Below are 288,358 nucleotides of genomic sequence, written 5' to 3'. Positions count from 1 at the left end.
CAGGGTATGGAGCCCCAACCCCCCTGATGGGCCCTGCTCCGTGTGTGACAGGGGGCAGCACCCCAACCCCCTGATTGGCCCTGCTCTGTGCGTGACAGGGTGTGGCGCCGCAACCTCCCCATCGACCCTGCCTTGAGTGTGACAGGGGGTGGTGCCCCAACCCCCAATCAGCCCTACCTGAGCATGACTGAGGGTGGCATCGCAACCTCCCAATCCGCCCTGCTCTGTGCATGACAGGGGCCAGTGCCCCAAACCCCCAATCGGCCCCACCCTGAGCGTGACTGAGGGTGGCATATCAACCTCCCGATCCACCCTGCTCTGGGCATGACAGGGGGCGGCGCCCCAACTCCCCAATTAGCCCTGCTCTGAGCCCAACCAGGGGCTGCACCTAGGGATTGGGCCTGCCCCTGCCACCCGGGAGCAGGCCTAAGCCAGCAGGTCGTTATCTCCCAAGTGGTTCCCGACTGTGAGAGTGCACAGGCCTGGCTGAGGGACCCTCCCTCTCCCCCGAGTGCACTAATTTTTGTGCACCGGGCCTCTAGTCTATATATAAAAGGCTAATATGCTAGGTGTCTGTCCAACCGGTAGCTATGATGCACACTGACCTCCAGGGGGCAGATGCTCAACACAGGAGCTGTTGAGCTGCAGTGACTTGGCAGCAGTGGTTCTTGGGTGACACACCCCAAAACCAGAGAGGAGCTAACCCAATTTCTTGCAGGGCCACACAATTCCACCTTCAAGCCATTGGTTATGTTGTTGCTGGTGCACTGTCGGCTGCCCTGAATCTGGTTTACTGAAAAATTGAGTTTGTGTTACACACCCTGTAAGACAGCAACTTTGCAGAATGCCCTCTCACACTCCAGGACCCCTCAGGGGATGTCGTAGAGCCAGTTTTGGCCTGATCCCCACAGGCCAGGCTGAGGGACCCCACCTGGTGGAAGGACCCCACTCACTCTGCAGATGCCCTTTGAGCCACAGCGCCATCCCAGGTGCCGGTCGGGGAGGGACTGGCTCCAGGGTATGTCTGGCCCATCTCACCCAGTCCTGCCCTGGCAGTCACCTTCTAATTAATTTCCTTTCAATGTGCACAAATCTGTGCACCAGGTCACTAGTCATAAATATATCAATAAACAACAAGTGTTGGGGCGGGCTTAGTGAAAGGGAACCCTCATGCACTGTTGGTGGAATTGGAGACTGGTGCAGCCACTGTGGAAAACAGTTTAGAGTTTCCTCAAAAAATTAAAAATGAAACTGCCTTTTGACCCAGTGATCCCACTTAAGGGAATATATTCTAAGAACCCTGAAACACTAATTCAAAAAAAATATATGCACCTGTGGTGTCAGAGGTCCTTCTCTCCCAGGAACTGGATCTTCTTGGGCGCTGGGTATTCGAGAAGATATGAGAAGTCATAGGCATAGAAGAGTCTTTATTGTAAGAGCCAGTGGCCATGTAGCCATTGCTACTAAGGAGCCATTAGACAAAACAGTTCTTTAAAGTAGCCTCACGAAGGCAGGCACTGCTAACATAGCAGCCCTTGCTAATATCGTAGCAAACACAGGAGTCATACCAAGCAGCCACGCACCGGCTGGTCAGTAACATACTGTATACCCACTTAGCCAAAAGAGACTTCTGGCCAAATGTGACATCAGGGTTTTGGTTACAGAAAATTACTCCTGCGTAATGTATACAGTGCTATCGCTGTGTCCTTATTTTAGCACCTGCATATAACAAATTGGTGTTGAGCATCTGGCATACTCTGGACAGGGCCCCCACACTCAAATTGGCCTCAAACATCCGGTGTACTCTGATTAGGGTTCCCACAGCACCCCTATGTTCAAAGCAGCCTTATTTTTTTTCAAAGCAGCCTTATTTACAATAGTGAAGATCTGGAAACAGCCCAAGTGCCCATCAGTAGATAAAAAACCTTTGGTGCATTTACACAGTGGAATACTACTTGGCTGTTAAAAAAAAAAAAAAAGGAAATTATGCTAAGCGAAATAAGCCAGCCAGAAAAAGACAAATCCTACTTTATCTCACTTAAATGTGGAATCTAATGAACAAAATAATCTAATATCAAGCTATATTACAAAGCCACTGTTCTCAAAACTGCCTGGTACTGGCACAAAAACAGACATATAGACCAATGGGACAGAACAGAGAACTGAGAAATTGACCCAAGACATTATGCTCAATTAATATTTGACAAAGGAAGCAAAAAGCATACAATAGAGTCAAGACAGTCTCTTCAAGAAATGGTGTTGGGAAAACTGGATAGATACATGCAAAAAAATGCAACTAGATCACGAACTTACACCATACATAAAAATAAACTTAAAATGGATAAAGGACTTAAAATTAAGACAGGAACCCATAAGAATTTCTTAGAAGAAATCAAAGGCAGCAAAATATCAGACACATATTGGAGAAATATGTTTACTGGTACATCTCCTAGGACAATGGAAACTAAGGAGAAAATAAACAAATGGAACTACATCAAAATAAAAAGCTTTTATACAGCAAAAGAAACCATCAACAAAACAACAAGAAAGCCTACTGCATGGGAGAACATATTTGCCAATGTTATCTCCAATAAGGGTTTAATCTCCAAAAGGTATAGGGAACTCATACAACTTAACAAAAGGAAGATAAACAATCTAATCAGAAAATGGGCAAAGGACCTAAATACACACTTTCCAAAGAGGATATTCAGAAGACCAAGAGGCATTTGAAAACATGCTCAGAGTCACTAATCATCAGAGAGATGCAAATCAAAACAAGAATGAAGTAACATCTCATACATGTCAGAATGGCTATCATCAAGAGATCAACAAATGACAAGTGCTGGAGAGGATGTGGAGAAAAAGGAACCCTCATGCACTGCTGGTGGGAATGCAGTTTGGTGCAGCCACTATAGAGAACAGTATGGAGTGTCCTCAAAAAACTAAAAATGGAACTCCCATTTGACCCAGTGATCCCACTGCCAGTAATATATTTCAAAAAATCAGAAATCCCAATCAGAAAGGATAAATGCACCCTTATGTCCATAGCAGCACAATTCACCATAGCTAAGATTTGGAAACAGCCTCAGTGCTCATCAGCAGATGAATGGATTAAAAAACAGCTGTACAGCCCTAGATGATTTGGCTCAGTGGATAGAGCATCAGGCTATGGACTGAAGGGCCCCAGGTTTGAGTCCAGTCAAGGGCAGATCCCCAGGTAGTGGGCTCAGTCCCCAGTAGGGTGCATGCAGGAAGCAGCCAATCAATATTCTCTCTCATCATTGATGTTTTGATCTCTCTCCCCCTCTCCCTTTCTCTCTGAAATTAATAAAAATATATTTTAAAAAAGGTGGTACATCTACACAATGGAATACTGAGCTGCTGTAAAAAAGAAGGAACACACCATTTGCAAAAGCATGGATGGACCTGGAGAGCATTATGCTAAGTGAAGTAAGCCAGACAGAGAAAGATAAATATCACAGGATCTCACTTATTTGTGGAATATAATGAACAACATAAACTAATTATAAAAAATAAATCCAGAGACATATAACCATGAAACACACTGTTTAACCTCAGAGGGAAGGTGGGGGGAGGTAAGAAAGAAATCAAAGGACTTGTATGCATGCACATAAGCATAAACCATAGACAAAGACAGTAGGGGGTGGTGAGGGCATGTTCTGGAGGGTGGGAATTGCTGGGGAGAGGTTAATGAGGGAAAAAGGAGACATATGTAATACTTTAAACAATAAAAATTTAAAAATAAATAAAATAGAAACAGAGGCATGGATACAGGGAACAGACTGTTAGCTATCAGAGGGGAGGAGAGTTGAGGGAATGGATGAAAGAAGGTGAAGGGATTAAGCAAAAAATAAAAATAATAAATAAATAAATTTATATATATATATATATATATATATATATATATATATATATATATGAAACACATAGACACAGACAACAGTGTGGTGATAGCCAAAGGTAGTGTCTAGGGCAGTGATGGTGAACCTTTTGAGCTCAGCGTGTCAGCATTTTGAAAACCCTAACTTAACTCTGGTGCCGTGTCACATATAGAAATGTTTTGATATTTGCAACCATAGTAAAACAAAGACTTATATTTCTGATATTTATTTTATATATTTAACTGCCATTTAACAAAGAAAAATCAACCAAAAAAATGAGTTCGCGTGTCACCTCTGACACGCGTGTCATAGGTTCGCCATCACTGGTAGGTGGAGGTGGGCAAAAGGGGGTAAAAATGGGACCAGAAAAAAACTTTTCTTGATGCAATGGCACATGATGGATTGTGCAGTTGATGTTTTATTGCGTTTTACTCTAGAAACCTATATGGTTTTGTGGACAATGTCACCTCAATAAACTCAATAAAAAGATAACTATAACATATCAGTAATTAAAAATATTTCAATTATCTTAATTTCTTAATTGCATAGTTGTATCTAAAATTGTCATTTGATATGAAATAAACACACTATTATCCTACTTTAGGGCAGGAAAAGTTTATTGATATTAATAGACTTATTCACACTTAGAAAACACTGAATAGTACTTTTATTTCATATCATTTAAACAAAATTTCACCTATTGTAAAATTAACAACGCATTATACATTTTGAGAGGTAGTCATAATTGATAACAAAAAGTACCATTGGATATTAATGATTTTATTTTTTAAATATTGTCCAGTAATCTTTTATAAATGGTTTTAGAGGATAAATTTGATAATTTTAATTTAAACAAAACCAAATAATATCATAATAGACCAATTTTCTAGCTATTCTGCAACCTTTGAACACTCTAGTCATAGATGTAAATTTTAAGTTTTATAAATCTTCACTCTAAAGGTAGAAACCAGAATTTTTAAAAAATCATATTTCCTACTGTTTTCTATTAGAATGCTATGTATTATGTAGGCTCCACTAATATGATGCATTCATGAAAGGCATCCATGAGAAACAAAGGCTGACATTAAACTAATTTTCCTATAAAGTTGACAACAAAGTTATCTGACGTTCGGGAGATGCTGTTTTTGCAAAATCATGTTCTCACTGTAAGAGTGCAAATAGTGAACAGCAAATTATTATTTCTGATGTTTGCTGAGCCTGAAGCAGTAATTTAAATTTCCTAAGGTCATTATTGTGTAAGATTTTGGACATTTTTCTAAGAAATTGAACCTTGATCTTGGTTCTATTGACTTCATAATTCTCTGAAATACCCAATGAGATGTTCCTCGTTAATTAGTGTTATCTTCTTTTACTTGTATCTATAAACAAAATCCTAAAAAAATATGTTCCCTCATTTTTCATATACTTCTCTATTTTGGAATATTTTTTCTGACACTTATGTCTGATGAGTACCTAATTTTATTAATGATTACTATTATTATTTCAAAAATACTGGTGGGGATATGAAATTCAGAGGTTTTTTTACTTTCTTTTTATTATTGCCACTATTACAAATGGCCTCATTTCCCCCCACCCTCTTTGCCCAGCCCCCACCACCCCTTTACACTCTGGATTGCTTGTGGTATTACTCAACAGTGACAAAGTGAAAGTATCATAACTATGCTCCTAATTAAAAATGACAAAGGAGATTAATGTGAACATAATTATTGGAAAATATTTTCAGGAGTATCATCTATAAATGGCTAATCAGAGAGAAAATGGAGGCCATAGCAAGTTGGAAGAGTTGCTCAGAGTCATTATTAATATCACGTTTCTGTTTATATGTTCCTCTGTTACCAAGTCAAATATAAATCCATGAAGACATTATATATGTATACACACACACACACACATGAACTTTGTATCACATTTGTATAGCATTATGCTGGGTACATTGCAATCACTTCAATGTTTGTTACATGAATGAAAACAAATATGTTCTAGACTCTTCTCCAGAGTGCTTAATTGTAGGCACTTCTGTAGTCCCAAATGAATAACTTATTTAAAGTGCCAGGTGTTTCCATATCTGAAACCTTTGGTATACAACAGTTTACAGCAGAATAGACAGAGAAATGCTTTCAAGGCCAGCTCTGAGCAACTGTTAGCCACAGTCATTGCTTTGTGAAATAGTTCAGAACCAGTTTATTCTAGATGTGCATCGGACAGCACTTTACTCTTCTCCTAGAGTCTTGCAAGATAACAAAGAGATTTTTGAAGACCTGAGAAAAATAAAAAATAACAGCAATACAACAGAGTGGGAAAACATTTTTAAAGAAACTTTTCAAATAAAATAAAAAAGGAGGTCAAAACGTTTTCCTATTATAACCAGATCAAATTAAGCAAAGTTACATTAATAAAGAAAAACATGAAATATTTATACTTATTTGTAAAGTACAAATTGTAATCTAATGCATGAGCAGTGGAATTCAGTCCCATAGACAGAGAGCATTGGAATGTTATTCCCTGATTCTGAGCAAGAACAACAATAACTTTTTTTTATTGTAGTACAATTGACATACAATATAATATTAGTTTAGTTTTGTGGTTTTAAATTTTAAATCAACCACATGAGAGGGCAGGAAGTTTAGATGACTAGGAAATAAAATGAAAAACATTACCTGTGTTGCCCAAAGGTTGTTTTAGTCTGTTTATTTTTAATGTTATTATTAATCTAATCAAAGAAATTTCCTTGCAAAATGATACAAGTTTTTGTATATTATATATGATCCCAAGGAATAATCAATATATTATGTTTCATATTTAATATAAACACTATTTCTTGCATACATAAAGTCACAAGGTAGGCTAATTTTGGTGAAATAATTACAAAAGTAAAATAATTAATTACTTAAATGTATGTTTATACTGCTCAATTTCATGACTTATTGGTTCTAAATTAGTTGTCTTTAATCCAGAATTACAAGACCCTAATGCTGGTTGAATTTTAGAATTTATGTACAATTTTCTTTTACATGAGACACCCTAGCATTAACCAAATCTGTTATGGACTGATTATCATAGTGGGACAAAATTCATGAGTGATTTGTATGTATACTATTATGACAAGAAAGAAAATGTTCTTTGCCTGGATGGTACCTCAGTGGTTATAGCATTGGCCTCAGACTGAAGGGTCATGGGTTGATCCTGGTCAAGGGCAAGTACCTTGGTTACAGGCTCCATCCCTGGGCCCCTGACAGAGCGTGTGTGGGACACAACCAATCCATGTCTCTCTCTTGTCTAACATCGATGTTTCTCTCTCTGTCTCTCCCCCTACCTTCCACTCTCTAAAAATCAATGGAAAAAATATCCTTGGGTGAGAATTCACGCAAAAAAAGAAAAGAAAATGCACTTTAATAAGATTGCTAATAATTTTGACTAATTATGAACTTTTGTAAGAGGTATATTTTAGATTATTATTTAAGAGCTAAAACCAATTTAGTTACCAAGGTGTGCTGTTATGGCCTGCCCTATTATTTAATGTATCATGTTGCCTGAGACAATGAATCCTGCTGTATTTTACATGGACAAGGCTTTGCATGTTGTCTGCATATTTCACAGCAAACTCATGCAATTTTATTCCTAGGCTTCATTTATGCACTAAGATCCTGGGACAGTGAGGGGCGCTGGTTGATAGAACTCAAGGGCTTCAAAATCTATTAAGTTTATGTGCAAATTTAAAGTGACTATTTTGAAGACTAGGTAAGACAGACCATTTTACAACAGGAGTGCAAAGTGCATCTTTGGCTTCTGGCCGTCCACAGTATGAGCTCAATCCCACATGTGTGCCTCGGCTACCTTGTTCTTGTGCAGACACAGGAACACCTTGCTGTGTCTCCCCACCTCTGCTTTTCCTGCTGCTCCAACCCAACCGCAGGACAATGTGTGTCAGCCAAGGCTCTTGTAATCCAACAGGCCGGATCTGCATACGGTGTGCATACTTACTGTCTACAGGGATGTAAGTGATTTCCTGAACAGCCCAGACTTCACTTCTTTTTGCAATTTTTTTATCTATAAATTATGATTTACCATGTTTAACTCATATGATTGTCATAAATCACAAGGTTCTTGCCATTGTACTTTTTCTATAGTTTAGATATAGCTACTGGAATTATTAGAGATAACAATTTTTAAAAATATTTATACAATAAATATATTTACTCTATTATAATATACTAGAGGCCCAGTGCACAAAAATTTGTGCACTCGTGGGGGAGGGAGGGTCCCTCAGCCCAGCCTGTGCCCTCTCACAGTCTGGGACCCCTCAGGGGATGACCACTTGCTTGCTTAGGCCTGCTTCCCGGGGGATTGGGCCTAAGATGGCAATCAGACATCCCTCTGGCAGCCCAGCAGCTCTCAGGCGATGCCCACTCACCAGCAGGGAGCAGACCTAAGCTGCAGTCGGACATCCTTAGCGCTGCTGAGGAGGCAGGAGAGGCTCCCACCACCACTGCTGCACCTGCAGCCATCAGCCTGGCTTATGGCTGAACAGAGCTCTTCCCATGGAGAGCACCCTGACCACCAGGGGGCAGCTCCTGCATTGAGCATCTGCACCCTGGTGGTCAGTGTGTGTCATAGTGACCAGTCATTCCCAGTCCTTCTGCTGTTAGGGTCACTTTGCATATTACCCTTTTACAATATAGGATAGAGGCCTGGTGCATGTGTGGGGGCCATCTGGTTTACCCTGAATGGTGTCCTGGATCAGGGTGGGGGTCCCACTTGGGTGCCTGGCCAGCCTGGATGAGGGGATGATGGCTGTTTGCAGCTGGTCACACACCCTTCAGGGTGAGGGTCCCCACTGGGGTGCCTGGCCAGTCTGGGTGAGGGGCTGAGGGCCGTTTTCAGGATGGCGGTGACTGAAGCTCCCAACCTCTCCTTTTTTTCTTTTTTTTTTTAATTCTGGGATTTATTTAACTTCTATGGCTGTCACTGGAACTGAGCCGGCTTTAGCTCTGAGGCTTGGCTCCAGCTCTGAGACCTCAGCTGCTAAAAGCAGGTATCTGGATTTGTTTGGGTTCTATAACTGTAACACTGTTGCGGTCCTGCTAGCTCCAGCTCTGATGGCTGAAAGCTGGTTTCTGGGGTTTATTTACCTTCTATAATTGCAACATTGTTTCTTAGACTGCAGCTCAGACGCCGGCAGCAGCAGACGGGGAACCTTGGCTTCCTCCATCACTGGAGAAAGCAAGCCTCCTGTTCGCTTCAGCTGCCTGGCTGCCGGCCGCCATCTGGGTTGGCAGTTAATTTTCATATCTCGCTGATTAGCCAATGGGAAGGGTAGCGAAGTTACGGTTAATTACCATGTTTCTCTATTATTAGATAGGATTATACAATACCAGAGGCCCAGTGCACAATATTCTTGCATGGGGGGGTATATCCTCAGTCTAGCCTGCACCGTCTCTAATCTGGGACCCCTCGGGGGATGTCTGACTGCCAGTCCCAGGGATCGGGCCTAAACTGGCAGTTGACATCCCTCTCACAATTCGGGACCGCTGGCTCCTAATTTCTTACCTCATTAACAGATGGTGTATGGCAGTGGTTCTCAACCTTCCTAATGCCGCGACCTTTTAATACAGTTCTTCATGTTGTGGTAACCCCCAACCATAAAATTATTTTTGTTGCTACATCATAACTGTAATTTTGCTAGTTATCAATCGTAATGTAAATATCTTATATGCAGGATGTATTTTCATTGTTACAAATTGAACATAATTAAAGCATAGTGATTAATCACAAAAACAATATGTAATTATATATGTGTTTTCCGATGGTCTTAGGCCACCCCTGTGAAAGGGTCATTCGACCCCCAAAGGGGTCGTGACCTATAGGTTGAGCACTGATGGAGTATGGGAAGTATACATAGTTTTCTGATCTTACAGATGAAGTTGGATTTTGGTTCAGATGGTAATTATAGTAAGTTAGAAGACCCTATCAATTTATAAGTGTATTTAATGAAACAAAATATTTCATGCTGTTGCCTTTTATGAAAGGCATTAAGGAGATTTGGGCTTTTTTCTTAAATCATATATAAAGTAAAAAAAATAAAAATCTTTTATGTAGTTGTCTCTTTATTTTGTGTCTTTATCATTTGGTACAATGCTTTTAGTTTGAAATAAGTCAGAGGTGCATTAAAATAATCATTACCAGTAAAAACAAATTTTATGGTATGGACATCCTTCCCCATATGCTCCAAAGTTCTAGCCAGCTTAGTACTGAGATTGTTATTCAACAAAATAGTAAAATCATATTTAAATATACTTTTATATTATTATAGATTCTTATTACACAGAAATGGGTGAAATTACAGGTAAAGTAATGTGGTAACTTTCCCTTATCCAACACTCTTAAGAGTATGAGGAGAAACAGCTTGTAAGCCTGGGTGATGTGACAATGATCTCCAAACAAGACAACCCATGGTGGCTTTGCACAGTTGTTTTTAGCAGTTATTCTTCTACAAAATGTACTTGCAAGCAGTTTTTCATATAAAAGTGAAGCTTTTAAAAAATCATCACCTGCATAGTTTTTCTTTCTCTCTCTCAGCAAATTGAATGGCAAGGGCATTTTTTCAAATAAATTAAACTGTTTTTTTTCTTTTCCAAAGTTTGGGTATCATTCACCCATATTTTATCTGTGAATAAAATGTACTGTTTTCTTAACTATTTTCATACTTTAATTTTTCAATTTGGCTAATATATAAAAATTGCTTTTTATTTAGACTTATCCCAGTACCCCAATCATATTTCATTGCTTTTTAAATGTTTTACTTTTATATTTTTTGATCTAATCAGTTTAGTTATAAACTCTACCTTTCAAAATGCCTATAGTAGTAGTAAAGTCTAAAGTTATCCCATTTTATAAAGATGAAGTAACCCAAAATCAGAATCTCATTTGGTAACCCAAAATCAGAATTCATAATACAGTGCCAATCTCCTAAAATTTCAAACTGAAGATAGCTTGTTTGGGGGACTTTATCTAATTTATTGTCACACTGGGTGACACATTTACTAACTCTGTAGTATCAGGAGGTTACTTGCCCTCTCTAAACTTCAGTTTGCACTTTGGTGAAATGAGTATCACAGTAGCATTATGAGAATAAAAGGAGTTAATATACACAAAACATTTAGATTAGTTCACAGAAAATAATAAATACAAGAATATTAGGATATTTATAACATATATGAGAGTATAATGACTACTAATAAAGGAAACACACCTGTGTCTGCTACACAGCTTAAGAAATTGATCATAACCAATATCCTAGAAAACTCCCATGTTCTTGCCCCAAATCCTACCCTCTCCATTTCTTTTAAGAGCTAGTAACTCTGCATACTGTGTTTACCATTTGCATGCTTTTCTTTATACTTGACCCACACATACGTGTATCAGTCATGTGGTATATGTAGATAATATATTGTTTAATTGATCACATGATTGATCACGGACTCATAGTGAATGTGCCAGGGAAGTGCAACTGCATTGGGTAAGCTCTATGTTTATCTCCAGGAACCCCTGAAAGTCTGACTTTCACTTTTGGTGACCAAAAGGGGGCGTGGTTGCTGGGACTGGCCAACAGACCCTGAGTGACGGATGAATGGGTTACTCTGACACATGTTTCTGTGAAAGAGAGGGCTAAGGGACTGCCTTGATAAAGGAACTGGATAGTCCCATTGGCCTGCATCCTTAAGCTTTAGCAACAACTTGAACTAAAATTAACCTCTAGATACAATCCGCGGGGTGAGTATCCTTGAGATAGCACATGCTTCTACAAGGTCGGGTGTAAAGACTAAACAAAGATTCAAGTAAAACACCTGGGGCTCAGACTTGTTTGGAAAAGTCAAGGCAGGGGCTGCCACCTTTGGCAAGGTCCCCCTAGGCCCCCAGCCTTTTGGAGAATCCTTTTTACAGACTTTCCAACCACGTCCTCACAGTGGGTTAACTAACTGATTGATGGTTTATAATGTTCTGCTTAAAATATAAAAGACACTTGGCAGCACTCAAGCTTAGTGCTTAGTTATTGATGATTTTATAAGTCTATCTTCTCTGCAGAAACAGAAAAACAAGAAATTGTATGTAAATGTGAATGATTTAAACATACTAACATATGGAAATTTTCTTTTCTATAGAAACCCATTTTAAATATAAAGACTTTAATAGAGTCAGAGTAAAGACTATGGAATATTTAACAGTACTTAAGAGAAAGTGGAGTAACTACAGTAATTTCAGACAAGATTTCAGAACAAGGTATAAAAGTGGCATTAAGTAATCAATTCTCCAAGAAAACAAAAATATTAAATGTCTATGAACTTAACCACAGTGTCACATTTCTTAGATGCTGGAACTAAATTCTTTCAGAAATATCAGCTTTAACATATATTAAATGTGACTTGAAGATGTTATATGAAATGGGTTCTAATACTCAAAATTATACACAATTCCTCCAAAATTTAACAAATTGATAACTCTAATAAAAAATAAGACAGAGAGGGTAACTATTAAGGAATCAGCTCTGGATAGTTGACCTCCCCAAATCAGTTTTAAGTGCGAGAAGCCGTATAGCCTCAGAGGCCAACCCCAGAACACTGACACCCAGAGGCTGAGCCACAAACTGACTCTTTGCTAAACACAAAATAAGGCATTCTGGGAAACAAATATGGCCTGCTTTAAAATAAGGACTGTGGTTTACAACACAGAGGAACAGTGTGTCGCAGGGAAACTCAACACTCTCGTAAATACCTGGCAGGACTAAAGGCAAGCCAGACTGAAAAATAGGAGAACCGAAGGACCTTCACTATTGCAATTTTTTTTTCTTTTTTCACCTTTTAACTAAGAAACCAATTTCTTTTTTCCTTTTTTTTCATATTCTTTTTTCTTTTTTTTCTTCCTTTCTTCTTCTTTTTCCATCACCTGATTTTACCCTTTTAATTACTACCTTCTTATTTTTAACCAATATTATTACTGCTACCATTTTACCATTTTTTAAAGTGCCATTTTATTTTCTATTTATTTTATTTTGGGATTAGTGTTCTCCATTCTATTTTCATCGTTATATTATTGGTTGTTTCTAGTTTGCATCCATCTCCAGGGAGCTGTTGCTGGAATTTTTTGGGATTAGTGGCAGTTCTATAGGAGTAGTCTCCTAATATAAAAAGTCTCTACCCTCTTCCAATTCATTCTCTCTTTTCGCTCTTTTTTTTCTTTTCTTTTCTCACTTTTATTTTCCCCCCTCCTTATTCCCAATTTCATTTTTGCACTCCTTTTTTTGGTCCCTACTTTTATTTTCTTTTTTCTTTTTATCTACCTTCTTCCTTATCCCCTAATTCTCTTAATTCAGGCAGTCACCTTTATTTGGGGTTATTAATATCGTGAATATATTTGTGTTTAGTGCCTGGTACGTGGTGCCTTGTTATGTTGTATTTTGTGCCTTTAAATCAATGCAGCAGATCCAAGCAACAGCAGTCTCCTGAGCACCACACCCTCTGCTGAGGAACAGCAGCTGTACGTGAAGCCTTACCCGACCAGCCAGAAGAGCCACCACAGCTGTGAACAGCACTCACCAGAGGAACTGCTGCCAAATGAGGATCAGCTGCTACTGCAACTGCCCGGGGAGCAACAACAGGCCGAGGAGCCACTGCCACCCAGGGAGCAGCCACTGAACAACTCAACATCTAGATAAGTCGGTGAGATCAAACATGGGTAGACAAAGAAACCCCCAAAGGAAAGAGAAGGAGGACTCTCCAGAAAAGCAGCTAAGTAATACAGAGGCATGCAACATGACAGAAAAAATATTCAGAATAAAGGTCCTAGAGTGCATAAACCGGATGGAGGAAAAAATCGACAACCTCTGCAAGAAGCAAGAAGAAACAGATGAAAAAAATCAATAACATATGGAAGAAGCTAGAAGAAACAGATAAAAAAATAAACAACTTAAGTAAGACCCAACAAGAAATGAAGAGTGACATAGCTGCAATGAAAAACACCATTGAAAGTATCAACAGTAGACTAGGAGAAGGGGAGGACCGAATTAGTGAATTAGAAGACAAGGAAGCAAAACACACCCAAAATGTACTGCAATTAGAGAAAAAAATTAAAAGACAGGAGGAGAGCCTAAGGGAGCTTTGGGACAACATGAAACGAAACAACATATGAATAATAGGGGTACCAGAACAAAAGAAAGATGAACAAGGATTAGAAAACGTATTTGAAGAAATAATATAAGAAAACTTCCCTGAGATGGGGAAGAAAAAAGTCACACAAGCCCAGAGAGTCCCAAACAAGGTGAACCCGAAAAGACCCACACCAAGACACATCATAATTACCATGGCAAATGTTCAGGACAAAGAGAGAATCTTACAGGCTGCACGAGAAAGACGGAAAGTTACATACAAGGGATCTCCCATTAGATTATCAAATCATTTCTCAACAGAAACACATCAGGCCAGAAAAGAATGGACGGAAATTTACAAAGTGATGCAAAGCAAAGGACTGAATCCAAGAATACTCTATCCAGCAAGGCTATCATTCAAACTTGAAGGGGAAATAAGAAGCTTCACAGACAAAAAAGGCTAAGGGAGTTTATCACCACCAAGCCAGCAATGCAAGGAATGCTAAAGGGTCTGGTATAAAAAGAAGAAATAAAAAGCTCAGAAAAAAAACAGCCACATAAAAGAAGAAATGGCTACAAACAAGTACCTTTCAATAATAACTTTAAACGTAAACGGACTAAATGCTCCAATGAAAAGACATCGAGTGGCTGAATGGATAAAAAAAAAAATGACCCATACATCTGCTGTCTACAAGAAACCCACCTCATTAGAAGGGACTCACACAGACTGAAAGTGAAAGGATGGAAAAATATCTTTCAGGCAAATGGAAAGGAAAAGAAAGCTGGGGTAGCAATACTTATATCAGACAAAATAGACCTCAAAGTGAAGGCCATAACAAGAGATAAGGAAGGCCACTTCATAATACTAAAGGGATCAATACAACAAGAAGATATAACCCTGGTAAACATATATGCACCCAATGCAGGAGCACCCAAATTCATAAAAAAACTCCTGGAAGATATCAAAGGAGAGATCGACAACAATACAATCATAGTAGGGGACTTTAAGACACCACTGACAGCACTGGATGAGCCCTCTAGACAAACAATCAGCAAAGATACAGCAATCCTAAATGACTCACTAGATCAGAAGGACTTAATTGACATCTTCAGAACACTTCACCCCAAAGCCAGGGAATATACATTCTCCTCAAATGCTCATAAGACATATTCAAAAATAGACCATATATTGGGTCACAAGCAAAGTATCCCCAAATTCAAGAAGATTGAAATCATAAAAAGCATCATCTCAGACCATGATAGCATAATATTAGAAATAAACTACAATAAAAACAACCCAAAATACTCAAACACCTGGAAGCTGAATAGCATGCTATTAAATATTGATTGGGTTACCAATGAGATCAAAGAAGAAATTAAAAACATCCTGGAAACTAATGACAATGAAAACACAACAATCCAAAACCTATGGGACACAATGAAAGCAGTCCTGAGAGGGAAGTTTATAGCTCTACAGGCCTATCTCAGAAAACAAGAAAAAATAGTAGTAAATCATCTAACTCTACAACTCAAAGAATTAGAAAGAGAGAAACAAGAAAACCCCAGAGTGAGCAGAAGGAAGGAGATAATAAAGATTAGAGCAGAAATAAATGACATAGAGACCAAAAAAACAATACAGAAAATCAATGAAACCAAGAGCTGGTTCTTTGAAAGGATAAACAAGATTGATAAACCTCTAGACAGATTCACCAAGAAGCAAAGAGAGAGGACCCAAATAAACAAAATCAGAAACAATAGAGGCAAAATAACAACAGACCCCACAGAAATAGAAATGATTGTTAAAAAATACTATGGACAGCTCTACTCCAACAAACTAGACAACCTGGAGGAAATGGACAAATTCATAGAAAAATACAACATTCCAACACTCAATCAGGAAGAATCTAAAAATCGCAACAGGCCAATAACTATGGAAGAAATTGAAGCAGTCATCAAAAAACTTCCAGCAAACAAAAGCCCAGGACCAGATGGCTTCAGAGGGGAGTTTTACAAAACATTCAAGGAAGAACTAAAACCTATCTTCCTCAGACTACTACAAAAAATTCAAGAGGAAGGAACACTTCCAAGCTCATTCTATGAAGCCAGCATCACCCTAATACCAAAACCAGGTAAAGACAACACAATGAAAGAGAATTACAGGCCAATATCCCTCAGGAACATAGATGCCAAAATCCTCAACAAAATCTTAGCAAATCGGATCCAGCAGTACATCAGAAAGATCATACACCATGACCAAGTAGATTTTATCCCAGGGATGCAAGGATGGTACAATATCCACAAATCAATAAACGTGATACAACACATAAACAAATTAAAAGAAAAAAACCACATGGTCATATCAATTGATGCAGAAAAAGCATTTGACAAAATTCAACACCCATTTTTGATAAAAACTCTCAGTAAGGCGGGAGTAGAAGGATCATACCTCAACATAATAAAAGCCATATATGACAGGCGCACAGCCAGCATCATACTCAATGGACAAAAACTAACACTATTTCCCCTAAGAACAGGAACAAGACAGGGATGCCCCCTCTCACCACTCCTGTTCAACATAGTACTGGAAGTGTTAGCCATTGCAATTCAGCAGGAAGAAGAAATAAAAGGCATCCAAATTGGAAAAGAGGAAGTAAAACTGTCCTTATTTACAGACGACATGATATTATACATACAAAACCCTAGAGACTCCATCAAAAAGCTACTAGACTTAATACATGAATTTCGCAATGTAGCAGGATACAAAATTAACCCCAAGAAATCTGAAGCATTTCTATACACCAATAGTGAACTTTCAGAAAGAGAGATTATAAAAACAACCCCAGTTACCATCACAACAAAAAAATTAAGCTACCTAGGAATAAACTGAACTAAAGAGGTAAAAGACCTCTACTCAGAAAACTACAGGACATTGAAAAAAGATATAGAGGAAGATATAAACAGATGAAAGAACATACCGTGTTCATGGATTGGTAGAATCAACATCATTAAAATGCCCATACTACCCAAAGCAATCTATAAATTCAAGGGAAAATACCACATGATCTCACTCATTCTTGCTTAATAGAGACCATTATAAACTTTTGAACAATAATAGATACAGAGGCAGAGCTGCCTCAAACAGATTGTCAAACTGCAGCGGGAAGGCCGGGGAGGGTTGGGGGGCAGGAGGTAGGGGGGTAAGCGATCAACCAAAGGACTTCTATGCATGCATATAAGCATAACCAATGGACATAAGACACTGGGGGATAGGAGAGGCTAGGGGACTGTCTAGGGAGGGGGGGAAAAATGGACACATATGTAATAAAAAAAATAAAACAAAAAGAGAAATAAAAAAAATAAATAAATAAAAAATAAAATATTGACATTATAAATATATCTAGATAAATTCGTCCTCTACTTAAGTCATTTGTATCCAAACCACTAATTTTGTAAAAACAAAACAACCACAAGAAAACATGGCTTTTCCTGACATCCTACCTAGATTCTGCAGTTGTATTGCATTTACAAGCCAAAGGTATATAGATAATTCATAGATGTATTCTTATTGCTATACTTAGGAAAAAGGCATTTGATATACTTATTTTTTAACCTTGTTTTTCTCTTCAGGATAATTTTATTAAATATTGCAATCAAAAAAGACAATAAGTTCTTATTTTGTATCGCCCTAGAGCAATGACAATCAGCTGGTGAAGTTTGCTTAATGAGGCAGTTATGACACTCCAAAGCTTCTCTGAAATCAAAGTTATTTGGGATTCACAAAAGCACATCACAGTCTCTTTTTCAGGCACTATGGTACGGGGCCACAGAATATTACATCCACTTAACATAATTTATTCTGTTCTTAAAATCAAATATATAATTACTATTTTAAGATTTGAGATGCGAACATTTTTCTAACGTACAAAAGAGAAAGAATGTGCTGTCTACTTTAAAATCAATTATCTCTGCATTCACTTTGACATTAGAAGTGAGGCTTTGATTAGGTTTCAAATTACACTCTGGACAATTATTCCATCAAAGCACTTATTTTATTTAGATCTCTCATACTGGCAATAATCATTATAGTGCATGCATACATCATAGTGATCACCTAGAGAGTTTTTCTTAATATTATCTGCTGGGTCTCTTACAAAACATACTCACCTGGATTCTTTTCAATAAGTCTAGGATGGTAGTTCATTCTGATGTATAGTGTAAAATAAAATAATGTGTCTATTTTTACCCAATAGTAATATAAGTAAAATAATTTTGGAGAGATATATGCACCAAGATTATGTAAATTACATAAATACAAAATGGTTGATACATAGTAGTTGGTAAATAAATGTAACCAAGTATATTTACAGGAGGTCAAAAAATGACAGCAATAATGAGTAGATTCCAAAGATCAATTTATATAAAAAGAGGACAATTACATGCAGCATGTACAAAATAACAGGCAAGGAAACTGACTGAAAGGTCATACTATTTCAGGACAAGAGCATACAGAGAAATTCTTTCTACTATCAACATTCTCTAAAATTTTAGATGGAAAATAAAAAGGCGAGCTGAAATATCCCAATCAATCTTTTTATAGCAAGTCTAAATGTGATTTTCACTAAGACCTTCCTTTTCCTAATGAGTACTTTCATAAATTTAGACAGATAGATTTAGGGTGTCACAATCACCTTTGTCTTCTCCCTTTTCTTTGCGCAGCAGGTACTAAGGACACCTCCTAATTTCTTGCCATCATTCATCTGATCTGTATCCAGTGAGTCAGTTACTATGGACTAGTATAGTTACCTGTGTCTGCATCCCATGCTATGTCAATTAGCTTGCCTTTTCTTCCACATGTTTACCAGTGATATTCCCTATCGACAATGCAAGGCTTTTCGGGTTACCTTCCTTTAAAATATTGTACCTATTCTAATCTTTCTGAACCTTGAGGAAGATAAGTAATCTTTGGGCTTTGCTCCCATTTGGCACCCACATTGTAGAGAGCATGGTACATTGTACAGACTGAAAAATTCATTGAATGAAAAAGAATCAAATAAAATATGCCTTATCAAATATACAAAAATAAATAACTATCTTCAAATATTTACACATGACAGTGATCATTAGAATATAATTATTTTACACCAATTATTTCATAGCTAAAGAGGAATTAGATCTATTTTTCTGATATCTATATATAGTTATTTAATTTAATGTATTACACTACAAATTGAAAACAACATGGTTTATGAACATACAGTATTTCAGCAGAATAATAATTTGAAATTCCTTTGATGGACTAATCTAATCACACTTATAACATTGCTTTCTGCAGAAAACAAATAATACAAAGAGTTAAAACTGAGGCAAAACCAAAAAGGCCTTCCCATTTTTCTTCTATCTTCATTATTTTTGTGGTGAATATCTAGCACATGAGGAATAGTTTCTATTGCCTAACAAAAGCCAACCCTTTCTTCTACACTTTTCCTTAAGTGAGAAACCAGAAGACTCTATGGGAAATCATTTATGCACATGAAAAGGTATATAATGTTTACGAATCTATAATAAAATTCATGTATAAATAAATACATGTGAATATCTGATTATACCTAAACATTTTTCAAAATAATTATGACTCACTTTAAATACTAATTTCAGGTGATGACATTTTTACAAACATATTTTCAAGTTACATTTCAGACATATACTACCATTATTGTTAGGTAGGACAAGGGTCTTAAAGTCTGGGCCATTCTTATTAAATGCTAATCTTGCTAAATATTAAAACTTAGCACAGTATTTTGCAGACCAGCTGTAAATAGGATGAGCTTCACAGCAACTTAGGTGAATAAATGTAGCCAACTACAAAGAAGAATAAATGTGTAATTGACCAAATAGTGTCTATAAACAATGCCAAGCATCCCTTCAGGAAGACAGTTTTGGGTATGAATCTCCTGTCTGCTTTACTTGCTGCAAGTAAATAAAACTACTGTGTGACAACCATGTCTTGTTTTTGAATGAAGCACCGCAAGGGATAAAACCCTTTGAGTTTGACAACATTATGTCTCCAAAAATTATTTTTTAAAAATTTTATTGCAGTCTATTGCTAGAAATGAACTAAATTCATACATGTACTTATGAATAAAAATTAGCTTTATAGTTTACTGTAAGGCTACTTCTTATTGAGGATAAATGTTTTTCCCAAAATATACTAATCTGAAGTAATTTTGAACCAATACTGTAAGATAATGCATGGAAAATTATAAATAAAATCTTAATTGCCAACAATAAAAGAACTTCATTATTCTGGTTTTATTTTTATCATATTGTTGAGTATATGAGCATGTCTAATTAAAAAGATATTTTAAATTAAACATAAAGTCTTATCTAAAAGTTTTAGCAATAGTTGAGTGGGTTTTTATAAAGTTTCTTTCTGTTAGAAGAATCAGTTTGTGCCACAAAAGATACAAAATGTATACACAAGGGTACGTACTTGTTTTCAAGTTTGTGAATAACTTTGTTTTAAAGTTCTCATGGAGATGTTTTGATATTCCATGTAAATCTTTCAGAATCCCAGCTTTTTGGGGTTCTTGTGGAAATATAGAAATATATAGTACAAAGTATAAATTTATTTTTCTATTTCTTGGTTAAAGTTTATGGCACAATTAAAAAAAAACTTAAACAAAAATGTCAAGAAGCCCTAATAATATAAAGAGACTGAAATTGCTTTATTTCCATTTTTCCTATTTATTTCAAGTCTGTGAAATACATTTTAAAGTTAAAAGGAAAGATACATATATTATTAGCTTGGGGTTACATGCACAATAAATTTAAAACTGTTGCATTGAGCAATAAAAATTTTGTAATTTTTATGGCAAACTGTTATTTGAAATTTTGACAATTTTGACAAAAGTGCACATTTTGAAATCCTTGTACATGGTTTGCAAGATCATGAAAAATAAGTTTGTTTAAATAAGTTTTGCTTCTGACTCATTCTCTTTTAAACTGTTGTAAAATATTAGATGTTATAATAGGTTTTAACTAACTAGATAATGATTTTCCAATAATAAATAATTATTACTACATCTGAAAAATTATTGTATGTCATCTTTATTTCTTCTCTCTGGATAATAATTTAACCTCCTTTTTAAAATTATTTTTTTTCAAATTTATTTTTTCAAATAAATATAGTACAAATTTAAAGGGTAAATATTATCTATACCAAGACTCACATAACAAATTTTGAAAGTTTTGTTTGTTTTATGCATCTAAAAGCTTTTCTCATTCTGCATTTTCTATGGTCTTTTTGACTCAGTTGAAAAGGCATTTGAATGTTATACCTGGAAATTTCTCAGTTTCTACTACTGTGTTTCTGTACTGAATGCTTTGGGCTTCCAAAGAGAAAAAATATATATATATCACAATTGATACTGGGTTTACTTTAGAGAATTAATCTAAGAAGCAGATATTTTAGCTCAGCCTTGGGGACAAATTAGTTCACTTCTATACATCTTAACCTTTAATGCAAAGAAAATTACAGTGACTGGTGGCGTAATAGCAGAGGCCTATTTCAATTATCTAGCCTCACTATTTTGTTGTCTTTTCCTCATAATTGCTTACATTAGTCTTTATAGAGTGTGCCTTTAAATAGACTCAGGGCATGTTAAAAGAGGCAAAAGTTTTTATTCATTTCTAGACTGAGGAGCCTTTCAAAATTATAAAATTTTAAGATAGCTTAAGCCTGTTATATTCTCAACTAGTAGTCCTGCGCATGAATCTGTGTGCGAATAGCTTGCAGCAATTTGCCTCAGCTGCCCACCCCACCGGACACAACTGGTAGCTCTCCACTGCTCAACACTTGCTGCCCCGCCCTCCTGTAGCTCTCTGCCCACTGCCCCGCCCTCCTGTAGTCCTCCTCCTGCTGACCCGTCCTCCTGTAGCTCTCCTCCCGTTGACCCGTCCTCCTGTAGCTCTCCTCCTGCTGACCCGTCCTCCTGTAGCTCTCCTCCTGCTGACCCGTCCTCCTGTAGCTCTCCCCACTCTTAGCTCACTGCCCTGCCCTGCTGTAGCTCTCCTTCTCCTTGTAGATCGGTCATGACATTACAGTGTCCCAGCTAATTTGCATATTCCTCTATTATTATATTAGATATTATTATTCTCAATTGGGATAGTTTTTTGTTTGTACTAAAATAAATATAATGAAGCTTCCTTTTTTAGCTCCAACGTTTAAAGAACATGACTGTCTCCATAGTTTAAATAGGAAAAAGCACGACAAACTGAAAACCAGTGCTTTTTCTTGACCTATGAGGGAACTTAAGAGACAAACAAATCCAGAGGCATAGCTGAGAGGAATTTAATGGATCATAAACTGCTGGGAGTGCTTAAATGGTAATTCCTAAGATCATGTCTGAGTGTGGACTAGAATGAAAGTAAGAAAGTGCAGGGGCCCAGTCTTAGGAGGGTCCCCGCACCTTGATGGGTTTCTAGCAGAAATCATACCATATTCACACGGTGAAGAGTTGAGAACGATACCACCACCCTGGCCCTGGAGGATGGGAGGAAGAGTAACCATTTTGAAATATGCCCAGATGATTCTAAACAGTCAGCTCCCACTCCTCAAGGAATAAGACTTTACCAAAACTTTATCCAACCTAGGGAAAGGAAATACTGCCCTCACCCGCCCCCCGACAAGTGCCCCTAGCCTTCCTGCCTCAATACAGATTGAGAGGAAACAAGTAACACTTGTGACAGTCACAGCACAGGTACCCATGCCCACTAAAAGACTGAGATTTAATTAGGATTGCAGACTGGTTTCTGTTCTTCACATCACACCACACTACCAGCACTCCACTAAATAACAGTGAGTTACAGCCAAGTTAGGTAAAATACAGTGTCTACTGAAGTAGGCATTCTTAAAGAGATCCGAAGACAACAGAGGTAGCAAAATAAGGATACCAGAGGAATTCAGGCATCTGGCTCTTACAACTCCAAGAAACTTTAAACACCCACGCAGAATAACATAAAACTATATACTAAAATGATAAACAAAAAATATAAACCATATTTCTATATAGAGGAAAAGCAAATTCTATAGAGAGAAAAGACAAGCATCAGAAACAGACTCAGATATGGTGCATATGTTAAGTTATTAGACAGGGGATTTAATAAACTATGACTGATATATTATGGTTTCTAATGGAAAAAAAGAACAATACATACAACAGATGGTGTAAGTAGGAAGATATAAATTATAAGAAATAACAAGAGGAAATAAAAATCAAAAGCACAGTAACAGAAAAAAATGCTTTTGATGGGTTCATAAGCAGACTTGACAGGGAAAAAAGTTAATGGACTTGAATATTGGTCACTAGAAACCTCCCAAAATGAAGTAAAAAATATTTTCATTCACAGAAAATTTAAGAATCATGTGACAGTTTCACGAGGTGTAATATTCAAAATAAAGAAGGATATGAGCAAAACATCTACATTTAACCATATCAAATCAAACTTAAGAACACCAAGACAAACATAAAATCTTGAAGGAAGATGGAGAATTAAAATATGCTATCTATTGATAATAGGCATTCTGACAGGTGTGAGATGGTACCACATTGTCATTTTGATTTGCATCTCTCGGATGATTGGTGACTTTGAACATGTTTTCATATGTCTTTTGGCGTTTCTCCTGTCTTCTTTTGAAATGATCTATTTAGGATCATTGCCCATTTTTTGAATGGGTTGTTTATCTTCCTTTTTTTTTTTTTTAAATATATTTTATTGACTTTTTACAGAGAGGAAGAGAGAGAGATAGAGAGCCAGAAACATCCATGAGAGAGAAACATCGATCAGTTGCCTCCTGCACATCTCCCACCGGGGATATGCCCGCAACCCAGGTACATGCCCTTGACCGGAATCAAACCCGGGACCCTTCAGTCCTCAGGCCGACGATCTATCCACTGAGCCAAACCGGTTTCGGCTGTTTATCTTCCTTTTGTTAAGTTGTATTAGTTCCCTATAAATGTTGGAGATTAAACCCTTATTGGTGATAACATTGTCAAATATGTTCTCCCATGCAGTGGGCTTTCTTGTTGTTTTGTTGATACTTTCCTTTGCTGTGCAGAAGCTTTTTATTTTGATGCTAAATCAGCTAACAGCCTTATGGGAGATCCTTTGTAGGTAACAAATTTCTTTTCTCCTGGTGCCATTAAGATTCTCTCTTTGTCTTTAATTTTTGGCATTTTTATTATGATGTATCTGGGCATGGGCCTATTTGTTTTTTCTTTCTTAGGACTCCAGAGTCTCCTCAGCTTTTGTGACTTTTTTCTTTACCGGGTTAGGGATGTTTTCTGCCACTATTTCTTCAGAAAAGTTCTCTATCCCTTGCTCACTTTCTTCACCTTCTCGAAATTTTAAGATGCAAATATTGTTACATTTCATGTTATCCCATAGCTCCCTTAAGCTGTCCTCCTGTTTTTAAATAGGTTTTCCTTTTGGGTTCTCTTATTGAGTGATTTTTTCTTCCCTGTATTTTAATCCATTGATCCGATCCTCAGCTTCCCTAAATCTGCTGTGTATTTCTTCCAATATGTTCTCTTTTTTAAATTTTTTTTTATTGCTTAAAGTATTACAAAGAGTATTACATATATCTCCTTTTTTTTCCTGCCATTGACAATCCCCTGCCCTCGCTATCCCCCAGTGTCTTATGTCTATTGGTTATGCTTATATGCATGCATACAAGTCCTTCAGTTGATCTCTTACCCTTCCCTCCTACCCCTCAACCCTCCCCCGCCTCCGGCTATAGTTTGACAGTCTGTTCGAGGCTGCTCTGCCTCTGTATCTATTTTTGTTCATAAGTTTATAATGGTCTTTATTATCCAGAAATGAGTGAGATCATGTGGTATTTTTCCTTCGTTGACTGGCTTATTTCACTTAGCACAATGCTCTCCAGTTCCATCCATGCTGTTGCAAATGGTAAGAACTCCTTTTTTTTTTTTTTTTTTTTTTTTACTGCAGCATAGTATTCCCTTGTATAGATGTACCACCATTTTTAATCCACTAATCTGCTGATGGACACTTAGGCTGTTTCCATATCTTAGCTATGGTGAATTGTGCTGCTGTGAACATAGGAGTGCATATATCCTTTCTAACTGGTGTTTCTAGTTTCTTGGGATATATTCCTAGAAGTGGGATCACTGGGTCAAATGACAAAGGAGGTATGAACATATAATGGAGTCAAGACAGTCTTTCCAAAAATGGTGTGAGGAAAATTGGACAGATACATGCAGAAAATTCAAACTAGATCACCAACTTAGACCATACACAAAAATAAACTCAAAATGGATAAAGAACTTAAAAAAAGATGGGAAACCATAAAAATACTAGAGGAATCCACAGGCAGTAAAATCTCAGACATATGCCCAAGCAATTTCTTCACTGATACTGCTCCACAGCCAATGGAAACTAAAGAGAAAATAAACAAATGGGACTATATCAAAATAAAAAGCTTTTGCACAGCAAAAGAAACCATCAAAAAAACAACAAGAAACCCCACTGCATGGGAGAACATATTTGACAATGTTACCACCAATAAGGGTTTAATCTCCAACATTTACAGGGAACTCATACAACAAAAGGAAGATAAACAATCCAATCAAAAATGGGCAATGGACCTAAATAGGCACTTTTCTTAAGAAGACAGAAGGAAGGCCAAGAAACATATGAAAACATGTTCAAAGTCACTAATCATCTGAGAGATGCAAATCACAAAAATAATGAGGTACCATCTCACACCTGTCAGACTGGCTATCATCAACAAATCAACAAACGACAAGTGCTGGAGAGGATGTGGAGAAAAAGGAACACTCGTGCAATGCTGGTGGGAATGCAGACTGGTGCAGCCACTGTGGAGAATAGTATGGAGTTTCCTCAAAAAACTAAAAACGGAGTTCCCATTTGACCCAGTGATCCAACTTATTTTATTTTTAGACAGAGAGTGGAGTGGGAGAGAGAAAGAGAGAAAGCTTGATGTGAGAGCGAAAGATTGATTAGTTGCGTCCCGCACACATGCCTACCAGTGCCCAAATTCGAGCCTGTAACGGAGGTACATGCCCTACACCTGGAATCCAACCATGACCTTTTGGTCCCAAGGCCAATGTTCCAAGCACTGTGCCAAATCTGCTAGGGCTTGATAATTTCTTTTAATGCTGGAAAAGAAGTCATTTTATGCATTGGTTGTACCATTAAGCTAAATAGTCTTTTAAAATATAAACCTCAATATATACCCTGGCCAGTGTGGCTCAGTTGGTTGGGCATCATCCAATGTACCCAAACGTTTCTTGTTCAATTCCTAACCAAGGCAAGTGATCAGATTGCAGGCTTGATCCCCAATGTGGGGCATGCATGAGGCAGCTAATTGAGGTTTCTCTCTCTTCCTCTCTCTTCCTCTCTCCCTTAAATCAATAAAACATATTTTTAAAAACAATGCAATAAATTAACCTCTGTAATATGAAATTGTTCTAAGAGCTTACGTGTATCTCGAATATGTGTAATATTCTCTACCAGTGTCATTTGGGAGGCTGGAATTTGACCCAGGTTTAGATGTCAAATTGGTAAATCCTCTTACATTGTGTTTTACAAGAAAACAAAGCTTTTAGCATTTTTTATGTAAATCAAACAGCTCATGATTTCCCCACATTTCACAGTAAATCTTGAGACTCCACAACTTGCCAAAAGCACAGTTTTCATTTCTTCATTATTATATTTGACCCCTAGTTTGAAAATTATTGTAATTTTATTGATTACTTACTATAGAGAAATATGCAGTCTTAATCTTAGTCTATTAAAAATTAATGGTGCTGAGGACAACAGCATTGATTATCCAATAATGTGTATATAACATACTGGCCACCGAAATGATTTTTTCTTGTGTTAATTTTTTACTTTAAATTCACTTTTAGCCAGGGATGTGAAACCAAGAATACAGATGGAATCCTATTTTAGGGTCAAAGGCTTTCTATTTTTCATTCTCCAAGATTCATGGTCGGAAGTAGTAAGGCAAAGTTCCCTATTGGTCAAGAACAGCAGTGGCATTAGGGATCCAGAAATATTGACACCATTGTTATGAGCATTTGTAAGCACAAAATTGACCTTATGCATTTGTCTAATAGTGTGTTGGAGTGTTTACAAGCACTGAAAAATACTGCCCTAGGTTAGGTGGGGTAAGACCCAGAGGCAGGGCCTATTAGGGGTAAAGAAGACTGAAGAAGGCTAAGTCATGGCCTGGCTCTAATGTAACATATGGTTTGGGAATAAACACATAATTCTTGTAAGGGAGGAGGCATATTCTGTGGTGGGTGGGATGTAGAATGGAGCAACTGTATAGAGTTCAAACCCTGTATAAAGCCCACCTGTTTCTAGAAGATATAGCCTGGGGCCTAGAACAGAAGCCTGAAAAATAAGACCTTTGGGCTTGACAAGAACAGGATTCTTGACAAGGGCCAGAGGCTTCCTCTTTTCCCAAGCCTCTGGGGAAATAATAAGGAAATGAGTAGCAAAAGTGACAATGGCTTGTTGTAAAAATATATGAGACTATTAATAATAGTGGGGGATATTCGATAACTGTTAGGATTGTAAGGAATTATGAGATTTTTTCAAATCCACATATATACACCAATATACACCTCACATATAATTATGTTTGTACAATAGTTAAATAGGATATAAAGAACACTATTTTCTGTGAGACAAGCATGATTCTAAGCCTAGTTTTCTTGGGTACTGCTTAGCCTCACCATTGGGCAGATTTAGTAATGTGATTACCCTAGACACAGAAAAGAATTGCCTTTGTTTAGTTCAAGTCATCTATCCTCTAGTTTTGATATGGAGTAAAAGATTAAAAGACTTTCAAGTTCATGGCAGAGTTTCCATTGGGTAAAAGGGATCACTGTGGTCCGTGGACGTGGCAGTCCTGCAGTGCTATGAATACTAGCTGGAGTCTGGAGTGCACTGATGTCATGCACAGGTCATAGAACACTGCTGAAACCATAGCGATGATTTGCATCGTAACTGTCCTGTTAGTGTCCTAGGCACTGGTCAGAATAGTGATTGGTGAGGGAGAAGTCTCTCAACTGACTTGTTATTAATTGTATTTTGTTTATATTAATTGTACTTGCTTTAATTTGATTCTTTGTCATCATCAACTTACACTCTGAGAGTATAGTTTGGGGAGAAAGGTACTTGATTTGAGTGACTCTTTACAGAGTTGAACCATGAAACATAAAGAAAAGAAGAAACATCTGGAAAGTAAGTATTTCATCAAAACTGCAAGGATGTCAAGAGGTATGTGTTAAGCACATTCTCAAGGCATAGGGTAATCAGGTAATGTTTTCTAAGGAAAGGGGGAGAGAGAATTCCTAGTTGTGATGAGGAAGGGAAGGAGAGAGGGAGAGATAGATAGATGGGGAGAGAGCTATAGAGGAAGATGAAGGAAGGGAAAAAAAGAGATAGGAAGGCAGGGAGGGGGAGTAGGAGAGAAAGTTTGAGAGAGAGAGAGAGGAAGACAGAAAGAGAGGAAATGAGAAAAGATAAGGGGAAACAGAGAGAGAGGAGGGAAAGGGAGAAGCAGGAAATAACTTTGAACACTTAAAACTGGTTGTGTAACAAGAGAATAATTTCAGAAATGTAGACTATTAAGATGTAAATGTGGGACTCCAATGTGAAATGTAAGAAAAAATGGGATGCACAAACACACAAAAACACAAACAAAACACTCTTTAACAATAATGATTAAAGCAAAGAAACAATTTGGCTCTTCCTGGGAAAAGTGGAAAATTGAAATAATTTGGTTACTATGGAGATTAAAAGTAAACAAGTAACCACTAGGCAGAAGAACCATTGTCCCATTGTTCAGTGGTGGGAGGGTGACAGATTGGAGCCAACCCCAAAGTTCCAATGGTCGCTCACATCTAAAGAGAACTGGTATTTCTAACTTGTTTGGGATTTCGGCATCCTCCAGTGGACCTTCAGAAAAGGCTGTCTTCATTTCAGTTTCAAAAACTATTAGTGCATGTTTAGAGAGGTTATTAAACATAAACTATGAGACATTCAAACTTACACATACACACATATACTAGCAGAACATAAATAAGTCAGAGAAAAATAGAAATTAATCTAACATAATTGCTAATAAGTTATGTACCTGTTCCAAAAACATATATCTCTACTTCATTAGAGTAGATAAATCTTTAGTGCAGTGGTTCTCAACCTGGGGGTCGCGACCCCTTTGGGGGTTGAATGACCCTTTCACAGGGGTCGCTTAAGACCATCAGAAAACACATATATAATTACATATTGTTTTTGTGATTAATCACTATGCTTTAATTATGTTCAATTTGTAACAATGAAATTGGGGGTCACCACAACATAAGGAACTGTATTAAAGGGTCGTGGCATTAGGAAGATTGAGAAACTGCTTTTGTGACTAATATACAAATGGATCTCTTTTCTTGCTTATATGACAAATCAGCACCTATGTGCTGGCCTCAAGGCAAGTCTCTTCCATGAGATAATTTATGGGCCTGAGCTGAGGTAAACTTTGTTATCATTAACATGCAGCGTTCAAATAGACCCCAGGATATCAACATCCCATCAGCTAGGAAAGGGAGGACCATGGAGTTGCACATAGGAGGTGTGTGAGACAGTGTCTGGAAGGGGCACATGTCATTCCCTTTGTACAAACATAATCACATGGTCAAAACTACCTGCAAGAAAAGCTGATAAGTAGAAAATAGTTGTATGTCCAGATAGAAAGGAGACAGAAGACTCTGTTCCATTTAAAAATAGCCTTCTTTGTGCAAACCCATGTATTTATTGTCACAGTAAATTTGACTGCACATACAATACTTTTCATAGAAGCCATGTTACCCTGTCCAGGATGGTTGAGCCCATTTGTGTTCACTGAACTTTTCACATAGTAGACACTTTTAATTAGTATTATTGTGATATAATTTTATTGTTTTATGTCATTTTTTTACTTTATATTTATTGTTTACACTATTACAGATGTTCCCATTCTCCCTCCCCCCGTCACCTTTAGCACCTCCGCCTACACTGACGTCATTTCTTCTGGCCATCACAACACTGCTGCCTGCGTCTATGGCTCATGCATATATGTTCTTTGGCTAATCTTTTGACCTTCTTTCATCCCATCTCCCCCCTCCTCCCCTCTGATATCTTTTAGTCTGTTCTGTGTATCCATGCCTCTGTTTCTATTTTGTTTGTCAGTTTATTTTGTTCAATAGATGCCACCTGTGAGATCATATGCTATTTCTCTTTCTCTGACTGGTTTATTTCACTTAGCACAATAATCTCCAGGTCCATCCATGCTGTTACAAAAGGTATGATTTCCTTTCTTTTTATGACTGCATAGTATTTCATTGATTAAATGTACCACAGATTTTTTTAAAACTTATCTCCTGATGTACACTTTGGATGTTTCCATATCTTGGCTATTATAAATAATGCTGCAAGGAACATAAGGGTACATATATTCTCTCAAATTGGGGGTTCAATTTTCTTAGGATATATTCCCAGAAGTGAAATTGTTGGGTCAAAAGGCAGTTGCATTTTAAATTTTTTGATGAAACTCCATACTGTTTTCCACAGTGGCTGCATCAGTCTGTATTCCCACCAGCAGTGCTCTAGGGTGCCTGTTTTTTTTTTTTCCATATCCTCACTGACACTTGTTGTTTATTGATTTTATTGATGGTAGTTATTCTGGCAGGTATGAGGTCATATCTCATTGTTTTTTGTGATTTAAAAATAATATTTTTTTTAGATAACGGAAAGAGAGAGACAAAGAGAGAGAGAGAGAGAGAGAGAGAGAGAGAGAGAGAGAGAGAGAGAGAGATTGTTGTGAGAAACTTCTATAGGCTTCCACCTGCACACTACCCAAATTGGTATCAAACCTCCAACCTGGTTATGTGCCCTGACTGGAATCAAATCCAACCAACTGAACCACACCAACCAGGACTCATTGTGGTTTCTCTGTGCATTGATCTGATGATTAGTGATTTTGAGCAGTTTTTCATATGTTATGGGACATCTGTATGCCCTGTTTGGAAATGTGTCTATTCAGGTTTTTGCCATTTTTAAATTGGGGTTTATTCTTCCTGTTTTTAGTTTTATAATTTATTTATATATTTTGGAAAATATCCCTTTATGTGATGTAACATTGGTAAATATATTCTCCAATAAAATGGGTTCTCTTTTCATTTTGTTGGTTTTTTTTTGCTGTTCAGAAGCTTTTTGTTTGTTTAAAGGACAGACAAATACACAAATAACAAACATGGACCACATCTCTATATGTCTAATTTCTCAGCAAATTTGCAGCACAGACACAAGGCAGTGGCCCTAACTCCAGGCTGGAAAGCATGGGCAGCTTCTTCTTCAGATGACTTATCCTGCATCTCTTTTAAAGAAAAGCTAACTGTCCTAACAAGTTTGGCTCAGTGGTTAGAACTTTGGCCTGTGGACTTAAGGGTCCCAAGTTCAATTCTGGTCAAGGGCATCTATCTTGGTTGTGGGTATATCCCCAGTAGGGGGTGTGCAGGAGGTAGCTGATCAATGTTTCTCTCATCGATGTTTCTAACACTCTATCCCTCTCCCTTCCTCTCTGTAAAAAAAAATTAATAAAATATGTTTTAAAAATAAAATAAAAAGACTTTAAAAAAATAAAAAAAATAAAGACAAGGTAACTGGTGCTGGTAAGGATGGACAATTGAATAGGATGCAAAGTGAAGATGGGATCTAGACAGAACCCAGAGCTGAGCTGCGTGTTGCTGCCCATTAGTGACACAAGGAGTGGGATGGGGAGGACTACGCGGGAAAAGTGGGACATATGCAATACTTCCAACAATAAAGAATTCTTTTGAAAAAAAACTTACCATTAAATAAAAAACTCAAATGCATCTGCATCATCTGTAATGTGATCAGCAGTGGAAACATTCTACGGGAAAAGCACTTACAAGGACGGGCGCACACCTGAAGAGAGCAGTGGAGAACGGTACTCTGTTTGAGGAAATAATAGGAGAGGGACTAAGTGAATTAGAGTTTTTCCAGAGAAACATGGAAGAATATGATCCTGTGACCTGGAAAATGGCATGTTATATTACCAGGCACGTGTGAAAGCACTAATAATTTAAAACAGAACAAAAGCGGTAGGATACTCAAGAACTGACTTGAGATAGAGTACAGACATACACAAGTCGAAGACCCCGTCACATTCAGATATGTTCATAGCCAATATTTTACATTCACAGTCATCCCTTATCAGACCCATTTGCACTCACCGGCTTAACATTCATTTCCTTATAGTCTTCCACAAGGCATCTAAATTCCCCATGCTCCATTTTGTCTGTACCACAGAAAGATGAAATGTCTCTGACTCCTAACACACTAGATGAGTATCCTTGTTTTGAAATTTTATGGAAACTGAAGGCCACAATATATGCTTTGTGTCTGGTTTCTTTCTCTCATCATTGTATTTGTATAATTTATTCATGCTGCATGTGACTTCAGTTTGTTCACTCACTGTATACCATTGCGGGAATGTAATTTCTTTATTCATCATACTTTTCTGAGCAGTTGGGTGCTTTCCGTCTGAATTACTTGAAAAGGTGATGTTTTGGGCATTATATTACACGTACTTTTCAATATAGACATTTCTGTCTGGTGAATACTTAACATTTAGACTGCTAGGCCTTAGCTTGCTTATTCTGTATTGGCCCTTTCAGAACTCAGTTTTTCACCATCTGCTTTCTAACGCAATCTCGTGTTACTGCACACCTAATTCACACACTCTTCTCTGCACTCTCTGCCATTTTTTCAAAGCCCAGGATTCTTTCTGTTATACAACTTGGTTTTCACATCCTCAAATTCTTTAATTATTTCCTCACATTTTTGCAAGTACACTAATTCCACTAGCTTCAAAGATAATATTCTCAGTAATAACACTCCATATCTAAACAACATGATATGTAAAACACACACAAAAATCCATCAGTAGAGGAAAAGTAATGTATACACATATATGTGCTTAAGTAACATACAGATACAAAGCACACATACCATCCACGTCACACAAAACTTATCCCATATTCATATTTGCAAACAACAAATCAATCACAGTATAAAATCTTAACCCAGTTTTAACCAACACATTATGAACTAAACACCAATCACATTATGTTCACTATACCATACTGCTAACAATGTGAAAAATGCATTTACCGGAAACGTTCATGAGAGATGATGATAATCTTAAACGGTAAAATAATGAGCACTGAGCTTTGTGAACAATGAAACAGAAACAGTGACATGAGAACAGTGAATGGTTAATTTATTCAAAAATTATCTTTTCACATCTCTCTATATATGTAGTTCAATATAGATATCAATATAAATAGATATACATGCAGAATGCTTCATAAAACTCGCACCGCATATTCCTTAATTGTGCAATTTTTCATGAGAAAATTGAGTTTTTATCCACATTTTAGTTCATGCATACTCTTTTCCAGGCATACTTCTGAGTATATGATAATCCATACACATCACCAGAAATATCACACACAAGATACCCAATCCCAGTGGCAACCACCAAACACAGTTTTAATAAGTGTTTGTTTAGACTTTACAGTTAATGACATTTTATATGGGAAAGCCATCTTAATTTTTATGAAAACAATAATCATGTGTGGTAATAATGCCTGACATGTAATGTCCACCCAACAGGTAGTTTTTGAAATGGCACAGACCCCACAAAACACCACATCTCAATGTTCTCTTTTATTCCAGGCCCCTGCAGAGCCCAACAGGATGTGCCTCAGTCATTTGTGGAGGCCCCAGGCTGTAGTCAGGCAGCAGGAGAAGATACACCCTCCTCTGAATATTTCACCTGTGTGTCTTCACCGTACAAGCTCACCCACCATGATGAGGACGGTAAGGAATATACAAAGGCGGGATCTGAGCTTGGTCAGGAGATGCAGCTGAGCTGCTCAGCACAGTCTCTACTAATTTCACTTTCCCAGCAAAAGCAGGAAAGGGATTGAGGGCACACAGACTAGTACTAAGGCTTCTGCAGAGGGACAAGTAGGCAGTGTGCCTTCAAGGGCAGGGCAAGGCCGCTCAGCACACATTTCTGGCGTAACAGCACTGGGACTGCTGTGGCTGAGGTAGTGGCCAGTGCTGATATGTGTTTGCAGTTTTACTCAGAACCTGCCCCTCAGGTTCTGAGTAATGTCTTCCCATTCTCCAGTGCATTACCTAGGTATACTCTTACCTTCATTCCTTCACCCATTCCACACTAAATCTAAAAATAATTTACATGCAATAACACAGATAATCTGTTTTAAATAGCTCATTCTAGGTCAAACACTTGAAAATTCATGTGTCTTAAAGGAAATGAACCTTGATCTGCTCTCTTTCTAATCCACAAGCTACTTCAGTCACCAAGGCTTTTACCATTCCCTTTTACCAACATCAAAAACACTCATGGGATATATCCCAGAACATCCATACAACTCACACAAACATACATACAATACTATATCCTCATAATTATGCCACGTAAATACCTCAAATAAAGCATACCGCACACATAGTTACACCATGTAAATACCTCAGGTGAGGCATATCGCACACAGAATTCTGAAATATCGCATACAGATGTACTCTCACTCTACATGCTCACATAGGGCATGGCCATCTTACCTCTCACAGCGCCCCCTCCCCCCGTACCCCACCCCCTACACACACATTCTAGTTTTCTTATGTTTGCAACTATCTTTCCTAGGATTCCATCAATTACAACAAAATGCTTCCTATCTCGGAGCCCTTAATATGCCCATGTCCCAGTCAGGGCGGAAACGGAAGATCATGGAGGGACACATAGGAGGTTTGTATGCGATGTCTGTTAGTGGCACACGTAATTTCTATCCATTTTTCATTGTACAAATGTAATTTCATGGTGAGAACTACCTACCATGGAAATTGATAGCTATAACATAGTTGTATGTCCAGGTAGAAAGGAGACAGCAGTCTCTGTTCCATTTAAAAATAACCTTTTTGGGCAAACCCAGTCACCCATGACACATATTGACACAATGCGTATTTCTGTACATTTAATATTTTCATGGGAACCATTCTACACATTCCATGAAGAGGGGGATGTGTGTGTTCACTGAACATGTCACATAGCAGACTCTTATTGTTTGTTTAATAGACAATAAAATACATGGGCCGCATCTCTATTATTTTTATTTAATTTCTCAGCAAAGTTGAGTTTAAAAGAAGATACTTTGCAGCACAGACATAAGACAGTGGCCCTAACTCAAGGCCAGAAAGCATGGAAGGCCTCTTCTTTGGACAATTTATCCTCCATCTCTTGTAAAGACAGGCTAACTGGTGCTGGTAGGGAGGGACTATTGAATAGTACACAAAAGGGGTGGGGATGTAGACAGGGCCCAGGGTTGAGCTGAGTGGCTCTGCCCATTAGTCAACAAAAGGTCTCTCAGAACAAAAACTCAAACACTCCTGCATCATATCAATGTGATCAGCAGTGGATGAAATGCATTCCACGGGAAAACACTGAAAAGGACTAGAGCGCATGCAAGGAGATAGTGCCGAACAGCGTTTGAGGAAATAATAGGAGAGGACCTACAGGGATGAGAGTTTTATCAGAGAAAAATGGAAGAGTATGTTCCTATGAGTCAGACAAGGGCATGTTATATTACAGTGACAGTGTGAATCTCTAATAACTTAAAACAGACACAAGTGGTAGATCCTCAAGACTGAGCTTGACATAGAGCACAGAGACACCCAGTTGAAGATCCCTTCACATCCATATATTTTCATAGGCAAAGTGTTACATTCGCAGTCATCCCTTATCATCGTATCTGCAGTCACTCTCCCCACCATTCATTTCCTTATAGTCTTCCGCAGGCATCTGCATTCTCCATGATCTGATTTTGCCTGTACCATACAAGGAGTTATAATTTCTCTGACTTCTAACACACTAGATGAGTATTTCTGTTTTCAAATTTCATGTAAATAGAAGGGCACAATATGTACTTTGTATCTGGTTCCTTTTTCTCATCCTTATATTTGTGTGATTTATTCACGTTGCATGTGATGTTAGTCTGTTCATTCTGTATACCATGCATAAATATAATTTCTGTATTGATTATAATTTTCTGAGTATTTGGGTTGCTTTGAATCTGGGATTACTTAAAAAGTTGATGTTCTGAACATTGCATTTCTGTTTGCTGAATGCTTAAAGGTTAGACTGCTAGGCTTTGGCTTGCATATTCAGTCTAATCCCTCCAGAACTCAATGTTTCACAACTTGTTTTCTAATGCAATCTCGTGTTACCGCACAGTGAACTTACACACTCTTCTCTGCGCTCTCCGACATCTTTCTCAAAGCTCAGGATTCCTTCTCTTATACAACTTGGTTTTCACATCCTCACATTCTTTCGTTATTTCCTTATACTTTGCAAATGCATTAATTCCACCAATCTTACAGAGAATATTCTCAGTAATACCATACCATACCAAAACTTCATGATGTATTAAACATGCAGACAGATGCGTAACAATAGGAAAGCAATCTACACACATAAATATGTGTTGAAGTAACACACAGGTACAAAACATACATACCATCCTCATTCAGAAAGAACCCATCCTATATCCAGATTTGCCAACAACAAATCAATCATACATTATTAAATTTTAACCCTTTTTTATTTATTTATTTTTACTTTTATTCTTTTTTTTTATACTTTTTTAAACCCAGCTTTAACCAACAAATTATGAACTTAAACACCAAGAATATTACATTCACTATATAATACTGCTAAAAATGGGAATACTACATTTATTAGACACAATTATGAGACATGATGATAATTTTAAACATTTAAATAATGAGCATTGGTCTTCATTAACAATGAAACAGGAACAGTGACATAATAACAATTAGAAATTTTCTTCAAAAATAAATATTTATCTGTTTACATATTTCTATTTATATCTCAATATAGATATATATGCATGCAGAATGCTTCTTAAAACTTGTACTATATATCCCCTATTGGTATAATTTTTGATGAGAAAATAGAGTTGATATCTATGTCTAGTTCCTACATACTGTCCTTCAAACATTGTTCTGAGTGTTTGATAATCCGTATAGATCACCAGAAAAATCACGTACAAGACACCCACTCCCACTGACATCCACCAAACACACCATTTAATGTGTTTACTTATAGTTTGGAGTAAATGGAATTTAAATGGGAAAGTCTCCTTAATTTTTGTGAGAGTAATTGCCATGTGAAGTGCTGATGCTCGACATATAATGCCTGCACAACATGTAGTCTTTTAATTGGCACAGACCCCACAAAAACGCCTCATCTCAATGTTCTTTTTTATTCCATTGCCCAGAACCCGGCAACATTCAAGGGGATGTGCCTCAGACTCAGTCATTCATCGAGGCCCCAGGCTATAATCAGGCAGCAGGAGAAAACGCATCCTCCTCTGAATATTTCACCTGTGTTTCCTCACCATCGAAGCTTCCCCGTCTTAATGAAGATGGTAAGGAATAAACAAAGGTGGGACTTGGGTTTGGTCAAGAGATGCAGCTCAGCTGCTCTGCCTACTCTCTACTTAGTTCACTTTCCCCTCAAAACCTGGAAAGGGCTCAGGCAGATGACTAGTACTAAGGCTTCTACAGAGGGACCAGTAGTGAGTGTGCCTTCCCAAACAGGGCACGGCCCCTCAGCACAAATTTTCAATATAACAGCAGTAGGACAGCTGTCGTTGGGGTCGTGGGCAGTGCTGACATGTCTATGGGAGTTAACTCAGAACCTTCCCTTCAATGAGCACAAACTCGAACCCTCAAACACTTATACATCTGTACTCCTTCATATAAGCTACTAGTTGTGCAGTGCATGAAATTCCTGCAAATTAAAGGGGAAATATTTAGAGGAAATATTTTAATATTGCTATTTGCTCTTTCTCTATAATAGAAATGTCAGAGATGAAAGAAAGTTAGTTAAATGTATATGAAAATCTCCCTCCTGTCAGAGTCTGGGGCATGCTGAGAGACCCAGAGTCAAGTCCCCACATACCCATGAGAGCCTTGAAATCATGCAAGACCCTGACCTGGCTGGCCCCACCCCCATCAAGCCCTGCAGGGCTGGGGGAGCAGCCTCAAGTCCCCTGGAGCAGCCTCAGGTCCACTGACCTAGTACTCACGCAGGGGGCGTAGTCTCATGTCCCCTGACCTGTCCTCAACCCCAGCCTGGCCTCGAGGGCGCGAGGGCATGAGGGTGCGAGGGTGTAATGACCATTTGCATATGAGCTCTTTATTATATAGAGTTGCCCCATTTCTCCTTCTTTTCATTTTTTCTCTCAAATACACAGGTCTTTATCCACCATCTCTAATAGCATTACCTAGGTATACTCTTACCTTCATTTCTTCATACAATCATTTTCAAATTCACCCATGTACACACTAATTCCATAAATAATTCACACCCCCATCACACAGATAACACGTTTACATCAAACTCTAGAAGACTTTCATGTCCTGAAGGAATTGAATTTTCGTCTGCTGTGTCTCTAACCATATGGCACTTCAGCCACCAGCCTTTCAGACCTTCATGAGCTGAACATTCTGAGAACTCAAATACACCTTCACTAACATTCTCAGTCTCACAATCTCATAGTGATACCTGGTACCTTTCCTGCACTACTCACATGTGCTGTCATAACACATAACAAACATGCACACACTCCTTAGCCATCTCCTTTAAGCAACATCAAAAAGCATTCCCAGATATGTCCCAGAATATAATACAACTCCACAAGTACATACATATAATCCTGTATCCTCATTCCCACATCTTCATACCATGTAAATACCTCAGGTAAATCACACTGCACACAGAATTCTGAAATATATAACAAACAGGTGTTACTTCACCTGCTCACATAAACCATGGCCATCATAACTCCTACAGCTGTCACACAAACCATTTTAATTTTTTTTTTTATGTTTGAAATTTTCTTTCCTAGGAATCAAGGAGAGACCTATACCCAAGGACTTGGTGGAAACAAAGAGTTCCTCTGACTATTCATATACCTACAGTTCTTCACTTTCAGCTAGTAATAAGGACCCCTTTATGGTCTCAGTACATGGGACAGATCTAAGGGTCATGAAAATTTACTATACGCATGTACAAATGAAAAGGGGTGTGGCTGTCTTGTGCCAGACAGAGGAAGGATGGGAGCCTCCCTCAAAAAAGATCAAAATGGAAGAAATGACCTATATTGAAGAGGTTGATAAAAATGTCCCCCTCTCTCACATGCCTGGGAAGAATCTCCTAATTGACCCTGAGCCCAGTGTAGACAGTCGAGCCCAAGAGAAGAGGGAGAAGGCTGACAGTCGCGCAAAACCTCCAACTCAGGTGGTGCATCGCAGGGTCTCATTGCGGAAGGCCCTGGAGAGTGGGTTCAGGTGCATGGCTTGCTGCCACGTATTCTCTAGCTTGGAGCTCCTTCAGGAGCATGTGGAGAACGGCGTGAGGGAGGGCTTCAGCTGCCATGTGTTTCATCGCGCCATGGCTCGTATTACATACAAAAGGCTTAAGAGGAAGAACAAGAAACTTATGAAAGCAACATTACGTTGCCAGGAGGAAAAACATTTTGACACGAAGACCAACTTGAAGAACTAAACAGACTGTTTTTCAGCCCCTAAAAGAGAGGAAGAGAAGCAGGTTAGACTCCACCGAGGAGGCTTCATTCCCTTCAACAGACACAGTGTCCAACCTATTTTCCATTTCTAGCACTACCATCTCTGCGACCACACCACCCATCTGCGCAGACAGCCCCTTTTAATGCTAAGACCGAGGGACCAGAAGGCAGAACACACCATCCCAAATACTGCCTTACCCTCTCTCCTAGCTCTTTTATTATACCCACACATCTACCATCCGTAAACCTGCTTGATGCAAGAGTGTCGACACTACAGGATTTAATAGTACAGATTCTAGTACCCCTCCCTGCACTGACTCCTGCATTTCCATGAAATTGGTCTTTTTAAACAATTTTATATACTTTTCTAAATCCTTCTTTAAATGAAGATATACATCTTTCCAACATCTCCCTATCATATATTCACTTGCATGATTATTTGCCTGGAAGATAGATATTATTGAGAGAAAATAAGGTATTGCAGGAATGGAATCAAAAGCAACTATAACCCACCCCTTACTTTCTGTGTACTGTGGGCACACAGGTGCATATACACTTCTTATGCATACATATCAATGGGGAAGGACGGAGCACAAAATGAGCACTTTCAAAATATTCTGATATGAATATATATATATATATATATATATATATATATATATATATATATAATCTCCAAAATGTCACAGTGAGTATTTATGCTTAATAACTTTAGAGGGGTAAAAGCTACCAACTTGTGAAAAACACAATTTGCATGTTTAATTATTTGTAGGTTTTTATGCTTGTTTAACTTTACACATTTTCAAAGATCATTTTTAATTTTTGTGTTTCTACAGAGGCTCATAAACAAACAAAAAGAAAATTAAATGAGTGATTTTACATTCCCACAACTATACAGGAGATGGGAAATTCAAATAGTTCCCATTTTACATGATGATCTTTATAATTTGTAGCATTATCCTTCCGAAATTATTAAAGCTTAAAACTGCACTGTGGCATTTTGCACAACTGTATATACATGTATTATCTTGAAACTGTTCAGTTTGTGCTCCTTCTTTCTCTCTGCAAATGCATGTATAAGAACTGCATATGCACCTGTCTGTCTACAAGTTCAAAGAAGCTAAGATAAAGATTATAGTTGCTGTTGGTTTCATCTTACTAGTATATTTTTTCTTCTTCCTTTGAAAAGAGGCTCTATTTTCTCTCAAAATATGTTGGCATGTCAGCCAGACCAGCCAAGTCATTACTTGTCTACCTGCCTTGCATCAATGGACATAGGGGTAAACATCCATCCATGCTTGACCAATCTGTACCGATAACTTGGAAAATTAAATCTGAAGAGACGGAGATTGAGGGGTGATGGTGATGGTGGTGGTGAGTTATCCTTTGTCTGCAACTCCAATTAAGGTTTTTCCACCGCTAGACTTGCTTCAATTCCTCTCTTTTGAAAGACCAGTCTGTTTTAAAAATTCCTCTATTTTGAAAGACCAGTCTGTTTTAACAATTCCTCTATTTTGAAAGACCAGGCTGTTTTAACCTGCCACTAAGCCTTCACACTAACTTTTCAATAAGTTCTTGACTTTTTTCCTCAATTAGCCTAAGCCCTTTACTATTGTTTGTGGCCTAATGCTCCTTAATTGATGCAAATTAGCTTCAATATGATCATTCTTCCATTGTAATAGTTGAAATTATATAACTGAGAAAGGGTAACGCATTATATTTTACTGATTTATATTGAATAAATAAGAGATATGCATATAGTCAGTGTGTATACTTGACTAATTAGAAAGTACATTAAGTAGACATAGTACCCAATCTTGCATGCATTTCTACCACCGTCATCTCTAAACCATACCAGCAATATTAGCAGATAATTCCTTTTAATACCATTTTCACTTTTCTGTGGGAGAAGAAAGCAGACAAGACCATCCCAGATACTGCCTTACACACTATCCAACGTTATTACACCTCCCTCATAGACCAGCCATAAATTCAGGCTTAATGCAAAGAGTTTTGCATTGAGAATTCTGCGTGCAGAATTCCGCATACAAAATTCTAATAATACAGATTGTAATACCCCTCCCCTGCATTCACTCCTCACATTTCTATGAAAGTGGTCGTTGTTAAGACAGAATGTATTAGAACATAGCATGCAATTGCAAAGTAATATGTATTTATCTGTTTCACTAAGAATATTGTTAAATGGGAAAAGGGAATAAAATTTCTTACATGGTACCAATTCCTTTTTTTGGAACTTACTATTTATTCTTATTATCTATCTGATAGCAAATCCTATCTAGTAATAGACAAACATGGTAATTAACTGTTCCTCCAACACGCTTCCCATTGGCTAATCAGGGCGATAGGCAAATTAACTGCCAACCAAGATGGCGGCCGGCAGCCAGGCAGCTAAAGCGAACAGAGGGTTTGCTTGCTCCAGTGATGGAGGAAGCCAAGGTTCCCCGCCTGCCACCGCCCAGCTCTGAGCTGCACTCTTAGCAACCATGTTGCAATTATAGAAGCTAAACAATCCCCAGAAACCTGCTTTCAGCCAGCCAGGCCTCAGAGCTGGAGTTGCAACAGTGTTTCAATTATAGAAGCTAAACAAAGCCCAGATACCTGCTTTTAGCAGCTGAGGTCTCAGAGCTAGAGTCGAGCCTCAGAGCTAAAGCCGGCTCTCAGCTCCAGTGACAGCAATAGAAGGTAAATAAATCCCAGAATAAAAAAAGAAAAAAAGAAAAAAAGGAGAGGTTGGGAGTTTCAGTCAACCACTAGCCTGAAAATGGCCCTCAGCCCCTCACCCAGACTGGCCAGGCACCCCAGTGGGGACCCCCATGCTGAAGGGGTTGTGACCAGCTGCAAACAGCCATCATCCCCTCATCCAGGCTGGCCAGGGACACTAGTGGGGACCCCCACCCTGAAGTGGGTGCGACCAGCTGCAAACAGCCATCATACCCTCATTCAGGCTGAGCAGACAACTAAGTGGAATCCCTACCCTAATCCGGGACACCCTTTTGGGCAAACCAGCCGGCCCCCGCCCATTCACCAGGACTCTATCCTATATAGTAAAAGGGTAATATACAAACTGACCCTAACAGGAGAAGGAATGGGAATGACTGGTCACTATGACACACACTGACCACCAGGGGGCAGACGCTCAATGCAGAAGCTGCCCTCTGGTGGTCCGGGTGCTCTCACATGGGAGGAGCTCTGCTCAGCCACAAGCCAGGCTGATGGCTGCCAGTGCAGCAGTGGTGGTGGGAGCCTCTCCTGCCTCCTAAGCAGCACTAAGGATGTCCGACTGCAGTTTAGGCCTGCTCCCTGCTGGCAAGTGGACATCCCCCGAGGGTTGCCGAGCTGCCAGAGGGATGTCTTATTGACATCTTATGCCCAATCCCCCGGGGAGCAGGCCGAAGCCAGCAGGTGGTCATCCCCTGAGGGGTCCCAGACTGTGAGAGGGCACAGGCCGGGCTGAGGGACCCTCCCTCCCCACCTGAGTGCACAAATTTTTGTGCACCAGGCCTCTAGTATTTATAAATCTGTATATATTAAGTTTTTTATTTGTGTAAAAAATGCATATATATATATATATATATATATATATATATATATATTCTTTTGAGATTCAAAATCCTTCATAAGCTTGTCTTCATTTTCTTCCTCATTGCAGTATACCTAACATTAATTATACTCCAAAATACTTTTTTTTTAAAGTCTAGTATTTTCTACAGCAGCTACCAGAGAGTCATTAAAGTATCTAAAATTATGTTTTATGTAGTAAGGGTAGTTTGAATTTTCTACAAGTAGAAAATTGAGCCCCTTCAAACCATTCTCCCATATTACTGTGTTGTGCCTTTCTTTTAAATTCATAGTAATTTTTATATTGTATGATTTTTATTTATTCTTAGCATAGCAGTGTTTTGGAGGTGTTCTCTTACAGAGAGAATGACTTAGAGTTTGCTATTTTTCATTCCTAAAAGTCAAAGTATTCATCAATGATAAAAAGAAATGAGTTATGTTTTAGTAATTTTTATTATTTTTTTGGATTTATTGAGGTGACATCTATTTATATAGAAGCCTAAGTGACTGGCTGACTGACCGGCCAGTAGCCATGAAGTTCAATGACCACTAGTGGGCAGACACTCAACACACAGGCATGGAAACATGGAACAGACTGATGAATCTCAGAGGGAATTGGGGAGGATGGGAAGAGATTAACTAAAGATCTTATATGCATACTAGAGGCCCGGTGCACACCGGTGGGATCCCTCAACCTGGCCTGTAGAGATCAGGCTGAAACTGGCTCTCAGTCATCCCCCGAGGGGTCCCAGATTATGAGAGGGTGCAGGTCAGGTTGAGAGACCCCACCAGTGCACGAATCCGTGCACTGGGCCTGTAGTTGCTTAATAAAATTATACAAGTTTAAAGGGTAAAGCACAGTGAAACAACATCTACACAGTGCAGTATGCACTCATTGCCCAAAGTACCATACTATTGTCTGTGTCTATACACTAGATCCGTGGTTGGCAAATTACAGCTTGCGAGCCACATGTGGCTCTTTGGCCCCTTGAGTGTGGCTCTTCCACAAAATACCATGTGTGGGCGTGCATGTACAGTGCGGTTGAAACTTGGTGGCCCATGTGCAGAAGTTGGTATTTTGTGGAAGAGCCACACTTAAGGGGCCAAAGAGCCACACATGGTTCACGAGCCGTGGTTTGCTGAGCCACAGTTTGCCGACCTCTGCACTAGGTGTACCGGTTAATAAGGGTGGATTTTGTAGTCAAGAAAGACATGCTAATTTCAAGTGAAACATCAAAAGTGCTTTATTCAAAGTAATGTCCATCGCTAGCTACACATTGCCCCCATATTTCAGGTAATTTGTAGATACCCTCACGATAGAACTTTTCTTATTTTGAAGCAAATCATTCAGAGACTCAATTTTCCACTTCTTCATATGTTTTGAAGTGCTGCTCAAAAAGTGTGTGTGACATCGATCAGAACAAGTGGTAATCTGAAGGAGCAAGGTTTTATGAATACAGGGGGTGGGATAATACTCCCCAGGCAAGATCTTTTAATATGTCTTTAACTGGTTTTGAAGTGTGTGATGGTGCACTATCATGAAGCAAAATTACTTTGCTCTGTCTTCTGGCCCATTCTGGTCATTTCATGATCAAAATGTGGTTCAAATTGATTATTTGTTGTCCGTAGCGATCAGTGTTAATGGTTTCACCTGGTTTTAGAAGCTCATAATACACCACACCTTCCTGATCCCACCAAACACAGAGCATTGTCTTCTTTCCTTTCCAAAGCGAGTTGGCCTTGTGGTCGATGTTGATGGTTGACCTCGATCAACCCATGATTTTGTGCATTTGGGATTCTCAGAATAAATCCACTTTTCATCGCCAGTCACAATTCGATGCAAAAAAGACTTTCTTTCGTGCCGTTGAAGCAACATTTTACTGATGACATTTCAGTTTCTCATTTGTCTTTGGTTCAGTTGATGTGGCACCCGTTTTCCTTTCTTTAAAATCTTTCCTATTGCTTGTAAATGATCGGAAATTGTTTGCTGAGTAACGTTTAATCTTTCTGCAAGTTGTTTTTGAGTTTGACACTCAGCTTTATCCAATAATACTTGTAATTGTTGGTCTTAACACTTTTTCAGTTGACCTAGAAGTTCTTTGTCTTTTACATAGAAATCGTCACTGTTAAAGTATTTAAACCAGCATTTACCATAAGCTTCATGAAGTATATGATAACTTTTTTTTTCAAAATAAATGAATTAAAACTTCCTGCAAATGCTCTTTTTTGGCACAAAATTCAACATTTTTAAACATACAAATATCTATAATGTTAACACCATCAGCAAATTTGACATATGATGTTTTGAAGCTTGCTGTCAATACAACAAAATAGCATGCATATCAAATCACATATATATCAACATATGTGTAACTACATCTATTGAAAAATATCTGCATTATTTACTGGTACACCTAGTACATATTTGCTTAATCAGTTCACCTCCTTTTTTACACAATCCCCTTACCACCCTCCCCACTGACAGCTGTCTGTCTTTTCTATGTTATGTATTCTTCTGTTCTTTTTTGTTTGTTAAATTATTTTGTAGATTAGATTCCACATATAAGGGAGATCATATAGCACTTTTTTCTGATGGACTTTTTTCACTTAGCATAATGTCCAGATCCATCCATATTGTCACAAAAGATTTTCTTCGTTTATATGAGTGAGTGGTATTTCATTATGTAAATGTAAGACATATTTTAAAATTTATTTTTTATTTTTAAAAATCTTTATTGTTGAAAGTTATTAAATAAGTCCCCTTTTCTTCCCATTGACCCCTTCTAGCCTGCCCACGCCCCCTACCTGAGGCTTTCACCACACTATTGTCTGTGTCCATGGGTTATGCATATGTGCATACAAGTTCTTTGGTTGATTTCTTCCCACAGACACACCCACCCCTGCCTTCCCTCTAAAATTCCACAGTCTGTTCCATGCTTCTCTGTCTCTGGATCTATTTTATTCATCAGTTTATTTTGTTCATTAGATTCCACATATGAGATCATGCAATACTTTTCTTTCTCTGACTGGCTTATTTTGCTTAGCAAAATATTCTCCTGATCCCTCCACGCTTTCTCAAAGGCTAACAGATGCTTCATTTTTACTGGTGTCTAGTATGCCATGGTATAAATATACAACAGCTTTTTTATGCACTCACCTATTCATGGGCACTTTGGCTATTTCCAGATTTTAGCTATTGTAAATTGTGCTGCTATGAACATAGGGGTGCAGATATTCTTCATGATTGGTGTTTCAGATTTCTTGGAATATATTTTTAGAAGTGGGATCATTGGACCAAATGGCAGTTTCATTTTAAATTTTTTGAGAAAATTTCATAAATTCTTAACACAGTGGCTACACCAGTCTGCATTCCCACCAGCAGTGTACTAGGGTCCCCTTTTCTTCACATCCTCACCAAGACGTCATTTGTTGATTTGTTGATGGTAGCCATTCTAACACCTGTGAGTTGATAACTCATTGTCATTTAAATTTGTATGCCTCTGATGATTATTGACTTTGAGCATTTTTTTCATGTGTCCCTTGTCCATCTGTATGTCCTCTGGAGAAGTGTCTATTTAAGTCCTTTGAACATTATTTTTAAATTGGATTGTTTTCCTTTTGTTAAGTTGTATGAGTTCCTTATATATTTTGTATATTAACCTTTTATTTTATGTATTATTGTCAAATATGTTCTCCCATAGAATGGGCTTTCTTTTCTTTTTATAGATGGTTTCTTTTGCTGTGCAGAAGATTTTATTTTTATGTGATGCATTTGTTTGTTTTCTCCTTGGTTTTCTTCCCCCCAAGAGTTTTATCTGTAAAGATATTGCTGAAAGAGATGTCTAAGCTTTTGCTACCTATGATTTCTTCTAGGATTTTTATAGTTTCAGAACTTACATTTAAGTATTTTATCCATTTTGAGTTTATTCTTGTGTGTGGTGTAAGTTGGGGTTTTAGTTTAATTTCTTTTGCGTGTATCTCTTCAATTTTCCATGCACCATTTATTTATTAGCTAGAGGCCTGGTGCACAAAATTAATGCATGGGAGGAGGGTGGTTTCCCCAGCCCAGCCAGGGTCCTCTTACAATCCGTGTCCCCAGGGAGGATGCCAGGCATAAAATGGCAGTCGGACATTCCTCTCGCAATCTGGGATGCTGCATGCACCAGTGACCATACTTTTCATACAGGTGAAAGGCAGTTTGTTGTTGTATGGGCAGCTACATATTTTTGCCCTGATTATAAAAAGTAGTACATAACATGATGATCTTTCTGATGCAGTAGTACCATTTTTCCCATCTTATGGATGGAAAAACTGAAGCAGAGAGAAGTTCATTGGCTTGTCACACAGTTGTGTCAGAATCAGGGCTGACCACAAAATGTGCAAGCCAGAGTCCATGCCTGTCATTGCTGCATCGTCCTGTTTTTTCAGTGTTAGAGTAGCTTTGCCAGGTTTTAAATTTTAAATCTAAGAGACTGTTCCAATACATAAGGTAGGGTCTCTAGGCCTGGCTTGTGATCAGGGCCATCTTTGAGGTGACTGGCGGGCAGGATGATTGGTGGGGCCCCGCTGGCACCTGCCTTGTCTGGCAGCTTGGTGCTGCCCACTGGCCGGCCCCACTTCCTGATCACTGCTGCCAGTCGCCTCCTTCTTGGGGACAGCTCCTGTGTTGAACATCTGCCCCCTGATAGTCATAGCAACCAGTCATTCTGTCATTTGGATGATTTGCATATAGGGTTTTATTATATAGAATTTATTCTTGTTTGTTTATTGTTTCAAGTATTACATGTCTCCTTTTTCCCTTGACTACCCCTCCAGCCACTCCCACCCCTGAGGACAAGTCCCAATACCACAGTATCTGTGTCCATTGGTCATGCTAATATTCATGCACACAAGTTCTTTGGTTGATCTCTAACTCTCCCCTCCCCTGCCATCTCCCAGGGTTGAATGGTCTGCTCAGTGCCACCTTGTCTCTTGATTCATTTTTGTTCATCAGTTTGTGTTGATCATTATATCCTGCATATGAGTGAGATCATGTGATATTTATCTTTCTCTGATTGGCTTATTTCGCTTAGCATAATGCTCTCCAGTTCCATCTATGCTATTGCAAATGGTAAAATTTCCTTCTTTTCTATAGCAGCACTAGAGGCCTGGTGCACAAAATTTGTGCACTGGGGAGGGGTATCCCTAAGCCCAGCCTGCACCGTCTCCAATCTGGGACATCCCACTCACAATCTGGGACTGCTGGCTCCTAAGTGCTTGCCTGCCTGCCTGCCTGATTGCCCCTAACCAATTCTGCCTGCCAGCCTGATCACTCCCTAACCTCTCCCCTGCTGGCCTGATTAACACCTAACTGCTCCCCTGCCAGCCTGATCTCGCCTCAAACTACCCTCCCCTGCCAGCCTTATCCCCCTCCAACTTCCCTCCCCTGCTGGCGTGATCTCTCACCCCCAACTGCCCTCCCCTGTAAGCCTGGTCCCTCCCAACTGCCCTCCTCTGCTGGCCAATTTGATTCTGATTGGTCAGTTTCTATATCAGTCAGCATCTCTGGGCCTATCAATAGGTCCTGATCAGATAGGCAACCTGATCAGCAGTCCTGGTGGAGTCCTGGAGAGAAATGGAGTCGCAGCTGCTGACCAAGCAGGGAGCGAAAGAGAGAGGCAAGTGCTGTTCAACAGCTGTCACAGAGGCTACAGATCAGACCCTGCTTCTCTCTTTAGGCCTCTCTCTGGGCCTGATGCACAGCTCCCTCAGCAGTCTGCTGGGTCACCTTGCCTGCAGCCAGAGCAGTCAGCGCTGGGTTGCCATGTTAATTCAGCACTAACTGCAGGACTGACTTCAGGTTGGTCTAGCCTCCTGGAAGTAGTGGAAGTGATGGACCCAGCGTTTTTATATATTAGGACTAGAGGCCCAATGCACAAAAATTTGTGCACTCAGGGGGGAGAGGGGGTCCCTCAGCTCAGCCTGTGCCCTCTTGCAGTCTGGGACCTCTCGGGAGATAACAACCTGCTGGCGTAGGCCTGCTTCCGGGTGGCAGAGGGCAGGCCCAATCCCTAGGTGAGGCCCCTGGTCGGGCTCAGAGCAGTGCTGATTGGGGAGTTGGGGCACCGCCCCCTGTCATGCACAGAGCAGGGCGAATGGGGAGGTTGCAATGCCACACTCAGTCACGCTCAGGGTAGGGCCAATTGGGGAGTTGGGGCACCGCCCCCTGTCACACTCAAGGCAGGGTCGATGGGGAGGTTGCGGCGCCACCCCCTGTCACGCACACAGCAGGGCCAATCAGGGGGTTGAGGGGCTGCCCCCTGTCACTCACACAGCAGGGCCCATCAGGGGGGTTGGGGCTCCGTACCCTGTCATGCACAGAGCTGGGCCAATCAGGGGGTTGGTGAGCTCCCCCCCCCCCCCGGTCACTCACAGAGTAGGGCCAATAAGGGAATTGGGGCACCGCCCCCTGTCACACACACAGCAGGGCAGATCAGGGGGTTGGGGCGCAGCCACTGTCACACTCAGGGCAGGGCCGATGGGGAAGTTATGGCTCTACCCCATCACACACAGAGCAGGGCCCATGGTGGGGGATGGGGGTTGGGGAGTCGCCCTCTATCACCCACAGAACAGGGCCGATCAGGGAGTTGGGGCGCCGCCACTCTCACACTCAGGGCAGGGCCAATGGGGAGGTTATGGCTCTACCCCGTCACACACAGAGCAGGGCCCTTGGGGGGGGAGGAGGTTGGGGCGCCGCACCCTGTCACAGACAGAGCAGGGCCGATCAGGGGGTTGGGGCGCCACACACTGTCACACACAGAGCCGTAGGGCGATCAGGAGGATCAGGCACAGAGCAGGGTCGATCAGGGGGTTGGGGTGCCGCACGCTGTCACACACAGAGCCACAGGGCGATCGGGGGTTCGGGAGCTCCCCCCTATCAGGCACAGAGCAGGGCTGATCAGGGGATTGGGGCACCTTCCTCTGTCAGGAACAGAGAAGGGCAGATAGGGAGGTTGTGGCCCCGCCCCCTGTCACACACAGAGGCCCAGGGCTATCAGGGGGTTTGGGTGCTGCCTCCTGTCATGCTGATCCAGGTGCCAGGAGGCCTCTTGGCTCTGCTGATCCTGCTACTGGGAGGCATATTACCCTTTTACTATATAGGATAGAGGCCTGGTGCATGGGTGGGGGCCGGCTGGTTTTCCCTGAAGGGTGTCCTGGATCAGGGTGGGGGTCCCCACTGAGGTGCCTGTCCGGCCTGGGTGAGGGGATGATGGCTGTTTGCAGCTGGTCACATACCCTTCAGGGTGGGGGTCCCAACTGGGGTGCCTGGCCAGTCCGGGTGAGGGGCTGAGGGCTGTTTTCAGGCTGGCAGGTGACTGAAGCTCCCAACCGCTCCTTTTTTTCTTTTTTCTTTTTTATTCTGGGCCAGCTTTAGCTCTGACTCCAGCTTTGAGGCCAATGCTGCTGAAAGCAGGTATCTGGTTTGTATTCTATAATCAAAACACTGTATCAACTCCAGCTCTGAAATCCCAGCAGGCTGAAATCAAGTTTCTGGGGTTTTGTTTAGCTTCTATATTTGTAACTATGTTTCAAACGCAAGCTCAGAGGCCGGCAAGGCTGGTGGGGAACGTTGGTTTCCTCCATCACTGAAGCAAGCAAGCCTCATGTTAGTTTCAAGCTGCCTGGCTGCCGGCCGCCATCCTGGCTGGCAATTAATTTGCATATTGCCCTGATTAGCCAATGGGAAGGGTAGTGGACGTATGCTAATTACCATGTGTCTCTTTTATTAGATAGGCTAGCATTCCATTATGTAGATGTACCACAGGTACAGCCCAATCAATCTTTTTATAGCAAGTCTAGATGTGATATTCACTATGACCTTCCTTTTCCTAATAAGTACTTTCATAAATTTAGACAGATAGATTTAGGGTGTCACAGTCACCTTTGTTTTCTTCCTGTTCTTTGCTCAGCAGTTACTAAGGATACCTTCTAATTTCTTTTTGCTCAGCAGTTACGAAGGATACCTTCTAATTTCTTGCCATCATTCATCTCATCTGTATCCAGTGAGTCAGTTACTATGGACTAGTATAGTAACTTGTGTCTGCCTCCCATGCTATGTCAATTAGCTTGCCTTTTCTTCCACATGTTTACCAGCGATATTCTGTATCGACAACGCAAGGCTTTTCATTTTACCTTCCTTTAATATATTGTACCTATTCTAATCTTTCTGAAACTTGGGGAAGATAAGTAATCTTTGGGCTTTGCTCCATTTGGCACCCACATTGTAGAGAGCATGGTACATTGTACAGACTGAAAAATTCATTGAATGAAAAAGAATCAAATAAAATATGCCTTATCAAATATACAAAAATATATAAATAACTATCTTCAAATATTTACAAATGACAGTGATCATTAGAATATAATTATTTTACACCAATTATTTCATAGATAGCTAAAGAGAAAGTAGATATATTTTTCTGATTATCTATATATAGTTATTTAATTTAATGTATTACACTACAAATTGAAATCAAATGGTTTATGAACATACAGTATTTCAGCGGAATAATAATTTAAAATTCCTTTAATGGAATAATCTAATCACACTTATAACATTGCTTTCTGCAGAAGAAAATAATACAGAGAGTTAAAACTGAGGCAAAATCAAAAAGGTCTTCTTCCCATTTTTCTTCTATCTTCATTATTTTTGTGGTGAATATCTAGCTCATGGGAAATAGTTTCTATTGCCTAACAAAAGCCAACACTTTCTTCTACACTTTTCCTCAAGTGAGAAAACAGAAGTTTCTATGGGAAATCATTTATGCACATGTAAAGGTATATAATGTTTAAGAATCTATAATAAAATTCATGTATAAATAAATATATGTGAATATCTGATTATATCTAAACATTTTTCAAAATAATTATGACTCACTTTAAATACTAATTTCAGATGATGACATTTTTACAAACATATTGTCAAGTTACATTTCAGACATATACTACCATTATTGTTAGGTAGGACAAGGGTCTTAAAGTCTGGGCCATTCTTATTAAATGCTAATCTTGCTAAATATTAAAACTTAGCACAGTATTTTGCAGACTGGCTGTAAATAGGATGAGCTTCACAACAACTTAGGTGAATAAATGTAGTCAACTACAAAGAAGAAATAAATGTGTAATTGACCAAATAGTGTCTCTAAGCAATGCCAAGCATCCCTTCAGGGAGACAGATTTGGGGATGAATCTCCTGTCTCCTTTACTTGCTGCAAGTAAATAAAACTGTGTGACAACCATGTCTTGCTTTTGAATGAAGCACTGCAAGGGATAAAACCCTTTGAGTTTGACAACATTATGTCTCCAAAAATTATTTTTTAAAGTTTTATTGCAGTCTATTGCTAGAAATGAACTAAATTCATACATGTACTTATGAATAAAAATTAACTTTATAGTTTAGAGTAAGGATACTTCTTATTAGGGATAAATGTTTTTCCCAAAATATACTTATCTGAAGTAATTTTGAACCAATACTGTAAGATAATGCATGGAAAATTATAAATAAAATCTTAATTGCCAACAATAAAAGAACTTCATTATTCTGGTTTTACTTTTATCATACTGTTGAGTATATGAGCATGTCTAATTAAAAAGATATTTTAAATTAAAGATAAAGTTTTATTTAAAATTTTTGGCAGCAGTTAAGTGGGCTCTTATAAAGTTTCTTTTTGTTATAAGAATCAATTTGTGTCACAAAAGATACAAAATGTATACATACACAGGGGTATGTACTTGTTTTCAAGGTTGTAAATAACTTTATTTTAAAGTTCTCATTGAGATGTTTTGATATTCCATGTAAACCTTTCAGAATCCCAGCTTCCTGGGATCATTGTGGAAATATAGAAATATCTAGTACAAGGTATAAATTTATTTTTCTATTTCTTGGTTAAAGTTTATGGCACAATTTAAAAAAACCTTAAACAAAAATGTCAAGAAGCCCTAATAATATAAATAAACTGAAAATGCTTTATTTACATTTTTCCCGTTTATTTCAAATCTGTGAAATACATTCTTAAAGTTAAAAGGAAAGATACATATATTATTAACTTGGGGTTACATGCACAATAATTTTAAGACTGTGGCATTGACCAATAAAAAAAAAATTGTAACTATTTATTTATTAATTTATTTATTGTTTAAAGTATTACAAAGGGTATTACATATGTGTCCTTTTTTCCCCCCCGCCCTTGACAATCCCCTGGCCTCCCCTACCCCCCAGTGTCTTATGTCCATTGGTTATGCTTATATGCATGCATACAAGTCATTCTATTGATCTCTTACCCCCCTCCCTCCTGCCCCCCAACCCACCCTGGCCTTCCTGCTGCAGTTTGAAAATATATTTGAGACAGCTCTGCCTCTGTATCTATTATTGTTCAAAAGTTTATAATGGTCTCTATTAACCATGAATGAGTGAGATCATGTGGTATTTTTCCTTCATTGACTGGCTTATTTCACTTAGCATAATGCTCTCCAGTTCCATCCATGACATTACAAATGGTAAGAGTTCCTTCCTTTTTAGAGCAGCATAGTATTCCATCGTGTAGATGTACCACAGTTTTCTAATCCATTCATCTACTGATGGGCACTTAGGCTGTTTCCAGATCTTAGCTATGGTGAATTGTGCTGCTATGAACATAGGGGTGCATATATCCTTTCTGATTGGTGTTTCTGGTTTCTTGGGATATATTCCTAGAAGTGGGATCACAGGGTCAAATGGGAGTTCCATTTTTAGATTTTTGAGGAAACTCCATACTGTCTTCCATAGTGGCTGCACCAGTCTGCATTCCTACCAGCAGTGCAGGAGTGTTCCTTTTTCTCGACATCCTCTCCAGCACTTGTCGTTTGTGGATTTGTTAATGATAGCCATTCTGACAGGGGTGAGATGATATCTCATTGTTGTTTTGATTTTCATCTCTCAGATGATTAGTGACTTTGAGCATGTTTTCATATGTTTCTTGGCTTTCTGAATGACCTCTTTTGAAATGAGTCTATTTAGGTCCTTTGACCATTTTTTGATTGGATTGTTTATCTTCCTTTTGTTAAGTTGTATGAGTTCCCTATAAGTTTTGGAGATTAGGCCCTTATCAGATATGACATCAGCAAATATGTTTTCCCACACAGTGGGTTTTCTTGTTGTTTTCTTGATGGTTCCTTTTGCAGTGCAGAAGCTTTTTATTTTGATGTAGTCCCATTTGTTCATTTTCTCTTTAGTTTCAAGTGCTAGGGGCTGTATCAGTGAAGAAATTGCTTCGGCAAATGTCTGAGATTTTGTTGCCTTTGGATTCTTCTAGAATTTTTATGGTTTCCTATTGTACATTTAAGTCCTTTATCCATTTTGAGTTTATTTTTGTGTATGGTGTAAGTTGGTGGTCCAGTTTCATTTTCTTGCATATATCTGTCCAATTTTCCCAACACCATTTATTGAAGAGACTATCTTGACTCCATTGTATGTTCTTGCCTCCTTTGTCAAATATTAATTGAGCATATTGGTTCGGGCCGATTACTGGGCTCTCTATTCTATTCCATTAATCTATATGTCTGTTCTTGTGCCAGTACCAGGCAGTTTTGAGAACAGTGGCTTTGTAATATAGCTTGATATCTGGTATTGAGATCCCAACTACTTTGTTCTTTCTCAGGATCGCTGCAGCTATTTGGGGTCTTTCTTATTCCAGATGAATATTGGGAGAGTTCGTTCTAGATCTGTGAAGTATGCTGTTGGTATTTTAATGGGAAGTGCGTTGAATTTATATATTTGCTTTGGCTAGTATGGACATTTTAATGATGTTTATTCTACCAATCCATGAACATGGTATGTTCTTCTGTTTATATCTTCCTCTATATCTTTTTTCAACGTCCTCTAGTTTTCTGAGTAGAGGTCTTTTACCTCTTTAGTTCAGTTTATTCCTAGGTAGCTTAATTTTTTTGGTGCGATGGTGAATGGGATTGTTTTTATAATCTCTCTTTCTGAAAGTTCACTATTGGTGTATAGAAATGCCTCAGATTTCTTGTGGTTAATTTTGTATCCTGCTACATTGACGAATTCATGTATTAAGTCTAGTAGCTTTTTGATGGAATCTCTAGGGTTTTGTATGTATAATATCATGTCGTCTGCAAATAAGGACAGTTTTACTTCCTCTTTTCCAATTTGGATGCCTTTTATTTCTTCTTCTTGTCTAATTGCAATGGCTAATATTCCAGTACTATGTTGAACAGGAGTGGTGAGAGGGGGCATCCCTGACTTGTTCCTGTTCTTAGGGGAAATGGTGTTAGTTTTTGTCCATTGAGTATGATGTTGGCTGTGGGCCTGTCATATATGGCTTTTATTATGTTGAGTTATGATCCTTCTACTCCCGCCTTGCTGAGAGTTTTTATCAAAAATGGTGTTGGATTTTGTCAAATGCTTTTTCTGCATCAATTGATATGACCATGTGTTTTTTTTCTTTCAATTTTTTTATGTGATGTATCACATTTATTGATTTGTGGATATTGTACCATCCTTACATCCCTGGGATAAATCCTACTTGGTCGTGGGGTATGATCTTTCTGATGTACTGCCGGATCAAATTTGCTAAGATTTTGTTGAGGATTTTGGCATCTATGTTCCTGAGGGATATTGGCCTGTAATTCTCTTTCATTGTGTTGTCTTTACCTGGTTTTGGTATTAGGGTGATGCTGGCTTCATAGAATGAGCTTGGAAGTGTTCCTTCCTCTTGAATTTTTTGTAGTAGTCTGAGGAAGATAGGTTTTAGTTCTTCCTTGAATGTTTGGTAAAACTCCCCTGTGGAGCCATCTGGTCCTGGGCTTTTGTTTGCTGGAAGCTTTTTGATGACTGCTTCAATTTCTTCCATAGTTATTGGTCTATTGAGATTTTTAGATTCTTCCTGATTGATATTTGGGATGTTGTATTTTTCTAGGAATTTGTCCATTTCCTCCAGGTTGTCTAGTTTGTTGGAGTAGAGCTGTCCATAGTATTTTTTAACAATCATTTGTATTCTGTAGTGTCTGTTGTTATTTCGCCTCTATCATTTCTGATTTTGTTTATTTGGTTCCTCTCTCTTTGCTTCTTGGTGAGCCTGGCTAGAGGTTTCTAAATCTTGTTTATCCTTTCAAAGAACCAGCTCTTGGTTTCATTGATTTTCTGTATGGTTTTTTTTTTTTTTTTTTGGTCTCTATGTTATTTATTTCTGCTCTAATCTTTATTATCTCCTTCCTTCTGCTCAGTCCGGGGTTTTCTTGTTGCTCTCTTTCTAATTCTTTGAGTTGTAGAGTTAGGTGATATACTACCATTTTTTCTTGTTTTTTGAGATAGGCCTGTAGAGCTACAAACTTCCCTCTCAGGACTGCTTTCATTGTGTCCCATAGGTTTTGGATTGTTGTGTTTTCATTGTCAATAGTTTCCAGGATGTTTTGAATTTCTTCTTTGATCTCATTGGTAACCCAATCAATATTTAATAACAAGCTATTCATCTTCCAAGTGTTTGAGTATTTGCGGTTATTTTTATTGTTGTTTATTTCTAATATTATGCCATTGTGGTCTGAGATGATGCTTGGTATGATTTCAATCTTCTTGAATTTTGGAAGACTTTGCTTGTGACCCAATATATGGTCTATTTTTGAATGTGTCATATGACCACTTGAGTAGAATGTATATTCCGTGGCTTTGGGGTGAAGTGTTCTGAAGATGTCAATTAAGTCCTTCTGATCCAGTGAGTCATTTAGGATTGCTGTTTCTTTACTGATTGTTTGTCTAGAGGATTTATCCAGTGATGTCAATGGTGTATTAAAGTCCCCTACTATGATTGTGTTGTTTTTGATCTCTCCTTTGATATCTTCCAGGAGTTTTTTTATGTATTTGGGTGCTCCTGCATTGGGTGCATATATGTTTACCGGGGTTATATCTTCTTGTTGTATTGATCACTTTAGTATTATGAAGTGGCCTTCCTTATCTCTTGTTATGGCCTTCACTTTGTCGTCTCTTTTGTCTGATATAAGCATTTCTACTCCAGCTTTCTTTTCATTTCCATTTGCCTGAAAGATATTTTTCCATCCTTTCACTTTCAGTCTGTGTGAGTCCCTTCTAATGAGGTTGGTCTTTTGTAGACAGCAAATGTATGGGTCATGATTTTTTATCCATTCAGCCACTCGATGTCTTTTGTTTGGAGCATTTAGTCCATTTACATTTAAAGTTATTATTGAAAGGTACTTGTTTGTAGCCATTTCTTTTTTTGCGTGGCTGCTTTCTTTCTGAGCTTTTTATTTCTTCTTTTTCACCAGTCCCTTTAGCATTTCTTGCATTGCTGGCTTGGTGGTGATAAACTCCCTTAGCCTTTTTTTGTCTGTGCAGCTTCTTATTTCCCCTTCAATTTTGAATGATAGCCTGGCTGGATAGAGTCTTCTTGGATTCATTCCTTTGCTTTGCACCACGTTATAAATTTCCGTCCATTCTTTTCTGGCCTGATGTGTTTCTGTTGAGAAATCATTTGATAATCTAATGGGAGACCCCTTGTATGTAACTTTCTTTCTCTCTCTTGCAGTCTGTAAGATTCTCTCTTTGTCCTGAACATTTGCCATGGTAATTATGATGTGTCTTGGTGTGGGTCTTTTCGGGTTCACCTTGTTTGGGACTCTCTGTGCTTGTGTGACTTTTTTCTTCCCCACCTCAGGGAAGTTTTCTGATATTATTTCTCTGAATAGGTTTTCTAATCGTTGTTCCCCTTTCTATTGTTCTGGCTCCCCTATTATTCATATGATGTTTCATTTCATGTTGTCCCAAAGCTCCCTTAGACTCTCCCCATGACTTTTAACTTTTTTCTCCAATTGAAGTACAGTTTGAGTGTGTTTTGCTTCCTTGTCTTCTAATTTGGTCTTCTGCTTCTCTTAATCTACTATTGATACTTTAATGGTCTTTTTTTATTGCAGCTATATCGCTCTTCATTTCTTCTTGGGTCTTACATATGTTATTCATTTTTTCATCTGTTTCTTCTTGCTTCTTGCATGTGTTGTTGATTTTTTCCTCCATCCGGTTTATGCCCTCTAGGACCCTTATTCTGAATTCTTTTTCTGTCATGTTGCATGTCTCTGTATCGCTTAGCTTTTTTTCTGGCAAGTCCTCCTTTTCTTTCCTTTGGGGGTTTATTTGTCTACCCATGTTTGATCTCACCAACATATCTAGATGTTGAGTTGTTCAGTGGCTGCTCCCTGGGTGGCAGTGGCTCCTCGGGCTGTGGTTGCTCCCTGGATGGTTGCAGTAGCTGCTGATCCTCAGTTGGCAGCAGTTCCTCTGGTAGGTGCTGTTCACAGCTGTGGTGGCTCTTCTGGCTGGTCGGGTGAGGCTTCACGTACAGCTGCTGTTCCTCAGACAGAGGGTGTGGTGATCAGGAGGCTGCTGTTGCTTGGATCTGCTGCATTGATTTAAAGGCACAAAATACAACACAAGAATGCACAACGTACGAGGCACTGAACACAAATGTATTCACGATATTAATAACCCCAAATAAAGGTGACCACCTGAGTTAAGAGAGTTAGGGGATAAGGAAGAAAGGAGAGAAAAAGATAAAAGGGAAAAAAGCAAAGAAAGAAAGAAAAAAGAAATAAAAGGAGTGCAAAATGAAATTGGGGAAAAAGGGGGGGGGGGAAAGAAAAAAAAGAGCCAAACGAGAAAATGAAGTAGAAAGGGGAAGAGACTATTTATATGAGGAGAAAACTCCGATAGAACCACCACTAGTCCCAACAAATTCCAGCAACAGATCCCTGGAGATGAATGCAAACTACAAACAACCTATAATATCAAGTGAGGCAAGGGAAAACAGAAGCACAAAAATAAGCGGGGGGTGGGGGGGAAACCAGCAGAAAAAAAGAAAAAGAAAAACAACCTCACAACCAATCCTAAAAAAAAAAAAAAAAAGACACAAGAAAAACAATATACTCAACAATCAAGCAAACAGCAACAAAACAATAGAAAGATAAAAGAAAAAGAAATTTGGATAGTGAAGAAAGATAAGGGAGAGGTGTGTAAGGATTTAGAGGGGTGGATTGGAAATAGGATATATAAGTAGGGTAAAATTTTGACAGGGGTTAAAAAGAAGGAATAGGGATAATCTAAAGCAGGAATAGGGTAAGAGAAACAGGACAACAAAAGGGGAAAAGTGAGGAAGAGGGTTCTAGCATAGAGGTAAAATTGAGGTAGAGAAAATGATGCTAAAGGAACGATGAAAATAGAATGGAGAATACTAATCGCAAAATAAAATAAAGAGAAAATAAAATGGCACTTTAAAAAATGGTAAAATGGTAGCAGTAATAATACTGGTTAAAAATAAAAATTTAGTAATTAAAAAGGGTAAAATCAGGTGATGGAAAAAGAAAAAAAAATGGTTTCTTTCTTTGTTAAAAGGTGAAAAATGAATAAAAATATAGATAAAAATTTGCAGTAGTGAAGGTCCTTCGGTTCTTCTACTCTTCAGTATGGCTCGCCTTAGTCCTGCCAGGTATTCAGGAGAGTGTTGAATTCCCCTGCGATACACTGTTCCTCCATGTTGTAAACCACAGTCCTGATTTTAAAGCAGGCCATATTTGTGTCCCAGACTGCCTTAATTTGTATTTACCTAAGAGTCAGTTTGTGGCTCAGCCTCTGGGTGGCAGTGTTTCTGGATTGGCCTCAGAGGCTAAAGGTCCTCTCTGTCCAGTAGCTTGGGTTTATCGTCTCTACTGCACTTAAAACTGGTTTGGTGAAGTCCACTGCCCAGAGCTGGTTCCTTAATCATTACCCTGCTCTGTGTTGTTGTTGGGACTGAAAGTCTCTCTATAGGTCAGACCCTGTTAACTCCCAGGAACTAATCAGATTATTTTAATCCTTCCTCCAGTTTAGGGTGGAATCTAGGTGTGGCTGTGCTCCTTGCCTGGGGGCTGGGGGGAGGTATTCTAACCTCCAGAGAGAATGGCTGCCCCTGTCCTGGGCTCAGGGGTGACTCAGCATTCAATTCGCTGACACCTCTCCTGGCCCCCCTTCTCTCCTCAGCCTCTCCCCAGATTCCACTCATCCGCACCTTCTCCCTCTGTCCAGCACAGGTGAGTGTCTATATCCAAAATGTCCTATGAACAGGGTTCATGAAAACAAACAAACAAAATGCCGGTCGCGGAAACGGGGAAGCCTGAGTCTCTGTAGGCTCCTCTCTTACCGGCACTGCATGGTCTGGTCAGCTCTTCAGGCTGCCGCTTTTAGGCTCAGTCCTCCGTAATTACAGAACCCAGAATTCAAATCTCCCGGCACCAGCAGTCTGCGGACTTCCTTTCCCCAGTCAGGGGCTGTGCCTGGCCCAAGAGAGGTGGCTGTCTGCCACTCGGTCTCCCTCTGCCCCTCTGGGCTCAGAGGTCCGGCAAACTTTCCTGCCCAGATCCCTGTTTTTTTACCTTTCCAGGGAAGCTCTGCCCTTCCCGGCTGCAAACAGTCTCACCAGCTGTGTAGTTTCGCCAATTCTGGGTGGGTGTTATTAGTTTCAGCTGCTTACTCCATTTGCTCCGGGACAAGACCTGGGACGCGTCTGCCTATACCGCCGCCATCTTCATGATCCTCCTATTTTTTTTAATCCTGGAGGATATTTTTCCATGGATATTTTTAGAGAGTGTGAAAGAGGGAGCAGAAGGGAGGAGACAGAGAGACATCCATGTGAGAGAGACACATTAATTGGTTAATCCCCACACATGCCCCAATCAGGGCCAGGGAACAAACCTACAAACAACCAAGATATATGCTCTTGACTGGGAATTGAACCTCTGATCCATTGGTGGGTAGGCCGATGCTCTAACCATCTAGCAATACCTTCCAGGGTCCCCCATCACCCATTTTGCCCACAACCTCCAACCTCCCTCCCCTCCTCTATGGCAAGCACCAAAATATCCTCTGTATCTACGAGTCTGGTTTGGTTTTGTTTTTTTAGATTCCATATATGAGAGAAATCATGCAGCATTTGTCTTTTTGTCTGATTTATTTCACTTTACATATTCCCTCCAGGGACATCCATATTGTCACAAATGGCAAGATTTCACTCTTACTTATGCCCTAGTTGTATTCTGTGTATATATATATCCTATCTAATAAAAGAGAAACATGGTAATTAGCGTATGTCCGCTACCCTTCCCATTGGCTAACCAGGGAGATATGCAAATTAACTGCCAGACAAGATGACGGCCGGCAGCCAGGCAGCTTGAAGCTAACATGAGGCTTGCTAGCTTTAGTGACGGAGGAAACCAACGTTCTCCGCCTGCCTTGCCGGCCTCTGAGCTTGCAGTTTGAAACATTGTTACAAATATAGAAGCTAAACAAAACCCCAGAAACTTGCTTTCAGCCCGCCAGAATCTTAGAGCTGGAGTTGATAGAGTGTTTCGATTATAGAACCCAAACAAACCAGATACCAGCTTTTAGCAGCAGAGGCCTCAGAGCTGGAGCCAGATTTAAAGCTGGCCCAGAATAAAAAGAAAAAAAAAAAAGGAGCAGTTGGGAGCTTCAGTCACCTGCCAGCCTGAAAACAGCCCTCAGCCCCTCACCCGGACTGGCCAGGCACCCCAGTGGGGACCCCCACCCTGATCCAGGACACCCTTCAGGGAAAACCAGCCGCCCCCCACCCATGCACCAGGCCTCTATCCTATATAATAAAAGGGTAATATGCCTCCCAGCACTGGGATCAGCTGAGCTGAGAGGCCTCCCGGCACCAGGATCAGTGTGACAGGGGGCAGCACCCAAACCCCCTGATAGCCCTGCAGCTCTGTTTGTGACAGGGGGCAGGGCCACAACCTCCATATCCGCCCTTCTCTGTTCATGACAGGGGAAGGTGCCCCAACCCCCTGATCAGCCCTGCTCTGTTCCTGATAGGGAGGAGCTCCCCAACCCCCTGATTGCCCTGTGGCTCTGTGTGTGACAGGGTGCGGTGCCCCAACCCCCCCTACACGGGCCCTGTTCTGGGTGTGATGGGGTAGGGCCATACCTCCCCATCAGCCCTACCCTGAGTGTGACAGTGGTGGTGCCCCAACCCCCTGATCGGCCCTGCTCTGTGGGTGACAGGGTGGAGCTCCCCAACACCTTGATGGGCCCTGCTCTGTGCATGACAGGGTACGGAGCCCCAACCCCCCTGATGGACCCTGCTCTGTGGGTGACAGGGGGCAGCGCCCCGACCCTCTGATTGGCCCTGCTCTGTGAGTGACAGGTGGTGGCGCCACAACCTCCCCATCGACCCTGCCTTGAGTGTGACAGGGGGCAGTGCCCCAACCCCCCAATCGGCCCTACCCTGAGCATGACTGAGGGTGGCATCACAACCTACCATTCCACCCTACTCTGTGCATGACAGGGGGCGGCGCCCCAACTCCCCAATCGGCCCTTTTCTGAGCCCGACCGGGGGCTGCACCTAGGGATTGGGCCTGCCCTCTGCCACCCGGGAGCAGGCCTAAGCCAGCAGGTCGTTATCTCCTGAGGGGTCCCAGACTGTGAGAGGGAACAGGCTGGGCTGAGGGACGCCCCTCCCCCTCGAGTGCAGAAATTTTTGTGCACCGGGCTATATATATATATATATATATATATATATATATATATATATTCACATTGTTATCCATTCATCCATTGATGCATTGATAGACAAAGGTCCTTTTCTCCCCATATATTAGTTATTGTGAATAAACACAGCGGCACATAGCTCTTTTCATATTAGTTTTATTATTTTCTTTCATTAGGTACCTGGAAGTTGAATTGATGTATGAAATTGTAGTTCTAGTTTCTATTTTTTATTAACTTCCATGCTGTTATCCATGTTGTTATTCAATGCACCAATTGCCATTTTCACCAACAGTGCAAAGGATTCACTTTTCTCCACATCCTCACCAGCACAATTCTTTTCTTTCTTTTTTTATTTATTTATTGGCCTGACATCGGTTAATACAATTATATAGGTTTGAATGTACATTCCTATGATAAATGATCTTCATATTGCATTGTATGTCCACCACTTAAAGTCAAATATTTTATCAACATATATTTGACTACCTTACCCTTTACTATTCCTCATCCTCTTCCCTCTGGTAACCACCGTACTGTTGTCTGTGTCTATACGTTGTTGGTTGTTCATTTGTTGCCTTTGATTTTTATATATCCCAAACTAGGGGCCCGGTGCACAAAAATTTGTGAACTTGCGAGGGGAGGGTCCCTCAGCACAGCCTGTGCCCTCTCGCAGTCTGGGACCCCTCAGGAGATGACCACCTGCTGGCTTAGGCCTGCTCCCCGGGGGATTGGGCCTAAGCTGGCAATCAGACATCCCTCTGGCAGCCTGGCAGCCCTTGGGGGATGTCCACTTGCCAGCAGGGAGCAGACCTAAACTGCAGTCGGACATCCTTAGCGCTGCTGAGGAAGCAGGAGAGGCTCCCACCACAACTGCCGTACTGGCAGCCATCAGCCTGGCTTGTGGCAGAGCAGAGCCTCCCCATGTGGGAGCACGCAGACCACCAGAGGGCAGTTCCTGCATTGAGCGTCTGCCCCCTGGTGGTCAGTGTGTGTCATAGTGACCAGTCATTCCCAGTCCTTCTGCTGTTATGTTCAGTTTGCATATTATTCTTTTACTATATAGGATAGAGGCCTGATGCACGGGTGGGGGCTGGCTAATTTGCCCTGAAGTGTGTCCCGGATCAGGGTGGGGGTCCTGCTGGGGTGCCTGGCCAGCCTTGGTGAGGGGCTGAAGGCTGTTTGCAGCAGGTCACACCCGTTTCAGGGTGGGGGTCCCCACTGGGGTGCCTGGACAGCCCGGATGAGGGACTGATGGCTGTTTTCAGGCTGGCCACACCCCCTTCAGGGTGGGGGTCCCCAATGGGGTACCTGGCCAGTCTGGGTGAGGGGCTGAGGGCCGTTTTCAGGCTGGCCGGCAACTGAAGCTCTCAGCCTCTCCTTTTTTTCATTTTTTTTATTCTGGGATTTATTTACCTTCTATAATTGAAACTTCGTTGCCAATCTGCTTGCTGTAGCTCTGAGGCCATGGCCTACTGAAAGCAGCTATCTGGGGTTTGTTTAGCTTCTATAATTGAAACTTTGTTGTGGGAAAATGATATAGGGTTGAGCCTCGGACTGACCTGCTGGCAAAGTCACAAACAAGTCCCAGCTTAGAGGGCTCAGTCCTCTAAGCATAATTAGGCTTTACCTTATAACACTCCCCAGATCTTACCTGGGAAGCTAATTGGCTGAGGGAAGTGCAGGGAGTGTAAACATGATCAAAACAGGTGAAATTCACAAGAACTGTGTAACTATGGTAACCACTGCCGTGTTTACCTCGGACTATAAAAGGTCGGTGTGGCCTGAGCACAGGTGGAAGCCCTTCCTCTTGAGTTGAACTTACCTGCTTGGTCCCCCAATATTTCCAAATTATCTCTTGTCTTTTCTCTTTCATTTGTGTGCGGCTCCTTTTCCAGATACTGAACCCTGAACCACTCTGGACGTGGAGGGAAACATTTACGACACTTTGTTGCTTCCGGAGCTCAGAGCCGGGCTGCAGCAGGTGGGGAACCTTGGCTTCCTCCATCACTGGAGCAAGTGAGCCTCCTGCTCACTTCAGCTGAGTGACTGCTGGTCGCCATCTTAGTTGGCAGTTAATTTGCATATTGCCCTGGTTAGCCAATGGGAAGCATAGCAAAGGTACGGTCAATTACCCTTTTTGTCTTTTATTAGATAGGATGAGTGAAATCATATGGTTCTTAGCTTTTGCTACTGTCTTATTTTGCTTAATGTCATATTCTCAAGATCTATTCCTGTTGTTGCAAATAGCAGTATTTCATCTTTTCTTTTGGATACTTAGTTCATTGTATACATGTACCACACCACCTTTATCCAATCATTTTTCCAAGGACACTCCCATTGTTTTCATGTCTTGGCCACCATGAATAATGCTTCAGTGAACATGGAAATGCATACATCTTTGAGGATAAATCTTTTCAATTTTTTCAGGTTGATATCCAGAAGAGGATTTACTGAGTCATATGATAGCACTATTCTTTCTTTCTTTATTTTTCTTTTTTTCTTTTTGAGAAGCCTCCATATTGTTTTCCAAAGTGGCTGTACCAGTTTACATTCCTACTAGTGGTGAATACGGGTTTCTTTTTCTCCACAACCTCTCCAGCAGTTGTTATTACCTGTCTTGTTGATAATAGCCATTCTGACTGGTATGAGATGATACCAGTTGTGGTTTTGATTTGAATTTCCCTCATGATTGGTGATGTTGAACATTTCATCTGCCTGTGGCTATTTGTATGTGTTCATTGAAAAAAATTCTATACAGATCCTCTGCTTATCTCTTAATTGGATTGTTTGTTTTAGCTATTGAATTATATGAGTTTTTACATATTTTGAATATTAACCTTTTTTCAGCTACATGATTTACAAATATTTTCTTCCATTAAGTAGGTTGCTTTTTGTTTTCTGAAGCTTTTATTTTAATATAGTTCAATTTGTTATTTTTACTTTTGTTCTCCTAACCTTTGGAGTCTTATCCAAAAACACATTTCTGGGACCAATGTATTTTTCAATCCAATTTGAGTTAATTTTTGTATTCTGTGGGTCTGTTTCATTCTTTTGCATGTGGCTGTTTCATTTTTTTTTCCAGCATCATTTATTGACAAGACCACCTTTATACCATTGTATATCCTTGTCTCTTTATCGTAATTACTTGACCACATGTCTGTGGGTTAACTTCTGGGCTCTCTATTCTGTTCCATTGATCTATGTGTCTGCTTTTATACGAATACCGTACTGTTTTGTTTGCTTTAGCTATTTATTATAGTTTGAACTCTGGGAGCATGATATATCTGGCTTTGTTCTCCTTTCTCAAAATTGCTTTGCCTGTTTCGGTTCTTTTGTGGGTCTATAGAAATTTTAGAATTATTCTAGTTTTGTAGAAAATGCTATAGCAATTTTGAAAGAGATTGCATTTAATATATAGATTGGTTTGGGTAATATAGACATTTTAAATATTAATTTTTCCAATCAATGAGCCTGGAATATCTTTTCATTTATTTGTGTCTGCAATTTCTCACATCAGTGTCTTATAGTTTTCAATGTACAGGTCTTTCACCACTTTGGTTAGATTTATTCATAGGTATTTTATTTTTTAATATAATTATAAATAGAATTGCCTCCTTAATTTCTTTCTGATTGTTAATTATTAGTGCATAAAAGCACAACATATTTTTATACTGATTTTAATTCATGAACTTTACTGAATTATTTATTAGTTTTAACAAATTTTTTGGTGGAGTCCATAGGTTTCCTCTATAGAGTATATTCTCTGCAAATAGTAATAGTGGTACTTCTTTCGCAACTTGAATGCCTTTTTTTGGTTTGTTTTCTTGCCTAAATCCAATGACTAGGTCTTCCAATACTATGTTGAATAAAAGTGGTGGGAGCATCTTTGCCTTGTTCCTAATCTTAAAGGAAAAGCTTTCAACTTTTCACTATTGGGAAAGATGTTAGCTGTAGGCTTGTCATATGTGGCATTTATTATGTTGAGGTACATTCTCTCTGTACATATTATGTTAGAGTTTTTGTCATAATGGAGATTAACATTATACATTAGTTCAGAGTATACAAAGATTAATGATAGCAGCAGAAGAAGTATGATAACTGGTTACTCAACATTTCTTTTTTTATTTTTGCCAATAACAATCTTTACCTTTATCCCCCAGACTTTTCTATAGTTGTAAATTTACTTTCTTTATGTATTATATTTGTAATAATCATGTACACATAACTTAAAATTATTTTTTAATTTATAATAACAGGGAAGCTACTTTTTCAAAAGTATTTTCATGCATAATATTCTGTCAAAGATCATCATCTATTTATATTTAAGTTGTTCACTTATATCATAAAATCTAAAATGAACTTCACAAAATATTTGAAATGGATCACTACTTCAGTTTGATTTCTAGATGTAAAGTTATATAAAATATATGCAAAATTATAAAATGTGTATATTGTTAATTGCTTTCATACAGAAAAGAAAGTGAAGATGTGCCAAACCTGAAACCAACATAATATTGGGTTAGATCATAAATGTGTTACTTAGGAAATTTCTCTACTTACCCAGTTTAATCCCTTTTTTTTCCAGTTTAATCTTAATGATTCATGTCATAAACTGATTATTTCAGCTTTGTGCAATTATTATCTGTCCTCCAAACTTCCCTCATCTCAAAAATATTGGATTATTAATGAAGCAAAAAAGAAAAACAATGGCATTTATGATGTATATTTTGTTTGCCAGTCTCTAATCCTCACAAGAAACCTGAAGAATTGTTATAGCTGTATTGATTATACAGAACATATAAATCATGGTCAATGAGATTAAAGCTGTTGTTCAAAATATCAACATAGATGGCAAATGTCAGAGCTTGTGTTTCTATCCAGGTACACGTGAACTTCCTTTATCTTTTCTCAGGCACAGAAAAAAAAGGAAAATCCATAATGTGATGAATAGGAACTGGAGTGCCCACATCATGCTAGAACACTCAGAGTATAACCCTCTCACTGAAAGGGAGAACTATTTGATAAAACAAACAGAAAAACCCTGCTTTAAAAACTACTTACAAAAAAAGCAATTCTCTCTTGAACTGACAGCAAGTGGACAAAGTAATACATACTGAACATTTGATACAAAAGTGATCTCTTCCCAAGAGTTTTGTTTTTGAAATCTGAAGCCAACTAATAAAACCAAAATACTTCCATATGGCAATTAGTGACAAGCATATTTTGGAGGAATAGATTATATTGTAAACTCTCTGAAAACCTGGCTATTGATAGCCATAAAGTGCATGTTTATATTAAGTACAATGGTCAATTAGTATATGAATGGGCCTTCAACAAGAAGGAGAGGAGGAGAAAAATAAGGAAATGATGGAAGAAAACTTATTTAATTGAAAGTGCATTTTAGATTTTAGAGAACACTTATTACTCATGCTAATGTATTTTTAATGAGACACTCCATTCCAGAAATAAAATTTCTGTACAATCACCACACCAAATATACAGTGTGAACTTCTCACTATTTTATGAGGCTCACCAGCAACTTCAATGTCTGGCTCAGTAGAACTAAACCTTGTTGGAACTAATGTCTTTTTTTAAAAAAATAATAAAAACTGTGTAATACTTTCTTTACTAATTCAAAGATAATGTAGCCCATAATAAACATTTTAAAATATACCTATGTATATGTGAATATAAACTATATATGCATATAATGTTCTGTATTGTATAATAAAAACATTAATTTTAGTAAAACCATGTATAACTGTTGGATCAAATTATTAGTGAAAACATAATAACAAGTTCATAACCTGCATGTGGAATCACTGTGCAAATACATATCCAAATGTAGATTGATATAGGTATATTATATTGGTGACTCAAAGCAAAAAGACATCGGACACTAGTGATGTGGTTTATTTTAAATAAAAACAACAACAACTAAACATCTCTTGGTAAATCCAAACACAGGAAATACAGACTTAACTTTAAATAAGATGGTTGTTGCTTTCTTAAAATTTTATTAAACTGCATTAAAATAAACAAACTGGTATTAGTTCTAGTTCCAAATGCATTCTTACTTTCAGTTCCAAATGAGCTGCAGGGAATCTACCATCGATTTAATATTTGAGAATCACACCAATTATTGCAGCAAATAATACCCATTCTTCATATAGAACAACTTATAAAATACTCACTTGGTGTTGACAGAGCACTGTTGGAGAACCACTGGCTCAGAAATAGATTTTGATGATTTATTTAAACATGTAATCAAATATATACCTGATCATTTCACTTCTTTTTACTTTGATATTTTTTCTAAAAATGAAGAAAACTTTAGAGTAGGTTTTGGACTATAGCCCTTTTGCTATTCTATTTTGTTGTGAAATACTCTTTGATTTGTTAGCAAACCAAACATTAAGACATTTCAGGAAGAAAACTTAAAAAATTATAATCAATAACATTTGGTTACTGACAACTATTGAAAACCAAGATCATGGTTACTATTTGTCAAGATGACAGAACTCCTGGCCAAATCATTCTTGAAAGTGTCTGTGAAAATTTCACTTATTAAAATTTAATGTTTTTATGGGAGACTGGTATATCTTAATCTCAATCACTTTGGATGAGATAAACAGACAAGTGCAATATGAATTAATCATTGTGTTTCACAAATTACTTCATATAATAAAAACAATCTGATTTTTTACTGAATCAGTTTATTCTTATTTTAAGATATTTTTGTTTACTAAATACTGATAAAAACAAAAATCTCCTTGATTGTCTTTGCCAGTAATAGGCGTGTTTCAAATAACTATCAAATTCTTTAAAATCTCAGCTATAGAAGAACATAAAAAAGTAACAGCTTTATAGTTTAGAATCCACCAAAGCTAAAACACACAGTTCACTGATTCAGTCAACCAGTTTCCTAGAAGTTGAAAATATAAGTGCAAAAAATAATTTGGCTCATACTATTGAGGTTCATAGTCTTGTGGAAGACAGAGAAATAGAAATTAAGATTCTTGTAGTAAAAGGTATTATTCTTTGTCTCATCAAAAGCTAGCACTAAAATCATATTGGTATATAAATCAGATGTGAACAGGTAATGCATAATTGGATAATTTATAAAAGTCAGAATAAAATACATTTTTGGTGTTAGAGAATAAAGCATATTGTGCAAGTGACTTCAACCTTTTTAGAAATATCATAAAATAATTAATATTTTTGATATGTGCAAATGACCAGTCCCTAATTGTCAATTCAATTTACTCATTCATTCATGAAAAGCTATTAATTTTACAGTATGTTCAATAATTATGTAAGACAGTGTACCCATGAAGAAAATAATATGTGCAATCATACGGAAGGTTCACAGTTGAGAGTATGCAAATAATTTTGTGATGTTTCACAGGAATGGGTGTGGAACAAGGAGAGAAATGAAAGATAGGGGCAGATAAGATCCTGACCATAATGTATTCTGTAAGTCATTTTGGTAGTTGGAAATTTAGCCTGAAGATGCTGAAAGGAATTGAGAAATGTTAGTTAACAAAATGGAATGATCAAATTTTATTTTAAAATATAACTATTAGCAATATGGAGAAGAGAGAAAATGAAGAATGCACATAGAAAAAACTGTTTCCCCCTCCCCCATGGAGATAATTTTATGAAACGGAAACAAAATTTTCAGAACCAAGATGAGGAAAAGGGAAAGATATTTGTAATAGAACCATTTACAGGAGAATCTAAACTCTGTTCCCTGTAGCTGCCAGAAATTAAAGCTACTGTTCAACCACAATGTAAATATGACTGTCCATTGGTTTTAATTGCCATATAAATATTGAATTCCATATATCAACTCTAAGTATTATAAATTATACTGAATCATGTTTTTGTGTTGCTATTTAAGAAAAATAATCGCTAGCTTAATTATTACATAGTGCTAAACTGACATTGATTATAGAAGGATTCTTATTTCACAGATTATAAAATGAGAAAAATGTGCACCTTAGAATTGATAAAATATGTGTGTGTTTTTTAATTTCATAGTGTTATTTCAGGTCATCTCAAAAACAGTTTACTTTGATAAGGCTCATTTGAAAAACACACACACATTTGGAATTGATAAAGGATAGTACAGGTGTGGGAAAACCCATGGAATTTTAATGACCAAAATGTGCAGGGCAGGCCTCCTGGAATGAGAGAGCTGGAGCATAACCCTCCCTCTGATTGCTTCACAGGATGGAGAAGCAGGGATGGCCCTGCCTATTGTTACCAGCTCTGTTTGTAAAATAAATTTAGATCTCTCATAGCTTCTGTTTCTCACTTAAAACATGTGTGTCCTCTTATCTTTCAACTTCTAGTCTGTATTTGAAAGAGCACAAAATGCTATATCTGTCAATTTATTTCTAATAATTAAACTTTACAACTTTTGACATTTTATTATCTAATTTTTTTTAATAAATTAATTTATTTTGCAAATTTCACACCGAGTTCATATGCTTGTTTTTATGGGCCACAGTATGTTATACTATGGCTTTTATACAGTCATCTCAAAAATTGCTTGTTTAATAAATTAATGACTTCTGATTCCTAGCAATTTCAATAAACAGTGAACCTCATTTTAATTAAGTAAACATTCCAGTTCACAAGTGTTCATTTTTTTCAGGGTGCCTCTGTGAATTCAAATGTTTTAACCTGTGGAGGAGAGATTGTTCCAGGACATGACTGCTGCCGGGTCTGAGAACTAAACCCGGGCAAGAACTGTGATTGCATCCCGTAAACCCCTCACAGAAGCTGTCTGGTCCCAATCGATGCTTTCCTTCCAACATAAACCAGGGCCTGTCCCTGTGTCCCGTGGTGTCTGGTTCCTGGAACTGGCTATTGTCCGGACCTGATCAAGCACGTGAAGCATTTTTCAGCACCTGGGAATCGCCATGTACAGAACCCCTGTCCACTCTGTCCTGTTCTATGGAATTCTTAGACACCTGTCAAGCGGTGCAGAGTAGCCCACTGCGACTTGCAGCTGCCCCCGACTTGCCGAATATGTAAGTTTTCCTTATTCAACTGTCAACTGCCAGACTGAAGTGGCCAGCTTCTTTCTTCATCTCTCTCTTTCGTCCGCATATAGAGGTAGATTTTCAGTCTCAGAGCTTTTCCCTGGGTCTGTGCACTAACATAGCCATTTCAAATTCTTTGTGAAATAAAGTAAAAGTAAGAAGAGATAAAGAGTGCAGAATCTAAATTATAAATTTCAAAATTCAATAGCTGCTTTCACCTTACTGTCTTTTTCAAATATACTATAGTAGTACTCAAATATTATAAGGATTTTTCATAGGATAAATATGCTTAGCAGGAAATGATGAGAAAATGTAAAAGTGACTTTAGGAGAAACCAAAGCTATTGCAATAAAATTCTCCAGATTTTTTATTATAATGACCTGGGAAAACAAGGTTTTTGGTAGCATAAACAATAAAGATTCCAGCATAAACAATAGCTAGATTATTTCCAAGCAAATAATTCTTATAGCTTAAGGCAATACATATTTATAAAGTAAAAATCTTTCAGATGAGCTATTCAAAATCTGCAGATCAGTCTGACGTTCGTAAAGATGCCGTTTAAATTTCTTTCTCTAGTTAGCCAACATATGCTTCCCCAACCACAGTTTCCTGACAATTAGCCCAGTATTTACAGTTATGTGTTCAAGTTCATCTGTACTTGTAGGAATTTTCAGAGTGGAAAACATCACTGATTTCATTCTCACATCTATGAAAATACCTAAGTTTCATATTAATTTATTTTCATGATATCTCATTTCAAACTGGACCCCGCAGTCTATTTTACTTTTACTTTGAGCAGCAAAATAGACCACTGATGAAAGAGGAATCATCCAATTACTATGAGCAAAGTAGCTTTAACTTTCTTTAGATATCCGCTAGCAAGATATAAAATGACACTTCCCGGACACATCAGTAGCACAAGAGGGTCTTTATTGATTTTCATATCATGTTCTTCAGTCTGAGATGGCTCTCTTGAGGACTCCACTTCCCAGCAGGAAAAAATTGCCTTTTCTACGTTTGAATTCTCAGGTCTATTAATGCATCCCTTGCTGGAGACAGTGTCATTTTAGTTCTATTTCTTTGTAGTTGATGTGTCTACACCTTGCTATTGTAGTGCCCTAATGGATGGATCCTAGGGTTGTAGGTCAAAGTATGAAAACAAAAAAAAAAACAAAAAAATGAAATTGCTTAGCCTGTGAATCAATAAAAAAGACTCTTAACACTTTTTCTAAGTATAAAATGTGTAACCAATGAAGTGTGATAAGTGCATTCAACCTTGTATTAAAACTATAAATAGAATATTTCTCACAGCCATTTATGTACTCAAAATGAAGATAGATGGTTACTATTGCTGCTCAGTGTGTAATATCAAGATCAAGAAGAGTAACCTAGGAGCCTTTGTTGTGTTGACTGAATGTTCTATACTAATCTTTCCCACTTACCTCAAAATGACATTGGATAACCTATTATCATTATCCTTTAATTATCTAATTTAGTTTAAAATTCTGTGAAATAAAAGTATGAAAAGGAACTATCCTCATCTTTTAAATTGACCTCCCTTGCCCTAGCCAGTTTTGCACAATGGATAGAGCATAGGTCTGTAGACTGAAGAATCCCAGGTTTGATTCCAATCAAGGGCACATGCCTAGGTTGTAGGCTCAATCCCCAATAGGGGGCGTGCAGGAGTCAGCCAATCAATGATTCTCTCATCATTGATATTTCTATCTCTCTCTCCCTCTCCTTTCCCTTCTGAAATCAATAAAAATATATTTAAAAATAATAATAATAAAATAAATTGCCCTGGTTGGTGTAGCTCAGTTGGTTGAGTGTTGTCCCATGCACTGAAAGGTCTCAGGTTTGATTCTTATTCAGGACACAAGCCAGAGTTGTGGGCTCAATCCCCAGTACCACTCTCTCTCTACCTCTGTCTTTCTCTAAAATCAATAAAGACATATTAAAAAGATAATGAAAATAAATTGATCTTTCTAAAATGATCTCCTTGATGATTAAAATTGCTTTTAGTGATTGCTACATAATGTTTGAAATTAATTTATATAAAATATAGAGAATAGAAGTAGCACTATAGTATTTGAAAGAGAACAAATTGTTTTATATTTGTCTTCAATTTATTTCTGATAATTAAACATTCACAGCTTTTGACATTTCATTATATAATATTTTTACAAATTAATTTATTATATAACCACTTTATCCCTAGAAATGACCCACAAATTATTACTAAAGGGACAACTATACCAGTTATTTAAGAAAAAAAAATATTTTTCAGCCAATTCAAGTTCCATAATAATCTTTTTTTAGAATAGTTATTAAAAAATAAATACTCAAATTTTAATTTCTGTTCTTTCTATTTCTAGTCTATTTTTGCTTAGTCAAAATATCAGATTAGAATTACATTCACTCAGTAATGTTTTTTCAAGCTTTCTTTAAGGAGTTTTCTATGGCTCTTTGCAATAATAACCACATAACTTGTGTTACCTTTTAATAATCTGAATCTTCATTGACCACCATAAAAAGAACGTTCTTAGTGGAATTGTAATAAATATTATAAAGTTTTACATGATTGCTTCAGTAATTGCATGCCAGCCATGTAAAACTCATGAGATGTTAGAGATAACTTTATAAATTAATGATCCAAAGAATGACTTTTAAAAATAATATGATTTCTTATCAACTGTTAGTTAATTATTTAATTTTCACAGCTATTTTATAATAGTGTTTAGTTTAGGGAATTGAATTGAGGTTTTTTGATTAAAATAGGCTATGTAAAACTGTACCTAGAATATGTATCTGCTTATAATATATAGAATCTACACTAGAAAACATCACTTAGATGGGTAGAATGAATTTTTAATACCACTGTTCTAACTGCAAAACTTATAGGAAGAAAGTATATTTGAGAACCTCAAGAGAAGTAAATAGGAAAAAAAAACACATTTTTTCATCAATGGAGCATATAAATAAAATATTATTCCATTAGAAATTCATTTTCCCCTACAGAAATTTTAAAAATAAATAAAAAATAACTTAATTAGCCACTAAAATACTCGTAGCCATTCAGGCATAGATATACCAGCAAGTATTGCATTTGGAGACAGAGAGAGTCATAGAGCTCTAAAGCAAACTGCAAAAAAGTAAATAAATAAATACTTTCTTTGGCCTGTATCCAAAGGAGAATCAACATGTATCAAGATGTGATGCTGGCCACAATAACTGCAGAAGAAAAGAACACAGAATTAGAACATGTTATTCAAACCATTAATGCCAAGGGCTTAAGAAGTAAACATAGAATTCTGTGATAACTTTCAATATTGACACTACTTGGCCTTTTTAGGAGACATTTAAAATAAGGATAGCACCGTGGCTTAAATATGAGTCTTATTAAAATTCACAGGCATCGATGATCATATAGAATTTAAAAAAATAGCCCTAACCAGTTTGGCTCAGTGGATAGAGCATTGGCCTGCGAACTGAAAGGTTCCAGGTTCAATTCTGGTCAAGGGCACATGCCCGGATCCCCAGTTGGGGGCATGCGGGAGGCAGCCAATCAATGATCCTCTCTCATCATTGATGTTTCTAGCTCTCTCTCCCTCTCCTCTCTTCTCTGAAATCAATTATATATATATATATATATTATAAAAATGACTTTTAAAGAAAGTGATTTCAATCTGATATTTCTCCCTAAAAAGCACATACATAATAAGACTACTAGCCAACCATAATCATTACAGTGTATTGGTTATAACCATTATTTTAATTGAACTGTGTATCAATAATTTCTGTTAATTATATGTCTTCCAATATTACCTACATTGAGAAGATATTTATTAAAATAATTCAATCTCAAACAATTACTCATTTCCATTTAATTATAACTTACTTTTCAATTATGGTAAAGTAAAACTTCAACTTATATGTGTATATAAACAGGACACACAAAGTGTTAATTATGATAGTTCAAACATTTCATTCATTCTCAAAGACAAAAACCCAAAGGTCCTAGGAAAGGTATATAAATGTTACTATTAGTTTCAGACAAATTATGTCTGAAGAAAAGTTGTTTCTTTATATGCTTTCTAAAAATAAACTTTTCAAAATAATGAGGATCAAATTTTGTGCATGGATCTAAAGTGCTTTTTGCTTTGTTTTGTTTTTAGGTAGCTACAGGAAAGTAATGCAAAGACTGTACAGCTCTTATATCAAAATGTTGATAGTGCCAAATGGCACAAAACAGTGACCTCAACCCTGACCAGTTGGGCAAAATCCACAGAGCATTGAATGCTTTTCATTTCTGTGCTTTGCCATGCGGAGTATAAATTTCAGAATGTCATAAGGTATGTTTCTTTTTGAAAAATGACCCTAGAACACAAAGGAAAAGTATTGCTGATGGCATAGTTAAGAGAAAGTGAATAATTCTGAAATAGTAAGGATACTTATTTTAAAAAGAGTATTGTTTAACATATAGAGTGGGATGTCAAATTTGAGGAAGATTCAAATCACAACTTTAAATTAAACATTTCTACATTATGCTTTATATAGAAAATCATTACATCATGGAAATATTATTCTTTGCAGCATTTTATCCTGAAGAGTTCAGGGTATAAGGTTAGTTGCAAATTCAAAATATTTGAAAAGGTGCATTTTCCTGTGTAATTGAATGTGATAATATTATCAGATAGATGTCTCTAATTTGCATTGTTAGCCATGGTAATTGTCTTAGCTGTGCTGAGGTATAATTGGCAAATAAAAATGTTATGTACTTCAGATATACAAATTGGCAAAACCCACAAAATTATTATATTTTATATTGGATGAGTATAAATTTTCATATTTTTGTTTGGGCAAAAATTTTAAAATTAAATATACATACACCAATAAAGCTGATTACTATAAATGGGGGGAAAAGACCCAAAATACATGCTATTATATTTCTTTTACAAATTAAATTAAATGCAACTTCATGATCTTATTGTAAATCTTATGTAGAGGTATGAAATCTGTGGTATATGTGTATGAATGTATGTATGTGTAATGTTCTCTCTTAGATCATAAAATTTTCCTTGATTGATAACAACAAACTACTTGCCTCAGGAAAGTACAACCAGCTATTCTGTTTTCCTATGATACAATGTCAGGGTTATTTGCAAATAGCTTCCCAATGAAAAAGGTTTGTCTCTTAAATTTTCTTGGCACTGACAAAGAATTGCATCTAGGGAGGAAAAGGGTTTTTTTCATTTTTTAATCTTTCTTGATAGTCTTAGGAAATGATGTAGCCATACTGGTCAAAAGTTGAATGAAATGTGGGTGAAGGGTCTATCATTATTTGCAATTCTAACTTCTACTTTCTCAAATTATATGGAAAAACACACACTGTATGGGAACATTTTTTCTGTTCTGTTAGCAATCCTATTACCTAACATTTTGCATGCACACACACTAAAAAAAAGAGACGTGGTTTGTTTTTAAAAATCCCTAACATAAGTATATTTTCACCTGAAAAAGTAAAGTAGTCGTCTTAAAACTATAATTAGGTGTATACATGTTTTTGATTAGTGTGAATCAGAGATAACTTATATTTGGGTGGCAGGACCTCAAAAAATTCACTTTGATTTCTCCCCCCATCAAAATGTAAAATATTTGGCCCTGATTTTTGTTTTAATCTAGATAGATAATGAAGGAAATAATCCAAAAACGAACAAGTCTCCGCATCTGGTGCAACAGCCTGGAGGTAAAAAGATCAATTAAATGTAGTTTCCATCCAATTAGAAATAACCTAGATGGGTAATAGCGCCTTTCCATGCAGATTAAAAATGCAGGTGTCACAGGGGTGCTATATTCCTTTTCTTAGATGATGCCATGAGACCAAAATCAATGCAGTTAATTTTTCCTGTAAAATTATGCTAACTAATTACAGGTAAGTGTGTAGATTGGCTAAGTTACACTCTAAAATGAATCATTCAACCTGTCATAAGAACTGTTTCAGTCTCATTCACTGTCATTCTTAATCTATTAAATACATCATTATAGACAAAGTGCTGGAGTTTGCACGTATCTCAGTGGAATGTAATCTTATTATTTGAGTTTATCCTTCCTCAATGCTTGAGAACCAGTTTTGGATGCTGTGGGTTGCTTTTGTTTGCTTCCTGTTTTTCTCTTTCACTTATTCCACCCTGCAATGAGTCTGTACCTGTCCTAGATGCATCCGTTCTGAGCCATCTGTGTCTCTTATTGCCATGTAGCCTATGCCTTTGTGCAAGTCATTAATATAAATATTGAACAAGCCCATCCCCAGGACATATGGTTAGGGACTTTTACCAAAGTAGATATTGAATCCAAACATCTAAACTTTAGTTACAGTAGCTTAACAAGAGAAGAAGCCATGAAATCATCATCACATAATGCATAGTTTTAAAAAATCTTTTTCAAACAAACACACCACCACCATCACACCAAAAAAAGAAATTAGCTGTTATAATCAAAGCCCAAAGCACTGTCTGTATTACACCTTCTAGAGACATTTTGAAACTCAACCTGAAGAATTTGTCTTTGTTGTTATATATAATCTCTCACATTGAGGTGAGTGGATGAGGAGGGAATTTACTGCTTCGTGAAGAGTGGAGAGAGAATACTCAATAAAAAAGTTAATTGGACAAATAAACCTATATTACCATCTTGAAATAGTGCATATTCTATCTGTAGAGACAGATGACAGAAAATAAAAAGACTAATTGCAAAGGATGACAATGATAAGTTGGTCCCAAGGTATGTTATAAAGTGTTTTGAAGTTAACATAAAGCATTCTGGCTTTACCATCAGCATCGTTAGAAACTATGTATTTTAGGTAAAGCAATGACTTTTAAATTATAGAAGTATGATTTTTTCTCCCATATAGAGGATATAATTACAGGGAAATAAGGCCTAACTATAGTGCTCAAAGCTTGCCTCAGTAATTCAAGAGTAAGATGATAAGGACCTGTTAATTAGAGTCTGTGGCAATGGGAGGAGTAATAAAATTAGAGATTTATTTACAAAAGTATAGGCCTGGTGCACCAGTGGGGTCCCTCAGCCTGGCCTGTGGGATTGGGCTAAAAGTGGCTCTCTGACATCCCTCAAGGGATCCCGGATTGCGAGAGGGTGCAGGCCAGGCCAAGGGACCCCACTGGTGCACAATCAGGGCTGGGAGAGACGTGGGAAGTTGGCCAGCCGGGGAGGGACTGCAGAAGTGCTCCAGGGCATGTCTGGCCCATCTTGCTCAGTCCCGATCAGCCAGACCCCAGCAGCAAGCTAACCTACCAGTTGGAGTGACTGCCCCCTGGTGGTCAGTGCATGTCATAGTGACTGGTCAACCGGTCAACTGTCTGCCCCCTGGTGGTCAGTACACGTCATAGAGAGTGGTTGAGTGGCCTTAGCATATCATTAGCATTTTACTCTTTGATTGGTTGAATGGCCAACCAGTCAACAGGACACTTAGCATATTAGGCTTTTATTATATAGGATAGACATTATCTGACTTAGTGATTGATTGATTGATTGATTGATTGATTGAATAAGGGTTGATATGTAAGGAAAAGAGGTCAAGAATAATGAAGATTTCAGATCTTCATAAATGAAGAAATGATAATACCATTTACTAAGATAGGCAACATTGAGAGACTTGCAATATTACAAGATGAGGAGGGGATGATGGGACTAGAGACATGGAAACCATGTACATTGCTTATCCTTTGCTTCTAAAAGCATTGCTTCCTTCACTGTCTGAAGAAGTTAGTTTCTCCTTGCCAATAGAATCTATAATGGCCTCCACTGAAGTAGCTAATCTGCAAGGAACGGCTGCCAACATCCATGCTCAGTTCTATGGTGGCTATTCTCCATTGGTCAGTCAAACTCTGCTTGCTGAAGTCAATGGGCAAGATGCAATTCTGAGCTTTCTTTACTGGAATTTTAGTCTTTAAACCCTACTGCCTTAGAAGCTCTGTGAGAAATTTCAACAGATGACATTTTAAATAATTTTCCATATCATGCTTAGTTGCATTCATTGGGAGGCTTGGTCTGCTACAAAATACTTGCCATAGACACACAAGGATATTTTATTTAATTTTAATATACATATTCACAATTCATACCATTTGTAGTCACACTTCGGAGCAGAAACAAGTCACACTTCAGAGCAGAAGTTAGACTTCTCACCTATACCTTAAAGTTCGTTTTAATATAAAAATCCATTCTTATCTATTATATACACTTTCAATGTACTGGCTTGACTTTTATTTTTCCTCTGATTAATATCCAGTGTTTAAATTTTTCTAGTTCCCATTAACATTCTAATAAATTGGACATATACAACCAATAATAATTACCAATAAAGACTTCCATTTGTATATTTGTGGGGTCTCTTATGTGTATCAAAGTTAAAATTTATTCTTTTACTTTTATTCACATATAAAATACTTTATCTTACCCAATTTATTATAGCCCTATATATAAGGCAATAACCTTTTGCTACATTATTTCCTTTCCCTGCTCCATTAACTTATCAGTCCTTATTCATGCTAATACTAGAAAGCCAATTTCTAGGCTAGACTCCAAAAAAGAATACGTGTGTATGTTAAAAGGAATTCCACTTGACTTGTGTAAATAGTTAAAGAACTTATAGTTAACTTTATTTGAATGCTTTAAGAATAGCAGGGATTCACATGATTAACTCAAAAAAAAAGAATATGAGGAGGTATCAAGAAGTAGTGTTCATTGTGTAAGTGTAACAATAAAGTATGAATTAGTTGGTGATTATTCATGCAAATTAATATTTTCTTATCAAACGTATAACTTTTAAATTACCATGATTCATTCCTAGTTAACCATTGATATTTTAATCTTTGATTATATTCAACAGTCAAAGCACTCATGAAAAAATAACAGGAATAATCTTTGAAAAACAATAAAAATGGTTTTATTTTCTTTAAATTTTTGAACATTTTAAAACCTATATGGATATCAAAGAATTTTTTTTTTAATATTTTTGCCTGACTGGTGTGGCTCAGTTGGTTGAGCATCTTCCCATGCCCCAGGAGGTCGCAGGTTCTATTCCTGGTTAGGGCACATACCTGGGTTGTGGGCTCTGTCTCCAGTAGGGGGTGTGCAGGATGCAGTTGATGGATGTTTCTCACTTGTTTTTATCTCTCTTTCCATGTCCCTTCATCTCTCTGAAATTAACAAAAAACATATTAAAATAATAATAAGACATAATAAATAATAAAAAAATGTTCCTTTCCATTTTAGAGGAAAATGTAGCAGGGCATTGTGTGTCATTGTAACAAAAAATTGCTGTTCTAAATTTTGAAATACTGACATATTCTTTTCCAGGGCTTTGAAGTTCTACCCTAACACCCGTTCTCCTGACTCAGGGACCTGGTATCAGTCTTTGATTGTTTTTGGGTTTTTGCAAATCAACAAAATGAGTTCAATTTTCAGCAGTCAAAACAGACTTTGTGTGTGTGTGTGTGTGTGTGTGTGTTTGCTTTCAATTTTCTATGGCTCCCTGCCCACTTAATCATGCAAGTAAGGGCATTACTGGCAATGTGATAGGGGCCATGACAAGCTGCTGTGGCCTAGCAAGAATCATGTCACATGTCATTACCATAATTTATAAGGATCACTCCATGCTCACTGGTGTTGTTGCTGCACACCAATTGGACTGTGCTAGAATGTTTAAGTAAATATTTGCACGCAACCCGAACCAGTTGAGAATTTTCACTTGAGCCAGAGACCCCTTCTTATGAAATATTCAATACATGAAATGTCTCCAGTGGTGCAGAGTGGTGGGTTTTCTCTCTGATTTGATTAGCAGAGATTATTCTTTCATGAGCTATGAATGTCCTTCTAGATTAGCATCAAGTTTCTTTGGTCTTGTCACAAAAGAAGGAGATGGGGAGAACTGTTGCTTAAAAGCAGGTTTAAAGCATGTCTTTAACAATCTATGAATTGTTTCAAAATAAGATTTTAAATATTATTCAAATAGTTTAAATATAGTCCATTCTAATTAATAATGTTATTACAAATCTGAAACCTAATGTTATTGGGGGCACATAGAAACTCAAGACTTAGAAATGATACAAATTATGACATTGGTATAATTTAATTTAATGTGCGGATGATTTTTAAACATGATACTCAGCTGTAGAAAAAGATAAAATGTTATTTCATCACAATTTGTTGTATTGATTTGTTCTTGGTACTTTAAGAATTATTATGTAAAGTAATCCTGAAATTAAAAGGAACAAACCTGCTAATGAAAACCACAAATATTCTAAATAAAATGCCTAGAAGCAATACCAAATAAACTACAGTTTTATTATCTAAAAGCAACTATTACGTATATGGCTTAGTAGTATTTCATAGCATATATGTACTACCTTCTTTATCCAATCCTCTATCCAAAGACACTTTGCTTTTCTACATGTCTTGGCCACTGTAAATAATGCTGCATTGAATATAGAGTGTCCCAAAAATATATATAAATACAGTTTAACTAATTATAAAGGACGTGATTATTAAAAATAAATTTCATTTTCAAATTTGAGCTGTACGGTTTTTTGGGACACCCTATATATTTGTGAATAAATGTTTTTGAGTTTTCAGCTAGACACTACTCAGCCAAAAGAAAAGACGAAATATTACCCATTTGTGACAAAATGGATGGACCTTGAGTTTATTATACTAAGCAAAATAATTCAGTCAGAGAAAGCTAAAAACCATATTATTTTACTCTTATGTAGGATATAAAACTGAAACTCATAGAAACAGACAATAAATAGGAAAGGGGTGGGGTGGTAGTAAAGGGTATTGAGGGTTACAGAAGATTATTTGACTTGGGGTGGTAGGCACACAATTCAATGTACAAATAATGTCTCATAGAAATGTATGCTTGAAACATATATGATCTTATTAATCAATGTCACTCCAACAAATTTAATTTTTAAAAAAGATGGAAAAATAAAAATTGTGAAAAAAGAAAACTAGTACATTTTACATATGTGTGTATGTGTTACATAAATAATATTAATATGGACATACATAGATATAAATTACATAAATGTATTTTCAGTAGTGTAGAAAATACAAGCATATGAAGCATTAATGTACCAAATAATTCTATTGTCAGATACATGAGTGCTTCCTCATCTCTGCTTCTCTCATTCCCAAATAAAGAAAATGTATTTCTTTAGTTAATGGGAGAAGACTCTAACTAAATTTAAGATTCATTCAATTTGTATTTTATTTATAAAGGAAAAAAATTACCGGAGCTGAGAGTATTTCTGAAATAAAAAAACATATTCTGTTGCTTTAATGAATTGTCCACATGATACCAAATTATGTATTTTAAAAATTCCTATATTTATATTTCTAATGCTTGTACACATATATATTCTACCTAAAAATGAATAATACAATAGAAATATTTATTTCTAGCTAAATTTGTGGTTGAAGAGATTATCTCTACTTTACATAATGGTTATAATGTCTCTATTATGTATTACTTGAGGCCCGATGCACAGATCTGTACATGGGGGCGGGGGGGGTGTGGTAGGGGGGCAGTCCATCAGCCTGGCCTGTGTCCTCTCGCAATCCGGGACCCCTTGGAGGATGTAGCATTGCACCAAGCGGCAGGCAGCCAGGGAGGAGCCTGATCCGGGGGCCAGTTGCCACTCCACTCATGCTCATCCCGGCCCACTACGCCTGCAGCCACCACTTGGTACTACAGAGTCAGGAGAGGCTCCCACCACTGCAGCTGCACTCGACAGCCATGAGCCTGGCTTCTGGCTGAGTGGCGATCCCCCCTGGGAGTGCACTGACTACCAGAAGGCAGCTCCTGCGTTGAGTGTCTGCCCCCTGGTGGTCAGGGCAAGTGTGTCATAGCTACTGGTCGACCAGTTGTTCCAGTTGTTCTGGTTATTTAGTCATAATGGTCGCTTAGGCTTTTATACATATAGATAAGTAATTGTTCAGTACCAATAGAAATGCAGCCATAACTGAAGAATAATTATACATCTTGCACACATTTTACAATAAGAAGTTCAAGCCCTAACTGGTTTGGCTGTGGATAGAGCATCGGCCTGCAGACTGAAGGGTCCCAGGGTCCATTCAAGTCAAGGGCATGTACCTTTTCTGGCAGACCCCCAGTAGGAAGTGTGCCAGAGGCAGCTGATTGGTGTTTCTCTCATTGATGTTCCTAACTCTCTATCCCTCTCCCTTCCTCTCTATAAAAATTCAATAATGACATGCTCAAAGTCACTAATCATCCAAGAGATGCAAATCAAAATGACAATGCGGTACCATCTCACACCTGTCAGAATGGCTATCATCAACAAATCAACAAATGACAAGTGCTGGCGAGGATGTGGAGAAAAAGGAACCCTCGTACACTGCTATTGGGGATGCACTGGTGCAGTCACTGTGGAGAATAGTATGGAGTTTCCTCAAAAAACTAAAAATGGAACTCCCATTTGACCCAGTAATCCCACTTCTAGGAATATATCCCAAGAAAATGGAAAAATCAATCAGAAAGTATATATGGCCCTAACCGGTTTGGCTCAGTGGATAGAGCATCGGCCTGTGGACTGAAAGGTCCCAGGTTCAATTCCGGTCAAGGGCATGTACCTTGGTTGCAGGCACATTCCCAGTAGGGGGTGTGCAGGAGGCAGCTGATCGATGTTTCTCTCTCATCGATGTTTCTAACTCTCTATCCCTCTCCCTTCCTCCCTGTAAAAAATCAATAAAATATGTATATTTTTTTTTAAAAAAAAGAAAGGATAAATGCACCCCAATGTTCAAAGCAGCACAATTTGCAATAACTAAGATTTGGAAACAGCATAAGTGCCCATCAGCAGATCAGTGGATTAAAAAATGGTGGTACATATACACAATGGAATACTACTACACTGCGGTAAAAAAGAAGGAATTCTTACCATTTGCAACAGCATGGATGGAACTGGAGAGCATTATGCTAAGCGAAATAAGCCAGTCAGAGAAAGATAAATATCACATGATCTCACTCATTTATGGAATATAATGAACAACATAAACTGATGAACAAAAACAGATCTAGAGATGGAGAAGCATTGATCAGACCATCAAACCTCAGAGGGAAGGTAGGGGAGGGGAGGAGTAAGGGGGAGAGATCAGCCAAAGGACTTGTATCCATGCATATAAGCCTAACCAATGGACACAGACAATAGGGGGGTGAGGGCATAAGTGAGGGGTTTGGGGGGGCAATGGAGAGATAAGGACACATATGTAATACCTTAATCAGTAAAGAAAAAATATTTAAAAATACAATAAAATATATTTTTTTAAAAGTTCAAGTTTTCCATTAATGACTATTATAATCACTTTATATGGTGACAGATGATAACTAAAGTTATCATAGGAATCATTTTAATATATATAATTATCAAATCACTGTGATGTACACCTAAAATAATAGTATGTTATATGTCAATTATACATCAATAAACAAATCAATCAGTAAATTAGAAATTACACAACATATAATAGTTTGCCAGACCTGTTTCTTTTTAAAATTTAACATTCCCGAGTCATTTCATAATTACCTAGACAGATCAGAGAGTGGGCTCCTAATTGAATATGGAAATAATCTGAATGAGAACAATAAAGTTTCCTTATCTCCTGTCTGGGTGACAAGTTTGCCTGTAAAGATGGCCCCATTCCACACTGTGGCAAAAAAAAAAATTGTCACAGTTGTTATAAATACCCTGGAATCAGCTTTCATATCACATATATGTTGTAAAAATTATATCAACATTTTCAAGGAAATATAGTAGGTTTTTTATAAAGAACTAGTCCTGGGTTTGTTTGTTTGTTGTTATTGTTGTTTGTATTTTACTTCTAATTGCTAGTATAATTAATAAGTTAAAATATTGTATTTATTCAACATTTTATAATTTCTAATGAACTATGTAAAATGGATTAAAATAAGCACTTAGGACTGATTCAAACGTGTATTTTATTGATAAAGGGACAAAATCATAACTTTTTGGGGCATTTGTCTTTTATTTTAAAACAGCATCTGAGAAAGATTTGATAGCTAGAATGGTTACTTGTTCTCAACAGACTAAAGGATATTTTCAAGTTTGTCATATGCCAGCCATTCTTAGTTGCACTTCCATTATTTTTGCTGTGTTGATTTTTTCTCTAATGAACACATACAACTATTAACAGTAATGTGAGATAAATTCATGAGACCACAGTTGATTTCAATCATGAACTTGCAATTCCCTAAAATTATTTTTGTTTGAATGATCTAATAAAATTTTCAAAGAATATACTTCACCAAATTGATTTAATTTCTGACAAATGGTACTTTTGTCATTCTAAAGTGATAAAGAATAATATGAAAGACAATTTTTACATGTGGCAAATTCTATATGTACATACCATGAAAAAAATCAAACTTCTGAGATCATTATTTTTCTTTAAACATTACAATGCACATGTCTAAATATAATCAGTCAAATTCTCCTAGGGTATGATTTCCCACTGGAGAGAGAAGACTGATAATTTGGGATGGCACATTAGTGTGTGGAGTTAATGCAGCATTCCCATGTGCTTAAATCTCTCCCAGGGAGTAATTTGAGCTCTAGGAGAATTGGTTAATTATATCCTAATATGAATTAAGTGACATTTTCAAATTATTTATTTTATCTTAACTATTTCCATCAATGATAATGTAGATACATCCTTAGGAGTGAAAATAGCCACTCTCTCACAATAACTTGAAAATTTTACATTTATTGAAAGGGTTCTATTATGTTTTTGTTGTCGTATCCATAGTTTACTGATTGTATGTCTTTGATCCTCTAGATTTTTTTCACAGACTCTTCTCTGGCACTCCCCACCCCCTCCATCTGCTGATTTCAGTATTGGCTGCTCATCACTGGATCATCTGAGGGGAATCAGTGGAATACAACACTATTAGGGAAACAAACAGACCAACAAATCCCATAGTAGTGCCAAGGAATTTTATTAGTAAAAAGTCTATGCCTCCCACCTTATCCATCTTTTCCCCACAAAACTCCCTTAGACGAAATCCAAAATATGATTCTGGTAGAAAATATTAAAAAGTCTTAACATATATTAATATGAAATATAGTTGCAAAACAATTGTGTTTTAGCAGGAAGTACTAAAGTATTTTGAGATTTTCTAATAGGATAGAAATAATTTAAATGTGATTCAAACTTTAACATGGTAAATATGACTATTTTGTTCCTATGAAAGAAACATTAGTTTTCATAGCTGAAATAGAAAAGATTCATGAAAAAAATAAAAGGAGTTTGATATTTATAAGGGAAAATACTAGGAGAAATATAGGAAAAATAGGAACAGCATCTAATATTTACAGAGCAGTTCTATAAGACAGACTCAGTGTTAGGTGCCTGTCATATAACGTAAACAATATGTTATTACTTACATTACATCACAAGGCAATATACGATTAGTTTCCCAGGATGCTATAACAAATTAGTCTAAACTGGGGACTTAAAACAATAGGAAGCTTTTGTCTCACAGTTCTGAAGGTGAGAAGTACAGAATCAAGGTGTCGGCATGGTCATGCTCCCTCTGAAACTTACAAGGGAGACTCCCAGTTGCCTCTTCCTCGCTTCTGGTAGTTTGTGGCCGATCTCAGTACTCCTTAGCACGCGGCTGAGCATTTCCATCTCTGCTGCTACTGTCACATGCCATCCTCCCTGTGTGCCTCTGCCTTCACAAGAGGTTTTCCTCCTCTTATTGGAACACCAGTCACATTGGATTAGGGAGCCTCCCTGTTCCATTATGACTTCATCTTAACTAATTACAACTGTAATGACCCTATTTACAATAAAGGTAATTTTATGAGGTATTGGAAGTTAGAACTTACCATTTTCAGGGATACAATTCCACCCATAGGAGATATTATTATCTAGAATATTCATTTTCTAGTTGAATAAATTAAAGTTTCAAATGGGTAAGTTCTCCAAAATATTAGACCAGGTTTTCAAATCTGGCATTTTGTCAATAAAGTGTGTTTTATTTCTCTGTCACATACTGATTAAAGCCACAGCCCTAAAAACCATTAATTTTCTGCAGAAATCTACAATACAAATTTAGTAGTCTTTCCATGGTGAAAGCCAGAGATATTATTGAGGACCGAGAGCAAAAGAGATTACACAGAACATTGAGAAATAGGGTTCAAACAGACAAAGTGAAAATCCAATCGAGCATGACACCCTGGTGTGGAGAATGGCTTCCCATCTGTGTAGCCTAGACCCGGACACCCAAAAAACAGGACTGTGAAAATAATGGGGCTTATAATGTGTGGCTGAGATATAATTCCCTTATGGATTAGGGTAGAGTTGGAAGAGGTTTGAGAGGATAGGATCTGCAACAAGATGACTGGAAGAAAAAAAAAAACTAAAGTCTTGAAAAGAATATATAAAAAATATAATTATGAATTCAGATTAGTAGAACCAGTGGGTCAAGGAGTAGTACAGCAAGTAGGAGATGAAGCAGATAACTAATCTTTACTATGTCAATGCAAAGCTTTAGATGACATTTTTAAAAGGAACAGAATAGGGTAATAGCAAAAAGTATGCAATAACAGTAATTTTACTATATTTTAGTAGTACAGTAGGTTTCTTGGAAGTACCAATAGTCTAGTAATCTCCTGTTATCAAAGATTGAAAATCAGGTTTATATTATAGCTTATACTGTGCATTTATCCAAGCAAAGTGAGCAAACTTATTTTCGGTGTCCAGAAGCAGGCATGACATGTTGTTTCTAATAAGTAATAAGGAGAATACTTGCTACTCGGTCCTTATTGTGAAGTTGTTGATAGTTTAAATTGAATCAGTATCTTTAACAGTCACAAATATGTTTTAAAATAATGTTTTAAATGATTAATATTATTTGTTCATGTTTATGTTAAATTTCCTAAAATATTTAGCTGATACCTGAATTGATGAGACCAATTCACATATATGTTAAATAGAAATCTTAGAACCCAGAAAAGCTCAAGTCACCACCTAGTAATGGTATAAAGATAATGGCATGAATGAGCCAGGATTGACAATAAGATCATTCATCACTAGGCTTCTGATAGCTCCCGATAGTGTATTATCTTTGATTTGTAACTTACTTTATCCACATATTCTTAACTGTTGTTTCTGGAATTATATTTGCACATAAATGTGGTTTCTAAATATTTTAGTGACATTCAAAACTCTGTTTTGCCTTTCCTAGCAATGAAGTAGACAGGATAGAAAAATGCACTAAAAAACACACAAAACGAAAACAAGAAAAATAATCTGTTATCATTCAAAAGAATTTCTGATACATTTTCACTCTCCATTCCTGTAATCTACCAATTCCTCTCCTCCTCTAGGTTTGAAGCTCTCTACTGTTACCTAACTGAAAGCTACGACCACAAGACCATCATGATTCTGTATCTCAGCGCAGAAAGATAGCTCTAACTAAAGCCATAGAAAATAAATTTACTCTTTATTCTCAAATGCACAGTTGACACCTTAATGTGTTTTCAGCATTTAGTGAGGCAATTCAGTAAATTGCTGCTATTCAAAGATATACCACTACTAGTAGGTCCCTATTTATAGCTCATAAAATCATCTTTATTGATGTCCATTTAAGACAGTTGTTGTTATCATGCGGCCAGAAAGAAGATGTAGAATTTACTAAATATTGTGATGAATAATACTCATTACATCATTGCCTTATTGCAATGCAGAGATTATGACTGTTGGGTGAAAATCTCCAACAAATATTCACATACCTCATGTTGCATCTAAGATGGGGAGCTGAGTGCCTAGCACAGTGCCTAATTTTCAACTGTATGTGAAGACAACAGACAGGTAGTAGAAAAATTTAAAATTCAAAGTAAAAATTAGTTTTAGAATTCATATGCATAACATGTTGGATAAAAATAACATAAAATACTGTTTAATAATTGAATACAAGGCATTGGTTAAGGATACTTTTTGGGAATTTTTATTTATGGGTAAAAATGGGATGATAGTGTTCAGATTTATACCCTCCATGAAACAAACAAATATAGACATATAAAAGTCAGGGTCCTCCTGGTATTGAACATCAGGCAACAAGCCCAGTGATTCATGAGAAATAAAAATAAATAAATGAATGAGAATTGCTATATTGCCTTATATTAATTCCTGAAGAGAGTTTCTGGGGCATTTCCCAGGAGGAGACACCAGGCAGAGCTTTGTGGTCTCCCTGAAATGGGGAGATAGAGCTAGAAGTCTAGGGAGAACATGACAACCAGAGTATACAGAGTACTAAAGAGAAATAGGTTATAAGGAAATGGATGGGAAAAATATGCCATGGTAACACTAACCACAAGAGAGCTAGAAAGATTGATATCAAAAAAATAGACTTCAGAGCAAAGAATTTTGAATAAAAAGGATGATTATCTATTTTAAAAACATGCAATTTTTAAAAGAGAACTTAAAACCCTTAAACATCTGAATCTTAAAACAAAGCAAAAGTCTGTATATAGAAAGCAAATACTTACAAGAGAAATACAAGTATCAAGAGAAATATATAAATCCAAAATTATAGTCAAAAGTGTCAACACCTCTCTCTCAATAGTTGATAGAACAAATAAACCACAATCAACAAAGATATATTAGGCATAAATAACACTATCAACAAACTCGACTTAATTGGCATATATTTAAAAAGTCTCAAATCAATTATCTTAGTTTATCCCTTAAGAAACTAGGAAAAGAAGAAAAAATTAAAATAAAAAAAAGAAACAAACAAACAAAAAGTCAATGCATAAAACCAAAGACTAGATTACAAGGAAATAGTATGCACAGCTAGTCTATAAATTCAACTTAACTAAAATGGCAAATTCATTAAAAAACACAAACAACTAATATCACTCAGAAAAAATATCACCTGATTATCTCTATATCGCTTAAATAAACTGAATTTTTAACACCTTCTATTCACTACTGAATTTTATTAAACATTCAAGGAAAATATAAAACAAATACACAAAATATTAAAAACATTGAAGAGGAGAAAATGATAAACAAATTTTTATAAGGTCTGCATTAACTTCATAACAAAAACAAAAGAAATTTACAGGAAGAGAAAATTAAATACCAATATGTTTTATGAACATAAAAACAAAAGTACTCACCAAGATGCTAACAAATTTAATATGACAGCAAATAAAAATGATAATAAATCATGATCAAGTTGGGTTCATCCTAGGAATTCAGAGTTAGTTTAACATTCTAATATGAAGCTATGTAAATGACCATATCTATAATAATAAAAGCATACTATGCTAATTAGACCGGATGGCCGAACAGCGGAACAACCATCTGGATGACTATTTGGGACCATGCTATGACACCCACTGGCGCCAGGCCAGACAATTGGTCAGGGCCCAGCCATAGCCCCATGATCACTCTAAAGAGGGAGGCCCAATCCACCGACCAGCCGTGGTGGGTGGACAGGACCTCCCTCTGTAAGGGAAACCTGGGTCCTGGGTGCCAGCAGCCAGAGGAAGGAAGGCCTACTCTTGCACAAATTTCGTGCATCGGGCCTCTAGTTCACATATAAAGGAAAAACATGGTAATCTCAATTGGTGCAGAAAAGGCATTTGATGAATCCAACATAATATCCTAACAAAACTGAGCAAACTGAAAAGAAAAAGAAACTTATTTCATCTAATAAAGGATATCTATTGAAATTTCCAGCTAACATTATACTTAGCAATAAAAGAATAAATGATTTTTCCTTAGATTCAAAACAAGGCAAAGATGTCCACTCATCACTTTTCTTCAGTATTGTACTAGAGATTCTAACCAGTACAATAGAGCAAGAAAAAGAAACAAAGGTATACAGATATGAGCAAAAAGATAAAAATTTATTTACAGATTACATGATAAGCAACTTAAACCTAAGGACAGGAGAAAGATCAGAACAAATCAGTGAACATAGCTGGCTTGCAGCATGCATATCAATAAATCAGCTGTGTTACAATATGTCAGAAATCCTATATAATAAAAGCCTAATATGCAAATCGACCAAATGGTGGAACAACTGGTCACTATGATGTGCACTGACCATCAGGGGACACACACTCAATGCAGAAGCTGCCCCCAGCCCACAGGCCTCAGGCAAGCCAAGGCAGGTGCCAACGGGGACCCCCTGATCGCCCCACTGGTTGCCCCACAGATCAGCCCTGATCACTGGCCAGGCCCAGGGACCCTACCTGTGTACAAATTTTGTGCACCAGGCCTCTAGTTTAATTAATATTAAAATATTGACATAAAATACAAAGCTATTTACAATAGCACTAGAAAATATGACTGAATACACATCTTAGAAACAATGTACAACACTGGTAAACTGAAAATATATTATCTACCCTAACCAGTTTGGCTCGATGGCTAGAGTGTTGGCTTGTGGATTGAAGGGTCCTGGGTTCTATTCTGGTCAAGGGAACATGCCTAGGTTGTGGGCTCAGTCCCCAGTGAGAGGCATGCAGGAGGCAGCTGATCAATGATTCTCTCATCATTGATGTTTCTCTCTCCCTCTCTCTCCCTCTCCTTTCCTCTCTGAAATCAATAAAAATATTAAATATATATATATATATATATATATATATTATTGTGGATATAAATTAATACTCATTGTAGCCATTTTATCAACAGAGAAGAAAAAGCACATCAAAATCTGAATGATAAACAAATTGTGAAGAATTGATACAATGGATTACTACTTATCATTAAAAATAAATGTACTGCTAATACATGTAACAACATGTGTGAATATAAAAATATTTATGCTGAGTACAAAAATCAGAAAAGTAAGAGTAAATATCATTTTATTGTAAAATTGCTTTTAATGCTATGAAATTATTAAGAAAAAAAGTTCTAAAAATTTAAATAGAATGTTCAATATTCTGACCTTTAGACTAAATTTTGATAAATATATTCATTTTGACCAAATATTAACTTTCCCCCCCCCAACTGTTAATTCTAGCAAACCAAGAGTCACCCTGAAGGCTCTTTACCACCAAATCCAGTTGGTCATCCATATTTTCTTTGCTAAATATTTTCTTTATTGTCTTATTCTTTCTTTAGTTTTCAACTTTACTTCATTCTGATCCTTATTATTCACTGAACAATGTTAGCTCAAAATATGTGGATTTTCTACCATCAATTACAAAAGTTCTATCAGAGTATTTTTCTAAAACATGAATCTGATGTTTGTTATTTTCTATGTAATACTTTTAAGAAACTTGTTAAGACAAAATTATAAAATTAAAGAGTATTAGTACAGTAAACAAGCTCATTATAATATAGTAACTGCCTTTTACATTTTTATTTATCCACTTTTCAACAAATATTTATTGAGCAATGTGGTAGGTAAAATTCTATCTCTATGACTGGGTGTTATATCCTCTATAACCACCCCACTTTGAGTGTGGATAGAGCATGTGAGCATTCTGGCCATAGAATTTGGTAAAAGAGGAGGAATTTTGCTGGTGTGATTCAGGTTGCAAGATCATTGAGTCTGAGTTAGTGAAAAGTGAGAAAATTCTTGATGGGCATGAATACCTTAAAAGATAGACATGATTCAGCTGAAGTTGAAGGAATAAGCCAGCATGAGTTCTACAACAAGAAACATATGAGTTATACCAACAACCTGAATGTGACTAGAAGTGGATAATTCACTATAATAAGGAAAAATGTTTATAATACCTAAGGGGTGAGTTCAGATAGCTACAGAGAGAAAAGAGAAGAGGGCCAAACATTACATTACGGGTCACTTAAAACTTAAGAGAAAATGAGGTAGAAGATGTAAGAACAGACAGTTAAAAGTAGGAAGAAGTGGAAGATCTAGCAATAGTGAGTTAAAAGTAAGAGTTATTGACATACTCAGCAAACATGCATAGCAGTGTTTCAGAATCTATATGACGATAAAATTTGTAAAAAAAATAAATATACAGTTTTAAAATTCTACTGATAGGTCAAGAAAGATGAGCAGTTTTGAAATGTGAATATAATTAGTGACTGGGAATAGAGCTTTTAAAATGAATTAATGGAGATTAAATCCTTATTAGAATGGGTTCAAAGGAGGATAGAAGGATGGGGAGTAGAAATGAAAAGTACAAAATTAATAGCAAATGCATTCATATATTATAAATGCATTAGCATTAGTAAATTTTACTAGAAGGAATTATTGGAAAGATTTTTCTTTTTTGTCTTATGTTGAAATTATTCAAAGCTTTAACTTGGAAATCTGTAACCTCATAATTTAATATACACTTGATTTACCCTTCAAAAATGAAGGCAAACTAAATAAAATTTCAGATAAATAAAAACTAAAATAATTTGTTGCCAGCAGATTTCCAATACAAAAACATACTACATCATGTTTATAGCCTGAAGAGCAATGACAAAAGATGGAAATTGAAGTCTTTAGGAAGTAGTGAACAGCAAAATTAAAAAATTTGAAAGCATATATGACTGCTCAGTTTTCTTTTTGTATACTTTTAAAACACATAGAACTTTTTAAAAAACAAAAATTGTAACACTATTGAATGATTTATAGTGTATAGAGGTGTAATATCCTATATAATAAAGCAGCAATATGCAAATTGACCCTCACTCCATCACGCCATCACAAGATGGCTGCACCCACAGCAGAGACAGGTTTCCCGTAACATAAGATGACTGTGCCCACAGTGGAGGCAAGGTTCCCATAATGAGTCATAAGGAGCTATTAGCAAGGACCTGAGGCTGTGTGGCACCAGGCCAGGGTGGGGGACCTGAAGCTGGTGGGGCTTGATGGGGGACTTCAGGCCATGCCCCCTGCCTGGGGGTCTTGACAGGGAACCTCAGGCTGCACTCCCTTCCCTGGGCTGGGAGACCTGAGGCTGCACCCCCGCCCCATCACCAGTCTGGGGGAGCTCAGGCTGTGCCCCCTGCCCTGGCACCAGATGGGGGACCTGAGGCCATGCCCTCAGCCCAGCGGGGTTTAACAGGAGGCCTCAGGCCATGACCCCTGCCCAGCAGGGATTGATGGGGAACCTCAGGCTGTGCCCCCCGCCCTGGGCCAGGGACCTGAGGCTGCCCCTCCCACTCCAGCACCATGCTGGGGGACCTCAGGCCTTTCCCCCTACCTGGTGGGGTTTGATGGGGATGGAACTGGCTGGGTCTGGATCTCACCCAATGGGGGTGGGGCTGGCCAGGTCTGGGTCTCGCATGATTTTGAGATGCACATGGATGGGCGGGAACTAGACTCTGGGTATCGTGCGTGCCCCAGACCCTGATAGGAGGAAGATTTTCATATGCATTTTACTAATTTTCTTTTATCTCTGACACTTCTATTATAGAGAAAGGGCAAATAACAATATTAAAATATTTTCTCTAATTAATTCCCTTTTAATGTGCACAAATTTCATGCACCGGGCCACTAGTATGATAATAATTCTACAAAAAACAGAATTGGGTGAATGAAAACACAATATTACAAAATGTTCACATTTTACATGAAGCAGAATTATATTAAGTGTAAATACTATCATTAAAATAATAAACAGCTAAAATATAATTGTGAATTATTAAAAAATATTAGAAAAAGTTGTGGTTAATACAAATAAACACATGAAACTAGGAGAAAAGACAAAAAACGAATGATAGAATGGAAGGAAAATAGCAAACCACAGAAATCCAATTTTATAAATGATTATATTTACTGTAAATTTAGTCCTATTAAATGAAAAGATTGTGAGAGAGAGAAAAACACACGAACTTGCTATGGAATATCTATACAAGATAAATGTATTATAAAAGAACACAGAAATTTTGAAAGTTAAAATCAGGTTAGGAAATTTAACACAATAAGCATTACTTGAAGTAACAAAAAGTATTTAATTATGTGTTCAAAAAATTGTACAGTAATAAATGTGTTTTTGCCAGAACAGAGCTTTAAATATATATTTTTTTTGATTTTGGAGAGGAAGGAAGAGGAAGAAAGAAATAGAAACATCAATGATGAGAAAGAATTGTTGATCAGCTGCCTCCTGCATGGTCCACACTAGGGATTGAGCCCACAACCCAGGCATGTGCCTTAACCTGGAATCGAACCATGACCTCCTGGTTCACAGGTGGACATTCAATCACTGAGACATATCAGCAGGGCAAAAACAGAGCTTTAAAATATAAGATGCAAAGAAATAAAATAAAATACAAGATGCAATTAGATATCCATTTGGAAAAAAGTGAATTTCAACCCTAAATTCACTTTATTCAATAACTAACTTATAACAACATTAAAGCTTAAACTATAAAACTTAAAGAAGAGAATATGGAGGAAAATCAGGGCTTATAAAATCAATAAATGAATCTGAAAATAAATATAAGCAATATAGTCTAATATATTAATATATAATAGTATATTTATAATGTATATTGAATAAATACAATATAAATATAGTATAGTTATAAAAATAAATTATATTCACATTTTATAACATAAACGTAAATAATGTATAAATCATTTTAATCCCTTAATGGTAAGATGGCAAATCATTTAAATGAGCAATACATTTAAAAAATTTATAAAGGAAGATATTTGAATGGTTAAAATATATATAAAAATTCTCAACAACTCTAAGCACCACAAAAATAAATATTGTATTATGAGGCACTAATATATATCTATTAAAAATTCCAAAGTTTAAAACAGCTGAAATGCAAATGTTGGCCAATATGTGAAGTGACTGGAAATCTCACACATTGTGAATAAGAATCAAAATTGCACAACCATTTGGAAAAGAGTTTGGTAAATTTTATAAAGTTTATTATCCACTTACATATAAATATTGTATATATCATTATATATTTATAATTTTAGGTGTTTTTCTTTAGGTCTTTACCAAAGAGAAACAATATATAGTTATTCAAAATGAGTTTTTTATATTAACTGAATTTTTAGCATCACAAATTGTAAAAACCAAAATATCCAAGAGCAGGTAATAGAAAAATAAATTATGGTATGAGGAATGGCACACTGATAGAACAACACTATGAACTAATTTATGTATATACTAAGTAAAACAAACACAAGTAGTGATATCATTCCACTTACAAGATTATAGAAAAAGGAAAGCAAATGCGTAAAAATAACATTTTGTGGTCTTGATTTAGTAGGTGTGGGTGTAATTGAGAACAAAGGTAAACAAGGTATTTGTGATTATGAACATATTCTGTACTTTGAATTAGTTGGTGGTTATGTGAGCTATCATATCTTTACCAAAGTGTATATTTGAAAGTAGAAGAAAGGAAATAATAAAGATCAGAGTGGAATAAATGACATAGAGATTAAAAAAAGAAAAACAGTACAAAATATCAGTAAGTCCAAGAGCTAGTTATTTGAAAAGATAAACAAAATTGATGAACCCCTAGCCAGACTCATCAAGAAACAAAGAGAGAGAACCCAAATAAGTAAAATTAGAAATGAAAGAGGAGAGGTAACAATGGACACCACAGAAATACATAGAACTATGAGCAAATACTATAAATAACTATATGCCAACAACTGGGGGGAATGGACAGATTCCTAGAAACATACCATCTTTCAAAACTGAATCAGGAAGAATCAGAAAACCTGAGTAGGCCAATAACAACTGATGAAATTGCAACAGTAATTTAAAAACTTCCAGCAAACAAAAGTCCTGGACCATATGGATTTACAGGTGAATTTTACCAAACATTCAAAGACAAACTAACACCTATATGCCTCAAACTATTCCAAAATATGCAAGAGGAAGGAACCTCTCTTAGCTATTTTTACAAAGCCAACACTATCCTAATTCCAAAATCAGATAAAGATACTACAAAGAAAGAGAATTGCAGGCCAATATCCCTGATGAACTCAGATGCTAAAATCCTCAACAACATATTAGCAAATCTGATTCAGCAATCTATTAAAAAGATCATACACCATGATCAAGTGGGATTTATTCTAGGGATGCAAGGCTGGTACAATATTTGCAAATCAATAAATGTGATACATCACATAAACAAATAGTGAGGTGCGATCAGGCTGGCAGCGGGTGGCAGTTAGGGGCAACTAGGCAGGCAGGCAGGTGAGTAATTAGTTTTTATTTCTGAGAGTTCATTATTGGTGAAATGAAATAACACAGACAAGATAATCAATGAAACAAAAAATAAAAACATATATACATGTGTCTACACTTGCTGTTCTGTGGATGTTATTTGCTTTGAGATTCATTTTCCATTCTTTCACTTTGAGTCTATAGTTATCTTTGTAGCTTAAATGTGTCTCCTGAAAGAAGCATATGGTTGGTTGGGTTTTGTTTTTGATCCAATCTTCTACTCTGTGCCTTTTTACTGGCGAATTTAGTCCATCTACATTTAGGGTAATTATTGATGTATGAGGATATCCTATAGCCCACAAAAAAACAAAACTTATAGAAACAAATACAGAAAAGTTGCAGGATACAAAAATCAATGTACAAAATTCCACTGCATTCTTACACACTAACAATGAAATTTCAGAAAAATAAATAAAAAGGATAATTTTTCTTGCAATTGCAACAAAAAGAATAAAATACTTAGAAATAAACAGTGAAGGATGTGAAGAACCTATATATGGAATACTACAAAGCATTATTAAAATAGATTGAACCATAATGTACAGAGGCAGAGGGAGAGGGCTCTGGCCCCCTCGGCGTCATGTCTTCAGTGCCGATGGTTTCCAAGTCTGCTGGTTCTATCCTCTAGTATCAGGACATAGGGAAAAAAAATAGATTGAAAAACACAATCAAATGGAAAGAAATTCCATGTTCATGGATTAGAAGAACCAACATAATTAAAATGTCTATATTACCAAAGCAATACACAGATTTAATACAATCCCCATCAAAATCCCAAGTCATTTTTTAAAGAAATAGAACAAGAAATCATCAGATTTGTATGGAACCACAAAAGATCCCAAATAGCCAAAGCAATCTTGAGAAAAAGGAGCAAAACTGGAGCTATCACTCTACCTGACTTCAAATTATACTACAGAGCTACAATAATCAAAACAGTGTAGTATTGGCAGATTCATATGGAACCACAAAACACCTCGAATGACCAAAACAAGCCTGAGGAAAAACAAATAAACAAACAAACAACAACAACAACAAAAACAAATCCAGGGGTATCACACTCCCTGATTTCAAATTATACCACAAAGTGGTGATAATCAAACAGCAAGGTGTTGGCAGAATAACAGACACACAGACAAGTGGAATAGAATTGAGAGCCCAGAATACACCATGATTATAATTTTTGACAAAGGAGCTAAAAACATACAATGGAGAAAAGAAATGGTGCTGGGAAAATTGGCAAGTGACATACAAAGGAATGAAACTAAACTGCCATTTGTCTCCATATTCAAAAATTAACCAAAATGGATTAAAAACCTAAATATTGGATTAGAAACCATAAATAACTCAGAAGAAAACATAGGTACTAAACTTATGGACTTTGATCTTAGAGAAGATTTTATTAATTGGATCCTAAAAGCAATAGTGAAAGAAACCACCAATAAAACAAAAAGGCAACTGACAGAATGGAAGAAGATATTTGCAAATAACAGCTCAAAAATTGGTTAATATCTAAAGTATTAAAAAAACTCATACAATTCAACTCCAAACAAACAGTACACTTAAAACATGGGCAGGGGACCTGAACAGACACCTCTTTCAAGAAGACATACAAATGGCCAACAGATATATGAAAAGATGCTCAACATTACTAGCTATTAGAGAAATGTGAATCATAGCTACAATTAGATACCACTTCACACCTGTTAGAATGGCCTTTATCAATAAGATCAGTAGTAACAAGTGTTGGAAAGGCTATAGAGCAGTGGTTCTCAACCTTCCTAATGCCGCAACCCTTTAATACAGTTCCTCATGTTGTGGTGACCCCCAACCATAAATTATTTTCGTTGCTACTTCATAACTGTAATTTTGCTACTGTTATGAATCATAATGTAAATATCTGATATGCAGGATGTATTTTCATTGTTACAAATTGAACATAAAGCATAGTGATTAATCACAAAAACAATATGTAATTATATATGTGTTTTCCGATGGTCTTAGGAGACCCCTGTGAAAGGGTCGTTCGACTCCCAAAGGGGTCGCGACCCACAGGTTGAGAACCATTGCTGTAGAGAAAAAGGAATCCTCATTCACTGTTGCTGGGAATGTGAACTTGTACAGACACTGTACAATAGCATGGGGGTTCCTCAAAATATTAAGAATAGAGTTACCATCTGACCCAGTAACCCCTCTTCTGGGTATCTACCCAAAAATATCTGAAAATAATTATTTGCACAGATATATGCACCCCTATGCTCATTGTGGCATTGTTCACACTAAGACATGGAAACAACAAAAGTGTCCCTTGATAGATGATTGAATAAAGAAGATGTCTTACATATACACAATGGAATACTATTCAGCCATAAGAAAAGATGACTATATATAGTCATCGCAACCGAAACAACTGAACAGATGACCAAACAGGCTGCATGGGGCAACCAGGCCGGCAGGGGGCTTAGTGAGAGACGACCAAATGACTGAACAGCAGGCTGCATGGGACGACAAGGCCAGCAGGGTGGCAGTTAGAGGTGACCAGGCCAGCAGTGGGGGGACAGTAAGGGGTGACCAGGCTGGTGGGGGGTGGAGTTAGGGGTGACCAGGATGGCAGGGGGGGCAGTTAGGGGTGATCAGGCAGGCAGGCAGGTGAGCAGTTAGGAGCCAGTGGTCCCGAATTGTGAGAGGGATGTCCCACAGGGATCAGGCCTAAACTGGCAGTCAGACATTCCCTGAGGGGTCGCAGATTAGAGAGGTGCAGGCTGGGCTGAGGGTACGCCCCCCGTGCATGAATTTCATGCACCGGGCCTCTAGTGAAAAAATAAAAGAAAGAAAAGATGAAATTCTGCCATTTGTGATAAAATGGATGGAACTTAAAAATATTATGCTAAGTGAAATAAGTGAGACAGTAAAGACTAAGAACCATATGATTTCACTCATATGTGGAAAATAAAACTGAAAGCAAATGAATAAACAAGAAAAACAAACAAAAACTCATAGACACAGACAATAATATGGTGGTTATCAGAAAGAAAGGGTTTTGGGAGGTAGTCAAGGGTAAAGGAAGGCAAATATATGGTGGCAAGTAGATTATTATTTGACTTTGGGTGGTGGGCACACAATGTAATATACAGAAGATATATCATAGAAATGTACACTTTAAACCTATATAATCTTATTAACCAATCTCACCTCAATAAATGTAATAAAAAGAAAGAAAATATAAATATAAAACATTATGCTAAGGGCATGAGAAAACATTCTAGGGTGATAAAAATTTCTATATCTTGACTATACACCAAACATATCCCAGCATGATTTATTGAAGTATAACTTATAACATCTGTTTCACTATATGTAAATTTTAAAAATAATTATTGGAAGTGAAAACCCTTACTCAGACAGCATGGCTCAGTGGTTGAATATAGACCTATGAACCAGAAGGTTATGGTTCACTTCCAGGTCAGGGCACATGCCTGAGTTGGAGGCTTAATCCCCAGTAGGGGGTGTGCAGGAGACAGCCATCATTAATTCTCTCTCATCATTTCTATTTCTCTCTCCTTCTTCCTTCCTCTCTGAAATCAATAAAAAAATATTAAAAAAAAGAAAGTGAAAACCTAGAGGTCACTAAAGTTTTAGGAAAAATCAGAGATAAATGTTGTATTTAGTAAATTGAAATGGTCATTTTTTTCCCCTTTAGTATATACAGGTATTTCTAAGTTAATATAAAATTGGAACATATGTTTGGGATTAAATAATTTTATATGTTATTATAAAAACCGACTAAACTGCAGAGTTCAAAAATAAATTAATTAGTGAATTTCATTTTCTCTCCTTAACTTAATGTTTGAGTTTGTCAAAAGGTACATATATTTAAAGTTATCAATATAGTGCAGACACACTATACAGTGTAGTAAAGTATTAATTCAACAAATATTTATTGTCAAATATAACATATTTATTTGAAATCTTCCTTTCAATGATAATTTAAAAGAAGCTATTTTTTCCAAATGATGAAGCTATTACAATTAGCACCTTTGCATATGCCTAATATATATGCACAACTTGATTACAAGTTCTGGATGTATGCCTATGCTAAAAAGCATGTCTGCACACGCGTGCGCACACACACACACACACAAATGAATGGAAATATTTATGCAGTAATATCACTAGGTTTACCACTGGCACTGAATCAATAGTTAAATAGTGAATATTAGGAAGCCCTAAATTTTATATTAAATATGGTGTTATCTCACAGTTTTAAAATTTTAATATTGAACATCCATGTATTCTTTTGTGATTCAGTGTGAATATGATGCACTATGGTATTGGTTAGTGATATTTAATATAGAAAACCTGGAACCCTGTTATATAGAACACTTAACTGGTTTTAAAAACAGTAACCTGAGGTTTACAATTTTACAAAACTTTGATATTGACTCAGATTTCAAATGTTTAAATTCCAGAAATGCCCAGAGAAATGGAAATTTTTGAAAGAAAATAGTAGAGAAATGTTGGAGGAAGCACAGACAAACTGCTATTTTAAAAGCTCATGTATATTTATTAGCTGGAAGGTAATAAACATATTCAGGGTCATAGGACCATTGTATAGAGTGCTGGTGAACCAATGTTCAGATTATTGACTGAAACTAGCAATAATTAAGCCCAAGGGAATTAACCTGAAAATTCATTCAAGAGCTTACTCACTGAGCGATACATGAGGACATTTTCTGTATAGTTTCAGGGTAGGCTTGATAGCTTTATATCATATGTTACATATAGGGTGTACATACATATAATAAATTCCAGCAAACAAAAGTAAGGATTTTGGTAAAATTTCAGACAAAAGAAAATTAGTATATTAGATTGATGTTGTACTGTGAAATAGCATGTCACAGTAACACTACAAGCCATTAATTTTTATGTAGATATATATTATTTTACTAATTATTTAAAAGTTAACCTTTTAAAAATATTAAAGAAACATAGTGATAACAATTTGGAAGATAAATTTGGACATATCTTCATCAAAAGTTTTTGATTAAATTCTCTGACATGACAACTTAGTAGAAACAAAATTATGAAAATTTTCAACTAAATTATGCAATAATACATACCTATATAGCTAAGTAATAATAAATATGCAATAAAATGTTCTAACTAGAAATACAGAACCACATTAGTACTTTGTAGGTTGTAAAATTTGACATTAACAGATAAAAATATGGCATGCTTTTTAATTTTTTTATCTATTAACTCATTTCTAGATGCTAGATAAAATTTTGAATACAAATTTATAAGTAATACTGCAATTCAATTTAAAATATTTAACATGTAAAAATAAATGTATAATATTTATTAAGTAATTTTTATGAGTGTATAATACAAAGTTTTATGAACAGAGAAATCTTACAGTACATTCAAAGACAACTATAAACATAATGAAAGCAATAGTGTAAACATGATTACATTCCAAATGAACTGTAAATTGACAGCTGGTGGTACATTCAATTAGGTACAGTCTATCATATAAATTTTATTTGCTCATTAGCTTTATCCTTTAATGTTAAACTACCTCATTTAAGACGAACAGGGCAAATCGGTTGATGGGCAACTATTGAACCTATGGACTCAAGTAACTATTGAGTGTCTTGGTTTTTATTATCAGTTACTTGCCTTTTTTAAAAACATGTCCTTTAGATGATATGTTTTCTCTTCTTTGTTCACCTCTTTCATCATTTCACTAAAACAACAACCATCCTGTTGAATTATACTTAATAGAAAACAATTGCATTAAATTCAGTAAAAGTTATATCCAGTTACCACATCATATCTACTACATTTTTTTTTAAATATATTTTATTGATTTTTTACAGAGAGGAAGGGAGAGAGATAGAGAGTTAGAAACATCGATGAGAGAGAAACATCGATCAGCTGCCTCCTGCACATCTCCTACTGGGGATATGCCCGCAACCCAGGTACATGCCCTTGACCGGAATCGAACCTGGGACCTTTCAGTCCGCAGGCCGACGCTCTATCCACTGAGCCAAACCGGTTTCGGCCATATCTACTACATTTTGAAAAATGAGGCAGATACAGATTTATGAACTCCCCCCTTCTTTAATTACACTGTTTAGTGAGTTCTGTTTATTTTACTTATTGTAAGGAACTCAAAGTAACCTGGTTATGCTTTTCTTTTTAAAGGAAACAGTGTGGGTCAGAAATTGAGCATTGACCCATGAATTGGGAGTTCAAGGCTCCATTCCAGGTCAGTGCACATACCTGGGTTGTGGGCTCAATTCCTACCTAGTAGGGGGCATGCGGGAGGCAACTGATCAATAATTCTCTCTCATCATTTATGTTTCTATCTTTCTCTCCCTCACCATTCCTCTCTCTGAGATCAATAAAAACATCTTTTTAAAGTGTATTGTCAATCTGTACTGAAGTAGAGTCATAGCTAACTGACCACTCACTACTACTCATTTTTTAAAAATCCGTATGTTGCAGAATTCAGCATTGTCTTAAATTATGCATGATATATTAAATCATTTTGGAATATAGTGCTTTGTCCCAATGGCAGCAGCTTTCCTATCAAAAAATTGTTCTTACAGTTATATGCCAATCATTTTGTTTCTTATCACACTTATCACTAGCCTAATTAAGAAGCACATATATTCCTTCTTGAGGGTTTCTTTGACTCAACATTCATGTCTCTGTGTGAATTTTCAATTTCTTTTTAAATCTACAATACTGTAGCCAAACTTTGACAAGGAGGGTAATTACTAAACACTGTCTATTGGTAAAGTAAACTTCATTATTATCAAAACTCATGTTACTTAAAAGTAATTGTCTCTTGTGACACAGTGCTTCTGCACACATTTGGGGTATAATTAGGTATCTTCTATAGAAACTTGGCCCTTACTATAAAGATAAGTGAGACAACTTTATTTCCTATTTTTTTGTGTGTGTTCTTCCCCAAAAACTATTTTTTTCAGTCAATTTAGGTTACAAGAAAATCAAGAGAAAAATACAAAAATTTCAAAAATATTCCCTGCCAATACACATGGATAGCCTCCCCCATTATCAACAGCAATCACTAGAATGGTACATAGTTTGTTTTATTTTTTAAAAATGTCTTTAATCCTCACCCAAGAACATGCTAGAGAGAGAAGAGAGAGGAAGAGAGATATATCAATGTGATAGAGAAGCATCAATCCCGTGCCTTCCATACGTAGCCCAATCAGGGATCAAGCCTGAAACCCAAGTATGTGCCCTGACTGGGAATTGAATCTGCAAACTTTTGGTGCACAGGAGGATGTTCAACCAACTGAGCCGCTCTGGGCATGAAGAATAAATGGTACATTCAGATGAACATACATTGATACATTACAATCACCAAAGTTCATAGTTTACTTAGGGTACACTATTTGTACTTTGTACATTCTAAGGGTTTTATACAAATATATAACAACAAATATCCATAATTACAATATTAAGTATTTTCACTGACTTAAAAATACTCTCTGGAAAAGAGAAAAGAAGTACGAAATACCATCAAACAAAAACAGACTGAAACACAAAGGAAAAGAACCAATGGAGGCACAGAGCTACCAAAAAACAAAAGATAAAATGGCTCTAAGAAATCCTCAATAATTACCTTAAATATAAATGGTCTGAATTCACTAATAAAGAGGCACAGAATAGCTAATAATAGCCACAGAAAAGCAGAAATAGCCATACTTATATCTGACAACGTAGATTTCAAGATAACAAATGACAAAGATGGAAACTTTATAATGTTAAAGGGGAGACTACATCAAGAAAACATAACACTTCCTAATACATATGCACTCAACCAAGGAGTTCCCTAATATATAAAACAACTACTCACAGAATCAAATGGAAAAACAGATCAAAACACAATCAAAGTTGGGAACCTTAATACCCCATTGACAGCTCTAGACAGAGCAACCAAACAGAAAATCAATAAATAAATATCATCCTTACATGGAACACTAGACCAAATTGACATAATTGTCATTTACAGAACCTTTCATCGCAGAACATCAGATTATACATTCTTCTCCAGTGCACATGGAACATTCTCAAGGATAGACCATATGTTGGGTCACAAAACTAGCACCAACAAATTCAATAAGATTGAAATTATACTAAGTATATTCTCCAATCATGATGCCTTAAAATTAGAAATCAACTGCACAAAGGAATTAAAGAAACACACAAATATGTGGCGACAAAGCAACATACTACTAAAAAGTGACTGGGTCAAAAAATAAATAAAAGATGAGATAAAAATAGAGACAAATGAGAATGATAATACAACATATCAAAACTTTTGGGATACAGTGAAAGTAGTAATAAGAGGAAAGATTACATCATTGCAGGCCTACCTCAAGAAACAAGAGAAATCCCAAGTAATCAACCTAACATTGCATCCTATCTAATAAAGAGGGAATATGCAAATTGATCATCACTCTGTCACAAAGATGACACTACCCATAGCCACAATATGGTGGTGCCCAGTCCCCTCAGCCCACCAGAGGAGTGGCAGGCAGCCAGCACAGCTGGACCCGCCCTCAGAAGTCCTCCAGTCCTTTCAGTCCTGCTGGCAGCTAGCCGGTAAGCAGGCCCCACAGAGAGCAGACAGCAAGACCTGCTAGCCCATTGTGGTGGCGTTGAGCAGACAGGCCCTGCAGAGAGCAGAGAACCATGGGGAGCGGGCCTAAGCTGTCAGTAGGACATCCCCTGAGAGCTTCTGTATTGGAGAGGGGGCCGGTTGGGCTGAGGGGACTCCACCATGCACAAATTTTGTGCCCCAGGCCTCTAGTCTTAAATAACTAGAAAAAGAAGAATAAAAGCAACCCAAAGTCAACAGAAGAAAGGAAGTAATAAAAGTAGAGCAGAGCCCCAGATGGTTTTTATTCAGTGAATAGAGCATCAGCCTGCAGACTGAAGGGTCCTAGGTTCAATTCCAGTCAAGGGCACATACCCGGATTGCAGGCTCGATCCCCAGTTGGGGGCATGCAGGAGGCAGCCAATCAATGATTCTCTTTCATCATTTATGTTTCTATCTCTCCCACTCCCTTCTTCTCTGAAGTATATATATATATATATCTTGTCTCAAACTTCACGCAAGATTTGAAATTCAATTCAATTGCAAATCTTGCGTGATTTTTGGGACACCCTGTACATAGAGAGAGAGCAGAATTAAATGAAAGAGAGAACAAAAGGACTATAAAAAACATTAATAAAACAAAGAGCTGATTCTTTGAAAATATTAATAAGTTGATAAACCCCTGGCTAGACTCACTAAGGGAAAAGGTGAAAAGACCCATATAAGAAAAATCAGAAATAAGAGAGGAGACGTCACCACAGACATCATAGATATACAAATGGCCATACTAGAATATTATAAAAGACTATATGCCACCAAATTCAATATAGAAGAAATGGATAAGTTCCTATAATTATATAACCTTCCTAGACTAAACCATGAAGAACTGGAAAATCTAAATAGACCTATCAGTGGTGAGAAAATTGAAACAACCATCAAAAACCTCCCAAAAAATAAAAATCCAGGACGAAATGGCTTTACCAGTAAATTCTACCAAGTGTTCAAAGAAGATTTTAAAACATTTCCAAAAAAATTGAAAAAGAGGCAATACTTCCTAACATATCCTATAAGGCCAATATAAGCCAGATACCAAAACTTGGGAATGATAACACCAAAAAAGAAAACTACAGAACAATATCTCTGATCACTACAGGTGCAAAAATCCTAAACAAAATACTAGCAAATCAAATACAACAGTACAGCCAAAAAATAATACATCACAATTAAGTGGGGTTCATTTCAGGGGCAAAAGGATGGTTCAATACATGCAAATCCATCAATGTAATACACCACTTTAACAAAATAAAGAATAAAAATCATATGATCTTATCAATAAATGAAGAAAAAGCATTTGATAAGATACAACACCCATTTATGATTAAAACATTCAATAAAATAGGAATAGAAGGAAAGTACCTTAACATAATAAAGACCATGTATGTTAAACCATCAGTTATTATGATATTCTATGGTGTAAAACAGAAAGATTTTCCTCTAAGATCAAGAATAAAACAAAATGTCCACTCTCACCACCCTTATTCAGCATAGTGCTGGAAGTCCTAGCCAGAGCAATAAGGCAAGAGAAAGTAGTGAAAGGCATCCAAATGGGGAAGGAAGAAGTCAAACTGTCACTTTTTGCAGAGACATGATTCTGTATACAGAAAACCTAAATATTTGTATGGAACCATAAAAGATCGCAAATAGTGAGAAATAAGAACTAAGCTGGAACCCTCACCAGTTTGGCTCAGTGGGTAGACCCTCAGCCTGGGAACTAAAGAGTCCCGGGTTCAATTCCAGTCAAGGGCACAGCCTGGGTTGCAGGTTTGATTCCCATTAGGGGGCATGCAGGAGGCAGCCAATCAATGATTCTCTTTAATTATTGATGTTTCTCGCTACCTCTCCCTTCCTCTCTGAAATCAATAAAAATGTATTTTAAAAAAAAGAAAAGAAAATGAAGCTGGAGGTATCATGCTACCTGACTTCAAATTATACTACAAAGCTACGATAACTGAAATAAATTCAGATCAATGGAACAGAATAGAGTGCCCAGCTATATAACCACATGTATATGGATAGATAAGTTTGGACATAGAAGTCATAACACACAATGGAGTAAAGGCAGTCTCTTCAATTAATAGTGCTGGCAAAATTGGAAAGCCACATGCAAACAAATGAAACTGGATTACAGTTTGTTCCCATGTACAAAAATTAATTCAAAATGGATCAAATACCTAAATATAAGACCTGAAACAATGTTACATAGAAGAAAATATAGGTACACAACTTATAGACCTTGGTAGTAGAGAACATTTTATGAACTTGACCTCAAAGGCAAGGGAAGTAAAGGCAAAATTAATGAATGGGACTATATAAAATTAAAAACCTTCTGCACAACAAAAGAAACTGACATCAAAAAAAAGAGGCAGCCAACCAGATAGGAGATGAGTTTCACAAGTAGTAGACCTGAGAAAGGTTTAATTTCCAAAATATATACAGAAATCATAAAACAACACCAAACCAACAAAAAACCCATTCAAAAAGGGGACAGAGGACCTGAAAATGCATCTCTCCCAAGAAAGCATATAAACAGCCAATAGATATAGGAAAAGATGTTCAACCTCACTAGCAATTAGGGAAATGCAAATCAAAACTGCAATGAGATACCACTTCACACCTGTGAAAGTGTCCATTATCAACAAGACAAGCAATAATAAGCGTTGAAGAGATTGTGGAAAAAAGAGAACCCTCATCCACAGCCTGTGGGAATGTAGACTGGTACAACCACTTTGGGAAGGAGTCTAGTGAGTCCTCAATAAATTAAGAATAGAGCAACCATGTGACCCAGATATCCCTCTCCTGGGTATATCCTTGAAAAACACGAAATAATGTATTCACAAAGATATATGCACCCCTATATTTATTGCTGCATTATTCATGGTGGCCAAGACATGGAAACAACTGAAGTGTCATGCAATAGAGGACTGGATACAGAAGAAGTGGTACATCTACACAAAGGAATACTACTCAGCCATAAGAAAGGATGAAATAGCACCATTTACAGCAACATGGATGGACCTTGAGAAAATTATGCTAAGTGAAATAAGTCAGTCAGAAAAAGCTGAGAATCATATGATTTCACTCCTATGTAGAATATGAAACTGAAAGGGCGAGTCATCGCGGGGCCTACATGGGCCGGCCGCCGGGCCCCATGAGGCACAGCCTGACCACACTGCTGGCGGCCTCGGGCACCGACTCCCCAGCCCATGGCGGGAGCCCGGCGCAGGCCACCACCCGCCCGCCGCCCCCGGACTGGACCCACCCACGCGGCAGCAGCGGCGGCAGGGCGGGGCGTGTGCCCTCGCCCAAGGAGTTGGAGGAGGAGGCAATCGCTGGCGCCCCCGGAGATGAGACGGAGGATGTGGACTTCCTGTCTGGGCTGGAACTGGTCGATCTGCTGGACCCCCGGCAACCGGACTGACCCCTGGAGCCCGGGCTCAGCTCGCCCTGGGAGGGGCGAGGACTGCGCCCTCCATCTTGCCCTGGGTCCTCCATTTTTGGGCAGAACCATGTGCTCAGCGGGGGCTTCTTCCCGGAGGCCCAGGCCTCTGCTGGCCACGCCCAGGATTTCTCTGGACTAACCAATGATAATCAAGGGAAGTGCACACCATCAATATGACCACATCCTGTGTAACAAGACCTGACTCGTGCCTGGCCAATCGGCGGGGCCCACAGTCCCCTCCCCTGCCCTTACTATAAAACCCACAATCCCATCAGGCCTCGCTCTCTCGCGGCCACTGGGCTTACCGTTGTTGCATCGGTGAGTGTGGTCGGGGAGCCAAACTAGTTCGAAATGAAGGACTCTTTGCTTTTGCATCAGACTCGCTGGCTCCCTGATGGGCTTTTTGGGAACTTTGAAATCTGGGCACAACAAAACTTGTGAACACAAACAGCAGTGTGGTCATTGCTAGAGGGAATTGTCTGGGGGTAGAAGGTGGTGCCACTATATGATGACAGGAGAAGATTTGACTATGGGTGGTGGCCACACAGTGCATATATATATATTGTAACATAGAAACCCACAACTGAAACCTATATGTTCATGTTAACCAATGTCAGCCCAATAAATGTAACTAAAAAATAAAAATCAACTTTCTAACAGGTTAGTCTCCTTTTATGGGTTAAAATCCTGATTTTTTAAATGATATACCTTCATAAAAATATGCTCTTTTCTCTCTCTTGGAGATAGAGCAAACATTGTTTTTTACCAAAAAACAAAACAAAATTTAAAAAGACCAATTTGTCACTAGTATGACAGAAATATAACATGGTCAGCCAGCTAAGTATCCAGATTTATTATGAAATAAATATTGATAACAAGCCTTTAAGAAAAATAAAATTTTAATTTTGTTATTAAGTGTGAGTTATAACAAATCTGCCAAAGTAAACACATACCATGAAACACTGCACTTAAAATTTATGTACACGTATGATTTCACACAAAAAAAACCACACATGTATATATCCTGCTATTCTACAAAACACTTTCTCTAAGGTTTCTCTACTATCTCCTCTACCATCTTAGAGAAATGAATTATACAGTAACCAGAATGTTTCTAAAATAACATAAATCAGAAAGATCATGATACTCTTGCTGAAAGTTCTTCCATGATTGACTCTCACACATAGAATAAAAATAACAAAAACCCTTAGCCAGTGTGTTAATTTACTATGACTTCTATAGTACACTCAGTGGCTGAAACAATGTACATCAATATTCTCCAAGTTCTGGAGGCTGATATCTGAGATTTTGATTTCAGTAGGATTGGTTTCTTGGCCCCTTCCCTTGGCTGTGGGTGGCCATCTTCAATTTCACATGGTAATGTCTTTCTAAATGTGTCTGTGTCTTAATTTTCTCTCCTTTTTAAGGATGCCAGTTATATTGGATTATAGTCTACCCTAATGAACCCATTTTAACTTAATTACCTCTTTATATACTCTATCTTCAAATACAGTCACATTCTGAGGTACTGGGGGATAAGACTTCAACTGGAGTTTCATCTGTGATGATCAGAGGTACTTTTAAGTAATAACTTACGTTAAGTTTTGTTTAAATTTAGAAATAATGTAGATTCAATGTTGTTTATGCTTTTGTCTGTTTTAGGGATTTTCTATCTGGTCTCCATTTTATTTTATTTTTACATCCCCTATTCACTCCAGTCCAGGCATAGAAATCCTAGATTTTTTTTCATTTTTGAAAATACTCAAGCCTATTCCAAACTCGATACAATTTTCTCTATTCTAAAAGCTCTTCTCAGTGATTTTGCAGAAGTTGTTTCTTCCTTAAAAGTTCAATTTAAAAGTTAGTGCCTAACATAGATCTTCCATAATAACAACAAAATATAAATCAATATCTAAAATAACACTATTTTACTTTTTCCCATAACCCTTTTTGCTAACGAGAGAGAGACAGAGAGAAAGAGAGAGCTCTATTTCATCACAATTATGAGTGAATTCTCAGTAAGAACAAAAACCCCATATAGAAGGTAGAGAATAAATATATAGTTATGATTTTAACAAATACATGAACAGATAGATATGATTAAAATGAATCACTCTATTTATTATATCTGTTGGAAATTGCTTATTGCTTATTCTTAATTTCAACTAATCATCATTTAAGATATAGTAGACACAACACAATTTTTGGTAAGTTAAAATTTATATAGCTTTAACATTTTTAAATGGTTCATTAATTAGAATTACAATAATTTCTTTATGTATTAGGTTGGTCAGATGTTATTTCCTTCATTTAAAAGTAGACAAGGATGACATTCATAGATTTTAAATTAGGTGCCTATGATCAAGTTAGAAATATCAGGACTTGAACTTCAATGCCAGGCTTCAAAACTGAGTGATTATTGCACTCTCAAATGTCCTCCCTTTTACTTGTGCTCTGTCAGAGCATCTGCTGACTCAGACACTGTTTTCTTCCTTGCTTCTGGCCCTGCTGGGCTGCTCCCTGGCTCCCTGTTCCTCCCAGACAAAGGAAGTGCCTGCTACCACCAGCTTCTTCCCTCTCTTGCCTGGCTGCAAGTTCCAGGCTGCAGGGCTACATCTGCAGGCCATCTGCGTTTCCTCCCATCTTGTCTCTCCGTTTATTCCGGTTGCCCAACTTTAGATGTTGCAATGTGAGGGTCTCCCAAGCATGCATCTATGTTGAGCAGGGATATCTTTGTTAAATTATAGTTGGTTAACATGGAAATTTCAGGGGGAAAGGCCAAGGGGCTCTCACACCGCTATTCCTCTGACATCTGGTAGAGAGTTTAATATATTGAAAAATGAATAGTTCTGGGAACAAAGTGACACATCAGTTAGTTGCTTTATATTATGAAGTAAATAACTTAATAACTCAATTTCTATGAATCTATGTATTAATAGAATCTATTAGAAATGTTGAATTGATGACAAAGACAATAATTTAAAGCTAATCAAACAAAAGTCATGCCAACTATTATAGCTATTAAAATACTAGATATAAATTGATTGCTTAGTTAACCAAAATTTCAGATATAAATAACAACTCTCCTTTTAAAACTAGATATTCCATTTTAAAACACATAATTCACATCTGATTTAATTTACAGAATTATATCAAATTGGAATGTATAGTCAGTGAACAGCATTCCTCATAGAGATAAAGCATATGTTAGCAGGATCAGTTATCTGACAAATCTTCATTATTCAGCCCAAAAAGTTGAAGCTGTAATCATTAAACATATGTCAAAAACAGAAGCATAGCAAGTCTAGTGTAAGAAAGAATTAAGATGGGAGAGTGGAATATAAAAGGTTGGAATAGGCACAAAGAGAATTAGATATCTAATTATAATCATGTTTTATTATCAGGCATTCAAGATTCTCTTCATATCATTTAATTAGAACAAATGTGTAATAGTCAGAACCACTTTACAAAGGGCTATTTAAAACAATATTTTATAGGAAAGTTGATGATTTATTCAATTTGCATTTGCTGCTTCCATGCAAAACTGATTACAGCACAATTTTCCCCATTATACTTGCTAATGTATTTAAAGGAAATGTCCAGTAGGTTCTCTGAAAGCCAACACTGATATGGAGTTTGAGGTGCCAGTATTTATTAGGGCTCAATATCTGTGTAAAGAAGAGAGAAGAAGCAGAATTAAGAAGAAGTCTAATTGTAATGCAGGTTGATCAAAACCTTGGCCAGCTTGGGAAAGGAGGTATTGAAAGAGTGCCAGCCATCAGTTTTACCTCATGGATCAAAAGGCCAAGTCTTTATACCCCTTCCTTACTTAGTCACTGGAAACAGGCTTCCCTGAGAGAGTGTGACTTCATCCAGTTCTATTCTCTGCAGCTGGGCAGAATCTGAAGAAGTTGATAGTGGGGGGGGCAACCTGCTGAACTCATTCCTCAGAGCTAAGCCCCTAGCCCTTTCTTGAAGTTGGATCTTAGATGGCACATCTACTTCCTTCCACCATTTGTGATAGTTGGATCCACTTCTCCATATATGTATATATGCTAATTAGACTGAACAGCAGAACAACCATCCAGATCACCTTCTGAACTACCTTCTTGACAAAGCTGGGGCTGTGAGGGCCGACGCCCTTGTACAAATTTCGTGCATCGGGCCTTTATTGGGGTGACATTGGTTAATAAATTTATTTTAGATTTCAAGCATACAATTCTATAATATACCATCTATATATATTATACCAGCGGCCTGTTGCACGAAGATTCGCACAATATGCCTTCCTTCCCCTGGCTGCCAGCACCGGTTTTCCTCTGGCACCCGGGATCCAGGCCCCCAGCCCCTCCTTGAGTGGAGCCCAGGCCCCAGCCCCTCCTTGAGTGGAGCCCAGGGCCAGCAGGAAGCTTGGCTTCTTCCGTTTCAGGGAGCAACCCAAGCCTCCTGCTCACTCCAGCTCCACAGCTGCCACCATCTTCAGTCATCTTCAGTCTTCGCTTCATGCCTCTGCATGCAAATTAACTGCCATCTTTGTTGGGTTAATTTGCATAGTCACTCTGATTGGCTGGTGGGTGTAGAGGAGTGAAGGAATGATGGTTAATTTACATGTTGCTCTTTTATTATATAGGATTGTGTGTTCACTGTCCAAAGTCAAGTCTCCTTTTGTCATAATTTATCCCCATTTTTCTTTCTTCTACCTGCCCCTTCCCCCTTTCCCTTTCAGATAGTTCATCATTGGCATATTAAAATACAACAGATTTCTGGATTATTATTTTCTATCCTGTTACTTTACTGAATTCATTTATCAGTTCTAGTAGATTTTTGGTGGGATCTTTAGAGTTTCCTATGTACAGTATCATGACATCTGCAAATAATGACAGTTTTATTTCCTTTCCAATTTCAATGACTTTTATTTCTTTTTCTTGTTTGATTTCTGTGGCTAGGACTTCCAGTACTATGTTGAATAAGAGTGGTGAAAGCAGGCATCCCTGCTTTATTCCCAATATAAGGAAACACTTTTAGTTTTTGTCCATTGAGTATGATTTTGGCTGTTGGTTTGTCATATATGGACTTTATTACATTGAGAATTTTTATCATACATGGGTGCTGGATTTTATTAAATGCTCTTTTGGCATCTATTGAAATGATCATGGGATTTTTATTTTTCATTTTCTTTATGTGCTGTATCATCTTTATTGATTTGCAAATAGTGTACCAACTTTGTGTCCCCAGAATAAATCCCACCTGGTCATGGTATATGATCTTTTTTATGTATTGCTGGATCCATTTTGCTATTTTGTTGATGATTATAGCATCTATAGTCATCAGATATTGGCCTATAATTTTATTTATTTGTAGTGTTTTTATCAGATTTTGGGATTAAGATAATGCTGGCCTCATAGAACTTGGGAGTCTTTCCTCCCCTTGAATATCTGGAATAGTTTGAGAAGAATGGGTGTTAGTTTTCTTTGAATGTTTGATAAAGTTAATCTGTGAAACCATCCAGTCCAAAACTTTTGTTTGTTGATGTTTTTGTGATTACTGCTTCAATTTCACTAGTTGTATGCTTTCTTTTTAGATTTTTTGATTTTTTCTGATTCAATTTTGGAAGATTGTGTCATTCAAAGAATTTATGTCCAGATTGTCAAGTTATTTTGGCATATAGTTTTTGTAATATTTTCTTATAATCCTTTGTATTTCTCTAGATTCCATTGTTACTTTTCCACTTTCATTTCTTTTATTTTTTGTTTTATTAAATTTATTGGGGTGATATCCTAATAAATAGAAAGCCAGGGCCATCACAACCGAAACAACCAGATGGATGACTGAACAGCAGGCTGCGTGAGGTGACCAGGCTGGCAGGGGGTTAGTGAAGGACAACCAAATGACTGAACAGCAGGCTATGTGGGACGACCAGGCTGGCAGGTAGGACAGTTGGGGGTGACCAGGCTGGTGGGGGGGGAGCCGTTATAGGCAATCAGACCAGCAGGCAGAGGTAGTTAGGGGTGATCAGGCTGGCAGGGAAGGCAGTTAGGGGCAATCAGGCAGGCAGGCAGGTGAGCAGTTAGGAGTCAGTGATCCTGGATTGTGAGAGGGATGTCTGACTGCTGGTTTAGGCCCTATCCCTGGAAGTCGGATATTTCCCAAGGGGTCCTAGATTAGAGAGGGTGCAGGCTGAGCTAAGGGGACCACCCCCCTCCCCCGGGCCTCTAGTTGGTTTATAAGATAATCTAGGTCCCAAGTGTACATTCCTATAATACATGATCTATATATTGCATTGTGTGTCCACAACCCACAGCCAAATAATCTTCTGTCACCATATATTTGGCCTCCTTTTCCCTTTTCTATTCCCCAACTTCCTTCCCTCTGGTAACCACCATACTGCAGTCTGTGTCTGAGTTTCAGTGTTGTATTCTACATATGAATGAAAGTGTATATTTCTTAGCTTTTACTGGCTGATTTGTTTTGCTTAGTTTAATATTCTCAAGATCCATCCAAGTTGTCGCAAATGGCAGTAATTCATATTTTCTTATGACTTAGTAGTATTCCATTGTATCTTCTTTATCCAGTCCTTTATAGAAGGACACTTTTGTTGTCTTCATGACTTGGCCAAGGTGAATGATGCTGCAGTGAACATAGCTGTTCAAATATCTTTGTGAATAAATGTTTTCAATTTTTTTAAGTAGATACCCAGGAGAAGGATTGTTGTTTCATATGGGAACTTTATTCTTAATTTGTTGAGGAACCTCTGTGCTATTTTCCATAGTGGCTGTACAAATTTACATTCTCACCAACAGTGAACGAGGGTTCCTTTTTTATCACAACTTCTCCAAAACTTGTTATTACCTGTCTTGCTGAAAATAGCCATTCTAACAGCTGTGAGGTGGTATATAATTGTAGTTTTGATTTGCATCTCCCTAATAGCTAGTGAAATTGAACATCTTTTTACATATCTGTTGGTCATTTGTATGCCTTGTTGGGAGAAGTGTCTGTTTGAGTCCTCTGCCCATTTTTCAATTGTATTGATCATTTTTTTGCTGTTAGTTACATAAGTTCTTTATATTTTTTGATATTAACCCCTGTCAGAGTTACCATTTGAAAATACCCTCTTTCATTCTTTTGGTTGCCTTTTTGTTCTGCTGGCAGTGTCTTGCTGTGCAGAACCTCTTTTACTCTTCATTTTATTTATTTGGGCTGTGTTTTTTCCCCTGATGAATCTGGATAAAGGTTCGTCCATCTTGTTTGTCTTTTCAAAGAACCAGACCTTTTTTTAGTTATTGACATAGAAAACAACATATTCACTAAATCAATGGCCAAATGCCATGCTCCTGGGCTATATTAATCTGCTCTAGCAAAAATACCACATTGTATTTCTTTGTTTTGTAATAGTCTACAATTATCTCCCATATCCCATCTGGTTTCTATAGTAGTTTAACTATGGAAACTACATATAGGAGACTAAACCCTCTAGTTTTATATGGTGGCAATAATCTCCCATGACCCTGACATGTGATATTATTTTTTTATTTATTATTTGGCTAAGGAGAGAACTAGTTTCAGAGACATTCAGTTTGCTTTTACTAATTGATAGCACCTGCTCCACAGATAAAAAATGTAAACTACAACCTATGTTACTTTAAATTACACATTTTGGCGTCAGAAAAATGTCCACAGTTGGGTTTAGAGACTATATGATAGCCCTTTGTAAGCCATATCTAAAACTTAATTTATTATTTGGCTTCTATGTGCCACTTCACTAAGAGGATGCATGATAACACTTCAGGTTCTGGGTATCAATAACAATTGGATTCTCTTCACAACATTTCTAATAATATTTTGGTATTCTTTGTTCCCCAGAGGAGAGTGACACATATAAATTGACATAGGGTCCTTTGAGAAAGTACTGATGGATTAATTGCCTTGTATAATTGATTTGGAATTGCAGAGTCCTTCTTCTTAGAGATACAACCACTCCTTCAAACCATGGATTCTGGGTTTGATCATATGCTCAGGTAAAAAAACAGGGGTGGAGATCATGAATCCTTATTTTGGTCATTGTCCTCAGGCTTCTGGTTAACTAGTCCTTGATTTTTTATATGGTATTGCTATCAATTTATTTACTTCTTATTTTAACATGGTTATATTAATCATTTCAATAACTCTCTCAGTCAGGTCCCCGTGGTCACTATATAAACCTTGGTAATTATTATTATTGTTGTTATAATAATTACAATCCCATGGTTTCTGGTAGTTAAGTGTTGTAATCTGATTTTTAATATTTTGAGATTTTATAATCCTCCTTTCTATAACAGCCTCTCTTACTGTCAGCCTCCACCTTGTAGAAGAAAACCACAACTTAATTAATTAGAGCTATAGTGACTTTTTCACCAGCACATTTATTATAAACGTATTAAGTGTTGTGCTTGTGGTCTGGTCTTTCTGTAGAACACAATCTTCCTGTGGGTCTTCCAGCCATAGATAGTACCTTTATTCCAGGACATTAACATTCCAGAACCTTAAAATTATTCTGCCATTGTTTTCCTTGAAATTTCTAGCATTTCAACTTCACTTAACATAGAACATTGGTTTCTCCATGTTTAAGGTACCCATTCTATTGATGACTTTGTTGCATATACTTGATCTGCAGCAAGTGACACACACAACATATACTTTTCTCAACAGCCGTTGAGAAATAAGTAATAAGAAATAACTAATCACACTAATGACATATATATATATATATATATATATATATATGTATATATATATATATAATATATGGAAGTATATTTTCATTAAAATATTTAGAATTCATTATATATATATGTATACATTTGCATATGTATTAAGTGTGTTTCTGTGTATGGGTTATATGTGTGTACATGCATATATCTGTGTGGGTAGATAGATGGAAAGATAGAGAAGAAAAGCCTCTCCAAAAAATAATTCATTTGATGTAAATTTTTATACTAATTTAGAGAGGAAAATAATAAAATATATGTCCAACAGCAGGCATTTGATTTATATTGTTATTTTTCTTTTCTTAAAATAAACTGTTCTATTAAGAAAACAGAGTTCTGTTATAAAAGAAATGCAGAATATTTATTTGCCTGTGAAAGTGTGGATTGAGAAAGCAATGAATAGAAACTATTGCTATCTATTTAGTCACCAGCATTTTAAGCCAAATTCCTATGTGCTAAAATGATAAAGTGTTTGGCACATAAGAAATCCATCATGTAAATATAGTCTTGATACAAGTTTGAGCAGGAAAAGTATTATGCTGTTGTAAGAAATATTACTATCCAGTAAAACTAGGATGAAATATAAAAATACAAAGCAATAAAATACAAATACATAAGGATATTCTTACCATACTTTTCAATAAGTGAGGCAGAAAAAAAATCCTAAAAAGTAAATCACAATTTGAGGTCTTGAGTCATAGGACCTAGGAAAGTTTCCAAATTCATAGTTAATATGAAAAAAAAATCTGCTTTCATAATTGCATTCCCTATAACATGAGACAAATTTTAATTCAAAGTACAAATGTATATTTTTCTGATTGCTATTGCTGCATAGTAAACTATCCAAAATTAGTTGCATAAAATAAGAGCTTGATTAGTATTAAAAATTCAGTTGATCAAGAATTTAAACGTAATATAGCAAAAATGATTTATATCTTTTGCATAATGTCTGTGGCCTCAAATGGGAAGACTCAATGGCTGAGATTGTTTCAAACAGCCAAGAATGCCTTACAAGGCTATGGGCTGGAAAAGGTGAGGATGAGGGCTTCAATTTCCAGATAAATTATTCTCTGGCATATTTACCTCTGGGATAATGAGACTCAGAATGTAGAGTGTGTGGACTCTTCAGTGGCTTGAGATTTTCAGCATAATGACTAAGTTCCAGGAAAAAGTTTTCTAAGAGTGTTGTCATTCTAGAAGCACCATGGAGAAGATACATGGTCTAACCTGATCTTGCTTTGGATGGAATTTATCATAAATTCTGCCATACTCTATTACCTATGACATTCACAGTCTTGTCCAGATTCAAAGGGAGAGGACACAGACTGAATTCATGAGATGAATTTCAAAAATTTTGTGCCATTTTTTAAAAACTGACACAGAGTTAAAATAATAGGAGCTGATATTTGTGATTTCAATAATTAACCCAGATGAATTCAAAGATGGTGGTTGATAGAACACCAGGCAGGGAGAGAGTGTGAGTGAGTAAAGAAGTGAGAGGGGCGTGTGGATGTGTGGTGTGTGTGTTTGGGGGTGGGGGGAGTGAGGGAGAGTTAGTCATCACAGGAGTCCCAGGGACTGACAGATCAGGCTCTCCTAGACAGGGAGCCCCTGATACTGCCATGAGCACTCAAAGGCTGGTGCAGCTTTAGCATGAAACCCACACGGTGTCGTACAAGGTATCAAAGGAGTTCAGAAGTGCAGCCACACCAATACCCAGACTGACCTCAGACACTACCCCCAGACTTGTGCAGGAAGCCACTTGCCAGCCATAACCCATGTGGAACAACCAGCGTGTCCCGGCAGTGAGCAGTGCAGTACTGTGCCGCAGGTCCCAGATGTCTACAGTCAGTGCATGCCACAGAGATCTCCTGAGCTGCACCTCCTTGCTGGAGCCCAAACCCAGGTTCTGAAGATCCCACCTTAAAAGTCCTAACACTATGAGTGCAACTGAGGGGTATCATATGCTGGCCCCATCCCCCAGTCCCTGTACAGAGCCTTCTGGCTGTCCAGACTCAGCCCCAAGCACAAACTGAGCTGTCACCCAGCGATTAACCTACCCTCAGCCCAACTCAGAGGTGCTGCTGTGACCTTGTGTGCTCAGCCACAGGTCACAGGACCATGCTGCATGTGCACTGCCAGAAGGCCTTAGGGTGTCATCCTGCTTGGGGTGCAGGGACCACACAGGAATCACATGCCTGAGGGATCTGGGCCCTCACAGGGAGTTGCACACCAGAGGAACAGTGCACAGGCTCCCGTGAACACTGAGAATCTGAAGTGAACAATTGAGGGAGCAGAACCATGAGAGAACTCAGAGCAGAGATAATAAAGGTGTGAAAATCAAGGCAGACCCTGGCTCCAGGCTAGCAAGTCCTGGATCATTGAACTACTAGTTGCTTCAATCTCTTGGACCCCAAGCAGGGAGCCCAGGACCAGAAAGTGACATCAAAAATGGGGAGACAAAGAAACAACTCCCAAAGGAAAGAAAAGGAGGAAATTCAACCCGGGGAGGGGGGGGGGGGGAGGACTAAATGAAATAGAGGTAAGTAATATGTCAGAGAAAGAATTCAGAGTAGGGGTCATAAAGACCCCTAAACCAGCTGAATGAGAAAATCAACAACATAAGTAAGAATCAAGAGGAAATGAAGAGTAGCAACAATAAAAAACAAAGTGGAAGATTTCATCAGTAGACTAGAAGAAACAGAGGACCAAATTAGTGATTTAGAAGACAGAGTAGTATAAACACCCAATCTTAACAGCAATTGGAGATAAAAATTAGAAAACAGGAGGAGAGCTTAAGCAACCTTTGGGACAACATGAAATTAAGTAACATCCGTATAATAGGGGTGCCAGAATGACAAGAAGAGGAGAAAGGGCTAGAAAACCTATTCAAAGAAATAATATCAGAAAACTTCCCTAATTTGGGAAAGAAAAAGTTACCCAAGTGCAGAGAGTCCCAAAAAGATGAACCTAGAAAGACCCATACCAAGACATGTTGTAATTACAATGGCAAATGTTAATGACAAAGAGAGAATCTTAAGGGCTACAAGAGAGAGACAGAGAGGTTACCTATAAGGAATCTCTGATTAGATTATCAAATGATTTCTCAACAGAAACACATCAGGACAGAAGGGAATGGAATAAAATATACAAAGTGATATAAAGCAAGGGACTGAATCCAAGAATACTCAATCCAGCAAGGCTATCATTCAAAATTGAAGTGGTAATCAGGAGCTTGGCAGACAAAAAAAAAAAAAATGTGTAAGGGAGTTTATTACTACCAACCCAGCAATGTAAGAAATGCTAAAGGAAATGTTGTAAAAAGAAAAAATAGAAAGGGAAGTAGGAACACAGGCATAAAGAATAAAAATGGCCACAAACAAGTACCTATCAATAATAACCTTAAACATAAGTGGAATAAATCCAATCCAAAGATATAGAGTGACTGAATGGATAATAAAACATGATACATATATATGCTGTCTACAAGAGACCCACGTCATAACAAGGGATTTATATAGGCTGAAAGTGAAGGGATGGAAAATATTTTTCAGGCAAACAGAAATAAATAAAAAGCTGGGGTAGCAATATTTATATCTGACAAGATAGACCTCAAAGTGAAGGCCATAAGAGATAAGGAAGGCCATTTCATAATACTAAAGGGATTGATACAACAAAAGAATATAAATCTGGTAAACATATATCCGCTCAATATAGGAGCACCAAATACTAGTACATTAAAAAAAAACTTCTGGAAGAAATCAAGGGAGAGATCAACAGGGATACAATAATAGTATGAGACTTTAATACCCCATTGACATCACTGGATACATCTTCTTGACCAAAAATCAACAAAGAAACAGCAACCCTAAACAACACACTACATCAGATGGACTTAACTAACATCTTCAGAACTTTTCACCCCAAAGCTACAGAATATACATTCTTCTCAAGTGCACATGGGACATTTTAAAAAATAGACCACATATTGACACAAAGGCAGACTCTTCAAATTCAAGAAGATTAAAATTATATTAGGCATCTTCTCAGATCACAATGGCAAAAATTATAAATCACCAAAATAAAAACAATAAAGCATATCAAGCACTTGGAGGCTAAATAGCATGCTATTAAACACTCTTTGGATTAACAAAGAGATAAATGAATAAATAAAAAACATCCTGAAAACAAATGACAATAAAAACACAACAATACAAAATCTATGGGACACAGTGAAAGCAGTCCTGAGAGGGAAGCTCATAACACTTCAGACATACCTCAAAAAACAAGAAAAAATAGTAATAATTTATCTTACCCTACAACTTAGAGAATTAGAATGAGAGCAACAAGAAAAGCTCAGACAGAGCCTAAGGAAGTAAATAATAAGGATCAGAGTAGAAATAAATGACATAGACACAAAAAAAAAAATATAAAAAATCAATAAAATAAAGAGCTGGTTCTTTGAAAAGATAAAACAGATTGATAAACCTCTAGCCAAGCTCACCAAGAAGCAAAGAGAGAGGACCCAAATAAACAAAATCAGAAATGAAAGAGGTGAAGTAACAACCAACCTCAGATGATTGTAAAAATTACTATGAACAACTCTATTTCAACAAACTGTAAAACCTAGATGAAATGGACATATTCTTAGAAAAATACAATCTTCCAAAAAATTCAATCATGAAAAATTTTAAAAAATCTAAATAGACCAATCACTATGGAGGAAAATGAGGCAGTAATCAAAAACTTCCAGCAAACAAAAGCCCTGGGATGGATGACCTCACAGGGGAGTTCTACCAAACATTCAAAGAAGAACTAAAACCTATGCTCCTCAGACTATTCCAAAAAAATCCAAGAGGAGTGCACACTTTCAAGCCCTCTCTATGAAGCCAGCATTACCTTAATCCCAAAATCAGGTCAATACACTACAAAGAAAGAGAATTATAGGCCACTGTCCCTGATGAACATAGATGCCAAAATCCTCAATAAAATTCTAGCAAATCAGATCCAGCATTACATTAGAAATATACACCATGACCAAGTGGGATTTATTCTGGGACTTTAAGGCTGGTATAATATCTGAAAATCAATAAACATGACACATCACATAAACAAATTGAGAGACAAAAATCACATAATCATATCAATTGGTGCAGATAAAGCAAATCCAACACCCTTTCTTGATAAAACTCTCAGCAACTTGAGAATAGAGGGATCAGACCTCAACATAATAGTAGCTTTATATGGCAAACCTACAGCCAACATTGTACGCAATGGACAGAAGCTAAAGCCATTTCTCCTAAGAACAGGAACAATACAAAGATACCCACTTTCATCACTCCTGTTTGACATAGTATTGTAAGTGCTAGCCATAGCTTGCAGAGAAGAAGAAATAAAAGGCATCAAAATTGGAAAAGAAGTAAAATTTTTATTATTCACAGATGACATGACATTGTACATAGAAAACCCTAAAGACGGCGTCTAAAAACAACTTAATTTAATAAATGAATTTAGCAATGTAGCAAGATACAAAATTAACACCCAGAAATCAATGGCATTCAACAATGAAGTCACAGGAAGAGAAACTAAAAGAACAATCCCATTTAGCATTACAACAACAAAACATTAAGATACCTAGGAATAAACATAACTAAGGAGGTAAAAGACCTGCACTCAGAAAATTATAGGACATTGAAAGAAGAGATAGAGGAATATATAAACTAGTGGAAGAATATACTGTGTTCATGCATTGGTAGAATCAACATCATTAACCAGTTAACTGCCACAATATTTTTAATTTAATTTATAAAGGTCTGCAGCTTGCATCTCTAGATGCTTATGGAATACAAACGGTTAAAATGTCCATACTACCCTAAGCAATCCATACATTCTAAGCAATCCCCATTAATATACCAACAACATATTTCACAGACCTAGAACAAACTCTCCAAAAATTTATATGGAATAAAAAAAAGACCTCAAATAGCCGCAGCAATCTTAACAAAAAAAAGAACAAAGTTGGAGGGATCACAAATAGCAGACATCAAGTTATATTAAAAAGCCACTGTTCTCAAAACAGCCTGGTACTGGCTCAAGAACAGACACATAGATCAATAGAACAGAGCAGAGAACCAAGAAATTAACCCAAACCAGTATGCTCAATTGATATTTGACAAATGAGCAAGAGCATACAGTGAAGTCAAGATAGTCTCTTCAATAAATGGTGTTGGGAAAAATGGACAGATATAGGCAAAAGATGAAACTTGACCACCAACTTACACCATACACAAAATGAAACTCAAAATGGATAAAGGACTTAAATCTAACATGGGAAACCATAAAAATATTTTAAAAATCCATAGGCAGCAAAATATCAGATATAGCTCATAGCAATATGTTTACTGATATATCTCCTAGGTCACAGTGGTTCTCAACCTTCCTAATGCCACGACCCTTTAATATAGTTCCTCTTGTTGTGGTGACCTCCAATTTCATTGTTACAAATTGAACATAATTAAAGCATAGTGATTAATCACAAAAAACAATTGGTAATTATATATGTGTTTTCCAATGGTCTTAGGCGACCCCTGTGAAAGAGTCGTTCGACCCCCAAAGGCATTGCGACCCACAGGTTGAGAACCGATTATCTAGGACAATTGAGGCAAAGGAGAAAATAAACAAATGGGACTACATCAAAATAAAAAAGCTTCTGCACAGCAAAAGAAACCATCAACAAAACAAGACAGCCCACTGCATGGTAGCACATATTTGCCAATGCTATCTCAGATAAGGGTTTACTCTCCAAAATTTACAGGGAACTCATAAACTTAACAAAAGGAAGATAAACAATCCAATCAAAAAATGGGTAAAGGACCTAAATAGACACTTTTTGAAAGAGGACATATAGAAGGCCGAGAGAGAAATGAAAACATGCTCAAAGTCTCTAATCATCCAAGAGATGCAAATCAAAATGGCAATGAGATACCATCTCACACCTGTCAGAATGGCTATCAACAAATCAACAAATGATAAGTGCTGGCAAGGATGTGGAGAAAAGGGAACCCTCATACACTGCTGGTGGGAATGCAGACTGGTGAAGCCTTTATGGAAGACAGTATGGAGTTTCCTCAAAAATTTAAAAATGGGACTCCCATTTGACCCAATAATCCCAGTACTCGGAATTTATCCCAAAATCAGAAACATCAATCAGAAAGAATATATGCATCTCTATGTTGATAGCAGTACAATCGAAAATTGCTAAGATCTGGAAACAGCCTAAGTGCCCATCAGCCAATGAGTGGATTAAAAAACTGGTACATCTACACAATGGAATACTATGCTGCTGAAAAAAAAAAAAGAACTCTAACCATTTGCAATAGCATGGATGGAAAGCATTATGCTAAGCACAATAAGCGAGTCAGAGAAAGATAATTATCACATGATTTTACTCATTTGTGGAAAATAATGAACAAAAGCTGATGAACAAAAACAGATCCATAGACACAGAATCATCAAACAAACTGTCAAACCTCAGAGGGAAGGTAAGAGAAAGGGGGGAGGAGGGGTATGAGAGATCAACCAAAGAACTTGTATGCATACTAAAGGCCCCGTGCACAAATTCGTGCATGGGTGGGGTCTGGCCAGCCCACCCCAATTCAGCGGATCAGGGCCAGGCCAGTCAGCAGGAGGAAACAGCAGAAGGTTGGCCCTGGCCAGTCCCCCTTGATTGGGGCCCAATCAGGGCTATGCAGCCTGGGCAGGAGGGGCTGGGGGCAATTGGCTGGAATACCCCATCCCTGATTGGGGTAGGGGGACTGATTGGGGGCAGGACCAGCCATGGGGAGGGGCTGTTGGAGGTTGGCCACCCAGACCCAACCCCAATTGTTTGCGGGGAGGAGGGGGAGGTGATCAGGGGTGGAACTGGCTGGGGTGAGGGACCATGGGCTGATTGAGGTTGTGGCATACCATCGGCGGTGGAGGCAGCCAAAGGCAGGGGCTGCAGGAGGTTAGCTGGCTGGCTCCACCCCCTATTGGGGTGGGGGAGGCAATCAGGGACAGAGCCAGCTGAGGGGAGGGGCTGTGGGCTGATCGGGGTGGTGGGGGCCCATCTAGGTCTGGGAAGGCCAGGGGGAGGGGTCTGTAAGATTTTGGCCAGCTGACCCCACCCCCTACTGGGGTAAAGGGGAAATCAGGGGCCGGGCCAGCCCGGGAGAGGAGCTGTGGGACAATCGAGGTAGGGTGGGCCCGTGGGGGTGGGACCGGCCAGGAGGAAGGGCCAAGGGGATGTTGGCTGGCTACCCCACCCTTGATCAGGGTGGGAATATCCGATATAGAGCAGGGCCGGCTGGGGGTACGGTCTGTGGGAGGTTGGCAGGCTGGCCCCACCCTCAGATCAGGCTGCTTTGCTGGCCATAGGGACCTGTCATTTTGTTCGTTAAGGCATTCCAGTCACTGTCTTTTTATATATAGAGACATATAGATAAGCATAACTAATGGACATAGACAATGAAGGGTGGTGAAGGCCACAGCTGGAGGGCAGGGGCAGGCTGGGAGAGGACAATGGGGGGAAAGGGAACATATGTAATACTTTCTACAATAAAGAATTAAAAATGAATTAACTCAGGTGAATAAAAAGGAAGATAGATGAAAGACAAAGTCAAATCTTTCTATATACTCCATCACAAATTCAATGATTCCATGACTTCAGATAGTACTTCAAATATGAACAGCATGGCTTTGTTACTTAACTAAAATCAAATGAAATAGAGCTTTCAATATTTTGATATTAAAATTATTCTCTTAAGTTCCTATCAAATAATACTGTGACATTAGAAAAGTATTGGAAATCATCAATAGCAAAATAAGTCAGTTCTGCCCATGAAAGGATCCTGTTTGCATAATGTTGTGGTAATGTATTTCTTACTTTATAATGTCTAGTTCTAAGTAGTCTTGTTGATACTAGCCCCATTAACATCTGTAGAAGGATAGGCTTAGTGCTGCCAGATATCTGAATCCCATCTTACAAAGGCAGAGGGCAACAGAAGCCACATTCACGAGATAGGGTTGAATTCTGTGATTAATGACTCTTTAACCCTGAGATATTATCTTAAACTTAAAAAGATTTAAAGAGCCTGAATTAGGAATTTTCAATTATACCATGAACACATTCCCTCATAATATATATGCATATACACCCTACAGAGTTGAATGGCAGCTCATGAGAAGCAAGAATAAGCTATTTCATAAAATAAAATTTCAGAGTCACAATGTTTAAAATATTTATCCCTCTACATTTGGGCCACTTTAAACTTTCAGAGATGATTTTCTACCCATAGCTTAAATTTATCCAATGATGAAAAATCATTAATCATCTAAAAAGGAGGAAAGGGGGAAGAATCCTAAAAGATGCTTCCAGATTTTTCTACAGTATATAAAAACCCTGGGTGTAACATCACGGCCAGAACCACAACCAACCGGAAGGAAGTCAATCCTGCAGGGGTCATCCTGGAAATGGCTGCGCCCTCCCCCAGCTGTTTCCTGGAGGGTGAGGTTTCAGGCAGGAACCAGCCCTCGGAGCTGAGCATGGAAGTAAAATGATTTGTAATGGCTCAATTATTGAAGCTACCTTTGGAAATACTATATCTATAGATCAGTGGTTTTCAACCTTGGCTGCACATTACAGTCACCTGGGAATCTTTTTAAAATCCTGATTTCTGGGCCTCATCCTCTGGAAATTCTGTTTCTTTGTTACTAATGTTGTGGCTCTACCCCATAACAAAGAAACAATTTCCAGAGGATGAGACCCAGAAATCAGGATTTTTAAAAGATTCCCAGGTGATTCTAATGTGCAGCCAAGGTTGAGAACCACTGCTATAGGTAATATTAAAAATATATCTAAACGTGCAATTCTTTGTCCAAAAAATGAGCATGTTCAAAAATTAAATGAAGAAAATTTGGTATACTCCATGGAGATTTTCACACATATTTGAGTGATGATTCCATTGATTCCACAGATGATGCTGAAAAGGAAAATTTTCCCATCGAATTTCTTAATATTATTACTCCTTCGGGAATGCCATGTCATAAATTAAAATTAAAAGTGGGAGCAATCATCATGCTATTGAGAAATCTCAATAGTTAATGGGGTCTTTGTAATGGTATCAGATTTATTATCAAAAGATTATGACCTAACATTATCAAAGCTGAAGTATTAACAGGATGTGCAGAGGGAGAGGTTGTTCTGATTCCAAGAATTAATTTGTCCCCATTTGACCCTGGCCTCCCAGCCTGCACCTTCTCCAATAGGGGATCCCTTGAGGGATGTTTGACTGCCAGTTTTGGGCCTAAACTGGCAGTCAGACATCCCTCTCACTATCTGGGACTGCTGGCTCCTAAAAGCTCACCTGCCTGCCTGCCTGATTACCCCTAATCAACTCTGCCTGTCTGCCTGTTCACCCCTAACTGTTCCCCTGCAGGCCTGATCTCGCCCCCAGTTGCCCTCCTCTGCTGGCCAGTTTGCCCCCAACTTCCCTCCCCTGCCAGCCTGATCGTCCCTAACTGCCTCTGCCTCGGCCCCCACCACCATGGCTTTGTCTGGAAGGAAGTTGGACATCCGGAAGATGGCCAGTCGACCCGGTCTAATTAGGGTATTATGCTTTTATTAGTATAGATAGATTATATAGGATAAGATTGCTTAAATGTGGGGGGAAAGCCTTTTTCAGCAGGAAGAGATGCTCTTGGTAGACAAAAACACATAATCCCTATATCTGGACTGATAGCCAGCAATATGCACTATACTCCCAAAGTGGTCATTAAAAAATTGAACCGCTTTCTTACACCTTACACCACACAGCTGCTGCCCTTAAAACCCCTCTTCAGCCCCCACCTTCAGTTCTGCCTTCACAGTTTACCCAGATTAGGTTCTGATTGGTCAGTTTCTATTCCAGTCAGTGTCTCTGGGCCTATCTCCAGGCCTATCTCTCGGCCTGATCCACAGCCACTGTGGCAGCTGTGCATCAGGCCCTGCTTCTCTCTCCGGGCCTCTCTCCAGGCCTTATCTGCAGCCACCGTGGCAGTGGCGAGGTCATTAGGCCTTTGGCCGGCCCTGGGCCAGAGGCTAACAACCTCACTGTGCCTGCCATACCCCTCCAACCCTCCCCCCCCCGTTCCCCACCCGCCAATCAGCCACCAGCCTTGCTGTGATAAGGGCTTGTGGGCCATGGGGGGAAGGACCTAGAGATTTTCCATGCAGTTCCTGGTGACCAGTCGTCCATCTAGTCATTTAGGTCGTGATGGCCCCTGGCCTTTTATAATGTAACTAGAGGCCCAGTAAACGAAATTCTTGCATGAGATGTAGGGTGGTTCTTCAGCCCTGCTTGCACCCTCTAACAATCCAGGACCACTGGCTCCTAACTGCTTGCCTGCCGGCCTGCTTGATGCCCCTAACCACTCTGCATTCCTGCCACACTGCCCCTAACCACTCGCCTGCCCCATCGCCCCTAACTGCCTCTGCTTGCCTTATCGTCGCTAACCATTCTACAGCCTTCCTGATCACCCCGAACCACTCTGCCTGCCTGATTGCCCCAACTGCTCACCTTCCTGCCTGATCACCCCTAACTGCCTCTGCCTGCCAGCCTCATTGCTCCTCATATTACACTTTTATTATTATAGACTAGAGGCCCGGTGCACAAAAATTTGTGCACTCGGGGGGAAGGGGGGGTCCCTCAGCCTGGCCTTTGCCCTCTCCCAGTCTGGGACCACTCGGGAGATAACGCCCTGCTGACTTAGGCCTGCTCCCGGGTGGCAGAGGGCAGGCCCAATCCCTAAGTGCAGCCCCTGGTCAGGCTCAGAGCAGGGCCGATTGGGGTGTTGGGGCGCGGCTCCCTGTCATGCACAGAGCAGGGCGGATTGGGGGGTTGCGAAGCCACCACCAGTCACGCTCAGGGTAGAGCCGATTAGGGGATTGGGGCACCGCTCCCTGTCACACTCAAAGCAGGGCCGATGGGGAGGTTGCGGCGCCACCCCCTGTCACGCACGTAGCAGGTTCGATCAGGGGGTTGGGGAACTCCCCCCTGTCACGCACAGAGCAGGGTGAATCAGGGGGTTGGGGAGCTCCCCCCTGTCACACACAGAGCAGGGCCCATCAGGGGGTTAAGGAGCTCCCCGCTGTCACTCAGAGAGTAGGGCCAATAGGGGAGTTGGGGCGCTGCCCCCTGTCACTCACAGAGCAGGGCGTATCGGGGGGTTGGGACGCCACCACTGTCACACTCAGGGCAGGGCCTATGGGGAGGTTATGGCTCTACCCCATCACCCACAGAGCAGGGCCAATCAGGGGGTTGGGGCGCCGCCACTCTCACACTCAGGGCAGGGCCTATGGGGAGGTTATGGCTCTACCCTGTCACACACAGAGCAGGGCCCATGGGGGGGAGGGGGGGTTGGGGCACCGCACCCTGTCACACACAGAGCAGGGCTGATCAGGGGGTTGGGGAGCTCCCCCATATCAGGCACAGAGCAGGGCTGATCAGGAGGTTGGGGCACCTTCCCCTGTCACGAACAGAGCAGGGCAGATAGGGAGGTTGTGGCCCCACCCCCTGTCACACACAGAGCCGCAGGGCGATCAGGGGGTTCGGGCGCTGCCCCCTGTCACGCTGATCCCGGTGCCGGGAGGCCTCTCGGCTCTGCTGATTCCGGTGCTGGGAGGCATATTACCCTTTTACTATATAGGGTAGAGGCCTGGTCATGGGTGGGGCTGGCTCGTTTGCCCTGAAGGGTGTTCTGGATCAGGGTGGGGGTCCCCACTGGTGTGCCTGGCCAGCCTGGGTGAGGGGATGATGCCTGTTTGCAGCTGGTCACACACCCTTCAGGGTTAGGGTCCCCACTGGGGTGCCTGGCCAGCCTGGGTGAGGGGCTGAGGGCTGTTTGTAGCTGGTCACACACCCTTCAGGGTTGGGGTCCCCACTGGGGTGCCTGGCCAGCCTGGGTGAGGGGCTTAGGGCTGTTTGCAGCTGGTCACACACCCTTCAGGGTGGGGGTCCCAACTGGGGTGCCTGGCCAGTCTGGGTGAGGGGCTGAGGGCTGTTTTCAGGCTAGCGGGTGACGGAAGCTCCCAACCGCTCCTTTTTTTCTTTTCTTTTTTTTTTTAATTCTGGGCCAGCTTTAGCTCTGAGGCTCCAGCTCTTAGGCCTCCGCTGCTGAAAGTAGGTAATCGAAACAATGTATAACACCAGCTCTGACTCCAGCTCTGAGATCCCAGCTCACTGAAAGCTGGTTTCTGGGTTTTTTTTTAGCTTCTATATTTGTTACAATGTTTCAAACTGCAGGCTCAGAGGCCGGCAAGGCAGGCGGGGAACGTTGGAATCCTCTGTCACTGAAGCAAGCAAGCCTCATGTTAGTTTCAAGCTGCCTGGTTCCCGGCCGCCATCTTGGCTGACAGTTAATTTGCATATCTCCCTGGTTAGCCAATGGGAAGGGTAGCGGTCGTATGCCAATTACCATGTTTCTCTTTTATTAGATTAGATAGTTGCCTTGGTCCAAGTTGTAAGGACCTGCTTGTCATAGAGATAGAAAAGTTTTAATTTTTACTCTTGATTATGGCAATTAACTAACACAGATGGCCACCCAAAAGGTGACGTACCAAAGGGTGTATAGCAGACAGTGCTGTTAAGTCCTCTTCCGTGAAAATGTGCATGTCGTGCATTGTATCTGCCTGGGTACATGAAAGAGTAAAGTTTCTGTCTGTCTTTGCAATCATATGAGTGAATTGTGTGAGACCCCAGCCCAGTCTGGTTTGGTGCTCACAGAATAATAGAGCTCTTTATTTTTTTCTTTGCTCCATTGTGGAGATTTCCTAGAAGTTTCAGGATACCTTCCTTTTAATTTTTCCTTGACATTCTGACATGTCTCTCACCTTTGCTTTCCCTCAATCCCCCACCCGCAACAGTAACTTACACCAGGCTCACTTCTCTGGAGTGTCTAAGAGATCATGCAATGCATTCGCCATCAGAACCAGTATTCTTAGCATTTTTGGTGCTCCCCTAGCTCTTGGCTTCTGCTTCTGGTCCAGGGGCTGCTACAAGAACTACAATTCCCAGCATTCCTGGTTCTCCCCGCGCTCTTGGCTTCAGCTTGTGGCCCGAGGCCCCGCCCCTCCTGCCGCCCGTCCTGGGCAGAAATGCTGGGCTTGCGTTGCTGTGAGCCCAGTCCCCTCACTATGGCCCGAGGCCCTCTCATGGGGGGCGAGGCAAACCCAGCATTGTGTCACCAGAGGCGAGGCAAGCCCAGCGTCCCTCGCCCAGGCCTCTGGCCAGAAGCCCCTGCCCTCATGCCATGCAGCCGGGGCAAGGACGCTGAGCTCACATTGCCAAGGAAACATCACCAGCATCCTGCCCTGGACACTATGGGCACCACCATCTTTGTCGTGGAGTGATGGTTAATTTACATATTACTCTTTTATTAGATAGGATAATAAGACAAGTACTTTTATTTCCATTAAGATTATGTAACTGGCAAGAGTTTTCATCTTTCAGGATGAATCACAATATTTTTTCAACTACTTTTGATTTTGTCTTCTAAAATATTTTATAGGCTCAAAATTATTTATTATAAATATCCTATCTAATAAAAGAGTAATATGAAAATTGACCATCACACCAACACACAAGATGGCCACCCCCATGTGGTCAAAGATGAATGTCCCCATGTGGACACACGATGGCTGCCAAAAGATGGCCGCCACAAGATGGCCGACAGGGGAGGGCAGTTGGAAGGGACCAGGCTTGAAAAGGAGGGCAGTTGGAGGTGATTAGGCCTGCAGGGGAGGGCAGTTGGGGGGGACCAGGCCTTCAGGGGAGGACAGTTGGGGGTGACCAGGCTGGCAGGAAAGGGCAGTTAGTGGTGACCGGGCCAGCAGGGGAGGACTGTTAGGGGCTACCAGGTTGGCAAGGGAGGGCAATTAGGGGTGATAGGGCCAGCAGGGGAGGGCAGCTGGGGGTGACCAAGTCTGCAGAGGAGGACAGTTAGGGGCAATTGGGCCGGCAGGGGCTCAGTTAGGCATTGATCAGCTGGCAGGGGAGTGGTTAAGGGCAATCAGGCAGGCATACAGGTGAGCGGTTGAGAGCCAGCAGTCCTGGATTGTGAGAGGGATGTCCGACTGCCATTTATGGGCAGTCGGACATCCCTTGAGTGGTCCCAGATTGGAGACAATGCAGGCTGGGCTGAGGGACATACAGCCCACCCCCTACCCCCGTCCACAAATTTCGTGCACTGGGACTCTAGTTATATAATATTTAATATTGTTTTCCTAAATATTATATGGATCTCCCCACATTTATAAATACTAAAATTTATATAATAGTCCTATTCCTTCATTAGAAGTTTAATTTTCCAGTACTATGTAAAAAATGTAAACAATTTTCTTAACCTCCTTGGAGCATTCATTCAATGAAAAAATTCCCCTTATGGTGATTCACTAGCATATTGGATTTAAAGAATCTCAGTGGTTACTGTACTTATTCTAAGGATTTTCTTTAACCATTTACATTTTCAGCAAAACAGAATTTAATCTTCCTTCACTGTGACCAAATAATTACACTGTGTTATTAAATTATAACAATGTACTATTGTCAGTGTTCCATAAATGTGCTGTTAAGGGTTATGGAATAATCACATAGAAAAAAATAAGTCATAACCTTTTTTATAAAAACATATATTTAAGTTGTGACTCACAAGAGATGTCTGAGGAGTCTCATAAAGAAAAAAAAGTATTGTTTTAAATTGAATAGAAATGGAATGAGTAGTGGGTTAAACAAAACAAAAATTCTGGAAAATGGGAGATACATGTTTTCTATATTTTTCCTCACCTTCAAGGAAGAAGAATGAGGCGAAAGCACAGGAAGGAGCAGAACAGTGAGATGTATATTGGACAAATAGAAATTGGAACTGGACTATGTCCTATGAAGGAACAAATAATTCAAGTGTACTCGGATAAATTTAATTAACTAAAAAATTTTTTAAGAAACAAATGTTTAAACTTTCTATTTTTAAACCAAGAAAGTTTCACTTGTTCCTATGAATGTTTGATGTCACAATTATCGCACATCAGTTAACGTTTAAAAAACAGAAATATTAAAAGCTTCTTTGTAGTAAGGACCAGTAAGAACAGCCTGACCACTGGTTGGAGATTTGATTTCCTAAATATTATGAGAACAGAGGTGTGGAGGTCTTGGTAAGGAACATAAAACTAGGTCCACTCTTATGTAGCATCTCAGAGCTACTGACTGAGTCATGTTCCGATAACTAAATATTAAGACCTAATTTGAGAAATGCGGTAAATGACCTGATGACCACGCATGCTGTGTAGGCATTGCATGCTAACAGTTGAGTTGCTCACCATAATAGATCAATCAGGTTTATTTAGTGGCAACTACAAATATGAAGAGAGAGCCCTATCTTTGTATTTTCCCATAGGTCCTCAGTTTCTTTTGCAATCACTAGGGTCAGTGTCCACAGAGCATGACTGAGATTATCATGCTAAAATCAAAATATCTGAATCATATTTAACTCTATAGACACCTATTAAAAAGTGTCATTTTATACTCTACCTTCACAGAGCAAATGAAATACTCTCAAACATATGAATTCTCAATGAATAAATGTATTTACTGCTAAAAAATTAAAAATCCTAAATACTATTTTAAGGGCTCATTTGATTATGCCTGGCCCACCCACCCACGGTAATTTCCATTCGATAAACTTGAAGTCAAATAATAAGGAAACGCAATCACGTCTGCAAAATCCCTTTTGTCACTTAATCACCAAATCATGGCTGTGATATCGCATTATATTCACTATTTCCATACATATTTAAAGAGAAGGAATTACATAGTGCATGTGCAGCAGGGACAGGAATCTTGAGAGCCACCTTAGAATTACACACACCACAACGGGAATTATTAAAAATGGGCCAGTTAGTTTAATAATTGATCATTTCCTAGTATATTAGGATACATGCAGAAAAATAGCACCATGAACAGGTGGAGAGATTTAAAATAAGAAACTAGTTTCAAGTTTGTTGGCAGAGATGAAAATGTGAAAGGTGAGGCAAATACAACAGGAAGCTGTAATGAACTTTCGGCGGATGGGCAGAAGGAGAGCATAGTACTAGAGCACAGTAACAGTAAGCAGTTTTAGCATCAAATCCTGCTATTCAGAGGCATCAGGCAGGAGCTGGCACTGTGAAGGAGTCATCTGGCTGAAGCTGAAGCTGAGAGTCCTCAAGAAAGTGTAGAAACTTGGACCCTTAAGAAAGGCAACACGGCATTATTTGGGTTCTTCAGAGGAAGAGGAGGGAAAGTCGTCTGGTCTCTCTTCATCTTTCCCATAAATTTCTCTTCAGTGATTTTCATTGAAGGAACCTAACCAGGAGACAGTACATAAGGACTTCCAGTAAGTGTAGCTCGTTGAAGTCACCCCAATACCAGAGGGGGCAGAGCAGGGGAAAGAAGCAGGAAATCAGAACCAACAAGCAAATGACAGTGACACGAGTTTTGGGTTACACATTGGTCTTGGGTTAAATAGGTTAAATATATTCTAGTTTGATTTTGCAAAAATACTAAGTATATATGTATATTAACTTAATTAATTCATTATCTTATTTTCTTTATTTAATTTTGTTTCTTCTCACTAAAATATATTTTGCGGGAGGGTGGACACAATTAGACTCACAACAAATCACATAGATATTATGTTTCTCTTTAATGCTCTCAAACCAGAAGTGTCCTAGAGACCAAAGAGAATATTGTTTGAGATATATGATATTTTATCATTACAAAATTTTAAATCTTTTTAGTTATAAATAAAATCTATATGAGTTTTATTTTGTCAATAGGATAGCTTATCATTCGTCCGAATTTGACTCATAGAAATGTAAAATTTTGAATTATTCTCTGTTAGGGATTGGGCAGGTGACCTCACATAAATCCAAACTGTTTATTATAAGAAAGAAAAAAAATTGCTGTATAATAAAACAAAAACAGTTGCAGAAACCGGTTTCGCTCAGTGGATAGAGCGTTGGCCTGCGGACTGAAAGGTCCCGGGTTGGATTCTGGTCAAGGGCATGTACCTTGGTTGGGGGCACATCCCCGGTGGGGGATGTGCAGGAGGCGGCTGATCGATGTTTCTCTCTCATCGATGTTTCTGACTCTGTCTCTCTCCCTTCCTCTCTGTGGAAAATCAATAAAATATATTTAAAAAAAACACAGTTGATTTAGCCTTAAATAAAACAATTCTCTCCCAAAGAATATTACTTTTGTGGTTGGTTCAATACACAGATTAGTCCAAATAAATATCTACTATATATATTGAAACAAAATTACCCCATTATTGATATGAACTAAATGAGAGATTTGCATGGTTGCTGTGCTTCCTGATTAAATTTTTAGATTAAAGAAATTTATTCACTGTGAATAGAACAAACTATTGATAAGTTTTAGGCAAATAGCAAAGCTAGATATTGGTGTGTGATATCAAACTTGATGCAGTTCAATATCAGGTTGTTTCATAGCAGCCTCTAATAAAGGAGATCTATTTTATTAGATTTTTCTTTAATAACCATAAAATTACATAATAGATCAACACATTTTAATGATAAATATTTATATTATAAATCAGATAAAAATCATCTTAATGTTTCATGCTGCCAAGAGCATTTTGAAATTTTGTATTTTTCAATTTACCTGTAGCTGCTAAGATAAAATTCAACTAAATCATTAGATAAATTAATATTATAACTGGGTAAAAATACCTCATTATATTTTAAAAACCAGAGACACAAATTTACATCTAAAAATAATGATGATCTCACTCTAAGTATGCCTTTATATTTCACGTCGTTTCTGTCAAACAGATAACTTATCAATGTTCAAATTAGGGTGTGTCTATAATAACGATATATGAATACAAAAATTACATAAAATGTTCTATTTAAATTGAATGTTTGTATTCATTGTTTGAAACTCAGTGAGCTGGTGTAAAGAATGTCCTAAATGCTGAAAGAGTTCCACTATTAAACACTTTTTCCTTCTTAGTTTATGTTGGATTTAAAAGTAGGTAAAATTTCATAATTAAGATTATACTACTATCACTGCAATGTAGTAATTATTTAGAACAAAGACTAGAATGTGTTGATGTGACATTTTGTTTATAATTGCTGGCATTCCTATAAGAGCATTATTAACTAGTTACAAATTCAGATTATTTTGAAAACTCTCAAAAAAATTCAAAACTAAAATCTTACTAGAGGTTGGTTGAATTAACTATATTATCTTTTGTTTGTTTTTATTGATTTTAGAGAGAGGAAGAGGAAGGGAGAGAGAGAGAGAGACATCAGTGATGAGAGAGAATCAATGATCTGCTACCTCCTGCACATCCCCTACTGGGGATTGAGCCAGAAACCTGGGCATGTGCCCTAAACAGGAATCAAACCATTACCTACTGGTTTATGGGTCAACACTCAACCATTGAAATACACAGGCCAGACAACAGTTTTTTTTATTTAAAATTGAGGTTTCTCTTTTCTCTGTGTAATATAGTAAACATATTAATAAATCCCTTTGTGAATGTTCCCCCACATCCTGTGTGGTTCAGGGTTCAGGATCTGGAGAAGGGGCCATACACAAATGAAAGAGATGAGACAAGAAATAATAATTTGGAAATATTGGGGTCCAGGTGGGCAAGCCCAATGCAAGAGAAAGGACTTGCACTGGCGCCCAGGCCTCGCCAGCCTTTTATTCAATGTTGAATACACATCTAGCTCTTAGGCAGGCAATTGCGGTAACATGGATTCAAGGTTCACCAGCATTCCAGGATCCTTGTTTGCACTTCTCTGATAGTGAAGACAATGGGTGGCTTCCTGCATCCCTTTTATAAAATAATCAAAATATTTTTTAAATAAGAGGGGGGAGTATAAAGAGATACACATGCATTATGGAAAACTATTAAAGAAAATTAAAGAAAAAAGAAACTCTAGAACCATGATAGGCTGGTAAGGAAGCGGCAAAGTCCTAGTCTCTACCTTAGGCACTGGAAGGCTCTGTAGAAGCAGGAGAACCTGGTTATCATTCAAATGATACACCAGTGAGGGTGTCATTATGTTGAAGTTCCTGGGATTAAAAATCTTTTTAAAAGGAGAAAAGGTAAAGCTACCCTCTCTGTATATATACATGGAATACTATTCATTTATGTACTTGTAATTCTGTGAGGGTCTACATTGGTAACTTATTAATATTGTGGCACAAACAACTCTTGAAATATCATCTCCTGAATCTAATTCATAATAAAGACTCACAGCTCCCACACTGTAAACATAATTATTTCCAGCTAGATTTATTTTAGAAAATAGCACTTGGAGTGGCAAAATGCCCAGGGCTAGCACTGCAATGTTATAACTCTGATACTAATTAATACTGTAATACCAAATTAAATAAACTAAAACCATTTCTTAGAAAGCAACATTTCATACTCCGAAATTTATTGCAGCTAATATTACTTTGTAATGACTTTGTTTATATTCTAATGAAATGAAGTTTGGACCCTTGCTGAGAATGACCATTCTTTCTTATACAACTGGGTTCTTTGAAGCCAAGGCTTGCCACAACACTATTTTTTTTTAATTTTGTGCAGTATGGAAGTTAATTTGGATCATTAATTTTCTTTATGTACTCAGTGTATAACTTTATATGCTCTATATACTCTTACATTGATATTGGCTGAAATAGTAGAACAATTCCAGGAGAACTTGTTCCTTTAACTATCTACATCTCTATCTGAGATTATTTTCCTCATTTAATTTTTATGTAGTTCATTTTGTCTACTCTTTTATAGGCTCAATTATGAATTGAATATTAGGTACATCTCAGAATGGGATATTGAATACGTTGAAATGAATTATGCACAAGGAAAACAAAGTACTGAAAAAACACAGTGGGCATTTCATGTTTATTTACATATATATTTGGTGGTGCTGCATAAGAAGTAATTTTTGAAACTATAAAACTGAATTATTAAAGATATTTGCTACAGGTTGATGTGTAAACATGACATTTTTAGAAGATTTTTTGTTTGTTTTTTCGAGGGGTGTAATGTTTTTCTTTTTCTTTTCTCTTTTTTTTTTTTTAATTCCTATTCCCCTACCCCCACCTCTTTGGAAACCATCAGCTTGTTCTCTGAATCTATTAGTCTGTTTCTGTATTGTTTTGATTATTCATTTGTTATGTTTTGTCTAGATGACAGATATTAGTGAAATCACATGGTATTTGTGTTTCTCTATCTGACTTATTTCATTTAGCCTAATACCTTCTAGGTCCATCTATGCTGTCACAAATGGTAATATTTCATATTTTTCTTTTAAAAAATCTTTGCAAGTTTTTGTAGATACCATTTGTTGCCTACCTCAATACTTATTCTAATTTCCTTTTAAAGTGTCTTCTTTTTTTTTTCTTTTTTTTTATTATTAGTTAAGGTATTACAAATGTGTCCTCATCCCCCCCTTTAACCCCCAACCTCCCCCCCACACACAAACTCATGCTCCCATCCCCCCGTTGTCCATGTCCATTGGTTTGGCTTATATACATGTATACAAGTCCTTCTGTTGATCTCTTCCCCTTACCCCCGCCCTCCCCTACTTTCCTTCTGGGGATTGATAGCCTGATCGCTATTTCTCAGTCTTTGGGTCTGTCCTTTTTCATCAGTCTATGTTGTTCTCTATAATCCACAAATGAGTGAGATCATGTGGTATTTATCTTTCTCTGACTGGCTTATTTCACTTAGCATAATGCTCTCCAGTTCCATCCATGCTGTTGCAAAAGGCAAGAGGTCCTTTTTTTTTACCACAGCATAGTATTCCATTGTGTATATGTACCACAGTTTTCTAATCCACTCATCTGCTGATGGGCACTTAGGCTGTTTCCAAATCTTAGCTATGGTGAATTGTGCTGCTATGAACATAGGGGTGCATATATCCTTTCTAATTGGCGTTTCTGGTTTCTTGGGATATATTCCTAGTAGTGGGATCACTGGGTCAAATGGGAGTTCCATTTTTAGTCTTCTGAGGTAGCTCCATACTGTTCTCCACAGTGGCTGCACCAGTCTGCATTCCCACCAGCAGTGCAGAAGGGTTCCTTTTTCTCCACATCCTCTCCAACACTTGTTGTTTGTTGATTTGTTGATGATAGCCATTCTGACAGGTGTGAGATGATAACGCATTGAGGTTTTGATTTGCATCTCTCGTATAATTAGTGACTTTGAGCAGGTTTTCATATGTCTTTCTGCCTTCTGTATGTCCTCTTTCGAAAAGTGTCTATCTAGGTCCGTTGCCCATTTTTTTATTGGATTGTTTATCTTCCTTTTGTTAAGTTTCATGAGATCCCTGTATATGTTGGAAATTAAACCCTTATCGGTGGTATCATTGGTAAATATGTTCTCCCATGTAGTGGGTCTTCTTGTTGTTTTTTTGATGGTTTCCTTTGCTGTGCAAAAGCTTTTTATTTTGATGTAGTCCCATTTGTTTATTTTCTCTTTAGTTTCCATTGCCCTAGGAGCATTATCAGAGAAGAAATTTCTTCGGCATATGTTTGCAATTTCGCTGCCTGTGGATTCCTCTAGTATTTTTATGGTTTCCCATCTTACGTTTAAGTCTTTTATCCATTTTGAGTTTATTTTTGTGTATGGTGTGAGTTGGTGATCTAGTTTCATCCTTTTGCATGTATCTGTCCAATTTTCCCAACACCATTTATTGAAAAGACTGTCTTGACTCCATTGAATGCTCTTGCCTCCTTTGTCGAATATTAATTGGGCATAGTGGTTTGGGTCGATTTCTGGGGTCTCTATTCTATTCCATTGATCTATATGTCTGTTCTTGTGCCAGTACCAAGCTGTTTTAAGAACAGTGGCTTTGTAATACAGTTTGATATCTGGTATTGAGATCCCACCTACTTTGTGTTTTCTCAGGATTGCTGCAGCTATTCGGGGTCTTTTTTTATTCCAGATGAATTTTTGGAACGTTCGTTCTAGATTTGTGAAATATGCCATTGGTAATTTAATGGGGATTGCATTGAATCTATAAATTGCTTTGGGTAGTATGGACATTTTGATGATGTTGATTCTACCAATCCATGAACACGGTATATTCTTCCATCTGTTTATGTCTTCCTCTATCTCTTTTTTCAGTGTCCTGTAGTTTTCAGCATATAAGTCTTTTACCTCCTTAGTTAAGTTTATTCCTAGGTATTTTAATTTTTTTGGTGCAATGGTAAATGGGATTGCTTCTATAGTTTCACTTTCTGTAAGTTCACTATTGGTGTAAAGAAATGCCATGGATTTCTTAGCATTAATTTTGTATCCTGCTACATTGCCGAATTCATTTATTAAGTCTAATAATTTTTTGATGGAGTCTTTAGGGTTCTGTATGTACAGTATCATGTCATCTGTAAATAAGGACAGTTTTACTTCTTCTTTTACAATCTGGATGCCTTTTATTTCTTCTTCGTGTCTGATCGCAATGGCTAGTACTTCCAGTACTATGTTGAACAGGAGTGGTGAGAGGGGGCATCCCTGTCTTGTTCCTGTTTTTAGGGGGAATGGTTTTAGTTTTTGCCCATTGATTATGATGTTGGCTGTGGGTTTGTCATATATGGCTTTTATTATGTTGAGGTATGATCCCTCAATTCCTATCTTGCTGAGAGTTTTTATCAAGAAAGGGTGTTGGATTTTGTCAAATGCTTTTTCCGCATCAATTGATATGACTATGTGGTTTTTTTCTCTCAATTTGTTTATGTGATGTATCACGTTTATTGATTTGCGGATATTGTACCATCCTTGCATCCCTGGGATAAATCCTACTTGGTCATGGTGTATGATCTTTTTGATGTACTGCTGGATCCGATTTGCTAGGATTTTGTTGAGGATTTTGGCATCTATGTTCATGAGGGATATTGGCCAATAATTCTCTTTCATTGTATTGTCTTTATCTGGTTTTGGGATTAGGGTGATGTTGGCTTCATAGAATGAGCTGGGAAGTGTTCCTTCCTCTTGGATCTTTCGACATAGTCTGAGGAGGATAGGTTTTAGGTCTTCCTTGAATGTTTGGTAAAACTCCCCTGTGAAGCCATCTGGCCCCGGGCTTTTGTTTGCTGGAAGTTTTTTGATTACTGCTTCAATTTCCTCCATAGTTATTGGCCTATTGAGATTTTTAGATTCTTCCTGGTTAAGTTTTGGAAGGTTGTATTTATCTAGGAATATGTCCATTTCCTCCAGGTTGTCTAGTGTGTTGGAGTAGAGTTGTTCATAGTATTTTCTAACAATCCTTTGTATTTCTGTGGGGTCTGTTGTTATTTCTCCTCTTTCATTTCTGATTTTGTTTATTTGGGTCCTCTCTCTTTGTTTCTTGGTGAGCCTGGCTAGAGGTGTATCAATCTTGTTTATCCTTTCAAAGAACCAGCTCTTGGTTTTGTTGATCTTTTGTATTGTTTTTTTGGTCTCTATGTCGTTTATCTCCGCTCTGATCTTTGTTATTTCCTTCCTTCTGCTTACAGTGGGCTTTTTTTGTTGCTCTCTTTCTAATTCTTCGAGTTGTAGAGTTAGGTCATTTATTCTCATTGTTTCTTGTTTCTTGCAGTAGGCTTGTAGAGCTATGAACTTCCCTCTCAAGACTGCTTTTGCTGTGTCCCATAGGTTTTGGATTGTTGTGTTTTCATTGTCATTCGTTGCCATGATGTTTTTTATTTCTTCTTTGATCTCACTGGTGACCCAGTCGTTGTTTAATAGCATGCTATTTAGTCTCCATGTGTTTGATTTTTTTGGATTGTTTTTGTTGTAGTTGATTTCCAGTTTTATGCCTTTGTGGTCTGAGAAGATACTTGATATGATTTCAATTTTCTTGAATTTGAAGAGACTTTGTCTGTGACCCAATATATGGTCTATCTTTGAAGATGACAAATGTGCACCTGAGGAGAATGTATATTCTGTGGCTTTGGGGTGAAATGTTCTGAAGATGTCAATTAATTCCATCTGATCTAGTGAGTCATTTAGGATTGATGTTTCTTTGCTGAGTTTCTGTTTAGAGGATTTGTCCAGTGGCGATAATGGTGTGTTAAGGTCCCCTACTATGATTGTATTGCTGTCAATCTCTCCCTTGATCTTCTCCAGAAGATTTCTGACGTATTTGGGTGCTCCTATATTGGGTGCATATATATTTACCAGAGTTATTTCTTCTTGTTGGACTGCTCCCTTTAGTATTATGAAGTGGCCTTCTTGATCTCTTTTTATGTCCTTCACTTTGAGATCTAATTTGTCAGATATAAGTATTGCTACCCCGGCTTTTTTTTCACTTCCATTGGCCTGAAAAACCTTTTTCCATCCCTTCACCATCAGTCTGTGTGCGTCTTTTTTTCTGAGGTGGGTTTCCTGTAGACAGCAGATATATGGGTCATGTTTTCTTATCCACTCATTTACTCTATGCCTTTTGACTGGGGAATTTAATCCATTTACATTTAAAGTTATTATTGATAGAAACTTGTTAGTCGCCATTTTTGTTCTTTACCGCTGCGTTCCTTCTTTGTTTCCTGTTTTTTCTATTTACAGCAGACCCTTTAGCATTTCTTGCATTGCTGGTTTGGTTGTAATAAACTCCCGTAGACCATTTTTGTCTGTGAAGCTCCTGATTTGACCCTCAATTTTGATTGATAGCCTCGCTGGGTATAGTATTCTTGGATTCAGACCCTTCCTTTGCATGACTTTGTATATTTCATTCCATTCCCTTCTTGCCTGATGTGTTTCTGTTGAGAAATCGGTCGCTAGTCTGATGGGGGATCCTTTGTAGGTAACTTTCTATCTCTCTCTGGCTGCTTTTAAGATTCTTGCTTTGTCGTTGGTGTTTGCCAATTTAATTATTATGTGCCTTGGTGTCGGTCTTTTCGGGTTCATTTTGTTTGGGACTCTGTGAGCTTCTTGGATTTGTGTGAGTTTTTTCCTCCCTATATCAGGGAAATTTTCTGTTACTATTTTTTCAAACAGGTTTTCTATTCCTTGCTCAGTTTCCTCTCCTTCTGGCACCCCTATTATTCGGATGTTGTTTCGTTTAGCATTGTCCCAGAGTTCTCTTAGGCTCTCTTCCTGCTTTTTAATTTTTTTTTCTAGAAGCTGTTCTGTTTGGGTGTTTTTTTCTACCTTGTCTTCTAGCTCGCTGATACGGTCCTCTGCTTCTTCTAGTCTACTGTTGATGCTTTCTATTGAGTTCTTTATGGCAGTGATGTCGTTTTTCATTTCTTCTTGGTTTCTCTTCATTTCCTCTTGGTTCTTCTTCATTTCCTCTTGGTTCCTACACATATTGTTGAATTGGTCTTCCATTCTTTTCATCCACCTTATGACCATTACTCTGAATTCTTTCTCTGACAGGTTGCTTGCCTCCATTGCCTCTATTTCGTTTACTTCCTTTTCTGATGATGCCTGTTTTTCTTTCATATTTGGGTTGGTTCTTTGTTTCACCATGATTTCTCTTCTCAAGTTAGTTGGTTATGTAGATCTCTCTCTGTTGCGCTGATTCAAAGGCACAAAATACAACACAACAAGGCACAACGTACAAGGCACCAAACTAAATGCATTCATGATATTAATAACCCCAAATAAAGGTGACCCCCCCGAGCGAAGAGAATTAGGGGGTAAAGAAGAAAAAAGAGAAAAATATTAGAGAGAAAAATAAAAAACAAAAAGGAGTGCCGAAATGAGATTGGGAAAAGGGAGAGAAAAAAAAAAAAAAACACAAAAAGACCAAAAAAAAAAAAAAAAAAAAAAAAAAACAACAACAAAAACAAAAAAAAATTAAGAGAATGAAATAGAGGTGGGGAAGAGGCTATTTGTATGGGGAGAGCGAGGGATTGGAAATTAGATATATAAGTAGGGTGAAATTAGACAGTGGGTAGAAAGAAGGAATAGGTAAAATCCAAAGCAGGAATAGGGTAAGAGAAACAGGACAACAAAAGGGGAAAAGTGAGGAAGAGAGTTTTGGCTTAAGGGTAAATGTGAGATAGAGAAAAATGATGCTAAAGGAACGATGAAAATAGAGTGTAGAACACTAATCCCAAAATAAAATAAAGAAAAATTAAAAAAAAATAATAAAAAATAAAATGACCCTTGAAAAAATGGTAAAAGGATAGCAATAATACTGGTTAAAAAATGTAGTAATTAAAAAGGTAAAATCAGTTGATGAAAAAAATAAAAAATAAAAAAATAAATAAAATAGGTTCTTAATGAAATGGTAAAAAAGAATTTAAAAAATATATATATAAAAATATTCGGAAGTGAAGGTGCTTCAGATCTTCCACTCTTCTTTTTGGCACGCCTCAGTCCTGCCAGGCATTCAGGGGAGTGTTGAACTTCCCTGCGATACACTGTCCCTCCGTGCAGTAAACCACAGACCTGATTTTAAGGCAGGTTGTATTTTTTTACCAGACTGCCTTTATTTGTGATCGCAAAAGAGACAGTTCGTGGCTTTGCCTCTGGGTGGCAGTGTGTCTGGATTTACCTCCGAGGCTCTAAGTCCTCTCTATCAGTAGGGTTTTGTCCTCTATGGTATTTGGAACTGATTAGGGAAAGACCACTGCCCAGAGCTGGTTCCTTGCCACTGTCCGCTGTTTCCCAGGCTCCCCAAAAAGAACTTTCCCCTACAGGCTCTGCAAATGACCCCAACTGGGGAATCCCATGCGCTGGGTTTAATAATCAAATGCACAGATCTAAGGGGAACTGTAACAAGAGCCTGATAGTTGTGCGAATTCGCAAGCCTCCACCTTCCAGGTCTGCGCACAGTCTCTGCGCGCAGTCTCCACGCGCCCACTCGCCCCTGGCACCAAGCAGCCAGCAGATTGGCAAAGTCCAAGGCTGCTCCTTTACATCCAGTCCAGCTATGGGCTCATTTTTCGTGTTCCCTTCTGCCAGCAGCCCTGTGGGGCCCCTTCCCCACTCGCGGGTCACGCTGGTCCCAAAGGCTGCGGACTCTGTGGGGAGCAGATTCCGCCCCGCGCGCGAGCTTGGTCCTCCCTCCAACCCGAACTGCAAACCGCACCTTTAGGGGATGTCCAACCTTTCCGTGAGAAGAAGCAGTGCTCGTCTGAGTTCATGCAGTCATGCTGCTTGAGATCCCTTGTTTCCAGGTTAGTAGCTGGTCTCTGGATGCCTGCCGGCAACAACCACCCAAGATGGCGCAGTCTCCGCTGCTTAGCTGGCGCACCAGGAGAGGCTTCAGCCGCAGTCTCCAACCGTCCTTTTTTTTTTTTTTCCCTGGGGGGTTCTCAGTCTTTCCTAGCTGCAGACAATCTCTCAGCTGAAAATCCTCTACCTATTCGGGCTGAATGTTACCCGTTTCAGCTGCTCACCCTTATCTGCTCCAGGACAAGGCACAGGACACGTCCGCTTATACCTCCGCCATTTTCCCCGCTTAAAGCATATAATTAAAGTGTCTTCTTGATGGCACATAAAGAAAAACTAAATTCTGTATTTCCACAATCTTTTGAAAAAGCAAGTTTTCCAGATATGAGTTAGAGTTAGCCAGTCAGATGTAATGGTATGAGACTGGGAATCAAAACATAGGTAAATAAAGAGAGGACTATTCAAACGATCAGATAAAATCCAAATGTCAGCAACACACAAATCACTTAAACGAATCCCTAGATATGTACATAGCCGTAGTACCCCCAATAAAGCAAATTTTTCAGTAAAGCTAGTAGGAAAAATAGGTAAAGTTAAATAAAATTAATACACTTTGAAATAATTTATGTATTCCAGCTCATGTATTCAAGAAGAGGACATATTTCACTGAGAATTAGTATGCAGAAAGCAAAAGAGAAAAAAATGTCTAATAGAAATTTAACTCATAATCCTGTTTATGCTAGAAGAACAGAAAATAAAAACAAGTACCACTGATATTTTCAAATGTATCCTTCACACCTGGAAAGTCATCATCTTAAGGGTAAATTTTCTTTCCACCAAACCCAATAACCAGGTGAAACTGTTGCTGACCCAGAGTCCACTGGAACTGCCCTCAAAAATGCCACTACATAGCCCTAATCCCAATGCTTTTTTCAACATTGATTATCCTAAGCTTACACCCTTTCCTTAAAATTTTAATAACTTTTAAAGGAAAAAAAAAATACCTTTAAGAGGCATCACTTATCTTTGTCTTGACACTTTGTGTTGTAGCATGGCATCATCAGAAAGTAATAGTTTATCCAGAAATTTTTACCATGTTATATATGCTATCTTCAAATGCAAGTATTGCATTTGACTTATGCATTTTAAGGCAAAATTTATGATATAAATCCAGTTCCAAATATTATATGAACATTTTGATATCTATTATTTGCCTAAAATTTATGGATAACTATTTCTCTTTCATTAATATTCCATACTCTAACCTATGTGATATATAATCTGCAAAACAAATTTGAGAGATATATGCTGTCATTTTTTTCCCATTTGTCTTGAATCCTTTTCAATCCTATATAATAAAAGCCTAATATGCTAAATGTCCAACCGTTCAACAATTTGACCATTCAACCAGTCACTATGACATGCACTGACCACCAGAGGGCAGATGTTCTGACTGGTAGTTTAGCTTGCTATAGGGGGTCCAGTGATTGGGACTGGGCAAGACGGGCCGGACACGCACTGGAGCCAACCTCCCTCAATCCCTCCCTGGGCAGCCAATCTCCTGATGTCCCTCCCTGGCCTCTAAAATATTTCTTCTAATTAATTTCCTTTCAATGTGCATGAATCCATGCCTTGGGCCTCTAGTTTTAATATAATAATCATGGGATGGAGGCTGAATTCTGTTTTTATAACCATTATTGGAAATTGCTTAAATTACAATTTATTAGCAGTAAGTATATTTACCCTTCCATATATTTTTTTTTAATATGAACAAATTTAGAAAGAAGAAGACTTTCTATTTAAGAAACATGAGTATGTGGTCAACATCTCATGTTATTGGCAGAAAGGAATATAGAACTTCATTTTTTTAATGACTTCAACATTCCTTTGAACATCTTTGACTAATCTTCCACAGAATCCCTCTTGCTCTTCAGTCTTTCTATTTCTTGGCCCTGTTTTCATCTAGTCTATTGATGCCTTGTTGACATGACTTCAAAAATATTTTGCTGTATGTTGTTCTGTACTTCAGTAAATAGATAACTCATTTATACTTTATACATAAAGTATATGTACTTTATGTAAATAGTCTAAACATGTAGATAAGCAAGGCAAACTGTCATATTGGTTAAGAGCATGGACTCTGAACTCTACTATTTACTACCAGTGTGATCTTGGGAAGTGACTTATTTTCGCTTTGCCTCAGTATCTTTTTGTATAATAGAGTTTATAATAATGCCTACCTCATGGATTTTGTGAGTGTTATCACAAAACAATTGGAAACTTCTGGCAGATTGTACCTTCTCAGTAAATGTTAATGTTATTATTGCAATGCCTCTTCTGCTGTGAGTAAACAAAATTAGATCAAGGAAAGCACTAGTTCTGAATTATACTTGGTCAATTAGCCTCCTTTGAAATGGGTGGTTGGGTAGTTACAGCCCACAGAGATGACTCCTCCTTTCATGCCCATATTGTTAGGCAGCTGAGCATATCTACTCACCAGTCAAACTCACCAATGTGGTAAAGGCAGACCCCATTATCTTACACTGGGTGTAGATAAACTTTATTTGTTAAGCCACTATGTTGTACATTACATCCCTGAACTTATTTATCTTATAATGGAAGTTTGTACCTTTTGACCACCTTCACCAATTCTTGGCTCTGGCAATCATCAATCTAGTTTCTGTTTCTATGAGTTTGGTGTGTTTTTTTTAAGATTCCACATAAAAGTGAGATCATAATGTATTTGTCTGTCTTCGTCCTTTAAGCTCTTAAAAGTTCCTTGAATCACTGTTACCAAGAGACCTTTTTATACTGATTTGATTATATATGCTGCAATAAGATCAGTATTTGGAAATATTATATATGTATAGAGAAGAATTAATTTCATATAACTCAGTTGGAAAGATGCAAATTAATAAAAAAATACCACTATAAGCTCTATTTTAGACCTTAATTTTATTTAATTCAAAGCCTTCTATATAATATCAGTAATTTAATAATATCTTTATATTATTACAACTCATTTGGCAACATACTGTGAATGCTATTGCTGCTAAAGCTACTGAAAAAAATTTTGTAGTATTTTCAACTGTTAGAAGAGGGAAACCAGGAAAAAAAAAAGCAGTTTAAGACTAAAAATGGTTAATCTAAAGTTTCCATTTAAATTTTAAAAAGCTTATTATTCATTTAATGAAATGCCTAAAGACTCATAAGTTCTTCCTAAGAACTTGTGGTACTAAGATCAATGTTCTCTAGTTGAACTTGATTATCCCTAGTCATAAGTCAGAGTCTTCACAGGCTGCCTCTACTCTTTCATACCAACAAGTACAAAGTAATGCACTGAAGTAGAAACTTAACACTATTCTGGTAACTTGTAACATCTGATGCAGTTTCCAAAAGTAAGTAATTTCCAAATAGGCAGTACTTTACTATTTAACTAGCCTAGTGCACAAAATTCGTGCATGGTTAGGGTCCCTAGGGCTGGTCGGCGATCAAGGCCGATCTGTGGGGCAACCAGCAGGGCGACCGGGGGGGTGGGGGGGGCCCCTCCCACTGGCACCCGCCTTGGCTGGCCTGGGGCCTGCAGGCTGGGGGCAGCTCCTGCATTGAGCATCTGCCCCCTGGTGGTCAGTATGTGTCATAGCAACCTGTTGTTCCACTGTTTGGTAGATTTGCATATTAGGCTTTTATTATATAGGATAAGTACTGCTTCAATAGACTAGGCAGGGGTGGGCAAACTTTTTGACTCGAGGGCCACAATGGGTTCTTAAACTGGACTGGAGGGCCGGAACAAAAGCATGGATAGAGTGTTTGTGTGAACTAATATAAATTCAAAGTAAACATCATTACATAAAAGGGTATGGTCTTTTTTTTTTTTAGTTTTATTCATTTCAAATGGGCCAGATCTGGCCCGCAGGCCATAGTTTGCCCACGGCTGGACTAGAGAATACCTTGATGGCCAAAAACAGCTATTGCTCCTTCTAAAACATTGGGGTTAATAGGAATAAAACAATAGTGTTTTCCACCAAGTCATAATTGAAATATGACTCTGAATTACTACCCTAACCATAGTAACAAGAATATGAAGTGCTCTGAAATAGATTTTAAATTTATTTTATATGTACAAATGTATGAAAATATAAAAATTTCACTAAGCTTTATAAATAGATAATATGTTTTGGCTAATTGAAAAATGCAATTAAACCTACATCTTATTTTAAAGATGAAGTTATAAATTCAAGTTCAAGGAGTTTATAATTTCTGAATTAATCCAGTTTCTCATTTTTGCATTACCTAATATATGCTTTTTAGTTTTTACTAGTAAGAAACAAATTTAAAAGTACAATGTCAGAAAAGATTTTACTATAGTTTTACATATTCATACTAGGATCTAATAATGTATCTCAGTTACCATGATTTACATTAATAGTTGAAATAATTATATACTTTTTAAGTAAAATAACTTTACATATAGTTTCCGTAACTCAAATTTAGTTAAGCTTGATAGTAGGATCTAATGCTTAAGTTCTTTCTGTCTCCTTTGCTAATTCCTGCAACAACCACTAGCCTCCTTTATCACCCTCCTCATATTCAGACCTTCACTTTGTCTGTAAACATAGTAATGGTTTATTTGAGTTATAAAGTCCTACAGTTACCCATAATATTCTTAATTCCTTTATCCCTTGATGTCTCTTCCACAGCTCTTGTAATCATTCCCATTCAAATTAAATTCTAAAATATTTAAGGTAATTAAATATATAGGTAAATATACTCACAGGTGTGAGTCTTTGGGGGAATGGGCACTTGGTGTGTATGTATGAATACTTCAAAAGCCATCCATAAAGTCTTTGAGATCACAAGAATTATGTTTTTGTTAATATTGATTATTATAATATTATCCTTAAAAATTTTTCCAAAGAGTCTTTACTTGTCACCACTTGCTCATTCTCACGGAGTAGCACTACCAGTGGCTCAATAGCAATAACAAAAGTAATATATACTAGAGAAAAATTATGAAGTAGATTATTTTACACCAATGATTTTACAGTAGATGTGGGCAAGAGGTAGGTTACATATTGGGCATTCAGTTAGAAGCTTTGGACTCTCTTCCTGCAAAAAAAAAAAAAAAAAGTATATGCACTTATAAACTCTAATTCATAAACTAGTTCTAGTGAATTTCTTAATACTAAAACCCAGATTTGAATTTCTTAGGGGCTCTCCAACTTCAATTTAATGAATCTGCCCTAATCTAGTCATTATCTTCAGTCTAACAAATTAAATTTGATTGAACAAAAAAGCTTGACTATATATTTCAAATGGTTCAAGAAAGGAGATTTTCAATCTTCAATTATATTAACAACAGTTTATAACTTCATGTCTTGCATCTTGTAACAATGTCTTAAATAAGGTAGGAACTCAACCTCTTCTATTTCTGAGCTTTAAAGTAGCATAAAATAGTTGCCAAATTCTCAGCATTCTATAGATCCTAATGCACATATTTTCAATGTAAGAACTGTTGATGCCCTTCCAAGGTACTGTTGACAGTTTTAAAGCTAAGCCATACTTTTCTCTATTACAGAATCAGATACCGCACACAGAGAAAATTCTGTTGAGATTGAAGGCTAGGGTTTCTGTGGGTGTATATATGATTGTGCAATTCAATTCTGCATTTAAAATGCTACATCAAATCTGTAGATAGTATATACTTCAAAGCTGATTGTCCCAAGGGTGCTTGCTTTTGGTAAAAGAAGCTGTAGCATATCTTCTGTATGTAAACTTTCAAAATAAATGGGCTGCCTTATCAACATTAAGAGAGAAGCTCAGCAGTTTCCTCTTATTCATTGAAGTAATGAACCTAAACAATTGGTACTCCTCCCCTGAGGAGAGCTGGGTTTGCATCTTGGCCTGTTTCTTCCTTAAATTTTAAAATACCAGGTATATTAGCTTCCATGAAGCAATATGAGCTTGTAACATATTCATAAATGAAACCTCCAGCACAGCCTCTCAATGGCAAATAAGCAGCCATACCATTTTGCAAATTCTCCATCTGAAATCACAGAGAAGAAACTTAATATACTCATCAATGACCCTTATCAAATAGCAACTCTGTGGAATGCTCTCTGCCTTCATAGTCTCTCTGGAGGTTACTAACTCTAATGGGAAGTCAATGTACCATTGGCTACTCTTCTTAACAGCTGTGAAAGTTGAGAAAGGATACATCCAATAATTCTGTGTTCTCCTTGCAGAGTATGATATCCCAGTGGAACTATCTTTGGTTTTCTTTGAAAATTAATGGTAGTTTTTGGTATTTATTTATAGCAGATGCTTAGATCAATGCCCCTAGAATCTTAAACCATCAGTGTGAATGATAGTTCATTGTATTTTTTTCCTAGTGTTAATCTCACAATATTCCTTTGAAATTTATTTATAAAAGATAGAGACCTACTTTTCCTGAAATGACAAGACAGATTTCATACTGTTTCTGAAACATCATGTTGTTAAAAAGAATAATATTATGTTAAGAAGAGGGAAAGGGAGTTTTACTAAACAATGTTTTGGTAATTGCAGATGATAAACATATTAAGTTGTGTGGGGGTTTTTTGCCTCTATAAGGCAAATAATTAATGAGACATTGTATGCAATTGCAAATAACAGACTTGCCTATACTGAATTAAATGATTTAGTTTTCTTATATAATGACAAGTCTAAGGTAGGCAGTGGTGATCTTAGATATACTCACGGTCTTTTTTTCTCATAGTGTCAAATAACTCTTCTGTCCTTGCCATCACATACTAGTTAACAGGAAGGAAAAAGAGGGATAAAGAGCAAAAGGCTAAATTGTCTCTAAGGAGCTTTTCCTTAATCCTCACAAAAAGGTTTTGTTGTACTTTGTTAGTTTTCTTAATCTATAATAGACTTGTCACTATTTAGCTGAGCATAGCACTACACCATGAAATTTTTGTTTATTCTACATAATAAAGAGGCAATATGCAAATTGACCATCACATCCTCACGCAAGATGGCTGCCCCCATATGGTCACAAGATGGCCGGCAGGGGAGGGCAGTTGGAGGCAATTGAGGGCAACCAGCCTACAGGAGAGGGAGGTTAGTTGGGGGTGACCAGGCTGGCAGGGGAGGGCAGTTAGGGATGGCCGGGCGGACAGGGGAGGCCAATTGGGGGCAATTGGGCCAGCAGGGGAGTGGTTAGGCATAAATCAGACTGGCAGGGGAGTGGTTAGGGGGTGATCAGGAAGGCAGGCAGAAGTAGTTAGGGGTAATCAAGCAGGCAGGCAGGCGAGCGGTTGGGAGCCAGCAGTCCTGGATTGTGAGAGGGATGTCCAACTGACAATTTAAGCCATCAGTCAGACATCCCCCGAGGGGTCCCAGATTAGAGAGGGTGCAGGCTGGGCTGAGGGACATGCCCCTAGTGCATGAATTTCATGCACTGGCCTCTAGTAAGAAATAAAAATAGAATGGATAATGGATAAGCAACTCCAAGTCTGTTACAAATAGACTATGTTTTATTTGATTAGATTGAAAGACATGGAGTTTAAAAAATATATATATTTTGACTCACAATAATAATGATTATTGCTAAAATTTCTTAAATATGATCTGCATGAAAGTAGATAATATTCAGATCATAGATATTATCTCATTTACTCTTTGTAACAATCCTGGGAATTAAATGCATTACAGATACAGAGTTTGGCATTACTGACTCATAATCTTATGGGATAAATTTTGTTTTATTTAATAAAGTTATCTTTAATTTTAAGCTAAGGATTCCGGTAAGTTGTATCACTAACAGTTCTAAAGGCAAATTGCATTTTACTGTGTGTTTTTTTCTAGTCATTGAAACAAATTAAAACACATCATGAGCCCAGTCATGTCTGTGTCTTTGAGCTAATGTCACAATTTTTACTTAATTGTAAGTCTCCAATATGACCCTCTTTTTTTTTGGGGGGGGGGGAAGAAACACTAATTAATTCTTTATTGCACACCTTCTCAGAGCAGTTAGAACTCACACATGCTTTCATTGTGGTTTGTTTATTTTGTTTGTTTTTTCCCCCCCAAAGATATTTTTACTTTTTTTTTGTATTTTTTTCTTTATTGATTAAGGTATTACATATGTGTCCTTATCCCCCCATTTTGCCCTCACCCCCCCCCCCACTCATGACCTCACCCCCCTGGTGTCTATGTCCATTGGTTATGCTTATACACATGCATGCAAGTCCTTTGGTTGATCTCTCCCCTTTACCCCCACCCTCTGCTACCTTCCCTCTGAGTTTGAGCATCTGATCGATGCTTCTCTGTATCTGGAACAGATTCTGACCCTCTTTTGGAATGTTTCTCTATAATAGCCTGGCCAAGTGGCTCAGTTGGTAGAGCACTGAAAGATGGTGGGTTCAATTCCTAGTCAGTGCACATACCTAGGTTGGGGGTTTAATCCTTGGTTGGGATGCATACTTATGGAAGACAGCAAATTGACGTATATCTTTCACATCAATATTTCTCTTCCTCTCTCTAAAACCAATTATATCAAAAGTGTCCTCAGGTTAGGATTAAAACACACACACACACACACACACACACACACACACCACTGAATTTACTAGTAATATAGTGGCTTATCATGCTAGCTTACATTTATACTTTTAACCTTTTAAAGCTGTATTACATTTCAATAAATAGTCCACTATTCATAAGTTATGATAATTTTAATTAAATTATATATTGATATGGAGGTCAAAACTACAACTGTTTTCAATCATTGAAAGAGGATATCATTAATCAATGTCATTAAGTTCCTTTAATGACATTTTTCTGTAATGTATATTTTCTTTTCTAAATGTGATTGAAATCCTAGGGAGGGATAATAATGATATATTCTATTATGATGAAGTGGGGAGAATTCCTATTTATTTGAATATTATGTTTTAGTTACATATAAGGAGGTTGATCTACAAATACACAATATCATCGAGAATACTTTGAATAAAAAGGTTTTGCATATAAAACATGAATTATTTATTATTACTGTGCATCCATATTCAAAGTTATATCTATGTGTGCTGTGTTTTCTCAAAATGTATATACTCTTCTAAGAGAGTGATTTATAACATGACATATACACTTCAGAAAAAGTTTTTATTCTTGTCATGCATTGACTATATAGTAAAATATTATAATATTTTCCAAAGCACTTTGAAAATAAATTGTAAGAAGAAAACATTATTAAATAGGAAAAGATGCATGCCTATGCATTAGGTTGAGCCTATTTTCTTTTCTTTTAGAACCTTGTAACTAGTTTCATATTGTCTCAGTACATAATGAGTTATGCACGTTGCACTCTTTCTGTCAGGTATTCTTAAAGTTACAAGACATAAAATTTGCCTAAACTTTGTATTATTATCTTCTATATATTGCTTCCTGAACAGTTGTTTTTTTCCTGTTGGTATGTATTAAGGCTACCCATAGTCTATGAATTGAGAAATTTGTATGCAAAGTACTTCAAATGTATGCCATTTATATGGATTATTACCCTTAAAATCCATTTATGTTCCATGTCTTTTGGATCCTCTACCTATCAAATGTGGGCAATATTTTCTCACTTAGAGGCAAAGTTGAGTTAACTAAAGAAATTTATAATAAAATAATCCATTCATTTATCTATTCAATAATTTATTAAGCACTAATATTGAACCCTATATATGCTAGTTAGTGTAATGTGTACATATACAGTATTTTTCCAATGCCAAGGTAAACCAAATGCACACATAACACTTTTAAAACAATAAAAATTACAAATAAATAAACAAAACAAGTCTTCTGAGGACACAAAGTAAATACATAATAACTATATACTTAAATTCATAAAATTTTTAAAGAAAATTTCTCTCAATGCTTCGTTTAGTTGAATATGTTTATAATTATTATTACTAGAGGCCAGTGCGTGAATTTGTGCACCAGTGGGGTACGTGGGCCTGGCCTGCACCCTCTTGCAATCCAGGACCCCTGCCAGTTTTGGCCAGATCCCCACTGGCCACGCCAGGGGACCCCACTTTCCTCCCTCCTCTCTGGGTCCGGGGTGTGAGTCGACAGGCCCCAGCAGCAACCTAACCTACTGGTCGGACATCTCCCCCCTAGTGGTCATTGCATGTCATAGCTACAAGTCGAACACGGTCACTTAGGCATATATATATATATATATATGTAAATTTGACTTATCTGGATTCAACAGCACATCATATGATAAACAAGCATTTCAAGAGCTGGAGAATATGGCATCTAAGTATCCAATTATCTATTTTATGTGGCTGCTAGAGTCAATATGAAGATTCAAGAAAGTGATAGCTGATACCTTGACAGTGAGGAAGGAGTGAAGACTACAGTGGCTGAAAAAAATAGCATTTCTGATGGCAATTTAGTATAGCAACAAATGTCACATTTAAACTTAATAATAGCTCCAAAGAATAAGCACATATTCAGGGATGGATTGAAATATGTGGGATCCTTGAGAGACCAATTGTGTAGCTCTTGATTCAAGTTATATACTATCAATCTATGTATGATATTTGGATAATGACAGCAAAATGAAATAGTTTATTAAGTACAAAATACACAATTCTGTCTTATATTTTATTTTTTAAATTTTTTTTTTTTTTATTGATTTCAGAGAGGAAGGGAGAGGGAGAGACTCGTTAGTTTCCTTCTTGGTCAGAAGGGATCTGGGGCCCCTGGGGCGCCTCCTTGACATGTGTCCTTTGGTGGCCTTTAAATGTCCCCAGTTGGCGGAAGGACAGGTGGCAATGGGGACACGGGTAGGGTCTCAGGCCGGAGTGGGTGCGCATGTGGACATTGAGGTTCCCGCGGTGGCCGAACGTTTTCTGGCAGACGGCGCACTGGTAAGGCTTCTCCCCCGTGTGGATCCGCTGGTGGTCGCGGAGGTCCGAGGCCTGAATGAACCTCTTGGGACAGTCACGGCACTGGAAGGGTCTCTCTCCTGTGTGTGTCCTCAGGTGAAGTTCTAGCTGTGATTTGTAGCTGAACCTTTTGCTACAGTCTTCACACTCGTATGGTATCTTTCTCCTGGGTTCTTTCCCAACAGGGTGGCCAGTTTGCTCCACGGTGCTTGACGCACCCACTGAATTGCACCAGTGCCGTCTGGTGACTTCTCCTCTGTCCAACGACACGGCTCCTTCTTGAGGCTCCTCTTGGAGGGTGGGAGTGTTGCCCCTTTTTCTCTTGGGGGCACCTCCTAAATTCCCAGAACCTCTTCTCTTTGGAGGCTGACTCCAAGCCGGTGTCTCCGGATCGTGGGTGGGAGGTACGTCACGGGCATCCACACGCTCCAGGCCAGTTCCTTCCTGCGGGTCCTGCTCCCCCTCTGTCTGCACCGAATCTCCAGGACTGCCGGGAAGCGGAAGCTTTGGAGATGTGAGTACTGCTGCCTCTGCCCTGTCTTCCATCACATCCTTCTCCAACTTCACCAAATTCTCCATGGGCCTCACACCCTCCAGATCACTTTTCGTGGGAATTGTCTCTGACAGGAAGACATTCTGCCCCTGTCCCCACACCACGCCACTGGTTCCTGGCTGGTTCCCTGGCTCTCCACTGACCTCCTGGCTGTTCTCAGGATGTACCCCCATCTGACTTATGGGGGATTGGGACTTCATGGACAAGTCCAACACATAGTCTGTGTCACCAACTTCCTCATCGGCCATCTGGACATCGGAATTCTCCTGAAGGTACTTTTGCCCTTGCAAGGTGATGACCTTCCAGTTCCTGGGTTTCTCCTGATTTCTCAGCAAGACCTTCAGTCCCTCGCAGCTCTGCACGCGCCTCTCCTTCACCAAGACCTGCAGCTCCAGGGGCATGCAGGTCATGAACTTCTCCAGCAGAAGCTTATCCAAGATCTGCTTCTTGGTGAGCACATCCGGCCTGAGCCAGCGGTGGAGGAGCGCAGACATTGTGTGCACGCTCTGGAGCGGGTCCGCGTCCTCCGGGTGTTGGAAGGCTCTGAAGAGCACATGCCCCTCCTCAGAGTCCCGGTGCTCTTCTTCAGTGAGGCTTCCCTGGGCCGGTTCGGCCGGTAGCAGCTGCCAGCACAGGTTGCCCTGGGGGTGACCATGACCATCGGAAAAGGCCTGGTCTGTAGCCATATTCCTTGGGAACGTCTCCGATGGGACTGGAGCAAACCGGGCCTGAAGGGAGCTCCTGATGGTGAGGACCCGAGGGACGGACTCGGTAACAGGCCACAGCTCGCTTCCGCAGCGCCTTCACTCGCAGCTCCTGCAGCCCGGACTGGCAAACGCTGTGCCAGGCGCTGACACCCGCCTGTTTATATACCCGCTCTGGGCATCACTTCTTGTTCCCGCCTCGCGCTATGATTGGTTAGAGACCAGGGTTGATCCGTTTTTCATAATCCGCTCAGACATTGTTTCCTGGAGAGAAACGCCTGGGGCTGCATAGGGTGTGTTGGCTGGTAAGCTGCTTAGCACGGGTCTGAAGCGTTTGAAGGCCCCAGAAACGTAGACCCAGCCCAGCCTGGGTGCCGAAGGGTCTCGGAGGGTCGCGTGTTCGGTTCCCTGTTTGGGCACATCCCAGGTTTTGGGTTCAGACTCCATAGATTCAATGGTTCTGTCTCTCTCTCTTTTTCTCTCCCATGGGCTGCGATCATGGGCTATGCCCGTGATGGCGAACCTATGACACGTATGTCAGAGGTGACATGCGAACTCATTTTGGGTGACACGCATCGGCAGAGACAAAAAATTTCATAATTCAAATACTTTTCTCTCACAACGGCCACAGTTGGGCATCATTCAAGTAATATTATTACTCACGTTACTCATGATCAATAATGCAATTCTAAAACCGGATGTAAACATGTAGGTCGGTGTTGTGTAGTAAAGACACATAGTGAAAACATCCAAGATACATTGTTCCAATATTGACATTAATATAAAAAGGTTAAGAATTGCACTATAAAGAGATTAATCTTTACTCATGACATTTTATTTTTACTTGAGTGACAAAATGCCCAATTCTGGAAACGGCCTTGTTATTGTCAACATGTGCCTCGGGTAAGCTTCCCGTGCATTCGGGTGCATTTGGCAAACCGACGCACTTGATAATTGATTACAGCACCATATATTTGTTGGTTATACATACAGTCTTTGAATTGTTTTGCGCCAGGAGTCAGTGCAACAGCACTTCAATAAGTTAATAGGTAAGAAACCTATCAACACAAGGCGTCGGAAGGGTCTCTCTCCTATGTGTATCCCCTGGTGAAGGTCTAACTGCTATTTATAGCTCCAGGAGCATGCGGATCAGGAACTTCTCCACCAGAAGCTTATCCAAGATCTGTTTCTTGGTGAGCACATCCGGCCTGAGCCAGCGATGGAGGAGCGCAGACATTGTGTGCACGCTCTGGAGGGGGTCGGTGTCCTCCGAGTGTTGGAAGGCTCTGAAAAGCACGTGCACCTCTTTAGAGTCCAGGTGCTGTTCTTCAGTGAGGTATCCCTGGGGCGTCTGGCCAGTAGCAGCTCCCAGCCCAGGTTGCCCTGGGGGGTGTCCACGACCATCAGAAAAGGCCTGGTCTGCAGCCATATTCACTGGAAACATCAGCTCCTGTCGCCACACCACATCACTGGCTCTTGGATGGTTCCCCGGCCCTTTGTTGACCTCCTGGCCATTCTCAGGATGTACCCCTATCTGACTTATGGGGAATCGGGACGTCACAGACAAGTCCAACACGTGATCTGTGTCTCCGATTTCTCGTCGGCCACCTGGACATCGGAATTCTCCTGAAGGTACTTCTGCCCTTGGAAGGTGATGGCCTTCGCCTCCGCAGCGCCCACACCCACAGCTCCTGCAGCCTGGAATGGCGAACTCTGTCCTGTCTTATATTTTAAATAAATATTTATTACAATATTTGTATGTAATTTTTTTCGCCAAGCAACTATGTGAGAAACATTTCTTAACCTGTTTAAAATTTAGGTAACAAAGCAGACCATTCCCCTTAAGTAACACGATATATGTGTATTATTTGGTTTTAATTTGAATTCTGACTTCAGATAATGACTAGTTGTTATAAATTATTCTCATATGTATTAGTCTAACCTATGCACTCACAGTCATTCTGTCAAAAAAATCAATAGTTTTTTGCCACATGTGAAAAAAATGTTTTCTTTTTGTTATACTGTCTGGATCTGTCGAAATTTTGTCAATGTATTAGTACATTCTGTAGAGGGCCGCCTGGGAGGCACCTAGGCATTTTCTTATAATTATTGTCAGCTGAACTCAGAGCATAGGCAGAGCCACGCCCTGGGAACATGCTTCCCCAATAAGGCTGGACATGTTAATCAGGCAGGGGCGGAACTAGATATGTAAATCTAGGCCTTTAAAATAAACCTGCTGTGTGGCTCAGCCCACTTTTTGCCGCCTCTCCATCAGAGAGGATGGCACCCACCTGGCCCCAGCTTAAAATCTATTTCTGCGTCTTGGTCTTTCTTTAATTTCTTAATCCCCAGCTCCTCCACTCAGCAAATGGACTGTTTCCTTATCCATGCGGGACATGGTAAAGAGAGAAAGAGCCCCCCCCCCCCAACATTTGGCGCCCCCCAACAGGGACTGAGTACCGAGGCAAAAGAAGAAAGTGAGGGGGTCACTCCCAGAAGCGTGTGCACACAGATTTAAAGGAATAAGGTAAGGGGAGTGTATTGTTGTGAATTGATATGAAATAGCCAGGTGTAAAACGTGGGTAATCCTCAAAAAAATGCTTTAAACTATGCTCTGTTAATTGTAGTCAAATTCTTGATTTCTTTCTTAAGCTTTGTTGATGAAACCTGGGAAAAGGTTAGAAAGCAGTTGTGTGACCAATACTCCGCAAAAAGTCCAAAGAAAATTACTGTTTTAATTGGTGATGGCCTTGATTCAGCACAGGAGAGTTTAAGAATGTCTAAGTGGGGTGCAGCCACTGCCTTACAGCCTGGAGTGGAAGGGTGCAAGTCTCTGAGAATACCATCTGCACCTCCTCTGCCTCCACGTGTAAACTACTTGTAACCAAGTAGAAAAGGATTAAAGGAATTTCTCAGCAACTGCCAATGATTCTTATATATATATATATATTATTGATTTTTTTACAGAGAGGAAGGGAGAGGGATAGAGAGTTAGAAACATCGATGAGCGAGAAACATCGATCGGCTGCCTCCTGCACGCCCCCTACTGGGGATGTGCCCGCAACCAAGGTACATGCCCTTGACCAGAATCAAACCCGGGACCCTTCAGTCCACAGGCTGACGCTCTATCCACTGAGCCAAACCGGTTAGGGCTAGCAATGATTCTTTATCTTAAAAAATCTTTTCTTTCCTTACAAAAATAAAAATAAATAAAAATTGAAAAATAAATAAAGTAAAAAGAGTAAATGCCAGACCATTACTGAATCTTCCCCCTAAGAAACAAGGAGGTGGGGGAAGCTCAGGTGGTCATCCAATATGGACATCACTCCCCAAGAAAGCCACTTCTTTGCCTCATCTTCACCATCTTCATCCTTTTTTTCCAGCTAATGACTTAAAGCTTTTTCGAATTCATAAATGCATCCGGGATTTCTGTGCACATGTAAAGGGAAAAGGCCAGTTTAAAAACGAGTGTGCATAGTTTTGAGCTGAACTTGACCTTTTGCTGTGTACAGAATAAAAACCTGAGACTGTTTTGGACTTAAAAATGGCGGAGATGAACCTGAGAAAGAAATACAGGCTGGTTTTTCAAGGTAATTTAAAGTAGCTCTTTTGAAATTTCTTGACTTCCCCAGGAGGAAAATTCTGACCATTTTTAAATTTAGCATTTATGCCAGGCTTATTGGCTGGAAACTTAAAACTTTTAAGTTCAAAATCATCTAAAAGTATTGAGATTTATAATACTGAAATGTTGATCTGAGTATGCCTAGTATGAAGTCTAGATGATAGAAGTTAATCTACTAATTGAAAATGCCTTATATTTTATTTGAAAAGTATCCTTAAATGTAAAAGTATTGATTTGAAAAAATGCTAAGTATTTAATTTGCTACATAAGATTTAAAGCTCTGAAAGTTTTTAAAGTCTCTTTTCTTACCATTAAAAAGTTTAAAGCTACACCCTTTTTTTATGGAGGGATGGGTAGACCTGCCCTTCCCCTAGCATGTAGGTAATCCAATTACTGCCAGCAGCCATCTTTAGGAATGTTAATTTGCATTTCAATGGCTACACCTTTTGCTAGCCGACCTTCCCAGTAAAGGTCAAGCAGCCAAAAGGTGACTCCTTTGAAATCAGCTTTCCACCAGTAGTCATTTTGTAATACCTACAAGTTCGCTTCTCAGTTTCCCCGTGCAGAAAAAACATGGTTTAAGGTTAATTATTAGATTTTAATATTTATTCTTAAAAATATAAAAGTGTAGTTAATCAAAGAACTGCTAATATTTGACTTGTAAGCTCTGAAAGTTTAAAGTGCAAATTGAATCGGGAGTAATTAAATATCTAATGTATAACTGGTTTTTGAAAAAACAAAATGTTTTCTCTTAAATGATTAGGAATTCAAAATATGTTACCCATTGGTCTGATTTAAAAAAGATGATTAATTTTATGATCTCCACTGAAAATTTTTTAATACAAAAACGAGTTTAAATTTGATTGATATTCTTTAAGATAATTATAAAGGATATATAAACAGCTAATGGGATTTCTGTTTGTCTACAATATAATGTTGGCCATCTATCTTTTAGGGGTTTTGGTTTGCTCTGTCAAAGAACAGTGTAGACAGCCACCACTTTGAGCTGCCTGACTTGGCAGCCGCCATGTTGGCCGCATGGCCTGCCGCTCCCCTGGGGGCCGCCATCTTGAAACAGCAAAGGCCCCTCCCTCTGACTTAGTCAATCACAAAAAGAGTGTCTGCTCACTGAGGCAGGATGGGATTTCAGGGGTGGAGCTTTAAGGCGGAGTTTTACTACGGAAATACGGATGGGGCCGAAAGTGTGCTTGCCTCGCGAATTTATTTAATACTATTTTTAAGAAAATACTTTTAATACTTAATAAATTAGCAATCACGGTCTTAATATAATTTCAGTGGTATGATAGACCAGTGTTTTAAGCAGTTGGCTTTATAAGGGCCGACAATAGAGCTTGTATTTCTTAAAATGCTTGTAGATAAGAGACATTTTTAAGTCATCTTAAATTCTCAGTAGAACCAGTTATACATATATCATAAACAAATAAAGAGTAATTGATTTCATGGTCAAGACTAGATCCTATTATGTTGAGAACTGCTTTTAAAAGTTGAAAATTTTTTAATTAGATATGTATTTGACAGTTTTCCCAAGTGAAATATTTCAAAATATAATATGCTTGGTTGCATAAGAAATTTCTGCCAAATAAAAGAAAAAATTGATTTATTAGTAGCAATGTCTTTATTTAAACTAACAAAAGCACCATGCCGCTGCATTTTAAATTAGGCTGGAGGTGGGGCAGCGTTTGCACCTTGTGTATCAGACATAAAATTACTAAATTTACTAATCTTTATAAGCAATTGAATCCTAGTCAAGTAAAATTCTTCTAAAAAGTTACTGAAGGCTTCCCATGATCCCTCTGTATATGCAAATAAGCCAAAAGGGAATGCTGTTTAAAAATATTATTTTAAATTTAATAAAAAGGAGAAATTTTAATATTTTGAAATATCTTCCACTAATATTTATAGGATAATCTAATGATTTTCTGTTAAAATACCAAATTTGAAAATAAGTACAGTCACCATAAATGTTTAATGACTTTGACTTGAAATACATGGCCTTGTGGCACTAACAGTCAAGATCCAAGAAGTAATCCTATAGGTTACTTGGTGTAAAAGAGAAAGATTTTTCTTTTTTAAGTTGAAGTTCTCCAAGTGTAATCCAGCAGGAAGAAGACAAACCAGACAACCAACAGCCCAGAGACCACCTGGGGCATGGTAAAGTGAAGTATGGTAACAATTAACTCAGGTAAAAACTGTAAGTTTCATATTGGTCTTAGAAGGCACATTTTTCCTTTACCTGGGAAGGACAGCACAACTATCCCAAGGTCAGAGGGCTCTAGTTAGTGTGTCAACTCAGTGTTCTGGAGACCCAAAACTGTAATTTAAATAACATGCCTAAGTTTAACCTGGGTTACCCAAGGACTCTAGATAATGTGTTTTCCCAAAACTGTAGTTTGGATGGCATGCTCTCTCTGTTTCTGTAAATTGCTTTTTTTTGCAAACTAGGTTCCTCATTCCAAACTTCGAGACAGCCAATTTAAAATTGAATTGTCATGACCTAGAGCAAAGAATATTCTTACATGGTATTATTCTACTACAAGTTTCATTAATAATTTTGATGCTTTAAAACAGTATATTGTGCATTTATCCCAAACAAACTTACAAATTAATTCTTTGAATGTTTGGCAACAATTTAATATTTAAGGACATAAAAGAATTTATTCCCTTCCACTGTGTGGAAGGCCCCCTGGGAAGGCACTTAGGCATTCTGTATTGACCTCTCTTGATCTTTTTGCAAAGAGGATTTCCTCTTCTCACAATCTAATTGTCTACAGCTGCTATCTGAGCTCTCCGTTCAAACTGAGATCATGAAAAGCTGGTACCATGGATCTGTCTCTTGTCCAATGGCATAAGTTGGGCCCTCTCTGAAGAAGAAACCTGGGTTCCCTATGATCAATGCCGGGGCCCGCCAGCAGGCAAGGGGATCCAAAGGCAGTAGCTGGGCATGGAGGCCAGAGGGACATAGGCTATCAAGGAGACAGAACTGAACCTCACATCACCCTACTTGGCCCAGAGATGGCTGGTAGTCAAAGATGGGTAAGACCCCACAGGGTGGGGCGACTTAAGACAGACACAGTTGGGGGCCAGTAGGAGAAAACTTGGGATCCACAGAGGTGGGGCACAGATCCTCACCCCACCCAATGGTGCAGAGGCTTGAACACTCGCCCCTTCTGAGGAAGGTCTCCCGTCCCTATGGCTGCTTCTTGCTTCCCATGCCCAGCCCAGATCAGAAACCAAATAACAGAAGAGACTTGGTCCAGCTGAAAATGGTACCCAGAAAAACAAAGGCTTAGTTTAACAGACTCTAAATTTAAATCTAGCCTAACAACAGAAATGCTTAAGCCTCCTCAAGGATGTAAAGTGATCCTTTCAATTAATATTTACAGTGTAAATTAAGATTATTGTTAAAATATTAAATTTCACACTAAAATAGTTGTTAAGTTTTCAAATTAATTAAATTTGGCTAACTTGAAATAAGTAATTATTCAAAAAGTATTAACCAAAATTTTCATTTCGTGGTAAAATTGCTTAACATGCAAAAAAAAGTTATCTAGACTGCATTATATATTTTCCAAAAATCCTCCTAGTTAAATAAAAAAAGGGGGGACAGTGGAAAAATATAGTGGAAAAATGCCATGTAAGAAAATAGATCTTATAACTAAATTAAAATTTTTTCGTTAGCGAGACACCCAGAAAAAACACACATTATGCCGAAACCGGTTTGGCTCAGTGGATAGAGCGTCGGCTTGCGGACTGAAGGGTCCCGGGTTCGATTCCGGTCAAGGGAATGTACCTGGGTTGCGGACACATCCCCAGTGGGGGATGTGCAGGAGGCAGCTGATCGATGTTTCTCTCTCATCGATGTTTCTAACTCTCTATCTCTCTCCCTTCCTCTCTGTAAAAAATCAATAAAATATATTTAAAAAAACAAAACAAAACAAAAAAACACACATTATGTCAGGGAAAGCCAGAGATCATTTCAAAGAAAAAATCCCAAGTAAGGTTTTCTTTATTAACCTTTGGTCGAGAATACGTTTGTATATTTTCAGAAGAACAGCTCCCAGACCATGTAGATTCCTGCAACAACAGATCCCAATTGACCAGATTGCTCCAGCCATGAAGACAGGAAAGACAGTTCAAAGATAGAGATGGTGAAGACGCCTTGTCTTGATAGCAGTCAGCACCTGTGCATTGCTACAGGTTGCCCAGGACCAAGAGCAAGGAAGAAGGAGCAATGCAGCCAATTCGGGTGCCAGAGTGTTACATCCATCACCACAATGGACTCAGACTCAAAAGGACTAAGTACTGCCCTAATGACAGCAAAGGGGAAGAAGAAGAAACCTGGAAGATGCAAGGGACTGTTGTGCCAATATGGAGCCATCTGAAGAAGTTAACGACTGAAGCGCAACAGATAGTGGAAAAGCAAGAAGTTGAAGCTACGTCTTCAACCACGTTCCTGCTCATGCTAGCATCTGTTAGCTGCCAGTCTTCTGCAAAGTGCGCAGCCAAGTCCAAGGACTCTGAGTAAATATACACCAGCAGCAAAAGAGACTTATTTTTTTTCATTTAGTAGCAAAAATGTTAATATGTCCATAGTTCTGGTTTCTCATATTGTTGTTTTGCATTGGCATTGTTTTGTTATTATTTAATAGCCAGTTTTGTTCTTAACGTTCAAATTTTGAAAATGATAACATGTATGTAGTTTAGTTTTTGCATTTGCATTGTTTGCCATTTTTTTAATTCTAGAGCCCTACTATTAATGTTTAAAATGTTACTTTGATTATAGTAGCTTAAAAAACCAAAACGGGGGAGATGTAGAGGGCCGCCTGGGAGGCACCTAGGCATTTTCTTATAATTATTGTCAGCTGAACTCAGAGCATAGGCAGAGCCACGCCCTGGGAACATGCTTCCCCAATAAGGCTGGACATGTTAATCAGGCAGGGGCGGAACTAGATATGTAAATCTAGGCCTTTAAAATAAACCTGCTGTGTGGCTCAGCCCACTTTTTGCCGCCTCTCCATCAGAGAGGATGGCGCCCACCTGGCCCCAGCTTAAAATCTATTTCTGCGTCTTGGTCTTTCTTTAATTTCTTAATCCCCAGCTCCTCCACTCAGCAAATGGACTGTTTCCTTATCCATGCGGGACATGGGAAAGAGAGAAACAGACCCCCACACATTCAACCACTTATATAGAAGTTTCTATGTGCAAACCTCAGCTAAGGGGCGCAATAACTCCAATGTGTTTACAATAATATTTTAGCATTCCTATTAAATCTGTGCTCTGGACATCTGCCTTGCTGGCCAACACCTTAAGGTAGTGCAACATAGAATGACACAGATAAGACAATGTCTCCTAATGGCAAAGTGCATGAAGTTTAGAGTTAGATATATTAGGATAAGTCCAACTTTGTGACTTAGAGTAATTTTAAACTAAAGGCCTCATAAGGGCTCAGTTTCTTAATTGATAAAATGGAGATATTAATAGTATCCACTTTCGAAATAATTGTAAAAAAGACATCAGGTATAAATGTAAAGTATACTTAATTTAAGCTCAAAATCATTAAACTATGTTCAGTATTTTCCGTGAATAAATTTTAGTAAGTGTAATATTTTAATAAGTATCCTAGAAGATGTTATATATTATTTAAAGAGATTTTTCTATGATTTGGAGAATTTGATGAATTGCCCATATGTTTTTGGTTATGTTAGAATCTTAAATGAGCAATTACTTGCCTCTGTTCTTTAAAATGTTGGAAATAAAAATGATGCATGCTTTAAAATATATATGCCACATAGGACTAAAATATGGAATTAAAATATTTAAAAAGCACATTAAGGTGAGCTGTGATGAGAAGTCTTTGAGAGGGAAATTAAGCTTGAGTCAACTTCTGAAATGAAAAATCATAAACCATAGCGTGTAAAAAAATTGAGAAAGCTTGACAAGGATCAGAACTTCCCATAGTACCTGAGATTTCGAACAGAAACCTGAGTGTTCTAAGAGCATTTAGGATTATTCTGAAGCAAATGAAGTTCAGTCCACACTTTGGGAACACTGTTCTAAAAGATAAATAAGATTTACATAGAAAAATATAACACAGGATTCATAGGAGGCAGGTGTAATACCTTAAACAAATAAAATTTTAAAAAATGTTAAACATTTTGAATATAATAGAAAATTATTTTATTTTTTCAATACTGTAAATTTATTCACATAATCATTGTTTGACAGCCTAGTCCAGATTTGAGGTGTCTTAAATGCCAATCTAAGAATGTTGAACTAAATTCTGTACTAATGAAAATCTATTTTATTTCAGTAAGTAAACTGTTATGCAAGATGTACATTATGTATTTTTAATTACAGTTGACATTCAATATTATACTTGTTTCAGGTGTACAGCATAGAGGTTATATATATATATATATATATATATATATATATATATATATATATAACTTATAAAGTGATCCACCCAATAAGTATAGTACCCCCTTGCCACCATGCATAGCTATCACAATATTATTGACTATATTCTCTATGCTGTATTTTACATCCCTGTGACTAGCATGTAACTGCCAATTTGTACTTCTTAATCCTTTCACCCTTTTCACCTAGCCAACCAGCCTCCCTCCCATCTGGCAACCATCAGTCTGTTCTCTGCATCTGTGAGGTTGTTTATGTTCTGTTTGTTCGATTATTTTGTTTCTTAGATTCCAAATATAAGTTAAATCATATATTATTGGCCTTTGAATGACTTATTTCAGTCAGCATAATACCCTCTGTATCCATCCATATTGTCCCAAATAAGATTTTACTTTTTCTGGCTGAGTAATATTCCATAGTATGTATGTATCACTTCTTTATCCAATCAACTGTCAATGGACACTTAGGTTGCTTACCTACCTTGGCAATTGTAAATAATGCTGCAATAACATATAGATTTATATATGTTTTTACATTAATGTGTTAATACTTTTCTGGTTGGGTAAGGACAAGAGTAATTTCAGAAAGATAAGTTAGGAAAGCAGGACAGTAATTACATGGAGGTATGGGCTCTTGATCATCTTCATTGGTTAGGGGAAAAGAGACACAGAAACATCATTGTGGTTGAAGAGGGGATCAAAATTGATAAGAGTTTAGGTATCGAATGAGAAAAAAATAGGTAGATACTGACTGACTTTTGATTTAAAGTTTACAAAGTTTAGTGTTGTTCAACAGAGAAAAAAACCTGGGCCCAGTTTCATGGGTCCTATGCTTTAGACATTTTGATTTCCAAGTGGAGTAATCCAGCAGAAAATGTAGATGCATTTTATAGTTTGGAAAAAGAGTAGGATTAAAGACAGAGTAAAAAGTAATATCCGTAGCAATAGGAATCAAAACATCAAGATGAAAAACTGGTTTTAAATACATAAATTGACTTTTATTTTATCTCTCTTTTTTTTTTCTTCAGATTACTCTTAAGTCACCTCTGTGAAAAGCAGTGTATCTGTTGAAATGGGGGTTAGGATGGAGAGAGGAAGAAGGATGATGAGGAGGAAAAGTAATGATGGACCGTTCTTTACCATTTTCCTATCATCTTGTAGCATTATGTTCCCTAAGCACAAACTTTGTTCTCACACCGACACATGTTTGAAGCCCATAGGTAGCCATGTAGGGCACTGGATTATACTAGCCATATTTATCTGGTGCCACGTAAATCTGCTATTTACAAATTCCCAACTTCCAATCACCCAAAAACTGAAACTAGCGCCTTGTTTACTGTGGAAAGCCATGTGTGTTCATTAAATTACACAGGTAAGTGAAATCATACAGTACTTCTCTTTCTGGTTGGCTTATTTTACCTAACATAATACTTTCCAGGTCCATCTATGCCTTTGCAAAAGGTGAGATGTTCTTCTTCTTTACAGCTCAGTGGCATTCCATTATACCAGGGCTTTTTGTATTCACTCAGCTACTGATGGACACTTGGGCTGCTTGACTCATGGACACTGAGAACAGACTGAGAGCTCTTAAAGGGGCGGGTGTCGGGGTCTGGGTCAGAAGGTAAAAGAGATTAAGCAAAGGAAATAAAGAAAGGCTCATGAACACAGACAACAGTATGGTGGTTGCCAGAGAGAAGGGTATGGAAGGAGGTAGAAGAGAGTAAAGGGGGCGATAAATGGTGATGGAAGGAGACATGACTTGGAGTGACAAACACACAATAGAAATGATGTATTGTAGAACCGTATACCTGAAACCTATATAATTTTATTAACCAATGTCACCCAATAAATTCATTTTAAAACTATTTCCTTGACTTTCAGTCTGTGGTACTTCAGTCCACCTGATATTTCAGCTTGAGTTATGCACACATAACTCAATTAATGCAATTTATTTATGAGTTACAATGATCAATTCAAAAATAAGTATATGGCCCAAGTGAGGCCAAAGTGATTGTAGTAGTTCCCCATAACTGCTGTAATGAACTACCACAAACTTAGTGGCTTTAAGCAAGAGGAATTTATTCATCCAAAATTCAAAGGGCAGAAATCCAAAATCAGCTAAAAACCAAGATTTCTGCTGGCCCATGTTTTTCCAGCTGCTGGGAGCTGCCAGTATCCCTTGGCTGTGGCTGCCTCACTCCATTCATGCCTCTGTGGTCTCATTGCCTCCTCTCTATCTTATATTTCCCTCTGCCTCTCTCTTATAAAAGTATTTATAATTACATTTAGTGCCTATCCGTAGAATCCAAGATAACCTTTGCATCTCAAAATCCTTCATCATATCATATGGTAACATTCACAATTCCTAGGAATTAGAATGTGCACCTCTCAGGGGGCGGGGTATTTTTCAGACTATCACAGTGACCATTTTCAAGAATTTTATTTTTCATTGTTTGGGTAGTTGGGTCATGTTTGTGTGTATTTTGGAATGATTGGAAGATGAAAGTCATACTGAGAGTCTGAAAGGGAATACAATCCATCTATTAAATGAGGGACAGGAGAAAACAAGCTTGAGAACTGGTAACATCATTTTAGTGCCTATATCCAGCCACATCTGAATTAATCACAGCCCTCTGGACTTTTCAGGATGAGATTCCCTAAATTCCTGTTTATTGTAGCTGCTGTTGTCCTTGTTTAAACCAATTTCAATTTGAATGTAAAAATAGATATCTCACTACTCCTTGCATTTCCAAACAAATATTCCCAATGTGTTATTTTCTGATGATTGGTATGTATTTAATACCATACAGAAAGAAGGTGACATCCACATAAAGGCTCCCAAACACAAATAATTAAAAAGGTTGCCTTTCTCCCCAGTTTTCTCTCTTTCGTAGCCTATTGACATAAGTAGAAATAAAGAAAATGTGACTCAATAAATATATTTTTACTATCTTCTAACTTCTATGCTCAGAAACAAAGTAAGCACACCAGTATTTGGTCTCTAATAAATACAGAAGGCATGAACCAATATTTTCAGCTTCAAACAAGCAGGGTATTTATCTTCATTGTAGGGCCATGAAAGAAACAGTCATATATAAGCCTTCATCGCTCTTGTACATATTTTTCTACTTTTATGCATACTTTTTGCAAAATTTTGAACTTCGAAGAGTACATCTCGGTCCGACTATCATGACTTGTTATGACAAGTTGCAATAGCTGAGTCCCTTGGTGTCGATGGTAGCCAGAAAAATGGCCCCAGGGATGTCCAGAGCCTGTGACTATGTCACCTTACATGACAAAATGGACTTTGCAGATGTAATTAAGATTTGGGGTTGTTTTTTTTTTGAGATGGAGAATTATTCTGTGTCATTCATGTGGACTACTATAACCACAAAACCTCCTCATAAGTAGAAGGTAGAAGAGTCAGATTCGAAGAAAGACTGGGAAATGTTCCTCTGGCTGTGAAGATGAAGGAAGTAGCCATGAGCCAAAAAATGCAGAACCTCTAGAAGCTGGAAAAGACTAGGAAACAGATGCTCTCCTATAGCCTCTAGAAAGCAGTAATACCACCAACACCTTAACTTTCAGTGCAACCCATTTTGACTTCTGACCCTAGAAATGTAAGATAATAAATTTGTATTCTTTTAAGACACTGAACTTCTAAAAAAATGTATGTTGCAAAGCCACAATGACGCTAATACTGTACCCCAACCAGGTCACTGTGTGTGTTGGTGTCTCTCTCTCTTTGCTGCTGCTAATGCAGATACTTAAATTAAAGTCTCCCAAGTGCTCCCTTTCTGAATAATTCTCTTTGGTTATTGAAGTTGCCTAGTCCTGTGTCCTGGGATTTATGCTGCACCCACCACACTGGTAGCACAACTCCAGAGGCTATAACTGACTTGGATGGAAGTATATGCGGCCCATAGCCCTGTCTTAAGCGTGAGCAGACTCAGTAACACAAATTACATTCCAGAAATCACCATGGTCAGCAAGACTTCTGAAAACAGCTTATTCCATAACTTCACCTTCCATCTACTGCTTTTCTCACTCCTGTTCTCACCTGTTCTTTTTAGGGCATTGGTGAAAAAAGAAGAAGTGATCACTTTTATAATATTTTAATTCTGGATTATTTACCTCACCACATCTAAATTCTAAGACATTAAACAAAATGTTTTCCATTGAAATTGTGAAGTGTTAGACAAAATAAAAAACTAACACAATGGTTGGTATTTTCGCATTCTTTCGCACAGAAGTGAGTTCTAGAGTTCGTGTTTAATTGCAAAAGGAATAGTAATAGAAATGTATTTAGAAATAAGACAGTGAGTGGAATAAAAACAGGAGGAAAGTTTTTATTAGCTCAAACAGTTTTAGAATTTCAAAAAGATATTGTGACTATGCTGAGGTACATTTACTTTAAATTCACAACAAATGAATTATGTTGAAATTAACTCAAGTTCTTTATACTTGTAGATGCAGGCAATAGTAAAAACATTAACTAGTTCAGGGGTTTTTGTTTTTATTCTCCTTTTGTCTTATTTTCACTTTCCTTTCTTTTTTTAAAATTTGAAACTCCTTTCACTTTCTTTGCTTTGAAATCCCAAAAGAAGAAAACAAGTGTCTTAAAAATAAAGCATTTTTAATATTGCATATCATCTTTCCTGAAAAATGTTTCCCATTGAAAGCAACACTTTAGGGGTATTTAAAATATAGCAAAACAATATACACAGAAAATGTTAAATTCCTTGACGAACAGGTACACTTCAAAGGATACTGCATAATAAATACTAAATTGATAAAAATCTTGTAATAGCACCAATAAAAAATAACTTGATATATCCTACCTATATATGTAGACTGTTAATTAGATAACAGAAGCATGCTAGTGTACTGACATTAAAATAAAATTATTACTTCTTTTGAGCAATAATTTTTAATAATGGCTTCCTTGCTTTTCATTTTTTGTGTGTCCTTAAGCACTTTTTTCTTGCATTCTTACTGGAGACACAATTATGCTGGCAGCTTTATGTATTCCTTTTGTATTTTTAGAGCAGACATTTTATTTGCTTATATATGGGAATGACTATCTGACTATGTTAGGAGACTATCTTAATGTCTTTCTACTTATTCTCTGTTCCAGGAAGTTTTTAATAAAGTATTTCTTAAGGATAAAGTCAATGTATATTTTCTTTTCTATAATACTTAGTTTCTGTCTACATTAAAAAGCCATTTGTTTTGCTTTTTCTATGTCAAATAATAAAGTTGATCTTTAGAAATTATGTATTTACCAGAATAGAATAACAAAAATCAAATGCCCACTAACTACTGTTCAGTTGCTCTGGAGCCTTTGAATACAATATATTCTGTGAAAGTTGGGCATAATTGCATGGATAATGCAGCTCCTTAAAAACAATCCACTATGTCTGTCTGTGGAGAGTAGAGGGCAGAATTAAGATGAACACTCAGCAGATCTGAGTTGGCTTTTTTTAAAGTTGGTGTTGAACCGTAAAGGCATTGGGAAATTCCAAAAATCATGTAATTATAAACTTCTGGAAAATTATATAAAGAAAACCACACACATACACACACAAAAACCTCCCAATATTCATCATCAGGAAATTAACATACCTAATTACATTTTAAAAGATCCTTTCCTCACCACAGCTATGTTAAAAATATGCCAAATTCTAGGCAGTTTTAGATGCTGAGTTAAGAGCAGTGACAGAAACCATAAACTTTTCTTTAATATAGTCTTTATTTTAACAGGGAAAACTGAGACTAAATATGAGAGGGTGGTATGGGATGAAGGCAGGTAGTCACAGAGACTCACTGAAAAGGCAACTTCGAGAAGACATGTGAAAGTGGGTCGGCTAGCCATAGGAATGTTCTGAGAAGATCACTTATGTCAGAGAGATTAGCAAGTATGAAAACTGGAGGCAGAGCCTGGCTGTATGTCTGGGAACCAGATGGGGAAACTGTAGTGGCTGGAGGTGTCAATGCAGGGGAAAGGATTGAAGACATAGCTGTAATGGGACGCAAATCATTCAGGAATAGGTCATGTTGACGATTTTTGCTTTTATTTTGAATAATTTGAAAAGCCATTTAAAGGCTGTGAACCTGTGTGATATGTGCTCACTTGGTTTTAGCAGACCATTCTGGCTACTGTGTACATCAAACACAGAAGAATGGAAAGAGGGAGTTAGGATGCCAGTTAGGAACCTCTTACAATGTCCCAAGCCAGAGATAACTGTGGCTTTAACTAAGTTTGTGGCATTTGGGATGATGAGAATAGATTGCTAGAATTTTTTTTTTTTCTGGAAATAAAACCAATAGGATTTTCTGATGAAATGTATATGGAATACAAACTAAAGAAAAATATCAAGAATGAATAAATTTTTCTATCTAATACTCTTAAATATATGGAAAATGGAGTTGTCATTATCTGAAATGAAGCATACTGCAGGGGAAGCAGGTTTGGGGGGGAAACTCATGGAATCAATGTTGGACATGTAAAGTTTGAAATGCCTATAATATATTTAGGTAACTGGATACATGAGTTTATAATTTACAAGAAAGAATTTTTCTGGAGATAAAAGAAGTAATCAGCACATGAGTAGTACTTAAAACCTACAGTTACAATGCTGTACTATACAAAAAAAGCTTTATCATTTATTTGCTTTATCATTTATTTAAATGTTTTTGCTTTATTAAAGAAAAACTATAGTAAAGTAAAAGACATGGATCCAACACCTAGAATTTCCATTTTAAAAATTTATTACATTTACTTTATATATGTTCTTAATAACATTGGCAAATATAAAGTAGAAATTCCTTTTGCCCCCTTAATGCAAATTTGATGGGCTAGTCCTGTTCCCACAATTTTATTTATTCTATTGGTATATTGATTAGTTTTTTAAATTCTATCAAATATATTGTAAATGCTTAAGAAATACTTTCAGATGTTGATAGTTTTTCTGTTGTGCTCTTATTTCATAGATGTGTTATCTTTTTGAATGTAGTGATTTTTAACCTTTTACTTTGTCTCTTTGTATATTTTACTTTGTATATTTTATGATCAGTGTTTTTTCACACTGGGGATATCTTTGAAATGTCTAGCAATCATTGACTGTTCATAAATATTTAGCAGTAGAATGCTAACAATTAAAATGACAGAGGTTAAAAACAAGATTTTTCAACTGTTAGAAATGCGCTTTTCTGCGATTCAAGGTAGAGACAGCCTGAGAACCCTCAAATGTAAGAATGTCAAGAAGCTTTTTATTCTGTATAAGCTTTCATTCCTTTTATTTTGCTAGTGTCTTGTGCATATCACATAAAATTATTAGAAATCCATTATTCCACCTATAAATTTAAAGAATAAACATCAATTCCCTATCTGCTCCACTTCTCTGCTACTTCAGGCATTCAAGAATACAGAGCCGTGCACTGTTCATGGGTTGGGGAGGGAAACTGGGAAAGGGGAATTAGCCTTCTGACTCATTGTTCCCCTGCCTAGTTTCATTGCTTGTTATTACTATTTCCAAAACCACTTTATCTAAATATATATTTGCCTGCTAATAATCCCTCTCAAGTTTTATTTTTTTATGAGAGTATCTGGAGTTACATATTACTTCTATTCATACATTTTATTAGTATTATCTCAAAATGAATAAGAAATAAACGCATTTATCTATACCATTTTAAATATATTTCCTATTTAATCAATAAATGCTATGTCCAAATTACAATGAAGGGAGGTTATAAAAAGTATAGGCCTGTATTCCCTGTGAGTTTACAATCTATGAAGAAGAAAAATATATAAGCCAAAAGTGAAATGCCTGGACTACAAGCCAGATAATACAGAGCAAACTGATAGTTCCTCATGCTCACCTATATGAACCTTGCACACCCGCTGCCCTGTAGCAGAGAAACCCCAGAGCCTCGTTATCCCCAATTCATGAAAACATTCTCAGTCTCTGTGGGTAGAATCAGCTTCCTTCTCTTCAGACTCTCTCTGAATACATTTACAATTCAAATCACCCCATGCTGCTACATCAGCCATTTCTCCTCATTTGTTCCATCTTCCAAAATCATGTTGATAACTCCTGTCCAATGATGCCGAAGCCTCCTCTAGTGTTCTTCCTTCTCGGTGTATATTTTATAGCTCTTTTTTCAAATTGTGGTTTAGAGGATTTGAGAATGAGACAGAAATAAAGATAATTTAACTGGAAGTCTGTTTTTTAACAATGGAAAATCCAATAAGCATGTCTGTTTAGTGGATTCAGATGAGCAAATTTTGACATTTATATTAGGCTATATCCCTGTATTTAAGCATTTTGTTCTCTTACAAATTTATATTATTTAGAAATAGGCTTGAATTCAATTAAAATATAAACCATGTCTACAATACATTATACATAACCTGTTTCTCCAAGCTTGAAAACTTGAAATGTTTATATTGTTATACACAAAAACATATATATGCTTAGTTTATATGTAAACACACATATATATAACATATAGATGCTTATTATAATAACAGTATTATTTAGTATATTGTATTACTTAATCTAATTGTTAAAGTATTACTTTAATTATAACATAGACAATTACTTAGTATGTCTGTACATTTGCATATTTTCACATTTCTTCAACCCCATTGCTATTTACAAAAAATAGTGCCAGTTTGACATCGTATTACACCATTTTTTCTTGAAAAAAACTACAATAACAAAAGTAATTATCAACAGATCATCCTATCTAATAATAGAGAAACAAGCAAATTGACCATAACCCCAACACCCTTCCCATTGGCTAATCAGGGTTATATGCAAATTAACTGCCAACCAAGATGGCGGCCGGCAGACAGGCAGCTGAGGTGAACAGGAGGCTTGTTTGCTCCAGTGATGGAGGAAGCCAAGGTTCCCCGCCTGCCGCTGCCGGCCTCTAGCTGCACTCTAAGAAACAATGTTGCAGTTACAGAAGCTAAACAATCCCCAGAAACCTGCTTTCAGCCAGCTGGGCCTCAGAGCTGGAGTTGAAAGTGTTTCAATTATAGAAGCTAAACAAAGCCCAGATACCTGCTTTCAGCAGCCAAGGTCTCAGAGCTGGAGCCGAGCCTCAGAGCTAAAGCCAGCTTTCAGCTCCAGTGACAGCCACAGAAGGCAAATAAATCCCAGAAAAAAGAAAAAAGAAAAAAAGGAGCGGTTGGGAGCTTCAGTCAGCAGCCAGCCTGAAAACGGCCCTTAGCCCCTCACCCAGACTGGCCAGGCACCCCAGTGGGGACCCCCACCCTGAAGGGGGTGCGACCAGCTGCAAACAGCCATCATCCTCTCATCTAGGCTGGTCAGGCACCCAAGCAGGACCCCTACCCTGATCCAGGACACCCTTCAGGGCAAACCGGCAGGTCTTCACCCATGCACCAGGCCTCTATCCTATATAGTAAAAGGGTAATATGCCTCCCAGCACCGAGATCAGTGGAGCCTCCCAGCACCAGGATCAGCGGAGCAGCGAAGCCTCACTACACCTGTGTCAAGCGGAGCCACAAGGCCTCCCAGCACCGGGATCAGTGGAGCAGCAAGGCCTCCTAGCACCGGGATCAGCTAAGCAGTGAGGCTTCACTGTCCCGGTGTCAAGCAGAGCCGCGAGGCCTCCCAGCACTGGGATCAGTGGAGCCGCGAGGCCTCCTGGCCCCTGGAGCAGCGTGACAGGGGGCAGCGCCCAAACTCCCTGATCGCCCTGCAGCTCTGTGTGTGACAGGGGGCGGGGCCACAACCTCCCTATCCGCCCTGCTCTGTTCGTGACAGCAGAAGGCGTCCCAACCCCCTGATCAGCCCTGCTCTGTGCCTGATAGGGGGGAGCTCCGCAACCCCCTGATCGGCCCTCCTCTGTGTGTGACAGGGTGCGGTGCCCCAACCCCCCCATGGACCCTGCTCTGTGTGTGATGGGGTGGAGCTGCAACCTCCCCATCGACCCTGCCCTGAGTGTGACAGGGGGGAGTGCCCCAACCCCCTGATTGGCCCTGCTCTGTGGGTGACAGGGTACGGAGCCCCAACGCCCCTGATGGGCCCTGCTCTGTGCGTGACAGGGGGAAGTGCTGCAACCCCCTGATCGGCCCTGCTCTGTGCGTAACAGGGGGTGGCGCCGCAACCTCCCCATCTACCCTGCCCTGAGTGTGACAGGGGGCAGTGCCCCAACCCCCCAATCGGCCCTGCTCTGAGCCCGACCAGGAGCTGCACCTAGGGATTGGGCCTGCCCTCTGCCACCTGGGAGCGGGCCTAAGCCAGCAGGTCATTATCTCCCAAGGGGTCCCAGACTGTGAGAGGGCACAGGTGGGGCTGAGAGACAAATTTTTTGCACCGGGCCTCTAGACTATAATAATAAAAGCATAATATACTAATTAGAACAGAGAGTCGAAAGACCTTTCAGACATCATTCCAGACATCCTTCCTGATGTAGCCACAGCAGGGGCCAAAGTAGAGGTGGTTAGGGGCAATCGGGCAGGCAGGCGAGCAGTTAGGGATGATCAGGCAGGCAAGCAGAGGTGGTTAGGGGTGATCAGGCAGGCAGGCACAGGGGTTAGGGGTGATCAGGCAGGCAAGTAGAGTGGTTAGGGGCAATCAGACAGGCAGGCAGGCGAGTTGTCAGGAGCCAGAGGTCCCAGATTGAGAGAGGGATGTCCCAGATTGCAAGAGGGTGCAGGCCGGGCTGAAGGCTCCCCCGCCCCGTGCACAAATTTCATACACCAGGCCTCTAGTATTAAAATAAAGAGACATCACAGAAAAATAGTATGGAACTATACATTGACTGTATGTATTTCAGGTCATATTTATAATTAACCAGAGGTCCAATGCACAAAATAAGTGCAAGGAACTCGGGCCTCGCAGGCCTGGCTGCCTCAGTTCTCACAGCCCCAGCTGCCTCTGCCCTCACAGTCCCTGCTGCCTCGCAGCCCCTCAGACACACTCCCTACCCACTGGTCCTTTAGGAAGGTCATTCCAGAAGGTCATTCTACTGTCCAGTCTAATTAACATACTACCTCTTCATTATATAGGACTAGAGGCCCAATGCACAAAATTCATGCACTCAGGGGGTCCCTCAGCCCGGCCTGTGTGCTCTTGCAGTATGGGATCCCATGGAGAGCGGGCCTAAGGTGGCAGTTGAAAAGGCCCCCCCCACCACTGCCACTGTGCTTGCCAGCTGTGAGCCAGTTTCTGGCTGAGTGGTGTTCCCCCTGTGGGAGCTCTTGCAGTTAGTGTCTGCTCCCTGGTGGCCAGTGCCCATCATAGCAACCTGTCATTCTGCCATTAGGTCTATTTGCATACTAGTGGCCCATTTCACGAAGATTCGTGCAATAGGCCTTCCTTCCCCTGGCTGCCGGCACTGGTTTTCCTCCAGCACCCAGGACCCAGGCCTTTGGTCCGGCCATAGCAGTGAGGCTTGGCTTCTCTGCTTCGGCTGCTCCCAGCCCCTCCTTTTTTTTTTCCAGCCACGCCTTGAGCGGAGCCCAGTGTGGACTGGAAGCCTGGGTTGCCCCCAGTGACCCAGGCTCCCTGCGACCCAGACCCCCAGCCACTCCTTGAGCGGAGCCCAGGTCCAGCGGGAAGCTTGGCTTCCTCCATTGCTGGGAGCAACCCAAGCCTCCTGCTCGCTCCAGCTTCGTGGCCACCACCATCTTCAGTCATCTTCAGTCTTTGCTCTCTGCCTGCATTTGCAAATTAACCACCATCTTTGTTGGGTTAATTTGCATAGCTGCTCTGATTGGCTGGTGGGTGTAGTGGAGTGGTGGAGTGACGGAGTGATGGTTAATTTGCATGTTTCTCTTTTATTAGTGTAGATTAGCCTTTTATTATGTAGGATTCCTCAATGACCTCTATTTTTAGAAGCTACTCATCTCAGCTACACCACAGTTGTGCCCTTCTATTTTCTGGCTGATGTGGAAGACTTCAGAAGTAGTTCTTGTTTTCTTCTCAGACCATAGCATCTTAGGTTTCCAAGAAAAGCACCTCCTTTCTCTTGCATTTCTGATTGCTGTCCAACATGTTCAGGTTTGGAACTGTATGTTTTCCTCTTCTAGAAATTCAAAGTCAATACAATAGTAGCATGTGCCTTGTCAGCTCTGGGCTATGGTCCAAAATTTAAAACAGGAAAAAAGTATGCTATTTTGGTTTTTGTTCTTATTGTAGCAGTTTAGGTTAATTTTCATCTTTTATGACTTTGCTTACTAATAAAAAACATTATATTTTTCTGTTGACTTCTATTTTCACCCAGAAATGTTCTACATTTACTTTTTTTCTCATCACCTGACTGCCAAAATTCAAATTACCACTTTTTTTCAATTTAATTATTTCAGAAATAACCATAGTTAGTTTTTCTGACTGAAATAATTGAAAAATGTTTTGGAATTATTTAAAATGCATCATACTAATTAGAAAGATAAATATTTATTCTAAAATGTCTTCATAATTTCAATGATTTTACTAATAAATCACAAATTTCACACCCAATAAATATACCCATTAAGAGAAACTTTTTGTTTAATTTAATGAATGAACATTATGCTGTAGGCATTGGAGAAAGAAAAAAATTTGCCAATCATGATCTTTTTTTTTTTTTCTTAATGAGATTCTTGCTATTTTGCTAAATCATGCAACAAATAGTTATGTTCTTGAAATATTATCTATTTATTCTAGATGTTAAATATAGCATTAAATAAAATATATGCTTACTCTCAAGGAGCTCTATTTCTGGTGTCATATAATATTAATTTAGTGCTTTAATTTGAAATAACATAAGTAATAGATATCATTATTATTCACATGGCTATGTCAAACAATCTTTGTATGTAGCCATGAAGAATTATGGCTAATCACTAATATTACTAGCATTCACTAATAATTTGTTAAACTACAGTGACTGCAATTTAACAGAGTATATTAGATTTAAATTTTACATTTAAATAGAATCTAATACAATACGATTAATTATAAAAATATATTGATTGCCTGACCAAAAGAAGTTTTGCTGCTATTCCATTGCTCAAGACAGATTTGACAAAGTAAAACTAAAGAAAAAGTCTTTCACCATGAAGAACTTATCACTGATTTTTTTTTTTCAGCAATTTTTGTGCAGGTTTTTCCCTAACCTCCACAAAGCAATCCCTAATATCAAAGGGATTCGTTCTGAAGCCAAAAGTCAGCCATGAAACATACGGCTTTGCCATGCAAATATGTAATTAACATTTTTCACTAAAACCTCAAGGAAAACATGCAGTAGTGACTCTACATTTTTAGGCATTTTTAAATTCCGGAACATTTTCAGGGAATGCAATTGACAAACTGTGCATCTTTTAGTAGGTCTTTTCATGTCCTGGTTATTTAGATTATGAAGGAATACGCTTTCTTGTGAGAGCTTCCTAAGTACTCAGATGGAAATATATTGCAATAACAAAGATAAGCCCATATGCTATGAATTGACAACAGCTGTTTCACTTTCACCCTATGGGATGAGGGAGGAATAGAAAGTGGAACACCTTGATTAATATTAAGATTAGAGAAATAGGATAGTGGCATGATAATTTTAGAGGTATCACCATGCTTGTGGTAATATTAAACATAATAGCAGAGTGACAAAATATCACACTTACACATTACGATTATCTAAAAATTGCAAAACTTCAGTCTAATAGATATGTGTGTAATAATACAGCCTCAATTTCTTTTAGTTATTTTACTCATTTAGCCAGGTGTCCTGAATCATTATACATACAATCTTAGCAACAGCATATGTTTAAAACTTAACATCAGATAATAATTTCTTTTAAAACCTAAAATAGATTGCAGTTAGGGTCTTTATCATGTAAGGTAATAGGTAAAATTGTATAACTAATAAAGCAAGGTGTTTCAGGAAGTATATAAAATTATATATTATCTTTTTTTTAGGGGGATGTTTTTTCTATAGTCTCAATACAATTTGCATCTGCCTAATGGTACCTATAAACCTCCATTAGTGATAAAGGGCACAGGATATCAAGCCAGATGCCAAGAATCATATTACAATTTTATAATTAAGTAGTTGTATGACCTTGGGCAAGTAACTTAAATGTTCTATGCCAAAGCTTAATCATCAACTCTAGATACGATTGGAGATTTATCACTTAAGTGCCCATAATTACATCTGGTACAGTGTGAATGCTCAATTAATTGTAATACTTCAAGCTGTAGAGGACACGGGTTGCATAAGAACTAAAGAAATGGCATCTTAGCTATATTTTATGAACACAAATCATAAACATCTTCAATTGTAGATTTTGGTGTTTTTTTAAGATGACTACTAATCATAAATATTTTAGGCTAGGCAAATGTTATAATTTGAATTGACATTAGGAAAAAAAATCAGTAAATTTATAAAGACACTTTGGAATAAAACATTTAAAAAGAATTATGCCCTAGCCTGCTTGGCTCAGTGGATAGAGCATCGGCCTGCGGACTGAAAGGTCGCGGGTTTGATTCCAGTCAAGGTCATATGCCTGGGTTGTGGGCTCTATCCTTAGTGGGGGGCGTGCAGGAGGCAGCCAATCAATGATTCTCTCCCATCACTGATGTTTCTAAATCTCTCTCCCTCTCCTTTCCTCTATAAACTCAATAGAGACATGTTAAAAAAAAAAAGAATTATAACTAGGAATCAGAAATTTGATTATCAAATTGATTCAAGCCAATAGCATTAAGACTTGCTTTAGGAAGAAGAAATGGAATAGAAAGGCAAGCTAGGGTTTTTTTATACACGAGATTAGATAGAGTTTAATGACTAAACATGAATAGAAAAACCAAATAAAAGAACCTCAAGAGTTAGTAATTAGAAAAACAGTTGTACACTAACATAGTAAATACATAAAAAATTAAACTAAGCTAGCCCAGCCAGCATGGCTCAGTGGTTGAGTGTCGACTTGTGAACCAGGAGGTAGGTCAAGGTTCCATTCCTAGTCAGGGCACATATCTGGATTGCAGGCTCAATCCCCAGTGTGGGATATGCAGGGGGCAGCTGATCAATGATTCTCTCTCACTGATGTCTCTCTCTCTCTTTCTCTTTCTCTCTCTCTCTCTCTCTTTCTCTCTCCCTTCCTCTCTGAAATCAATAAATTTCTATTAAAATAAATAAAACTAGCTTAAATAAAAAGAAATCAAGATTAAAGATGTTGGCTCCTCTCATTTCCTTGATTATATACCCTCTAATGGCTGAACAAATACATATCAAATACTTTCTATTATATACTGGAGAGAAAAAAGTAAGTTAAGAAATTAAAATCATGAATTTAAATATTTTAAAAGGTACAAGTGGAGAAAACAGCATTGCATATGACACTTAAAATTTATGATTAAAGACCTTTAAAAGTAGTTTCAGTTGTGTGAAAATGATGATAAATAAGGGTTAGTTTTTCTATTTTAAGGATAATTTTATAATTATATTAATTTTTAATATTTTTAATTTTATTATTTGTTATTGAACTCACTGGGGTGAATTTGGTTAATAAAATTATATAGGCAAAATTCCATAACACATCGTCTGTATATTGTAGTGTGTGTTCACCACCCCAAGTCAAGTGTCCTTCCGTCACCCTTTATCCCCCCTTTTATCCTTTCCTACCTCTCCCAGCCCCTTTCCCTCTGGTAATCACCATACTGTTGTACATCTATGAGTTTTTCTGTGTGTTTTTCTGTTTTTTGTGGTTTTTTTTTTTTTTTCTTATTTAGTCAGTTCTCTGTATCTGCGTCTGCTTCTATTTTGTTTGCCAGCTTATTTTGTTCATTAGGTTCCACATATAAATGAAATCATGATGTATCACCTCACACCCTTCAGAATGGCTATAATCAATAAATCAACAAACACGTTTTTGCAAGGATGTGGGAAAAATGAACCCCTCATATACTGTTGGTGGGAATGCAGATCGGTGCAGCCACTGTGGAAAGTATTATATTATTTCCTCAAAAAATTAAAAAAGAAACTGCCTTATAATTCAGTGTTTCCATGTTTGGGAATAATATCCGAAGAAAACCAAAACACTAATGCAAAAGAATAAGTTGGACCCCCGTGTTCACTGAAGTGTTATTTGCAATAGCCAATATTTGGAAGCAGCCCAAGTTTTCATCAGTAGATGAGTGGATAAAAAAGCTGTGGTACATTTACACAATAGAAAACTAAAGGAAAGCTTACCTTTTGTGTCAGCTTGGATGGACCTGGAGAGCAGTATACTAAGTGAAATAAGCCAGTCAGAAGAAGATAACTATATTAATTTTTAGAGATGGGTAAAATATTAACATAAAATAAGTTTTATAAGTAGAGGAGAAGCAAGAAAATGAGAAGATAACTGTGTAAAAGAGAATATAACATCAAAGATGGCAATTTACAACATGTGGTAATAGAAAAAGGTAGGATGAAGTTGAAAAAGGCACAGTAAAGAAAATAGTCCTCAAATGGGGAAGGGGACAGACAGCAATATAGATGAAATTATATTTATATTAATTTGTAATTAATAAGAGGACAAAGATGAATTAATGTAGACACAGGGGAGATGCTTGTGCTATAAAGTGTTCTGCTTGGTTTTTTGTGTGTTTTTTTAAATCTCAGATAGAGAATTTATTTATCCTACAAATGGCTCCAAATAAAAATTGAGTTAACTTACAAAAATAAAATCTAGGCACTATAGGTTTATTAAGCTAAAGTGTATGCTGAAACAAATGGAAGAGGTAGGGTATTTTGCCAGAAAACCTAGCATAAATTCAACATTTCTACAATATAAGGTAGGAGGCAAATATATTACAGTACTAAATGTGAACTGTCTAATAAAGGGCATTCTAATTATTCAAAGGGAAATATTTATTTCCTGCTTTAATATCTCAGAGTAATTGATTACATTAATTGTTTCATAAGAAACTTTGAACAAGATAGTTTTAATAAAATTCAATAACATCATAGTAAATAAAAAGTAGCTTATGAAAAATAAAGTTTTCTGTTCCAAATATAGTATTTACCTTACTAAGTTTATTCTGAGAGCCAAATAGTTCATGTCATGGCTATTCAATTGTTGGCTAGACTATTGGAACCTTGATTTTCAAGATTTTATTTTATTTTCATAAAGCCTTGCTCTGGCGGAGGATACAAGAAAGAGGCTTCTGTGAGTGTGCCTTGCAAAATTAGAGGAAATTGAAAAGGCAGTAGAATTTTACTCTAGTTGAGCTTACATATTTTGTACCACTTCATCAAACTTATATTGAGTCTAGTTTAAGACATGCATTTCAGTGCATTTCCAAGTTGCTCCTTTTATTTCCTGTAAATGTTGCTTCATTAAAGTAGTTCCTATGCTATTTGATGTATAGAAATATTCATGCTACATCTTCAGTATGAATTGTGATTTTCATTTGGAAAAGAACCCTTCATTTTCAAGTTTAATATGTTTAGATATTTATTTTTCTTTGATTAATTCCAGAATTGCTACTGCTGCTTAATTATTTTGTTCATTTGCCTGATATATCTTTGTACAACCTTTGATATTTAGACTTTTAAAATTACTATGTTAGATCTCTCTTACACAACATGTGGTTGTGCTCTTTAGCTTTATGGTTGTTTTGGGGTTAATTCTCATCACTTGAGTATGCTGGTAATCATTTTCTTATTTTTTACAATAAGTAAGACATATAAACCTGTTTATATTGTGGAAGGAGAGAGGTTTGCAGAACTTCTAATTAACATCATCTGTCACTACAGCAAATTTAAGTTTCTTCAGTGGATGTGTTTGTTTGTTTGTTTGTTGGGGGGATTGTGTGTTTTATAATTTCAAATCATAAGGACTTTTCATAACATGAGGGCAATCTTTTCTATATATATATGTATATGTATGTATATGTATATGAATATGAATATGTATATGTATATGTATATCCACCACATTGTATACTTTAAATATCCTAAAATTTCATAAGATTCAATAAAGATGAAATAAATAGATAGATAAATAAATAAATAAAAATAAAATCATAGGTACCTTTAAATCATTAATCTACCAAGGAACTTATTTGTGTTTTTACTTTTGGAGGAACTTTATCTTGCTGAAGGTAGTTTTTAAGTTATTGAAGGTAGTTTTTAGTTATTAAAATCAAATTCACTGGTTCCTTTTTACTTTATAATTATGGTTAGTGACTATTAAAATTAGATTATATCTGGAATTATATTTATTTTGGACAACACTGATGTAGGCACTTGATACTATCTGGGGTAGTGCTTATTTTTTTGTTTTGTTTTTTCTTTCATTAGAAATTTACATATTTGGCATTTATGGTACTAGTTTATGTCCATTTTATGTTCTGGTACACAGTTCTGAGAAAATTATACATTTTTAAATTATTGGACATGATGCTTTATAAATTACTAGAGGTCCAGTGCATAAATTCGTGCACTAGCCTGGCCTGCAGGATCAGGCTGAAACCAGCTCTCCGACATCCCCCAGATTGTGAGAGGGCACAGGCCACACCCAGGGACCCCACCAGTGCACGATCGGGTCTAGGGAGGGACAGGGGAGGTTGGCCAGCAGGGAGGGACCACAGGAGGGCTCCAGGGCATGTCTGGCCTATCTCACTCAGTCACAATCAGCCAGACGCCAGCAGCAAGCTAACCTAGGGTCAGAGTGTCTACGCTCGTGGTCAGTGCACATCATAGCGAGCTGTTGAGCACCCTTAGCATATAATTAGCATATTATGCTTTGATTGGTTGAAAGGATGACCAGACGACAAGACACTTAGAATATTATCCTTTTATTATATAGGATTACAAACCAAAATATGCAATCTAAAAAATATCATGAACAATACTGGAAAATACATTGTTTTAAACTAGCTCCCTTCTGTTGACAAAATTGAACTATGAATTATGGCTTTTTTGGAACCTGAGAAAAAAATTTAAATGTATTGATTATCAATATTATGCCCATCCAGTGTGACTCAATGGTTGGATATCAACCCAGGAACCAAGAGGTCACCAGTTCCCTTCTTGGTCAGGCACATGCCCTGGTTGGGGGCTTGATGCCTGGTAGGAGGCATGCAGGAGGCAGCCGATGGATCCTGTTTCTCTTTCATCGATGTTTCTATCTCTCTATCCCTCTTCCTTTCTCTCTCTCTAAAAAGAACAAAAACATATTTTTAAAAAGTAAACTGATATGATTATGTAAAAATAATACTTTTAAATCTGTGAAATAAGTCTAAAGAGAAGAGTGTTACTACTACTTTTCTGAATACTGTCAAGCTACTTGAAGCTATTTATACAGATCTAAAAACTTTTTTCTTCTGAGAACATCTTGATAAATATCACACTTTCAAAATAATCATACAGTGTACTGTTTAAATATTTAAGTAAAATTTATAGAATCATTTAAAACAAAAAATATGCCTTGATCTAAGAGAACTGCTTATACATTTTTTTTCATTGTGTAACGAATAATAGCTAAATTCACCAACTTAAATAGCAATAAAGTCAATTATCTCTCCTGTCTAACACAGCAATTACTTGAAAGGTTGATGATAAAACAAAAATTCAAATCCAGATCAATTTTTCACTATGAGATTCAGCTTATGAAAAATAGAATATGCAACATTTTATGCTATTTTAAACTCTGGGTACATCCTTAGAATAAATTGAAGAACTGGAGATTTAGTATCATTTAAATCTAAAAGGCATTCATTTGATATGTAAATTAGACAGGGAAATATAGAAGTGGGAATAGAATTTCACACTAACTGAACTCCCTGAAGCCCTTAGCTATTTCAATTTTATTGAAGATTTCATCAATTGCCTACTAACCCTAATAATAAGGAGCCTAATGATCCTTCAGAATGTAATTTCTTAGTGAATTTCTTTTCAAGTTTTATGTCTCCCTATTGTGCCCTTTATAAACTTAAATTCATTTGCTTGATTTTTGTAATGCAATTGTATTATTAATTTTTAATAAATGAAAACTTGTGAGCCACATAGGCTGTTCAGAGTTTTTTTCCTCCCTTTTACAGAATGGCTAATGACTATATATATATATATATATATATATATATATATATCAGTCGAAGATATTTCCTCTCTTCATTTACATAAAGGTTCAATATGACATTTTAGCATAGATGACCACAAAATTAAATATTATAGTTATAAAGGTATAGCTTGACCATTTACAAATGTTTTAATAACAGAGCATGCCAACAAGCAATCTTCTGAAATAATAAGTTTTTGGCTACTGACAAAATGTAGAAAATTGCAGTTAAAAAAAACTAACATATATATATGTATATATGTTATACATATATACACACACACACACATATATATGTATATATGTATACACACACACACACACATAGACAATATTTACACCACCAATACCCTTATGGTAATATCAAAACAATCTAATTATAGATTATGAATAAGAGATTCCAGAGATTCTAACACTTGCCATTTTCTAGTAACTGAAATTTTTGTTTTTAGGCAAATTTTATTTCCTTTGGATGAGAAAATGTCTCTGTCTTCTGAATTTGTTTTTCTTGAATGAAGAAAACTTAAAGCTCTCTTAAGTTTCTAATTTATTAAATTGTATACTGAAGTATGATATTTCTTCTGTATTAACTTCTAGTGTCAAAGAGCCCATGATATTTTCTGCTTATTGACTCCACATGTATCAGCTATGATTTACTACTTTGCATTGTGTTGACTAGAAAAAAATCTCCAAACAAAAGAAACCTAAGCTTTTCAGCACTTTATGTTAAGTGATTCAATAACTGTATATTGTCATCAGTGATTTTCTGGAAAAAAGTAGTTTCTGGAAAATGAGTACTGCAAAGTCAGTAATAGATATTTCAGTCATTGAACAAATTTAGTTCTGATAGTCATGGCATGAGGGATGGTGTAATAAGAGGAGCATATTCTTGTTTCTCACCAGCTCTATACAAAATTCTAGAAAACTAAAAGACATAGCTTTGTTTTCAGAAATTTCAGTTTCTTCCACCCATTCACAAAAAGATCTTCAAACTTATACTCTTTTAATGTTTCTCCTTTATTTTATTCTATCCTTCTCTATAAGCATTCTCTATGTCTTTCACTCAAAGCATTTTTGAAATCACTTTGCACTATGGTTATAAAATGGGTACTAATTTTGATGTCATACTCAAGTTTGTAAAACAAAATATAAGTCCTTTATTCTCTATAGATGAATTTTACTAACTTTTCTATTCCTGTCATGCTTGCTATTTTAGAGTAATTCAGAATTTTCAGTTAAAACAATCTCTTTCAACTTAATCACATTTAGACAAATTTTGGGTCTCAATATACAGTTATCTTCCTTCTAATGTCACTCTTCTGGATATATGAATAGGTAGGTCAATGATGGTTTTGTATGATCTTTGATTATTAACAAAATGTGGATTTGAGTTCTCTGAATCCTTGAGAGTTTCCCCTAGGCCTTTTAAAAGCTACCAAGATTGGAGGAATGTCATGTGTGTGTGAGTGTGTGTGTGTATGTGTATGTGTGTGTGCGAGTGTGTGTGTGTGTGAGAGTGTGTGCGTGTGTGTGTGTGTGTGTGTGTGTGTGTGTTTTGTTTTCTCCAGTACTCAGTTTCCATTCTTGGCTACACTGAATCAGCCATGCTTAGAGCTATAGACTGTTCTTGAATCTCATCTATATTCTCCAGCTGGCTTATCTCTACCATTTCACATTTGTGGCAGCATCACTTTGCCACTTGCCAGAAGTAGCCATGGATAGCTACTCATTGCCTCCAGATAGCCTATAGAAAATCCTGAATACTTTCCACATTACAGTAGTTCCCCTTATCTGCAGAGAATGTGCCCCAAGACCCCAACGCATACCTGAACCGTATATTTATATGCCTTTTTCTATAGATATATACACTTTACAGCTTCTCTTTGGCATATCCAGTTTGCCAGCACCATTATTGAATAAAATAAGGGCTACTTGAACACAAGCACTGCGATACCAGGACAGTTGATGTGGTAACCAATATGACTACTGAGTGACTACGGGGTAGGTAACATGTGGATAGGAAACGGATCATTTACCTCCGAGGTAAAATGGAGCAGGATGATATGAGATTTCACCATACTATTCAGAACAGCATGTAATTTAAAATGTATGAATCACTTGTTTTTGGAATTTTTATTTACTATTTTTGGGCCATAGTTAACTATGTATAACTAAAATTGTGAAAAGCAAAACCTCAGATAAGTGGGGGGCTGCTCTATCTGGGAATGGGGAGACTTTGAAGAACAGACACACTCCTTATCATCCTTTTATCAGTGCTGCCTTTGACTATGCAGGGGCTTATACAGGATCACTTTGCCACTGGTTTCCTATCAGTATCCAAACAAAGAAGGGAACATTAGACTGTGCATTCCATGACAAGAGCTGAATTCATACCTCTGATCACATGTCTTCCACACATCCTTTCAAATCTCTTGTCTGTCCCCCACTCTCCCCATTTCTCCTTATCTTGCATAAATATGGGCATAGTGGCGTAAGCTCGATGGTAAAGGCATCATTAAATGGAAAGTTCATCATTCATAAACTACAGAAGCTTCTTGTTATAGGAGCACACCAGGCTTTGTTTTAGATGTGGAACTTATTGAAAAATTGAGAGCTAGTTGTTACAAAGTCATAAATGTATTAATTTAATATTCAAAAAACCCTCTCAGATACATTTACTTTCATGTACCATCTCCAGATACATGTTAAACAAAGACAAAAATTAGGAAAACATATAAAATTTATAAAGAGCAGTATTATAAAGGAATATACTTAAACATAATTATGGCAATATTTATGCAAATAAAATACATCTTATCCTGTTTAAAATGGTATAAAATTATCTTCTGAAGCTTTACTTCCTATAAAGTTTTATAGTTCAATATATATATACTTAATAATAACATTGTTATCATTGTCAAAATAATAAAACTAAGTGTGTTCTTTACTCTAAACACAATTTAACTGATTATAAAGTAAGATATTTTGCTATGCATTGACTTAATAATCAGGTTTTAAATATGTGGTTCCTAAAATTCAGTTTTTCACAAACAAATGCTCTTGACTTTCTAAGAAGACAAAGCTAAAAATTTATTTAAATATAAAAGTTATTGACTTTTATAAAACTTAGCCAATGTGGTATTTTCATTTCTAGGTATTTTATAGAGTTTGCTCTCATTTGTCTAATGTTCACCTTTGAAATAATGCATTTCACATCACTATTTATTTATCAACTAACTCATAAGCATTGTGTAAAATGTGTTTGAACTATTTATTTTATCCACTTAATGTTTACAAATTGCCTACCTTTATAAATAATTTAATGGTAACTAGTTTTATGCATAGCTTTCTAATGTAAAGATTCTAGATATTATTTTTCTAGTACAATTACCATTGACATGATTTTTAAACAATTCTATATACCCATCTCTCTGGAAATAAAAATATCAATATGAATAAAGTTATAATATAAAGCAAACTATGCCGTTTTTTATTATTTAGTGTTCTATCACCTCTAGCATTTTTTAGATGTATCTTTTTAACTTTAATACTTTGCTGTAATGGGATCTCTTCTAATTCATTCAGCCATCATTGCAATCAAGTAACCATTACTATTAATTACTTTTCCATCATTACAAGTGGTCCTTAACAGATAGTACCATTGTACTTTGATTGGGGCATAAAATAAGAAAGTGTGTTGATCTAAGTACCTTAAATGATACTGGATCTATAATACTGTGCCCATCATTATTTTTTTCACAGGAAAATTCTCCAAAGATTAGTCTAATTCCACCATGGTCTGCAATCAATATAACTCTTCATATGTAGAAGTTATTCAAAAACCCTAACCTTGTTTCAAAAACAATTATAATTCCTGTATCCATTAATTCAGACAAATGTGTGTTTTTTAAACAATGAGTTGGAAGGGCAAAGTTCAGGTAAAAATAAAAAAAACATGTCACCCTTTATTTTCCTTTTCATAAATTCTTTAAGAGATTTGCAAGTCCCACCCCAGAGGTGACCACCATGTTTGGCTCGGTGGGTATCTCTCAGGCTCTGCTTCCCTCATTGTTTGTCTGTCTGTCACATGCAGACTCATGTTCACGTGTGCATGTCTGCTTACTGAAATCTCATGTATGTGGCGTCTCAGGTGGGACCCTGGTTGCAGATTTTGTACAAGTGCCTAATATGAGAGGACCCCTGAGGCACAGAGAGACCCCTGCACCACCTTTAGAAGCTGCTCAGCTTTCCTAGTCCATGTGGACTGAGATTGGTGAATCCCAACTCCTCTCCGTGGACATTACTGTTTTTCATAATTCTTAGCTATTTCACCAGTGTTATGATGGATAGTCTCAAAAATACATCTTGGAAAAATTGTGCGAGAATTTAAGTGGAGTGACCTAGGATGAGCCCTGTCAGGGGCAGGTGAACACCCATGGAACTTGGACAGGTCCTGCACACTATTCTCCCAGAAGAGGGGCCTTTTGCAACTTCTCTCCAGGGCATCAGATGAGGAATCTGCTTCCTCACTTTGTCTCCAAACCTGGTCACTACCAGATCAGAAGCCTGTCAGTCTGATGGTGATGGCGGGGCTCTCTCCCCAGTGTTGAGAAAGCCTGTGGCCCCACTGGGGAAGCAGGCACCTCTGACATGCAGAGGCATGTGCATTGCCTCTCATTGGAAGTGCATGTGTTTGCCTTTTGCCCTTTAGAAAACATGGACTTTTGAGAGTTTTCTGCACAACAGAGTTGTTAAACCTTTCTCTGGTTTTGGGTTGTGAAGAATGCTTTCCAGCTGGTGCTTTGTCTTTCTAGATTTCTGCATTTTTCTGTTTTGTTTTGGGCCAGGAAGCACCATCTATTGCCTGACTGGCTTCTGGCACAACTGCTGGACATGGCACAACCGCTGTAGGTGGATGCTGTGGCCTACAGGTCTGCTGTGACCTACAGGTCTGGCCCTGCATTGGGCTCCTAGGGATATACAACAGGCATTGAAGCAGGAGCTGGCTTTTCCTCATGGGCTGGTGCTGGAGTTGTGAGAGGAGAAAATATCCCCCACATGCCTGCATTCCCACTTGTCCCCCAAAGACAGAACACAGCCGCAGCCCAGGATCCACCACAGGATACCCTCCCTGCAGGCAGCCCAGCAGATGGTGGTCTGAGGCCGGCGTTTGCTCCTGGCCAGCCACTGGGTGTGCTCCCTGTGTGTCTGGCACCAACTCCTTCACATAACCCACATGCACCTCTACCCCCATTCCAACCATACCTCCCCTACCTCATTTGGGCTCTGCTCCTTGGGCTCTAGGGCATCTGGCCTGCTTTGCTTAACATGGCAGGGTGCTCCAGGTTGAATACGGAAATCGTGAGCTTCCTGGGGAGACTGGGTGAATTCAAGGAAGGAGTCTTCCAGCCATGCATGGCCCTTGATTCCACAGACCCCCAGGTGGCCACACTCTCTTCAGGCCTGCTCTGGCTTTCTGTAGGGTGCCTCACCTGCCCCTTACTGGTGGAGATGAGGCAGGTGTCTTTGTCAACCAGCTGTTGCTTCTTGATGTCCTGGATTGAACTCTACAATGAAAGTGACCTGTATCCAGTGAAGACTTCAAGCCCTGACTAGTCCTAGTTGTTGATGTTCCTGCCCACTGAATCTTGTACTCCCAGATCAGGCCCAGCTTTGTGTCTGCACAGACCTCCACCCAAGGGAAATTATATTCACCTCCATGGCTCAGGATAAACCTCAGGCAGAGGGTGCCACCCACACTCTATATCTACACAGCCAGCCTTGACCTGGGGTTTGAACATGACTGAACCACCTCCATCCTTAGCCTGTTCCTGCTCAGGGCAGACCCTTCCCATGTGAAACCCCTTGCACACACACACACACACACACACACACACACACACACACACACGGAGGGGAGGTAGGACTGCTCAGATGAGGTCAGAGTCCTGACCTGGCCAGAACAAAACCACCTTGGGCCTCCCTGTGTTACTTCTGGGTCTCACCATGAAATGGGCCAAAGGCATCTGGGCAGACCTAAGGACATCCATGGTGGAGTATACTACCACACCTTAGGGCATGGGCATGCAGCAAGAAAACATCTTGTGAGTGCAATTGTTTCTAGCGAAGTGAACTGGCTAGGGGTAGTTTTAGAGTGGGGCTGCCTCATTACTAGGGTTCCAAGTTCTGTTTGGCTGTAATGTCAGGAAGTAAGATCACTACTCTTGTCTGAGGAGATGCTTGGGGTAGAGGAGCCAAGCAGTGACATCATTTCTTTTTTTTCTTAATTGAATCTATCAGGGTGACATTGGTTTGCAAAATCATACAGGTTTCATGTGTATAACTCAATAAAACATCATCTGCTCACTGCATCATGAGCCCATTGCCCCAAGCCAAGTTTCTCTCGGTCTCCATTTTCCTCCCTGTTACCCACCTCCACCTAGCTCCCACCACCTATTATTGTCAGAGAAGATTCTTGATATGATTTCAATCTTAAATTTATTGAGACTTGTTTTGTGTCCCAACACATAAAAAATGTTCCATGTGTTCTTGAAAAGAATGTATATTCTGCTGCTTTGGGGTGAAATACTCTGAAGATAACAATTAAATGCATCTGATTTAGTGTGTCATTTAAGGCCACCATTTCCTTGTTGATTTTATGTCTAGAAGATCTATCCATTGATGTCAATGTGGTGCTAAAATCCCCTACAGTGACTCTATAACTGTCAATCTCTCCCTTTATGTCCACCAAGATTTGCTTTTTATATTTAGGTGCTCCTATGTTGGGAGTATAAATGTTTACCAGAGTTATATCCTATCTTTGGATTGCTCTTTTTATCATTATGTAGTGTCCTTCTTTGTCCTTGTTATAACCTTGTTTCAGAAGCTATTTTGTCAGATGTAAGTTTTGTTGCCCAGCTTTTTATTTCATTTCCATTTGCATAAAATATGTATTTCCATCCCTTTACTTTCAGTCAGTGTATATCTTTTTTTCTGAGGTGGGTCTCTTTTTCTTAATATGTTTTTATTTATTTCAGAGAGGAAGGGAGAGGGAGAGAGAGAGAGAAACATCAATGATGAGAGAGAATCGTTGATTGGTTGCCTCCTGCATGCCCCCTACTGGTGATCAAGCTGGCAACCTGGGCATGTGCCCTTGTTGGGAATCGAATATGGGACCCTTCAATCCACAGGCTGACGCTCTATCCACTGAGCCGAATTGGCTAGGGTTGGTCTTATTAACAGCATATATATATGGGTCTGGCTTTCTTATCCATTCAACTACCCTATATCTTGTTTTCAATTGAAAGAAAGATAATGTCAATAATCCAATAAAAGCTCATAAAATGTATAAGATTGAAATACAAAACTTCTCTTTAAATATTATCTATATTTGATTTTTTAGTGAATACTGGTTTCCCAAGGCATCTCATAAAAAAAATATCATCAATCTAGCATTTGTTTTAAATCACAGAAAAATAAATTTGGATAAATTATAACACTTTTTTTTTCTTATTATCCTATTTCTTTTCTCACCTCCCTTCTCCAATAATGGCCCCAGTGTTTTCATGGCAATACCCCGACTCCAAGGAAGAACAACTAACCTAAGTACCTACAGAAAAGAATAAGGTTGTTTAGACCTTAAATAAATGTTAGAAATACAACAGGACATCTAAATTTTAAAAGCTGAGTTTTAATAGGTACATTAGTTTACAGTTTGTTCCTCAGTCTAAGCTTCTAAGTGTCAAGATTCAATTAGTAAAAGGAACTGGATAGCAAGCCTGCCTCAAATTCTAATTGATTAGGAAATTTATGATAGAAGCACAAGACTGCATCTACCCAGGAAATTGTTGTTATAGGTTAGGATTTGGTGAGCCAGAAAGAAAGCAATAAGGATGTACATGTAAAGACTAGATCATGTGAATTGTACTTGGAGAAATTTATACAAGAATTAAAAGCCCGGTGCACGAAATTTGTGTATGTGTAGGGTCCCTAGGCCTGGCCAGCGATCAGGGCCAATTTGTGGGGTGACCAACAAGGCGATTGGGGGTCGCCCCACTGGCACCTGCCTTGACTGGCCTGGGGCCTGTGGGCTAGGGGCAGCTCCTGAATTGAGTATCTACCCCCAGGTGGTCAGTGTGCATCATAGTGACTGGTCGTTCCACCGTTTGGTCTATTTGCATATTAGGCTTTTATTATATAGACTAGGGGCCCAGTGCATGAAATTTGTGCACTTCGGGGGGGGGGGTATTGTCCCTCAGCCCAGCCTGCCCCCTCTCACATACTGGGAGCTCTCAGGGGATGTCCTAGTGATAACTTAGGCCCGCTCCCTGCTCCCCTTGGGGAGCGGGCCTAAGCTGCAGTCTGGCCTCCCTTTGTGGGAGGTGACCGGGCTGATCAGGGGAAGGCACCAGCCCCATCACCCCACTGCTGCAGCCACTGCCAGTCACCGCAGCCAGCAAGGTTTTTTCATCAACACAGACTCCAGTCCTTTCACCATAAAAAAATGACGACTTTCTTTAGGCATTTTCAAGATATGTCTTTCATATAATAATACTTTCTTTATTATTATTTTTTTTTAATCCTCACCGGAGGATATGTTTCCATTGATTTTTAGAGATTGTGGAAGAGAAAGGGAAAGACAGAGAGAAACATCAAAGTGAGAGGAACACTTTGATTGGTTGCCTCCTGCATGAGCGCTGACGTGGGCCCCAGCCAGGGAGGAGCCTGGAACCTAGCTACATGGCCTTGGTCAGAATTGAACCCAGACCCTGCGGTCGGCAGGCCAAGGCATTATCCACTGAGCCAAACTGGCTAACGCAGGATATGACATTTCTTAGCCTTCCAGCAGCAGACCTTCATTTTTTTCACCAGGATTGTGGTGAAAAACCCTAGATCACCTTTTTGGATTCGTATTACCCAAGTTACTAAGAATATTACCAGTGGCATACAGGGAGCTTAACCAATGAGCGGTCAGAAAAGGTGTTTCCTCTGTAGTTCACACCGATCGCCAGCTTGGTGCCCCTGGCCCAGGCCTGATGCCTCTGGCCCAGGTTTCAGGCCTGGGCAGGGGACCCCCAGACCCCTCTGATTGCTGGCTCTGCCCCCCGCCCAGGCCTGATGCCTCGGCCACAGATGTCGACCTCCATCACCCTCCAATTGCCGGATTGGCCCCTTGCCCAGGCCTGAAGCCTCCGCCAGAGGTGTCAGGCCTGGGTAGGGAATGCCCATCTCCCCCCGATCACTGGCTTCTGGGCAGCTTCTGGGGCTTTGGGCAGCAGGCAGGGGCTTCTGGGGTCACACACGGGGGCCTAGATGGCAGCTCTCATGCTGGTGGCTGTGCTGCCCTACCCTGCCTGCAGTATGCAAATTATCTGCCATCTTTGTGGCGGTTAATTTGCATATCATGCTGATTAGCCCATGGGAGGCGTAGTGAAGGTATGGTCAATTAGCATGTTTGTCTATTTTTAGATAGGACAGAGGCCTGGTGCATGGGTGGGGGCTGGCTGGTTTGCCCTGAAGGGTGTCCCGGATCAGGGTGGGGGTCCCGCTGGGGTGCCTGACCAGTCTGGGTGAGGGGCTGATGGGCGTTTGCAGGCTGGTCACACCCCCTTCAGGGTGGGTGTCCCCACTGGGATGCCTGGCCAGCCTGGGTGAGGGGCTGATGGCTGTTTGCAGGCTGGTCAACCCCCGCCTCCCAGTGGGGACCCTCACCCTATGGAGGTTTGGCCAGCCTGGGTGAGGGGCTGAGGGTCATTTTCAGGCTGGCCACACCCCCTTAAGGGTGGGTGGGTCCCCACTGGAGTGCCTGGCCAGTCTGGGTGAGGGGCTGAGGGCCATTTTCAGGCAGGCCAAGCCCCCCAGAGACGGAAGCTCTCAACATCTCTTTTTATTTTATTCTGGGTTTTATTTACCTTCTATAATTGAAACTTTGTTGCATTGAGTGGAGCTCAGAGCTGGCCGCAGCAGGTGGGAAGCTTGGCTTCCTCCATCACTGGAGCAACCAAGCTTCCTGCTTGCTCCAACTCCGTGGCTGCCGGCCACCATCTTGTTTGGGTTAATTTGCATATAGTCGCTCCGATTGGCTGGTGGGCGTGGCTTAAGGTGTAGCGAAGGTATGGTCAATTTGCATGTTTGCCTTTTATTAGTGTAGACTAGGAGAGGTATTGAGCAACACTTTGGGCTTAGAAAAAGAGTCAGCTTTTTCAACGTAGGGAGAAGATTTTTATTTTTTAAATTTGTGAGAGACAACTGTGGTGAGTTAGAAAAGAAACAAGACACAATGTTAGTATGGCATCCCTCCCACCTCACCTCTTTAGATCAATTCCTTAATGGGCTGCTTTTCTTATTGAGGTATAAACATATATATTTTAATATTAGCAGATTGATCACATATTTCTATATATATAGAAAATATAATGTGACCAAATAAAGTTTAAACACAAAGTATAAAATAAGTAATCTAATGTACCAAATTATTAATGTAAAGCACCCAAAAGACATCATGGGTGAACAAGGCATGGGGAACTTTTCTTAAATGGCAAACCACACAACTGGTTTTAACCTAGGTACCCTACCAACATGTGTAGCTATCAGTACTTTTTTATATGGCAGAGGAATTAAACTATATCACTTCACAGTCACTGTTACTGGGAGTTATTTATGCTACGCACAGCCAAAATTAATACTAACACTGAAGAGGCATCAGTATTTCTGGCATCATTATTTTCTATTTCACACCTATACCACTGAGTTTTAAAAATAATTGTATTTATATCACTTTATAATATAAAAATGCATGTGTAAAAATAACTATGCACTGAAAATAAAAAGTATTTTTACAAATAAAAGTACTACAAGTCAGTGGCCAAATATCAATATCCCAATCAAAAATTGATATGACTGGGTTGTTTTAAAAAATGTAATGGATATAGAGAGTACAAAAAGATAATTTTTATATTCTAGTATTTAAAACAAGATAGAGTGATATGAGTGAATTATATCTCAATAAAACTAATAGAGAAAGAAAATAACTATAACAAGAAGAAAATTAAATGAGGTAGCGCACAAACACCATGTTTCAAAAGTGATCACCACCACTGATAATTAGAATGTGAATAGTACAATATTTCTGAAGGAGACTATGATAATATATATTGAAATCAGTCAACTATGGGTAATATTTCAACTAGCAATTCAAGTTCCATAATTTATATTTCTATAACTAAAATATTTCTCTTTCATTTGGTGTTTCAAGTTCTCCAGGCATGTGTATTTGTACAAGTGTAACTCAAGGACTCCTGTCTCCTTCATTCATAATCCAATGATTTATCAGAATACTTTTCTTTTGGATAACTCAGCTGATCTTTCATTATTAACAGAAATACTTGTTTTACCACTCAATCACATTTTTTTTGTGCTGTTTAATGTCCTTGTTCATATGTATATAAATTTCTTATCAAAATTGAACAAATACAACCTCTTCACCTTTCCTGTCATCTCTACTTTTTTAATAGTAACCTGACCAATCAGACGTATATCAGAGTTAGAAGAATCAAGTTAATTAAGAGTTACAAAGACAATGAAATCCCAAATAGTAAGCATATTTTCTCTTCTAACAACTCGTTCACCTTCACCGAGTCTCTTCCCTACTTGGAAAATAGTATAAGTAAATGTTTAATATAGAAAAGGACAAGTTGGTTACATATACCAAACTTTCCTGGAAGCCAATGTGTCACAGGTTACTTCAGCGGAGATACTGCCAGAGAAGCACAGAGCAGGAACCTTTGATTCACCAAAGGCTGAACCCTAACTTTTCCTCCTCAACATGACGGCTCAGGAATCACTCTCTGGAGGGTTCAGAAGCCTGGTGCAAACTGGCAGCAAGACTTTCTCTTTGTACACAGTCCTCACATCTGCAACATTTTAAAAGATTCTTCATTTCTTTTTTTTTATTGTTTTATTGCTTAAAGTATTACAAAGGGTATTACATATGTGTCCTTTTTTTTCCCCGCCCTTGACAATCCCTGGCCTCCCCTACCCCCCAGTGTCTTATGTCCATTGGGTAGGATTCTTCATTTCTTAATATTGAAATTAAATGCCCATAGTATCTTTGTGTATTCTTTACTGGTAAAATTTGTTCAAATTCAAAAAAATACATCATATTCACAAAAGTGATCTCTTTACCATGAAGGTATTTTCTCCATAAACTGGAAACCTTTAAAACTAATGAAATATAAATATGAAGAAAACTATTTATGCATATTAACGACATTAAATATTACCTTTTTATAATAGTCGCATTTAAAACCACAGATTGTGTTTCTCTACATAAGAATGGATAGGATAATTATTTAATTAAGTTGTATGCTAAGGAAACCATACTTGTTTACATACATAAATATTTCCATTCATTGTGAAAGTGTGGAATATATACTTTCAATTTAGGTTCCCTTCCAGACAGGAAAATAGGCACAGAATATCATTGCACTCTGTCTATTCTCCTATTTTCTAACTGATTAATTAAAAATGTTTTCTTAAAAAAACGCTAGTGAAAATATACCTGTGGGAACCATGCCAGGTCCCTGGATAGTCAAGGCCGGTGGGAGCACAAAGGCCGTGTTATCAATACACCAGCATGTCCAAAGACCGCTCTGGGCATGTGCCTAAATGGGATGTGCAAGGACTCTGAGCCTGGGAATCCTAATCAGGCCAAAATACCATGAGCGGGTGCAAGGACACATGGTACATTGTGCCCTTCAGTAGCCAATATGATTGATGTAACTATTGGCAGGAAGCCTTCTTTGTCTAAATGGTATAGAAGTAGGTTACTGACCAGTTAGTTAGCTGGAGTAGGCTGGAGTGAGAAGAAGCCTGCTGGAGTATGGAGAGAGAGCAGCAAGGATGAAGTGTGTGAAGAAGTTTGCTAGAGAGAGCAGCTGGGCAGGAGAGACAGGAGAAGCTGCTGAGCCAGGGAGCTCAGATACTGCTATGATGTGAGGCGGTGAGTCTATACGGCAACGTGCTCAGATAATAGCTGTGGGTACAATTACTGATGCTGTTTTATGGGAAAGATATATGTTCACCAGTGAGTGTCTGGCTGCCGGCCTGTATAGACTTTGCTGTGGGGACTGTTCTTGTCTGTTGGCTATGTGACCACTGGCTTCTGCAATAGACTCATTCCTATACACCCACAACCTCTCATGGCTTCTCCGTCTAAGATCCAGCTTCCTAGGAGGTCCAGCTGCAGGCAGAGGGGCTCAGACCCAACACCTGTTACTAATGAGCAGGGCATAAAGGAGGAAGTTGGCCTAAGTTCCCAACAGTTAGCACAGTGAGCAGGGTCCAAACAAGAACCAGCCCTGACATAGTCGGATAGAAGAATTTAGAAGAATACATGGACTCACAGCCACTCAGAACAACTCAGAGCACCAGAGCTTGAGCAGAGCTCCTGCTGCGTGCTCTGACAGTACCTTTTTTTTCCAAGACAGAGGGCTTGGTGTTCTATTTATACTCAGCAACTTCTCTAATAAAAATGAGCCCTAGCTGGTTTGGCTCAGTGGATAGAGCGTTGGCCTGTGAACTGAAGGGTCCCAGGTTCGATTCTGGTCAAGAGCACATGCTTGTGTTGCAGGCTTGGTCCCCAGGGTGGGGCATGCAGGAGGCAGCCAATCAATGATTCTCTCTCATCATTGATGTTTCTATCTCTCTCTCCCTCTCCCACTCCCTTGCCCTCTGAAATCAATAAAGATATATTTTAAAAAGCGATAATTCTATTATCATTTAAAACTCCTTAATTGATAATAAATAAAAGTACTATGTATTTTAACTATGGCAGAATATAAACTGGGTAAATAATGTCCTTTCAATATTGCTATCTGGTGCCTAAGAAAATAACATCCTATGTTAAAAGTGTACAGCCTCATCTGTCTTCGGTTTCCACAAGCTGTGGAAACAGATCTGTCACTCTTCCTGATGCAGCACTGACAGCAAGCCTATCCCACAGAAGGAGGACAACATAATGCAGTAAGAATTTTTAATCTCCCCACAATCACATATTCTCTCCTTGAAGCTCTGCCACGAAGTGTTTCATCTGAAAACAATGCTCGAACTTTTCATTACAGAACTCAAAACCACTTAAAGTCATAGCATTTTAGATACCCACGTTTGCACTAAACTTGAAAGATTAGAGTTGAATTCATATGGGGGGCGGGGGGGGTGGTGTCTCTGAATCTCACAAAGAAATGATAAACATTTTTCTTTTGGTCTTCAAAATTCAATACTCTGTGAATAGAGATCATTGGTTTTGTATCAAGATTGATTTAGCTTTTTATTGCTTTTCTTTGGGATGCTGTGTTTTTGTGGGATGTCATGAATAACTGAGTAAAAAGGAAGACAGGGCTCACTTGCTTAGGGCTCATTGTTGATAAGGAAAAAAAAATGTGTCTGAGTGTTTGTATGTGTATGCATGAGTGCATGTATGAGTGTGTAAGCACATATGTCTGTGCATGTATGTGCATGTGTGTCTATCTACATACTTACCATTCTCTAGAAATTAATTTTCTCACTATAATATTAGATGATGACATATTAGACTTAACCTCCTCTTTGAGATCACTTGAGTGCATTCAGGATAAATAATAGACAATGCTTAACCTCTCCTAAAATAAAACACCAACTAATTAAAGTTGTGTTTAATATGTTTCATCTTCCTTGAAAATTCTAGCTGAAAGTGACTATTAGGAAGTTATTTTTTAAAGGTCTTCTTTTACAAGTATTTAATATTTTCTAAAGGAATTACCCAGCCAGTTTTTTGTCTTAGATTCCAGAGAAAATTTATAAATCAAAGTCCAAACATCTATCCTTATAATAGGGTAATAGGCAAATTGGTTGGGACGCCATCACGTAACTACCGATCAGCAGGCTACACGCACAGCATCGGGGATGGGGAAGGGGGCGGGGACTTGGCCACCAGGACATGAGGCTGCCTCCCAGCCCGGCGCCCGGCCGGGGATGTGAGGCTGCCTCATGGGCTCCTCATGTGATAGGTGAGCTCGGATCCTCATTCTTATTCAGTGTAGTAGAGCGTGGGAATTGGTTTATAGGATCCAGTCCCACTTGAGGAAATGTTACCACAGTCTGAGAGTAGATGTAAAATGGAGATCATATTTATTCGCTCACAGGCTTGCTGTAGAACAGACAGAGTCACCATCCGCACAGAATTCAGGATGCCCCATGTGCAAACCTGGAAAGAAAAGTCAGCAACTCCCCACACGGCCAAGAACTAGAAAATGCCCTTTGAAAGGAGCGTATGCAACAAAACTGTGAGTCCCCAGAGGCGGAAGAGGAAAGCTGTCCTTGCGGTTAATGTAAGAGTTCAAGGTGAAAAACTGGCATCAGAAAGTAGTGGCATCACACCAAGGCCATGCAGTCACGTGGCAACACTGAGGCCGCGGGACCCTTGGGATGAGTGGTTTCCAACACCCTGGGAACCCGCTACCCCCACCCGGGGCTCTGAGTGCCCGTTACAGACGACCATGTGCGCAGGGATGAGGGCTCCAGGCCTGCGGTGGCGGGGTGAGGGGACAGAGGACCTCCTCCCATAAAGTCTCCCCCACCCGCACAGCATGGGCTGTGTGGCGCATGCCCGCTAATGACGTCACCAGGTGACGTCCCCTAGAGGGGCCGCTCAGGTGGTTTCCCTGAAGAGGGCACGCGCCCAGCTCAGAGGCGAGGAGGTACAAGCTTGGAGGCCACACGACTCCCCACAGCCCCTGCAGCGGGGCCGGAGCTGAAGCTGCAGGTCCGTCTGGCTGTCGCACGGCCTGGACAGTGTGGTGGCCACTGACGGCAAGTGCTGGGTGCCTGAATCCAGGGAGCCACCCAGAACTACAGGCCTTCCCAGCTAGACAGCTCCCCTCCTGCATCCCTCACCAAGCCCGGGTCTGACCTTCATCCTCCCCACCAGACCTCAGGGGCCCAACATCCCAAATGGTGACCTTTGACTGCGTGCCCTCACCCTAACATTTGTCTCAGTACCTAACACTGCCCTTAACCCCCCCCGCCCCCCCACACCTCCGATATAACCTTTAACAGGAGTCATTGCCAACCACATCTGGTCCAGCACCACTCTCCCCCTTCTTGCACCCCACCTTCCTCCATGGACCCTGCAATTGCTTCCTGTGAACTCGAATGAAATAGGATTAATCAAAGAAGAATATGTCTGAGCAAAGACCTTGAACTAAAGAAGAAATAAAATAACTAATATACATGAGAAAGTTAACTTCAAAGGTAATCAAGTAATGCAAAGGAAAGATACCGGGAACATTTAAAATATCACAACATTCAGTACTGGAGAGGGTGCGATGAAACAGACAGCTGATAGCACTGCTCTGGAGTACAGGGGACAGCATTTCTGGAGACAGTTTGACAAGACGTAGCAAATATTCAGGCTCCTGGGCTGGATGATTACATTTCCAGGAATTTATCACACATAATAATCAAAAAGTTGGGCCTAATAGTATCATAATAATAAAAGGCCAATATGAAAATGGTCATCACACCATGACACCGTAACAAACAAACAGCAGGAGGCTGCATGCAAGACAGGCATGGGTGGGCAGGGACTTGCACTGGCCTGGGACGTAAGGCTGCCTCCCCACCCAGCGCCCGTCCAGGGGACTTGAATAGCAATATTAAAATATTTCCTCTAATTAATTTCTTTTTAATGTGCATAAATTTCATGCACCAGGCCACTAGTTTTTTCTGTAAAAGGCCAACTGTTTTTAGGCTTTGTGAGTCAGTGGTCTCTGTTGTACTACTCATCATTGCCACTGTAGCATAAAAGCAAAGCCTGTGTTCTAATAAAACTTATATACAAAATAGAAGATAAGGTATGCTCTATGGGGTCTATTGGTTCCAGTTGGTTGACACTGTCTTACAGTATGAATAGATGCAAATAATGGTGAGGTTTATGGTGTGAAATAGAAATATTGTCCAATAATAATAAACTAAAATAAGCATGCATAATAAATATATTTTATTAATAATTATGTATATTTACATTAATGTCTATTAACCTGAAAATTACTCAGTCATAAAGCATTAATATTTTTGACATTTATTTAAAATTATTATTTATAACAATATTTGTATTTCACTTTTTTCAGAAAAGGTAAGTGGGAAGAAGAAATTATGAGTTTGATATAAAGGCAAATTTTAGTTCTCACTTTTTTATATTTGATAGTTTTTCTACTTAAATATTATGAATTTTTCCCAAGTAATAAAATAAAATCCTTAAGTGAGTTAGATATTGTCTTTACATATACAGTATTTTTCTTTCTAAAAATGAAAAAGGAGACATAGGTCACCTAACATAGAAAGGGGGCATAGCTCAATGTGATGTGAATTAACCTCAGAATATAATTTTTTAAAAACTGGCTGTGTTTTTTAACCACTATATACAAATGGTGGGATTTTAAAAGAAAATAAATGGACATAGATATGAACATACAAAATTAGACTCTATTTACATATATCCATTCTCCACTTTGACCTCTTACTGAGTGACTTCCAGGACATCCAACAGTTTAATATTTTATTAAGCTACCTCTTTCCATTAATATCAAGAGTCTCCAGCAGTGAACCCTGACCTTTGTTGACCTTTTTTATACCATTATAACATCAATAACCTGTGATAAAATAAAGAGATTCATGTCAACAGACTTCGTAACAATGTTCAAAATGGTTGCGGAAAGAGTGAATATATTGATTTAGTTAGATGTTGAGTGAAGGTTTTAACAAACTCTACAAGGAGAGATAAATGTAAACAAAGTGGCTGAAAACAGCCTTCACAGAGATAAGGTTTTAAGCCTCTTTCTTTTTTTCTTAATTTAAATTATTTATTTTTTAAAGTATTACATATGGCTCCTTTTTCCCCTTTGACCTCTCCTCACCTGCCCTTACCCCCCAGTACATGCCCTCACCTCCCCCCTCCATCTGTGTCCATTGGTTATGCTCATATGCATGCATACAAGTCCTTCTGTTGATCTTTTATCCACTCACTCCCCACCTTCCCTCATAGGTTGGACAGTCTGTTCGATGCTTCTATGATTCTGGTTCTATCTTTGTTCATCAGTTTATGTTGTTCATTATATTCCACAAATGAGTGAGATCATGTGATATTTATCTTTCTCCAACTGGCTAACTTCACTTAGCATAATGCACTCAAGTTCCATCCATGCTGTTGCAAATGGTAAGAAATCCTTCTTTTTTACAGCAGCCTAGTATTCCATCGTGTAGATGTACCACACTTTTCTAATCCACTCACCTGCTGATGGGCACTTAGACTGTTTGCAAATCTTAGCTATTGTAAATTGTGCCTCTTTCAAACATCTCCTATTAAGACAGTTTGGCCAGACAATGAAGGAGAGATCAGATTTAAGGTGTTTCTATTGAAACAACCTAATTGTATAAGGTGACTTGAAAGTAGACCACAATTAAGTCAGTGAAGAAGTACTAAACTGGGTATTAGGGTATTAGATTCAATAAATACATGACATTTCTGATTTAAAAACTTTATCTAATAAGGGCCTTTGTTTGTGGTTGCTTTCATGTGGACATAACTGGATACTAAATAGATCAAAAAACTAAAATGTTTCCAAGAAATTTGAATCAACCCCAGGCCTATAATTCCTATAACTTTTAATCCTCAAAGCAAATCTTCAAGAATCCCAAGGCTATATCAAAAGCAGTAGACTCCAAATCTGTTCAGAAAATCCTTTAAGATGTTCACCAGGAAACAAGTTTTTCAGATCATTTTGGAAAAAAGATATTTTACAAAATCTTGCTGGTACTGGCTGGAGTTTAAGAAAATTAATTTCAACAAACACTATGAAGTGCTCTGATAGATACTAGGGTATAAAAAGTTGTATATCTGTGTGTCTGTGCATGTGCAGGTGTTTGTGTGTATGTGTATGTTTGTATGTATGTGTGTGTGTTCCCTAAAACCTACAATTCAGTATAATGAAAAGTGTTTTTAAAATTAACATTCTAGATCCTGTTTTATCAAAAGAGAAAAATAATGAAAGGCCCCTTTACTACTTTCCTGAGTTATACTTATGCAGAATCTTGGAGAATGATGAGACTTCTAAAAATTTAAACTTCTGCATCCATACATTTGCTGATCTTATTTGATTTAAGATTTTTTTGTCATCTATATTATTAAATACTAGAGGTCCGGTGCACGAAATTTGTGCATGGAGTTGGGGGGTTCCCTCAGCCCAGCCTGCACCCACTCCAATCAGGGACCCCTCAGGGGATGTCCAACTGCCAGTTTAGGCCCAATCGCAGTGGTCAGACACCCTTCTCACAATCTGAGACCACTGGCTCCTGACCACTCATCTGCCTGCCTGCCTGATCACCCCTAACTGCCCTCCCTTGCTGGTCTGATCTCGCCCCCAATTGCCATCCTCAGCCAGCCAATTTGTTTCTGATTTGTCAATTTCTATGCCAGTCAGCATCAAAAGCTCTGCCTCCTAAGCAGCCATTGGCTCCTCACAATTGACCCAGATTTGGTTCTGATTGGTCAGTTTCTATGCCAGTCAGCATCTCTGGGCCTATCAATGGGGCCTGATAAGAAAGGTGGGGCTGATCAGCAGCCCTGGTGGAGGTCTGGAGAGAAATGGAGGCCCAGCTGTTGGCCAGGCTGGGCGAGAAAGAGAGGCAAGTTCTGATCAATGGCTGCCACAGAGGCTACGGATCAGACCCTGCCTCTCTTTCTGCAGGCCTCTCTTTGGGCCTGATCTGCAGGCCCCTAAGCAGTCAGTGCTGGGTCAGGGTGCCCAAACCCATGGCAGTCAGTGCTGGGTCCCCACAGCAACCCAGCACTGATTCAGCAACCCAGCACTGACTGCCGGTCTGGTCGAGTCTTTGGTCCTAATCAGTTGTTTCGAATCTGGCTCTTTATTATATAGATATCTCCTCTGACCATCATATTTCAGTCTTCAACTTGTTTTTATATCATTTGAAAATCAACTTTATATGATTATAATTTATATACAATGAAATGTGCCCATTTGGAATATACAGTTGTATGAATTTTGATAAAAGTATATGCTCTTGAAATTACCTCAAGCATCCTAAAAAGTTCCCTATTGACATTTTACAATGAGTGCCATCTTCCAACTCTCAACCCAGGCAGTTATTAATTTATATTCTATCATTATCATTTAGTTTGCCTCTTCCCTAATATCATATTTATACAGAAAATACTCAACCATGTTCAAGTTTTTTTTTTCATTCCTTTTAATGTTTAGCAATTTACCCAGTTGTTGTGTGTCTTGATATTGTGTTTAGTGTATTGCATTATAACACAATTTGGTTTTTATTATGTCTTAATAGAAACATAGGTGGTTTCCAGTTTCAGGCTACTGTGAATAAAGTTATCATAAATACTTTCGGTGTTCAAATCATTTTGGGACTTAGGAACCCTAGACAATGCTTCAGCATTACTTTGGGGGCCATTTAAAAATGAAATCACCAACAATAATCAAAGAATGTGACATTAAACAGAATGTAAAAAAGATATTTACAGTACATGAGGCCTGATGCACGAAATTAGTGCAAGAGTAGGCCTTTTTTCCCATGGCTGCTGGCACTGGCTTCCCTCTGGCACCCAGGACCCGGGCTTCCCTCCAGCCACCAACAGGCACCGGGACCCAGGCTTCCCTCCCAGCCCCGGCTTGGTCCAGAAGGTCATCCGGTTTAATTAGCATATTATTCTTTCATTATTATAGATAAGACCTGAAACGAGAGGTAAAACATCTCCCTGTTCAACCTCAGCTGGGATAGTGCTGGCCAGACCACCTGATGGGATAAGCACTTTATAAGAAGATATTTCCAAGAGCTTGCTTTTCGTTCCCTCCACCCAAGAAAGGACCAGTGAGGGCACAGCAAGAAGAAGGCTGTAACTCAAGGAGAAAACTCTCAGTGGCACCTTGATCTTGGACTTCCAGGCCCCAGAAGTGCGGGGAATAAATTCCTGTTGTTTAAGCTGCCTGGTATATGATATTTGTTATGGCAACTGAAGCTGCCAAGTATATGTTGTGTAACTTACATTTCCACTATTCTTGTGTATATTCATGAATGAACATAAAGTGCTGCAAGTGTGCTTTTTGACATGAAATAAATTTTAGTGAGAGTGAGTAGGTAGATTAGTAAATATGAAATCCATGAATAATGAGAACCGTGTGTATGTGTGTGCATGTGTGTTTTGTATTAGATGGATATATAAATGTAGGATTGAATTACTAGTCATATTGTCAATATATGCCTATTTTTAATAAACTGTCAAACTGTTTTCATTTTATACTTCAATCATAAAAGTATGAGGTGTTCAGCTTGCTCTAAATGCTCACATACAATTGGTATCACCAGACTTTTAAAAAAAAACTTTATTGTTCAAAGTATTACAGATGCCCCCTTTTCTTCCCCTATTGATCCCCTCCACCCACTTCTGCCCCCTCCCCATGCCTTCCCAACACTGATATTTGACCTTCCCAACACTGTTTGTCCATGGGCTATGCATATATGCATATAAGTTCTTTGTTTATTCTCTTCCTGTTCTCCCCTCCCCTTCTGAAATACATCAGTCTTTGCATGTTTCAATGTCTCTTCTTTTTACTTTTGCTATTAAAGTATGTGTGGGTATCTCATAATAAATTTTAAACAAATTTATTGTCTAATAATACATAGAAAACAACTGCACATATTTAAAGTATATTATGTTTTTGAGAAACCAACTTTATTGAAGCATTTCATATAATGAAATGCATCCATTTTTAGTGTACAGATGAATGAATCTTAATAAGTGATTAATCTGATGAAACCACAATCATTGTGATATCGGAAATTTCCATCACCTTCAGCAATTTTCTTATTCAGCTTTGTTCATTGACCTCCCATCTCCATCTACCGGGTAATGATCTCCTATGCTTCTTTTGAAATGTTATGGTATCTTAAGATTTTAGTGAGTTTTTTTTGTTGTTGTTTTTTAATTTTAGCTTTTATGTTTAGATCCATGTGCCATTCCAAGGTAAGTTTTTTAAAAATATATATTTATTGATTTCAGAGAGGAAGGGAGAGGGAGAGATAGAACATAAGAAAGAATCATTGATCAGCTGCCTCCTGCATTCCCCTACTGGGGATCAAGCCCCACAACCAGGGCATATGCCCTGATCAGGAATTACACCATGACCTCCAGGTTCATAGATCAATGCTCAATCACTGAGCCACACTGGTAAATTTTGTCTTGTTGTGAGGTGTGGGTCATGATTTGTTGTCTTCCTTATGGATGTCTATTGTTTATGCACCATTTACTGAAATGACTACGCTTTTTCCTTGGAACTTTATCAACACTCAATTGTATAGGTTTATTTCTTTACTCACATTCTTTTCCTTTGGTTCCTTTGTATGCCATTACACCAATACCACATGGTCTTGAATATTAAATGTTACAGTAAGATTGAAATCAAGTAATTTAAGAAAACATCATATTTGTGTTGGAAGTGATAAATTCTGAATCAAAATTCTGATTTTATTAAATAATTCATTCAACCAACAATTATGGAATGCTTATTTTGGATCAGCTATATTTTTCTGTACTGAGAATTAAAACAAATAAAGTTTATTTTCCAAGAACTTATATTCTAATAGTAATATAAACTAGAAAGAGTTAAAATAAAAATGTATACTAAATATCACAGAAAATGTAGGGATTGTATTTATCTGTGGAGGGTCAAATGCTTGTAAGACAAGTCATACCCATAGTGGGATTATACATTTTCTTCCTTTCACATAACTCAAAGGCATAAAAATGTAATCATGTTTGTTATATTTGCTGAATAATAAATTCTGGTTTAAGAAGAACACCGAGCAAACATATCTGTTTCAATATGCCAAATAAGATTGTTATAGGTATAATTTAATTCAATGGTGGGTCAATAAAGAGTAATAAATACATTTTTAAGAAGCATTCAGGTGCTAAACATTAATAAAAGTCAATGCCCTTTTGGACATGCATGGAACAATGGTGAAGGAGAGTACTTGTCAAAGAAGTATAACTGAGACAACTTAAAGAACTGGTTTTTCATAAAAGCAAATTACAATATGAGAAGGAGGAGATGCAAGTAGTTGATAGTTAACCATCATACAGTTGAGGGTCATATAGGTATTTATGGAAAGGCCATTGGGTCATTAAACATTTGGGAAAGATAAGCAGTCTTTAAATATCACTGATGCATCCCTAATCACATATTCCAGAAATTATCTCATTAAACAAGTGAACTGAATCATAAATGTATTACGTCCATATTAAAATTACTATCTTTGAAAGACTTATGTGAACATTTAGATAGAGAGTACTTCACAATTCTATCAATTATATATTATTATTTAATTTGAATGCATATTTTACAGTTAATTATTCATGAACATTTATTCATGAGATATAGTCTTCCTCAAAATTGATTCAATTATAAAAGTCATATAAAAGTGAAAAACAGTTTCATGGTTGTTCACAACATCCTCTACCTCAAGGTCAAATTCTTCATTGTTTATGGTTATTATTTCAGGGATATAGTCAAGTAGCTGCTTTAACATATGCATGAATAAAGAGAAACTTTAAAATATCTTAATCCTTTGAAAGTGCCCATATGTGCCATATTTATGAATAGTTGAAATAGTCTTTTAGTAAAACAAGTATATAACTCAGGATCCTTTATTTATTTATTTTTCTACCACCTATTATCAGAGAATATAAAAATCACCTAATGAACATTAAATATCTTTGGCTTTGATACCTTCTGGTAATATCAAGTATGATTTATCTGCCATAAGTCTATTCTGCATACTTAGCAAAGATATATAATAGAAATGTTAATTAAACTATTATCTCCAGCTGCGTTTAACTGTGTAGCTGAATCAATTCACATAATCAGTATGCTATCATTACGTTATTTCACTGTTTCACATTCTCCATCCTCGACATTCTAACCCACCATTAGATTGGTCTTATTAATAATAAAATAGCAAATATTTATTGAAAATTAATGATGTGTCATGTATTCTTTTCATGTTTGGCATCAACTTAATTCATGACTCTCAAGAATAGGCTATTCCATCTCTGGAGGCACGGAAACATTTCTAAAGAAAGTGTGTCTTGCATAATTTTAAAGGATTGAATTCCAGGTACACAATTGTCAAATGTAATATTACCTAAAACCAATATTTCTTTAAACATCTGTGTTTGTGATCCTTCCTCTATCTTCTTGCCTCTTTTACAATAGTCTTGTCCCATATTAAGGAAAAAGCCAGATTTTTTCACTGACCATTAATTCTACAATGGTTTACAAACAGAATACTTCAAAATACTGGTGTTTATACTAAGAAATGAGTATATGAATAGCTAATAACGGGTTAAATACTTTCTTAAATCAAATTATGTTATATATTATTTTCAATAAGTTTTGAGGGGGACTTAAATTTGTCAGCTAATATGTTATTAAAATGATAATTGAGCTCCGGAAAAGACAGTTTTCTTACCACCCACAAGAAAAGTTAGGTGCTCAACAAAATAATGACATTTCTTAACACATTAGGAAGTTAAGGTCATAGAAAGCAATTTATCCTTAAACTTAAATTAATAATATCCTCTTAAAGATAGAGGGGCCGAAACTGGTTTGGCTCAGTAGATAAAGCATCGGCCTGCGGACTGAAGGGTCCCGGGTTTGATTCCGGTCAAGGGCATGTACCTGGGTTGCGGGCACATCCCCAGTGGGAGATGTGCAGGAGGCAGCTGATTGATGTTTCTCTCTCATCGATGTTTCTGGCTCTCTATCTCTCTCCTTTCCTCTCTGTAAAAAATCAATAAAATATATTTTTTTTTAAAAAAAAAAAAGATAGAGGGGATGCAAGCCCTTACCCACCTGGGGCAGAGCATTGGAGAAAGAAATGCCGGGCACCATAAACTCTGGTAAGAATAATGCAATTAAAATTGTTAACAAATTGCTAAGGGCTGAATGAAGGCTAGGAAGAGAGTATAGAAATCCTGAGGTCCGTGGACAAGAGGGAAATTCACACACACTCACAAGCTCTTCCCAGCTAACCTCACCACTTGTTCACAAGAAAATTGGGGGCAGAAGAGAAATAAATCATCTCTCTTGGTGCAGGCCTGGAAAGGCAGAACTTCCCGCTGGGGGTGGGGAAGAAACAGCTCTAACCATATTCTTCACCCCTTTCTACCCTACAGAGCCTTAACCCACAGGCAGCAAACTCTGTCACACTAAATGCAGAAGGATAAGAACGATTGTGAGGAAAATATAAAAACACTTCTACTCCTTGCAAAGAAGCAACAAACCCTCTTTGCACCAGATAATTGGAGGTATCCAAACACTGTAACATACAGAATAAATGAAAAACAAACCATTGTCAAGACACAGACACAGGCTTTGGATATAATTTAGGCAGAATGAAAACAGAAAGCATTCTGTTCTCCTCATCCTACCCCAAATGCCTAGCAAACACCAGGAAACATACAACAGTAGTCTGCCACTAATGACAAGGAAAGAAAATAAAGAGAAAATATAAAAGCAGGCTCACAAGAAAAGGCTAACGCCAAGAAATAAAATGAGAAAATTAAGTAAAACTCTCAAGCAACCAGCCCTTAAGCAAAGCACAAGATAAAGCAGAGAATTTAAAGCTAATGGTTAACTGAGTATACTTACAGAAACAACCAAATACATAACAAGAAAATGTCTCCATATAAAATGTCATTGGACATCTGTGGTATTGGGTTGAGTCCCAATACCCTAGATATCCAGGATATCAAATGATCCATTACAAGAAAATGGAACATAGAGAGGTTGTGTGGCTCTTAAAGGGAATTGCATCAAATCCAATAGTTAGTTTGGCTATATGCTTTAGTACATGCAAATAAAATAGAAAAGAAAACTGGAGTAGCAATACTTATATCAAAACAAAACAGACTGTAAAACAAAGACTGTAACAAGAAACAAAAAAGGGTGTAATATTGATAAACTTGTTAATCCAACAAGAAGATATAATATATAAATATTTATGCACCCAACAAAAAAAATCGCCTAAATATATAAAGCAGATATTAACATCCTATATAATAAAAGGCCAGTGACCATAATGGCATAATGATCAGAACAACCAATCAACCAGTCACTATGAGGTGCATTGACCACCTCTCGGACCCTCCCCTCAGCCAGGGGGGTGTGCTCCAAGCCGCTGCTGCCAGACTGTGGCCAGATAAGGAGTGGGCCTAAGCTGTCTGTAGGACATCCCCTGAGGGCTTCCAGACTGTGAGAGGGGGCAGGCTGGGCTGAGGGACACCCACCCAGTGCATGAATTTCATGCATTGGCCTATAGTATATAATAATAATAAAAATAACACAATTACAATAATAGTAGGAAACATCAATCCTCAATTATATCAATAAGTACATCATCTATAGAATGACAATAAGAAAACATTGGCCTTAAAGAACAGATTGCCATGTAAACTAGATATATTCAGAGAAAAACTCATTATAAAAAAAAAAAAAAAAAAAAAAGCCAGCATAATCCTGGTATCAAATCCAGAAGAAAAAAAAAAAAAACACAAAAAAGGAAAATTACACACTCATATTCCTGATGCATTATGCAAAATTCCTCAATAATATTAGCAAACCAAATTCAAAAATAAAGGCAAACTAATTGAAAATGCTTTTTAAATTTTTATTGAATTTACTAGAGGCCCAGTACATGAAAATTTGTGCACTCTGGGGGGTCCCTCAGCCCACCCTGTGCCCTCTCGCAGTCCGGGAGCCCTCAGGGGATGTCCGACTGATGGCTTAGGCCTGCTCCCATGAGCAGGCCTAAGCTACAGTCTGGCCTCCTTCTGCAGGAGGCAACCGGGCCGGCCGATCAGGGGATGGTGCTGGCAGGCAAACAGCTGTCCCCCCCCCCCACATCACTCCTCTGCCACCTCTGGTCGCCACCGTCCCCTGCCCTCCGATCGCTGTCACCTCCCTCTGCCCACTTGCACACGCCTTGGCTGGCCTGGCACCACCTGTTCGCCAGCCCTGCCCCCCACTGACAGATCATTCTGATGTTCAGTCCATTTGCATATTATGCTATTATTATATAGGATTAGGATAATATTGGTTAATAAAATTATATAGGTTTCAGGTATACAATTCTATAATACATCATCTGTATATTATATTGTGTGTTCACCTACCAAAATCAAGTCTCCTTCCCTAACCACTTATCCCCCCTTTACCCTCTTTCACCTCCTCCCACCCCCTTTCTCTCTGGTAAACACCATACTGTTGTCTGTGTCTATGAGATTTTTGTTGTTTGTTTTTGCTTTTATTTTTTTTGCTTAATTCCTTTCTCTTTTTCACCCAAGACACCAACCCCTCACTCCTCTAACAGCACTCAGTCTATTTTCTGTATCTATTAGTCAGTTTCTATTTTGTTTGTTTTTCTATATTGTTCATTAGATTCTACATATAAGTGAAATCAATTAGTATTTGTCTTTCTCTTTCTGGCTCATTTCACTTAGGATAAGGCTGTCCAGGTCCATCCATGCTGTTGCAAAAGGTAAGTTTTTTTTTTCTTTTATATGGCTGAGTAGTATCCCATTATATAAATATACCACACCTTTTTTATTCACTGATCTACTGATGGACATTTGGGCTGCTTCCAAATCTTGACTATAATATTGCAGTAAACATATGGGTGCATTTTTTTTTTTCAAATTACTGCTTCAAGTTTTTTCAGATATATTCCCAGAAGTGGAATCACTAGGTCATAAGGTAGTTTCATTTTTAATTTTTTTGAAGAAAGTCTATATTTTTTTTTTCCACAGAGGATGCACGAATCTGCATTTCCATCAACAGTGCACTAGGGTTTCCTTTTTTTCACATCCTCACCAAGACTTATTATTTGTTGATTTATTGATGATAGCCATCTGACAGGTATAGGTGATATCTACTTAGGTTTTAACTTATACTTCTCTGATGATTAGTGACATTCAGCAACTTTTCTTATGTTTATTGACCATCTTTATGTCCTCTTTAGAGAAGTGTCTATTCAGGTCATTTGCCCGTTTTTTAATTGGATTGTTTTGCTTGTTTGTGTTTTTTTTCTTTTTTTCTGGTGTTGAGTTGTGTAAGTCATTTTTAAAATTTTGGATATTAACTCCTTATCAGATGTATCAGTGGTGAATATGTTCTCCCATTCAGTGAGTTGTCTTTTCAGCTTGTTGATTGTTTGCTGTGCAAAAACTTCTTAGTTTGATGTAGTCCCATTTATTTTTTCTTTTGTTTCCATTGCTCAAGGAGATATATCAGAAAAAAAATATTGTTATGAGAAATGTTCCAGAGTATACTGCCTATGTTTTCTTCTCGGATTTATATGGTTTTGAGTTTTACATGTAAGTCTTTAATCCATTTTGAGTTTATTCTTTTGTATGGTGTAAGAATGTGAACTAATTTCTTTTTTTTCTTTTTTTGCATGTACCTGTCCAATTTTCCCAGCACCATTTATTTAATAGATTATCTTTATCCCACTGCATGTTCTAGCTTCCTTTTTAGAATATTAAAAGAACATAAAAGCAATGATTTATTTCTAAGCTCTCTGTTCTGTTCCATTTATCTATTTGTCTGTTTTTATGCCTGTACCATGCTGTTTTGATTATTATTGCTTTGTAGTATTGTTTGATATCAGGTAGTGTGAGCCCTCCAACTTTCCAACTTTCCCCCCCCTCAAAATTGCTGTGGCTATTCAAGGTCTTTAGTGGTTCTATGTAAATTTTTGAAATATTTGGTCTAGTTGTGTGAAATATGTTATTGGTACCTTGATAAGAATTGTATTGAATCTGGAAATTGCTTTGGGTTGTATAGATATTTTAATGATGTTAATTCATCCCATCCATGAACATGGTATATGCTTACACTTATTTGTATCCTCTTAAATATCTCTCTTCAGTGTCATAATTTTCCAAGTACAGGACTTTCACATCCTTGGTTAAATTTATTCCTAGGTATTTTTTGTGCATTTCTAAGTGGGGTTGTTTTCTTAGTAGCACTTTCTGGTAGTTAATTATTGGTGTATAAAAATGCAACTGATTTCTGGATATTTATTTCTATCCTGCTAATTTATTGAATTCATTTATCGGTTCTAGTGGGGTTTTTTTTTTTGGTGAAATCTTTAGGATTCTCTATATACAATATCATGTCATCTGCAAATGATGACATTTTTATTTATCCTTTTCCAATTTAGATGCCTTTTATTTTTTATTCTTGTCTGATTTCCATGGCTAGGACTTCCAGTACTATGTTGAATAAGAGGTGAAAACAAATATCCCTGTCTTGTTCCTGATCTTCAGGCAAACACTTTTATCTTTTGCCCATTGAGTATGATGTTGGCTATGAGTTTGTCATATATAGACTTTATTACATTGAGTTATGTTCCCTCTATTCCCACTAGGCTGAGAGTTTTTATTATAAATGGGTCTGGACTTTTTAAAATGCATTTTCTGTAACTATTGATATGATCATGTTATTTTTATCCTTCATTTTGTTTATGTGGTGTAGCATGTTTATTGATTTGCAAATATTGTACCATCTTTACAACCCAGGAAAAAAATCTCACTTGGTCATGGTTTATGTTCTTTTTAATGTAGTGTTGGATCCAATTTGCTAATTTAGTTGAGGATTTTAGAGCCTCTGGTGGTACTTGAGTTGCATGAGGTAGGTTTTCAGTGAGTCAGCAGGTAAAAGTGTGTGGTGTTCACCAGATTAACACAAATTCAAACTCAATGCCAGTGCTTGGTTTGAGGCCACTCAGCAAATGTCTCAGCTAGGTGCCCACAGATACTGTGTTGGGCCGGGTTCTCAGGGATTCATCAGGGGAGACAAGCAGTGTTTTTCAGGCCCACACAGACCAAGATTTGGCCATATGAAGGGACGGCTTTGCACTGGTCAGGCATGAAGGAGAAGTGGACCCCTGTGCTAGAGCCACACAAGTCTGACTGTCTAAGATCCTGCCAGGAGACCCAGGACAAAAGAACAAGGTCACAGGAGTCTGGAGGATGGGCCTACCTGGATCCCAGAGGGTGGGGCTAGAAAAATCTCTGGTTAGGGGGAGGTGCCAGTCATGTTTCCGGGAAAGTGAAAGGAAACACCCCCACCCCAAAGCCACACCACTGAGTCAAGGACAGCACCTGAGTCTTCCCAGACCTCTGCACTCCAGGCAGCTGACTCGTCAGCTGGGAGTGGACTATGCTAGGGCAACAGGAACTATGGTAGAGGGTAGGATATTGCTTTTCCCCATGTTGAAGCCATAAAAGGGGAATGCTCCACCTAAGAAAGGTGGCACCTTTGGTATGGAAAAGTGACTCAGCACAGGAGTCCCAGAGGCTGTCCCCCCAGCTTTCTCACCAAAGCCACAAACCCCAGTCTCTCTTCATATAATTTCAGTCCACTCCACCCTCTCTCTGCCAGAGCCCAAGGTGAGTGGCTGGTAGTGAGATTTTGTGAGTTGGCCCTTTTGGAAGGCACCTATGTCTCTAGCAGACCACTGTCTCTCTGTGGCAGGCAGAATTCCTGCTGATATTCATAGCCAAATGTTATGTGGGTGCCTCTTCCTCTGGTGCTCTGGACTGGGGAGCCTGGGGTGGGGTTGAGACCCCCACTCCTCAGGGGGAATCTGTAACCTCGGCTGCTGCCCAAGGAAGTAGGGACAGACCTTTCCACATCTCTGCCCTTCTTACTAGTCTCCATGTGGCTTCGGTAAATCTTTGGTTATAAGACTTCTATTCAGCTAGTCTTCAGCAGGTTTTCAAGTTATTGTTCTACATTTTAGTTTAAATTCCAGAATGAACCTCGGAGGAGGTGAGTGGAATATTCATCTACTTCCCTGCCATCTTGGATCTCTCCTAAAATAATTAGAGTAAATTGTAAAATATCAAAGTGTAACAGGTCAATACACAAAAAATAATTATACTTTAAACATGAACAATGACTAACTGAAAATTAAAGTTTTTAATATATCATTTTATAACAAAAAATATGAAATAATTGTGTCTATCAAGATATGTGCAAAGATATGTATGCTGAAATCTATAATACACTGATGAAAGAAATCTAAGAAAACCTATATAGAGATATGCACAATGTTTTTAGACTGAAAGTCTCTATGGTGTGAAGATATCCATATCACTATTCTTAACTATGGATACATTGCAAGCCCAATAATAATCTAGGCAAGATTTCTTTTTATAGAAACAATAATTCCTTCAAAATGAACTAGAATAGGCAAAAATATATTGAAAAAGAATAAAGTTTTAAGGTTTACACTGCAAGATTTCAAGATGTAATCAAAAGCTATCATAGACAAGACAGTTTGTAATGGCAGAAGGGTAGACACATAGATCATTAAAACAGAATAAAAATATAGAAAGAAATCTATACTGATAATCAGTAGGTTTTTAATGATTTTGCCAAATTCTTGCAAGGATGCAGAGTAACTAAAACTCCATACATTGCAAGTGGAAATGCAAAATAATATAGCCACTTTAGAAAAAAATTGAATCCTATATAATAAAATCCTAATATGCAAATCGACCAAATGGCAGAACGACTGGTTGCTATGATGCACACTGGCCACCAGGGGGGCAGATGCTCTATGCAGGAGCTGCCCCCTGGTGGTCAGTGCACTCCCACAGGGGAAACGCTGCTTAGCCAGAAGCCAGGCTCATGGCTGGCAAGTGCAATGGCGGTGGCGAGAGCCTCTCCTGCATTCGCTGCAGTCAGGCAGTAAGGAGTAAGGGGTCCTGGATTGCGAGAGCCCAGGACTCCAAGAGGGATGTCTCACTGCTGGCAGGTAGACATCCCCTGAGGAGTCCTGGACTTTGACAGGGTGCAGGTTGGGCTAAGATACCTCCCCCTCAGTGCACAAATTTTGTGTACTGGGCCTCTAGTGTTAATTATAAATTTCCACCTAACGTGATTCAGAAATTTCTCTTCTAAATATTAAGAAAGTGAAATAAAACTTTATGATTACACAAAAACCTGTGTGAGAATGTTTACAAATTTGGTAATAATTGCCCCACACTAAAAACACACCAAATGTCCTCCAATTGGCTAATGGATAACCCATTACGGTCCATGCATAAAATGGGATCACCTAATAATAGAAAAACAAACTTCTGATATATGCAACATAAGATAATCTCAAGTGTATTAAGCTAAATGACAAATAGCAAACTAGAAATGGCTGTATATGGTATGATCCATTTATATGACATGTAGAAAAGGGCAAAATTTTACATAAAGAAACATACCAGTCCTTGTTCTTTATATTGCAGTGGTGGTTACATGACAGTATGTGTTTTTTAAAACACAGCATTGTACACCAAAACAAGTGAATTTTGTAATTTGTAAATTATAATAAAAATATTAAAAAATAACATTCATTAATAAACTAATATGAAATTTTGGCAAAACTCTTGGAAGGAATTTAAAAATATTTAATGTTACTATAATGAAATCCCTTTCATTTCCATCTATTTATTTATTTGAGCATTTCCTAGTACTAACATTATAAAATAAAATTTAATAATAAAATTTTTCTTAAATCTATCTCATTCCTGCATAAAATAATTACTCATGGATGAATGAATTAATTGTAAAGTACAAAATTACACTTTATCTTTTTTATTTTATTTTATTTTATTTTATTTTATTTATTTATTTATTTTATTGCTTAAAGTAATACAAAGGGTATTACATATGTGTCCACTTTTCCCCCCTGCCCTAGACAGTCCCCTAGCCTCCCCTATCCCCCAGTGTCTTATGTCCATTGGTTATGCTTATATGCATGCATACAAGTCCTTTGGTTGATCTCTTACCCCCCTACCTCCTGCCCCCCAACCCTCCCCGGCCTTCCCGTTGCAGTTTGACAATCTGTTTGAGGCAGCCCTGCCTCTGTATCTATTATTGTTCAAAAGTTTATAATGGTCTCTATTATCCATGAATGAGTGAGATCATGTGGTATTTTTCCTTCATTGACTGGCTTATTTCACTTAGCATAATGCTCTCCAGTTCCATCCATGACGTTGCAAATGGTAAGAGTTCCTTCCTTTTTAGAGCAGCATAGTATTCCATCATGTAGATGTACCACAGTTTTCTAATACATTCATCTACTGATGGGCACTTAGGCTGTTTCCAGATCTTAGCTATGGTGAATTGTGCTGCTATGAACATAGGGGTGCATATATCCTTTCTGATTGGTGTTTCTGGTTTCTTGGGATATATTCCTAGAAGAGGGATCACAGGGTCAAATGGGAGTTCCATTTGTGGTTTTTTGAGGAAACTCCATACTGTCTTCCATAGTGGCTGCACCAGTCTGCATTCCCACCAGCAGTGCACAAGTGTTCCTATTTCTCCACATCCTCTCCAGCACCTGTCGTTTGTTGATTTGTTGATGATAGCCAGTGTGACAGGTGTGAGATGGTACCTCATTGTTGTTTTGATTTGCATCTCTCAGATGATTAGTGACTTTGAGCATGTTTTCATATGTCTCTTGGCTTTCTGAATGTCCTCTTTTGAAAGGTGTCTATTTAGGTCCTTTGCCCATTTTTTGATTGGAACTTTATCCTTTTTATTAATAGGTTTATTGCCAAAGAAATTTTAATCATGTGTAATGTTTATGTATCAAAAAGTAATATATTAATAATGTGACTTAATATATTAACATTAAAGATACAAAATACATTATTTTGTATTTGAAAAATTTGCTTAAAAATAAGCATATACAATCTATCCTATTCTAATAAAAGATAAACATGCAAATTGACTGTACTTTCTCTACACCTTAAGCCATGCCCACCAGCCAATCAGAGTGACTATATGCAAATTAACCCAACCAAGATGGCGGCCAGCAGCCATGGAGCTGGAGCAAGCAGGAGGCTTGCTTGCTCCAGTGATGGAGGAAGCCAAGGTTCCCCACCTGCCGCGGCCTGGCTCTGAACTCCACTGAAAGCAACAAAGTTTCAATTATAGAAGGTAAACAAACCCCAGATACCTGCTTTCAGCTAGCCGTGGCCACGGAGCTGGAGCGAGCAGGACTGGGTTGCCCCTGGTGATGGAGGAAGCCAAGCTTTCCACAGGCCTCAACTAAAGGCAACAAAGTTTCAATTATAGAAGGTAAATAAATCCCAGAATTTAAAAGAAAAAAGTAAAAAAAGAGAGGCTTGGAGCTTACGTCGCCAGGGTGCTTGGCCAGCCTGAAAATGTCCCTCAGCCCCTCACCTAGACTGGCCAGGCACCCCAGTGGGGACCCCCCCACCCTAAAGGGGGTGTGGCCAGCCTGAAAACAGCCATCAGTCCCTCACCCAGGCTGGCCAAACCTCCATAGGGTGAAGGTCCCCACTGGGGTGGACATCCTCTGAGGGGTCCCACACTGCAAGAGGGCATAGGCCGGGCTGAGGGATCCCCCGAGTGCACAAATTTTTGTGCACCGGGCCTCTAGTATATATATATATATAAAAGGCTAAGTTGACTCACATATGCACAATACATATAAAGTTCTCACTGGCACTAATCGTACACGTGTGTTTCAATCTGTCATTGTTGATTGTGAATTTACGTGACACTTCTATTATAGAGAAAGGGCAAATAACGATATTAAAATATTTCTTCTAATTAATTTGCTTTCTATGTGCACAAATCTGTGCACTGGGACACTAGTAAATATATAATTAATAACATATCAATGTTTAAATAATATACAATGTTCTCTACTGATATGTAAAGCATATACATTATACAGGATGTCCCAGCCTGAAAAATGTATATACACTTTAACAGCTGAAGGCTTAATTTTGAAAATGAAATATATTTTAACTAGAGGCCCGGTGCATGAAATTCATGTACTGGGGGAGGTCCTTCAGCCCAGCCTTCACCCTCTCCAATCTGGGACCCAATGTCCCTGTGGAATCAGGCCTAAACCGGCAGTCAGACATCCCTCTCACAATCTGGGATTGCTGGCTCCCAACCGCTCGCCTGCCTGCCTGCATGATTGCCCCTAACCGCTTCTGCCTTCCAGCTTGATCACCCCCTAACCACTCCCCTGCCAGCCCGATTGATGCCTACCTGCTCCCCTGCCAGCCTGGTCACCCCCAACTGCCCTCCCCTGCAGGCCTGGTCACCCCTATCTGCCCTCTCCTGCAGGCCTGATCGTCCACAACTACCCTCCCTTACCGGCCATCTGTGGCAGCCATCTTCTGCCCACATAGGGGCGGCCATCATGTGCGAGGTCATGATGGTCAATTTGCATATTACCTCTTTATTATATAGCATTGCCTTGCCTTTATAATTATTCAATGTGTATGTATACATATTTTGGGGTATATTATATAATACAGAAGATATATGTTGAACATATTACTTGCCACATCACACCCTTAATACATAATGTATATATAAAAATAACAATATCATTTGTCACTATATTATTAGAATTTTATGCTATTATGATAGTTGAAAATATTTTATATGACATTAGAATAAAATTTTATTGAATGAATAAAATGCACGAACAAGTTTAGTTTCCTGGGTTTTGTTTCAAAGCAAAAACAAAATTAAACAGAAGCAGAAAATTAATTAATTTGATCACTGTCACTTAGTTGATAGTGGGCAATGCCAGGATTAATTGAGATGAATGTAACACTAACACCCAAGCTCTCATGTTTTTCTTTGATATTTTGACATAGTTTTCACAAAGAATCTGTATAAGAAACACATAAATTAGGTGCTTTTGATTTGTGGAGCTAAAGTTTTTTATCAGGCATATACTTTGCTTTATTGTTCAATGCACCTTATGTGAAATGTCCTTCATTGCTAATTGTTTCCAGAGGAGACCTGGATGAGAAATTTGCCAATCTTAGTCAATGTGTTGCCTCTACTTGGCTTCCTTTTTTTTAAGCATACAAGCAGTTATAGAACTTCTCATTGTCATTCTGGTATAAAATTTGAAGCACAACATAAGAATGTACTTCAACTTGAGTTGCAGATGTTCCTCCATGTACAGATATTTAATATGCACATGTGTCTTCTTGTGTTTGAAGATTTTACAAGAAATATATATAGTGTCATATTTATATTACTAATACATTAGATTTTAATTAATTATCAGAATACACTTTAAGGTATTCTTTTATATATTAAATAATAAGTAAATCTCAAAACCACTTTCAAATATTTTTCTTTATTAAATGACCTTCTTACTTATCCATGTTACTAGGTCGTACTTATGGTCAAGTTTAATTATTGACCATCTCAAATTTTTTTTAGAAGTAATAGAAAACAAACAAAAAAGATCTTGAAATTCTTAAGCTATAACTGAAATGTGAAGCCTTGAAAATGAGTAGAGGAATTTGTTTTGCAACATTATTTTGTTTTGTTTAAACACAATTTACAGACCTTATTATGCTATTATAACAGCCTGAAAGGAAATCCGCTTGTTCATACGTAATTTGAACCTCAGAAACAGACTACTAGGTGAATGTTGGAAGTCAATATGAAACAAATGTGGAAAGGTCTCTCTAAATGTCAAGCCTAATCTTTTCAAACTAAAATTAGATTAATTTAGGTCATTAATAAACTGATGACATTTTGCACAGCAACAATTTTTATAAGATATGCAAGACTCTAATGTGCAAAGAGGTAGAAATATTCTTTTATGTCTTTTAGAATCATTTGTATTACATATTAGTTGCTTCATATAGTTGCTTGAATAATAAAAAGTCCCAAAGGCAATAAATTAATTCATTTAATGTTACATGTCCCTAAATATAAACTTTGATTAAAATGACCATTAGCAAATGAAAAATTAATTTTGGGGAGAATTTTAGATTACTTTTTTCATTCTAATTTTAGAATGATTCTAGAGTTATCATTTATCTTGTACTCAAAAAACATTTTAAATTAATTTGCTTTTATTTTTATACTGCTTTTAAAAAGCAAGTAAAGTAAAAGCTGAGAACATTAGTTAAATGCAGCATGGCCTGTTATACCATTTGTACAGTTTCACCAAAAACTACATGTCACAGTTGTTTTAATATGAAAGCTAAAAGATTTTGACATAACCCTTATGCAAAACATCCCTGGGGTCTTAATATAATTTAACTACTTTAATTTATTTTTATAAAATATAATTGATATTATAGATTTTTTTCCTCCTGAGTTTTTAATTTTTAGGAGAAACATATTCCAATACAATTTACAGTTTTTAGTAAGACACAAATTTTATGTCTTTCTTAGTCAATATAAAAATTTTATTACTTCAAAAGCAGATTATTTTGCTAAGTAAAGCCTTTATAGAATATAGCTAATCTCCAGGATAAAATAATGACAATAGAATCAGAAGGTAAGAAAGTGACTTAAAGGTCATTCAGAACATATCGAGATGCTCAGAACTTCACAGGCTTTATCCCTCAAGTGAAATCAATCTCTAATGATCCACACATTTGTGTGCTGTTGATAGGAAATCATCATTCCTATCTCTATTTTGCAAATGACAATCCTTCCTTTTCTGCTTTCATCATTCTAAAAAAAAAAAAACCAAAAAACTGCATGAGTCAACTATACATTTTAGACCATAATTTTCATTAAATTTCTTATTTAAAATGCTTACATTCACAGTGAATAATTGTCATATATTATGATTATAAATGTTCTTACAGAGAGTTCTAGCTGAACTTGGCTTTATTTATTATTTTCCTGTGCTCTATATGCAACCTAAATACAAAACAAAGGCCACATCCACTTAATATTTCTGGAAAGGGAGGAGGCCCCAAATGTCTCCATCTTCTAGACAGTTTTCTAAACTTTCTGTCCTCTACAAGAGGTCATTGGTGACTCTGATGTTTATCATGGCTTAGACATAGGAACTAAAGGCCTATTAGGATCAGGGGCACTACTTAAGAGGCCCCTAAAGTTGCAGAAGAAAATACCAGAGCAGCCCATACCTTCTTTTATGACTACATTTCTTACTTCCTTATGCATATAAACTTATTCAGGTGTTCAGATTTCATATACTACACTTAATCCATAGATAAAAAAGAATTTAAATTCTATATAAAATGTGAGATGGCATTGGAAAAAATAGTTAGGTTTTTATGAGGTTACCCTTATAATTTAAGGTAAACACTCTCAAAAAATAAAACCTCAAAAAGCTGTTGTATTCGGCCCCTCTGCAGATACTAACCTTATACACTTACTCTAAGGTCTACAGCTATCTGAGGAAGCTTATTTTTCTTTAACCTCAGTGTGACTTTCAATACCCATGATCTTGAATCCATCATCTGGAAACACAGAGAGTAATTGTTGTTCCAAAGTTTCCAGAGTGGGAAAAAATTTGTGGTCTTTGAAAAAATATATATACGTGTGTATGTGTGTGTGTGTGTGTGTGTGTATACATATATATGTATATATTAGAGGCCCAGTGCACGAAATTCGTGCGCAGGTGGGGGGTCGGGGAGGGCAGGCGGGGAGGTCCCTCAGCCCGACCCGTACCTATCCAATTCTGGAGCCCTCAGGGGATGTGCTACTGACAGCTTGGACCCACTCCTCATGGTTCTCTGCTCTCCCCAGGACCTGCCTGCTCCACACCATGGGGATGGGCAAGCAGGCCCTGCTGGGTGCTGCCTGTGGGTCTTGATTGCCTGCTCCCGGTCGCTGTGGGACGCCCAGTAGGTCCTGCTGGGTGCTGAATGCACCCCGCTTACCTGCTCATGGGTCACCACGATGATCACCCAGCAGGCCTGCTAGGTGCTGCCTATGGCCTCCCCTCCCTTGCCTGCTGGGCTCACATTGCCAGAGTGACGCCACCAGCGTCCTGCCCAGCCGCTAGGTGCGCTGCCATCTTTGTTGTGGAGTGATGGTTAATTTGCATATTACTATTTTTTTAGAATATATATATATATATATATATGCTGTTGGGAGGGTGAGGGAGAATGAAGGGCACTTTGGTATTGCATATTTAGCAGAAGAGTTCCAACTGGGACATATGTTCCACAGTGGGCATATGGTAACGGAGATTCCAGGATTATTCCTTTTTTGCTCTTTTAACCAGACATGTCTTTATTTTATTTTATTGTTCAGCAGGATAACTTCACACACACACACACACACACACACACACACACACACACACACACTTGTGCAGACACTCATGGATGCCTCAGAAATGTTACAGTTTAAACCATATTGGAGACAATAAATATTTTTAAATAGTTATAACCAACCATCCTCACAAAAGAGTTAATATTTACATTATTATGTATGGCAATTCGATATTTATGGATTAGTTTTATGTCTTCAACAATTATCCAAAAACTTAATATTTCTCTCTATCCATTCAAGTCTTGCTTAATAAAATAGAGTCATTATTGAAAATATAGCTACCTGTTTAATATTAAGGTTATAGGTTGATGTTTTAGATGCATAAATTCTAGTAGAAATTCTGATTATGGTAATTAAATAGACAAATTATAATTTTTCTTAATATATTTGTTAAATTATTAGTTAATTTATTTAAAAATATTTGTTGATTCTAACACAAAAGTTAAGGATATAAGCTTTGTAGTGAAATAGCATAGATTTAAATTATTTGTCCCACTTACTATTCTGATTTAGAGCTTCCATGACACAGTAGTGGCAGGATAGGGGAAGGCTCATATTGCTGCTAAAAATATATAAATAACTAGATAACTGCATATTCCATATAAATAGTTCACCAGTGAGGATTTGATTATAGAAATAGAATTATGATATAAAACAGAGAGTTGACTACGGAGATTAGACCTTACAAAGGGCTGGCTTTATATATCTTTTTAAAAATTGATGAGAGAGAGAGAGAGAGAGAGAGAGAGAGAGAGAGAGAGAGAGAGAGAGAGATTATTATGAGAGAGGGAAAAAACACTAATATGAGAGAGAGAGAAACTTTACTGTGACAGAGGAACATCAGTTGGTTGCCTTTCACACTTACTCGGGGATCAAACCTGCAACCTTAGTATATGCCCTACAGGAAATTGAACTCCCCACCTTTTGCTGTATGGGACAGTGCTCTAACCAAATGAGCACTCCAACCAACAGGCCACGGCTGGATTTACATATCTTTTCACAGATTATACATAGTCATTGTTCTTCATCATGTGGTGGGGCCAAGGTCAGTAGAGCAAATGCCTATGAAGGAAAGATGAATGTAAAGCTGGAAGGAGAAAAGAACAAATGGGATGTTCAGGAGGAATTTGTGTCAATCTCTCACTGCCTACGAGCCCCCATCCTCAGGTTTCAGGTAACCGGCAGGATAAGCTTTCATCACAGAGATCAGCACCTGTACCAGGATCCAAAGAAAATGAAGGAATGCATCCAGAATGACAAGGAGAAGCTCCAATCCTGGCTACTGCTGCCCCAGAGTTGCATGCTCTGGCCTAGGACTTGGAAATGCTAAAGGAATAAATCCATTGGGACCTGCAAGAGCCTAACACACGATGCTGAACCCCAGAACAACCAAGTGAGTAAGCAGATCAGTGACAATGTGCAGGAGCTGTAACAGCACACAGCACCCTGCACCAAACCTCCAAGCATAAAAAGATGGTGGTCATCCTTCATATTTCAAATGATGCACAGAATATCTGTTATGGACCATCCTACCCTGGAGCTATGTAGCAAAGACTATTTCTGGAAAACTAGTTGACACATTTCAAGCCCACCCTATTTCTATATACTCATTAAAAACCCACTTAACTTAAAAAATGTTGAGTTTATTTGAGCTAAACTTAGGACATGTCAAAAAGCAAGATCTCAAATGTTTCAGAGAGTGACACATTTTTAGTTTCCTTTATACATTTGGAGGGACTGTGAGAAAGATTACATGAAGGCGGGAGAAAGCGAGGTAGCGGATAGTCAGCACGATGGTTTGGTTACTCCTCAGAGATTTCTAAAAACGAGGTTTACTCCGGCATTTCAAAGGTGTGTTAACTAGATGCACAAAAACACTGGACAAGGCTTGCCTAAGACAAAGATAAACTTTCTGACAGGTTTGAGGTGTGACTATCCACCACGGCCTGCCCAGTTAGGAATTTATGGTCTGATCATGCTGTGAGGTTACTTTCAGTAGGATTTACTGTGGAGCCTCTTTTCCATCCCCATCTCTGGATCTTTACACTGTCTTCTCTCTGCACCTCTCTGTGTCTCAGTCTTCTTATAACACCAGTCATATTATGTTAGAGGTCACTTTAATGATCTCCTTTTAATTAGATTACTTCTGTAAAGACTATATATCCAAATAAGGTAACATTCTGAAGTACTAGAGTTTCAGCATAGGAATTGGGAAGGGGCACAGAGTTCAACCCATAACATTCATTTTTGTTTTTTAGTTTCTGTTAGAATATAATGCATTTATTAAATAAACTAGAGGCCCGGTGCACAAAAATTTGTGCACTGTGGGGGGGGGGGGCGGTCTCTCAGCCCGGCCTGTGCCCTCTCGCAGTCTGGGACCCCTCTGGAGATAACGACCTGCTGGCTTAGGCCTGCTCTCGGGTGGCAGAGGGCAGGCCCAATCCCTAGGTGCAGCCCCTGGTCGGGCTCAGAGCAGGGCCGATTGGAGAGTTGGCGTGCTGCTCCCTGTCACACACAGAGCAGGGCGGATCAGAGGGTTGGGGCACCTCCACTGTCACACTCAGGGCAGGGCCGATGGGGAGGTTATGGCTCTACCCCATAACACACAGAGCAGGGCCCGTGGGGAGGGGGTTGGGGCGCCGCACCCTGTCACACTCAGAGCAGGGCCAGTCATGGGGTTGGGGTCCCGCCCCCATCACACACAGAGCCGCAGGGCAATCAGGGGGTTTGGGCGCTGCCCCCTATCATGCTGATCCCTGTGCCGGGAGGCCTCGCGGCTCCGCTGATCCCGGTGCTGGGAGGCATATTACCCTTTTACTATATAGGACAGAGGCCTGGTGCATGGCTGGGGGCTGGCTGTTTTGCCCTGAAGGGTGTCCTGGATCAGGGTGGGGGTCCCCACTGGGGTGCCTGGCCAGCCTGGATGAGGGGATGATGGCTGTTTGTAGCTGGTCACACACCCTTCAGGGTGGGGGTCCCCACTGGGGTGCCTGGCCAGTCTGGGTGAAGGGCTGAGGGCTGTTTTCAGGCTGGCGGGTGACAGAAGCTCCCAACCGCTCCTTTCTTTCTTTTTTCTTTTTAATTCTGGGCCAGCTTTAGCTCTGAGGCTCCAGCTCTGAGGCCTCTGCTGCTGAAAGCAGGTATCTGGTTTGTTTGGGTTCTATAATCGAAACACTGTATCAACTCCAGCTCTGAGATCCCGGCAGGCTGAAAGCGGGTTTCTGGGGTTTTGTTTAGCTTCTATATTTGTTACAATGTTTCAAACTGCAAGCTCAGAGGCCGGCAGCGGCAGGCGGGGAACGTTGAAGTCCTCTGTCACTGAAGCAAGCAAGCCTCATGTTCGCTTTAAGCTGCCTGGCTGCTGGCTGCCATCTTGGCTGGCAGTTAATTTGCATATCGCCCTGATTAATCAATGGGAAGGGTAGCGGTCGTATGTCAATTACCATGTTTCTCTTTTACTAGATAGGATGTGGTAGTCTCTAAAAAAATTTATCAGGCACTTTGAGAACCTAATGAAAGCAGTAGACCTCCCCCCCAGAAAACACATATATATATTAAATTTATGATTATTCCAGAAAATTCTTAGCTACACAAAGGGCATTATTATATCATTTCACTTTATTATTATTCCTTAAGAAATAAAAATTTTATATATAACTTTTAGCAATCTGTTGTATGAATAAAATACAAGCAATTCATTGATATGTAGTTGTTATTAACAGTTGGCTGTCAAAGAGTTGCTTTGTGAAACTTCAGTCAATTTCTTCATTTCTATTGGTTTTGTGGCACTGTCATCAGTTCATTCAGGACAGATTATGAGAAAGATATCTATAAAGACACAAATTTTTATTTGTTTTGAGCATAACTATAATGCATTCATTTGCATACAAACAATGGCAATCAAACTTTATTTCTGCCTAATTATTTGTAGCACATACTCTTTTAATGATCTATTATTTTTAATTTATTTATTTTTTAATTTTTCAATTATAGTTTTTTTCCATATTATTTTATATTGGTTTCAGGTGTACAGCATAGTAATTAAAGAATCATATACTTTACAATGTGCTCCCCCAGATATTTCTAGTAATGATGTGGCACCATACATGGTTGTTGCAATATTATTGACCCTATTCCCTGTGCTATACTTCACACCCCTGTGAATTATTCTGTAAGTAATCATTTGTACTTAATCCTTTCATCTCTTTTATCTAGTCCCCATTCCCCCTGTCTTCTGGCAATCAACAGTCAGGTCTCTGTTTCTATGAGTCTAAAATATCCTTAACTTCTTAATAAACACAACAATCAAATCATACTTCCAGATAACATTGATACAACTGTCTGTGGCATACCCAAATATAAGGTAACTTTACCCTCAAAAGAACATTCAAAACTCCTTTTTACATCCTTGGTGATGTTTATTAACCCAGACTCTCAAGGGTTGCCACATAGCTGAGTTTTTAAAAGGTTATTTCATGGCTGAAAATGAAGCTGGGTCATCAAAACTACAAGATGAGTTTGGTGTACCTTGTAGTACGAAAACAAGAGAAAGTGCTAAAAATACAAAAGGATGAGGGTATGTCTAAAGGACAAGGAACTAGCATGAAAGGGGTCCCAATGGCCAGAACCGTAATAATTTAAACAACAAAATAAAAAACATAGTGCTAGGTTATAACCCACAGTATAACATCAATATACATGGGTTCATACTGTTATGAAAAAATGTTTAAATGAGTGAATAAATAACTACAGGTAGAGAAAAGACAACTCTTGTTTACAGAAGAATTACAAATAATATATGTAAATATTCTCTCACCCAGAAGGTGAATATTATCTCCCTAAACCCCTTTAGGGTGGGCTAGAATACAAGCTAGAATATAGGAAAGGAAAAATAGTAACTTTAAAGTAGGGAAATCTGGAAAGCACTTCACTCTGGTCATGACACGAACATCAGACAAACACAAATTGAGAAAAAATCTCCAAAGTAAGTGACCAGTACTCTTCATGAGTACCTAAGTTATGAAACTAAGGAAAATTGAAACATTGTCACAGCCTAGAGAAGGTTAAGGAGACAAGACAACTAATTGCAGACTTTATCATTAGTTTTTCCTTTTCCATGGAAAATAAACAACTTGTACTACTTGATATTCTACCACTGAGAAGATTTTGCTTCACCAGAGCCATCTCAGTGCCATCTGTAGTGCTTTAGTTGTCCACTTTTATATGTTACCAATAAATCATTCAGAGCTGTTCCTCCCCATGAATCTATAGAGGCCGTTGAATGGAAATAGGCACTGTGGCAGGAATATAAATCATTGGTTACTGGGCAACATGGTCAGATATCTTGTGCCTTCAACGCTTGCTTGAACCAAATTCATATATAAACACCCATTTGATGTTGCAGACCATAAGGACTGCATCATCAAACGGGTGCTTGTATATGAATTTGTGGTGTGTTGTATTAGACTAAATACAGTTCATGATGGTCATCTGAGATGGCATGTTAACATGGGGGTCCAAAATCAAGAATCCACTATTACACTCGAGGTACAGAAATATTACCTCATTTCAAGAATTCCTCATGGTGCCCTTTGAGTATATACTTTTAGAAAGATACTGTTTCAATATAACTTAGAGTTCTTGTGGTAATATGGAATATACTTTATTGAAAATATAACACTTTATTGAACAATACTAATGAAGACCTAAATAAAGGAAATGATATATATTGAACATGAAAGGAAGACTAAGTTTTAAAGATGACAATTATATGGTCCCTGCCTATTAAGTGAACACACAAAAACTCATAAAATATAATAAGAAAATTTATTGGTAGATGTGCATCTTTATGTTTATGATTTTACTACAGACAACTTTAAAAATACATTTTTATATTTTATTTTACATTTTACATAAATGTCAAAATCAAAAATAAATTATTTTCAAATGATGTGGGTTAAAATTTTTTAAAAGATGACAACTACCTCACATCAATCTAAAAATTCAAAGTAAATATAACATTAACTATTACAGAGTTTTGTTTGTTTTGTACATTGAACATGGCAAAACTGATTTATAATTTATATGGAAAAATTAAAAACTAAGAAAAAGTTGTATAATTTTGAAGATATATCCATTACAGGACTTGTACTACTAGGTATCAAGATTAATGTAAAGTTATATTAATGAAGATAATGTGCTATTGTGAAGAACCTATAAATATTAAGGCAATAGAATAGAGATTCCAAAACTATAACTGGAAATAGATATTTCAATAGTGTATGAAATATACACTATTGCCTTGTAGATGTATAGTTGATTCTGCATAAATTAATAGTTTATATGGAAATATTAAATTGTACTCCTACTGTGAATCATGACTTAAATTATTACCAAATATATTAAAGTTCTTATGTAAAAAGCAAAATGCTAACATGTTTAAAAGAAAACATCTGGTAACTACATAAGAATGCTTTTTTAACAACATATAAAAGTAAAAATGCTTAAGGGGATCCTATAAAATAAAGAGGTAATATGCAAATTAACCTTCATGCCCTCACAAGATGGCTGCTTACAACCAGGCTGGCAGGGGGGTTTGTGAAGAACAACCAAATGACTGAACAGCAGGTTGCATAGGGTGACCAGACCAGCAGGGGGGACACTAAGAGGCAACCAGTCTGGCGGGGGGGGGGGGGAGCAGTTACGGGAAACCAGGCTGGCACAGGGAGTGCAGGGGGATGACCAGGTCAGCAGGGGGTCAGTTGGGGGCGATTAGGCTGGCAGGGGGGACGGTTTTGGGTGACCAGGTAGGCAGGCAGGTGAGAGGTTAGGAGCCAGCAGTCTAGGATTGTGAGAGGGATGTCCAACTGCTGGTTTAGGCCTGATCCCTGGGATGGGGCCTAAACCGGCAGTCGGACATCCCACAAGGGGTCCCAGATTGGACAGGATGCAGGCTGGGCTGAGGGGACCCCCCTTCCCCATGCATGAATTTCATGCACCAGGCCTATAGTTAGTATCTATAATCTCATGAACTTAGAACTCCTGTTCTTGACTGAGAACCAAGATGGCGGCATAGGTAAACAACTGTACTTGCTGCTTCTCACATCCACATCAAAATTACAACTAAAAGATAGAACAACTATCATCCAGAACCACAGGAAAGCTGGCTGAGTAGAAGTACAACAACCAGAGAGGTAAAGAAGAAAGTGCATTGAGACTGGAAGGAGGTTCGGAGGTGTGGAACGAGCTGGCACCTGGGTGTGCTGCTTTTTTAATTGGGAGGGAGATACAAGCTCCCACTTGCTTTGAACTCCAGTTTTGGGTGAGACTCTGGGTGACCCAGACACATACAGGGAGAACCTGGACTGTCTGGCATCGGGGCAGGAACGTGAGGGTGGCTTTCTTTCAGACAGAGATGTTCGCAGCAGTCATTGCTCCTGCGCTGGGACCTCTCTGATGCAGGGATGACTGGCAGCCATTTCTGTATGCTCTACCCTGGTGATTCCCTGACACCCCTCCCCACCCAATTTAAAACCCCACCAAAGCTGCTTTTGCATATGAATGGTCTGTTCTTTCTCAGCCTAAAACCTGTCAATTCGGCAGCAGCTGTGTCAGGGAGCCCCAAAGCTATCAAAAGAAGGCAAGGCCAGCAGCAGCAGCCTGCCTTGCTTCACAGCTGGCACTTCCAAACCTGATACAAAGAAGAGGAATCTGCAAATCTCTCTGTAGCTCCTTCTGGGTGACCCCAGGCAGTGGCTGACTTTGCACCTCCTTGGAGATCCAAGAGCCAGTGTACCCAGTTGTCAGTATGAGGCCATACCAGATTAGAACTCTTCACATCCATAACAGACACACTCAAGGGGCAGACTCAGTAAGCACCAAAGCCCCTCTGAAGCAAGTGCTGCCCCATAAGGATGTCTCCTGCACAGCAGCTCTTGAATTGTAGATACAGCTGGTCCTCACAGCCAATTGGCCTGGAGGTCAACTCCTCCCAGTGATACCAACAGCAATCAAGGCTTAACTACAACAAGACTATGCACATAGCCCACAAAGTGGGTCACCAAGAGAATCCACCTCAGGTAACTGGGGAAGCAGAGCCAGTGGGCCCTATAGGACACCTACCACACAAGGCCACTCTATAAACTCAAGGAGACTTAGCAGCTACCCAGTACATAGAAACAAACACAGGAAAGCATCCAAAATGTGGAGACAAAGAAACATGTCACAAATTAAAGAAATGGAATAAAGCAAAATACTGGATATAGAATTCAAAATCACAGTTATAAGGTTACTCAAGAATCTTCTAGAAACCTCCAAGGAACTTAGTGAGACCTTCAAGGATCTTAGTAAGAATGCCAAAAAAAAAAAAAAAGGAAAATAACCAGTCAGAAATTAAGCATACACTGACTGAAATAAATAATAGTATACAGAGATTCAACAGTAGACTAGAGGATCCTAAAAATCAAGTCAAAGATTTGAAATACAAGGAAGCAAAAATTACCCAACCAGAAAAGCAAAAAGAAAAAAGAATCCAAAAATATGAAGATAGTGTAAGGAGCCTCTGGGACAACTTCAAGCATACCAACATCCAAATTATGGCGGTGCCAGAAGAAGAGAGAGAGCAAGATATTGAAAACCTGTTTGAAGAAATAATGACAGAAAACTTCCCCTACTTGGTGAAAGAAATAGACTTACAAGTCCAGGAAGTACAGAGAACCCCAAACAAGAGAAATCCAAAGAGGACCACATCAAGACACATCGTAATTAAAATGCCAAGGGCAAAAACAAAGAGACAATCTTAAAAGCAGCAAGAGAAAAACAGTTACCTTACAAGGGAGTTCTCATATGAATGTCAGCTGATTTCTCATAGAAACTATGCAACCCAGAAGGGCGTGGCAAGAAATATTCAAAATGATGAATAGCAAGAACCTACAACCAAGATTACTCTATCCAGCAAAGCTATCATTTAGAATTGAAAGTCAGATAAAGAGCTTCACAAACAAGAAAAAGCTGAAGGAGTTCATCACCACCAAACCAGTATTATATGAAATGCTGAAGGGTATTCTTTAAGAAGAGGAAGAAGAAGAAAAAGGTAAAGATAAAAAATTATGAACAGCAAAATGTCAAAAAATACATATCTGTCAACAAGTGAATCTAAAAATCAAATGAGTAAAAAATCTGATGAACAGAATAAGTTGGTGAATGTAATTGAATCAGGGGCATGGAAAGGGAGTGGACTGAATTCTCCGGGGGAAGGAGCTGTGGGGGTGTGGGAAAAGATTGGACAAATATTTTACACTTATGGACAAGGACAGTGCCGGGGAGAGGGCTTAGGATGGGGTGGAACCAGGTGGAGGGGAGCTATGGGGGGGAAAAGAGGAACATCTGTAATAATCTGAACAATAAAGATTTAAATAAATAAATAATAAAAATAGCATTCTACTACTTGGGAAAAAACAAACAAACACCTATTCTTCTGGACAATAATGAAGTGAGACAAAAAGACAACAAATGACAGAGTATATGCACCATGCATAAGTCTTGATTAACGCAATATGCTACTTTAATTGGTATTATTCATTGAGCTGAGTTTTGACTACTTATATGTTCATTATTATGGGGTTTGTTTTTCGCACATTTATGCATCACAAATATTTCTAAAACATATTGAATATATTAAAGCAATATATTGACTCAATTTATTATAGTGTTTTCCTTTCCATTTTTCCAAATGTTTTATCATAAATAGTAATTGATTATATTAAAGTTATTTTGCTGCTATTAAGAAGGTTGTCAGATTTTCTTAAACCTGTCTTAAAGATGTGAAATATTATATCAATACATTGCCTAATTTTATACCTATGAATTCCTGAAATAATTTATTTACTAGTATAGTAGAAAATTAATTTTTAATGCATGGTTGACTATAATTTCAGTTTTCTATTTCAGTAAGGGTTTCTATAATAGGCAGTATTCAACAAAGTATTTTCTACATCTGATGTTTTCTAGCAACAGAGAAATCCTGTTTATAAAATATATTTAGAAGTTTTTTCAGTTTTTTGTAATTTAAACAGTTATACAGCATGGAATATCTATGAACCTTGTACAGTGGGGCTGCCTTGACTCATGAGTTTAATTCATTCTGAGACCGAGCTCATTAGGAGCTTGTTAAGGAGCTCATTAACTCAAATTAATCTATCAACTCAATGCAAAAAATTGCCGAGAGACAGCTGGTATCTCAAAAAACTCGTTAGTTGGGACATTCGTAAGTCAAGGCCCCACTGTAATCTGAAATAATACACTACTATTCTCTCATTATTGTTTTCTCTTCCTAAAATTCAATTTAGAAATAAATATTATCTTCTCAGGGATCCATTTTATGCTATACAATTTTGAGTGATATGTATGATCTGGTTTGTAAACTATTTGTGATGCTTCATTTTGGCCCAGTGATATTGATTTCATACTCTGGCCTCTAGATTTGTGAGACAATAAACTTATTTTGTTTTAAACCACCAATTTTGTAGTAATTTGTTATGGCAGTCATAGGACACTAACACACCATTACAATTATTACCATTTCAGGTTATAGGAAATATTCCATTTAAAATGTATCTCTTGCCGAACCGGTTTGGCTCAGTGGATAGAGTGTTGGCCTGCAGACTCAAGGATCCCAGGTTCGATTCCAGTCAAGGGCATGTACCTTGGTTGCGGGCACATCCCCAGTGGGGGGTGTGCAGGAGGCAGCTGATCAATCTGTCTCATCGATGTTTCTAGCTCTCTATCCCTCTCCCTTCTTCTCTGTGGAAAATCAATAAAATGTATTTTTAAATAAATAAATATAAAATGTATCTCTCTGATAGGGAAACATTTGGTATAATAATGAATATACCACCTATAATTCAACATTATAATAGAAATTTTTAAGAACAAAAATATTTTTTAACTAAAGTATCCTATATAATAAAAGGGTACTATGCAAATCAACCTAACTGCGGAACAACCAGTCGCTATGACATGCACTGACCACCAGGGGGCAGACACTCAATGCAGGAGCTGCCTCCTGGTGGTCATCACACTCCCACAGGGGGATCGCCGCTCAGCTACAAGCTGGGCTGACAACTGGCAAGCACAGTGGCCCGCCTCTGCGGCTGTGCTAGGAATGTCCAACTGATGGGTTAGGTCTGCTCCCCAAGGGCTCGCAGACTGCAAAGGGCTCACAGACTGCAAAAAGGTTCGGGCTGGACTGAGAGACCCCACCGAGTGCACCGATGTCATGCACCAGGCCTCTAGTATTACATAGCAGTGATATTATTTCATTTTCTGTGTTACACATGTGGAATTTGGGAAGACTGGTTATGTTCAGTTTCTAGGCCATATTTAACAGCAATAACAGAAATGGGAACACCTTAAATTCATCAAGGAAATATTACCTGATTAACTCAGATACAGTCTCATAATTCTTTTTAACATGGCATTATCAAATGGTAAGAGGCAGTACAGGTATAAAACCAATGTACTATATTAAGCAAAAATTGTGAGATAGGAAAATAGAATAAAATAGAGTTCCTATATTTTTCTGACTAGAATTTTTATTTCAACTGTTTTCACTGCACTACCTTTACATGCTTCCTTCTATGTATCTCTAAATCATTGAGATTACAACCATAAAAAATTCCTAGGAAATACGCACCAATATATTGTTTTGCTGAATATTTGGGATTATCCTTCTGATTTCTCATAAATTACATTATTGGCTGAACATGCATTTCTGAAGAAATGATGCTTTCCTCTGAAATTAAGATATTGTATTATTATTTCTAATGTGCAGAATTTCAGGAAGATAGTTGTTCAGGCTGAATTTTATTTCTTTATATGAACTATATTTGCTTTTAGAGAATATTCTCCTATTGATTATAATATATATTGTCTTAATTTTTTGAGATGTTTAGAAAATAAAACAAATGCTCTCTATATCCCATAGATATATAAACACTGTGAGCCCTAAATCTATAGTAGTTGTACAATATTAAATACTGAGTTTTTGTTTGTCTTATCAAAAACTCATAAGCACATACAACACTATGGTGGTTACCAAAGGAAAATTGGGATGGAAGAGGTAGTAAATGGTAAAGGGGGTCAAATATATGATGACAGAATGAGAATTGACCTTGGATGGTAAACACAAATGCAATATACAGAAAGTATATTTTAAAATTGTACACCTGAAACCTATATAATGTCATTAACCAATGCCAGCCTAATAAATTTAATTAAAAGTAAATAAAATAAATGAATAAATGAATTAAAAAACTAAATACTGAAAAACTAAGAAAGACTTTTAGGTAAAATCTGATACATTTTGCTCAATTTGGTTACAACATAATATAGTGATTAAGAGTATGGATTCTGGCCAAAACCGGTTCGGCTCAGTGGCTAGAGCATCAGCCTGCGGACTGAGGGGTCCCAGGTTCGATTCCGGTCAAGGGCATGTACCTGGGTTGCGGGCACATCCCCAGTGGGGGATGTGTGGGAGGCGGCTGATCGATGTTTCTCTCTCATTGATGTTTCTGACTCTCTATCTCTCTCCCTTCCTCTCTGTAAAAAATCAATAAAATATATTAAAATATATATATATATATATATATATATATATATATATATATATATATATATATAAAAGAGTATGGATTCTGGAGGTAGCATCTCTCTATTTCCGTCACTCTTTTGCCACATAATAATTATGTCTCAATTTTCTCAGTATTTATGGTGATAGTTGATACATGTAAAGAACTTATAATATTGCCTGAAAACATAATAAGTATTTGGTAACTTCTATTGGTCTTTTATTATACCAACCTTGAAATTCTAGGAAAAATGTTTTAATGTCCGGAATGGCCCCTTCTATTTGTCACTGCAGTACAGAGTTAAGGCATGATGTGGCTGCTTCCAAAAGTTTGAGGGGCTAGAAGGGACTGACACAGCAAGTCTACTTGGGCATGGTATATTATCCTTTATCTAAATAGTTTGATTTGTTAATATTTTAAAGACAATTATGCTGATGATCAAGGGAATTATTGGTCTGCAATTTTATTTTGTAATGATTTGTTAGATTTTCCTGTTAAGGTTATGCTAGCTTTATAATAGAGGAGGAAAATATTCCCTCCTTTCCTACTTGCAGAAAAAAAAAATGATATAAGATTAATGCCATTTCTCACTTGAATGTTTAATAGAATTAATTAGTGGAAGCCTCTGGGCCTGAATTCTTCTTTTGGACAGGTTTTTAACAATAAATTAAATTTATTTAACAGCTATAAATCTATGCAGGTTTTATTGTCTTACATAATTTTTTGTAAATTATATTTTCAACAAATTTAAACATATTACCTAAGTTGTTAAATTGTTGGTAGAAAGTTGCTTACAGTATTCTCTGATCATTATTTTAATGTCTGTAGGATCTTTGCTGACAATTTCTTTATTTTATTCCTGCTTTTGCTGATTCATCTTCTCTCTTTTTCACTAGGTTAAGGGGTGAGATTGTCAAGTGTATTGATATTTTTGAAGCACCATGTTCGTTCATTTTAATTTTCAGTCTTTAATTTATCCATTGGTTCCTGGTATTATCTTTACTATTTCCTCCGTCTACTTGTTTTTGTATTAGCTTTTTTTTTTCTCTTTTATTATATCTCAAAGTGAAATCTTATGTCATTGATTTTAGAACATTCCTATCTCTAATTTTCTGTAAGCACTCTTTTACCTGCATCCTAACATATTTTCCTATAATTCTATTCTCATGTCAGATCCTTCTTTTATGGTTTCAAAATGAAATTATATATATATAACTTTGCACTTTATGAAATCTGTCACGTCTGTTTTCCTGCCTGCCTTTTATAGGGAACTTATTGTTCTTTTGCCTGATTGACCCAGTCTTGCTCAATTTAGATTCTATTTCCTACAATGTCCCCATAGTGTGGAGTTTCATCTTGCCAAGATATTGAGTTGTGTTAGAGTGTTTATAAGGTTCAAACTGCTCCAGCACTGTAAGTCCAGCATTACTCATAAAAACAATGTTGAGTAACTTTGTCTAGTTTTCATTGGTCTTTTAGACTAGCTAAGCATGTTTTCCAGTAACTGGAAATTTCAGCAGAAGCCAAATTTAGTTCCTTGTGCTTCTTCTCATACAGATACGGAGACAATCAAAGCTTTGTAGCTACCAGTGTTTTGTCCCCACTCACGTATATTTATGGGTCTGTAGGGATGTTCAGGCACCAAGTTTTGTTAAAGATATAAAGTTCTTTAGTTTTACTATCCTAGTGACTTTGTAATTGAAGAGTTTGGGAGATAAAAAGGAGCAATAGCCCGGCTGGTGTGGCTTAGTGTTTCAGTGTCCTCTTATGAACCAGAAGGCCACGGTTCGATTCCTGGTCAGAGCACATGCCCGGGTTGCAGGCTCAATCCCCAGTAGGGGGCATGCAGGAGGCAGCCAATCACTGATTCTCTCTCATCATTGATGTTTCATCTCTCTCTCCCTCTCCCTCTCCCTTCCTCTCCGAAATCAATATATATATACATATATATATATATATATATATATATTAAAAGGAGGGGGAAAGGAACAATAACTATCATCATGCAATCACCATCTTCTCCAAACTCTCTCTTCTTGAAACTATTTTTATCACCATTTTATATAAATGATTTTTATGCATCTATGACTTATTTTATAAATTATGTTTAACCTATAGATATTAAAATAGATATATATTTCAATAAGTGTAGGGCAAAAAAGTATACTTATTCTAATGGGTAGTCATTTTATAACAAATCAATTTCTAACCTTTCCTAGGATATGAGGTATATATTTATTAAATTTATCACATTTCAGCTTCTTTTGAAAGTAAAATATAGATGTCAGACATAGAAAATGTCTACATTGTGAGATTGATAGGATTTTTCAGGGAATTTTCTAGGTAAACCATAACATTAATTTTGTAATGAATATACAGCACAGGATAATTTCTGGAACTAATACCCACTCATTTCAATTCAGCAGAAAATCAGTTGGGTCAATAACAACGCAAAATAAATATACTGTGAGAGCATAATGGTTTCCCTATATTGGGTCTTAACTGTCTTTAGGGTTTTACATGTTTTGCTAAATTGAAATTTTATACAATAAGACTAACTCTGATAGCTCTATAGCTTTGCAATCCCATGTTTTTCTGATAACTTCCCTTCTAGAATAGAAAAAAGTGTGAGAAGCTAATTGCTTAAACTCTAAAACATGCTTTTCTTTGAACTCAATGAAGCAAAAAGATAAATAGTGTATTACTAAAGGGAATTTAGCTCTGTTTATGACTGCTTGCAGTGTGAAATTGGTTGTTTGAGATCTCTAAAACCTTGCTTTCTTTTCAAAACATTGTGTACTAGTTCTGAACACAGAGAAAGATGGTAATGTAAAATGAATTTAGATAAAGTGACAATACTTTACTTAATTATTAAATGATTGTTTCATTTTTTGTGTTTTGAATTTTATGAAAAGCATTCATCATGGCTTCTCAAATAAGGATGTACACTAGTGTATTTATATCATGTCATTTTTGCCATTCTTTCACTTATTATCCACAAGTCATTCTACTAGTATTTAGTAGTTGTTTATTGTAATATAATTTTTGTTTGTTTTTTTTCTGGGCGGGAGCATTTTTCAAATTAAATTTTCAACTAAGAATTCATAGAATTTCTTTGAAATCAGTATTTGGATTTATTACTGTATTCTAGCCTCTAAATGTAGTTCTTGACATAGTTTATAAATTAAATATAAATTCATATAGTTTTTATAATTAAAAAAAAACAAAACATATTTTACAAATTACAAATTATATACATGACTAAAATATATTTAGATGTATTTATTAGACTATAAAACACAAATGATCTTAACTAGAATTCTTATGCACATTTTCTATGAATTCTAAGATAGTAATATATATTTGATATACAATGGAAACAGGAAGTCTTAGATTACATCTTTTTAACCATTTGTATATTGGTATTCCATCAATTACAAGATTAACTGTGATTTCCACTAGGCTCAGTTGCACTATTTTGTCATTGTTCTTATTTATTTCAAGCTTATTACTGCAATAAGCCATAGTTCCTTGAAGAAAATAATGTATTACATTCTTTTGTTGTACATTAATTATGAAAAAAAATTAAATATATAAAATGTTGAAGGATTGATATAAAGATCAACATATATAATGACCATAGGATTTATATTTGTATATACATAGGTTAACACGTTTGAAAGTAAGTTTCAGAGCTAATATCTACACTAATAAAAGAGAAAAATGGTAATTGGTGTACGATGATACCCTTTTCATTGGCTAATCAGGGCTATATGCAAATTAACTGCCAACTATGATTGGCAGTTAACTGCCAACTAAGATTGGCAGTTAACTGCCAACAAGATGGCGGCTAATTTGCATATGTAGGCACAATGCAGGGAGGCGAAAGGGAAAGCAGGAAGAAGCCCCCTGCCACTGACAGTGATCGGAAACCCAGGGGGGAGCTAAGAGCTGGGGGGCAGGGCAAAGGCGGCCCTGGGGCCGCCTTTGCCCTGCCCCCCCAGCCATGATCGGACAATCAGGCACCTTTGCCGCCCTGGCCAGTGATAGCAGGAAGTAGGGGTGGAGCCAGCGATGGGAGCTGGACACGATCGAAGCTGGCAGTCCCGGGAGCTAGGGGTCCCTTGCCTGGGCCTAAAGCAGAGCCCACGATCGCGGGGCCGCTGCAGCTGCGGGTCCCCGCTGCCCAAGCCGGACGCCTCAGCCAGAGGCGTTAGCCCTGGGCAGGGGCGGAGCCTGCAACTGCGGGGAGCTGGGGGTCCCCTGCCCAGGCCTGACACCTCTGCCGGAGGCCTCAGGCCTGGTCAAGGGGCCGATCCAGTGATTGGTGATCGGAAGGTGATGAGGGTCAACTCCTCTGGCCGAGGCATCAGGCCTGGGCGGGGGGCTGAGCCGGGGATTGGGGGGATATGATGGTCCCCTTGCCCAGGCCTGAAGCCTGGGTCAGAGGCATCAGGCTTGGGTAGGGGGTGGAGCAAGCGATCAGAGGGAGATGGGGGTCCCCTACCCAGGCCTGACACCTCTGTCAGAGGCATCAGGCCTGGGCAAGGGGCCGATCCTGCGATTGGAGGGTGATGGGGGTCAACGCCTGAGGGCTCCCAGTATGTGAGAGGGGGCAGGCTGGGCTGAGGGACACTCCCCCACACACATACCCAGTGCACGAATTTCATGCACCGGGCCCCTAGTATATATATGTTTGAATAACTGGTATCTCCTATAAGCAAATTTTCATTAGTCACAACACAATAAAGCTATTGAAATTCTATCCAAAGTGAACAGACTTATTATATCCAGGTAAACATTAATATGAATAATGGATAACTTCTTCCAGATTTAATACTAACATAAAGATTTATATAATTCACAAGGAGCTAATTTTTGTATGAATCAAGAGAAGAATGATTCTTATTTTTTCAGTTTTTTTTGTCTATTTCTGTTACTGATGATGCATTTATTTAGATCATCTCTCAGTATGCCTCTGTTAACTTTTTTCTTTCTTAACAATGGGTTGAATTCTCTTGCTTTGTTTATTTGCTTTTATCATATGCTAGATAGTTTTCTTTAAAAATGTAGAGATTGCAGTAAATATTATTTATTCTCAGGAAAAGTCATGCCCCTGTTTCTTTCAGGTGGCTAGTATAAGTAACTGAGTCATTAGATCTAATGCATTTGAGCTGAGTTTGGCTTTTTAATTGCCTTGTTTTGATTCAGCTCACCACTAGCTTCAAATATTATGAAGGCTGCATCAGAACTTACTCCTTCAGTAGAGCACAGATCTGAGCACAGTGAAGATTCTGTTGTTCACTACAGATGTCCGCAACTTATGATGGTTGATTGATGACTTTTCAACTTTACAGTGGTGCAAAAAGTAATATGTAGTCAGTAGAAACTGAACTTTGAAATTTTAATTTTATTTTTTTCTGGGCTAGTGATATGTGGTACATACTCTCTTGTGATATTGGGCAGTGGCAGTGAGCCACAGCTTCCAGTCAGCCATACAATCTTGAAGGTAAACAACCAATACTCTACAGTGTATGTATTGTGTTAGATGATGTTTCCCACCTGTAGGTTAGTGTGAGTGTTCTGAGTACATTTAACATAGATATATTCAGTAGGTTAGGTGTATTAGATGCATATTCAATTTAGAGTAGTTTCAATTTACAATGGGATTATCTGGAAATAACCTTATTATAAATCAAGGAGCATCTGTACATAATCTTCATCCAAGACACCACGGAGAGAAGTCAATAAACACTATCTTTCCTAACTATGGGAGAACCCCCGCTCTTTGCAATGTGGATTCCAGTTTGGGGATTACTCAAGTTTTCTTTGTTCTATCATCCCATCAAATGCTTTCTATTCCTCAGAAGAATAGAAAGGCACTGCCCACTTTATAACCTTGCCTTACGCAGTGAGAACCCAAAATTTCTTATAGGGTTGCCGTGAATTTCTTCCTGACAGCAGCTTGTAGCAGGCCATTGCCTTTCACTTACAGAGGATCTGGTCAGACTCTGAGGGTTTCTCTCTCAGCTCTCCTACCCTGATTCTGGTTTTGGGTCCACTATCTTTGTGCACTTGTTAAAGGTCCATAGGAAAATGTTGCCAGTGGCTACTGCAGCACTCACTGAGGTTCCTACAGATTTTAATCTTTCATGCTGGCCAATTGAGGCCAGTTAAACATGATTAAATTATGATTAGCTTCTCCTTAATCCCATCTACAGTATATTCTTCTTTGCCCCACTGTTCCAACAAGAATGAAAGTACAGTGGATCACTTCTCTCTTAGAAATGATAACTTAGATTCTGGAATTTAGTTTATAAGTTTCTTTGTATGTTCAGCTATCTGATAGGATTAAATCTGACACTGTTTTGTAGGGGTTTTTTATTGTTTAAAGTATTACATATGTCTCCATTTTCCCCCGTTGACCTCCCACCCCCCAACATATACCTTCATCCCCCTACTATCTGTGTTCTTGGATTATGCCTATATGCATGCATATAAATCCTTTGGTAGCATGCCTTTCTCCCCCCACCCCACCCCGCCTCCTTTCCTCTGAGGTTGGACAGTCTGTTCGATCCTTCTATGTCTCTGGGTCTATTTTTGTTCATTAGTTTATGTTGCTCATTATATTCCACAAATGAGTGAGATCATGTGATATTTATCTTTCTCTGACTGGCTTATTTCGCTTAGCAAAATGCTCTCCAGGTCCATTTTTTAATTTATCCAAGTTTGTGTAGTGTGTAGGGTGACAGAAGTAATCTCTTGTAAGCTTCCATACGCTAATTGAAAGTTGTAGTTTAGTAGCTTTGTCTTTAATGAAATAATCTGGAATTTGGACACAAAATTTATGATTAGATCTCATGGACTATAAAATAGCCACAAGGGAGGCTTGGAAAAGATTCTAGCTGAAACTAATCAGTCTTAATACTTTAATAAAGTAAATTGAGAATATGGTCCACAGATGATTAAGAATAATTTGGTTTAAGTCCTTGCTCTCATAAGAATTGTTTATTTGTTTTTTTAACTTTCCAAAAGACCAAAACTAACACATTATATTGACAGTTGTCTGAACTTTTGCCCAAAAGACACTGGCAACCAGCAGAACCCCTAAGCTGTACATTATTGCAACTTCATCCGAATTACTCTTACACAAACGAAGGGTCTTTTTTTTTCTTATTTCTCTTTCAAAGAAGAGCCATATAAATTTTACTAAACCTCTATCTTCATGCTGTCTTTTAAAGATGTCCTTCTTACTATGAAAGTTAAGTGATAAGAGATGTCAAGGGTTGCTTCTAAAAGAAAGGCTGGCTCAGGAAGACTGGCTGAGGGGAACTTCTTCAACCAGAAGGAAAGAGAGCAGCATACCAGACTCAGAGGAGGCGCAGTGCGGAAAATACAAAGGTGCGGAGGTGCTCGCGGAGCGGGCTGGTAGCTGAGGGCGTGGTTGTCGTTTTCAATCGGGAGGGAGTCTCAGATTCTGAGCTCCAGATCCGGGCGAGTCTAGTTCTAGGGACCCAGACTCAAACGGGAGAAGCGGGACTGTCTGGCATCGTTCGGAACACGAGGGCAGCTTTCTCTCCGAGGTTTGCAGCGGTTGCTGGGACTCTGAGAGGCAGAGCCTCTGGGGATGGGACTGAGAGCAGCCATAACTGCTCCCTCCACCCACTCTGCTGATCCCCTGCCACCCGCCCCGCCCAAGCCCCACGCAGAGCCATTTGCCAGATAGCCTCAGGCAAAGGCTAGATTAGCACCTCCCCAGAGGACAGAAGTTTTCCCACTGCAGACACAGCTGATTCTCACAGCCAGTTGGCCTGGAGGTCAAATCCCCGTAGTATTAACTACAACAATCAAGGCTTAACTACAACAAGACTGCGCACAAAGACCACTACGGGGTGCACCAAGAAAGCATAAAAAATGCGGAGACAAAGAAACAGGACAAAACTGTCAATGGAGGATATTGAGTTCAGAACCACACTTTTAAGGTCTCTCAAGAACTGTCTAGAAGCCGCCAATAAAGTTATTGAGATCCTCAAGAAATCTAATGAGACCCTCAATGTTGTGATAAAGAACCAACTAGAAATTAAGCATACACGGACTGAAATAACGAATATTATACAGACTCCCAACAGCAGACCAGAGGAGCGCAAGAATCAAGGCAAAGATTTGAAATGCGAAGAAGCAAAAAACACCCAACCAGAAAAGCAAAATGAAAAAAGAATCTGAAAATACGAAGATAGTGTAAGGAGCCTCTGGGACAACTTCAAGCGTACCAACAGCAGAATTATAGGGGTGCCAGAAGATGAGAGAGGGCAAGATATTGAAAACCTATTTGAAGAAATAATGACAGAAAACTTCCCCTACCTGGTGAAAGAAATAGACTTACAAGTCCAAGAAGCGCAGAGAACCCCAAACAAAAGGAATCCAAAGAGGACCACACCAAGACACATCATAATTAAAATGCCAAGAGCAAAAGACAAAGAGAGACTCTTAAAAGCAGTAAGAGAAAGAAACTCAGTTACCTACAAGGGAATACCCATACGACTGTCAGCTGATTTCTCAACAGAAACTTTGCAGGCCAGAAGGGAGTGGCAAGAAATATTCAAAGTGATGAATGCCAAGAACCTACAACCAAGATTACTTTATCCAGCAAAGCTATCATTCAGAACTGAAGGTCAGATAAAGAGCTTCACAGATAAGGAAAAGCTAAAGGAGTTCATCACCACCAAACCAGTATTATATGAAATGCTGAAAGGTATCCTTTAAGAAGAGGAAGAAGAAGAAAAAGGTAAAGATACTAATTATGAACAACAAATATGCATCTATCAACAAGTGAATCTAAGAATCAAGTGAATAAATAACCTGATGAACAGGATGAACTGGTAATTATAATAGGATCAGGGACATAGAAAGGGAATGGACTCACTATTCTTGGTGGGGAAAGGGGTGTGGGAGATGCGGGAAGAGACTGGACAAAAATTGTGTACCTAGGAATGAGGACAGTGGGGGGGTAAGGGCAGAGGGTGGGGTGGGAACTGGGTGGAGGGGAGCTATGGGGGGAAAAAAAGAGGAACAAATGTAATAATCTGAACAATAAAGATTTACTAAAAAATAAATAAATAATTAAAAGAAAGGCTGGCTCTTTTTTTTTCTTTTTCTTTTTTTTAACTTTTTTTTATTGATTAAGGTATTACATATGTATCCTTATCCCCACATTACCTCCCATCCCCCGCACTCATGCCCTCACCCCCCTGATGTCTGTGTCCATTGGTTAGCCTATATACTTGCATATAAGTCCTTTGGTTGATCTCTCCCGATTACCCCCACCATCTACTACCTTCCCTCTGAGGTTTGACAGTCTGATTGATGCTTCTCTGTCTCTAGATCTGTTTTTGCTCATCAGTTTATGTTTTTCATTATATTCCACAAATGAGTGAGGTCATGTGATATTTATCTTTCTCTGGCTGGCTTATTTCACTTAGCATTATGCTCTCCAGTTCCACCCATGCTGTTGCAAATGGTAAGAACTCCTTTTTTTACCGCCATGTAGTATTCCATTGTGTAGATGTACCACAGTTTTTTAATCCACTCATCTATTGATGGGCACTTAGGCTGTTTCTAAATCTTAGCTATGATGAATTGTGCTGCTATGAACATAGGGGTGCATATATCCTTTCTAATTGGTTTTTCTAGTTTCTTGGGATATATTCCTAGAAGTAGGATCTACTTGACTAAGAAGGTAAAAGACCTATAAGCAGAAAACTACAGGACACTGCAAAAGGAGATAGAGGAAGACAAACAGATGGAAGAACATACCGTGTTCATGTATTGGTAGAATCAATATCATCAAGATGTCCATACTACCCAAAGCAATCTATAGATTCAATGCACTCCCATTAAAACACCAATGGCATATTTCACAGACCTAGAACAAATTTTCCAAAAATTCATCTGGAATAAAAAAAGACCCTGAATAGCTGCAGCAATCCTGAGAAAGAAGAACAAAGTAGGTGGGATCTCAATACCAGATATCAAGCTGTATTTTTTTTTCTTACTTCCTTTCTTTCCAAGGCACTTTAAAGAATTACATATATACTAGTTTTCTATGACTGCCATAATAAAATACCACAGACTGGGTGGCTTAAACAACAAAAATTTATTTCTGGAGGCTCAAAGTCCAAGATCAAGGTGCCAGCAGAGTTAGTTTCCTCTGAGGCCTCTCCCCTGAGCTTACAGAGGGCCGCCTTCTTGTTGAGTCTTCACAGCATCATTCTCTGGGCACATGTACCTCCAGAGTCACTTCATGTGTCCTAATTTCCTCTTCCTACAAGGACATCAGTCAGATTGAATTTGGATTTACCCTAGAGATCTCATTTTAACTTAATTACCTCTTTTAAAGGCCTTATCTCCAATCACAATCATAGTCTCAAGTAATGAGGTTAGAGCTTCAACATATGCATTTTGGGGAACACAATTTAGCCATAATAACATGTTAACATAATTTAAAATGTCATCCTTAATACTAACTTTTTAATGATTAACAATAATAACTAAAGCTAGAGTTAAGCCTAACTTTTTTCTAAACTTTTAGTATTAATCTCAACAAAAGCAGTATTTCAAGAAATGTATTTACTATTAAGTTGACTTTTATTAAATGTTTGCCCATTATAGTGTACACTTTCTCTATAGTGACTTTCCGGTACTACAAATGAAGAAATTCATTAGACACTGAAGATAAAAATGTAGGCTATTATAAATCAGAAGTCCAATAATCTCTACAGTTTTACATTTTATTTCATTCTGGGCATTCTATAATTCCATGACATGTCAATACATTATCTATAAAACTTAAACAAATAAGTTTTGTAAAAACCTATTCAATTAAAATATTTATTCACTATTACAGATGTTGTAAGACCTGAATATTTACTTTGAATCTTAAAATGGAAGTGTTCTTATAACCAAATTTCCTATAATAAAGAGAGAGCAATCAGTGTAGAAGTTCTTGTGAATTTGTCTTAGCTTAGGCCTTAAGCAAAATAGGAAAAGTTGTTATAGAAATACACTAATTAAATCAGCTGTAGCCATAAGTAAAAAAAAAAAAAAAGAGAGAGAGAGAGAGTAATGTCAACAGAGAAAGTAGTTATTTTATGAATGTCAGCTAGATATTTTTAAAAACATACTATCTTTAGATTTTATTTCCTGGATATTATAATACATAAAAGAGATTGAAAGGTGGGTTTTCTTTCATAAAGTTAAGGTTTTTTAATAAAGCACAAAATATTGGTGCCTCATTTTTTTTTCATGGAAATTGTATATAATTATTTTATTCATTTTTTATTTAGGTATAATTGACATATAGCATTATATTTGCTTCAGATGGCAATCTGATTCAATATTTGTATATATTGCAAAATGGCCACTACAATAAGTCTAATTAATATCCATCACCATACATAGTTACAATTTTTATCTTATAATGAGAGCTTTTAAGATTTAATAAAACCTCTTTTACTTATATAACTTGTATTTATTTCATATTTATGTATCATATTTTGTTTTCATAAACATGAGAAAGTGAAGAGAATAGGTATCATTCATATTTAAAATCTGTGTAAACTGAAATTCAGGACAAGATCTCAAAAAACACACTGGGATAGTTTAAATGGGAGAGCAAGAATTTGGAATTCGGGTGAAGAACAATGTTTTTTATCAAGGTGTCACTTTGTCTAAACAAATCTAAGAGACCCACACTTATATTACAGCTAACCTGATCAAGAAGCACTGAAAGTGCCTATAGTATCCAAAATATGCTTATATGATAAACTGAAAATATAGTAGAATATACATCAGTCTTCACATTTGTGTAATATACTTTAACAGGAGATATTATATCTATAATGAAAGTTCATGTAAATTTTAATATTATATATTAAGTTTGTAATTAAAATGCATATATAACTCAAAATTTAAGTCTACCTTCATGAGTATGACATATTTATAAAAGAATAAGCTTCTATTTATTAATTGTAATCCCAACACATCATTTTATGCCTAATAATTATCATCTCTTTATTAACTGTCTAAATTCTAATGTTTGATTAAAAAATTACTGTATGATTCACTCATAGAATTCTGTTTCTTGTTTCCCATGTAATAGATATTTGCTAGTTTATTATTTATATATGAAAAATCTATGTCAAACAGCCTTACTTTTCTTTTATGAATTATTTTTCACTTGCCCTAACCGGTTTGGCTCAGTAGAGCATCGGCCTGTGGACTAAGGGGTCCAGGGTTCGATTCCGGTCAAGGGCCTGTACCTTGGTTGCTGGCACATCTCCAGTGGGAGGCATGCAGGAGGCGGCTGATTGATGTTTCTCTCTCATTGATGTTTCTAACTCTCCCTTCCTCTCCCTTCCTCTCTGTAAAAAATCAATAAAATATATTTTTTTAAAAATTATTTTTCACTTTATGTGGAAGTGAACTTATCAAAATAAATATATGAATATTGGAGAACATATATAATAATACATACTATTAGGTATAGAAATGGGACAAGTATAGTCCCATTTATGCAAGTCATCAATTTGAATACATTTCCAATGGCAATAATTCATTATATTGGCATTCAGAAAGAGCCATTCAAATGTCAACTTCTCTTAAATTCATAAACTGAGTAGCTCCTAAGAGATACGACAGAAGTGGGTAAAAGAAAAAAACAAAATCAAACAGGTATACAAAAAAAAAGTCAGTCAGGTAGCCTACAATTATTATTTGGGGAAAAATCTAGGTCACTGAATAAGTATCTTTTCGTTAGGGATACTGAGCAGTATTTAGATTTACCAGTGGTTTCCATAAATGACAATGCTAAGAAATACATTACCGGAAGATTATATTAATTTTCACTAATAGATTTGGACTAATATGTTAAGCACATTTTGATTAAGATGTAGATTACAGAAAAACGACTTAAATGGGCTGTCTTGAATAAAGGTGTCAAACCTAATAAACATTCAAAATAACAACTATAAAAAAGAAAGCAAACTAATTATAGAATCAAGTATAAATCTATTTATTATGCTGACTCGTTAGAGACAAGCATTTATTTAAGAGCAAAACAGATATGGATGTGGAAACTCAGCAAACCTAGTGGGGCCTCAAGGTTCATTCATTACCACACTGGCAATGATTCCAAGGCATGGTTTATTTTACCAAAGCAGTTTTCTTGTTAAATAGTGAATTCTTTATTCCTTTTTAATGGCAATTTGAAACACTAGGATTCAATCTCCTTCCACTAAATAATAAAGTAAATTAACCAGTCATTTAACTAATAAATGTAAGATATGGAGATTCTTTGATACACAATCCAAACTTGTGGAGTTTCACTATCTGTAGAAATGAAAGATAAATTTTGGTTTTTTTAAATATATTTTTATTGACTTCAGAGAGGAAGGGAGAGGGAGAGAGAGATAGAAACATCAATTATGGGGAAGCATGAGACGTGGTTGGAAAGTTTGTAAGGAGGACATTACGAGAAAAGGGAAGTGTACGGAAGGCTGCCTGCCCTGTTTTTCAGAATTCCAACTTAGGGGAGTGCTGAAAGCAGTACCCCTAATTATTCCTTGACCTTTCCAAACAAGTCTGTGCACGAGCAGACCCTCCAGGTGTTTACTGGAATCCTTATGCTTAATCTTTTGGGTGTCCTTGCTTTAAGGACATTACGAAAACATGTGTCCTCCCAATATTACTTACCTGCTGATTGTATCTAAAAGATAAACTTTATCTTAAACTGCTGCTACAATAAAAGCCTAACAAGGCAGGCAATTGAGGCTGTCTGGTTGCTTAGCCAGGCAGTCCTTTAGCCTCTCCTTCACAGAAAATGGTGTGTTGGAGTAACTCATTTATCCGTCACTCAGGGGCTGCTGGTCAGTCCCGACAATCAATGATGAGAAAGAATCATCCGTAGGCTGCCTCCTATAAGCCCCCACACTGGGAATTTAGCCCACAACCTGGGCATGTACCCTGACCAGGAATCTAATCATAACCTCCTGGTTCATAGTTCAAAGCTCAATCCCTGAGCCACACTGGCTGGGCACGTTTTTTATTTTAAAAGATCAAGAAGCCCAAACATGTCTGGTGGAAGTTCAGGGGATACATGGGAAGGAAGAGTTGGGTTTAACTTAACTAATCAAATAAATACATTCATACATGTTACTGTACTATGACACTGATTAACACAGTTTAACTTGAAATCAGAATTAAGAAAAGAAAAATAGAACCAAGTTGGATTTTGAATCTGAACTATATAACTTGTTCATTTTTCCCTTTAAAAGAGGAAAAATAAAAACTTATTTTGTCCTAAAGAAACCATTAAATTGAAAAAAAAAGTCACTCATTGAGGAAGAGTAATTTTCCCTCAACAGACAACTGTGCTCTGCCCACTCCAGGGGGAAGAGGAGGGAATGGGAGCAGGGGGAGAAGAGAGAGAAAGAGAATGAGAAAGATATTTATTTTAAGGTGCCTCATGTAATTGTGGAGGCTGTCAAATCACAATGTACAGGATTGATTATCAAGCTGGAGACAAAAAAGAGAGCCAATGCTTCATTTCTTTTTAGTATCACTAGAGGCCCTGTGCATGAAATTCGTGCACTCAGGTGGCAGGGAAGGGGGGTCCCTCAGCCCAGCCTGCACCCTCTTGCAGTCTGGGAGCCCTCAGGGGATGTGCACATCATAGCAACTGGGCAACCAGTTGACTGTCTGCCCCCTAGTGGCCAGTTCACATCATAGCAAGTAGTTGAGCGGCCTTAGCATATGGTTAGCATCTTATGCTTTGATTGGTCGAATGGACAACCGAATGACTGGGCACTTAGCATATTAGGCTTTTATTATATAGGACTAGAGGCCCGGTGCACAAAAATTTGTGCACTCAGGGGGAAAGGGGGGTCCCTCAGCCCAGCCTGTGCCCTCTAGCAGTCTGGGACCCCTCGGGAGATAATGAACTGCTGGTTTAGGCCTGCTCCCGGGTGGCAGAGGGCAGGCCCAATCCCTAGGTACAGCCCCTGGTCGGGCTCAGAGCAGGGCCGATTGGGGGGTTGGGGCAACACCCCCTGTCACACTCAAGGCAGGGTCGATGGGGAGGTTGCGGCGCGACCCCCTGTCACGCACAGAGCAGGGCCAATCCAGGGGTTGGGGCACTGCCCCCTGTCACTCACAGAGCAGGGCCCATCAGGGGGGTTGGGGCTCTGTACCCTGTCATGCACAGAGCAGGGCCCATCAGGGGGTTGGGGAGCTCCCTCCTGTCACGCACAGAGCAGGGCCGATCAGGGGGTTGAGGAGCTCCCCACTGTCACTCACAGAGTAGGTCCAATAGGGGAGTTGGGGCACCATCCCCTGTCACACACAGAGCAGGGCGGATCAGTGGGTTGGGGTACCGCCACTGTCACACTCAGAGCAGGGCTGATGGGGAGGTTATTGCTCTACCCCATCACACACAGAGCTGGGCCCATGGGGGGGCCGGGGGAGGGTTGGGGCACCACCCTCTATCACCCACAGAGCAGGGCTGATCAGGGGGTTGGGGCCCCGCCACTCTCACACTCAGGGCAGGGACGATGGGGAGGTTATGGCTCTACCCCGTCACACACAGAGCAGGGCCCGGGGGCGGGGGGGGGGGGTTGGGGTGCCGCACCCTGTCACACACAGAGCAGGGCCGATCAGGGTATTTGGGCACTGCCCCCTGTCATGCTGATCCCGGTGCCGGGAGGCCTCGCAGCTCCGCTGATCCCGGTGCTGGGAAGCATATTACCCTTTTACTATAAAGGGTAGAGGCCTGGTGCACAGGTCGGGGGCTGGCTCGTTTGTCCTGAAGGGTGTCCTGGATCAGGGTGGGGGTCCCCACTGGGGTGCCTGGCCAGCCTGGGTGAGGGGATGATGGCTGTTTGCAGCTGGTCACACACCCTTCAGGTGGGGGTCCCCATGGTGTGCCTGGCCAGTCTGGGTGAGGGGCTGAGGGCTGTTTTCAAGCTGGGGGTGACTGAACTCCCAACCGCTCCTTTTTTTCTTTTTTTTTTCTTTTTTTTATTCTGGGCCAGCTTTACCTTGAGGCTTGGCTCCAGCTCTTAGGCCTCCACTCCTGAAAGTAGGTTTCTGGCCTTTGCATACAATGTTGCAAATCTGCTGGCTGAAGTCCCGTGGTATTTGTTAAAATGTTTCAAACTGCCCGCTCAGAGGCCTGCAGCCGCAGGCGGGGAACGTTGGAGTCCTCCGTCACTGAAGCAAGCAAGCCTCATGTTAGTTTCAAGCTGCCTGGCTGCCGGCAGCCATCTTGGCTGACAGTTAATTTGCATGTCTCGCTGATTAGCCAATGAAAAGGGTAGCAGTCGTACACCAATTACCATGTTTCTCTTTTATTCGTGTAGATTATCACTTATTGTTGATACTATTACAGATGTTTGGTTGAGATCCACCCACATTATGGAGTGTAATCTACTTACTCAAAGTCCATAGGTTCAAATGTTAATCTCATCCAAAAAACACCTTACAGAAATATCCAGAATAATGTTTAATCAAGTATCTGGACAAAGTTCCCCAGCCAAGTTGACAGGTAAAATTAAGCATCACACTTACCTATTCACACTTATCTTTCAGAATCATAGCTAGTTATATGCCTATAGGAATTTGATCTATTATTTAGCAGATTTAGGATATAATTAAAAATTACTCTTCAAAGAAAATGTATTTTAACTCAAGCCCCCAAGGATGTAAAAGTAGAAAGCTAAAAGTAGTGCCCAGGTATTTGCAGTCCTATGTGCACAACAGGAAGGGAATGTGCATCAGGACAACCCTGGGTGTTTCTTTTTTCTTTGGGTCACACTTTGACTTCCATTTGTCTTCACTCTATTGTGCAAGATAAACTGGGAAGATAAAGTAATGGGCCTCCATTTATACACAAACTTCTTAAAGATTTAGGTATTTATTTTGTTTTCTCTACATCTTACTAATCTTTCCACAATGTGTTATTTTTTCCCTTAAATTCTCATGTTGGTTTCCATTAAAACACATACATTTTTTTCCTTCTTCCTTTCTAATTTTTTATTAAAAAGTTCTAAAGTTGATATTATTGCATATGTCCCCGTGCCCTCCGCTTTGCCCACCTCCACCCACCCTGACTCCCCTATCTTGGCCTTCTCAACATTACTGTCCATGTTCATGGGGTATTCATATATGTTCTTTAGCTAATCCCTTCACCTTCTTTATTCAGTCACCCCCCACCTCACTCTCCTCTGGTACTTGCCAGTCTGTTCTAGGTGTCTATGCTTCTGATTACATGTTGTTCATCAGTTTATCTTGTTCATTAGATTCTACATATTAGTGATATGAAATGGTATTTGTCTTTCTCTGACTTATTTTGCTTAGCATATTATGTGCTAGTCCTATATTCTCTAATTTCTAAAGGTTGAAAGGTCTCAGAGTTCAACAGTGGCCCTCCTCTTCTCACGCATCACTTCCTTCATAAGGAATCTAAATTATTGCCATGATTTTAAATTTCATCTACAGCATAACTCTAACATGTATATAGCCAGAATTATCTTTCCATCTGAGCCCCATACCCACCAAGACAATGGTATACTTGACCTCGCCACTTGGTCATCTCATGAGTATCTCAAACTTAACATGTGCACACTTACAAATGCTTCTCCTCCAGTCTCCCACCTCGTATAGATGCTCCATATACTAGCCAGTGAGACATTTTCTGGGCACTTCTCCTCTCTTTCATCCGCCACACACAAAGCAACACCAACATCTTCCGGGTTTCTATATTAATTCCTTATTGGTGTGATAACAAATTACCCTAAAATTAGTAGTTTAAAACAAAACTAATTTATTCTGTTACAGTTCTGGAGGTGTTAGCAGGTTCCCTCTGAAGACTTCATAGGATAATTCATTTTCCTTGCCTTTTTCAGCTTCAAGATCTCTCTCTCTCTCTCTCTCTCTCTCTCTCTCTCTCTCTCTCTCTCTCTCTCTCACTCTCTCTCCTGTTTTTTCATCCTCATTTCTCCTTCCCCATCTCAAAATCCTTAATTTAACCACATCATTTACTATGTAAACTGTGATGTTCACAGGTTTCAGGAATTTGGATATGAACAGCTCGGAGGGCCATTATTCAGGCTACCACTGTGTCCTCCAAAACATTTCTTTAACCTTCCCTATTCTTTCCTTCTTTCTTACACTTTCCAAGACACCATCCCCTTTTCCCGCAATGACTTCCTGACTGATTTCTGATTACCATTACACACTCTTCCAATTCATTTCCCACATGGTGACCACAATTGATCTCATTAAAGAAAAATATGATCATATTCCCTGCTTAAAGCATTTTAACAGCTTGCAATTGCGTTTCAGATAAATTTCATCATCTTTAATGTGGCCTTGCATAATCTGACTCCTGCATAAAATCTCATGCTTCACCTAATGCTCCTGCTCACTTAATCACTACTCAACAGCTACTTGCTTTCCCATTTAGCCAAACTCATTATGTATCTTTGCAGATGCTTTTACTCTGCAATATTTTCCCCTGTTTCTTTATAATGTAATGTGGAAGCATAAGGTCTATATTATATATAAAAGAACGTAAACTAGCAAGGTATATATTATTCAAGAGATTGAACTACTAGTAGTACTTTGAAAAGAGCTCCAAATGTTTTCAACACTCTTTCTTTATGCTCATGAATTTCAATGCAAATGTAAATCTTCTAGAGCAGTACTTTGCCATTTTAATAGGTTAGCAGTTCATCTTCACCACCCTTCACTTTCCGTGTTGTATGGTGCTAGGAAATACTTTTCCTGATTCCTTTGCTATCTGCTTTCCTGCTCTATTCAGCCAATGGGAAGTCCTGATGGGTGATTAGAGGACCTGAAGAAGGAAGAAGCTAGGACATTTTCACTCACTGCATCGGGGAGCATATTTGGAATGAAGATGGCTTTCTATAAGTCAGAGTTCTTAGGATTGCATACATACATATCTAATGGTGTGTGTGCATAGGGTATATATGATGCATATATACATACATATTGTATATGTATGTATACACACATACACATGTGTGTATGATATATACACACACAAGGATATACACATATCCTTATGGAAGGTGATAATTCCCAAGATCTTCAGGGTGAATTGGCAAGCTGCAGACACAGTAGAATTAATGGTGTAGTTACAGTCTGAGCCTGACAGCTTGAGAAGCAGGAGAGCTGATGGACTGCAGTCTCAAAACACAGAAAGAGCTGACGTTTCTGTTTGTGTCCAAAGTTAGGAAAAAGCTGATGTCCTAGTTGAAGGCAATTAGGCAGGAAGAAAGAATTATCTCTTATTAAGGGAGAGTCAGCTATCCTGCTCTATTCAGGCCTTCAACTGCTAGCATAAGGCCCACCTGTTATGGCCAAAGGTGATCCTGAGTGGGGGAGTGAAAGGATTGAGAAAAGACAGACAAGAGAATGAAAGCTGGGTCTCGGTGGGACGCTGCTCCCTGATGAGGAGACAGCGCCAGGGCCCACAAGCCGTGTCTTTATTTTATAGCAGATGCCATGAGGCAAAGTAGGGGCGTGATCACGTTTACAGCATTCTCATGAGTTCCAACCTCACTTAACTACATGCACCCGAACTCTATCACAAGGCACGTGGGGCTACGTGTTCGGACCATAGGTTCAAGCTTACAACCACAGCCGTTGGCTATGATTGTGCTGGGAGGGCCCTGCCCTCCAGCTGGGACTTGCACGTGGCAATGAGAGGACTCTGTCCTTTCATTAGTCAGAGGCTAACACTGTAGCCGTGCCCCACACCCACCCACATTAAGCAGGGCAATCTGCTTTAATCAATTTAAAAATTTAAATGTAATCTCTTCTAAAAACACTTGGTATCCAGTGGCCCATCTAATTTGGCACACAAAATTAACCATTACAATCCTGTTGCTTATTTACTCGTGGTCTCACCATATATTTTTGGTATTTTTTAGTTCTTCCTTCACATGAAAAAAACAAAAAAATTACCTGATGTAAGTACATAAACATTATGTTTACTCTACTTCTGAATTATTTTGTCTGTTAGTAAATCAGGTTATATATTTATGAATTAATTGTTCTTTTCCTCAGTGTACCTTGATTCCAAAGGAGCACTTTGTGTATTTGAAGTTAAAACTTAATAAAATTTTTGAATATTTCTCCCTCTTTATCAAAGTCTATTCCTCAGTTTATAAATTGCCTTCTCAAGATAAATGTTTCATAAATTAATGAGTGAATGCTTAGAAAAAAAGCATATATTTATATAATAAATTGATAAGTCATACATCACACAGAGTTGTAATATCATAAGTGTTGTTCTATGATATTATTGCTTTATTTAAATAAATATCTATAAATAGAATTAAAATATGCTAAAGCTAGCATTCTAAGTTATCTGTTTTAAAATGATTCATATAGTTAAAATTTTAAAAGTTCTATTAATATGTTTTATCAACAAAAACTATATATAATAAACTGCTACATGTTAACTACATATAGAATCAAGTTAGAAAACAAAATGAAAAATGCGAAAGGATTTGGCTTGGCTAGGAAGCTTCTTATTTCAATGACCAAAACCTTAAATGTTAAACTTGCATCAGGAAGAAGGCACTCAGGCTTGAAGTTCAAAAAAGCAGTTTTACATATAAAACTGTGAATAGCATGGGATGCAGAAAACAGGTTTGACTAGATGTTATTTATAAACAGTGAATATCTAGAATCCTTATGACAGTGATGGGAAGACCCACCCCTGACTCTAATAGGAAAGTTCCTTGTAAATAAAAATTGTATAGCAAAACCTGGCAATTCATGCCATAGACAATTTGGCTCAATGAATAGAGCATTGGCCTGTGGACTGAAGGGTCCCTGGTTTTGATTATGGTCAAGGGCACATGCCCGGTTGCAGGCTCAACCCCTAGTAGCGGGCATGCAAAAAACAGCCAATCAATGACCCTCTCTCATGATTGATGTTTCTATCTCTCTCTCCTTCCTTCCTCTCTGAAATAAATAAAAATATATTTTAAAAAAATACTTGGTAATTCATAATGATCACACAAAATAAATTAATTTGGGAATATAATCTCTCAGGATTAATGTTTTCTAGATTAAATTCTTTATTAGAGATATTTAAGTCCAGATGAGCAGCAAAATAATTGTAATTCTGTAACAAACTTCTTGTATAAAAGGTTTAGACACTCCTCAGATATGAAAGTCTTATGATAGAAATACAAAGTTTAATCTAAGATTAACTCTATCAATATTTAAAGAGAAATAATTTGCTTCTGTTCAATTATAATATTGAAAATAATTTTAATATATTTTGGTAATTTAGATAATTTTAGAGACTCCAGGCAAAATTTTTATAAAATACTAGAGGCCCGGTGCATGAAATTTGTGCATGGGGTAGGAGGGATCCCTCAGCCCAGCCTGTGCACTCTCTCAATCCAGGACCCCTTGGGGGATGTCCAACTTACAGTTTAGGCGTGATTGGGCCTAAACTGGCAGTCAGACATCCCTCTCACAATTCAGGACTGCTGGCTCCTAATCACTCACTTTCCTGCTCACTCCTAACCACTGGCCTGCCTGCCTAATTGCCCCTAATCACTCTGCCTGCCTGCCTGATCACCCCTAACCACTCTGGCTGCCTGCCTGATTGCCCTTAACCGCTCACCTGCCTGCCTGCTCAGTACACTTCATAGCGACCAGTCATTCCACAGTTCAGTCGATTTGCATGTTACCCTTTTATTATATAGGATTTTATGAAAGACTAACATGTCATTGAAGCATCTATTTTTCTGACAGTTGAATTAAATGATTTGATAATAGGAAATCTGATGATTAATTAAATATATTAATATTAATGAATATTTACATTTCTTGAGTAATAAGTTTTTAAACTTTCTTATTAGTTGGAGGATATTTTTCCAAGCACATCACCTGAGGTTTATTTGAATATTTGCCACCATGACTACCTTTCCAGATTCATGTTATTCTTCTTAAAATCAAGTCTTCACAGAGAGCATTCATTGCTCCATAATTTCCACATAACAAGTACTCATTTTCAGTGATCTCTACCAGAGGAAATAATTCTTCCCATTCTATATACTCTCTTTCTCCTTTACTTTTGCTCAGCCTTTACAGTAAGCAGCCTTGGTGAGACATTCAGTAATCAGCCTTCTCTCCATCCTGTCCTTCCCTGCACGGTACCGACCGCCTGCTGGCTGCACCATGCTCAAATGTTATGTCTTACTTAACTCAGTGATAGCTGCAACAAAATGTGAAAATTACTAAAATAGAGTTTTCTTGCACTACCCTGAAGAAATCTGTATCTGGAAGATGAGAAAATAATTACATATATGAACTCATATGAAAGTACTATAAAATAATAGAAAAGTAACTGACAGACAGTGTATAGCCTGCATGCTGTCAAGAAGTACAAAGGGGACAAAAATTATTTATTTCTTTTTCCAAAAGGAATAAAGATTCACAATCACCAAAGGAATAAAATCAGTTCTAAATAAGAAAAAAAGTGTGTGTGTGTGTGTGTGTGTGTGTGTGTGTGTGTGTGTGTATTTGAGGAGGGATGCATATTCAAATACATGGAGTTAAAACCTAACTGGCAACCAGTTACATAGGTAAGTACCCTTCTCCAGCACCCAAATAGCTAAGTGACATTTAACCAAGAATTCTTTTATTTTTGTAACTAATCTAAAAATTATTATGTAGCCATTCACTTTCTGTAAAAATCACTGTTGTGAGTCAACCTTTCATTGGACTGCTGAAATCCAATTAAAAAGTTATCTTTTGATATATATTATCAATTTGCCTTACAAATATGTTTTAAAATGTACAGATGTTTTTGGGTTTGTGGTGAAAGAAATAATTGAGTTGGAGTTCATTAAAATTAAAAACTTCTACTCTGTGAAATACATTGTCAAGAGAATGAGAAGACAAACCACAGAAGGGAGAAAATATTTGCAAAAGGCATACCTAATAAAATACTATTATCCAAAATATAAAAATAACTATTAAATCAATACTAAGTAAATGAAAACCTCTATTTAAAAATGGTCAAAAGATCTGAACAGACACCTGACCAAAGAATATATACCGATAGCAAGTAAACAAATGAAAAGATGCTCAGCATCATATGTGATTTGGAAATGACAAGTTAAAACAACACTTAGATACAAATACACAGCAATAGAAAGGCTAGAAATGGAAATATTACAACACCAAGTGATAATGGGGATATGTATCAACAGGAACTAACATACATTGCTGGTGGGGATGCAAAATAGTGCAGCCACTATGGTAGACATTTAGGCCGTTTCTTACAAAATAAAACATATTTTACTACATGATCCAACAATCAGGTTTCTTGGTATTTATTCAAGTGAATCAGAAACATGTTGATACAAAAACCTGCATGGGATATTTATAGTAGCTTTATTCATAACTAGAGACCTGGTGCATGAAATTCATACACTTGGCAAGGGGCAGTCCCTTATCCCAGATTGCAAGAGGGGGCAGGCCAGGCTGAGGGACCCCACCAGTGCACTATCAGGGCCGGGGAGGGAAGCAGGAGGTTGGCCAGCCAGGGAGGGACCACAGGAGGGCCCTCTGCACTCTATTGGAACTTCTAATTAGCTTTTAATGGAAACATAAATAAAAATAGGCAGACAAGGATAATCAATTGTTTGCAGAATAGCTCTAATATAAAAGAAAGAACAAAACAGAGCCCTGTTTTATTCTTTCTTGTTGCTGGGGTCCCGCAGGGGACCCCAGCCTTGTTGCTGGGGTCCAGACAATTGAGGCTGAGCAAGATTGTCAAGCAACAAGCTAACCTACCAGTTGGAGCATCTGCCCCCTGATGGTCAGTGCACATCATAGCAACTTGTCAACCAGTCGACTGTTTGCCCCTGGCAGTCAGTGTACATCATATAGAGCGGTAGAGAAGCCTTAGCATATCATTAGCATATTACACTTTGATTGGTTGAATGGAAGACCAGATGAGTGGACACTTAGTATATTAGGCTTTTATTATATAGGATTTCCAAAACTTAAAAGTGACCAATATGCCCTTCAATAAGTGAATGGATAAACAAACTGTAGTACATACAGAGAATGGAATATTATTCAGTGCTAAAAAGTGAAATACCAACCTGTGAAAAGTTATGGAGGCACCTTAAATGTATATTATTAAGTAAAAGAAACTATATGATTCCAGCTATATGACTTTCCGGGAAAGACAAAGCTATGGATACAGTAAAAAGGTCAGTGGTTTCCAGGATGAGAGGGAGGTAGGAATGAATAGGCAGAACCCAGAGGATTTTTAGAGCAGTGAAAATATTCTGTGTGATATAAAGGTGGACACAAGTTGTTATAAGCATGTCAAAACCCACAAAATGTACAATATGAAGAGTGAAGTCTAATGGAACCTAAAGACTTTGGGAGGCAATGATGTGCCAGTGTATGGTCATCAATTGTGACAAAAGTCCACTTGAGTGTGGCATGTTGCTAGTGGGGGAGGCTCTGAATAGGTGAGGTCAGGAGGTATAGGACAACTTGGCTTAATTTTGCTGTGAACCTAAAACTGTTCAATAAATAAAAGTATACTAAAAATTAGATCCAAACTAAGTAAGTTATTTTTCCAGATACCTAAATTCTAATGTGATTTTTCTTTAAATACATGGACTCTTGATAAGTAGTCACAATCACTAATTTATCCAATATATGATTTCTGCTCAACAAAATGGTAACTGGTATGTTTAATTAAATGTAAATACATTATATTCCCAACACCTGGGATAGTTATTGTCCAAATAACTATTAAAAATAAAATAAAATAATATCCATGCCTCACGCATTTTAATTTTTATAAAAAGGAATATACCAACATGTTATTTACTAATATTGTTTGACTCTGTTTTCATGGATTGATGGGAGATTGTTTATTTTTCTATATTAAGGTATTTATTTCTAGTTTATGTGGATTGGGTCTATTTTCATAATTTTAATAGAGTTAATAATTATTATCTATATACTTCTACTATATCTGTATTTATTATTATTATTGGTCCAGTATAACAATAGAAAATATAACTTATTTTGCCTTTCTTTTCCATGAATGCTTTTTACTGTCTATCATTTCCTCTGCTCTAATCATTTTTATCATTTTGTTTTTCATTTAATCTGAATTAACAAATAAACATATTCACATTGTTCTCCAAATATATATTTTGCCTCTCCTCCCCTCTTTCTCTCTTTTCTTCTTTCTTTATTCTTATCTGTAAGCTTTCCTAATATAATGGCCCAACTACATCTGTGTCATATGACCAAACAGGAAAATTACAAATCTTTGTATTTAGAGGATTCTAGAGAAATAATGAGTCCCTGCCTAATCATGCTGTGTTTAATCCAATCAGCTAACAAGCCCTTTGCACTCTATTAGAACTTCTAATTAGCTTTTAATGGAAACATAAATAAAAATAGGCAGATAAGGATAATCAATTATTTGCAGAATAGTTCTAATATAAAAGAAAGAACAAAATAGCCAAGTAGAAGCAATGATATTCTAACTAAATAGAGCTAAGAGAAAGGAAAATAAAATTATAAATAAATATATAACTACACAAGATCAGTGATGCTCTAATAAAGCAATATACAGAAACTCAAAAAAATATTAGAAATTAGGAACATACAGCAAAAGTTAAAAAGCAATAGAATTCGAATTTTCATTTCCACAAAGAAGGAACAGACATACTTTTGCCTTCCTACCCTCTAAGTACAAATAAAAATTCTGGATGTTACATATAAGACGAATATATAGACACTGGAAGATGGAAAGAAGTCAACAATCAGCTAGGAATCTTATGTCTTAAAAAAACAAAATGAAAAAAGAAACTAGAGGAGAAACAAAGATGGTGGCATAGGAAATTGCTGCCTCCCACAAAAACTTCAAAAATACAAAGAAAAGACAAAACGGACATCCTCCAGAACTACAGGAAGGCTGGCTGAGTGGAAATTCTACAACTAGAAGGAAAAAGAAAAGCACAGGGAGACTCAGAGGAGGTGAGGAAGTAAAGTGCAGAGATACGGAGGCTCCAGCGCATGCGGAAAGGGGTGGGCACCTGAGGATGGGGCTGTCTTTTTGAATCCAGAGGGAGTCACAAGCTCCCAACTGCTCTGAACTCCAGTTCCGGGAAGTCTCTGGGGACCCAGGACTCATACAGGGAGAAATGGGACTGTCTGGCAGCAGGCAGAACTCGGAACCTGAGGGTGGCTTTCCCTCAGAGGTGCTTGCAACAATTACCGGGACACTGAGACTCGGGGCCCCTCAGGGCAGGGCTGAGGATCAGCCATAGCTTGTTGGCTCCCACCTTTGATTCCCTGAGACCCCGCCCCACCCAGGCTGCAGCAGAGGCTTTTGCATATGAATGCCCTGGCCCTTTGCAACCTGAAAATTACCTAACAAATTGTAGCTGGGCCAGAGAGACCCAGAACTTCCAAGAGAAGTCCTAAGGCCCCACATCAGCTTGCATTGCTTCACAGCTGGGCCTCATCAGGGCACCTCCAAACTCCAAAAAAGGAAGGGGAATCTGCAGTTCTCTTCTTAGCTCCTGCTGGGTAATAATTACAGAAAACTTCCCCTACCTGGTGAAAGAAATAGACTTACAAGTCCAGGAAGTGCAGAGAACCCCAAACAAAAGGAATCCAAAGAGGACCACACCAAGACACATCATAATTAAAATGCCAAGAGCAAAAGACAAAGAGAGAATCTTAAAAGCAGCAAGAGAAAGACAGTCACTTACCTACAAGGGAGTACCCATACGACTGTCAGCTGATTTCTCAACAGAAACCATGCAGGCCAGAAGAGAGTGGCAAGAAATATTCAAAGTGATGAACAGCAAGAACCTACAATCAAGATTACTTTATCCAGCAAAGCTATCATTCAGAATTGAAGGTCAGATAAAAAGCTTCACAGATAAGAAAAAGCTAAAGGAGTTCATCACCACCAAACCAGCATTATATGAAATGCTGAAAGGTATTCTTTAAGAAGAGGAAGAATAAAAAGGAACTCTTACCATTTACCACAGCATGGATGGAACTGGAGAGCATTATGCTAAGTGAAATAAGCCAGTCAGAGAAGGATAAACACCACATGATCTCACTCATTTGTGGAATATAATGAACAACATAAAGTGATGAACAAGGACTGATCCAGAGACGGAGAGGCATTGATTGGACTGTCAGGCCTTGGAGGGAAGGTAGGGGAGGGTGGGGTAAGGGGGAAAGATCAACCAAAGGACTTATATGCAAGCATATAGGCCTAACCAATGGACACGGACAACAGGGGGGTGAGAGCATGAGCGGGCGGGGGGGGGAGTAGGGGGTAACGTGGGGATAAAGACACATATGTAATATCTTAATCAATAAAAAAATATATATATATAAAAAAAAGAAAAAAGAAACTAGAAACACAGAGTTGAGCACAATTTTTTTTTTTTTTTTTTTAAAGCCAGTGGATCTGGGAAGCGGCAGCACAGCTTAGGAAGACAGAAAACTTTCAGAAAGAACTGTCCTAGCTAGCTAAACACCGGAGAAGAGAAAAACTGTACCTGGACTCTTAGCCATGCCACCGAATACCAAGAAGGCAGCCTAGACTTGCCTACTTTCCAGGCTGTAGCAAGGAGTCCTAATCTCCCCACCTCCAATGTGGTATCAGTGAACCTGGAATAGAAAGGTGGAACTTTCATCCCCAGTGGGTCTAACAAGCCCCCAAGGTACCAGTAGAGATCATGCGGTGAACCTAGATTTCCACCTACATTAGACAGTAAGCGTAGTTTCCTCTCCTTCTGGCATCACGCCAGAGGGGCCTATAGAAGGCCCATTCACCGTTATGGAGGAGTAAGGAGGACACTCTCCCACCCCAACTTCTGCCTGTGGTCAACGAAGGTTATGTGGGGAGCTGTAATGAGGCACCCATACCCTCCCCAGTCAGGGAGCTGTCAGAGGAGGATTAGTGATGAGCCAGAATCCCACTGAGAAATAATGAGGGCTCCTAACCACTCTGCTGCCTGCCTGATCACCCCTAATGCCTCTGCCTGCCCGCCTGATCACCCCTAACTGCTCGCCTGCCTGCCTGATCGCCCCTAACCTCCTCTGCCTCGGCCCCCGCCACTGCGGCTTCTTCCGGAAGGATGTCCGGAATGATGTCCAGAAGGTCATTGGGCCATCCAGTATAATTAGCATATTACGCTTTTATTATTATAGATTTATTTATTTATAATTTTTTGAGGATGACAACAAATTGTGTCAGAACAGCCGAGTTTTAGAATCCTGGGGATATAATCTTGCCTAATAATAGACAAACACGCAAATTGGTAACAGTCTGCTACGCCCACCAGCCAATCAGAGCAACTATGCAAATTAACCCAACAAAGATGGCAGTTAATTTGCCTGGGTCCCGGGAACATCATCGGCACCCAGGTCACTGCGAGGTAGGCCCTGTGTGGGCCCTGAGCCAGGGGGCTCTGGGAAGGGTCAAGCCTGTGATCGGAGCTGAGAGGGCCTCTGCCCAAGCCTAAGGCCTCACCACAGGGGGCCCCTGCCTGGGCCTAAAGCCAGCGATCGGTGTGAACTACAGAGAAAACATCTTTCCTGACCACTCATTGGCTAAGCTCTCTGTATGCCACTGGTAATATTCTTAGTAACTTGGGTAATAAGAATCCAAAACGGTGATCTAGGGTTTTTCCACCTCACTCCTGGAGAAAAAAATGAAGGTCCGTTGCTGGAGGGCTAAGAAATGTCATATCCTGCCCTAGCTGGTTTGGTTCAGTGGATAACACCTCGGCCTGCTGACCGCAGGGTCTGGGTTCAATTCTGACCAAGGGCATGTACCTAGGTTGCAGGCTCCTCCCTGGCTTGGGCCCAGGTCAGCGCTCATGCAGGAGGCAGCCAATCAAAGTGTTCCTCTCACTATGATGTTTCTCTCTGTCTTTCCCTTTCTCTTCCACATTCTCTAAAAATCAATGGAAACATATCCTCATGTGAGGCTAAAAAAGAAAGAAAGAAAGAAATGTCATATCCTATGAAAGACACATCTTGAAAATGCCTAAAGAAAGTTGTCATTTTTTCATGGTGAAGGGACTGGAGTCCGTGTTGATGAAAACACCTTGGTGGCTGCGGTGACTGGCAGTGGCTGCAGCTGCAGGATGATGGGGCTGGTGCCTTCCCCTGATCAGCCCGGCCACCTCCCACAAAGGGAGGCCAGATTGTGCTTAGGCCCACTCCCCAAGGGGAGCAAGGAGTGGGCCTAAGCTGTCAGTAGGACATCCCCTGAGGGCTCCCAGTATGTGAGAGGGGGCAGGCTAGGCTGAGGGACACCCTCCCCACCCACCCCCACCCCCGCCAGTGCACAAATTTTGTGCACCAGGCCCCTAGTCACAAAATAAAATGGTAGTAACAGAGCATATACAAAGTTATTTCCAATAATCTCCTCATTTTAAAAACCTATGCTAAGAAATTACAGAATCTGCTTGGTAGTGCACAGATACAGCCCTGAAATATTTCATTAGTTTTCAAAATGTTTAAATTCCGATTATCAACTCTGCTTTGTTAACACAAAAAAATGACCACATATTGTGACCCTGACCTTTCAAAAATAAAACTAGCTTCTATCCTGCTTATCTCCAATTTAGCACATATAAGCAACACAGTTTACTTTTAGTTATATTGGTATAACCCAATGACTCTTTAGCAATTATAGACATTTTCTCAAGCATCTTTCTAAATTACTAATGCAGGATTGGTAAAGGCAAGAAAATGTTAAATTTAACATATTGTCATGTTACCTGAGCTAAATTATCCTATATGATAAAAGCCTAATATACTAAGTGTCCAGTCATCTGGTCAGCCATTCAACCAATCAAAGCGTATTATGTTAATGATATGTCAAGGCCACTCAACCTCTTGCTATGACATGCACTGACCACCAAGGGACAGACAGTTGACTGGTTGACCAGTCACTCTGATGTGTTTTGACCACCGGGGGGCAGACACTCTGACCAGTAGGTTAACTTGCTGCTAGGGTCCAGCTGATTGGGACTGAGGAGATGGGCCAGACATGCCCTGGAGCCCTCCTGCAGTCCCTGCTTGGCTGGACAACCTCCCGAGTCCCTCCCTGGCCCTGATTGTGCATCAGTGGGATCCCTAGGCCTCTCCTGTGCCCTCTCACAATCCAGAACCCTTCGGGGAATGTTGAAGAGCCAGTTTCAGCCTGATGGCAGAATGACTGGCTGTTATGATGCACACTGACCACCAGGGGGCAGACGATCAACACAGGAGCTGCCCCCTGGTGGTCAGTGTGCTCCCACAGGGGAGCGCCACTCAGCCAGAAGCCAGGCTTATGGGAAGGGGCCTAGGCCATCAGTCAGCCATTCCCCAAGGGCTTTCAGACTACAAGAGGGTGTAGGCCAGGCTGAGGGAATCCCCCCCGCCCCCCAACCCTGAGTGCATGAATTTCATGAACCGGGCCTCTAGTTGAACATATAAGTTTTAACAGTTCCAAGGCCTCTGTTACTCATATTGTTGTTTGTGTTAATACATACATATTATCTTTATATTATGTTGATGAAATAACAGAATAGCTGTGACAATCAAAGTATTAATTCATTTTTCTTCAAAATTAAATTCATAGAATTTTGGGGTTATATGAACAGAATTGTTCTTTATTTAGGTGCATGTATAGAATATGAGATAAACACACATGGATTAGTTTTCCAGGCATAACTATGCACTTTGGAAAGAGATGAATTAGCAAGTACACCTGGATACACTATAAATTGTAGTCTATTTCACATACAAAATATTGATCTTCTTACTCATATCACAATTTTCAAAATGAGAAATTTTGCTCTTTAATCTCCAAAATCAAATGTGGTAAAATCACAAAGAAACTTGTCCAACATTGTCAAAACCCTGATCATTTTAGAGAAATATATCTGAATAAATTTCATCTGAAATTTGAACTATAATGTGATGGTAGTTGTTGTTTTTCTTTGTTTGTTTGTTTGTTTTCTGACAGCAAACATAAGAACTTTCTGTTCCTGATCATATTATACCTAATGTTTTAAATACCAGGCTAAGTTTAAATGAACCACATCAAAACAATGGCAGTAGTTTGAATTCTGACCCTAAGGAAATGCCCTTAAAATGCGATTTTTAGGAGCTTCCCCTTATTAGTTTAATGAATGCCTTAGCAGGCTCTCTCCATTGACTCTTCATAAATAACTCTTGCCCAGCTTAACCCCCTTTCTTGAACTACCCTTCAAAAGGTTGCAGGTAGCTAGTGGCTTTAATACCTTTTTCTGTCATTGATGATTAGTACATACTGTTGAGCTTAGCCAATTAAGCAATGATATATTTTCATGAATTTATAATTTCAACCAGAGAATACACTAAAGGATAAATGTTTTCTTATATACTTGATTATACCACAAAGTAATATTAAAGTTTAGGGGTTTCCCATACATAATAAAAATATGGCTATTAGCATGTCTATGATTTTATATTTTGAGGACTATAAACAAACCAACTTTTAATGACTAATAAAAAATTGCATTCTCTTCTATTTCAATTTTTCAGTAACTTATCAAGAAAATACATTGCTTTTTTTATCGTTTCCAAATGTATGACACATAGTGTTAAAAATATCACAATTTTCACACAATTTTAAAAATCTAAAGGTACTTGGAATGAAGCTTTCAACTTTTGAAAGTAATGACTGTTTTAAATTTATTGTTACCAATTTGGTCAATAAAATTACAACCAACACTTTACAAACCAGTATTTTATGGAAACTGAATATATCATAAAAAGGAGTAGTTACTGGTAACAGATTTCAGATGGCACATAAGAAAGAAATAGGAAACATCAAGTTGAAACACCATCAAGTTGAAACACCATGAGTATTGATGGAAAATAAAATTTATTTAGCTAGAGACTGGTAAGCAAGGGACTAGATGGTAGATATCGGAGAGATAGGACAGTTGAATCTTGTTGGTCATGATGAGTACTTTAGGTTTTTCTTTTAATTCAATGAGAATTCATTGAACAGGAAATTGACATGAACTGATTTACACTTTATAAATAAATTAGGGATATTTAAATGTAATTATTTTCCATGTAATTCAAAATACTTTATTTTTTATAAGCAATTATTCTGTGATATGGCCCATAGACTTCACAAAACTTCAAGAGAAATGTCAAGACTGCCTAGGTGAATTAGGAGTTTGGAGAAACATCACACATGGAAGGAGTAAAACAAAAATAAACTAAAAAATTACTGTAGAACATCAGAAATGAGATAATGATAGTTTGGCCTAAGTGGTGGCACTATAATTAGATATAAATGGATAGATTTAAAATATACAAAAGTAATGCCAAAGCACTTGCTAGTGGGTTGAATGTGAAGGTGAGGGGAAAATCAAGTATAACTCAGACTTTTTTAAGAAATATATCTTTATTGATTTCAGAGAGGAAGGGAGAGGAAGAGAGAGATAGAAACATCAGTGATGAGAGAGAATCATTGATTGGCTGCCTCCTGCATGCCCCCCAATTGGGACTGAGCCTGAAACCTGGGCATGTGCCCTTGACCAGAATCAAACCCGGGATCCTTCAGTCCACAGCTCGACCCTCTATCCACTGAGCCAAACCAGCTAGGGTGACTTATAGACTTTTGTTGTGAGCAGTTGTGTGGTCATACTTATGAAGTATTCTTTCCATACATTGTGAGTCCTACTTAAAATTTACTCTTAATGCTAGAAAAAGAAAATAAGTTTTCTTGACATGTCTTTAAATAAAAATTGAACAGTTAAAATATAAATTTTGTGAACAGAATATTTCTCGATATTCTAAAATGATTAGAGCTAGAACAACATGATCGGATGTGATGATACTCAGATTCTGGTTATTATTTATGGCTAGTTCATTTCAATGGAATTTTTATATCAGAATTGGCACATTTGAGTTAGTTAGAAAACAAACATATCTACATAAAATTATGTAAATCTGTCTGTCTTTTCAGTTACACATTCAATTATTTTATACTTGATATCTAGCAATCACATAGTTCTTTCCATTGATTACTGGTATTTGTATTTATCTTAAAAATTTACATTTACCATTAGAATATTATTTTTTTCTTTTTTCAAATAGGAAGAAATCACAGGTGCCAATAGACATTTAATTTTAAGTGGTATTTCACAAGGGAGAGCTGAGAGAAGCTAGAAGTCAATTATAAAGTTAAGTGTTAATGCATTTAACAGAGGAGACACAGAGGGGTAATTAAAGAAAAAAATCAGAGATGAGAAAGGAAATAAGAGGAGATTTTTTAAAAAAGAGATAGGAATGGGCAGTTAGCAGCAACCAGATTTCTCTCACATACAAAAAGATGTAGACTGGAATGATGATGAGCCACAATGACAGGTGTGACAGGTACAACACAGTGACGGCGATATTTACAGTGGTGCATTACACCTGTAGGCAAAATTTTGAAATAGGCCAAGTGTATTTTCAGTGCCCTCTCACCTCCCTTCCAGCATCCCTGGATCCAACTTGAAGAACTCAGTATCCTCGCTCTGACCTCTTGATGTCTATGCTTTTTCTGCCCTGGTTTTCATGAAAGTCAGCAATTTTTGGTCAACATTACCTAGCTGCCATAGTCATTACACTGGCCCGTATTACATTAATTCAGGCCCTGACCCCTTCATAATCAGCTAATTTGGGAAACTACACTCATTGTTGCTAATGGCTAAATGTGTTAAACATCTCAATGTCATACTTGTATCTCTCTTCACGTATCCAGTGACAAAATAACTAGTCCTACAGGATGATGATTAGAGCAAAAAATGGGGACAGAATGTCAGTCTAGCAAGTGAGATTAACTGTAGCAGTTTGGCTTTCTGAGAATGTAGAAATTACATCAGGTAGGTGTTTGCTGAGTATACATATACATAATAGTGTCCAGTAAAATATCATCATGCTCCATTGTGTGTCTGCCCAACTAAGAGAGATTGAGGAAAAAGTACAATTTATAAGTTCTACCTTTTGGATAATTCGTCTGTCAGTGGTGAGATGAATTATATGAGAAACATAGTAAAGAAAAGGATTAGTATAAATTTTCCTAGAAAAATAATCAGAATAGATACAGTAATTTTTTAAAAGCTTCATTTATACTAATTAAAATTCAAAATTTTATTAAAATTTGCATTTTACACTGAAACTGTTTATTTGATGACACAGGTTTGCCAAGCAAGAAAAATTCCAAGTTTATTTTTTTTCAAACTATTATATCATAACTAGAGGCCCAGTACAAAAATTAATTCACCAGTGGGGTCCCTTGGCCTGGCCTGCAGGATCTGGCCAAAACCAGGTCTCTGACATCCCCCGAGGGGTCCCAGATTGCGAGAGGGCACAGGCCAGGCCGAGGGACCCCACCGGTGCATGATTGGGGCCAGGGAGAGATACAGGAGGTTGACCAGCCAGGGAGGGACCGCAGGAGGGCTCCAGGGTGTGTCTGACCCATCTCGCTCAGTCCCAATTGGCTGGACCCAGCAGCCAGCTAACCTACTGGTCAGAGAACCTGCCCCCTGGTGGTCAGTGCATGTCACCATGAGTGGTTGGGCGGTCTTAGCATACCAGTATTATTAGCATATTATGATTGATTGGTTGAACGGCTGACTGGATGACTGGACACTTAGCATATTAGGCTTTTATTATATAGGATAAACCAGCTCTGAGATGCTTACATAAAACTGAATGAATAAAATAAAATTGAATGTCAATGTTTTACAGAATAACACTTTATATTAGGCTAAGAAATATTGTAAATGCTATTAATGTGTAAATCAATCCTTAAAAATGCATTGTAGCCCAGCCAGTATGGTTCAGTAATGGAGCATCAACCTAGGAATTAAGTGGTCCCTGGTTCCATTCCTACTCAGGGCACATGCTAGGTTGTAGGGGCATCCCAGTAGGGGGCAGGAAGGAGGTAGCCTATCGATTTTTTTTTTCTCATTGATGTTTCCATCTCTCTAGCCCTCTCCCTTCTTCTCTTTAAAAAAAAATCAATAAAAATATATTTTAAAATGTATTGTATGTGTAATTTAATATAGTATTAAAGAAATTATTATTTAAATAACTAAAAAATGTCATTAGCTATGGCAAAATAAAATGAATAAAATATTTGATAAACTATAATTTAAAAAATCAGCTTGACCATTATATGAATAAGTCTTGTATTTATCAATAAAATTCTTATTTTTAAAATCTAATAATTTATTTTTGAAATTGAATTGCCCAATTAGTTTTAATTCTTTATTATTTCACTGAATTTTATAAAACATACTTTATCCCACTAGTTTGGAAACTATTTCTTACAAAATTTAACTTATTCATAAAAGCGTTTACATAGGTCTAGGTGATTTCTTTATAATAAATCATTTTTAAAAGGAAGCGGAAGCATGGGTAGTGGCAGAAAGTGCATCTGTCATAATTTGGAAAGAAAATAAAATACTTATTGTAATTGTGCGATCCAAATAAAGATAGTTCCAGAGTGTTAAAGTGCTACCTATTTTCTTCTTCTTGATACTTATAGTAAAATGCAAGAAAATAATTAAAGAAATAAAATTTCTATAGAAAGAATTGTTGAACATAAAATAGCAACAAGCTTTTGGAGTTGAAAATTCCCAGCCTCTCTAGGTGGCAAGAGAGTTTAAAATTAAGCAACGTCTTCTGAGAAAAAAACAACAAAAAACCCAAGGTATATTCAGGAAAACACAGTTGTGTTTGTTTCCTATTTTTGCTGTAACAAATCACCATAAACCTAGAGGCTTCAAACAATACAAATGTAGTTTCTTACGGTTTGGATGTCAGAAATCCTAAATTGGTCTTACAGGTCTAAAATTAAGGTGTCACCAGGACACATTTCTTCCGAAGGCTCTAGGGGAGAACCTGTTCTTGCCTTTTCAACATCTAGAGCTGTCCTCAGTCCTTGGCTTATGACTGCATCATTCTGACCTCTGGTTATGTCGTCTTCCCTTCTCTGACTCTGACTCTCCTGGACAGCTATAAGGACTCTTGTAATTACAGTAGGCCTACCTAGATCATTCAGAATAAACTCCCCTCTCAAGGCATTTCACTGAGTCACATCTGCAAAGTCCCTTTGCCATATAAAATAACATATCTACAGATTTTAGAAAATAGGACAAGGGAATTTTTTCAGGTTATTATTTTGTAGTATATTATAAGACTAAAACAGTCTAATAATAAAACCAAGGATGTGACTATGAAATTCCTTGTTAAAACCTCAGACATATATATGACAGTGCCGTGGGGAACCGATATACCAAATAATAGCTTCTAAGAGTACAATGCAGTATCGTTAAGCAGCCTAAGGAAAAGCACATGTGGAAAATATTTATCTCAAAGTGTTATGGGTTCACTTCAGCGAGATAGACCACCGACTCAGAATTTAAATTTAAGAGCCTTTATTAAGCTGGCCAGCTGACCACAGTCACAGCACCCTGCTGAAGCAAAGGCTGAACTGCAGCCCTGACTGCAAGAGATACAGCATTTTTATTTGCAAAAACCACAAAGTTACAAAGCCTTGTTTACACAATTAGTTCCAGACACAGTATAGCATCATTACCTTCCTATCTATGTGTTTTAGGAACAGAGAGTACAGCATATGGAGAAGGGGCCATGAGACCGTATCTCAAGGCCTGACTTGATGTCAGTACCTTCCTATCTATGTCTTTTAGGAACAAACAGCACAGCATGACCCGTCTGGCCAAAGCGCCAGATATGCAGCCCAGCACATTCCCCACTGGTTTTATGTACATGAGTCAAATCATTGACCCTTTTAGGTCATTTTTGGAGAGGGAGTTATATTGACCCTTGAGGAGAATTAATTCTTTGCCGAATAAAGTCAGCGGACCTGGAATGAGGGTCATGAATAATCTTCAGAGGGTCCGAAGAGTCCTGGGCTCTCTATTTTGCCTGGGCTGTCTTAAGCCGGGTGTGATGAAGCCACATCAGGATCCCATCGACCTTGACTGCTGTGGGGGTGGTCCTTTCAGTCCTTAGGTGGCAAATTTATTTACCCAAACAGAGTCACCAGGTTGGAAAAGATGAACCGGATACAGGCAGATCATCTCGGACGTGCTCCTGGTCTGCTTTCTGGGTAGACTGTAAAGTCTGAAAGAACTTGAGTAAACTGGTGAGATGAGTAGTTCAGGGTCTGGAAGAGTCACTAGAATCTGAAAAGGCCCCACTGGTTTTAGGGCAGCCTCCCGGAATGCTTCATCTGCAGCCTAGTTCCCTCTTGCTTCCGGGGAGTCCCCGTGTCTTACATACATAGAGGTGGAAAGACTTAGTTACATCTGGTAGTGCCAATCGGCCTATCGTCCTTGCTCTGCTCATGTCTGTCTAACTGCCTCCTATATTACCTCAAGGATCCTGGCTCTGAATTCTTTCAGGGAAAATGGGCGTAGAATTTTCTTCTGTAACTACTTAGAGCTGAGGAGGGTCAGAAGTTTCTCTCAGGTATGCAGCCAGATATGCAGCCCAGCACAAAAGCAATTTGTAGGTGTGGTTTTTGTCTAGTGAATTTAACCCAATAACATTCATAGGATATCCAAAAGGTTTTAAGAGAATTGCACTATACTGCCTGCTTGAGCTTAAAGTGACCATAAGAGAACAAGATGAAAAAAAGTCCCATCAACAGTGCACAAAGGATCCCTTTTTTCCACATCCTTGTGAACATTGGATATAGCTTTTCTTGTTGATAATAGCCATGCTACCAGGACTGAAGTGGTATCTTATTGTGGTTACGGTTTGCATTTCTCTGATACTTAGTGATGCTGAGTATCTTTTTATGTACCTGTTCACCATTTGGGTGTCTTCTTTCAAAAAATGTATATTCAATTCCTCTGCCCATTTTTAATCAAATTATTTGATTTTTTGTTATTGAGTTTTATTTATATATTTTGGATATTAACCATATATTCAATATATAGTTAGCAAATATTTTTCTCATTTTTTCATCTCTTCACTTTTGATTGTTTCTTTTGATGTGTAAAGGCTTTTTACTTTGATGTAGTCCCACTTATTTGTTTTTGCTTTTGTTGCTTCTTGTTGTTGTTTTAATGTCATATCCAAAAAATTATTGCCATGACCAATGACAAGGAGACTCGTCCCTACATTTTCTTGTAGGAGTTTTATAAGCAATATTGAGGTTGCTCAAAACAATAAAAATAGAACTACCAACTACCATATGACCTAGTAATCAACTTACGAATATATGGAAATGAAAACAAACTTCAATGGACATCTACATTCCCATTTTTATTGTAACATTATTCACTAAAGCCAAGATATGGAATCAACCTAAATGCCTGTCAATGGATAAATAGATAAAGAAGATATGTTACACAAACACACACACACACACACACACACACACACACACACACACACACACACACACTGGAATATTGGCAGTAAGAAAGAAGGAAATCCTGCCATTTGCAACAACATAGATGGAACTTGAGGACTAATTATGCTGAGTATGATAATTCTGTAATTCTATGATATTATGGATGTGTTAGCTAATGCAATATATAAATTTATAAAATCAATATGTTGTACACTTTAAACTTATACAGTGTTATATGTCAATTATAACTCAACTTTAATAAAGCAAAGAAGAAACAAAAAAAGTCTATTAGACATAAAAATTCTATAGGCAGTAATCAGGCTGAAGAAAAAAAGTCACTCAGCAAAAGTGGGCTATATTTCATGAAAAAGGAGAAATTGCTCAGAGGGCAGGTCCAAGAACCACAGTGTATCATTCTTAGACTTTAAGCCCTAATCCATGAATTGGTAATGTATGCCACTATGGATTTCAGAAATAATAGATTTCAGAATTATATTATAGGACAGAGACTACTGTGTGTTTTCGATTTTCCCCTTTATGAATAAGGTCTATGTCAGTAATTCTATGACTATTTCATTATTGCATACCGAGTTTGGGGGTTTGGAGGAGAGAATGGCTTTAATAACTTGTGGCTTTAAGTCACAGGTTCTCAAGTCAAGAGGACCTGCATTCTAGGCACCATACCTGAGATGTTGTACCCACACTTAAACGTGTCTTCAAAGACAGATCCTGTATTTGAGCTGAAGTTGAAAATTGATGAGAATTTGGACAGAAGTGGATTTTACATAAGGGGGTAGACATGAATTATTGGAAAAGGGACTGGGCTAACCATTCTTCAAGGTGGCCTCTAGTGATTCTCACCCTGTTATATACTTGCTTCAGTAATTTTCTCCCACATTGAACAAGGATGATTTGCAGGCCTATTAGAGTTTCTGAACATGATGTTATATGACTTCTGAGGCTAGGTCCAAAAATACATGAAAATTTCTGCCTTGATAACCTGTGTTACTTGCTCTGGGAGAAGCCATTCAACATGTCATATGGGCATCAAAAAAGCCCTGTACAGAAACCCACTTATAGAGAAACTAGAGTTGTATTTCTCAGAAAAGGAAAAATTACTCTGATGCCAGATACAAGTGCCATAGTGTATCAGCCCTAGCCTTTGAGTCCTAACCAATGAACTGGCATTTTCAAAATTCTGTTTTCAGAGAAGTTTTCCTATCTTATCTTTGTCATTGTTGCAGTATGCCTAAAACAAACTATACATTCCTACCTAAGAAATCTGAGCTTAGCATATTGTTTTATCCATGATAGATGATTCACCAATGATACTAGTTAGAAAACGGCAACTTCCATTATTTTCAATTCTATTCATTGAGTATGTTTAGGAAAAACTGAGGCAATAAAATTGTTGCTGGAATGATCTGGGTTTCATGAGATTTCATTATACATCAAATTTCAGAAACCTTCATATTATTTCCTCCGAGATATAACATTTTTTAAACATTCATAAGTTTATATTATTTGCTTTATAGGCAAATTCCAGGAATTAGAATGAATACAATGAATTTAAATTTTCCAAATTAAGATTTTAAAGGCAGTGATGGAATTTACATGGAAATGAATTTCTATTGCCTGCATACTGCACAAATATCTATAAAATATGCTAATTAAGGAAACTTTCAAGACAACAAACTATGAATAATCTCAATTTTCCTATCTGTATTGAGGTTAAATTATCTCACATAAAATGAAGAAAAGTATAATTTTCTACTGAAGTTACTGTGAAAATTAAGGAAACCAATGTTTGTAACCTAGTGTCTAAAGTAGATTATAAAATATAAAAGGTAAAACCAGTTAGTTGTGTCCACAGAGGCCTTACATCCATCAGTAAATATTTCACAGCTCAAAGTTTTGTTCTAAGTCTTTTAGACACAGCCTTTTCTCACAAACTAAGAATATTTCTGGTCTTTTGTATGGAATTTTTTTTTAAAATATATTCTAGATTGATTTATTAGTTGTGTTCCAAATTATCAACATTCAAGAACTATAGGTTATGACTTTAAAGGAAATCTGAACAGAAATTTTTCCAGCTAGAAATTTTTCTCTTTGTAGTTACCTTACATTTGCAGCCAATTTGCAAACAAAAATGTGTTTGGGTAGAACATAACCTGAATAAATAGATAGTAAAATCATCTGAAAGTTTAGTATAATCGGGCTTACAAATTCTGAGGAAAAATCATAATATATTTGCCATAGCAAATAAATAGGTCAAGTTCTTGGTTCAGGACACAACATTCTTGGCACACATTTTGTATTTATAAATTTGGTTTTTTATCTCCTGTGTTTATTGGCTACGAAGTTGAGATCATTCTGTGTACCCAAAGTTGTATCTAGAATCAGAATTACTAGGAGACAAACAACTAATATAATTAAATTTTCAATCTCTAAGTATTAACCAACATTTTCCTGACAGTCAGTCTTTCAGAACTGAAGCCTGAATATAATCTGATATTTTTTGTTTGTTTTTGTGTTTGTGTTTTGTAAGTAATCTAGTAGTTTTTTTCATGGGTATATGTTGGTTACTCTTTCTCTTGCATTGCCACTCAGAATATACTGCATGATTCTCTTTTCACTAATTTTCTCTAGATTCAGTAAGCACTTTTGGGATAGCTACCCAGGTAATTTATCAAATCACTAAGTTGTCTTTTTTCTATTATATGTTTGATTATTGTTTTTTTCTTTATGCCAATAAGCTAACATTATAAGTTTGTATTAATTTTTGTCTTTATCTTCAGTGGCAGTCATCTCATTCTTAGAAGGTTTGTGTTACAGGCCTTACACTTATTGTTCTAACTTCCTAAAATGCCCGAGAATCATTGTTGCAATTTTCCTTAGCAAATGGATCATAATTTTGCTATTACATTTTGTTGTTATTGTTGTTAATCCTCACCTGAGGATATTTTTTTCCACTGATTTTTTGAAAAAGGGTGAAAGGGAAGGGGAGAGACCCAGAGAGAGAAACATGGATGTAGAGGAGACACATCGATTGGTTGCCTCCCGCATGTCATCAGGTATCTAGCCTGTAACCCAGGTACATGCCCTTGAGGGGAATACAACTCATGACCCTTTAGACTGGGGGCTGATGCTCTAACCACTGAGAAAACCAACTAAAGCTTGCTATCACATTTTCAGTTTTAGGTTATCTACTTTTATTTGAGTGTTTGCATCTCAATAAGTTGTTATGAATCTTTGGTCTGCTGTCATTCTTCTAGATATTGCTTTATGATGTCTCACATTCTTTTCATAGGAGTGATATTTTCTTGTCTCTTATTAACATAAATCTAATCTAAATACTTTTTCTTTATTTGATTAATTTGGGCAGCTTTTCCCACAAGTCATTAATATAATACTTCCATTCTCTTATTCTTCAAAATATATACCAGATTTTGGATTTTTTATATTTTCTCTGCTTCCTTATCTTTGCTAAAATATATGTCCCAAAAAACCAACCTTTGCCAAGAAAGGAAATATGCCACTATTTCTTTACTATTGCCACTATTCAATCTACAGACATTAATACATCTCTTAATATAAAGTCTGGCATCTTTACTAAATTTACACAGGACAACTCCCCAAGTTTGGGTGCTATTGCTTCACTAGCCTGCCTTCTAGATATTTTAATTTGAAAAAATATTGCCAAAAGCTCAGTCTGATTTTTCTTTTCCTATAAATTTTATGTGTTAGAGCTATAACTTCCAGATGAAAATCATGGCTAGCAGTCTCTACTCTGCATTCTGACAGATGGAATATCAATGAGTAAGTCTCAAAAAAGTTTTGCTAAGGTAAAAAACTGATAAAGATGAAAAGTATAATTCATTTCTAGTTACCCAGGATTTACAGTTGGTAAAATAATGCATCTCTAAACCAGAAATCAATAATATTTTGGGAAGGTTTGAAACTTTTTAACTACCACCAGGCAAACAATGCTTCCATAATAAGGCAGTGTAACATCTACAAATCAGCAATTACGTTTCTTTTTTTTCAAATTTAATTTTATTGTTTAAAGTATTACAAATAGTAGTACATATGTCTCCTTTTTTTCCCATTGACCTTCCGCCGGCCTCCCCTACCCACCGGCACATGCCCTCACCGCCCCCCCCCCAGTGTCTTCTGTCCATTGGTTATGCTAATATATATGCATACAAGTCTTTCAGTTGATCTCTTAACTCCCCCCACCCCAACCCAACACTCCCCAGCCTTTCTGCTATAATTTGACAGTGTGTTCAATGCTTCTCTGCTTCTGTATCTATCTTTTTTATTCATCAGGTTATAATGTTCCCTATTATCCATAAATGAGTGGGATCATGTGGTATTTTTCTTTCACTGCCTGGCTTATTTCACTTAGCATAATGCTCTCCAATTCCATTCATGCTGCTGCAAATAGTAAGAATTCCTTCTTTTTCATAGCAGCGTAGTATTTTAGATGCACCATATTTTTCTGATTCACTCATCTGCTGATGGGCATTTAGAATGTTTCCAGATCTTAGCTATTGTAAATTGTGCTGCTCTGAACATAGAGGTGCATATATCCTTTCTGATTGGTGTTTCTGTTTTCTTGGGATATATTCCTAGAAGTGGCATTACTGGGTCAAATGGCAGTTCCATTTTTAAATTTTTGAGGAAGCACCATACTGTTTTCCACAGTGGCTGCACCAGTCTGCATTCGCACCAGCAGTGACAGAGGGTTCCTGTTTCTCCGCATCCTCTCCAGCACTTGATATTTGTTGGTTTGTTGATGATAGCCATTGTGACAGGTGTGAGATGGTACCTCATTGTTGTTTTGATTTGCATCTCTCTGATGATTATTGACTTTATGTTTTCATGTGACTCTTGGCCTTCTGAATGTCCTCTTTTGAAAAGTTTCTATTTAAGTCCTTTGCCCATTTTTTGATTGGATTGTTTATCTTCCTTTTGTTAAGTTGTATGAGTTCCCTGTAAATGTTGGAGATAACATTGTCGGTGATAACATTGGCAAATATGTTCTCCCATGCAGTGGGCTTTCTTGTTGTTTTGTTGATGGTTTCTTTTGCTGTGCAGAAGCTTTTATTTTGCTGTAGTCCCATTTGTTTATTTTCTCCTTAGTCTCTCTTGCCCTAGAATCTGTGTCTGTACAGATATTGCTATGACATATGTCTGCAGTTTTGCTGCCTATGGATTTTTGTAGAATTTTTAGGGTTTCCTGTCTTACATTAAAGTCCTTTAGTCCTTTTGAGTCTGTTTTTGTGTATGGTGTAAGCTGGTGATCTAGTTTCATTTTTTGCATGTATCTGACCAAATTTTCCAGCACTATTTATTAAAGAGGCTTTTTGGCTCCTTTGTATGCTCTTGCCTCCTTTGTCAAATATTAATTGAGTATAATAGCTTGGGTCAATTTCTGGGCCCTCTATTCTGTTCCATTGGGCTATATGTCTGTTCTTGTGCCAGTACCAGGCAGTTTTCAGAACCGTGGCTTGATAATATAGTTTGATGTCTGGCATTGTGATCCCTCCAACTTTGTTCTTTTTTCTTAGGATAGCTGTGGCAATTCTGCGTCTTTTTTTATTCCAGGTGAATTTTTGGACAGTTTGTTGCAGATCTTTGAAATATGCAATTGGTATTTTAATAGATATTGCATTGAATTTATAGATTGCTTTAGGTAGTATGGACATTTTAATGTGTTGATTCTACCAATCCTTGAACATGGTATTGTTCTTCCATTTGTTCATGTCTTCCTCTATCTCTTTTTTCAATATCCTGTAGTTTTCCGAGTACAGGTCTTTTACGTCCTTGGTCAAGTTTATTCCTAGGTATCTTAATTTTTTTGCTGCAATGGTAAATGGGATTTTTTTTCCATTTCTCTTTCTGGGAGTTCATTATTGGTGTATAAAAAGGCCATTGATTTCTGGGTGTTAATTTTGTATCCTGCTACATTGCCAAATTCATTTGTTAGGTCTAGTAGGTTTTTGATGGAGTTTTTTGGGTTTTCTATGTACAGTATCATGTCATCTGCAAATAAGGACAGTTTTACTTCTTCTTTTCCAATTTGGATGCCTTTTATTTCTTCTTCTTGTCTGATCGCTATGGCTAGTACTTCTAGTACTATGTTGAACAGAAGTGGTGAAAGTGGGCATTCTTGACTTGTTCCTGTTCTTAGGGGAAATGGGTTTAGTTTTTGCCCATTGAGTATGATGTTGGGTGTAGGTTTGTTATATAGGGCTTTTATTATGTTGAGGTATGATCACTCTATCCCCACTTTGCAGAGAGTTTTTATCAAGAAAGGGTGTTGGATTTTGTTAAATGCTTTTTCTGCATCAATTGATGTGATTATGAGATTTTTATCTCTCGGTTTGTTATGTGATGTATCACATTTATTGATTTGCGGATGTTGTACCATCCTTGTATCCCTGGAATAAATCCCACTTGGCCATGGTGTATGATCTTTCTAATGTATTGCTAAATCCGATTTGCTAGAATTTTGTTGAGGATTTTAGCATCTATATTCATCAAGTATATTGGCCTGTAGTTCTCTTTTTTGTGGTGTCTTTACATGGTTATGGGATTAGGGTAATGCTGGTTTCATAGAAAGCTTGGAAGTGTGCCTTCCAGTTGAGTTTTTTGGAATAGTCTGAGGATGATAGGTTTTATGTCTTATTTGGATGCTTGGTAGAACTCCCCTGTAAAGCTGTCCAAAACAGGTCTTTTGTTTGCTGGAAGATTTTTGCTCACTGTGTCAATATTTTCAGTAGTTATCAGCCTATTTAGGTTTTTCTATTCTTCTTGGTTGAGTTTTGGAAGATCTTTTTTTCTAGGAATATGTCCATTTCATCTAGGTTGTCCATTTTGTTGGAATAGAGTTGTTCATTGCATTTTTTCATAATCATTTGTATTTCTGTGGGATTGGTTGTTATTTCACCTCTTTCATTTCTGATTTTGTTTATTTGGGTCCTCTCTCTTTGCTTCTTAGTGAGCCTGGCTAGAGGTTCATCAATATTGTTTATCCTTTTAAAGAACCAGCTCTTGGTTTTGTTGATCTTTTGTACTTTTTTTTGTCTCTATGTAATTTATCTCCACTCTGATCTTTATTAATTCCTTCCTTTGCTTACACTGGGTTTTTCTTGCTCTCTTTCCAATTCTTTGAGTTGTAAGGTTAGATAATTTATTACCATTGTTTCTTGCTTTTTTGAGGAAGGCTTGTATTTCCTCTCAAGACTGCTTTCACTGTGTCCCATAGATTTTGGATTGTTGTGTTTTCATTGTTGTTTGTTGCCATGATTCTTTTTATTTCTTCTTTGATCTCTCTGGTAACCCAGTCATTGTTTAATATCAAGTTATTTAGCCTCCAGGTGTTTGATTATTTTATTGTTTTATTGTAGTTGATTTATAATTTTATGCCATTGTGATCTGAGAAGATGCTTGATATGATTTCTATCTTCTTGAATTTGAAGAGACTTTGCCTATGATCCAATATATGGTCTTTCTTTGAAAATGCCCCATGTGTGCTTGAGAAGAATGTATATTCTGTGGCTTTGGAGTGAAATGTTCTGAAGATGTCAATTAATTCTTTCTGATCTAGTGAGTCATTTAGGATTAATTTTTCTTTGCTGATTTTTCTTTTAGAGGATTTGTCCAATGGTGATAGTGGGGTATTAAAATCCCCTACTATGAGTGTATTGCTGTCAATCTTTCCCTTGATATTCTAAAGAAGTTTTTTTTTTATGTTTTTGGGTGCTCCTATATTGGGTGCATATATGTTTACCAGAGTTATATCTTCTTGTTGGATTGCTCCCTTTAGTATTATGAAGTGGCCATCCTTATCTCTTCTTATTTCCTTCACTTTGAGATCTAATTTGTCAGATATAATTATTGCTACCCCAGCTTTTTTTCTGCTTCCATTCATCTGAAAACCTTTTTCCATCCCTTCACCATCAGTCTGTGTGAGTCTTTTTTACTGAGGTGGGTTTCCTGTAGACAGCAGATATATGGGTCAAGTTTTTTTTTATTCACTCAGCTACCCTATGTCTTTTGATTGGGGCATTTAATCCATTTACTTTTAAAGTTATTATTGATAGTTATTTGTTTGTTGCCATTTTTATTCTTTATGCCTGTGTTCCTTCTTCACTTCCTATTTCTTCTTTTTACAGCAGAACCTTTAGCATTCTTGCATTGCTGGTTTTG

General features: G+C 38.1%; 1 protein-coding gene across 1 annotated transcript; it reads right to left on the bottom strand.

The window, feature by feature from the left end:
• Nucleotides 1-157,900: 157,900 nt before the first annotated feature.
• Nucleotides 157,901-159,568, bottom strand: LOC308516610 (zinc finger and SCAN domain-containing protein 5C-like; the record flags this gene model as incomplete). Its single annotated transcript, XM_081087648.1, has 1 exon — nt 157,901-159,568. One exon carries the CDS (start codon nt 159,566-159,568, stop codon nt 158,108-158,110), a length of 1,461 nt encoding a protein of 486 aa, XP_080943774.1. The 3' UTR covers nt 157,901-158,107.
• Between the last annotated feature and the right edge of the window lie 128,790 nt (nt 159,569-288,358).

This window comes from Myotis nattereri, assembly GCF_964212035.1.
Source record: "Myotis nattereri genome assembly, chromosome: 3".
Classification (NCBI taxonomy): domain Eukaryota; kingdom Metazoa; phylum Chordata; class Mammalia; order Chiroptera; family Vespertilionidae; genus Myotis; species Myotis nattereri.
This window is presented reverse-complemented; position numbering and strand designations above follow the sequence as displayed.